The sequence below is a fragment of the Lissotriton vulgaris genome, chromosome 4_1 (genome assembly GCF_964263255.1).
Source record: "Lissotriton vulgaris chromosome 4_1, aLisVul1.2, whole genome shotgun sequence".
Taxonomy (NCBI): domain Eukaryota; kingdom Metazoa; phylum Chordata; class Amphibia; order Caudata; family Salamandridae; genus Lissotriton; species Lissotriton vulgaris.
In genome coordinates, this window is record NC_141691.1 from 1197515147 (window position 1) to 1197803504 (window position 288358).

Below are 288358 nucleotides of genomic sequence, written 5' to 3' on the forward strand. Positions count from 1 at the left end.
ATTGAGCGCAGAGTGACTTGTCCAGTGCCTTCGACACGGTGTGCAGGAGCAAGTTGTGGGAGCTGATGGAAGATTTGGGCTTTGAGGAACCACTTTTCACTCTCCTCCGCAGACTACATGCTTCCACCTCTGTAGTTATCCGTTATGGCCCAGGGGGAGCGAAGACCAAGCCCATCACTTCGACAGAGGGGGGGCCGGCAAGGCTGCATTCTAGCCCTGTTTTTATTTTTGGTTTATACAAATGTGCTGGAGCAGTTTCAGTTAAACAAACACTTGGACTTCCCAAAAATAGCAGGTGCCCAATTACCTTTATTGTCAGATGCTGATGATACGGTCCTGATGGCCTTAACTGCCAACAGCCTTCAGGGATGTTTGGATGCTTTCACCAAACTAGACCTGAAGGTGAATTATAGGAACCCTTTTGTCATGGTACGTGAATTATAAGAAATCTTTTGTCATGGTATGTGGGCCTAAATTAACGAAAACACGAAAATGCACAGTGAATGGGACAGTTATTGAGAAGTTAAAAATTTTAGCTATTTGGGGAATGTTTTTAACTCTAACTTAAATTGGGATCAACTTTTAGTATCTCAGGTGCAACAAACTTCAAGAGTTATTGAGGTGCTGTTTTGATTTGCGGCCAAACTTGGTTATAAGCCTGTTGCAGAGCTGATAAACCTGTAAAAATCAGAATGTCTGTCAGGAGCAACTGAGAGTGCAGGAGTGTGGGGATACCAAAAGAGTACCCAGATTCAATTAATCGGGAACACATTTTTGAAGAGACTCTTATTTATCCCGTCTAGCTCCCCTACCTCATTTTGCCATTCAGAGGTGGGTATGGATTATATTACAGATGGAATACACATGGTATCCCTGTTTTTATGGGGGAAAATTTGGTCCTCGGAGGAACTTAATTTCTCTCGACTTGTCTTAAAAGATTGCATGAATTTAGACAATGCAATGGTGGTTCCCTGGTTACGCCATCTTAAATAAACTTTTTATTAGATAGGATTAGAAGATTTTTATGATAAGCCTGAGTGTATACCACCAAACATGAAAATGTCCATAAAAAAAGCTTTTGGATCTGAGCTGAGTATATCATATAGGTCCACAGATAGACCGGACCCCCCTTTCTTAAAACAGCAACAATTTAATTGTATTTTACCTTACTTGAAAATACATGTTTTTTAATGACAAGATTTTGCTTAGTCACACTCCACTTTCTTGTGGCTTTTCCAAAACCGGTGGGGTGGTATGAGAGGCTACCCCCGTCCTTATAACAGCACAGCCCAACAAAATACTATGCACCTTATGTTATTTTGCACATTATATAAAGACCCCAGGGCACGCTTTCTTAAACTAATTTTAAACAAAAACTGTTTCTGCTTTCATAAATAAGGTTTTAATTATTTACATTCCCTAGCAAATGCTTCCATTTGCAGCTCTGTTCTTAGTTTTATAAAAATGTATGTTTTTTTAATAAGGAAACGATACGCAATGTACAAGTATGTAATTAGGTGTTTAATTGACTTTGAAAGATATTTTGTATGCCTTTTTGTAAATATTGTCTTATTTTATTAATGTAGGTTTTCCTTGTGAACTTTTATGATTCATTTGGTATTGAATAAAGGTTTCTGACTGACTGACTGACACCCATACACACACTCATCCAGCCATACAGCCCTTCACAGATACAGACTTGAACACATATACCCAGTGAATTATCCACTCACACATCTATGCACAGAGTCACACCGCCCACTCACCGACAGAGACACTCAGGCACCCATACAGATACTCAGACAAGCAATCAATAGCTCATATAGATCCTCATTTAACTGCTAACCAAACCATGCTACCGCTTACACACCAACTGACAACCTAAACTGTGTGAATGTCTGTATCAGTCGCTAACACATGCATTAAGCAAGACACAATTAATCACTCACGTATACAGTCAGACACACAGCTACTTAATCATCCATCCTAACTCTTATACACCCATTCATTCTTCAATACACATTGGTATATATATATATATATATATATATATATATATATATATATATATATATATATATATATATATATATATATATATATACTAGCAGCCTGCCCCAGCGTTGCCTGGGGCAGAAAGGGGCTAGGGGCAGCATTTATAGATATATAGGGTCAAAATAATTTGAATAATAGGGAAATTGTTGAGTCAACATTAATATCTGCCTGAAGACAACCATGTATTCCTCTAAGGGCTTCTATAAAAGTGCATCTATCTAAATCTAACTCGCACATTATAGCAGACCGTTTTGTAAGCATCCATCAGATATGTGCCCGCCCGGATTACGTGCATCCACTTTTCACGGTGTGTGAGTTTTGTGTCTCTTGTCCATCATTTCTAGGATCATTGTCGTTAACATGGCGCTTGGTGTGGCTTGCCGTGATTTCGCATTTTCATTGGCACACATCGCTTTTATATTAGTTAAGCATTCAAACACAGCCCCGACATTGCCCAGACCGCCTCCCGCCTCCCTCCCGCCTCCCGCCTCGCCTTTACCTTACCTGAGCCGTCGCCGCTCTTCCCCGCGCTCCGGACTTTACCGCCACTCCTCGCTGCTCGTCACCGCTCCTCCCCGCCTGTCGTCATCACGCACGTTGCGAACATCGCTAGGTCACGCCAGCGCTACGTCGCGGCCGGCGCTACTTTTAGGGGACTACATTGTTTTTAAAGTTTAATTTTTTAATTTACGTTTTTTAAAATTTTATGCAGCCTATGTCCATCTACACACCCTGAGGATTACAACAATGCATTGGGTGTGTGGATTGGCGCTGTGGTTCCCGAGTTTACCTTGCCAAAAGGTTTCTGTTCTCTCTTTATAATAGTAGTATAGATAAAACATATTTACATTAATAGAAATACATATTGACCGGATGATGTCATCAGTGATATCATCAGTGATGTCATTTGAGATGTCATCAGTGATGTAATTTGAGATGTCACTGACCATGTCGTGAATGATGTAATATGTGATGTCATCAGCAGTGCAGTGCGGGGGCCCGAGTTATAGTTAGCTCAACTAACTATAACAGGGGCATTTCTATAGTTTTATATGAGTGAAATGTCCAACTAACTATAACGTGTCTGAAACCTATGATTTTTTCAGTAAATTTCTATGTTTTTAAATGCTAATTTATAACCATAACGTGCCTGAAACCTATGGCTTTTTCAGTGAATATATATATATAAAAACTCATATAACAGGCATCTCAGATTGTAAGAAAACTCTTCGGGTTTTCAAAAGAAACACTGCAACACAAAATAGATTTATTGCAGCATTATTGCCCAATGTAGACAGACACCGAACAGATTATGCAAATGTATACACGAGCACAGATAAGCAGCAGAGCGGTAGGCGGCAGGAAAGAATATGGCTCGTGCTGGCACATTAAACACGCTAGCACCCCGAGTAAAAGGCTGAATTTAGAAGGAGTGCCAAAGGAGCGCATACAACAGAAATATGGGTCTGCCAGTATGAAGTGCCGTGGTTACTGAAGTGCACTGCAGTACAGTACCGTATATTTGTATCCCCGTGTTAATGTGGACGAATGTAAAGTTGATATAGGAGCACTAAATTGAGTTTTAAAGCCTCTATTCATATTCATTTAAGGTCTACATTTGTTAGAATGAAAATATGAATATTAAGGACAGCTAGGCAGATTGTGTATAGAGAATGCTTATAAACATCCCCTCGAATATCAAGTAGAAAGCTATGGGTAAATTGTAAAGTGAATGCAATGTACACATCTTATATTTGATCACGTTTTTTTTTGTTGATTACTGCTTCGCCCTATTTTGCATGCCTCTTAGCACTGAAAGATGGGAGATTATTGCAGGTACAGAAACGCAATGCGACTTGTAAAATACATGGATTAGTCTACCACAATCTTGGATCAGAATAGAGTCTGGTTTTATGCATGGGCATTGTCAACAAAGGAGAATTACAAAGTTGGTAAAGGCTTAGGGATGTAGTGTCACTGGTACGTCATAAGCACACATGTATACAAAGGGGCAGATTTACAAGCCGCCTGCGCCTCTTATACGCCGCCGTTGTCCACTTTTGTGACCCAGCGGCAGCGCAAAAGATGCGCCATGGTGTGGGGTATTCACAGCGTGACGCATCTAGGTGATGCATCACGTTGTAAAGCCCTGCGCCAGAAGGAGGCGTTCCATCGCAGGGGGGGGCGTTCCAGCGCAGGAACACCTCCCAAAAGTGGCTGAGTGAAATCTACAAGATTTCACTCAGTCACTTTCGGGCCTATGCTGCGTCAAAACCCTGTGCCTGCTTGAAGCATTGTGGAGATAGGCCCTCCAGAGCATTGCTGGAGCTGTGTCACGCTTGCGACGCAACTCCAGCAATGCGCTGCTTTTACGGCACAGATGTGTGACGCATCTGTGCCGTTTTTGCCCCATGGTGCGCCGCATTGTAAATGCGGCGCATCCAGGGTGGCAGAGCTGCGGCGGATAATAACTGGCACATCCCTGCTGATATGCAGGGATGCTCCAGTTATTGTAAATCTGCCCCATAGTGAGGAGACGGATCTTGCATCACGCTAGAAACCTCAGGAAGTCTACATTATGTTTTAGAGGGTATGGTGGTCAGGCCAAAGTGGTTAACCTTGGATAGGGCGGAATTTTCCGCCAAGTTTTTAATCTTTTGCTGAGCAAAGAGGAGGTAGGTTCAGGACAATCCACCTCAAGCAACTGTGGGGTAATAGGGCTGCGAGATGTTGGGAAAATAAAGGTTGTTGATATATTCCAAAGAACAAGAGCACACAGGACTTCCATGCATGTCATACATGGCAATTTGATTGTTATTTTGTTTGCCAACTCGGGATATGACATCTTTTAAATCAGTGTTCAATATATTCTACCATGTCGGCAGAGAACCTATTCAACTGGGAATTTTTTTTACCACACTTCAAAAATAAGAGCTGCTCAACAATGAAAGGATGTCACCTCTTTCTGATTATGTGTGAAGATAAGAAAAGATGAGGACGTAGATTGTGGGTCATTACAACCATTCGTTTAAATTCCTACAGCAACAAAAAATATAATAGCAGCAGTGGCGACTCCTCCGCTAAGGCGGAGAAGCTTTTGCTCACTGAACAAAAGGAAAAATTAAATGATAATACATTTTGTTATTATGATTTTATTTTTCCTATATACTTCAGTGGCTCTCATGCGGGGTGAGGCTGGCAGAGTTGGGAGAGGAGTGGTTTTAATCTCTGAGGTGCGCGCAACTGCCTGGCCAGCCCTCTCAGGCCAGCCAAACAGTCCCTCACACTCTGCATATTGCCCACCAGGCTACATTACACAGCCTGGTGAGGAACATGCAAACCCTCCCAGTCCCCATCTGAGTGCCGATCCACGGTGCTCAGACCAATCAGAACGCTGCTTTGCAGCACTGTGATTTGCTTTGGGGAGGTTGGGAGGGCGGGTGTGTCCTGTAGTTGGCCGGCAGTGCATGAAGATGTCAGAGGGACCTAGGAGGAAGCAGAGGTGGCAGCTGTTTCAGGTAAGTGGGATTTTTGTTTTCTTTTTTGTCTCCCCCCACCCGCTACTGATTAGCAGTGCAATTAAATGACATCACTGCTTCTCAAGACGAAGAGCAGGGATGAGTGAGTGGCAATCAAATTCTAATGTCCTCATAGCCCAAAGAAGCTATGACACCGACTCAGGATCTACAAAGTAAAAGATGCAAAGCACCCGCTCAGAAGTTGTACTCTTGGATCTTCATAACAGTTTTTCAGAAAACTCTCATCTGTCAAGAATCACTAAGAACAGACCTACAATTTTTTACAAAGGGACAGACTTTTTGTGGTGTGCTTTTTTGGTCTAAGTCTCCCCTCCGTCCCTCACAGGTTCGTCACATAATGCAAATTGATGGATTACAGGAGGATATCTGAAACTACTGACTAATTACCAGTTTGGTGCTTTAAGAAGCACATGTTTGCTTCATTTTCTCTCTCTCTGTTTTGCCCCCACAGTAACAAGGGCATCAGAAAAAACAATAATCACTCAACCGACTTGATTTAGTAAAGATCAGTTTTCTGGGTATGTGGATCAAGAAAGAAGAGGGCATCCGCTCAACATCACTGCACACAAAACGTACAGATAATAGGCTTCTCCAGTATTGGAGCTTAACCCAGAAGTCTCAGGAACAAGCTCTTGTGGACTAGTTCTTAAGGATTTGCACTAACACAGAGACTTCTAGAACGCATCAAATCGAGGGGCTTTAAAAAAGACTGTTGAAATACAATAACGCCATAATAGGTTTCTGTGTATCCACTTTTAGAGCCAACATCACTGATTTTAACAAATTATAAATCATGCCTGCCATACACAGAGCACAATGGACTGTTCACTAGGCATACCTTTGTGCACATTAAAACGTAACAAAGCTTAAGAGGTTCAGTAGTCCAGGCACATTTGAATTTCAACCATTTTGAGAATACATGAAACCCGTGCCGGAACCAATGGGGGTCCTGGGCTAATGCCCCCAGAGGCGGGAAGGCCTCCCCCTGTTGGAAAGCCCATGAAAGGAGGGAGGAGAGGCATTTTGCGATGCAGCACGCACAACAAAATTTGTTTTATTTATTTAAATGTTTACTTACCTCCGTTCATCGATATTCCGGTGGTTACTACCCAGCACCCTTCCCCTCCCCAACCCCGCCTCACCGCCCCAAGGTACCCCCCTCCATGTGCCACTACTGCAAATGAAGCATCCAACGCTCAGCAAGCAATCAAACTTTTAAGGGTGGGAAAAAAATCAAAAATATCATCAAGCACTCAGTAATTTCGCAGCTTTCCCCAACAACAACACAAAAAAAATCATCTATGGCATTGCCTGTGGCCGTCTATATGTTGGGGAAACTAACCTTGAATTTTGAAAATTAATTTGCCCACACAAATCTAGAATTTGATCAAGAACCATGTCAGCACCTTTTGTACATTTTGTTTTGTGATATAATGATGAAAGATTGAACAGTTTGAAAAAACACATTTTAAAAAGAAAAGGAATAAGGATACTTAATCCAAAACCAAAGCTTTGGTGCTAAAAAAATGCTCTTAACCCCACATCTTGTAAACAGCGATTTTTCCTTCTAAAAGAGCCTTACCAATATGCATTTTATGGAGAATGAGAATCCAGTGTCTCATTTTATTTGAGCTACACCTCACTCAATTTACTTAGGTGTATATTTAAACATCTGATGCTTAAAAGGAAATAATCTGCCTTTTCCAAGCTTATTACATTCAGAAAGCATTCTATAGCACTGTTAGCACATCACATTATGATAACATTTACTCGGCATTCCGTAAACCTACAGCACACAAAACTTGCATGCAAGACAATCTGTTTGGTATTTCGTTTGCCAACTCAGACTACAGCATCTTTTAAAATCAATATTAAGATAAGGAAAGTTAACATCTCAATAACATCACCGCATCCTGATGTGTGAAGGTGAACCAAGAAGAGGATGTAGATACTACCTGGGCCGACTTTAGTGCTGGTAGCAACACTCATTTTTGGCGGCCCCACACCCCATTACTGCCTCCTCGGATTCTCTCTCTACCACCGTGCAAAAGTGCCCCTCATCTCTCCAATCATGTTATTGCTAAACACAGTGCCCCCCTCCACAGGTCAGAACCCAATGCGGCTGCACCGGTCGCACTGCCCTAAAGCCGGCACTGGATTCTACACTCTGATAACCACACACTAAAGGCCTAGCCATCAGAAGAAGTAAACATGCCAATAAAGTTTTCCTCATACAATAACTTCATTACGTATCAAAGTGAGAAGAGTATGGATCAACACAGATACTTTTCAGTCGTCATGGAAACCACATTGCAATGTCATTGGGGTCCTAAGAAAAGAAATAATATATGCCACGTTAATGATCTACAAAATGAAATGATGCAAAGCATCCATCAAGGAGTCACACGGTTGGGTTTTAGTTAAAGATCTCGGGCCAAATGTACGACGTGAAAAATAGCGCCTCACAAATTGCAAGTCATTTGCGGCTCACAAGTTGCAAGGCGCTATTTTGCATGTACAACAATGTGTTTAACACTGCTTGCCATTCCCAATGGGGTTGCAAATTGCAAGGCTCGTGAATATTAATGAGCCTCTTGCAATTTGTGAGCCCATTTGGAATGACAGGTCCTCCCAGGGATGGTGGCCTGCTGCGCTCAGCAGACCACCATGTCGGGCGCTGCTTTTAAATAAAGCTTCTTTTTTTTTTTAAATGCAGCCCGTTTTTCCTTAATAGAAAACAGGATGCATTGTAAAAAAAATAAATTATGCATTTTCGTTTAATTTTTTAAGGACAGGCAGTGGTCCCTGGGAGTACTGCCTGCCCTTAAGAAATATTCTTGGAGGCCAGTCACAAAGCAGAAGGGGTCCTCTGGGGACCCCTTCTCCATTTGCGACTCCATTACCACCCTCTTGAAGAGGGTGGTAATTTGTGAGTGGTTTGCGACCGCAATTGCAGTTGCAAAACTTTCATACATGGCCCTGAGGACGCTATTAGGAAGGGAACGCCCCTTCCTAATAATGAGTCGCAAAACCTATTTAGCTAGTCGCAAATAATTTGTGACTTAGTAATAGGCTTTGTACATGGCCCACAATGATATTGAGAGCGCAAACGAGTTGCAAACCTGTTTCCTTATGCAGAATCACGTCGTACAATTGGCCCCTCACCTTTTCGGAATCATTATGGTCAGTCAGAAAAAAAGATATATCTGAAGACCTTTTGCAAAGCAATCCTCCTTCTGATCCAAGCCTTCTGTTTCTCATACGATTGTCTTGAAATATAAGCAAATGTAGTACAGGAGAAAATCTTCAGTTACTGATTAGTTCCATTGATGTAAGGAGGGTCTCTATTTTCTCCATTTTTCTTTTTAAGAAGCACTTATTTACCTAATTTTCACATTCTCTCTCCGTGTCCCTTCAGTGAAAAGAGCCCCAGAAACAATCTTTCAAAGGACTTCAGTCTAATTGACCCTCAGAGATGCCCTATCAGTAGCCCCCATCGTTCCTGATCTAGTGCACCGAAACTTGCCATCAGGAAAAAAGTGCCTCTAACACCCACACTAATAATAAATACTCATTTAAGTATTTAGGAAAGTCACACTTTGTCCTAGTCCTGAGAAGATGAATTTATTGTACATGGTCAAAACGCGTCACTATGCCAACGGGATATTGACATTAACAGCAAGTGATCATGAATAGGACAAGTCAACTCTGGACCTTTCAATGACCAAGTATTGGCTAATTAAAATCCGTAATATGGTCCAGAATGCTATGTTAACATTGGTCTCATTACACTACAATTCAAAAGGCTGGTGTTACATTTTATCATTTTGATATGATTTCATGTTTTCTAAAAATGCTGGGATATTTTTTGTTTCCTTTTCACATATGAACACAATGTGGTACATCATGGTAGGCACCTATTTCATTGAAAACCCATTTGAATGATTCATGTATATTAACGGTCACAATATAATTGATTTATAAAAACAAAACTGAAACTGTTTATTGTATGCTTTTGAATCTTATAACCTGCACCAAAACCTTTGTTCACAGAAAAACTTTTAAAAATACAATATAACTTTTAGTAAGTAAAATTGACTTGTTTTATTGTAGGAAAAAACTGGACCCGTGATATTTAATTTATGTCTCAATAATCAACTTTTACCACATTTATATATATATAGTGGATATATAGTGCAATTCATTAGCATTTTCTTTTGTAGTTTTTTGTAGCGGAACTCGACTCAAAGGTATTTAGGGTGGTTTACATGAGCACCAGTAACATTCCAAAAGTAAAAAATCGTTTTTGGTACAAGCAAGGGGTGAATAAGTGTCAGATGTACGACCCACCAATTTGCGAGTAGCAAATTACGTCGCATTTGCAACTCGCAATTTGGGACTCGCTAATTGGGATGCACATCAGTGTCTAAGATACTGTTTGCGATTCCCAATGAGGTTGCAAATTGCATGCCTTATGTATAATAATGAGGCAAGTGCAATTTGGGACCCCATTGGGAATGGCTGGCACTCCCAGGGATGGTGGCCTGCTGGGGTCAGCAGACCACCATGTCTAGGACTGCTTTTAAATTGAGCAGGTTTTTGTTTTTCAAATGCAGCCCGTTTTCCGTAATGGAAAACGGGATGTATTTAAAAATAAAAATGAAGCTTTTCAGTTTCATTGTTTAAGGGCAGGCAGTGGTCCCTGTTTGACATACATCACAAAACAAGACTATTTGACCACACGGTATACGTGTTACGGGCGTATTTCTAGGCTAGCACGAATGGGGCTCTAAAGTACATGGAACTTTTGGGACCGGCAAGCCGCTCTTCAGTTAATTGCACCTCCGTGGCAGAGAACGAAGAACCCCATATTTGATAGTTGAGCATTCGAAAATTTTAGACAATCCTCCCTTTCTTGCCTTAATCTCGACCAAAGCTTTAGAAAACTATCGATTTTGGATTTGCAGACCATTTACATTACGCAAAGTATTTAGTCATTTTCCTTCAATTTATGCTTGCAAGCTCTAGCTATAAGGGATTACATCCAAAATGGCTTCCTGATGAAGGTTAATAGCCGAAAAGCGCGTAGGACACGACTGATCTCAGCAATGATTATATTGATTGCTTTCTTCGATTGAAACAGAGGCTCCATTTCTACTGGTGAAACCTCATCCTTAATAAACTGTTATATATCCCATATTAGGATACAATTTGAAACATGCTTAAAATTCATGATTATTGATCTGTGACGAAAAGATTGAACAAACAGGGGTTTGTCTTAAAATACAATGTATGTCATTATTTTTTGTATTTAATCACATTGTCAAATAAATCCTGTATGAATGTGGACCAAAGTGTGGATAGAATTTGGTTAAAACGGAATAATACCAATGGAATGAAATGAGATGTGCTGTATTCAATCTTCGAACGTAAACAATGAGATATATTTAACAATTTTAGCAACAAACATGAAAAAATGAAAGAATATTTATTGTGTTGATTAAAAATAAAAAGTCATTTTGTACAGTACTAGCATCTGGTACATGTTACATTGATGGAGAAATCTCCAAGGTCCACTGAGTATTCAATTTCCTAAATGTTTTGAACTCAATTGTAATTTTCTCCCTGATTTAGGAATAATTTTTATTTTCAGGGATTCCCCTTTTTGTTCTCATCCCGAACCCCAGATTCTCCAGACCCGACTAGGCCTCACAAGGCTCTTTCCCTCCATCCTCTATCCCTGCTATGGCTTCTATTGCCATTGTATTGCCGTCTTATACCTGCCGTACCTCTGTGCCCTCTGTTGGGCATTGACTTCAGTGTCGGGGTCCCGGCCGGGGTCTCCGCTCCAGGCTGCTCCAGAGCTGGGCTGCAGGGAGGAGCACATGCCACATTCTTTGTGCTCGGGCCCGGCAAGGCCAGGCCATGCCCGCTGGAGTCCTCTGTCCTCAACGCCGGAGCATGGCTCCTCACACGCCGGCGGCGTTTCTGCCGGACTCTGGAGGTTCTGTTCCTCCCTCACTCTTGTGAAGGGCCCTGTATCTTCCTAGAAGCCTCCACTGATGATCATCACCCTGCAGGGTAGCGGATGCACGGCCAGCAGGGTAAAAACCTCTCGGCTGGAGTGAAGAGACGGAGGCTTGCAACTCACACCATCGCCATCTTGGCCACACCCCTCTGTTCACCTGTTTTAAGAAAAATGTAACCATAGGCCATTAATATGCGAAGAAATAATGAGTAATGATATGGGACATTCTTCCAAACTGAAGTTCTGTGAATACAATATCATTGATGCTTTAATCCAGAAAGCAGACATGTGAAATCAAATTTAACCTATCAGACAATGAGAAAAAATTGGTAATTCAAGGTAAACTGATAGTTCCCTGATTCATTAATACCTTTAAAAAAAGAACTTAGACACACTGCGTGCAACATGGCTAGCATCGTAACTGCCACTAAGATAGTAACCTGCTGGCACCTTACGCAGGTGTGTCTACAACAAGGGCTAACTGGTGGTTGGGCTGTAGCTGCCCCAGAACACTGCTCCATCTAATTTGGGAGTGTCTCAAATTCCAGCAGAATTAGGACACAATTATCATTCACATTAATACCCATTTATCCACACAACTTCCACGCGGCCCTACCTACACAGAATTGAGATTCCCAAATGCACTCACCTTCCCCTTGAAATCCCATAGATGGCGTCAGATAGGGCTAGCATTGGGTGCAGTTCTGCAGAATATATTATTGCATCGGGGCACAGGACACACTCCTATACATCAAGGTTAGCTACGCTGCCTATGGTATACCTTGGGAATGGAAAAGATTACCCACTCCCATACCACACAGGGTTATTCTTATGGAGAGTTGTTGTGCCCTTTCATTGCTTTACTCTCAGCGGAGAACTTGCGTGCCCTAAATACCTGCATCTATTACACCTGATTCATGTCTCCACTCCTACTACTTCATAGTTATTGTTTAAAGACTACCACAGACACAAAACACACTACACCTTATACTGATTCAGCATACTGAGTACGCGGGGAAGGAGGTGAGATTGGGAGATTCATTGTTTGGACATTTTATGCTTTCTGTTTATCTAGACACTTGCTATGAGTGCTATGATGCTCTGTGTTACTCTTCTTGGTGTTTTTTCTCACTGTGTTTTGAAATACCATTTGCAAGAGATTTGAATCATAAAAAAGACAACTTTGCTAGCAATTTAGAAGGAATTTAGAAGGAAGGGTATAATTAAAATGTTGGTCTTATTGTTTTGTGTTAAGTTGTTGTTTTTCATTTTTAATACAAACCACAATGACTGCAATATGTAATTGAGTGGTCTGTATGTTAAGAATATGAACCGTGATCCCCTTTTGACTGGTTGGGTAATTTTTCATATTAGGGCAGCTATGATTTATACACTAACACATGCTGAATTTGCTTGAATTTGCACAAGTTACTTATAAGTCACTGAATGTGCCACATTTGAACAAGTAACTCATTTTAAAAAGCTGCTTATAATACCTAATACCTGAAATCCTGAACACCAACTGCCACACTTGCACTTTACTTGAGGTGGGTGTAAGGGGCTTTCTTAGTCTTTCAACCACAACGGCCGCCATTTTTTGGGCGAGTCGGTGGTCTTGTGCTGAGCCAGTGTTGAATGCTGGTACTTCCTTTAAAGCGGGCTGGTGCACAGACACTCCTAGGGCAAGCTTGTCTTTGGCCATCCATGCTTAACCCACGCTCAGCAGCAGCCATGCTGCCCATTTTGTCACTCACGGTCAGTATATACCCTACATGGTCTCTGAGCATCTCTTATTGAGACAGGAGCCGTTCTGCCCAGCTAGGTCCAACTCCCCAGGTCGGCGCCTACCCCCTACTTGCCAGCAATGTTCTGCTGCCCTACATGGTTTGGGTCTGCCTCCCAGAGACCAATCTTTTTTAATCTCCCTCATTCACTTAAACGGGTTGTGGACACGTCCCTCAGTACACCAAAATGCCTTGCACATTCACTACATTTTGGTGGTGGTCAGGGGCAATACATTTTTCCTGACAAAAAACATGAATATCTGGTAGCTCAGTGCCAGACGTAGAATCGGTCTACACCAACAGCACTTGGATAGAGAGGAAAAAAGGGTGTGGAATCACTATAATTTACAAACACTCTATTAACTGTGCCACCCTTGATATGAAGAACCTCTTTGGGTAGAGTCTATCGGCTTCTGCATTTCATTCTCTGCAAACAGCATGCTGGCAAGTGTGATGATCTATTGGCTGTCTGGGCATGCAGGGCAATTTTTGTCCTCCCTGGAAGGGTTCCTGTTGAAGTGGATGCTAAAATACTCCACATTTATAGTTCTAGAAGACCTCAATATGCATGTGGTCTCATGCTCCTTCCTACATGGCCAAATCACTTTGGAAAATATGTCATCATGGGACATGCATCAGGTCATGACCCAGCCCACAAACGGTTCGGGTCACACCCTAGATACCTTCTTTACCAACAACAAAGTATCTGTATTGACATTGAACCACTGTCCTGGTCCAACCATGCACTCATCAATTTCCACTGGTCAAAGGACTACAGCCCTTTCGTACTCAGGACGTGTTCCTCTCTATCTCACCGAAATTCGACCATCTGGGTTCAGCCTTGCTTTGAGCGAGCATTCTCTGCATATGAGTGGGGACATGGAGGTCTATTCTAGATTGACCCACACCGGGCTTATACAGGCGGCCAACTTCATCGCACCCAGCAAAAAGAGAGAGGTCAATCCCTCTGTAAAATTACAGTCAGCCCCTTGGTTTTACGAGGAGCTAAAGAAGCTCTAAAAGCATTGTAAGAAACTGGAAAGCAGATGGACGCGTCAATTCCTCCCTAATGATAAATCGTTTTACAAGAAAGGTTTAAATATCTATCGCTGAGCAATCAAGAAAGCTCAGTCTGACTTTTTCACAGGTCTGATAGATACATCTCATAACAAACCTGTTGAGATATTCAAAATCGTTAAAAAGTTTACTCATCCAGTCGCCTTGCTTCAGCATTTAACACCCTCTCTCACACTCTGCACCCAGCTTTCCTATGTTTTCAATGCCAAAAATAACCATTGTGTTTTTCATACATCCGATGAATGCCATCTCCATGAGTTGTAGTGGTCTCACAGTTCTGCAGGGGGTTAAAATGTCCCCTTTTGACCAATTGCCTAAGGAATTTGACCCTATCGCACCAGAGGAGTGTACCCACGTCTTAAGACCATGTAAATCTGGGTCGCTGGATGACCCTTGCCCTCCTCATATTCGTGTCTCTAATTGCGATGCCGGTGACCCTCTTTAAATTAGCTCTTTATTCAGTTGATACAATTGGCCACAATGCCCAGTGGCTGGAAACAGGCCATGTGATTCCCCTTTTAAAGAAACCTTCACCAGACAAGTCCAACCTCGCCAATTTTTTACCTATTTCTATGCTGCCAGCCTTTGCCAACATACTAGAGAAGCTCATAAATAGACATCTATCCGCCTTCTTAGAGCAGAACATGTTACCTCACTCCTCCTAGTAGAGATTTCGCCTAGGTTTCAGCACCAAGACTACATTGCTGGGAGTGGTAGATATGATCAGGCTAGCGGTGGATCAGCGGAAGTAGGTGGCACTGATTCTCCTTGATCCATCAGCAGCTTTTTACATGACCTTGCAATCGACACTCCTGCATTGCTTGGGGGCTATAAGTGTCTGTGGTTCAGACTTGCCTTGGTTTTTCTCCTTTGTGCCAGACAGGTCCCAATCAGTCTGAATGCCAATCAGTCTGGATGGCCACTTTTGCTTCGGAGCCTAAAGCCCTGGGTTTTGGGGTTGTTCAGAGGTCAGAGCCCAACATTGTTCAATGTGTATATGACCCAGCTGGTGACCCTAATAGAATCATTTGGAGTACAGATTGCATCCTATGCAGACGATACCCAACTGCTCCTCACTCTAGATAGAAACTCACCCAAAACACTGAGCAATTTAAAGGCATGCCTGACCCCTGTGTTTCAGTTGATGTACCAGACTGCCTTCAATGTAACTCCAGCAAGACTGGAACTCTGCTATTTGGGATCCCCCTACCCAGCTTGGACAATGACTATTGCTTAGAGGATGTCTCCCTCCACCTTCCCCTGCCATGATAGCGTGTAATTTTGGGGTGGAATTTTATAACACTACTTCTTTCACCCCGAGGTGGCAGGATAGTAGGTACCTGCTTTGGCCTGCTAAAGGAGTTAAAGAATCCTTTACCTCCTCCCCGTTACGCAGTAAAAAACAGTGCTCAGGCATTATTCTCCTGTAGGTTGGACTATGCCCACTCCCTGCTCTGGGGTCTACCTGTCTATCGTCTGAGGAGATTACAGTTGGTGTAGAATGTAGGTGCCAGGCTTCTGCTTCAGCTTTAAAAGTACTGCACTGGTTGCCCATCAAAGAACATGTGAGCTTTAAAGGTCTAGTTCTGACACACAGAGCTTTTGATTACTAAAGCCCTCAGTACTTATCCAACAGATTCGCCTCATACCAACCAGCCAGGTCACTGCGGTCTTCCAACTCGGTACGATGATGGATTCAACACAGATCTGTTACTGGGGGTGAGTGTTTGATATGTTTCAGTGATGCGGCCATCATCTCCTTGTGTTTGTTTAGTTTGCCCTAAGTTGGCAGGGTATGCCCAAATGTGGGTCCCTTGCTCACTTTTCCTCCGGGTTAAAGCTAGCCTGGCTGACGAGTAGTGTTACCCCGAAACCGGTGCAAGGATGCTTGTTTCCAGTCTAGGGAAGACCTGGCCTGGCAGTTCGGTCTGGACTGTTTCGATGAGGCACAGGGTCAAGACTGATTTGCCAATGGCTAGGTCCAACCTGGAATGGCATGGTGAGCAAAAAAACAATAGGTATAGGCCAAGATCTCTATAGTGGGGTGAATGTATGACATTGTTCTGCATTCTGTCCATCAATTGCTCTTTTTGCATTTGTGACAGATCTGTGACACGGTGAGTGTCTGAAAAGTTTCAGTGAACCGTCCATCATATCCTTGTGTATATCAGTTTAAGCACTGAGGGCCTCATTTAGAGTTTGTTTGGCTGAAATGATACTCTGTAATGAACATGGTGAACATCCTGTTGACGGTATTACGAGTAAATTATAAGCTACAGCACCTGTAATGCAGTAGATAGGATGTCTTCTATGTTTTGATCGAACATCCAATCTGTCAAACACTTAATAAGGTCTGACTACTATTGTTGTAACACATTATTCACAATAGATTTCAATATTTGATACAACTTATAGAGGTGAAGCGCTGGATAGATGCAATTGATCAAACACCCTATTAATTGAAACATATGTTATATGAAAGTTAAATATATAAATTCTCCTCAATCTGTATGTCTTTATCATTGATCAGAAAACACCTCACTGAATTAGGAATACCTTAATGATTATGTTTTTCTTGATACCACATGATTAAACCTGGAGGATAGGGTACACGCATAGTTCAATGGCAATGAAGGCTAGAAACAAGGGTGCACTGGTGTATTGTGAAATCTAGTTATTTTCTCACACCTCCAACCTTTAGTTGCCCCATTGCACCCGAGCCACGTTTCATATAAAGTCCAATTTTCCAAGTAAAAGGAGCATGCCCCAATCAGTCTATAATTCAATTTCGCACGATTCTAAAAATAGTGGTCGTAATTCCAAGACTTGTTTTATCCAAATAATCACTTGGGAGTCTTGAGTTCAATTCAATCAAACAGTTTATTCAATCAATGTTATTGATCATAAGTAATCAGCCCAGCCCATCCAACGTGTTTCGTCCATGCAGACATCATCAGGGCTGCAAATTTAAAACATACATGTCATTACTTTGAGTTTGGCTCTATGATATGTAAAAACAATTTGTTAATTAAAGCCAAAGAAAGTACCATCTACCCTCCAAAAGACTGCCTGCCATACATTCTATCACACAAATTAAGTCCAGAAACATTGAGATGACATCTCTTGTAGACCCTTTATTCTAAACATCAAACCTTTTCAGTATCCCCTCATCAAAGACTGGTGTCAATTCTAAAGTGCTGTTTGTAGCATCCCAATATCCATCTAAATCAGTGTTTCCAACCGTCTGTACTTCACCCTTCTACGTAATGATGAAGACCCTCCCTGCTTCCGGCTTCAGGTGTCCTATTCCTCCCACACACAAAAAGTAGTAGTCATTACCTCTCAATCACGATATGAGTCAGCAGACTCCTTTCATTTCTTCCATAGGGTCTGTCTGGTTATAGCACTCTATATAGCCTTAAAATGGCTTCCGGTTCCCTTGAGTTTCAATACAATGAAAAACACACTGATGCAGCCCTGGTCAGTTACTCATTCCATTACCCAACAGTATTTGTGTCCTGATACCATTAAAAAAAAACACAAACTCCATCTTTTCTCACCTTTTGAACTTTCATTAACCAATCTAGCTGCCATATTTTGCCTAAGGGGTTCTAATGTGTAAGTTAAATGTATAATACTTTCCAATCCCCACTTCTTAGGAGCTGCCGAGGGGTAGGATTAACGCAAGCATATCTGTAGCGGGTACTAGACCGCAAGATAGCAATCCCCAGGATGCAGTCTCATGGGGCACACAGCATATAAAAGAACTGGACCACAACAGGTCAATACATTTTTTCGCTTCACTGAGGGCCCACTCAAGCCCAGAAGCCTAACTAAGTAGCCGATTTTTGCTACTTGGTTTTAGGACTTTGGGCATACAGTATTTAGAAATTGAGTATTACTAGTAGGGACCATTAGAGGTCCTGATGAGTAAGCAGTAGGGGACTGCTTACGAAACATGTCATGTCGACTAGGTAGTTAACGTATTCTGTCCTACCTCTCAAACCCCCTTTTTTACTGTTCCCAGCTAAGGAAGCCATTAAATCAATTTTTTTCCATTAGCCAGGGGATTTTTAACCTTTTTTTACATTCACGTATTTAGGTCCCTACACCCTTATCACTTATCACTGTCCTACACCACACATAGCCTATCGTCATTAATATTAGTGCTCCCGCGTAGCTCATAGGTCATAGCACGCCCCGCCCCGTAGAGGGATGGGAAGACCCCTATGATGAAGCATGACACTAAGGGATTCTTAGTGTGTGAGGGGTATTTTAAAAGCACATAGTGCACTCATTCTGCCACTCGTGAAGAGAGCCGGTCCCACTTCCCTTCACTGCATAGTTGAAAATACACATAAAAATTATTCGTTCACTTCACATTGATAGAATCTGTTTCTTCATATCGTTTTGGAGGGTGATTCTATCACCACTACCTCTACACTTCCTCAATTGTTCTTTGGAGTCAAAGTCTACCCCATCATCATTGCCATATTGTAAAATTTTCCCAAACAGGCATAGTGTTAGCTGGTCATTAACTTGTGCTATCATGAAAACTTAAAAAAACATAGGCCTTATCAATCGAACACATAGTTTCAGCAGTTCTTAAAACAACCTGAAGGCATCTGAAATACCTCACATTAAAGAATTACAGAACATGCATAATGAGCTCAAGGTGACCCAGGCCTACATTATTTATTGTTGGCGAGGATCAACCCAAATTGATTTAGCATCCCCCCTCTTGTTGGTGAAGAGTCCATGTTCTTTGTTATGGAAACCCATCTAGCAAGGGTTTTCCTCCAAATAATTATCAATAACAAAAGAAGGTGAGTGTATAATTCCTACACTTCTTTGGCCTCATGATTTTGATGATTGGATACCTTAAAGGAATGTCAATGAACATGGCCCTCTTCTGTGGTGATCTAAGTAACATGCTAATGGCATGACAATCCAACAGTTGAAAACCACAACCAGCGTAGTAAACTGAAGACCTTCAAAACACACAGTTCTATGATGATGTTTGCTTATTCAACACTGGGGAGTCAAATACTCTTTGTTGCACCTTAATACTAGCTTATATAGTGAAACATGGCTGCAGGGCCAGTTATCAATAAAGGATTAATTATCATCCAGGATGTATACATTCACAGGAGTAAAACAAGGATGCCTCTGCACTTCAATGCTGCTTTTATTATTTATCTCTGATCCACCTTCCTATCTGGACTCCCACACAGTCTGGCTCTGAAACATAGTAATAATTCACTTAAAACATGCAGAGTATCTAGCCATTTTCTCCTCAACTCCTGCATGATTGCAACACCTATCAAGATTACCTGATTTTAGTTCTGAGAATAGGCTATATATTATTCGAACAATAACCATATTATGATCTTGATAAATGCAATAAACAATTGAGATGGTTCTAGGAAATTTGCAATTGACCCTTGTTAAAAATGTGGGTCTCTTGTTGGCAGTGGCTTGTCCCCTTTCCAATTAGGTACCTCTCCTTCTAGTCAGGATAAGGGAGTTACACACTTAGATAAGCCCTGCTCACCCCTTTGGTAGCTTAAAACGAGCAGCCAGGCTTATCTCAGAGACAATGTATAAAGCTTTTGTACATAACACACACATTAACAACACAGTGAAAACACTACAAATAGACACCATACCAGTTTAGATTAACTCTTTATGTAAACCAAACAAGACCAAAACGACCAACGTCCAACATACATTGATCAAGATATCAATTTTTAAAGGTTTGGTGAAAAATATAGCTCTTTGGAGACAATTGCTCTAACTTGGGCTATCTTGACGTAGTGAAAGGTACAAATCTACAGTACGGCACTGGCAGTGAGGTGAGCTGACCAGCCACAATATCACACAGATCCTCAAAACAGGACTTTGGAAAATAATGAGGTTAAAAATTGTTGCACAGTTTCACAGAGGTGAGGCGCCAACGAGCCAAGGTGGCATCAGATCCTTACTACCACAAGGGAGGTGAGGAGTCTTGTACTTACAGGAGGGGTGAGACATTGAGTCCTGGTTGTGCAGGGGAGGTGAGGCAGCGTTGGTGGTGAGGCATCAGTTCCATATGATGGTGCTGGTGTTGATGAGTTTGGGACATCACCCACATTGGTTATCGACTCCCCGATGGTGTGAGGCTGGTGCTTTATGCGCTCCACGAGCAGTGCCCTCAGTCCAGTTGTTAGCAGCAGCCTTGGAAATGAATTTGATTTGGAGGCAATACGGGCCAGCGTCGGCAGGCATTGAGGTTGCGTTGTCAGCACGGTCTGTGCCGCTGCAGTAATCCGTTACCACAGTGTCTGTGCATGCTGTAGCATCAGTGACGATTCAGAAAAGGGGGTGGTGATGAACAGAGTGTCTGAATTAAGCAGACCACTCTTACCCAGTCCAAAGATCAGGGCTTGATCCATCACCGTTATTTATCTCACTGCCCCATCCCAGCTCAGAACCTGGCTATATGCAAATCAGTCTGTCCCTGGCCCAGTGCATCATGGGAACAGGGCAGACTAAACTACCAAGCCAATTCTTCACCAGAAAGGAGACAAGCTACCGGGGACCGGTTTCTGGCATTTCAGCCGTCTTCGTCCCGGCTTGCTTGAATCCTGATGGAGCAGTGAGAAAGGGACTCATGTCTGAGTATACCCTGCCACACCTATAGTGGCCAAAAACGATTCAGAAAAGGGGGTGGTGATGAACAGAGTGTCTGAATTAAGCAGACCACTCTTACCCAGTCCAAAGATCAGGGCTTGATCCATCACCATTATTTATCTCACTGCCCCATCCCAGCTCAGAACCTGGCTATATGCAAATCAGTCTGTCCCTGGCCCAGTGCATCATGGGAACAGGGCAGACTAAACTACCAAGCCAATTCTTCACCAGAAAGGAGACAAGCTACCGGGGACCGGTTTCTGGCATTTCAGCCGTCTTCGGCCCGGCTTGCTTGAATCCTGATGGAGCAGTGAGAAAGGGACTCATGTCTGAGTATACCCTGCCACACCTAGCATCAGTGACGGCATCAGCAATCCTTTACTTGAGGTTTGCAAACTAGCGAACCCCTCCAGTGGCCCAGAAATGGAGTTAGCACCACCCGGCAGTTCAGAATTCCCAACAGTGGAGTTAATTGGATGCTGCAGATGAAGTCTTTGTTGGCCCTGGGACTTCTTAACAGGAGGCAAGGGATCACTTACAGAATATAATTTGTTCAAAATATCGATATTCAAAATATCCCTAAAAAATATCAACTACGGTAAAGCTGCCGGTCCAGACCAGATCCCGGTAGAATTTTATAAAATCTTTATGAAAGTGATGGGATCTGTTCTGGTGGATATCATTTGCCGGGCTCAGGAGGGTGAGGAGGTACCAGAGTCATGGGCCAAAGCAGATATTATTATTGTTTTGAAAAAGGGCAAGCCACCAAGGGAACCAGGGTCTTACAGGCCAATAACATTGATGAACAGCGATGTAAAAAATTTCTCTAAAGCTATGACGACCCGACTAAACCATATCATCGGCAAAACAATTCATCCATGTCAGCATGGGTTCATGGCGGGGAGGGGAACAACGCAACACATCCATCGGGTAATAACTATGTTTGATGTAACGGAGGTCTCAGGAGACCCTATGGCGGTGATGCTTTTGGATGCTGAGAAAGCATTTGATAGGGTCTCCTGGGACTACCTCAGGGAGGCTTTGAGATGGTTTGGGATTGGGAGGAGATTCATAAAAGCTATCCGAATAGTGTATAAAGCACCAACGGCCCGGTTAAGGTTAAACGGGGGATACACAACATCATTTATGATTAAACGTGGTACAAGGCAGGGCTGCCCCTGTTCCCCTCTTCTTTTTGCCATATATATTGATTCCCTACTTCGATTGCTGGAGGCTAATGATGCAATTGAGCCCATTATCAACCATGGGTTGGAAACAAAAATCTTGGCATATGCGGACGATGTAGCCATCGTTACTTCCAATCCCTCAACTGCGTTAGTTGCAGTGGAGAAGGTAGCTCATGACTTTGGGAGGTTCGCTGGGTATGCCCTAAATTGGCAAAAAAATCAGAGAGTTAAGAATGGTAAGGTCTGTCTTGTCGATGCCCGGGTGACGGAGTCAGCGGTCTATTTGGGTATTAATATAATATCTGAGCCGGGGAAGTTAGTCGCAATAAATCAGATTTCAACAGATTCAATAATCTACATATGTCTCTGGTGGGCCACTGTAATGTGGTTAAAATGATGTTTTTGCCCAAAATACTCTATCTATTTCAGGCAATACCCTTAGAATTAGGAAAACACTGGTTTGTGGCATTTCAGAGCATGGTAAATAGGTTTATTTGGGCACATGGCAAAACTAGGAGGGCTTTCAGGTTCATGTCACTGCCTAGAGAAAGAGGAGGCTTTGTTGATCCTGATTTTAAAACCCACTACTGGGCTGCAGCTATACAATATATGAGTTACTTAATTGATGGGTGTACAACGGACACCCGGGCTGAGGTTGGGCTACCAGATGTGTATAGCTACTGCTAGTGGATGATGCGCCTAACTATTTTATGAAGTTTAATGAGCCCAGCTATTACAATTAAACAAGATTCAAGACCTTGATGGCTGCCTTTAAAATTTGGGCAGCACGTAAAAAGAAGACGGGCCTTGGGAGAATAAACTGTAACGCGCAGCTCTATAAAAATCCTGCACTGCCCATAATTTTCTCAGATTTGATTATGGCAGAATGGGCGAGGTGGGGTGTCAGGACAGTCAGGGATTTAATACTGCCAGATGGAATCCGCCAGTTTAGGGATTTACAGGGTGAGTTTTTAACTAAGGAGTCAAACTTTTTAAAATATCTGCAGTTGCGAAGCTTTCTCACTGGGAAGGTGGACGAGGTGTCTGGTTTCAGCAAAGTAAAATTCATTGACGCTGTTAGAGAAGGAAAGAACTGCACCATAAACAGAATGTATGCTGAACTTGCAGCACTTAAACCGGACGATATGGAAAAGCATAGGAAGATATGGGCTGAACAATTGGGCATAGAACTGGATAGACTGTTGGATTCATTAGAAATGGGACGGGCAGTGGTCTGCTCTGTGGGGCTTCAAGCTCAGCACTACAAGACCAGTTTTTTACTTTATTACACCCTGGCTAGGATCGCAGTTGTCAGGATATGCATAGCTTCGGCCTGGCTAGATCCAGAAGCCCCAACATTTCAGCAATGGATTGCACGGCTACTCTCTATGTTTAATATGGAATTAGGTATTTATGAGAGAAGGGGTAGAAGAGGGAGACTGGCTGACAGGCTTATTTGGGCTCCGGTTCTAAACTGGAAGGCGGCTCAGGAAACGAATCTTCCCTGACTTATTGTAGTTTTTGGCTGTAACTAACTTTTTTCAAGATCTATTGTTTGTAAAGGGGCATGTTTCTCTTTTTGATTTGATCTGGGGTTACTGCCTGCAATGGCAAAGATTGATGATGCTCAGAATGGATTTGGATTAATTTGCAAATTTTGTCACCTGTGCTCTCCTTTATAGTTTAGTTGCATAGCTCAATTTTTGTGTCAACATGTATGAAAATTGTTATCATTGGCTGGAAATGAACATCCCTCATGTTTAAAGTATATTCATAACTGTGTGCTGGTATCTAAAAAAGCTTAATAAAAATATTTTTAAAACAAATATATATCAACTTAAAAAATATCAACTCCAATACCTTACCTTAACAGGTAAGTACAAAAAAATTGATGAAAAAAGTAACGATTTAAAAATATTTTAAAAAATGAATGTATGTTAAATATATACAATATTGACATTATCTTTAACAAAATAATTACCTTTAATATATATTTTAATTAAATATGAATAAATAAACTTGATTTAAAGAAATATAAACACACAAACATACTATTTTAAACATATACATACATTTACTTAAAAATAATTTTTAACTATTATCTTTATTTAATTTTTAAACTTTTAAGTTATATCAAAATAAAATATATACATATATTATTGATTTAAAGTTAGAAAATAACTATTTTAAATTTATTTTAAACATTTAACTTTAAAAAAATGATTAAAACATACATTTCACAATACAATGAACACAACAGTAGGGAAAATGTTGGATAGCTGAATAATTACATTTACGATTCCAACTCCAGTGAGTGCAACAGTAGAGAAAGTGTTGGATAGCGGAGGGGTACAAATTACTATTCCCACTCCAGTGAGTGCAACAGTAGGGAACGTATTGGATAGCGGAGGGGTAAGAATTACTATTCACACTCCAGTGAGTGCAACAATAGGGAAAGTATTGGATAGCTGAAGGGTAAAAAACACTATTCCCACTCTAGTGAGTGCAACAGTAGAGAAAGTGTTGAATAAGGAGGGGTACACATTACTATTCCCACTCAAGTGAGTGCAACAGTAGGGAAAGTATTGGATAGCAGAGGTGTAAAAATTACTATTCCCGCTGCAGTGAATGCAACAGTAAGGAAAGTATTGGATAGCGGAGGGGTAAAAATTACTATTCCCACTCCAAAGAGTGCAACAGTAGGGACATTTTTGGATAGTGGGGGGTAAAATTACTAATCCCACTCCAGTGAGTGCAACAGTAGAGAAAGTGCTGGATAGCAGAGGGGTCAAAATTACTTTTCCCACTCCAGTGAATGCACCAGTAGGGAAAGTTCTGGTTAGGGGATGGGTAAAAATTACTATTCTCACTCCAGTGAGTGCAACAGTAGGGAAAATATTGGATAGTGGAGGGGCCAGCCTTAAGTCAGGCCAGCCTTACTGTTTTTACAGCTGTTTTACTCTCCCTCTATTTGTTTTTTTCTTGTACACTTTTAGATGGGGGTTTTAAAATAAGAATGCTTTTGGCACTGAAAATCAGGATATTGCTTTTAGCGATTTGTCTTCTGTGATTTTATCTGAAAAATCAAATAAAGATTATGAATTTGAATTTGTGTGACTGTCTAGAATGAACGACCAAACAGGCCCCTGTCAGACTAAATCAGCCAGTAAAGCAAGAAAATGCCTATTTTCTAAAAGTAGCATTACCAAACTCACAATTTAAAAAACACCTTCAATAAAAGATGTATTTTTGAATCCTGACCTCAGGAGGCCAAAACTCAAAATTTCGCTCTATTCCCATTCGAAACTTTCACTTGTAAAATGTTACAAGGCATCTGCAATGATAACCTATGGGAAAGACAGGCCTTGCAATAATGTAAATCTAAATTGCCAGTATTTCACTATCGGAACACATAAAACACACTAGTGAATGTTGTACCTTTCACATAGACTGTACCATGTTCATAGGACTACTTTGGGTCTACATTAAAGGTGTCTTAAATTTAGTAATAAGAAAGGTTAGGACCTGGCAAGTGGGTACACTTGCAGATAGACATGACAGTCTAAAACTGCACTCACATACATTGCTATGGCAGACCTCAGACAAGTTTACAGGACTACTCATGTGGGTGCAACAACAAGTGTTGCAGGCTGATTAGTAGCATTTGATTTACATGCCCTGGGCACACACAGTGCACTTTACTAGGCACTTATCGGTGAACCAAATATGCCAATCAGGGATAACCTTTCAACAATACAATATAGACAAAGAGCATAATGCACTTTAGCACTGATCAGCAGTGGTAAAGTACCCAGAGTCCTACAGTAACTAAAAAGAACTTCAGAAAAAAAGGAGACAGAAGGCGAAAAGTCAGGGGATAAGCTTGCAAAAAGGACCAGGTTGAACAACCCTGTGAAAATGTAAAAAAAATATTTGGCCTAACTATAGATAAAATGTTATCATTGAAAGCACACATTTTTAGGATGAAACAAAGATCAGTCGTCATATTTAAATCCATCAAAAGATTGGCGTTAATTTATGGCAGCATAGCAGTAAAAGAGTCAATGACAGTCCTTAAATTTGAAACAAAAGGTGCTATTTATATCGTGGGGGAAAGTATGCTCATCCCAATGGCAAAAGAGTGCACTTACAGTCAAGAGAATTGTCTGTCCACATAATTCAAATGTGGGTGGACCATAGGTTTGGCACCAGCGGTGACATAACTAAATCTCTTCGAAGGCCTGATGGAGTAAAGGCCATTGGAGAAATAGCTATATGTCATACACTCAATTAGGATAGGCTAATATATAGTAATTTGTTTATTATTTGTCAACGACAGGCGAAGGACAGTCAAAAAAGAATAATGCCTTCCTTGCCTTGGGAGATGTCTTGCATGGTGAGGGTGGCATTTTCTTTTTCAGAAAAACCCTCTAAAGGAATTTCTTGAAAATAAGAAAGAATACTCTTTAATGCAGGGTACTGTCTTGAGTCTTGGCCCTGAACGAAGAAACAGAGAGAATTGACAGGAAACACAGTTAAGGTGGTTCCTATAAATGCATTATAAATAACTGCCACCTGAGTGGTCATTTGTAAATTTGTAAGGGCATTCACTCCACCAGGGGTACAGAGCAATATACTCCATATCCCTGGTAGATCAACGGCTCATCCGTCAACATATACATTGGACCCTAAGTCTGGCACTTTCATATGCATCTCCGGCTCCTAATTAAAAAATATTTGCAGACTCAGGGCCATATTAACAGTTTGGTGGCCCACGATGTTGGCAGTCCGAGCGTGGAGAGCTTGTCGGTCTGAATACCGTATTACGAGTTGGGTGGATCGCCTTTGCACAGAATGCCAATGTCCCGCCAAAATCATCAGCAGGCTGTTAGGTTCGTGATTGGGAAAAGGCAGCCACCACAGGGCGGTACAGGGGAGTTGCACCCCCATCCGTATTATGAGTTGCCTGTTTCACAAGCGGACCGCAATGGTTTGACGGCCTACTTCAAGGTGGCGGTGATGAAGGATTTGGGGTGTGTGGTCATCCCTTTCTTGTTTTTACAGGCCGACTTTGACATGGATCCATTTCTCCAGGTCCCCCCTTCACAGCAGAATCTTCATGCCGAGGATGGGGACCCTGTTTGCAGCAATCTACAGGTGAGTTCTTTTTTTTTTTTTTAAAGTCCTCATTGCCCAGGTGTACAACAGTTAAGACCTTGATCACTTCTCAGGGGCGCCTCTAGTGATCCTTTGAAAACCTGGAGTTGTACACTCTACACCTTGCCATCTGTACTCAACCATTGGTGCATAGTTACCCAACTCACCATCGGCTACCACAAGAGCATTTGGCAATATGGTGTAGAGGCCTAATCATTGGACTCAATTGATTAGAGACTGTGCCCATTCCTCATAGGGGAGCCAGAACACATTTCGCTTACATTTACGTGCACTATCAAGCATATTAGTATATTTAACTGAAGCCAGCCATTCTATTTTTCTAGGGGGATTTGGCTTTACCCAATTTTTACAGATTTCCCTACAAGCTAGTAGAATTAAGTAAAAAATATATTTTTTTTAATTTTTTGACAGTGATACATGATTATTTGTAAGACCAAAAAAGACCAGCTGTTCACTTACCTAGGGAACTTCACTGAGTATAGAGCATATTGTATTACTCACGTCCTGCCAGAAGCCTTGGATCACCGGACAAAGCATAAACATGTCAGAATCATCCCCTTTCACCTTTTTGCATTTAGGATATATAGATGCTGTTCCAGTCCCCAATTTAGACAATTTATACGGTGTCCAATAAACCCTATGTAGACAAAAGAGGTGGTTCCGCCTTAAATTTGCGGGTCGACCTGTGGAATATAGTATTTCACAAGATACTTGCCATAAATCTTGAATCTGTTCTCCTGGCAAGCACTTCTCTCACAGCTCCACCGGCAGGTTGAAGTCTCCCTCTGCCAACTCTATTAGGATCCAATAGCCAGTCGCCACCTCTTTTTAAAAAGAACCCCTGTTTACCAGACTTTCTTCCAGTTTATTGGTTTGTCCAGCTCCTCTGCCATCCGTAAGACTCCAGCTCAACATTTGCAGATACTTAAATCTCTAAAGTTGGCCATTAGACAATATTTGGCTCTCTTTCCAGGGTATTTAAGCACCGTTCGTTATCAATTGACTCCATCTAGAGATTCCTGTGATCGTTAAAAGACATACCTAGCAGTCCTTTGTCCATTCTGGAGAACCAGGAGAGTCAAACATTGGTGGCATCCCGCTGTAATGATTTATTTTCAAGTCTCTTCTAATTTTGTACCGCGGCTTTGCTAAGCTTTGAAAGGTCTTTAGACGAATCTTTGAAAAATAATCGTGGGTCTCCATATTTATGAATAAAGCCAATTTCTCCCCCTCTTACATTCTTTAGCATTGCTGCATACATCTTCCCTACTTCTGAATCATCTGGCCCATAAAACAACCCTTTCCCTCCTTTTAATAAAAAGACCCAGGCATAATACGATAAATCCGGCAGCCTCAGGCCCCCCTTCTCATACGGTCGTCTCAGTTCTTTCCATGAGATGCGCACCCCTTTAGAGGCCCAAATAAAGCTTGATATCTTAGATTGAGGTTTTTTTAAGCGGCTCATCCTTGAATGCCAGTGGAATATTTTGGAATACGAAAGGGATTTTAGGGAGGATAGTCATTTTAATAATATTAACTCTCCCATAGATAGATAAAGGCAGATGAGACCACCCCAAAAATAATTTGCCTATTTCCTTATTGATCTTTTGATAGTTGGATTCAGGAACTTGCTCTATTTTCTCTGTAATTTTGATGCCCAAATACTGCATTTCCTTTTCAACACGACTCTCATGAGTAGTGATATTCCAGGTCATTATGACAGTTTTCCCTGCCACAAGCTCATAAACATTTGGAAGTGCTGAACTGAAATTCGAAGTGTAAACCACCAGATCATCTGCATATAACCCCACTTTTTTTGCCAGCCCCTGGCCTGAAAAGGTAAGATCTCCTCATGCTTCCTTATCTTCTCTGCCAAGGGTTCAATATAAAGATTAAAAAGTAGTGGGGACAGTGGGCACCCCTGTCTTCTCCCTCTAAAGATAACCACCCGTTTATTAGTAGTTTTGCAGTAGGGTTTTTGTATATCTGTTTTATTGCCCTACAAATGTTTCCTCCTAAATTTGACAATCTCAGTACTTCATGCAAGTAAGACCAGTTAACACGGTGGAACGCTTTAGTTGCGTTGACTGTAATGACCGCTATTGGTTCCTTTTCCATGGTGGCTAGATCAATGGGATCAATGGCACCAACGAGGCTATAAGTTAGATTCTTAATACTCCTACCACGAACAAACCCTTTTTGATCTTCATGAAGGAATGCTCCCACCCCCCCATTCAACCTATCTGCTGATATCTTCGAATAGATCTTATAGTCCGATTTTATCAAAGAGATAGGTCTGTATGATTCTCAACAATCTGGTTTTTTATCCGGTTTAAGGATCAGAGTCACAATAGCATCATTCCATGAGGAAGGAATGTCTTCCCCATATTCAAATATAGCGGTGAATAACTTGCTTATTACTGGCATCAAATATTTGCTTAGTTTCTTAAAAACTTCCGTGGGTAGCCCATCAGGACACGGTGCCTTGCTGGATTTCCCTGATTTATTAGCATTTTCTATTTCTTCCTCTGTTATTGAGTTATTAATGACAGCCTCATCAGGTTCGGATACTCTCTGGGGTAATTCTTGATCTAACCAACCTAAAACCCCCTCCTCTGTTATACATAGATCTTCTTTGTATACTTCCTCATAATATTATAACAGCAGGGGACCCTTTGTATAACGGATTGCCAGCGCCAGGACGCCAGAGGAGCACGGCGGACTTACTGTGTAGCTGACCCTTTGTGATTTCCAACCGTCTCCACGACTCGCCGGACCCGCTTCGCGGGTCCCGCAGCGCGTCGCTTGCCAGGAGGCAGCATCAAAGACCTCAGGAGGAGCGCGGGGACAGGCGAGTAACCAGCGGGGCTGCGAGCATAGGCAGGGGACTCCAGTGTCCAGGAGCCCCTGCGTGCCCAATCACCATCACCTGGGCTGCTCTCCCCGCTGGCCACGCCCCCCGCCAACGGAGGTAAAAGCCGATTTCACCTTGTGCCTGTGGGACCCTTTGTATAACGGATTGCCAGCGCCAGGACGCCAGAGGAGCACGGCGGACTTACTGTGTAGCTGACCCTTTGTGATTTCCAACCGTCTCCACGACTCGCCGGAACCGCTTCGCGGGTCCCGCAGCGCGTCGCTTGCCAGGAGGCAGCATCAAAGACCTCAGGAGGAGCGCGGGGACAGGCGAGTAACCAGCGGGGCTGCGAGCATAGGCAGGGGACTCCAGTGTCCAGGAGCCCCTGCGTGCCCAATCACCATCACCTGGGCTGCTCTCCCCGCTGGCCACGCCCCCCGAAAACGGAGGTAAAAGCCGATTTCACCTTGTGCCTGTGGGACCCTTTGTATAACGGATTGCCAGCGCCAGGACGCCAGAGGAGCACGGCGGACTTACTGTGTAGCTGACCCTTTGTGATTTCCAACCGTCTCCACGACTCGCCGGACCCGCTTCGCGTGTCCCGCAGCGCGTCGCTTGCCAGGAGGCAGCATCAAAGACCTCAGGAGGAGCGCGGGGACAGGCGAGTAACCAGCGGGGCTGCGAGCATAGGCAGGGGACTCCAGTGTCCAGGAGCCCCTGCGTGCCCAATCACCATCACCTGGGCTGCTCTCCCCGCTGGCCACGCCCCCCGCCAACGGAGGTAAAAGCCGATTTCACCTTGTGCCTGTGGGACCCTTTGTATAACGGATTGCCAGCGCCAGGACGCCAGAGGAGCACGGCGGACTTACTGTGTAGCTGACCCTTTGTGATTTCCAACCGTCTCCACGACTCGCCGGACCCGCTTCGCGGGTCCCGCAGCGCGTCGCTTGCCAGGAGGCAGCATCAAAGACCTCAGGAGGAGCGCGGGGACAGGCGAGTAACCAGCGGGGCTGCGAGCATAGGCAGGGGACTCCAGTGTCCAGGAGCCCCTGCGTGCCCAATCACCATCACCTGGGCTGCTCTCCCCGCTGGCCACGCCCCCCCGCCTATCATCCAATGTAGACGTAGTTGCAGAGTCTTAAGGAGCATAGTATCCCCGCCTCGCGGGAGCGAGCGGGAGCGACCGGGAGAAGCCCGGGACAAGGGCGGGACCGTCTGTGGCCGTCAGGGGCCGGAGGAGGCCGGGCTGGGCCCTATTATTAACATTTCCTTCCTAATTACTTATTTATGAACCTTATTAACTGGTATAATTATTATTGTGACTGTTTGTGTCTAAAGTGACGTTAAAATCCCCATATTTGGAAGGATAAATACTGTGGCCTGAGTGGCATCGCTGATTAAGTATTGAGGTTGGATATATCCCCACCAGTTGTATCTTAAAAAGAATAACAAAAATGCCCTTAAGGTCTGGTAAGGAGAGGCAAGTTCAGGTCTCAACCTCTAATGGTACTTTTACTGGTACAATTGATCAGTTTTTCAAACGTTCTACTGCTATATTAGAGAAGGAGATCGCCCTGGTTGAAAAACGCCTTTCGCTTGATATTATTACTGGCAAGCGGTCTTCACTAGGTAAAATCAATGAGGCTGTCTCCCCTGTCCCACTTTCCACGTTGAACTCGGATAGTAATGCAGAAGTAATGTTGGTAACTGCTCCTGAGATTCATACAGTGGAGATAGTGGATTCTTACCAGGAAAGTGCTTTTAATACTGCGCACGATAACTTACAAAATAGCGGGACCATCTGTTTAGATCAGTCCAGGGATAATACTGGTCTTTCAGACTCACCAAATCTCAGCATTAGTACTGAACTAATGGATTCCCCTTCCCATCCACAACAAACACCCACTCATAACCCTGGGAAATGCAAGAGGGTAGACTCACCGGACATAGAGGAACAAACTGAGGGGTTGGGAAATGCCTCACCATCCCCCCCACAGCTACCCAATACTAATGCTACTGCCCAGAAAGGGGGAGGTGAGACTATGATTAGCATTACAGAAGAGATATTTTTGGCTAAAATTGAGCTGCTATTCAAATCTTTACTTCTACCTCTTTTTGAAAGGACAAGGTTACTAAATACAAAAATGGATTCCTTAGATTTGCTAGTGAAGGATAATATAGCGACCTCTGACAGAATCCTCGCCAGTTTAGCAACTGCTGGTTTGACCCCTCCTGTCCCGACCATTCCGAAGCCCACCATTATGACGAACAATAAAGCGGGGGGTAATAGTTTACAAGTGGGACCCTCTATATCCAAGGCCCCGCAAAAAACTGTACCCGATCCTAAGAAAGCAGCTTCTACAGAGAACCCTGAAAGGCCAAAGCCTGTAAAAAACCAGCAGGTTCAGAAAAACTCAACTTCTGTTAGGGGCAAAAATATTAGTCATCAGCCCATCGCCAAACCCATCCCAAAGAAACAGTGTGTGAACCTCCCACCGGAGTCAGTACCTTATACAATTGTTTTAACTGGCGTGGCTCCGCTTGTAGATGGCAAGAGGGAAACACACAAGGATCTTTACAATAAGGTTACATTCTGGCTTAATAAAAACCGGCCACTCCCTCCTAATCTAAATCCTGAAATACTTAATGTAAGGAGGGTGGATTGGATAGGTTTTGGTAAGAAAGATCTTGAGGGGGATTGTGTGGTGGTTAGCTTTAGAGAGCCTTGGGTTGCCGAATACATTTGCAGGGAACCAAGATTCGGTAGAGTTGGGGATGTACAAACTTTACTACTGCATTATTTTTATCCAGCTTTATATGCAAATAGATCCCACACCCCGTTTCATCATTCAAGAAGGGACAGGTCTAGAGGGAGATTCCATTTTGATACTCCACTCTATCCAATGTTCTATCCCCACCTTGCGAACCGGTTTGCTCCCCTTTCCGGTCTGGAAGGTGTGGATTGACATGATGTAGAACAATCGATTACTGGGCGTTCTAGTGCTGTAGTAACATGCTCTTTAAATAATGTGAGTGTCCCTGGGGTAGAGACTGTCCCTGTGTCTAGCGCAAATCCACAGAGGGTGGAAATAAGGGAAACATTCTTGTCAGGTACCCCTAGACAGACGATCACTAAGGCTGTCGTCAACCCAACCGCCAAGATGGCAGAGAAAACAACTTACAACCTCGCAGTCTTGTCTTGGAATATAGCGGGCTTAAAGGGGAAAGCGTCAGAGGCTGATTGGGGTTCCTTTGTGGATCTACATGATGTTATTATCCTGCAGGAAAGTTGGTCAACCGACGCTATTTATCGGGTTGGCTACCTTAATTACCACAAACCAGCTAGTAAGGGACCGAAGGGTCGCCCCTCAGGAGGCCTAGTTATTTGGATTAGACAATCATTAGCCATTACTATCACGGAACTCCCTACTCTGAGTAATGACATCCTAGCGTTGAAATTAACCGGTAAAAATAACCAGGACCTTTGTTTGTTCAACATATATGCTAGAGGGTTACCAGGTGGGAAGCCTGCGGGAGTGGTAGCTGAACTTGACTCCCTACTGAATAACATTAGTAGTGACAAATGTGTCATGGTGGCAGGTGATTTCAACTGTTGTTTCGAACCGTTTCCTAACCTTGATAGCGGGGGATATGGGGAAATTGATCAGATTTGGAATATTCCTCCTTTGTCTATTCCTCCAATTAAAAAAGTAACGGAGGCAGTTATGCAGTGGTTGGGTCTTTGCCTTGAATGGGACTTGCGTGCAGCGAATGGAAGGACCAAATCAGACCAGATGGGAAAAGTTACATTTGATAACTCCCTAAACTCGAGCCGCATTGATTATTTTTTGTTAAAGATAGAGTTTTGGAAAATATTGGTGGACATGGAAATAGTCACTAGATCTGAGAGTGATCATAACCCCCTGGTAATAAAATTATCAGTGGATGAGGGTCTCCACATGAACCCTGCAACTAATATTGATACAGCAGACGCTGGTCTCACAAATGATTGCAGAAGGGTAAGATGGGCTGGGCTCCAAGACAATACTGCTACTATTAGCAGGATTGCCATGGAGGTCCTAGCGGCTACAAGACAGATGGTACCCATACTTGAGGCTGGAACCCCACTCGACCAAATCGGGACAATTCATGAGTCTCTTTTTAGTAAAATTAAGTCTTTTTTTATCAAACCCGTAAAAGGAGGAAATAATGTCCCAGCACAATCTAGGTTGAAATGGTATGATAAGACCTGTAGTATTGCCCACAGCTCTCTGTTAAGGGCTATTAAATCCAAATCATGTCCGGATATAAGGATAGCCAGGGTGAATTATAAGAAAGCATTAAAAGAGGCAAAAATCAAATGGGATGATAAGCGTTGGTTAGATTTATACCAGGCAAGTACCTCATCTAACCAACAAAAATTTTGGGAGGTTGTGAAATGGGGAGGGGCGGGGGAATTACATACTCCAGTAAACCACGTCCCTGCAGAGCAATGGGTCAAGCACTACGAGGCACAGTTCAGCCACACGGAACGGATCTCCCTTACTACTATTAGGGAAGATGCCAGTGTGCAGTCTGAGGTGGCCTCACTTGATCACATTGTTTTCACTGAAACTGAAGCTATTTCTGCTCTTAAACAAGTGCAGAATGGCAAAGCCCCCGGCATGGACTGCATCCCTGCGGACCTCTTCAAATACGATCAAACACACTGGGTCCCGTATATATTAATTTTAGCAAATGCTATAGCTAGAGGGACTAGGATCCCAAACTCCTGGAAAGGGGCTGAGATTTTGCCAGTGCACAAAAAAGGGGATAGATCTGATGCGGGAAACTACCGCCCCATCAGCCTCATCGATGCCCTACAAAAAGTAATAGCCAGAATGCTGTTAGGGAAAATCCATTCGTGGATGTCAGAAGTAGATATTCTGGGCCCGATTCACAGAATGAACTTAAGACTCAATCCTAAACTTACTACTATTTTGGTATTCACAGAATGCACTTACTACTTTTGGCATTCACAGAATGCACTTACTACTTTTGGTATTCACAGAATGAACTTACTACTTTTGGTATTCACAGAAGTTAGGATTTTGTCTTAAGTCTGTCTTAAGTCTGTCTTAAGTTTGTCTTAAGTCTGTCTTAAGTCTGTCTTAAGACAAATTTAAGACAAAATCCTAACTTCTGTGAATACCAAAAGTAGTAAGTTCATTCTGTGAATGCCAAAAGTAGTAAGTGCATTCTGTGAATGCCAAAAGTAGTAAGTGCATTCTGTGAATACTAAAATAGTAGTAAATTTAGGATTGAGTCTTAAGTTCATTCTGTGAATCGGGCCCAAAGTCTCCAATGCAGGCGGGTTTTAGAGCACACATTAGCACAGTTGATCAGATATTAAGATTTGTCATGATCTATTGGAAAACTGTGTTATTGAGAGACGGGAAGATCTTCGCTGCATTTGTGGACCTCAAATCAGCGTTTGATCTGGTCCCCAGAGGGAAGATGTGGGCAGCATTGAGAAGGATGGGGGTCCCTAGTGCACTATTAGAACTTACCATTAGGATGCATGAGGGTAACTTTGCAAGAGTCAGATGGGGTCGCCAGGGCCAGGTTACCGAATCCTTCCCCGTAACTCGCGGTGTGAGGCAGGGTTGTGTCCTGGCCCCCACCCTATTTGTACTCTTCATCAATCAGGTGGTTAAGTTCCTCACAGATACCCCCACTGATGCTCCTTCACTGGGTGGGACCAAATTCCCTCTTTTAATTTTTGCAGATGACACTCTCATATTGGCCAAAACACAGAAGGGTTTACAGGTAGCAATAAATAAATTCATGGACTTTTGCATTATGAACGATCTTGAGATCAATATTAATAAAACCAAGTTCATGGTCCTGACTAAGAAAAAGCCACTGAGGGGCCATGTTTTAATGAATGGGTCTAGACTGGAGCAGGTTGATGTAATGACTTATCTTGGTGTTACCTTGGATTATAGGTTACAATGGAAAGATCAAGTAGCGGCACTCTGCCTGAAATTTGCCCGCTTGACTGGTTGTCTAGTAAAAGAGCAGCGGTGTTCCCTGACTAAAAGAGTACTGCCCGCACTTAAAATTTATAGTGCTAAAATCAGCTCAGCCATATTATATGGGGCCGATATTTGGGGATGTGTGGACCTGGCTGTCCTGGATAGGATACAGAATAAATTCCTTCGAAACTTAGTTAGTCTCCCCCCCTCAACACCAGTCCTTCCACTCTTGATGGACATGGGCATGCATACCATTAAACACCAGGCCCTCTATAGGATGGTGGCGTTATGGAGACGCATATGGTCCACCCCGGAGCTGGCCATGTTTGCCCGTGAATTACAGGATGTGAGAATGCAACTAGGGGCAGGTGACATACCGTGGCTAAAGCTAATTAAGAACACTCTTACCGAAATGGGTCTTCCCTTGCTTTGGTCGGAGCCGGGTTCTCAAACCTTCCCTACCAAGAATGAATTTAAACTTCTCTTTTGGTCCATGGTAAAAACGGAACATGTGGCACTTTCTGAGAAAATGAATTTGACAGGCCAGTTTTTGCTCCACAAAGCAGTACCTTACAAAGAAGTATACTGGGATGTTATCCTTAAAACATTAGATAGGAAACTATACCATCAGTTCCGTGTAGGTACACTGCCTCTGAGGGCTTTTACTAGCGGCTGGCAGAGGTTGGAGTCAAGTTTCTGTCCCTGTTGTACCGTTTGCAAAGAAACACTAGGTCATTTTTTATTTGTCTGTACTGCTTATTGTGAACCACGTAATAAGTGGCTGAAACCCATATGTACTAGACTTAACACCCGAGTGAGTAGTGAAGCACTGTACATCTTGAGAACTAACACATCTGAATGGCTAACCATAGGATTGGCCAAATTCCTTGGGTGGGCTTGGCTGATAAGGATTAAATCAGTCAGCTCATAGTATCATGACCTAAATAACTTGTATACTGTGTTATCCTACTGATTCTTTGGCCTATGACTTTATCAGTATTGATGATCTGCTATTTTTTATATATGCTCAAATGTTTTTATAATTCCCCTTGACGTCTTTACAAGCATGTTTAATTGAGATTTTTTTAACTAGATTTGCCTTGCCTTAATTTTTCTTGTCTTGTTTCTTTTTGATTTGTTTAGTATGTGTATTTAAATATTTATGATCTCATGACTTCGTCGCACTAATTGTATTTAATGTAATTTTGTGTATATGTGTGTCTTTTATGATGAAAAATCGAAATAAAGTCGTTAAAAACTGAAACTGATAACAGCGTATCTTCTACACTAATCCCCACTGTGCATCCAGCAATTCCATAATTGAGTTCTTTTATAAAACTCTTAGCCTGATCGCTCTTTATTTTCCAGGCAAGTAACTTGCCACTGCCCTCTCCATAGTTAAAATGGGCCAGCTTGCTCACTTGCCATCTATCCTGCAACCGTCTTTCTACTACTGCAGATAAATCTGTCTTAAGACCTTGGATCACTAGTTGTCCTTCTTTGTAATGTACCTCATTAGTTTGTATTTTAAGTTCCAAAACTCTGGATTTTACTTACTATGCTTTGAATTTCCGCCTTTCGCTGTTTGTTTTTATACAGCTGAATTGATGTAATCCTGCCCCATAAAAATGCCTTATATGGCTGAGATACCCGCCACCCCCTCTCAACACAATCCCCAAGAATGGGAAACCGGAAACGGTTCTGAACTTTTGGAAGACGGGAGGGAGTGACCCTCCCGGCCGTATTTATTAAAATATGAAACAAAATTAAAACATTAAAATAACAGTTTCATATTAATGTACAATTTCATTTCCACATTGCGATGTTTGGCTAACCTTAACATATTCTCTAATACAAAGGTTCTCCTAGCCGAACTAACATCCTACAAAACGTTTAACTTGAAATTGTACATCCTAACGTTTAAGGGCCAACGGCAAGGTCGTAACCGGTGTCAAGATCCCTAAACCAGACATATCCCCTCACTTGTGAGGGGCGACCGCACAGAGGTGTACCTCAAGTGCATTTACCAATTTCCCTTGACTTGACGGGGGCCCCAATAAACTCGACGCCATTTAAAGGTCGTCCGAGGACTCGTGTGAGGTATCTAGAAGGTAGCGTAGACCCCCTCCCAAACCCCACACAACTTACCACATCTGCCGTCGCAGATGTCCAGGCCCCGGGAAATTCCCCAGGAGGGGGCTGTAGCCCCTCCTACCCAGGAAGGGGCCTTGACCGCCTTTCCTTTCCTTTCGGCGGCCCATCCTTAGAAGGGACCGCCTCCCCGTTGAGGGGCCAATGGCCACCTCCCTCGAGCGCTCCCATCCGTAATGGGTGACGCCCACCCATAGGGATCTTCCAATTACTGCTCACCGATCATGACCTTACCGCCCGACCAAAATAAATACGACAATTCTAACTAAATTACTAAATGACTAAATTACTAAAAGACAGTAACAATTACCACTTATTAAAAGGCATGATTACTGATCAACACTAGTGCATAATTACTTTAATTGCAAAACATATTACAATTTGACCATTCTTTATTGCATACTCAAAGTTATTACGATAGTCATCACAACCTGCAAAAATTAGTGTTACCACATCAAACTTTATTCAAAACCACTTGCTGTCCTCAGGGGCTGGTGGGTGGGTCAAAATTGGCTCTTCGTTCTGTCTCGAGCTCACGTGCAGCGAGGAGGTGCAGCTTCAGAGCACAGGAACAAGAGGATGCTTTCTTGGCTTGTTGCTCCTTTTATCCGTCTTCAGGGCGGGCGTAAACCCGCCCCTGCCTGCCCCAAAGGGCGTGGCCAGCCGCGTCAGTGTCTAGGCCAGCCCACTCCAGGGCGGGAAAAAGCGCGCCCCGGCTACGCCGCTTCGGGCATACCAGCCGAGACTCGCCTCCCGCCCAAGATGGCTTCCCAGGGGGATCGTGGTACTCCGCCATACGTTCGGGGGGACCGAATGGTCGCCCCTTTCCATATGGCTGAGATACCCACCACCCCCTCTCAACACAATCCCCAAGAATGGGAAACCGGAAACGGTTCTGAACTTTTGGAAGACGGGAGGGAGTGACCCTCCCGGCCGTATTTATTAAAATATGAAACAAAATTAAAACATTAAAATAACAGTTTCATATTAATGTACAATTTCATTTCCACATTGCGATGTTTGGCTAACCTTAACATATTCTCTAATACAAAGGTTCTCCTAGCCGAACTAACATCCTACAAAACGTTTAACTTGAAATTGTACATCCTAACGTTTAAGGGCCAACGGCAAGGTCGTAACCGGTGTCAAGATCCCTAAACCAGACATATCCCCCTCACTTGTGAGGGGCGACCGCACAGAGGTGTACCTCAAGTGCATTTACCAATTTCCCTTGACTTGACAGGGGCCCCAATAAACTCGACGCCATTTAAAGGTCGTCCGAGGACTCGTGTGAGGTATCTAGAAGGTAGCGTAGACCCCCTCCCAAACCCCACACAACTTACCACATCTGCCGTCGCAGATGTCCAGGCCCCGGGAAATTCCCCAGGAGGGGGCTGTAGCCCCTCCTACCCAGGAAGGGGCCTTGACCGCCTTTCCTTTCCTTTCGGCGGCCCATCCTTAGAAGGGACCGCCTCCCCGTTGAGGGGCCAATGGCCACCTCCCTCGAGCGCTCCCAACCGTAATGGGTGACGCCCACCCATAGGGATCTTCCAATTACTGCTCACCGATCATGACCTTACCGCCACAGGCCGGATAGTTGACCGGCTATCTGGACCCCCCCACAACACTCCTGCCTAAAGGTCATGTCATAAAGTCTTTAGCCAAGCTATCAGGTCTCCTATGAGTAGTTCGTTCCCCATCCGGGACAAATGAACACCATCGCCCAAATACATACTGTCCCCTTTAATACAACCATGCGAAATAGAATGCAGTGTACTTGACCGGAACAATCTACTCACTTTATTATTAATTTTTCTTACTGAATGATTCAGAGCAGAAACCGAAATAGCCCCCCGCCACACTTTCCGTGGGATCATATGGGACCATGCAATTGTGCACCCTGGAACTCTTCTTGCCAACCAACTTACCGTGGAAAGCATTGCCTCAAGAAGAAGTCGTCTACCAGTGGTCACCAAATCATTGCCCCCAAGATGTACTATGACTACAGACGGCGGTGACCTTGTCCGCCCTAACAAACCCTCAAAAAATGATTGAAACTGGTCAATACAGAGCCCGCCCTTTCCGTAGAAGGACACACTGTACCCGTATTCCCCAGCCACGTGAATCATGTCACCTGCTTTGAATACGTCCGCGGCACGCCTCACGTATGAGTGGCCCACGACCCACACCTCCTTTTTCACAGCCGGTGATGTCTGACCGCTGGCCCCCCGGTGTCGGGTCGACTGCACAGTCCGCCCCGCCTCGTAGGCTTGCGCAACTGAAAACCAAACAAAAACAAGAAGCGTGAGTACATCATTACAGCTTCACAACATGTGCAACCGCACATACCTTTTATAACAGTTTGAGGACCAACGCCCCACACGTTTTACTTGTTCAACATTCAGACCCCTGGCTGTAGCCTCTGTAGCAGCCCCTATCCGAAAGGAATGGGTCCCAAACTCGCCGGGGTTCAAGCCCGCGGCCGAAATTGACATCGCAAGCACCCGCTGAAACTGAAACCTCGTCAGTGGGGTGGCGTCAGCGTGTCTCAACAAGGTCCCCCCCCATGATGCCACCCTTTGCGTTAAATATTCCTCCACGCACACCACAGGGCACATGGAAGACCCGGGAATCCTTTGTATGATTATGCCGTCCCCAATCGCACCCTGATCGGTCTTGGACCTGACAAACGAGACAGTCATTGTCTCCCCCCTGACCTGAACGTGCTCTCGGCACAGTCCCCCCATGGTATCCTGCTTGTTCCTTGCCACCAGTTCGCTTACCCGCATAGCCCCATGGAATGCTAGCACAAAAGCGGCTCGGAATAACACTGTTTCATACTGGGATGAACACGTTGCAGGAAGTACAGATAACAACAGAGCCAACCTATCCAGACCTATCGGGCGACTTTCATCTACTCTGCGACCCTCAAGGCGTTGCCACCCGCGTAGCGCTTTTTGCACAACGAAAGACGCAGTCGGGTCTTGGATCCCATGAGCCCTTGCCATAAAGGAAATGGCGGCCCGATGCCTCTGGGCCGTAGCCACTGATTTGCCTGCCTGATGTAAGGACAGCAGAAATTTTACCACTAGCTCTTCCTGACCCCAAAGCTCTCCCCTAGCAGTCCCCAAAAAGGCCCAATAGGATCGGAACGCCCCTTCATATGCCTTCCTCGTCCTGGGTGCTAAACTCTCTCCCACGAGGTTCTGTAGTTCGGGGCACCGAGAGACCAGAGAGCTTCGGGAAAGGGTGCCGCCACCGGGTCCGCTGTGGGCAGAAAACCCCAGAAGGCCTGCATACGAAAACGAGAAAGCGCATCAGCCGCTTGATTCATCACCCCCGGCACATGTCTTGCCCTAAATAGCACGTTCAATTGCATACACAATAACACAATTTCTTTGAGCAATCTCAGAATCCATTTGCATCGTGCTGCCTGGCTATTGATACACTCAACCACGGTCATGTTATCAGACCAAAAAACCACAGAGTTATCTTTGAGTCCCTCAGGCCAAGTTTTCAGGGCCACCAGAATGGGAAAAAGTTCAAGAAAGGCAATGTTACTTGTCAGCCCACACTCATGCCACCATAACGGCCATTTCTGGGCCGACCATTGTGTGCCGAATATGGCACCAAAACCAATGCTCCCAGCCGAATCTGTCCACAGCCCCAGCTCTTCGGAGGACACCGCCGGCTTATTCCAGACAATTCGACCATTGAACTCCGCCAGAAATGCCAACCAAATGCGCATGTCCTGGCGAACCTCTGCCGATAGTCTCGTGCGATGATGACCCTCCTTCAGGCCGACCATGGCCTGAGCGATCGAGCGGGAAAAAGGGCGGGCCATCGGCATTACTCTCAGGGCAAAATTCAGCTGGCCCACCAATTGTTGTAATTGACGCAGTCTGACTTTAGACTCACTAATACACTTTTTCAGGGTAGCCCTGAATCTTAACACCTTTTCACTTGGTAATCGAAAACAACCTTCCTCGAATCGAGCTCGATCCCCAGGAACTCGAGGCAAGTCGAGGGACCCACAGTCTTACCTGGTGCCAGTGGCACACCAAAATGCTTCATTAAGACACAAAATTCATTCAAAGCCTGTCCACATTCTAGATCCCCAGCCGCCCCCAGAAACAAAAAGTCATCGAGATAATGCATGACATGCTGAAAACCCGTCCTCTTTGTGAAGACCCATTGCAGAAAACAACTGAACTTTTCAAAATAGGCACAAGATATAGAGCATCCCATCGGCATACATCTATCCATGTAATAGTGACCCTGAAACATGAAACCAAGGAGACGCTGATCGTCTGGGTGTACCGGGAGCAACCGGAACGCTGACTTAATATCCGATTTTGCCATCAGCGCCCCGGGCCCTAGGCGATTCAACATGGCGACGGCCTCATCGAAGGATGCGTACCGCACCGAACACACTTCCGGGTCTATCGCATCATTCACGGAAAGACCACGTGGGGCTGATAAATTATGGATCAACCTAAACTCACCCGGGTCCTTCTTAGGGACCACCCCTAAAGGGGAACAAACAAAGTTAGCACATGGTGGCTCATCAAATGGACCGGCGACTCGACCTCGAGTAACCTCCTTCCCAATCTTCTCCTGTACCACGGTTGTATGTTGCAAGACCGACAGTTGGTTTTTACATTTTGCTAAACCCTGAAAATCCCCCACTGGGATGCGGAAACCATATGAAAACCCGTTCCGCAACACCCCAGCGGAAACATGATCCGGGTACTCGCTGAGCCAAGGAATCATTGCCATGGTATCAATCGGAGTAGGTAAAGGCGCCCCTCGGACTATTTCAGACCTGCTTGGCGCCTCCCCTACCACCGTTATCACCCGTTTTGGCTCTGCACATGGACTCAGGATGGGATGGCTGCCCACACCCTCCGCATTCATGTCTAAACTTGCATGACCCCTGGGGCCTCGTACATTTACCCCTGTTAAAGTTCCAACAAATCCCCCTTTTACCTGCGTTGCCGTTCGGCTTCGAGTGGTAGTCATTACCTGTACTCGATCGAAAGGGTGTCCCAGCATATTGGCGGGAGGATTCACCCCCGCTACTCCCTACCAATGGTAACTTCAACATACCAGTACTCTCCATTTTCGACCATGAAACAGAATCGTAACAATCCCAAGTCAAGTTCTTGTCGTGTTCTTTCGCTTTTCTAAAAATATTATCGTAACAAAACCACTGATTGCCCCCATACGATACAGAATATTCCATGATCCGTGACTGATAAATAGGCAATTCGGACAGCAACTCGGGCCTACGTTCACCCATGATGGCGGTAAAAATTCCCCATGCCCTGCCCCAATTGCCAATGTTTTCGTCAACCTTAAAGGCGGCCATCTTTGCGCGCCAAACACTCGGATGCATGAGCTCCTTTTGGCTCTTAACATGCTCCATCTCATAATGATCAGTAAGCAACGAGAACATGTTTACATACTCATCTGCCCACATCTTTTCCTTAATAGCCAAAGGAACATGCTGACCCAATTTTTCCCTTCGTGAGGGTGCAGACTCATCCCTCGCAATCGGCAATGGCCGCTTACCTGAACCGGAAGCTGCATCTGCCGCTGGACCTGCTCCTGTCGGTTTTCCACCCGCCTGAGACGGCGTGATAACTGGCGATGGTGCCTTCACCGCCTCCCTATTTTCACGCAGTTGCTTCATCAACACCCGTGCGTCGTCAGCCGTGGCGCCCTCGCCATCTTTCCCCAACCACGCTGCCAATTGTGCTGCCAACTCGGGCGGCATATCCTCCCCGGATACGGGGGTGACCACCACGGGAATCGGATTCCCCTCTGTCGGCACCGGAGTTGGCCTTTCGAGCGGGGTATCGGGAACCGGGGTGTCTCCCCCCGCTGCCCCCGCTTGGGCCTCTTGCCCTTCCCTCCTGGAGCGGCCCCTGCCAACGGTCGTTTCGGTCCCCCTTCCCCGTCTCTAGCCGCCATCTGCCTCTTTAGATCGGTTACCTCCTTCATGAGCATACGGAGCATCTGGTCGGTAGTAACTCGCTTTCCAACTTTCTTAGGCATTCTCAGACAGAGTATCTGCAAGACAAAAAGAAAGATTACCACGTTCAAAATTGGCTCTTCGTTCCGTCTCAAGCTCACGTGCAGCGAGGAGGTGCAGCTTCAGAGCACAGGAACAAGAGGATGCTTTCTTGGCTTGTTGCTCCTTTTATCTGTCTTCAGGGCGGGCGTAAACCCGCCCCTGCCTGCCCCAAAGGGCATGGCCGGCCGCGTCAGTGTCTAGGCCAGCCCACTCCAGGGCGGGAAAAAGCGCGCCCCGGCTACGCGGCTTCGGGCATACCAGCCGAGACTCGCCTCCCGCCCAAGATGGCTTCCCGGGGGGATCGTGGTACTCCGCCATACGTTTGGGGGGACCGAATGGTCGCCCCTTTCCATATGTATCCAAGACAATCCCTATTGAGGCACTACCTAGATTATTATAAAAGAATTCCTGAGATTCTAAACCCAGTTTGTTTATCACCTCGTCGTCAGACAATATTGAGCCATCCATGGTCCATCTCCATTGTGCCACTGCGGTTGATGTGGCCAGAACCATTGTTATTGCAGAATGATCCAACAAGTGTGCACCTACATGGTTTACATTACAAACCTGATCTTTTATATTCTGATCCACCAGGAACAAGTCTATTCTGGATTGGTGCCCATATTTCATATTGTCAAAAGATCCCTTCTTCTCTCTCCAAATATCGCACCACCCAAGGCTTTTTATAGTATTTTAGTGCTCTTGACTTGTTATGCATTATATTCCTGCTTTTGATAGAGTGATCAAGGTTGTCATCAAGAACCACATTAAAATCACCAGCCACTACGACAGGATCAGGGAAATCCAGCAATTCAGTGAGCAGGTTACTAAAAGGCATAGGTTCATCAATATTAGGCCCATAACAACCCACTAGTGGGTATACTTGATTATATTATTTAACTTTTGCAATAACCCATCTTCCAGCTCTATCCACCCTGCTTCAAATTACCTCCAACTGCATATTGTTCTTGAACAGAATTGCCACCCCCGTATGGTGTGTTGCTGTTCTATACAGACAATGCTCTGCACCCATCTCCTACTTTTAAACAGGTCTCTCATCTCTTCACCCATTAGACGGTTTTCCTGCAGTAAGATAACTTGAGCTGACATATCTTTTAAATATTGCAAAATCCTCTCACGCCTGTGACTCCCCCTTATTCCATTTACGTTCCATGGTAGAAACTCTATCAATGGTGTCTGTTTTGCTGTCATATCTATACTTTCTTTTCTTTTTTTTGTTTCATGGCTGTGTTTCTACCTGAGTAACGATATATACTGAGGACTTCATTTTTTTTACTTTTCTCCCTATTCTCCCACACCCGTGCTCGTAGAACTACCCGTGCCCTCCCCCCATCCCAAGGAAACCCTCCTCTTCCTTCCTAATGGTCTAGGCCAGAGAAGTCCTTGACTACGGGAAACTTGATTAACTACTCACACCCATTGGAAAAATGAATGATAAACCACAAGGACCTTTTTAGCCCAACATTAACAATCCTACGTGCTCTTGTTTGTTTAACAGGATAATTACTTTGGTCATACTCCAGCTTCCGATTTTGATCTCAAAAACTCGTCTGCCTCCTTGGTTCGACGAAAGATCCGCATCTTAATATTGTACATAACTCGTAGGCTAGCCGGGAATTTCAACTGAGCTTTTGAATGACTCTATCAGCTTTCCTAGTTGCCATTGCTTGGTAGCCGTTAATTCTGAAATATCTGACCTGATCTCAAAACTGATACCATCTACTATCAGAGGTCTTTGCTTTAAGGCCTTAAGAAGAATTTCCTCCTTGAAATTATAAGTATGGAAATTTTCCAACATCTTCCTTGGTTTAGTTTTATTGACATTCCTCCAAATGAATCTCTATAGACCCTCTGTATATCGATACTTAATTATTCTTCTGTCCATTTGACCTGTAACCCTTCCTTAATCAGATGTACCACAAATCTCTTTATGTCCTCTCCTTCAGCTCCTTCCAGGACCTTAAGCAACCGAAGATTACATCTTCTTTGGTTATTTTCCATTGATTCTAGTTTGTCCTTCAGCTGAAGTTCACTAGCCATAGGTCACTAATCTCCTTAGTCTTAACCGTCACCTGGGAAGCCAGATCCTTTATCCCGATCTCCAATTGGGAGGTTCTTTCCTCTACGTCGTCTAGTTTTTTCTCCAGATTTTCGCAAACAGCCCATATTTCTTTCTGATTTGACTCTGATGTTCCAAACCTATTTCTGACCTCAGTTGTCAGTAAATGAATCAGCTCCGCCAATGATTTCTCCTGAGGTTGTTGTGGAGGCTGTACTAATGGTAGACCATCAACTTGAACACTATTAGTCCCACAAAGGTCTCCCCCCTCTTTAGATACTCTATTGGAGGATCCAGACAAAATCTTTGGAGTCTTTATCAGTGGCTGGGCTTGTAGAAAAGGTTGCACAGATTGATCATCCATTCTTCTAGAGGTGGAATACTGATTTTCCAAGGAGCTCATAGATCCTGTCAGGACCTGAAATCTATTACTGCACACTATGTCTGCCTCTCTTTGCAATCTGGTCTCAGGGAGGCCTACAGTAGGGTTCTTTAAAAGCAGTGTCTTAGGGTCTACCTTGAACAAAAAAAAAGGTGATTCCTTTTTGTACCACATACCAATTGCCAGGACTGCCCAAATATAGTATATGCCGCATTAGGTTAACAGTATTTTTCAATATTTATGATGCACATGTGTGCATCCAACACATCTGCAGTCGAAATGTACAAATAGGCATTACTATATTTGGTAAATGTACTCACCATCCCAGCAAGATCCCCACATGGCCATTGTGGTGCATACAGGGGGCACATGGTGTGCACCCCCATCTGCATGCACCCCCAGTTCCTACACGGAATTGGTATAGGTTAGAGTAGAAATAGTAAATGGCACATTTTTACTGTCCAACTCTTTCTTCAAATTGGTTTAGATTGGAGTGGGAATATTATATGTCAGCACTTTAGTGTCCAACACTGTCTCTAAATTGGTTAACATCGGAGTGGGAATTGCATTTTCCACCCATTTAGTTTCCCACACCTTCTTAATTGGAGTGGGAATAGTAAATGTTACCTTTTTAGTGTCCTACATCCTATCCAAGTTGGAAAAGTTTGTAGTGGGAATAGTACATTTTACCTTTTTAGTGACTAAAACTGTCTTAAATGTCGTTTATGTTGGCATGTGACTATTTAATGTTATAATTTTAGTCTGGAATCCTCTTTTTGAATTTTATTTGTATGTAGTAGAAATAGTTTATGCTATTTCATTAATGTATTTGGTGTTATGGAAATATCATAAAAAATAGTTAGTTGTAACTTTGTAAGCATTAATATCATTAGTATTTTCTTCACAGAATAAAGATATTTAAATCATTTGTCTCATTTTATTTGTTTTCAAAGTTTATTTAACGTATATTTCTACATTTTAGACATATATTTAAAGTAAAAAAATTATATATATATATATATATAGCTAAATAAATAAAACATTTATAATGATGTTTTATTATAAAATAAAACAAATACATTATATTTAAATACGAATGGCAGTTGTACATTTTCCATTCTTATTTTTTATAGTTTAACAATTTTTGAAAATGTTCCTAAATAGTTTTATCTAAATATTTTCAACATCATATTAACACCTTTTTTCAGCATATATTAAAACATTCTATATATGTTATACTATTATTTAATTTATACTTTACCATTTTTTACCATTTTTACATTAATTACGTTTTACATGTGTAATAATTGTTTAAGTTTTTTCATACATTTATACAACATTTTTAAGTTATTTTCCATTCACTTTTATGGAAAGATAGTCTTTTTTTGAGTTTAATTTAGCAACCATGTTGTTTTACCACAACTTTTATTTTGTAAGCTATTTGTGTTATTTTAATCTTTTTTTCCTGTAATCATTTCGCAGTAAGGTGTTTCTGCTATTTGGAAAAGGTAAGTTCTTTTTAAGGATATTTTGAGAAATGGGGGTTAGGGGTGAGATGTAGAACTAAGTTATAGTGTTGTTTGTGAATTTATGTATATTTAGGTGTATTAATAGTATTGTTTTCACTACTTTGTAGTTTTGGGTTCTTGTATACTATTTTAGTGAAGTATCACTGTGTTATGTTAAATTGTGTTATGTTACTCATATGTTCATGATTAAGTGTGATGGATGTGTTTCCTAGTTTAATTTAAAGGTTTTTGCTTACAAATGTGTCCTATGGGCAATAGAAGTTTTTTTAAGGAAATCAATCTTGGTTTATGATAAACCTATGCTTTTTTTCAATTTCCTTTTCTTCAGGTTTCCTGTAGGTTATTGTTTTTTTAAAACACCTTTTCAGGTTTTTGTATTGTTCCTAGATACTTTAGATTGCTTTGAGAGATCTCTGTTGAATTTGTTTGTTTCTGCATTATTTTGGGCATTTTGGACAATATTTCCCCATTTTTGGTGGATTACTATTTTTGAGTACCTAAATACAGAGAACAATCTGCAACTACAGAAAATTAAGTTATGTTAATGATTGTTAATTGAAATTGTGTGGTTTGTATGTTGTGAAGAATTTATGTGATGGATTGAGTTGTTTTTTAGTTTCCTGGTTGGTGATAGTACATTTTTTGTTTAAATATTTTATGGATAATTTTATTATCTCACTGTTCATTAACATTGGAATGTTTTTAAATATTTAGACTGATATAATAAAATATTATATTTATCATTTATAAAAAAAATATTTTTTGTTTTGGTTTAGATTTGTGATAGTTTTTAGGGACTTTGTGGGTTACTATTTATTTGCTTATGGCTATCATGTCGAAGTGATCTACTCCCTTGTTATTTATGAAGAGGTTGACACGTCCTGCTGCTGCTCTACCTGCTTGATCACTTTAAAAACCCAGTCTTTAATGGACGAAAATGGTGGTAAATCATAATACTTCCTGTTGCGATAGACCCCTCTGCAAAATGATGTACCGCCATGGACCAGGCTAGGAGGGTGAGATTCCTATGTATTTCCGACATACATAGTGACCCAGTTTGGGATTGTTTCAAACCAATAATTAAAAATAAATCTGTAGGATGTCCTCCTAGGTCAAAACAATTTTACTGTATAGGCACAATGTATGGAAAGGGGTATGTGTTTGCAAAGTATATGCAGTGATAGTGATGTGAGCAAAATTTTGTGATCCACAACAGCACGTCCTCACAATATCACACCTATAAATTTCTGGCACACAACCTTTGCCTCTTCAAAATTGTCTCCCATGTTACTACTGATCTACACTAGTCATGCTGCTTACCATTTGCTAGGTGTTTAGAAAGTGTAATTGAAAAGGTACCACTTCTACCATGAGGCCTTGTGACTGAAACTCTAACCAAGATGCTAGACTCTATTTCCCCCTTCTTACTTGTCTGACATATCACTACTTATCTTCACATGTCATGCAGCTCACCATTATTCTAGTGCTGGGGAAGTGACTGCAACTACCATGAGGCCTTGTGACTGCAACTGGCAGCTTACAATTTGTCAAGTGTTTGGAAAGTTACTTTGAAAATCTACTACTACTACCATGGCATCATGTCACTGCAACTCTAACCAAGATGCTATAGTGAATGTGACACACTCACATCGCACACATCCCAGGTACTGGTTTTATGTCAAAGAAACATCTGTATAGATGTGCCATTGAAGTGAAACACACCTTCTCTGCTGCAACTCTGTAATAGACCCTCACACATCACCCAAATGAAAAGGCAAGGGTGGTCAATGGGATTGCATAAAATCAGTGTGAGAACTATTCTAAGGGGACAATGGAAACACTTTCTGCAGGATAGCCTTGCCTCTATCAGGTGGACCCCTCAAAAGGCTGTGGCTCTGGGGCACACTACATTTTGCACATGTCTGATAAAATCCATGTGCACTCGACCTGGGAACTGAAGCATATCAGGGACAACCAATAGCATAACCAAGTGTTGTGCATGTGCTGGCAGGGGGTACGTGCAACCTATAAAAGCAAACACAGCACAAACATCATGTGGCACACAACTAGGTGAAATAGCTATAAGGTACACACTGCAAAATGGACACATGTACATGCACAACTCCTCAAAGGTGTGAAAAGTTGACACTCTCTATGTGTGGATACATAAATATCTAACTTCAAAACATCAAACACATATCCAATCTATACCATAGGGAGAAGTGCAACCTAAATGACATTGACAGTGGCCAGGCCAAGTTGAAATAATTACCACATAACATGTCTCCTAATGCAATGTCTGTCCATATGGATGTCAATCCACATAGACGCCCATCCAACATGTCCCCTTGTCCTTTCTAACTCCAGCACTGGCTACAAGGTCCACATCCTACTAACTGCCACAGCTGGATCAGTGATCAACCAAACACAAATGTACTCACAATACACTAACTATACAATCACATCAAATAAATAGAAAAGTAATGGCTGAACAAATGTCTTCTAAACTGTGAATGTTTTTAATAAAGGGTTTTAAAGCAATCAAAAAAGAAACAAAGACCAATGGCAAGTCTATTCATTGTCCATGTGCCACAGCACAATGCTGTGCCACCAAACGTGCCCTTACTGACACTGCCAGGAAGCCTCCTCACATAGGGGCAAGATGGTAATTGGGAAGGGGGTAGAGGTTTGGGGGTGGGTTTGTCCTTGGGAGGGGGCTTTTGGGGTTTGGGGGCTTTAGGGCTGGGTTCAGGTTTAGGAGATTTTGTTCTTTTTTTGACTGGGTAAGGGGGTGAGGAGGCTGTTTTTCAATGGTGGAGTGGGATGTGTAAGGGATGGGTTTGGGTATGGTATGGGATTTGGGACTTTAGGAGGGGTGGGGTGTAGTCATATTTTGATGGTAATGCACTTACCGACAGCATTGCAACATGTGGCATGCCACAGAGTTGGTTACATGTGCTGTTATATGCATCAATGCACTTTGTCACAGAGAAACCTCTCTTTTCATTTGAGAATTGCATGTCAGGAAAGTAGATTGAAAACAGTAGCAAACGCAGAGTTGAGAGCTAACAAGGCATTGTGATATTGTGACAGTTATTGAAGTGTAACTTATCAGAGTCTCTTCCCCCTTCTATTCCTGGTGAGCCCTCAGGATGCAGGATGGCGGAGACCCAGGGAAAGAGTTGTAGTGGTGCCCTGGGAGCGCCACCAACAGTCTTCAGAGCCCTCTCCCTTTTTCTTTGTTTCCCCTTCTTGCACCACTTTATTTCCACCCCCTTCTTGCACCACTTCTTGCCTCCCAACTGACCAAACCTCGCACCTCCCAACACTGCTTAATGGTGGTCGCTAAACAGCTGCGATTGCGGTGCGCTGAAGCCAGTCTGTGCCTGTACACACCTGAACCATGCCCAGCACCACAGACTCTGGTCTCCGTGGCCCCAATGCTACAATACCAGCACCCTCCACCCACTCAACCCAGGACATTGCACCACCTGCCATATCACTTCACCAAAGGACACCCAAGGCCCATTCACCTGTCACAATTGCGCCTTCTCCAGTTTCCACAAACCAGTCCCACTGGCCCACAACCCTTAAGAACAGGATCTGATTACCTTAGCTGCATCCTACTCAACACCGGCTCCCTCAAAAGACATGCTGTGGAGTTCTGGGACCTGCTATACTCCCCCCCCCCCCCAACGCCATCTTATTTATTTATTTATTTTATTTATAAAGTTTTATATAGCCCAACTAGACCCAAGAGGGTATCAGAGCTCTTTACATTTAGGATTGTTGCGTTAAAAGTTACATCAGTTACAAGAGCATAGTAAGGTACAGTGCACAAAAATAATGTTACAAGAATTTGTAGGAGTGAGTGGAGGAAGGAGACCTAGCGGGGAGGGGAAACAAGGAGGAACTGTGCCCAATGTCCGGCTGGGTAGGTGATGTTCAAGGGGGAAACCAGGGCCAATCTCCTCAATAGCTGTCTAGCAGCTTCACCTGGCATCAGCAATGTTGCTCAGGTCTCAGCATTCAGGAAAACCAGTTTTGAGTTTATTTGATTTGAGAAGGGTATATAGAGCTGTCTAGACCCAGCGGTATCAGAGCGCTTAACCAGAGGATCGTTGCATTACAAGGTTACATCAGATACATTAGCGTAGTAAGGAAAAGTATTGTTTTATATAGCGCTGGTTAGACCCGAAGGTATCAGAGCGCTTTACCAGGGAACATTGCATCACAGGTTACATCAGTTACAATAATAAGGTAAAGTAAACAAACAACAAGGTTGATAGAATTCATAGGAAAGGAGGGGAGGAAGAAGCCATAACAAGGAGATGAGGAAGAACTGTGCCCAATGTCAGGCTGGGTAGGTTACGGTCGAGTGGGAAAGTAGGGCCAATCTCCTCATTAGCTGTATAGCAGCTCCACCAGGCATCAGCCATGCTGCTCAGGTCTCAGTATTCTTTGTGGAAACCTGGATGAACCCCACCTCTGTGCTGGATATCACAACACCATCTCCATGGCTACAAAATTATCCACAAGGAGCACACCAACCAGCCAGGAGGAGGCATCGCCATCGTACACAAACCCACTCTCCGCTTCACAACCAGCTCTGACGACCACTCAGCCCACATGGAACACCTCCACTTCCAGATCCAGACTAACCCAAACAAAATACTCCATGGCACGGTCATCTACAGACCTCACAGACCTGCCTGCCCTTCAGCGAAGCCAGAGCCAACTTCATCGCTTTCCACACTCTCAACTCAACTGACTACATACTCCTCTGTGACCTTAATTTCCACCTGGACAACCTCAATGACCACAACACCTCATCTCTACTGGAGAACCTCACCACCATCCAACTCAAACAACTGTCACCTCTCCAACCCACTCAGCAGGACACACGCGTGCCCCCATCTTTTCTGCAAGAAAAAACATCTCCATCAGCCACACTCTAAGCTGCATTGGATCGATCACCAATGCGTCCACTTCTCCTTCGCCAAACCCAATGCACACCACCACGCCTATTGCTATAGTCACACAAGCTGGAACAAGGTCACCAAAGACCAGCTCACCACCTACCACAGCAAAACCTCACCACCGACACCCACAGACACCAATGTCTCAGCACACAACCTTCACCTATGGATCTCCAACTGTGCCAACACACTGGCCTCCCTGAGGAAAGCATCAGGCAAGCAGTCCTCCAAGAAAGCCAACTGGTTCTCTCCCACTCTCCAATAATTTGCACCTGCAGAAGGCTCAAGAACAAATTGAGAAGCAGCAACATCTTGGCAGGCCAAGCAGACTTCAAAACCCCATTCACCACCCACCACCACCCCATCAGAACAACAAAGAAAACAGCCATACTGAAAAACATCATCGTCAATGCGCACAACAGCAACAAACTCTTCACCTTGTTAAAAGAATTAGCCAAAGGTAGCACAGAGACAGCAGACATTACCCCCTCCGAGGACCTCTGCAACAACCTCACCACTTTCTTACACCACAAGATCAGGGAGCTCGACTACAGCTTCACAACACAACACAATGACCACCCACAACCAAAGCACCCAATGGCTCCAGACCACAGCATACCATCCCCAACTGGATGACCCTCACCTCTGATGCACCATCAGGATCATGAAAAGCATCAACTTCAGAGCCCCATTGGATCCCTGCCTGCACCACATCTTCAACAGATCCGGCAACTCCATCAATCCCAAACACTGCTGTACCCACAAATGCTCCATTGAGTCCGCCACCTTCCCTGAAGACTGTGAACATGCAGAACAAACTCTATGCTGACCTGATAGACCTCAAGAAGAACTAACCCATCTCTCTGCTCCCCTTTCCAGCCAAGGTTATCGAGAAGGCCATCAATGCCCAACTCTCCAAATACATCGAAATGAACCACATCCTGTACCTCACCCAATAGGGCTTCAGAAGCAACCACAGCACTGAGACCGTACTCATCACCACCACAGATGACATCTGCACCCTCCTCGATCTAGGAGGACCATCAGCCCTCATCCTCCTGGGTCTCTTGGGTGCCTTCGACACCATCTCCCACCACACCCTCTGCGCAAGACTCCACAATGCCAGCATCCTTAACAAAGCCCTAAAATGGATCAGGTCCTTCCTCACCGGCCAAACATAGAGATTCAGACTCCCATAGTTATACTAAGAACCCACAGAGATCAGCTGCAGAGTGCCTTACGGCTCCTCCCTGAGCTCCAGCCTCTTCAATATCTACATTGCCCCGCTTGCAGCCATCATCGGAGGCCACATACTCAACATTGTCTCCTACACAATGGCACACAGATGATTCTCTCACACACGGATGAACCCACAGTCCATAAGAGCGCTTCAACAATGGGATGAAGACAGTCACCACCTGGATGAAGGACAGCTGCCTCAAGCTCAATTCATAAAGAGCAAAGTCCTCCTCCTGGCTCCACCCCTCCACCTGGGACGACTCCTGGTAGCCCACAGCACTTGGAACCCGCCAAACCCACGGACCACACATAAAACCTCTCCATCATCCTAGACTCCTCGCTCTCAATGAACCACTAAATCAATGCTGTCTCATCCTTCTGCTTCCAAATGTTCTACCTGCTTCAGAAGATTTTCAAATGAATCCCCACCGAGTCCAGGAAAATGTTCACCCATGCGCTCATCAGCAGCAGATCCGACTATGCCAACGCACTCTATGCCGGCACAACCCAGAAACTCCGAAAGCAACTGCAGAACACCCAGAATCCTTCGCTCAAACGCATTCTGGATATTCCCTTCTGCAGCCACATCACCAGTTTCCTGCGAGACTTCCACTGACTCCTGATCAACAAAAGAATTACCCTTAAGCTCCTCATGCATGCAGACAAATCTGTCCACAATACTGGACCTGCATACCTGAACCACTGCCTTTCTTTCTACACACCCACCAGACATCTCCACTTCGTCCAACTCACCCTGGCCACCATCCTACGTAAATGCAAGACCTCAGTTAGAGGAAGATCTCTCTCCTAACTTTCTGTGAAGACCTGCAACTCACTGGCTCTACATCTCAGGCAATCGCCGTCACTGCCTCATTTCAGGAAGGAAGGAAGGACTTCAAGACCTGGCTCTTCAAGTGAAGTGCGATTCTCCCCCCGCCCCCCACAGTGCCTTGAGAACCTAACGGATTAGTAGTCACACTGAACAAGAAACCTGATTGATTTAATAAGAAGATGATCAATGCAAATATATAATTCCTCTCAGGTGGAATAACTCTAGGCTGGTTGACCAATTAGAACACCTCTTTGACTTTCTAGTGTATGAGCATTACAGATTGATGGTTGCCTTACTGGTTATTTTACTGGTAAAATGGCATGAATGTCCACTGTTAATCCTACAAGCAATGCATATAAAACAGAATTGCATATTTCTGTGACCAAGTTCGCAAATCATACATTAAACTATCAAGGAGATGCTGTCTGACAGATTTTGATTCACTCAAATTATAGAATGTTAAACAGCACAATTTCAGGAGATACACAATCACATGCTACCCACTTGCTAGGCATGTGCAGCTGATTGATTACTTTCATAAACTGGATGACTTTGTTTCCTTTATAGCAAACATTCATGAAAATAGATAGTCATGAAGTTGATTTACATAAGATTGCTGAACAAATAAAATCAGATCTAGTCTTCTTAAAAAGTGGTGTTTATTGTCTGGGAATCAGAACTATTTAGAGGAAGCATTTGAGTTGAACCTTGGAGCACTGTAGTACAAAGACTTTTGAACACTATCTTCAGTGGTGTGATTACTTGCAGGGAAAGTGAAATGTCTTATTAGAGTTGCCTCATAGGCTCAACTGAAACATTCAACAGAAAAGATGGAATTGGGTGGACTGAGATTGTCAAAATGTAAAAAAGAATATAACAAAACTATCCCTTAAACATGTGGATCAATACTAGAAAAAACAAATCAAGCTGATGCATAATTATGCCATTTATCTGCAATGGAGATACAGGATATTTTGTGAAATTGGTGAATGGTTCTATTTTAGAAATGGGGGGGACTTGCTTATTAACAGTGTTCAAGCAAAGCAAATGGTATGGATGCAGGTCAAACACCAAATACCGGTCGGTAACGGACGAAATCGGCCATTACCGACCGGTATTTGGTCTCCTATATCTGGCCCTAAGTTGTCTTTTGTAAAGAAGTCCTCTAACATCCTTAAAAAGCTAAAGATGGTCTTTGATAACTTTGATAGGCAGCTCCTTTTGAGAAAGTTCAATCAGCTTGGCAGCAAGGTATTGCTTTTGGGTGTCCAGTTAATATACCCAGATGCCTAGATCACCATCTATTGGCAGTAGAGGGTTGATATATAAGGTTGTTTGTTAGCATTCTTGCTGTTTAACATTTTAATTATCTATGAGAGTAGGATGGAGGCATGCTGCGGCATTGCTCCAAGCTTCCAACACAGTACTTCTAAGTCAGTCAAAGATGAAATTTCAGGGGCCAGAAAACAAGATTGGGTTGTACTGTTAAGCTAATGATCTGACACTAAACCACAATAAAATTAACATCTTGATATTTGAGAAGCCGAGAAACAATTTGTGTTTAGTAGGAAATATATCGAAATCTATGGGTAGATACTGGTATTTAGGTATATTTTCCAATTTTTGAATAACTTGGAAAACATTGACCTAATTGGAACATTCCTGTTGAGAGTAACCTTATTCGTCAGAACAATAACTAAAACTTGTGATACTGCTATTGTTATGTGTCATGGTTGCATAAGTAAACAGTCTTCAAGTTAAATTTTCAACAGCTTCTAATACAATTAAGAGTTCATCAAATGCATTGATTTAGCTGGACAGCCTATTTATCAGAAACATGCTAAATGAAGAGAAAATTACAAGAATCTCATGTAATCAACTAGTTAACCAAGGGTTCATTGTAGGGAGACATTTGATATGTCTAAAGAGAAATCCTATCAGCACTATCTTTAAGTTGCTGAAATGGATTGCATGCATCCACATTTACGTAATGCTGGCCCCCAGAGCCTACTTAGATATGTAAACAATGTTCAGTGTGGACAAATACTGGTAATTGAAAATACTTTATCATGGAAAGGGGTGGCCTGAGCATTTTACTCATGTAGACACGGTGGTTGTTCTGTTGAATCCAACAGACACCATTTTTGGTTTTTCTAAGTTCTAAGTATTTATTTGGAAGACACACATTGTTCCCCGTTTTAATAGTAAAAAAGGACCACTGTTTTTCAAAACAATGCTGTTCATGATGAATTCAAATTGATGAGAAATTGATTTCAATGTTGAATTCATATATAATTATTGTAACATGACTTTACTATACCTGTTTAATGAATTGTTATTAAACCAAAATCAACTGACTTTTTGAAATGGTGTATCAGAGAGGTCTTCCGAAGAGCCCCCCCACAACATTCCATTTTTCCAAAGACCACAAAAAAGTGATGGATCAGGTGAAGGAATATCCTGCTTTGAGGATGTGCAACATAAACATTAATATATACTTCTCACAACCTTCTAAATCAATGTTTCCCAACTTGTGGTCGGGGGACCCCTGGGGTCACAAAGCCTCCTCAGGGGCTCTGGGACTACTTAGAAAATTAAATAATGTTAACAGGGAGCAGCGCAGGTGCATTAAACAGAATAAATTTATGGATGATGAGTGGTCGCTATTGAAGGTAAAAAAGCTCTAACCTTTCTATTAGAATGAAAGAAAATTATTCAGTGGGGGTCTCCAGGTTCCCGTAATGATTAAGTGGTGGTCCCCAGAAGTCAAAAGGTTAAGAACCACTCTTCTCAATGATATCCTCTTTAAGTTGTTGCTTCTTTTAATCCTTCAGCTCATTTGTTCTCCTCCTTTCTTGTGCTAAGGCCATGAGATCATCTTGGTTATGTAAATTTTGTTTACAAATGTTATAAATAGATAATACCTGTAACAACTCTCCCCTCCCATATCTACGGATTTTAAACCAACTTCAAAGGTTTCTTGTGTCAAAGCTGACTGTCAGCACAGTGCTGCAGGTCAGGATTTTATTTTGTGGCATTTAGGCAAAATGTGATGTTAGGGGGAGTGGTGGAATCCATGTCATCCCCTCTCCCGTTCCTCATTAGGAAACCTCAAGAATCTTGAACTTTAGAAGAGGGAACACCGTTTCAAAGCATAGGTACCCAACTGGAAACATAATCTTCATGTTGGAAAATGGCTTATCAGAAACCATTAACAGTGCAAATTGACATTCTACTCCCAAGGCCATCCTAGGACTGGATACCTTGAATGTAACTCAGAATCATGTGACTATTTTGCAGAAGAAACTGAATTCCAGGAGACAGGCTGAGTCACCCAGTAGTGAATAGAGAGATCTGCTTCTAGATGGGAGGGAGGAGTTGCATCTGAACCTTGAATGGGGCTGTGCCTGCCTTCCACAATGCTGGCTCCACCCCCTCGGGAGCGGCTGATGTTACTGCCCTGTACACTGAAAGAAGAGAAGGAGTCCTTTAAACAAAGTGCTCCAGGACTGTACTTGCCTTCCATATGCTGGCTCCACCTCCTGTGGGGTGTCTGATGTGCATGCCCTGCACTGTGAAAGGAAAGGAGAAGTCTGGTAAACAGAGTGCTTTGGACTGGGCAAAGGCCCCTCTCCCCTCAGAGAACAAAGGAGTTTGGGGTATAAATATTGGAAACCTGATCCCATGAAATTAGATCACTTTTGGACTACAAAAAGAAACCTTTACTGAGGAGAGGAGCCTGAAGAAGCTGAGGAGAGACTGTTCCCAAGCTGAAGTGTTGCTTGGGGGATTGGCCTGCAGTGGTTGCCTTACTGCCAAAGGAAGGAGAAAGGAACTTTGTGTACTTTGCTTTCAACTTGTGAAGGATCTCAAAGGGCTTGGAAAAGAGCTTTCCTCCTGCTGAAGTCTCAGGGACAACATACTTCACCGCCCCAGCTCTCCAGAGTTCTTGTGGAAGTGCATCCTGCTGTTTTGGGCCTTCAGAGGAACTGTGTGTCGCAAGGAGCTGGAAGTGCGACTCAACAAGAAGTAGTGTGTCGCCATCGCAACTCCGAAGGAGGGTGTCACCGCTGGAACTGTCGCACTGCACTGCATCGGAGAGAAGCATGCCGCAACGAAGAGGAAGCGTGTAGCCGTCGCTGCTGCTGCCATCACAACTCCGAAGAAAGAGGGTGTCGCCGTTATAGTTGTCGCACTGCACCGCATCAGGAGAAAAATCTCGCAACGAGGTCGGAGTGTGTCACCGTCGCTGTGCCTGCCGTCGCAACTCCGAAGCAGGAGGGTGTCGCCTCTTGAACTGTAACATTGAACGGCATCAACCAAGAGCACCTCGCATCCCCGAGAAGCGCACCGCCGTCGGAGCTGCTGCCGTCACATCTTGGATGTCGCAGCTGAAGTTGTCGCATTGAGCAGAAGCTTCACGCATCGTGGAGTAGAGTGTCGCCTCTGGAGCTGTTGCCGTCGCATTGTAAGGGTGTCGCCGCTGCAGTCCACTCATCGAACCGAGGACTTCTCGCATCCCCGAGAAGCATGCCGCATCTGGAAGATCTTCACGTCTTTATTTCTTTGCACCTGGCTTTGCCACATTTCCCATCGCTGCGACATTGCTTGTCGTTGAAGCGCAAGGCAACTTAAGGTACATTGACGCAGAGTGTCGCATCTAGGAACTGAACTGAACTAAGCTTAATTCTACCATCTTAAAGTGATCATAGTGTGTATTTTTGTCATTTATGGTCTTGTGGTAACTCTATATAAAGTCTACTTATTTTTTATATAAAACCTGTGTGGTGTCCATTTGTAGTGTTTTCACTGGGTTACTGTATGTGGTCACAACTGCTTAACTTAAAACGCCTCTGAAATAAGCCTTGACTGCTCGTGCCACGCAGCCTAGAGGGTGAGCAGGGGTTATTTAAGGAGTGTTATCCCCTTTTCGTGACTGGAGGGGAGGGTCCCTACTTTTCACAAGTACCTACCTGTGCCAACTAGAGAGCCCCAAATCTAACACTTTCATAGTCTTTACATGATATGACTCCAACTAAACTGCTCAGAAAACGATCCACCATTCACTGCATAGGTGCTAACTCTAACAGTACAGCTTAAATTAAAGCATACTGCAAAATGCCTAATTGCCTCTCCAACTGCACTGTTTTAGATAACTGTTCACACACTTTTACCTAATTGTTGTCATAGATTCATCCAGTTGGTCAAACAATGAAATACCTTTTTATCTTTACCTGTGCTGCATCCTACTACAAACCCCTCTACATCTTTCAAACTACCATTCCAACGTATCTGCCCTCTACTGCCAAAGAAAACTCTGGAGAACATTCATATTACTCGCCCTCCTGATTATAACACCTCACCTTAGATCAATAGCTAATACTTCTACACCATTGAACATCTACACCATTGTGCAAGCTATTCTCTACTATTATGCAGATTTGTACAATAATCTCTAGTGCATTCCCTCACTATTACAAAACATTATCCAAACCAACAGATCAAGACAATCAGCAAAAGGCAGCAACTCCATTTACCTAAAACAATTACAAAGGGATACTCAGTACAACCCACACAAATATAAACTCAAGCTCTCAATTAATTGTGCACTACATAATTGTATATCAGCAACGCACATCACCCATCCAAGAAGTGCAAAGAAATGTAAACAGTGCCTTTTTTACCTTGCTGTGGCTGCTGCAGCCAGTAGCAACCACCGCACGGTAAGGTATGACAAGTGCGACCACCACAGTGGCGGTTGCTTCATAATACCCCCTCTGGCAACACCGGCTTGTAGCCGGCGGTCCCAGTGGCCCACCCACATAAGATGGCGGATGAACTAAAGTCTGTCCACCATTGTAATAACCCACTTACTCAGGACTGCCAACCCTGAGCACGGATTTTATTTGACCCGAATTAGACACACCGCAGTTCACTTTCCAGTGGCCTTTCTACATTGCGGCGCGTGGGTTTCCTCATTGCCATGTTCCCCCTGGGATACTCTTTCACCGAAATCTTTACTCATTTTAACTTTTCTGTAGTTTTTATGGCATACCGAGAATCCAATTTTGGTGCTCTTTTTTATTTGCTAATCGTTCAGCATTGTGCAAATCAGGTATGCGAGTTTTACAGCGTTTAGATACGAAGTCTATTTGTTTTTATGTTACCAGTTACATCTGTTAGGCGCTAAGAATCAGGAAACAATACTACATCTATGGGCTTGTGATCCTTGTTTTAATTATTAAAATGTGCGTTGCCTAACAACTTTTGAACTGTTGTTTGGATGTTTTTTTAAATAATTTCGAAGAGGATTCTTAGCTTGTAATTTATTTTACTTGTATCATGTTGTCTGTATTTTTCACTGTATACTGTTTTGTCTTAATGTGGTTATCTTTTTATGACAATTGTCGAATAATAGATTGTTAATATTTTTATAGAAAATGTGGCTAAAAAAATTAGATTTCATGGGGACAAGCATCTAAAAGCTGTACTTTTGGAGTCATGACAAACATCGTGTTCCATAAAAAATGTTAATCATAAAATATCTCCTCGGCTCCGTAATTGAAATTTCATGCAAATCAGATGAGAAATGGGAAACGCTGATTGCATTTGGATCTGTCTCATGTGAATGTATGCTTAAATACCATGTAATGCTCCATTCAAAATGTTTCCTGAAGTGGTTTGTAGAATATCTGTTTTTCGTTCCTCTTGCAGTTAAGGATCAAATCAAAACGCCAACGTTTTTTCCCATTTGCCTTACGGTTGTTAGCAAAGTAAATGTTTTTTTTCTGTACAGATATTATTAACAGAGAGATCCACTGTAATTATAGGAACCAAGAACATTGTATTGTAATGCAATGAATTTGCAGAAGGTGTAAGATTTGTAAATTTGGGCCAGATGTAGGTGGCTAAAAACCGGTCGGTAATGCTGAAATTCGGTAATTTCAGCGTTACCGACAGGTATTTATCCATTCCTAATGTAGGTAGGGAATCCGTAAATAAGTAATCGGTAAATACAGCTTCCTTATTGCTCTTGCATTTAAGGAATCTGTAATACCGATTCTTTAAATGCAAAGTAGGAAGCACATTAAAGTGTGCTTTTGAGCCTTAAGAAATCGGCAATTACCACCAACTTCAATTTGGTGGTAATTTCCTATTTCCTTTATAAAAAACACTTTTTTTTTTGTTAAGTGCCATGTGGCACACATTCATGCCCTTAGGGCATGTATGTGCGCCACATGTGCACACATGCACATTTGAGGGGTGCAACATGGTGTCCTTTTGACACCCTGGCACCCTTGAAAGTGCTCCCGCTATTAGCGATTCGGTAATACGGAATCGCTAATAGTGAATGTCTTCACATTCATTCCTATGGGCCTCCAAACCCATCGAAATGAATGGGTAGGTATTCCTTATTACCGAATCTCAATTACCGATTCGGTAATAAGGAATATTAAGGATTCAGTATTTTTTACCGAATCTTTACCTACATAGGAAATACCGATTTCTTAATAGCGAATCAGTAAAATTCGCTATTAAGAAATCGGTATTTCAGATTTACCTACATCTGGTCCTTTATCTCTTCTGGGGCAATGAGAAAGTCTAAACCAAGGTTATCTAATGAAAAATGAACTTGAAGGCAAGCACGGTTTACTCCGGTGTCTGCAATAGAACAGTGGAGAATAGTACGGTCTTAGTTTAAATGACGAAGCTAATGATGTCCCTTAACTCCTTAAGCGCTGCCATCGGCCAATGGCCGACGGCAGCGCTACCTCCCCAGTGCTGCAGTCGGCCATTGGCCGACGACATTCCACCCGCGATCAAAAACGGCCACACCACGGTAAACGGGTTAATAAGGAACATAAGATGTTCCAACAATTTCACAAAAAGCCAAAGGTCATTCTTTTTTTGTTATGTTGTGACAGGAGCAGTTTTATTTGTGTACATTTGTATTTTTTGCATTTCTATTCTATATCTCAACTATTGCTGCTTATGGAAACAAACCCAGTGGGGTAGGCCGTCCTTGTGTCAAGTATGCAAATTGACAACCTCGAAACTGACTGTTTATTTATCAACATTTCACTCGCAGGAAAGTGCTGTATTTAAGATTATAAGACTCAATCCTGCTCCCTGCCTGAGCTGGGGCACAAGCTGCTCCCTAGCACAAATGTTGGCACAATTGCACCATGCTGCACAAAAACAATCACCAGAGGCTTTATCTTCCTACCACCTGTGTTGCAGAACGCAGCACATGTAGAAAGATGAAAATTACAAGAGTTAAAGATATTGTCTCCTCCTTATGCAGCATTCTCTTGCATTCCCATATCTATCAGTATTGGTTAATCTGGGAATGCTTCAGAACCCATAGGTGGAAGCATGGGAACACTCGCGCTTCACCAGCGGACGCCTCCCTTGGGCAGAGTAATGCAAGGCAGTGACTTCCATTGCATTGCATTTCTCATCCAGGTTTTGCGTCACATTTGTGCCCTCTTGTGTGGTGCAAGGGCAAAGCAAAATGTTGAAAAATATGCCACTCATTTCCAGAATTCGGAAATCTGCTAAATTTATCATATTCTAAAAGTACTGCCTTTCTACATAGTCAAACAAGAACATATGGATTCCATTTCTTGACTGGCCTACCTCAAGAAATATTTTATAGAACTTGGAATTCCAAACGTATTTTATTGCCCATCTGATATAGACAGTAAGTCCAAGATAAAGGTAAAAACTTCATTCTACAAACATAGAAATGATGTTAGATGTTCCGGGATCTTATCAATGGAGTCAGTTCTCCTCCCCTTAGTAAGTACCACTGCGCATGGGATAAAAGAAATAAAGATATTTCCTACTCGTTACGTTGCATTCTGATGCAAAATGTTTATAATTATGCCACTAATTCTTAGCAATGTGAAATCTGCAAAATGTGTCATTTTCTAAGAGTACTGCCTTTCTACATATTCAAATAGATTACACATGTAATTTATTGTCTTACCAAATAAAACTTTGACTCCGAAGCTCTCATTGCGAGCAGCCGATTAATAGCGATATGTGTGGTAACTGCTGTTGCCGGTATTACCTGGAAGATGTGGATTTTGGTGTGGTAAGAACAAAAGTTAGCATTTTCTTCCCCCCAAATTCCATAATTGGGGGGGATTGATCACCCTTGAAAAATTCCTATCCTCAAAGTCAGATTTTAATCGGGTGCAATACATATCTCACCAATTACCAGGCTATTAGTAAGGAGAGTCTAAGTATAGGTATTTGTCTGGAGAAGGACTCATGACGAAATTTTAAGTGTACAAGCAGGGACAAATCTAATTTCCCCACTGTTCAGTTGTTTTTTAAACAAATAATTAGGGTATTATTCTAGTGTTTCTACACTTAAGAAACTTGGCTGTGGTCATAATTGCTGGGAGTAAAAGACACACCATTGACACTTGGGAGAAACTAATTATCCAACCTTCAGGCGTAAATGCGCTGTAAATAATTAAGGATTTTTTCAGATCGTATATATAAAAGTTCATCAACACACAAACATAAATAATAACATCAATTTGCACTATAAAATTAGTAAAATATACAGTATAATATATCAAGTTCATGAGAGAAATTAATCCATACATAAATAAATAATCAACTAACGCGACACATAAGTGCAAAATCAGGAAGCAACAATTTAAATACAATTTAATATCTGAAAGTGCCAATTGATCAGACCTCATCCTACAAGGTGTGCACAGTCTGAACCGCCATGCCATGAACAGTAATTTATATACAGCAGTAACCAAATGTGGGCTGGTGTTACTTTAGCAGATGTGTAATGCGTTTACCTGATTAGCCTCAGTAGTTGACACATAGGTGCAAGCCATCAAAACTGTTGGTTAGAATACACCGGGCAGAAAACCAGTAAGTGCTCGTCAGTCCCTACAGAATAAGTACACAACGGGCACATCTTGCAATTGTTCATGGATCATAGCCAAGAGGAAGTAAAAGCAGTAGGCCAAATGCATATTTGAACTTCAGAAAACATGACTTTGCAAGTATAGGATTGATGTAGTCTATGCAATCCTCCACATTAAATGTGTGTTTGTAGAGGATGAACAATTTGGACTGACTGGCCATAGTGGCCGATGTTTTACTTTATTCTGTATATTTCGCCGAAAATCTTCTTCATAACAGCCTGCATGGACTCACAGATGGATAACAGATCATGCCATCAATCTCTCTAGCCAAGTAGAGTCTTCTTGACAAAAGCCAGCTAGGGATTTCTCTAGCTACAGTGACAACTAATGATATCTATGTAGACGTCACTATATGGTGTCAGATATTTAGTACTCTATACTTGGATCAAGTATAGAAGCAAACGCATGTAAGCAAGTTTGAGATTGTTATTAAAGCACGGTCAGGTCTCAAAGGCATCAAGGGAGTGCCACAGCCAGGATTAGGAAGGACCAAAAACATTGGTTTCATCTATCCCCTGAGTTGATCTATTACAGTGGCCCCACAAGTCCACACCATACAATGTGGCACTCCTGATCTGAGTATTATACGTTTCTATTGCCAGTGCAATAGGATGAAAGGGGCATTTTTGACATACCTAATTTTAGACCTGTCATCCCAAGGGTGGTTTTCCCCAACTTTTTACATGCTTAGCTCCACTTTCTGCTTTATCATTTTGTTGGCCTTAGGACTCTGAGCACTTTTTCATTGCTAACCAGAGCTAAAGGGCAAGTGCCTCTCACCTAAACATGATGACATTAGTGTGTACCTGACTGGCATATTTAGTTTAACTGTAAGCCATTTGAAAGTGGTATACCATATACTCAGGGCCTGTAATCTAATTGCTACTAGAGGTCCTGCAGCAATGGGTGTGCCACCTACGCAATTAGCATTTCAAACCTGTTTCTGGCCTGTGTGTGAAGCTTACTACACTGCGACTTGGTATTCAAATACACCTGCCAAGATTTAAACACTCCTTTTATTGCACATAGGTCAATACTAATGCAGGCCCTAGTTGCCCTAAAGGCAGGGTGCTGAGTAAGTAAACATTAGGACATGTACTTTTAAGTTTGACATGTACTGGTATGACAAACAGCCAAATTAGTTTTTCGTTTTTCACGACTGTGAGGCTTACTCCTCTCGTAGGCTAGCATTGGAAATTCCTTCAAACACTGTATAGCTGTAATTCCTGATTAGAAATGAGTATCTAAATCATGTATCATATCTTTGAAATGTAATGATAAATCCTCTTTAATGGTAAAGTTGAATTTGACATTACTATTTTAGAAATGCCACTTTTAGAAAGTGGACTTGTCTCTGCTCTTACCTTAGCTCTATGTACCTGCAAACTGCAGCCTGCTTCTAATACACATCTATGCTAGGTGACAGCTACACTTTGTGCATTCCCTCCGGACAGCCACAAACAATGGAAGGGTTAGTGTGACATCAGAGAACTCATCTGCATTCTTATAACCTTACTGGGTAGGAAGGGGGAGAGGGAGCTGATATTTACACCTGAATAGGATAGGTCTTGTGCCCACACAGAGGACTGCTTACCACCCACAGATAGCCTGGCAGCCAGAGCTGGGATGAAAAGGGGCCTGTGCACTTCAGGGATCTGCTTTGAAGTCACCCCTACTTCAATGGCAATTTTGGGTATAAGTACTGAAGCGCTGACCTTACCAAATCAGCATACTACTGGTCCTGTAATGAACTCTGCAAGGATTAAGGACTTCTGTCCTACAAGGGTTGACACTCTGCTTGACTGACCATTCCAAGAAACGGCTTCACGGCTGTGTTGAGCTGCCCCTCCTGTATGCTGATCTCTGCCGTGCTGGGGACAAGGACTGGACCCATCTCACCATTCACAGCTTGTACCATACGTCCAATCAAATATCCATATTATTCTGATATTTCAATGGATGAATGGTACAATCTGTGAGGTAGTGTTGGAATGTGAATGAATGAACCCAAAGGGAAACATATTATTTGACTTACACCCATGAACTAACGCTGCCAGGAGTACTGGACTGTTGTGCCACAATGACTGCCACTCTGGTTGACTTCTTCCAACTCTGCTAACGCTAGTAGACTCTGTCATCTGTGAGTCCTACCTTTGCCTGAGGTGCTCCTTCCAGATGGCCCTCAGAAGTGAGTTTTTGCAGATTTCCTACACCGATGTTGAAGCAGCTGCAGCTTTGCGCCACTTGGAATTGATCCATCACCCTTTGACACGGACTCAGCGGCTGCTTGATGAGTTCGACTCTACAGTCGATGTGGCTTGCCGAATACAGACAGCTCGGCTTGATGACGACACAATACCTGAATCACACAGTAGCTTATCGAGAGATCTCTCATCGATGGCACGGATTGGCGCTGATGCTTGCCTCCATCCACAAGATCAACGACGATGCAGCAACTCCTGGACTCCTCACCTCGAGTCCTTGATGTCAGTGCTTTGCTCAATCCAAGGTATTTTGTAAGCGGGACCTATTTGAGTCCTGTAGCCAGCCTGCCCTCCATCGTGATCAGCATGAACTTTGGATTCACGCGGCCTCAAGTAACCTTTTAGAGCTATTGACTTCTAAGCCCTATTTTTGTTTTAATCTTTATAAATTCAGGACTCCAGTTATACTTAATGGATTTTTGCTGTTTTGGTCTTGTTTTACTCAGATAAATATTCCCAATTATTCTAAACCTGTGTGGAGTCTTTTTGTGGTGTTTCCATTTTATTACTGTGTATGTTTGTGTGTATGTTTGTGTTGTACAAATGCTTTAGGAACACTGAGAGTCAATGCCTGCACCATCAAGATTCACGAATGTGTGAATAGAGTTAATCAATCTTATGTGTGCTCCTGGGGAGTGTCTGCCATTCAAGACGTCATTGGATACTGTACTAACTGCACATCCAAGGCTGGGTGTGTCCCCCTGGGCACAACGTTGGGTCCTAATAATAGGGTGCGCAAGTTGTAAATAAAGAGAATCCAACAAATGTTTAATTCTTGTTTGAATGTATTCTCCAAATTAATTCTTGCGATTTTCCTTCATTAATTTTTGGCAGTAGGCATTAGACCAAAATAACTGGATTGTGACATCCAATGCAGTTCGGGTATCTCACACTTCATCAGGGATCAATCCTTAAACAAACATGTAATATCATAAGGGAATTAGAATTTATATGCGGTAAGGCACAATAGTAATGCATGTAAATGGCATGCAATCACGCTAATCAGGATGGTGTTACAAAGAATGCAGTGTTTAAAGCATTAGGATTCGCATAGAATATATCTTACTCACGGTGAAGTTATGTGACGGTTATCAATTAACATATGGCGGTATCGAGACAAGGCCATGAGGGTGGTTGTCCAAAAAGGTGAAGCATGCTGCAATTTTTAAGGAACATACGTCTTCAGGTGACCATTGTTTTAAATATGTTTGTTTAAAATGGGGAAACAATCAATTCTATCTGAAGTCACAACGCTCTAAATATTGCATGATGGCATAGCTTTGATTAAAAGAAATATGGTCATTTGTATACATGACTGGGGGGTCGGCACATTCAATAAGAAGCCCGAGTTAAAATAACAATGTGCAAGGTGTGGTGCACCGAGTTAATAAAACCGAGTGTGGATGTGCTAAAGGGACATGGTTATAAAATGCGATCTGTTTGTGGTAAAGAATACCATACTGTTAGCTGGGTGAAATGAGGATCGAGTTTCTTGAGGTTAAACAAACATTTATTTGAATGTCTGATCTTAGCACAATAATTTTACAATATGCTTAGAAATGATGCGTAAAGTGTGCATACAACGGTTATTCAAACTTATGAATAAATAAAATGCTGTGCGATACCTTGCATTCCAATCGACTTGTTCGCGTTTGGTTCAGCTGTTGTATGTTGGTGCGGGCTATTCCATGTTTAAAACAAGTGCAATGATAATCAACAAAGGACTGTCTGAATCAAAGATTGGCGGCCATCTTAGAGTGGTGTAAATTAATGCTTATGTGGCTCGTGTGATAGCCATATATCATCAACATGCGTGTAAGTGTAATTAGTAGGTAAACGCTGCAGTGGTTAACAAGTCAACATAACAATGATAATATAAAGCAAGATTTATTAAAAAACTTCTTAATGGGCATAATGAGGACTGATTAAAGTGTAGAAATGTACACAGGCTCTGTTTCATCATAAATAGCAAGCAAATTCTATATGTTCATTCATTCTGTATGGTTTCATATTGTCCAATGTTTTTATCCAGTGGTTCTCGCGCTGGAGGAGATATTTTCTGTTGTCACAAGCTTCTTTTTTGGTAACCACTTTGAGGATCAAGAAATTCAAATGACTAATATTATGGTGGTTTTCATGAAAATGATTGGCCACGACTGATTTGATGTTCTTTGTGCGTATGTTAGACTTATGTTTGTTGATTCTTACTTTAATTTTTCGTTCAGTGTTTCCAACGTAAATTTGTCCACACAGGCATTTGAGTAAATAGACTGTGTTCATGGTATCACATGTGGCTGTAACATGTAATTTTATGTTATTGCCTTTTCTGGGATGTGTGATTGTAGCTCCTGGTATTATATTGTGGCAGTTGTTGCAGTTGTGGTATGCCATAGTTCCTTTATGAATGACTTTTTTTCTTTTCTAGCCAGGAACCGCATTTCAATCAACTATTCTCCAATCTTCCAGTTTTTGCGTACACTACAAGCAAAAACATGGGTGAAATGCAGAAGCACTCTAGAAAAGAAGAAAAAGTCATTCATAAAGGAGCTATGGAATGCCACAACTGCAACATCCCAGAAAAGACAATAACATAAAATTACAAGTTACATCCACATGCGATACCATGAGCACAGTCTATTTACTCAAATGCCCTTGCGGACAAATTTACGTGGGAAAATCTGAAGGAAAAATTAAAGTAAGAATCAATGAACATAAGTCAAACATACGCACGAAGAACATCAAATCAGCTGTGGCCAATCATTTTCATGAAAACCGCCATAATATTTGTCAATTGATATTCTTGATCCTCGAAGTGGTTACCAAAAAAGAAGGTTGTGATAACAGAAAATATCCCCTCCAGCGCGAAAACCACTGGAAAAAACATTGGACAGTATGAAAGCATACGGAATGACTGAACGTTTAGAATTTGCTTGCTATTTATGTTGAAACAGAGCCTGTCTACATTTCTACACTTTAATCAGTAGTCATTGTGCCCATAAAGAAGTTTTTTGATATATCTTGCTTTCTATTGTCTTTGTTATGTTGACTTGTTAACAACTGCAGCATTTACCTACTAATTACACTTACACGCACATTGATGGTACATGGCTATCACACCAGCCCCATCAGCATTAATTTACACCAATCTAAGATGGCCGCCAATCTTTAATTCGGACAGTCCTTTGTTAATTATCATTGCATTAGTTTTAAACACGAAATATCCCGCACCAACATACAACAGCCGAACCAAATGCGAACTAGTCGATTAGGTTGGAAGGTATCGCAAACCATTTTATTTATTCACCCATTTGAGATCACTGTTGTATGCACACTTAGCGCGTAATTACTAAGCACGTTGTAACATTATTGTGCTAAGATCGGACATTCAAACAAACGTTTGTTTAACCTAGCGAAACTCGATCTTTGTTTCACTCAGCTAACAGCACAGTATTCTTTACCATGAACAGATCGCATTTTATAACCATGTCACTTTAGCATGTTCACACTCGGTTTTATTAACTCAGTCACTACACCTTGCACATTGTTGTTTTAACTCGGGCTTCTTATTGAATGTGTTGAACCCCTGGTCATGTATACAAATGACCATATTTATTTTATTCAAAAGTATGCCATCACTCCATAATAGCGTGTTGTGACTTCAGATAGAAGTGACTGTTTCCCCATTTAATAAAAAACATACATAAAATGATGGTCACCTGTAGACGTGTGTTCCTTAAAAATCGCAGCATGCTTCACGTTTTAAAACATCCACTCTCAGAGCCCTTGTCACGATACCGCCCTATAAGTGTTAAATGATAACCGTCACATAACTTCACCATGAGTACGATATAATCCATGCGAATCCTAATGTTTTCAACACTGCATTCTCCATAACACCATTCTGATTAGCGTGATTGCATGCCATTTACATGCATTACTATTGTGCCTAACTGCATATACATTCTTATTCCTTCATGATATTACATGTTTGTTTTAGGATTGATCCCTGATGAAGGGTGAGATACCCGAAATGCATTGGATGTCGCAATCCAGTTATTTTGGTCTAATGCCTATTGCCAAAAATGAATGAAGTGAAATCGCAAGAATTATTTGAAGAATAAATTAAAACAAGGATTAAACATTTTTGTTGGATTATCTTTATTTACAACTTGAGGACACTATGATTAGGACAAAACGTTATGCCCAGGGGGGCACACCCAGCCTTGGATGTGCAGTTAGTGCAGTGCAAATACTTTACACATTGCCTCTTTAGATAAGCCTGACAGCTATGTGCACAGCTACAGAATGTGAGCACAGGTTAACTTTTAGTGTGATTGTAGCTTACCCTGACTAAGATTGTGGTCCCTACTTGGTGTGCGTGCGTAACTATGCCAACTAGAGACCACATTTCTAACAGCTAACTAATGCCTGTGTTTGTTCAATAAACAACTCTTGGAGATGTGGGATTACCATCCATATTTTTTGGGGTATAGTCTAATCCACAAATATTTGAATTATTTTAATCTCTCGAAGTAGGTAAATCCCTAAGCACATATTTTGCTTTAGGTTCTTATGTTTATTGTAGAATATAAAATTAATTTTTTAAGTACTGTTGTCCAAACCATGTGGCTCACAAAATAGTGAGAATCTGCTAATAAGGCTATGAAACCCAACTTCAGTTTGGGAAATCAAGAGAGTGTTGTCCGCAAACAACAATGCAGGCACCTTTTGGGCTGCAAGAGTTGGCAGATATTTGACACATTCCAAAACGAAAACTATTCAGCTGTTGATAAATTAGATGAAGACAGCCAGGTCCAAAACTCCATCCTTAACATTGATTCCTTCAGTGAGTTCACCACTGGGCCCTTACTGTACCTAAGCATAGGTCCCCTCGTGAACGTGTTTATGATGTCAATGAGGTTACTAGGTATATTGATACTAGCCACTACTTCCAAAAGGGCTTAGCTCTAGCGACCAGATCAAATGTGTCACGGATGTCAATGAAGGTGATAAAATGATTTTCTCTGTAAATATCAGTGGTCTTCCATTTACTTAACGGCAAACGAATGACTTTGTCAACAGGTCCCGTCGTTGGTCTAAAACCTGCTTGTAAATGTCTTAAAATGCCTTTGTCCACAGCCTACTCTGTTAACTTTGCAAGCACTAGCTTGCAAAACATAATTTGCAGATTACCCAAGAGGCTATTAGGGCAGTTATTGCTTGGAAGACTCCGGCAGCATGTTTTGAAGACCGGAACATTCTCAGCTCCCTTTAAGGTCAAGGAACTCTAGCAGCTATTGCATTACGGACCAAGTTAATACAGGGGACCCAGATGGTGGGATAAGATCAAACAGATCAGTAGGGATATTATCCCGCCGAACTTTGGATCTCGAGCGCTGCTTCCGTATCTGCAAGTGAAATCTTGATTAGCGTGTTGCAAAGCTTGGCAACTGGCAAGTTACAGGTGCCGTCAAAGGCAGACCTTTTAACGCCAAGCATTGGAAAGAATAGAGGAGTTCAAAATTGGCAGTCCACTTCCTCAGTTGGATGTAAATGCCAGGGGTCATGGCATGGTGTTTTCCACCACGGCTAACAATATACCAAAAAGATTTAAAGTCTCTGTTTTTGGCGCATCAAGAAGAAAGTCCCACTTCCATGGAACATGTCATTGGTTTGCATCCATTTCCTTGAAGGCAACAATTTAATTGTCAACAATCTAAGAAATTTTTAAACAATATTACATGGTTGAAATTCTTAGGCCATAGATATCGAGGGTAAAAATTGTAAAGGGTTGCGACTGAGGGTTAAGGATAAAGAGTAAGAGGATTTCATTAAGGCCACATAACGAGGTGGTCAGTTAATTCTGTCCCATGCGTAACTCCACAGCTCCTACACTCATAATCAGGGTCTGGGTGTAAAGGCTTACGTGTAATATGCAAGGGGTTCGGGGTAAGGCTTAGTGATTAAGGATAAATTGAAGTGTAATTGCTGGGGTAAAATGTTGAAGGTAATGGGTTGACGGTAATGTGTTAATGACAATAGGTTAGCAGGTTAAGCAGTTAAATGTAATGGCTGGGATAAAGGATTAAGTGTAATGGATTAAAGGAATGGATCATGGTTTGAAGTGATAACTGTAATGGTTTGAATAGTTAAGCACTGGGGATAAAAGATAAGGCAGTAAAGGTCTAAAGAGGGTAAAAAGGTAAAGGGATAATACAGTAAGAGGACAGGTTCAAACATAATGCTAAGAAGTTAACTTTAAGGAGTGGCAAGTAAGAGGCTAATACTAAGGGGTGTAAGAAGACCAATAGGTATGGATTAAGAGTACGAAAGTATGAGTAATGGGTTAAGGGTAAGGGGTAAATATTAACTGAGTAAGGAGTTAAGGGGTAAAGGTTGTGGTTTAGTATTGGGATAATCTGTGTAAAGGTATTTATTACGAGGGAGGGGTTACATCTAAGAGCTCAGGATAAGAGGTAAAGGTTAAAGAAGTTAGGAGTTAAACGCACAGGCAAGCATGGGGGTAAAGGATATGGGGACAAGTGACTAATGGTGAGGAATTATGGGTAATGGATATGGAGGTAAAGGTTAAAGTTAAGTTACTGAGAGGGTTATGGTAAGTGGATCAGAGGGTATGGGTAGAGATTAAGAGTATGAGGGTAGAGTTATAAATAATGGGTAAAATAGAAAAGGTAAGGGATCAAGATAATGGGTTAAAGGTAAGCACCAAGAGTAAGTAAAAGGGGGTAAGAGGAAGGAGTAAAGGGTGTGAGAGAAGGGATTAGGGTAAGAGCAAAGGTAAAGATAACAGATTAAGAGTAAACAGGTAAGGGAGTAATGGTGCTAAGAGGAAAGGGAAGGGGATAAGGATAAGGAGTACAGACCCTTTCCTCTTACCCTCTTACCCTATCCCCTTAAACCCCAACTCCTGGAACAAGATGTGCAAAGCATTTTTTAGGTCGCAAACGGCCGACTGCAGTAGGCCACATTCCTGTGACTTCAGCGTTTCCCAATGGGTCGCAAACCTAGACTACCTCCCTAATATTTATGAGGTAGGTATATTTGTGCCCCACAGGGAATTGTAAAATGTGTCAAAGACACATTAGGACACAGGTGTGTTTGATTACCAAATAGGAAATTGCTAATTTTGCTATTTGGTCATCACAAAGTCAAACCTATATTCATCTTTTCTTTCATCCCTTAGCCCACCAATACTCAAAGAATGGCCCGGGTCTGCCAGTGGCCCTCCTAAGGTTCACATGAGGCCCCTGTGTTAACAGCAACACTGGGCTGCAGTTACTTCAGAGAGCACTAACATTCAGAAAGATGTTAAGTACATGGGGAAGTTTTTCTTTTTTTTTAAAGCAAACCGAAGTATAGGAAAAGAAGCAAATAAAGCATCTTGCACAATTTAGCCATCCACAAAGCCCCACTCCCATCCTGCTAGCATCAATGCAGCCATTGGGCTCACCACAGACCATAATTTGTGACCCCTGGGAAAATATTTGTATTGATGGCTTACCCTTAATCCTTAATCCTTAATCGCTTACCCATAACCCCTTATCCTCTTGTCCGCTTGCACTTGGCCCTTACCCTTAATCCCTTACCATTAACCCTTTATTCTCCTTTTTCTCCTTAGCCTTACATTTATCACCTTACCCTTGACCATAAGGTATTTGGTAGAAATATATAATAAAGGAACTAACGTTTTTTATAATGAAAAGGGGTAAGGTAAAATGCACATTGGGATGATGATGATGAATCAGTAAAAGAGGATTACCCTTTGATAAATGAGGAAACTGTGAACTAGGAAAAAGCTGTGAGCAGATGGTAGACAAACAAATTAGAAAATGGTAAGTCTCTGACATAAGACTGGCAGCTGAGCATGTACTACACATTAGGGATGCTCGTCTTTATTTTTTCTACAGGTAGGGGAAGCTGATGTGAGTCCTGTAAAAGTTAACACTTCATTTGCTATTTTATTGGAGACAAGTCTAGGCAAGTGTGGAGTTAAATGGTTTCTTTCGCTGCGCAATCCACATAAATCCTAAGGGAAATATGCAGATAATATAGGGTTGTCTGTCTGTTTTCTAAAAAATGGGTTACAATACTTTTCATCACAAGGCTCTCATTTCTATGAAGTGGTCATGACTTTTGTTTATGTTTGCCTCATGTCGGTTCACTCCCCTGCCGATTGTGAAGTAATCTTTCAAGAGGTGGGTGCTCACAGACAGAAAACTCTGAACATATTCTTATCACTTCATGTGATCCACAATTCAGGTTTTTGTAATGCCAAAATTTGTCAGTTTGGAAATGGCAATGTAGCATTTAGTTGGCCTAGGCCTACAACACTCCTAATCTTGCTTCTCCTCTTTCCTATGCATCGAGTTTTATTTTCTGTCTGTACTTATCACCTTTTACTTTATCTGCTCCTGGTCAATGTTCTAGTGTTCATTCTGAAGTTTTTTTTAGAGTTATAATGCTTTATTTTTTGTTGGCATCAATTACAGGAGGACAAAGTGGATTGCAAGAGGGCAGCTGGCTCTGTGACTTCTCCTAGCTTCTCCAAGCTGCGAAACATTTCATGGTGAGGTATCAACAATATTTCTTTAGTTGTAGAAAAAATGTCCCTGTATTTTCACAGCGCCTGCTAATTCTGAAAAGGTGTACCCCATTCCATGATGTTTTGTTCATTGAGGAGGGGTCCAAAAGGGGGTGGTGATGGACGGAGCTTCTGAATCAATCAAACACTAACACCTTCTTTAGCCCACTCTGCCACCCCAGTTCAGACATGGCTATATGCAAATCAGTCTGACCCTGTGCCTCATGGGAACAGTCCAGCCCGAACTGCCAAGCCATGTCTTCCCCGGACCAGAAACAAGCTTCCTAGGACCGGTTTCTGGCATTCCAGCCGTCTTCAGCCTGGCTTGCTTGAATCCAGTGGCAAAGTGAGCAAGGGACTCACGTCTGAGCAAACCCTGCCACACTTTTGGCTGCCAAAAGCGGTACTTTGCCACTGGATTCAAGCAAGTCGGGATGAAGACGGCTGGAATGCCAGAAACCGGTCCTCGGAAGCTTGTTTCCGGTCCAGGGAAGACATGGCTTGGCAGTTCGGGCTGGACTGTTCCCATGAGGCACAGGGTCAGACTGATTTGCATATAGCCATGTCTGCGCTGGGGTGGCAGAGTGGGCTAAAGAACGGTGATGGATTAAACCCAGATCTTTTGACTGGGTGTGAGTGTTTGATTGATTCAGATGCTCTGTCCATCACCCCCCCTTTTGTACCGCTTTTGGCCACCATAAGTGTGGCAGGGTATGCTCGATGTGAGTCCCTTGCTCACATTGCCACTGGATTCAAGCAAGCCGGGCTGAAGACGGCTGGAATGCCAGAAACTGGTCCTCAGAAGCTTGTTTACGGTCTGGGGAAGACATGGCTTGGCAGTTCGGGCTGGACTGTTCCCATGAGGCACAGGGTCAGACTGATTTGCATATAGCCATGTCTGAACTAGGGTGGCAGAGTAGGCTAAAGAACGGTCATGGATTAAACCCAGATCTTTTGACAGGGTGTGAGTGTTTGATTTATTCAGATGCTCCATCCATCACCACCCCCTTTTGTAACCCCTGTGTTCAATGAGGAGGCAGGCAGCAGTCAATGTGCCGAAGCACCAGGATTTCAAGTTCTTAACACCAGGTCCAAAACTGGTGGGTAGTGACCTAGAAATGGGAGCGAGTTTCCTGCATAGGTGCAGATTAAGAAATCATATTTAATATATGTTAATTGCTACTGTTTAAAACAGCTTTTTGTAGGTTATTAAATCAAATATATACCAGTGAGCTGGTCGTCATGCCAGCTCCCCCTGCAACAGTTCTTCTGTCCAGCTTGCCCCAGTACACCACCATCTGCTGCCTGGCTATCCCCTGCCATCTGTTTGGACCTTCTCTGCTCAATTCTTGCTCTGTTTTGCCTTTTCTGTTCTTTTTTCTACCCCCTGTTTTGCCATTTCTGCTCATTTATCTGCCCCCTGTTTTGTATTTCTTCTCATTATTCTGCCCTCTTCTGCTCTGATTTGCCTTTTCCGATCTCATTTTGCCTTTTTTTGCTTGTCTTTCTGACCCCTGTTTTGCTTTTTTTCTGATCTCTTCTTCCCTCTTCACCCTGTTTCCTTCCTCCCACTGTTATCCATCTGCCCGCCACCCAGTACCCCACCCTGTCCCCAGGACCTATGTAATAGAGACTGCATTGCAACCCCATTTAGCAGTTCTTCGTGCCAGCTTCCCAACAACAGTTCTCCTGTCCAGCTTGCCCACAGTCCACTTCCCTCTGCTGCCTGTCTACCTGCTGCATCTGCTTGTGCCTCCTCTGCTCGTTTCTTGCTCTGAGTGCCTTTTGACTCGTTTTTCTGCCCCCTATTTTGCCTTTTCTCCTCATTTTTCTTACCCTCTGTTTTGCGTTCTACCTTTCCTGCTCATTTTTCTCTCATCCTTTCTGCCCTTTCTGTAAATTTTTCTTCCCTTTTGTTTTTCCCTCTAATGCTCTGTTATGCCTTTGCTGCTCATTTTTTGCCCTCTGTTTAACCTTTTTGTTTCCTCTATTTGGCCTTTTCTGCTAGTTTTCTGCCCTCTGTTTGGCCCACTTCTGCTCTGTTTTGCCTTTGCTGTTCATTTTCGGCCCTCTGTTTTGCCTTTTCCTCTCGTTTTTGTGCCCTCTGTTTTGCATTTACTGCTCACTTATTTTCCTGTGCTCTGTTTTGCCTTTTTCTGATCGTTTCTTCCCTCATCCTGCTATATCCTCAAGACTTATAGAGGGAGGGCTGACTGGACTGAGACCTCCCAACCCAACGCCCAGATACCCCCAGGGGTGACAATGCTGTGCTCTCCAAATGCTGACTGATTGAGTGACAGATGGAAAAAAAACAATTCCCCGCAGCCTAATAGCCCTTATGAAAGGCTATCCAACATTGCTTCATATGCATTGTTCAATATTTTTTCTACTCTGTAATTAAGGGCAAAGATTCATGACTGCACACACATTTCAACTGAAAGTGAAGATGTAAGAGGGCGCAGAGTAGGAGTAATATTTGCAGGACAAGAAGTTATAGGTACAGAAAGACATACTGTGTTGTAGAATGGGTACTGTTACTAAAGCAGCTGACTTGTTTAGCTGTTAGTGTTTATATTCTTTATAAGTACACACTGGAGTCGGAGGCAGAAAGTGCCTGCTGAAAAGAGTGGTACTTTGTTTATTTTTACTTCACCGTAATTATTGATTATGGTATATTAGTTTGTTTGTAGAACTTCATTAGGGGGCTTTTTAGCGTGCAGTTGAAATCGTGTGTGCTCTTCTGAGAGAGGTACGACATACCGCCTCTACACGTCTGGATTTTGCAAAGGTAAGTAAAGTGGCTCCTGAACAGTGGAATTCTAGTAGAACGCCTGCACTTAATGTGCATTTTACTGACATTGATGTAAATAGACACTGGGGTAAGTGAATAATTATTTATATGGAGCCTTGTTTTATTTTGAAATTGCTCTGGAATCTAAAAATAACATTACTATTTCAGAGGATATTCACATAGAACTCTTTGTAGCATTGTCTTGAAAAACTTGTAGAGGTAGATTTACCAAGACTCTGCACCCAGACAAAGTTATGCTAACTGACACACAGTGGGGCAATGTCTTGGGGTTTTTACTTTCCAGCACAAATGCTATTTTGCGTTGTAAAGGTGCCATTATCTCTGTGAAAATAGCGTTTTTTGGTAATTTGCAACGCTTTGCGTCAATTGGGCATTACATGGGCAGATGAAATCAATCACGCATAATTAGTGATGTAAAGCTCAACCCACCCAGATAACCATACTGGACTTTGTGACAAACTATTGCACCTTCTTAATGAAGGGGTCAACTTGTAGAAAGGTTTTTATTTCTCCAGTCATTTAACACATTGCATGTGTGTTGAATTGTACAACACACATCCAATGTGCAGATTGTATTAGTATCTGTGCATAGGATTTTGTACAAATCATATGCTAAACATCAGATACATAAACGTCTGCACCCAGCCGTGGTCTATGCGGGTAACAGTGGAGGGGCCAGGTATGGGAGGAAATCGAGGGAGGATGCAGAGGGAAATTTAAATAAATAATTAATTTTACGTCAGCTCATCCCTCGAAATCCCCCTTACCTGGCCGCACTGACCTACCACTGTTACCTGCATGGACTGCGGCTGTCTGCACCATGGTGCAAAGTCTCTGCTTGGTACTAGGCAGTCTTTTTGTGTGCCAGTACATGTGGCAATTGTAGCAGCAGTCCATTTTAATACATAAATATGGCTTTGTGCTCATTGCCCCCCTTGCCTACTGCTTCTAACTATACATTCAAAGGTATCCATAAATGTTCCAAACCAACGACGTGGCTAATCAGTGGGGTCTCTGGAAACGTGGTTCAGTAGAGGATCAATAAAAGCAGCAGTTTTGCTTAAAATATGGGCAATAAAAGGCAAACTATATCTTTAAGGCAAAGATTTGCTCCACATTTGATGACAACATTGTCTGGTTATTTGGATATTATAATACACATTTATACATAAGGGACCCCTAAGCTGTAAAAGAATAATAGGTTTATTAAAAAGACATGTTTAGATTGTTTCATGATATTATGTTCAAAATATGATCCCCAGCAATGTATTTTGTCTTGCATGGATAAATGGATACCTGTTCTACAAATTCTGACATTTTACACCCTAAAGTAAAATAGTGTATACAAAACATATATACAGAATGGCATTCAGCAGAAAAACATTTCTTCATTCATCCAATTCATTAAAGAAAAGATTAAAAAGTTCAAATTAAATGATGGGTGATGTTAAAAATGTGATCTCTTGTTGACAGAGGTTTGCATCCTGTCCGAGTAGGCCAGTCAATCAGTCAAAAAAACTTTATTTTGGCTATATAACCATAAAAGGACAATTGATTAAAACATACATATAGCACTAAGACTTATATTACACAACAATTTATACAAATTAGGAAAAGATACAGAATATCCTTGAGAAGGCGGTATAGGGCAAAATTATAAGGTGTTTTCTGGCCCAATTAAAGGCAGGGCGAGTATAATCACATCTTAAAAACATTTAAAAGGCATTACAATAAATAGATGTTAAAAAACCATAAAAGGGCTAAAATAGCTGAGGAAGGAGAAAAGTTTTCAAAACAGTTTGTGGGAGAATGTGCAAATTTGAATTAGCAGCATAATCGTTAAGTGGGCACGCTTAGGTTATTCCTGAGCTCTTTTTCTCTATGATGCTTCTACGTATACACCACATCGCAAACACAAATCTAGAAATGGCAAAGACAAATAATGGGTGTGTCTCTTATTTTAGTAGCCTATAGGCCTCAGTGTTATGTCTAATTCCCATATTTCTGCACAACTGAAGCACCCATTTAGACCTTGGCCTTCTAAAAGCAGGGCAGAAGAGAAGAACATGAAGTTCTGTCTCTTCGGTCAACATACACCCAGGACATTCAGTTTGGTAGCTTCCTTCCATTTGTTTGTGAATGCTCGGAGGGGGAGCACCCCATGTCTAAATTGCAAAAACAATTTCTTAGCGAATAATGGTTGGATATTGTACAGGGCTGGTTCTAACTTATATTGCTTTTTGACATCCAAAAACCTGGAGGTCCGACTGCATGTGTTATTGCTCTGCGAAAGTTGGGCAAATTTATGTTCTTTAAAGGCGAGGAATAGGGATTTTTTGGGAATAGAGGGGCAGGTCTCCTCGGGTGTTAAACAAATGTTTGTCCTCCCCAATGTTTGGCATGTGTTTCGAATATAGGACAACCATGGAATATTCCCTGCTCCTAAGATGTACATAACATCCTTCAATTCCTCCCTATAATTTATTAGCTCAGGCATGCTCCATAGGCGGTGCCAGAATAAAAGAGGACGGGAAGCAATTATATCAGTGATCCGGCCAATACCCAAGTATATCCTTAGTACTGTTAGAGGGGTGCTTTTAGGTATACTCAAAAGCTGCCTAAGAAAGGTATTCTCTGTAATGGAGAGTGTGTTGGATGGGCAATGGCCTCAGAGTTCGGCTCCGTATAGTGACGCTCCCCTTGCCTGGGTTTTGTAGATTTCTGCAGGTGGTCCTACCACTTTTTGGGTACAGTTTTTATGTACTTTTAAAATTCACCCTATAGATTGTGTCAATTTTAGATTAGCTTTCTTTACTTGGGTCCCACAATCCATCTTGTAATTAAAGGTGAGGCAAAGTAATCAAAAATAGACACCCTTTCTAGGGGCTTGCCTTCCATTTGGGGGTGTGGGCAATTACTAGTATTTGCATGAAAAAACATGTATTTTGTTTTTGGCAGATTTATCTTCAAGTTCCTCTTCCTACAGCATTTGCAGAAATCCTCCAATACGCGCTGCATACCTATTGGGGTCTTGGACAGTAGCAGCGTATCGTCCGCAAACATTAATGCTGGTATTTTGTGGTTTGCTAGCCTTGGTGAGTCTATATCTTTTATTGCCAGTAGGGGTTTGATTAGACCATTTAAAAAGAGGGAGTCCAGGGTTGGAGCTATCACACATCCCTGTCTCACCCCTTTCTCTACCGGGTAGGGAGCTGTCAATTCCTCTTTCTTGCCATATCTTAATTTTGCATACGTGTCCTGGTGTAAACACTTCAGCTGATGGCATAAATAGTCTTGTACTCCCATGTCATGGAAAAGACCCCAGAGCTGGTCACGCTGCACCATCCCGAATGCGGGTTTAAGATTCACGAAGGTTAGGTAGAGGCTGCCACCCTCCAGGGTCACTGTTTCCCAGTGGATCAGTTGCAGTCTAAAGATCTGGTCAATAGTTGAGATTTTACTGCTAAACCAGCCTGAAAAGGTGTTAAAGCATTTTTTTCATCTATCCATGATTGCAATCTGCCCAGGAGAACACAGGCAAATATCTTTTGAGTCACGTCAATCAGACTTATTGGACGATAATTTGCCGGGTTGAGCGGGGAGCCCTTTTTGTAAATAGGGATAATTTATTCTCCTGCCCAAGTTGGGGGCAGAGCCATCCCTTGAAGGATAGCGTTAAATTATACCCATAGGTAGGGTGCCTACACTAGTTGTTCATTCCTAAATAGGTCACCAGGGATTCTATCCAACCCCGGTGCCTTTTCTGGGAGCAATTTACCCAATGCTGCAGTAACCTCCTTTATGGTGCAAGGGGGAGCACTAATATCTAGGGGAGTGTTATCCATTGGTAGATTCCTAGCAGGTACAGCTCCGCCTGGAGGCCTTGAGTATAGAGTTTTAAAATGCTATCTCCAGACTTCCTCCCCCAGGTTTGGTTCAATTGCAGAGTTGCCTTCAGACTTCCCAGTTATCACTAGGTTCTAAAAGCCTTTCATATCTCTATTGACTAGGGCTTTTTTAATTGCCTCCCATTTATCTGTCTCCCAAGTTGTCTTTGCCTCAGCTACAATTTTTTTATATTCTTCCCCAGTTTCTTTGATACGTAGGTTGTCCTTATCTTTAACTCCCAGTAATAGAGCATGCTTGCCTTCCCTTTCTGCTTTGTTGTACCAGGGGTGTCTATTCTTGGGGTCAGGGCCATTGTTAGTTTTACCATTATAAAAATACTCTACAAGTTTTGAGAACATATCCTGATGATTCTTGCCTATTTCCAATGAAGATTCAGGACCTTGATTATTTACAGAGAAACGAAATGCAGTTTCAAAGAAGGGAGTAATTTGTTTGTACAGGGTAGCCACTTTACGGTTGACTGTACAAAGATTCCCCAGCGTACTCTTCTGCCCGTCTTCAGTTGCTATTAGGTTTGGGGCAGATTGTGTGGGTAAGTTGTGGTAGTGCACAGGATGTGAGGGGGTTATTTCTAGCACCAACGGGTTACGGTCACTTTTGCATCGTGGTTTGACTGAACTGAAAAATCAACGACTCTGTGCCATAACTCCACATCTACCAATATATAATCATTAATAGATGTCTGGCCCAGCATATTATAAGTAAAAGTGCCCGGATTGTTGGTAAGAAACCGGCCATTACATGCCCTGGGTAAATTACCAAGTATAAAGGAGTTCATCTGCAGGACTTTAGGGGTCCAGCCCCTTACCTGATAGGTCTTACTTTCAGGGATTGACCAGGCCGAGTCCTCCTCACTGGTGATGGTGGTGGTTAAACCATTTAGGGGTTCAAAGTGACAATTACAATCCCCACCAATAATTAAATGTGAGGACTCGGGCAGGGTATATAAAAATGAGGCCAACCAGTCTAAAACCTGTAAGGTTAGCCCCTGGCTCACTGGGTGAGGTTAGATATTAATAATGGCAATGTTCAGGTTGTTATAGAAAGTGAGGAGGATACACAGAATATCAGGGGGGGAAGTGTCTATCACTATGATGTTATAGCCAAATGTATGCCAACCCAAATACAAAGGCCACCTGACGGTCTCCCCCTGAACCCCTGGACAGCTGGGATACAATATGCAACATACCCCACTCTATGCAAATCCTTTCTTGACCAGGTTTCCTGGAAGAGGCATAGCTCATGTGTATCTATATAGTCTCCCCAATCTGGAAGGTCCATTTTTGAGCTAAGACCTCCTATATTCTAGGATAAAATCTTAGTGTTCTGTAAGGGATGCCCCTACTGCTGTGCTAACTGCTAAGGGATTTTAGCCTGTTTGTTAAGCCCTGCCTCATCCTGTGTGGTGCAGTGTAGATTACCTAGTGGTCTAGCAGGTACACAAGGAGTTCCAGCTGGTGGGATGGCCTCGTAGATATTCTCAGCAAATTGGTCACTATTCTCTGGTCTTTCTGGGGGTTGGAGATCAGCTGGTTGGTTAGTGGGGGGTTCAAATTTTTATGCATGGGTATTAGTCAATCTACCAAATCCAGGAAGCAAAATCTATTACTGACAGGGATGTTAAAGGTTGTGTTGTTTCCCCGCCCTGGCCTGGGTTTGGCGAATTGCTATTCTGAGCTCTCAATTCCCATTTTTTGTACACACTTCCCGCTTTGTCTAACAGGGTGGAGGGGGGATAAAAGTAGCCCAGGGAAAGTGTCTGGATACCTCCTGTCTCCCTGGTTGGTCCTCATTTAGGATGTGTTGGACCGCCCTTTTGTCTCCCCAGATGTCTTTTTGCCTCAGCCGCAGCCAACTAACCCTACGAGTGCATAGAATTTCACTGTGTACTGAGTAAGGAAGTGGTCTATATTTATTTATCCAGTAGGTGGTTATATTTTTCAATTCAGAATATGTTTCCCTGCGACCTGCTTCCAGCTATGGTACTGCAGCTAAAATAACAACATAGGGTTTTGATGCTAAGGGCAAGTCATGCAGGGAAGAGTAGAATTTGTTTGCCTTGGTTTGGAGTGAATTGGGTTCCTAGTGTCTGATTTGCCAGTTTTTTGTGACTATTGTTCAATTAATGGATCTAGAGTGGTGGTCACAGCCCTAGAGTCTTGGGCGTTGTCAAGGGAATGAGGCGCCCTGTGATGGGAAGTAGTTGGGGACTGGTTTTTGTTGGGGAGGGCAATTGGACTTAGTTGTCAAATTTGTTTGGACAGTATTCTTTAGTCCTTCAGGGGGCGGTTGCAGGGTACAAGCGTGCGGAGTAGCCCGCATTTGTTTAGGGGCGATTACACTGTTTGGGGATTTAGTGGATTCAATGGTATAGAGGGCAGCATCAATTTTGGTTACCCATATATCCATAAGTGTATTTAGTTTGTCAATGCTTCTCATTGCATCTCCAATTTCAGATTTGATAAGCTGTTTGAAGTATGCTTTGAGCTCCGTTGCCAAGTGCAATACCCATGCAGGGGGCTCAGAGATTTTGTTACCGCTTTCATCAGCTGTTTGTCCCCCTGGGAATTTGTTTGGCACTACCCCTGGGATATAGTCTGCATGTTTCCCTCCCTTACAATCACTTGGTTTCCGAGGGGCTCCTTTCCTTTTTGCCCTCCCACCCTTACCAGCCCTGCTAGTGCTCTTGGGGGCTATAGTGACCTGTGCGGGCGCAATTCTGGGGAAATGGAAATAGCTGGTGGTTGGGGCGTATGGGGGGCTTCTGACTCCATTAATTGTGAGATACTTAACATCCTTGGTGTTAGTGAAAGGCATCTCTTAGTGCATTCTATTTCACTGGAAGCTGCTCCTTTTTTTTTTTTTATTAGCAACACAAGAATCAACAGTATACAAAAATGAGTGAAATTAAAAGAAATAATCTAGACGTCTACAAGGTTAACGTTAGGTTGGCATTAGATCATTTGACAAATTTCTTGTTAAATCCAAACAAAATATATACATGTATCTTGACACATATAAAACAGAAGACAGTAATGATCTAGATTAAACATGATTTTTTTTTAACTAAAATATGAGAGACCTCCAGATCTTATTGAATTTAGCTAGAGATTTAGTACCCCTAAGCCTGGCCAGCGCTAATTCCATACTATGAATTTCATTAAGGAGAGACCACCATTCCATTATATGTGGGGGTTAAGGGGAGATCCAAGCGCGAGCAATTATAAGTTACCATAATAGTAAATAAGGATTTGTGTTGGATATTCCTACCATTAGTGTCTAACATAACTAACGCAGAATCTAAGGGGGTATATTACCTAATTTCAGTGTTATTATAGTCTGAAAAGATGTCCAAAATTCTGAAAGTTTAGGGCAGGTGTAAAATATGCGCACCAAATCTGCTGCAACCAACGCACATTTGGGGCACTTAGTTTGTTCACTATATATGCTATCTGAGGCCCATTTGGTTATTCTTTCTGGGGTATGGTAAAGCATACAGGTTATTTTGAATTGCAGCAATTTTAAACTTGACGATGAGACCAAATTATTGATATTACGTAGAGATGAGCTTATTACAGCCGGAGTAATATTGGCCCCTAACATCCTGCTCAACTTCTCTGATATTATATTGCAGTCTATGTTTCTATAAGTGTTGAGAGATTTATAACAACTACTAATTAATGATTTAGTTTCCTGTGAATAGAAATTATCCCATATGCTTGAATCGGAAATATTCTTTAGTTTCATTTTTCGAGAAAAAAAGTTGAATAGCTGCAGGTACTTGAACTTCATAGAGTCAGGGATATTATATAGTATTTTAAGTGTTTCAAAACTTAGGAGCCCTTGTGCTCCATACAAATCCCCTAACTTTTTTATTCCATGTGTTCCTCATATGTTAGTTAATCCATTGTTAAATATTCCCGGTAAGCCGGGGTTTCCCCACAAAATCAAATTAGGATGGAAAAAATTCACGTTACAGAAGGCCTGGATATTACGCCACATTTTAACTAGATCCCTCGCTATCTTAAAACGAACTCTTTTGTAATAGTTGGGGTCATTAATTCTCCATAAGAACATTTTTGAATCTAGATCAAACATAAATGTAAGGAAATAAGGTTGCTTTTCTGTACCTTCAGAGTTAATTAAGTGTCGTAAGCGTCCAACGAATGCTGCCCAGAAGTACAACTTAAAGTCCGGGAAGTTCAACCCTCCCATATCGATAGCGCCTTTTAATAGTGTCATCGATCTGCGTGCTTTGCGATATCCCCAAATGAAACTACTGAATACCCCGTCTAATTTTTTAAAAAAGGAATTGCATAATGCCAATGGAATAGAACGAAAAAAGTACAGAAATTTAGGTAGAATTATCATACGAATCAAGTTGATTCTGCCAATGATATTTAAAAAAAGTTTATGCCATTTTTTTAGCAAAATTATAGTATTTTTAACTAGGTCATCGTAATTTAGTTTAATTAGATCCTTGATATTTGCAGATAGTTTAACCCCTAAGTAAGTAGCTGCCGAACACAGTCCAATAATTAGTCCTTCTGGTTTGTAATTAGCAATTATTTGGGTTTTGTTTAGATTTAATTTATAGCCAGAGACGTCCCCAAATCTATTGGCTTCTAGTATGATGCCCTGCATCGCCTCACCGATATCGGTTGAATATATGGCGACGTCGTCAGCATAAGCTGTAAGATTCAATAAGTGAGGACCAAACTTAAAAGGGATAATAAGTGGTTGTATTCGTAAAGCGTAAAGAAATAGTTCTATTGATAAGGCAAATAAGAGAGGTGATAGGGGACACCCCTGGCGGGTTCCCCGAGCAACAGTATACTAAGCTGATAATAGACCAGCATAGCTGATCCTAGCCATGGGATTATCATACAGTGACTGTATCCAGTTCAGAAATGTGCCCCCAAAACCAAGACCAGTCATAACTAGCCACAGGTAATCCCACCCCACTCGGTCAAAAGCCTTTTCTGCGTCGAGCATAATCATACCGAGTGGGGTGGGTTCCTTTTCAGCAATATCAAAGGCTGTGACAGCCAGATTAATATGTGCGGTGGTATCCCTACCAATTACAAACCCATGTTGATTTGGGCATACTATTTTCTGTATTATCGGGGCTAATCGAGTGGCTAACACTTTAGCAAATATTTTAGCATCCGCGTTAATTAGCGAGATGGGGCGGTACAAACCGCATTGATCAGGTGATTTCCCTTTTTTTAAGAAAAAGACTAGTTTTACCTTATTCCAGGATTTCGGGGCTACCTTGTTTTCCCCAATATAATTAATAACTTTGGAGAGAAGAGGTATAAGTTCCTCGGCACACCCCTTATAAATTTCTAGTGGGATCGTATCTTCTCCGCATGCCTTTCCAGCTGGTAAGGAAGAGATGGCCTTTCTTATTTCACATGGGCTAATAGGATTAGATAGTTGTTCCAACTCAAGGGAGTCAGGTTTCTCCTGAAAATCGTCCAAATATTTCTGAATATCCACCTCTGTTGGTTGTTTTTCTGGAGTGTATAGCTTTTTATAGAATGCAGCGAAATGTTCTAAAATTTGATTGGGTTGATCAATTATATTATTATTAGGGCCCTTTAAATTCTTGATCAGAGTATTAGCTCATTCATCAGCTATTTTATAGGCTAATAACTTTCCGACTTTATCGCCGCTCTCATACTGTGTCCTTTGAAATTTGTGTAGTTTAATGCTACTTGCATCCCAGAAGATGGTTTTTAGGGCAGATTTCAGTCGTCCTTATTGTAGTTCCAATTCTGTTATATTCGTGGCTTGTCGACGAAGAGCCTCTGCTAGTAACAGTTCAGTAGAAAGTATATCATTAACCAACGCTCTGTCCTTGCTTGTTGCAGCATTTTATCGATAGCAGTTGGTTGGGCAATGGGGGTTCGAGTAGGGGCTTTCTATCTAGTTGTTGGCCTTGTGTGTGTTGGGGGTTCCTTTCCCCATGGTTGTTTTCTATCTAGGCCACCCAGGTCCTATAACAAGCCCACCTGATGTTAATCAGTGGGCTACAAAAACATTCTCTCCACAAATTATCAACTAACATAGAAACAATGATTTTATTCTCTTGTGCCCCCAGAGTCTCAACCCAGTTCAATAATGCTCAATAGGAGCTAGTATACATACAATAGGACTCACAACGAGCTGATGAAAGTGGGGTGGCCCATCCCAGCCTTGATCAGTCTTGGACGGACTCAGACGGGCCTGCCCTTGGCCAGGGCTTTGCCCGGTGATGCCCCTGCGGGTCCCATGCTGCGTAGGACTGGCGCAGCTTTTGAGCCTCCGCTTTTGCGATGTTAGCGTCACCCAGCGCCCGATGAATAGGGGTCGCTGGGTGTTGTAGCTTGTTTGCTGGCCTTTCCCCTCATGGCTTGGTGGAAAGATGCAGGAAGCTGGCAGTTCCCCTCACGGCTCTGTGGAAAAGTGATGAGTGCTGGCCGTTCCCTTCACGGCACCTGAATGCAATTGTTAGCGCGTCCTGCGCTGTGTAAGACCTGTGCGGCTTTTGAGCCTCCGCTGCCACAAGTTCAACGTCAACCGGTGCCCAATGAACAGCGGCCGCTGGGTGTTGTAGTATGTTTGTTGGCCGTTCTCCTCACGGGTTGGTGGAAAGATGCAGGAAGCTGGCTGTTCCCATCACGGCTCCATGAAAAAGTGGTAAATGCTGTCTGTTCCCCTCACGGCACCTGAATGCAATTGTTAGCGCATCCCAGGCAATTGTTAGCACGTCCAAGTAGGGTCCACAATCCTTGGGGTCCCAGCAATTCTATGTCCTTTTGATATTGTCCTGACTCGAGTCATGGTTCCTATACCACTTGCTTAGTAAATGGTTTTGTTCCCCCCTGGGGCCTGCTGTGTATTAGGGATATTTACTGTGATTTATTTGCTAAAGTATTGTGTGCTTTGTGTCTATCTCCATGTGGGAGATACTGTAATGTACTTGATAGTGTTATATAATAAAGATATATTTTTATAACTACTGTGTGGTTCTCTTTTCACTTAAACCATACTATACATTCTGGTAAAATAAGCTGCTTTACACTTCTTCAAGACTAAGCCTGAAGGCTGTTCTTCACAGCTATCACTTGGATAGCTTTCTAAGGTTGTCTGAGACCTCTTAAAATCACCATGAGGGTTGTCTGGACTGGTGCAAGGTGCCCACTTACATTAGTGGACATCATATAACAGGCCAGCTTCTCATAGCGTTAAAGGGTGATGTATCAGTTCCGATTGTCAGAAAGGTGACAATGCGTAGGTTTTGTAGCAAAACAGCTTCAGAATCCATTTCTGAGGCTCAAGACTGGAGGGGGCACTTTAGGCAAGGGCAGGACTCACACATGGTAGAATCCAGCATCACCAGCAGGATTGCCGGAAGTCTTTTGTGTCCCTGAGACTTCAGAAAATGGAAGGCAAATCAGCAAGTCTTGGGAGTCAGTCTGAGTTCAAGTGAAATGGGTCCAGTCCTTGCACTCAGCAGAGCAGAGATCAGCAGGCAGTAGGACAACTCAGAAAAGCAGAGATACAGTTTCTCAAAACATTCAGTCAAGGCAAAGTGGCAATCTTACAGTACAGTAGTCTTTGCTCCATCAGGGTTCTTCCCAGGTACAGTAGTGTACTGATATGGTAGGGTCAGAGGAGGCCCAGTACTTATACAGAAATGTGCCTTTGAAGTGTGAGGTGACTTCATAGCAGTTCCTTGAAGCGCACATGTCCCATTTCATCCCAGCTGTGCCTGCCAGGCTATCTGTGGGGGGTAATGAGTCATTTGAGTGAGGACAGGACAGAGCTAATGTAGACGTAAGTACAAGCTCCCTCTCTCCCTTCCTGACCCACCAGGAAGGCTATCAGAATGCAGATGATCCCTCTGTCACACGCTCCCTTCCTGTGTTTGTGGCTATCTAGAGGGAATGCACAAAGTGTAGCTATCACCCAGCCCTGAAATTTGTTGGAGACAGGCTGCGGGCACACAGAGCTAAGTTAAGAGAAAAGAAATGTTCACTTTCTAAAGTGGCATTTTTAAAATAGTAGTGTAAAATCCAACTTTATCACCAAAGAGGATTTATCATTACTATTCCTAAGATATGTATCATGATTTAGCTACAACTTTCTAATCAGGAATTACAGCTTAAAAGTGTTTTAAGGAATTTCCAATGCTAGTGTATGAGAGGAGTAGACTTCACAGTAGTGAAACATGAATGTAGCTGTTTGTCACGACAAGGACATGTAAAGATTCAAAGTACATGTCTCAAAATTTAGTTACACAGCACTCTACCCATAGGGCTACCTAGCACCTACCTTGGGGTTGACCTATATGTAATGAAAGGGCAATTTAAGGCTTGGCAAGTGATTTGAAATATCAAGTCGAAGTAGCAGTACATTGTGCACACAGGCCCTGCAATGGCAGGCCAGCGACAGGTTTGAGAGAGATTGCTTGTGTGGGTGGTTCAACTAGTAATTCAGGCCCACAAGTAACATTTAGGTTATGGGCGCTGGATATATGGTATACCACTTTGCAAGGACTTTCAGGTAAACTAAATATGACAATCAGATATTTACAAATGTCACCATGTTTTAGGAGAAAAGCACATGCACTTTAGCACTGGTTAGCAGTGGTAAAGTGCTCAGTCGTAAAGCCAACAAAAGAGGGCAGAAAAAAAGAAGAGGAGGGAGTCAAGAGGTTTGGGGTAACCCTGCAAAAACAGTCCTTTGCAGCAGGTGATATCTTTGCTATACTACATAATGCAATATTATAACTGCAGGTTGGGTTCCATAAGGTCTAGAGGCAATGCACTTTTGCCATAGTCAGCTAACTGCTCGTTTACACCATGTAACTAAATGCTTTTTTAGGCATAAGCACCACCATGCTTTGGACTGATGCTTCTTTTTTTTACTCTGTATGCTGGCACCATGCTAGCCATCCCCCAGTGTTCTGGCCCCTAACTTGTTTAATTGACTAAAATCCTGACTGGTTCATTTAACTTACATATCCCTAGTATATGGTACTTCAAATAACCAAATCCTGTAAGTTAAATGTCACTAGTGTACTGCAACTCTAATTGTGCCACCATTATATTGACCTTGTAAAACATGGCTCTTTGTCTGCCACAGCAGCCTAATGGAGCTGTTTGAAACCTGCCATTTGGACCAGCCAATATCACACTTTTAACAAGTCAAAACCTTCCTTTTAAGTAGTAGTGTGTCAACCCGAGGCAATGCAGAACAAGGCAATCTTCTGCCCTCTCGTACTTGTCCACCATGAGAATAAGGAGAGTCACTAAATAAGAAGAGGTGGGCGGAATTTGCATAGTTGCGCAATGCAAAGTTCCCCGAAACAGTAAAAAATATCCGCGAGCACGCAAAAGTTCTGCGAACCTGCGGAATTGCTTGCTCCGCCCATTCGAGATGCTTTTTACCTGTTCACAAACGTTGTTTGCGTGCTCGGGGAGAAATATCTTGTGAACACACATTTTGAAAGTGTGAACAAGCAAAAAATTCAACGAAGCCGCGTATTGTGGAGTTTTGGGCAACTCCTCGTTTTCCGCGGAAAGCAAAATTACCCGTATTCTGCAAATTCCGCAAGCGTATTGTAATTTACCACCCAGGCCTATAAATACATTCAAAATATTTATTTATAACTAAAGTGATTCATGAAACAGTATGCGAACCACGAACAGCATCAAAATGCATAAAGCTAGCACCATCAGCATTGTCACAAAACTATAGCATAAAAAAGGAGCCGTCATTCAACATAGGCTGTGAAAAAGGCAAAAAAGTATAGGCCTAATCACCCTCCCCCTGACAGTAAGAAGTCATTTCATACAACAGAAGATCCCTATGCGTTATTAGCTGACCCCCTACCTGAAAGGCTATACTCAAAGAGGGTTACATCATAGGAACAGCAGAGCTCAGCTCCATAGAATGTCTGTCTTCGAGTGTGTTTCTAAAACATGCAACCATATCATATCAAAGCACAATTCAATCCATATGGCAGTTGTTACTAACATGTTTTGCTTAGGTAATAGGGACTGACCAGAACAGAATAAAAAGAGACATTGTTGATTACCCTTGCACATTATGTTCCAATTCCAACAGAAGGTTAAAGGAAAGCTGAGAAAGTGAAAAACAACCTGTTATCATGTACAGGGCAGAAACAAAGTGTCGCGAAAACAAACCCTAGCAGAGGCGTGCTCAAAAGCAGCAGCATAGGGCAAGCAAACTCATGCTAACTTAGCAATGTCGACAATGTATCCAAAGGGCCTCATAACCCCTTATAACTGAGTTCAAAAGTCAGGCAGTGTTCAAAATATTGGTGAGGCACTACGCACAAAAAAATCCCAAATCGGAGAAAAAATGGAAAGTTTGAGGGAAAGCTAAAGGCACTTTGAGCTTTTAAAAAAAGAATTGAGACGACCTAAGCAGTCAATCCATTAAGATACGTGTTAAAAAAAATGCATTTCCCTCTAACAGTTTATCCTTGTCATTGGTAGAATAAAGCAATGGCATCCAATTAAGTTAGTCGAAAGAACAATCATGTTCCTCATAAGTAAGAGCATCCAAAACTAGAATTGGAAAACCTGCATGATATTCAATGAAACTACGTTGTAGGAAAGACGGCGCAGCCGCACAGATGTCCCATTGCGCCAAGATTCCAAGTAAAGCTGCACGCATCATTTGACCATCCACATAACAAGCTAGGTCATGCGCCTCCAAAGGACCCAGTCAGGGATTCGAAACCACGTGTTCGATAGGAAAAGTTCCATTGCCCAGGAGAAATTACATCGTTTGCAATGAAGCACTGGTTGCACGTAAGTATAATAGGCAAAGCGGAAGGTCAAGTTGTGACTTACTACAAATATTGCTAAGAGCAAGCATCCAAAAGCCTCATACAAGTGATTGAGGTAGAGTTGGAGCTGGGTCGGCCTGTGCATAGCCTCTAATTGAGCAGCCATTACGAAGCACAGAGAGGAGAAGCAAGACAGTTCCGATATTAAGTGACATCCGTCGAAGTAGCTGGAATAAATAAAATGAATGTAAGCTGGTATTACCCCGAATATAGTTTGTACAGAACAGACCATGCCACAACCCACACATTTAAAAAAATGCGCATGGCCTGTCGTCTCAGATGCATTGAATATTTGGTGAATTAGTCCCACACAATGAAGTGGGAGGTCAGTGGTTAGCGACTGTATCTCACTCGTGGTCCGAAGCACCTGCAATCCCTGAATGTTTCTCTGGCGGAAGTTAGGGCCACCTCCTGTTGGAATAAAAGGGCTTTGTGCCTGCTCAACTTGTGGAACTCTGCTTTCAAGCTTGGCATGGAAGGCCAAAGTGTATAACCTATACTCCCTTGTGGAGCGGGGGAGAGATATTGCTACAGCAAGTTGCGCGATGGGATACTGTAGTTGTTCCAGCTTCCTCCTTGGTGCTCTCAGTTCTTTGGGTTTTTATTTTTTTGTAGCTTTCATGGTGAATTGTCCCGTATGACATGGGAATGGCAAGCCTTTGTTATTGTCTTCCCAGTAATTTTGCCGCGAACATGTGATGCATTATCAGGGGACTATTGCCTGTTGCCGGCCTGTTGCGAATATGCTGTTAACACGATGTTAGTGTCCCGTGATAGACGGCATTATGTAAAATTGCGCTAGCCTAGGTTGGCGATGATTATCCCATGTTCTTGAGAACATGGGATAGGCCTGCCCCGTCCATTGTCCAGGTAGTCATGATGACACCAATCCCAGTTAGGGAAACTGGGTTTCAGAAGTGGTTTGCATGAGGGAGTTTCTCATTTTCTTAGACACGCTTTACAGGTGTACCCAGAGCTCTATCCAAGGGAAGAAAGGTTCTTTCATATTGTGTAGGGTCAACTCCCCAGGAAGTGATGTCAAAGGGGAAAAGGTTGCCCATAGGAACTTTTTCCCTGGTGGTCAGTGTGTTTCTCCCCTACCCATAAGCTGGTGCCAGACATAAATGAACCTTCCACAGAACACCTCTGGACTTGTGAATGACAGTTTCTGCTGTTGAAGCTGTGGAGAGAAGCCCCAAGGGCTGAACTTGCTTCTCTTTGTTCCCAGGACCAATAAATTGAATCCAAGGGTCACTTGACTGACCTCCTGTAAAGCTACAGGGCCACATAGGCTGAAGATAACCAGCTGTTTCTAACTGAACTTGCCCAGGACCCGGCAGTGGCTTGTGTGAGAGTGAATCCTTACCCCCCTAGTGGTGCCTCAAGTTTCTGCACCCTGTGGCAGGCACCGCAAGGTGCCTGCCACCGGGTGCAGGCATCAACAAGTGCCCCCTAGGCTGTCATTTGGCAATCTTGCACCCATGGTTTGCCCTTCTGGGGGCCCCCAAAGACAGATTCCCAATGTCCTTCTGTGTCGAAAAGGCTTGCACAGAAAGGCAGTGGGAATCTGTCAGCTGGCTCTTTCTGGCTGAGGGATTAAGATAAGGGATTTCCAAACTGCAGACAGGCGCTCCGAGCCCTTCGGAGGCCATTCGGGAAACCAATCGTATTCCCTTTTGACCGACCCCATCAAAACGGGACAGTCAGAAAGGATGCAGACCAGCCGATTACGAAGCGGGCTGGAGGGCTCCGACCAAAGGTCGGTACCATTCCAGCCTGCATCATAATCGGGCCCTTTATCACTAGGAACCTCACTCCATTGATGTCAACTGCATCAAGTGTTCTGCCAGAGATGAGGCTGTCACTGAGGCCCACACTTCACCAGTCTGCTGTTGTCAAGCCCTCCTCTGTACCCAGCCTGCAGCCGGGCCCTCCAACGACCCATCAACAAGAACTTGTCTCCAGAAAATCTACGTCAGAAGGTTAACGTTCTTGTACTTGACCAGCAGTAGCTATAATTCAGCCTTAACTTTTGATATGGACCCGGTTAAGAGTGACTAGGAAACCCTTTGTGCTTTAAGGCACTATTTTGACTTAAAACATTGAAATCTCCTAACTCAGTTCCCTACATTGAAATCTCCTAATTCGGTTCCCTACATTCGATATTTATTATGTTGGTGTTTTTTTGTTCTTTAAATTTGACTCTATTTAAATACATTTTAGTGTGTTTAGTGTGTTGTGTTTTCTACTTTTTTGCGTCATTGGTACAGATCAGTGCTTACCACATGTCACCTAAATTAAGGCTGCCTGCTCGCTGCTACAGCTACCAAGGGTTGAACTCAGGTTTAAAATATTGAGACCAAACTGGACCTGTAAGGATTTGTGACATCGCCACTCAGTGAGGACTCACACCTCCTCTAATAATCCACATTCTCACAACCCACAATCATTAAATCAATACTATTTTTAAAACCAATATCTTGGATTGGATATTGGACTTTATTAATTGAAGTAGCCTTTATTTAACTGTATTTGTCACCAGCATTCATGCTTCTTCCACAGAGTAGGCTACCACTGGAGACCTAAGGGAACTCAGGAGGTTTTATTTCACAGCTATAGCCCTAGCACCAAGAATTGTTTGCTGTAGGTAAAATAATTAGTTTAGTCTTTGATATTGCTATGTGATCCATAAGACCAACAGCATCTGGAGAAAACGCTGGACACCCTCCAATACCACAGACAAAATACACTGCAACCCTATTACACAGAACTGCAGAGCCTGTCATATGGTTGAAGAGAAGCACTGCTGTGGCTTACTACAGGGGACAGACGACGCTGCAAATCACCCAGAGCTGATCTGGGAAACACTGGATCTGCGTGTCTCCTTCAGCCAGTATTGACATTTTAGATTAAACTGCATTGAATCCCAAGAATTATAGTTTTGCTTTCAGCATTTTAAGTATAAACTCAGAAATCCTAGCATGTCAAGAAAAAATCACTTTAGGTGTCCTACAGGATGTTAGCAATTTAACAGTAATTACGGCCTCTGAAGGCTTATTATAGATATTGTAGTGGTAACATTGAACACTTATGGGTGTTGCTGCAGGGCACCACCTCACAGAAACATTTCCTACTGCATCATCTGTGATCTAGTTAAAAAAATAAAGCACATCAAACCCCACTGTGGAGAAGTCTAAGAGTGGTGCTCGCCATTATCATGCCTTGGCTAATTGAAAACATTCATTTAATTCCAAATATTTCTACTCCTATTACTCTGATGCTGTATCCCTTTGAATATAGGATCAGTGTACTCCAAAACAGCAGCACATACTTGGTAATGTTCAGCTCCAAACAGCAACTGTGGCTAAGTTTATATGTTGACCAAAACAATACGCACTGAAGACATTGAGACATACCTGTTGTGTCAGGGTGGCACACACTGTGGAATTGAGTGGCATACATCACGGAAATGGGTAGCACCAGTAATGGCACAGGATTCTGCCCACCTTAGAAAATAATATGGGCTGTCTGACACTTATTTATTTTGAAAATTGTGTACTGTTGTGCACCCCCTTTCGGAGCTGAACTGTGGTGACTTGCAAAAGTGGTGAATGTTAAAGCTATCAGTGGACTGACTGATTCTCATACTCACTGGGGGTAAAAAGAGCTAAATAAATGGCCAGCGCATGCATGGGACAGAGTTATCCATAGGCTTCTAAATGATGTTACTACCAGGGCAAGCCAATACCGCTCTAATATTCTGCATATTTAAGCTTGTGCAACACAATAATAGAACAATATAAATAAAATGTATGCAAACCATCCCCACCTCAAGGGAGCCTTTTCAAATAGGAAAAATGCCCTATTTGAAAAGGCTCCCTTGAGCTAATGAGCTGACAAGCTCTGGTAGATGCAACTGTGCACAGCGAGTGTTACTGAGACCTGAGAAGACTTTGGGCAGCATTTCCAGCACCCCCACAAAAAAGTGTTGCTCTCTACTGAAGAATGACAATTATCCTGAAACACATGTCTAGAGATGCACAGCACTGGCTGTACCAACGAGGGTGAAAAACTAAAGCGTGACACCGAAGAAAGTGTTATCGTGCATTGCACTTATTATGATGCATCGGAGCAAACTGAGTGCTGGGGTGTAAAGCAGAGTGTGCCCACTCCCCTCCTATCTGCAAAGGCTCCTTTGAGCGAACAAGCTGATGAGCTCTGGTTGGTGCACCTGCGCCCAGCGAGTTATACTGAGACCTGAGAAGATTTTGGGTAGCATCTCCAGCACCCCATAAAAAAGTGTTGCTCTCTACTGAAGAAGGACAATTATCCTGAAACACATGTCTACAGATATATAGCACTGGCTGCACCAACAAGTGTGAAAAACTAAGGCCTGGCACTGAAGAAAATGTTATCGTGCACTGCATTTATTATGATGCATAGGGGCAAACTGAGTACTAGAGTGTGAAACAGTATGCACCCACTCCTCTCCTCTTTGTAATTCAAGCTAAGGTGTCTCTTTCTATGTCTAGATAAAGACATATGGGGAGCGCGTGGTGACACGCTCCACACCCAGGTGCACTGCTTATGAGGATGCCATATTCAACTCAATTTTAAACCATTCGACCTCTTCACAATTTTATGCAAATTCTTCATTAATGTTCGTCATTCTGTTGTCATCATATTCATCAAATCCACATATTTATCGTTCTGCATTTCGGAAACTTCTCATACTTCCATGCGTCCATCCAGACTTCTTTTGGAAATAAGATCCTAATACACTGATTGATTCAGAGCAGCATTCTTTTATTTCTTTTCAAACCCAATGCATTTCGGGCTAAAATCCAGCCCTTCGTCAGGGGTAACTGTAAACGGACAATTACATATAATGTCAATATTTGATTTATGGTCTTATTTTAAAAAACATTTCAAATGCAAGCAGTCTAACATTCAGTAGTCGGCAATATCAAATAAATACACGAAGCGTGCGATTGCCCCAGTCCATAACTTCGATTAAAACTGTTAATTTAGTTGACCCTTCACCCGCCTAAACAATCTGCTTTGTCACCCCTAGTGAATTCACTTTACCAGGCATTGAGAAAAAGTTTAACCAGCATTACATCAAAAAACAAGTCTAACTAATGCGGTTTTACTCAAAAGGTGCTATTTCACTTGTTATACATTTCACCCTCTAAACAGAACTATGATATGTTAACCTTCCTTTTACACAAACTTTCATGTCATCTTTACACGGTTATACAACAAAATAGAACCCCGTTCTCGTACTTAACATACCTGCTCATTCTTTCACTTCTTTCAACCCGCGTTACGCGCTGCAAGTAATTACGTCTCACACGTGTGCAAACCTGGGATTTAACCACTTCCTACTCCACCCACTTCCTCCCCAAGCCTCACTCATGCCATTTTGTGCAACTACACTACGTTCCCCACAGTGCATCACAATATATATGCCGAAGCTTATACTAATTTCATGCTTATTATAAAAAATGCATCATTCGCTTGCCAGAAATGTCCGTAATCCATCTCTATTGAAAAATGTTTTTACTGTCCTCACAAATATTTGCGGTTACCGCCGCTGCAGATTGTCGCTCTGATCATGTTGTTCAACTCTATGTGGAGACCCGAATATTTGTCCAACGTCTTATCCATTCTCACTCATGTCGGGTGCAACGACAAACGGGGGGCTTATATTTATATGAACATTGTGTAGGTGGTCTGCACTCCATTTCTCCTATTATTTACCTTTTATTTAATCTGAAAACATTTTTAACCAGTTGCGTGCGTCCCTGGGTTGTGCAAGCCCAAATGCACCAATACTAAGTAAAGACATATGGGGAGCGCGTGGTGACACGCTCCACTCCCAGGTGCACTGCTTATGAGGATGCCATGTCCAACTCAATTTTAAACCATTCGACCTCTTCACAATTTTATGCAAATTCTTCATTAATGTTCGTCATTCTGTTGTCATCATATTCATCAAATCCACATATTTATCGTTCTGCGTTTCGGAAACTTCTCATACTTCCATGCGTCCATCCAGACTTCTTTTGGAAATAAGATCCTAATACACTGATTGATTCAGAGCAGCATTCTTTTATTTCTTTTCAAACCCAATGCATTTCGGGCTAAAATCCAGCCCTTCGTCAGGGGTAACTGTAAACGGACAATTACATATAATGTCAATATTTGATTTATGGTCTTATTTTAAAAAACATTTCAAATGCAAGCAGTCTAACATTCAGTAGTCGGCAATATCAAATAAATACACGAAGCGTGTGATTGCCCCAGTCCATAACTTCGATTAAAACTGTTAATTTAGTTGACCCTTCACCCGCCTAAACAATCTGCTTTGTCACCCCTAGTGAATTCACTTTACCAGGCATTGAGAAAAAGTTTAACCAGCATTACATCAAAAAACAAGTATAACTAATGCGGTTTTACTCAAAAGGTGCTATTTCCCTTGTTATGCATTTCACCCTCTAAACAGAACTATGATATGTTAACCTTCCTTTTACACAAACTTTCATGCCATCTTTACACGGTTATATATATCTTTCTATGTCTGGCATTGGTCAAGTTCTTTTGTTTTTACTAAAGTTGTAAGTATAATATACATACCTAAAGGGGTTTTCAGCCAGCCCTCTTCATCCACTTGTCTCCTATTGTGCCTTCAGGATGAATGGTGGCTTTCTGCTCTTTCACAGGAAGCATATCAAAACTCACATTAGTTCCCTTCAGTGGCAGGTACTGCTGTGTCAATTATTGCTTTTTGAGACCTCATAAGTATGTGTATGTGTATATGTATGTATATATTACCTACTGGCGGTCGCCAGTAGATATATATTTATTAGGATTTTTTTGAATAGGGATTTCTGAAAATTCTATGTTGAATAACTTTTGCGTTGATGGACGGAATTGCCTGAAATTTTCAGGAAAATGGCACATTTTGCTTCTGAGCGTCCCATGAAAGTTTAGGGGGGTTTCGTGAAGCGGGGGCGAGAAAAACGGGGGGTCCCAAAATGTGTTTTTAACATTGAGTTTTCCATAGGGCGGTTGGACTCACTTTTAGCTCGAACGGCTGAATGGATTTCCACAAAACTTGGCAAAATTGTAGGGACTGGTAGCCCGATGTGCCTTTGCTATGTCTCAAGATATATGCTCCAGTGGTTTTTACGAAAATTAACTTTGAAAATTATATATTGGGCTACATTGGGCTATATATATGTTAGAGCCCAAATGTAGCCCAATGTAGCCCAATGTAGCCCAAAGATGGCCACCAGAGACAAAAAAAAAACAAATGTAGCCCAAATATCAGCCAGATGTAGCCCAACTATAGCCCAGTGACAGAATGTCCTAGAGTGTTCTAAAGAACAACTAGAGCGCTAACAGTCTTACTTATGACAAAAGTATGGCACACCTGAAGTCATCTTGATTGGAATGAAGTGTTAACACTTAAAACATTTATTTTGCAAAGGAACAAAATGAGGGGTTTCATTTTGCCATAGAAATGTTATATATATATATATATATATATATATTACCTACTGGCGGTCGCCAGTAGGTATGTATAGTTAGGATTTTTTTGAATAGGGATTTCTGAAAATTCTATGTTGAATAACTTTGGGGTTGATGGACGGAATTGGCTGATATTTTCAGGAAAATGGCACATTTCGTTTCTGAGCGTCCCCTGAAAATTTGGGGAGGTTTCGTCAAGCAAGGGCCGAGAAAAAAGGGGGGTCGGTCCCAAAACGTGTTTTTAACATTGAGTTTTCCATAGGGCGGTTGGACTCACTTTTAGCTCGAACGGCTGAATGGATTTCTATGAAACTTGGCAAAATTGTAGAGACTGTTTGCACGATGTGCCTTTGCTAGGTCTCAAGATATTAGCTCCAGTGGATTTTGAGAAATTAACGTTCAAAAAAATATATATATCTGTGACAGCGTCCCGGTTAGCGCCCCGGTTCGCGTACCAGACGCGTAACGGAACTTCTCGAGGAGAAGCGGATTGGCTCTCCGGTGACTCTCAACATTCTAAACAGTCCGGAGCGGCCGCCATCTTGTCTCTCGGTAGGATCGAGAGACAAGAGGTGGAAATAAACGAAGGGGGAAATGAATGAAAGGGGCAAGGTGGACCCCTCCTGACCCCCAAGGATTGATGTGGGGGCTATTAAAGGGCCCAGCGGGGCAAAAAAATAAAATCATTTTTTTTCAATTTTTCGCAGTGGAAGCGCTACCCGGTACGCGAACCGGGTAGCTCACCGGTAGCGTAACGGGAGTCCGCCATCTTGTGTTTCGGACAAATTTAGTCACAAGATGGAGGATAAACAATGTTGGGAATGGGTATAAGGGGGCACGGGAGACATATCCTGACCCCCTAGGTTTTCTGAGGGTGGCTGAGGAGGCCCATATATGTAAAAAAAAAAACCTTTTTTTTCAAATTTTCGCACAGTTAGCGCCCGGTCCGCGCACCGGGTAGCGTTCCGGAAAGCGTAACAAGGGGAAAACCAAGGGAAATAGTAAAATAATATTTTAGAGTGCTTTGAGGTAGGGTAGCTCTGAATAGAGTTGTTGTGTTGTGTGGGTGATGTAAGCACCAACATGTAGGTACCAATGAAGAGTCTAAAATTCAATGTACACCGTCTCCCCTGTAGATATTTTGTATGTTCTAATATGGGTTATTTAAATGTAAATGTGTAGAAAAGCACTTCATGCTTTAAAGCAATTGTATTTTTGAACTGATTGTTCTTTCCTCTTAGTCCTCCTCTTTGTTTTTTTCCCCACACTCTTCTTCAGCATGATAGTTGATAAATTCGTTCCCTCAAAAAATGTATATACATAAAAAAATTATATTAAATGCATATAAAATATATTTTTCCTTTAAAAGAAGAATACATTTTACAGCTTTTGATATTTGCTATTAAAAAAACATTGAAATTCACTGAAAAAAACATAGGTTATAGACCATATATAGTTAGTAATTAGCATTTACAAAACCTTGAAAAATTCACAAAAAAAAACCATAGGTTATAGACCATATATAGTTAGGAATTAGCATTTACAAAACCTTATTTTACTCACACAAAAGCATTGAAATTTGCATATATAGTTAGTTGCACCAACTATATATCGAGCACCCGCAATCCACTGCTGATCATGTCACATATTACATCATTCATGACATGGTCAGTGACATCACTGATGACTTTACTGATGACATCTCAAATGACATCACTGATGACATCACTGATGACAACATCCAGTGACTGTATGTTTCTGTAAAGTTAAAATATGTCTTACATATTGAAGAATGAGTGGATGTATAAGTGTCTGGATGGATTTAGTAGGTGCATGACTGACTGTATGAGTGAGTGATTAAATGTGTCTCACTGAGTGCATGGGTTAGTGACTAATCTGTCTTAATTTGTGCATCATTATGTCTGTTGTTCTGTAAACTGCTGCATGTGTTGATCAGTAGCTATATGAGTAACTATATGGGTTATTGATTGGTTGCCCAAGTATTTGTATGGGAGACTGAGTGTGTGTGTGGGTGGCTGGGAGGTGTATGACTCTGTGCATAGATGTGTGAGCAGTTGATTCACTAGATGTATGTGTTCAAAAGTGCATGTGGAAACAGCTGTATGGGCGGTTGACTGTGTGCATGAGTGTATTGGTGAGTGAATGGATATCTCAGTGCTACATGTCAAAGTAAGTACATATGTAAAACACAGTACATGTGAGAGTTGACATATATAAATAACTGTGCATAAGAGCCAGTGAATGTGTGAGTGGCTGTATGGATCATTGTGAACATGTATCAGGGATTGTATAAGAGAGTAAATATGTGTTAGTATATGTTTGAATTAGTAAGATGTGTATAACTGTATAGTTGAGGAAATGGAGGAGTGATTGATTCTTTGCATGACTGACTAGGTGTGTGAGTAACTCCATGGATGAGTGACAGTCTGTGAGTGTCTGTTTACACTGAGTGTATCTACGGTTATATTAGAGTCTGAAGAGGTTCATCGTATTATCACATGAATGATGTCATCAATGATGTGATCAGTAATGTCAAATGAGATGTCATCAGTGATGTCATTTGAGATGTTATCAGTGATGTCATTTGAGATGTCATCAGTGATGTCATTTAAGATGTCATCAGTGATGTCATCAGTGATGTCACTGACCATGTCATGAATGATGTAATATGTGACATCATCAGCAGTGGATTGCGGGTGCGCGATATATAGTTATTGCAACTAACTATATATGCGAATTTCTATGGTTTTGTGCGAGTAAATTAAGGTTTTGTAAATGCTAATTCCTAACTATATATGGTCTATAACCTATGGTTTTTTCAGTGAATTTCAATGGTTTTTTAATAGCAAATATGAAAAGCTGTAAAATGTCAAGTACGTGGTAAGTAAAAACATTTTCGTATTTATGCACGCTGATGATTCTTGGAAGAGGTTGACACAGATGACATCTTAAGGAACAAAGAAAGACAAATTAAGGATGAGGAAGTTGTCACTTTAGTTTTTTCATCAGCTAGCGATAGCAACAAACACATTGTAATGGAGATTAGAGAGGCTACGGATGGGTGAATACATTTTGAAAAGAAATGGCGATTCCCCCCTTTAGTAGATTAGCTAAATCTTTGCATAATTTGGGCATAAAAGTTCTATTATTGGAAGTAGATGGTTATAGTTCTGGTTAATTTCCATTCAGAGTGTCCTACACAGCACCACTCTAGGTAAACACTACTTTTTGTAAAACCTGGGACATAGCACTCATTGGAATGTTTGTGATCTTTCCTGTTAAGATGCATCATAAGTTATTTTAACCATTCCATATAAAGTCATGCATAAAAATGAATACACAGACACAAATAACATGTGTATCCAAAAACAAAATACAGATTTCGGCCTTATTTATTGCCTCTAGTTTTCAAAGGCAAATTTCTGTGGAAAACATGCACATTAAGGGTTGCCTTTCCTTAAACCTTTGTTTTTAAAAAAAATTGGAAGAAACAAAAAATCTTCCCTTCCATAAATAACCCAAGACTGTTTTTTTGTTATGGCAAGGTAACGAAATAGAGAATAAACTATAGTTGGTCACCGTGGTCCGGACGAAAATGAAAAATCAATGATACTAAGTACCTGTAAACACTGAGCAGACATGTGAATGTGACATTCTGATTATTGCTATGCCCGAATATGTATATAACTGCTCCAATCACTATGCTAATAAACAATCTTTTGTTCTGTTTTGTAAAGTAAAACTATTGTGAATGCAAGTATTATACATAGTAAGTGTTTAATATAGCATTTGTCAGTCATTGGTTAAACAGCTAGGACCTGTTCACTCTTGACACCACAGGTGCTGTGTATGCAGATTTCGGCCTTATTTATTGCCTCTAGTTTTCAAAGGCAAATTTCTGTGAAAAACATGCACATTTGGGTTGCCTTTCCTTAAACCTTTGTTTTTAAAAAAAATTGGAAGGAACAAAAAATCTTCCCTTCCATAAATAACCCAAGACTTTTTTTTTGTTATGGCAAGGCAACGAAATAGAGAATAAACTATAGTTGGTCACCATGGTCCGGACGAAAATGAAAAATCAATGATACTAAGTACCTGTAAACACTGAGCAGACATGTGAATGTGACATTCTGATTATTGCTATGCCCGAATATATAACTGCTCCAATCACTATGCTAATAAACAATCTTTTGTTCTGTTTTGTAAAGTAAAACTATTGTGAACGCAAGTATTATACATAGTAAGTGTTTAATATAGCATTTGTCAGTCATTGGTTAAGCAGCTAGGACCTGTTCACTCTTGACACCCCAGGTGCTGTGTATGTTGCACTATAGTGCTGAATCGGGTACATTTTTCTATTTTTTTCTACAGCACCCTCAGTGCATGAACAACTATAACAAGAGTAGAAAATATGATCATTGCCTTTTAGTCTAGACTTCATTTTATGTGTTTTGAGTGGGAGAAACGCCGTCTTTCGCCATTTTATGTGTTTTGAGTGGGAGACACGCCGTCTTTTGCCATTTTATATGTTTTGAGTGGGAGGCACGCCGTCTTTCGCCATTTTATGTATTTTGAATGGGAGACACGCCGTCTTTCGGCGCAGCATTGTAGGATGGCCACACCAGTGCAGCAACTTGCTGGACACCACCTCGGTGCCATCCGGATCTCGGCGCGTTGTGCTGCCTTCGGCCTATTCGCACATCGGTCCGCTACTGACGCCGCCTCATGGGCCAACGAGTTTTGTATGCTTTTTATAACCCAAAGCCGCATAACAGGTCATGTGACTTGTTTATAAAACTTTTCATTGGTTCATTTTACTTTTGGTTTCCTAATGATGGAAGGCTTGATCATATGACCTAAAAATAACACTTTTCATTGGATTAAAACATTTTTGTTTCCCAAACGATGAAAGACCCACCTTTTTTTTTCTCACTCGGCAATCAAAAAAGGTTCCGTTAGATGACAACAGAGGGGACAGGCAACAAGAACCATCACTCAAAAAAGGGGAGGGCAAGTTCTTCCCTACCGGGTCACGTTGGGGCTCCACCGGAACTCATCGAATTGATAGTCTACAGTGTTTCTGGATGTTTCAGACTGAAGCTGGCGTCAGCATGAGAGCACCACCATCTCGTAGCTCCGTCGTGGCCATTCCGCAAGCAATCATGGCAGCCGCTCCCCACCGGAAGCCTGCGGGAGTCGGGGGAACCCAAGACTTTTATAGAATCTTCAAGGCTGAGGGGACGCTTTCGGGAATGGGGCCCATGCCCTAGCAGACAAGCGTCCGACTTCCAAGGTGTCCCAGGGCCATTTTAGTGGACCACGCCCAAATCCAAAGAGCCGGCCCCCATTTTAAGAGTCCTGTGGCAGCCGCCTATCGCTGCACCGCAAGAGTGGAAGCAACTCAACTACATGGTGAGGGAGACGCTGTAGCTGCAAGAGCGTGCAGTAAACAGCTGAATGGCGGAAGAGGCACAGTGTAGCAAAAGCGGGCGGAATGGCAACTGAAACGGTAAAGGGGCACCCCACTACAGCAGACGAGCCCACTCACGCCGACTTCCCCCACCCCCCCCCCCCCCCGGGGCGCCCCACGCCGTTTTTCGGAACAGCATTGTAGGATACCAAAACCAGTGCGGCAACTTACTGGACATGACCTGGGTGCCGTCCAGATCTCAGCGAGTTCTGCTGCCTTGGGACTATTCGCACAACAGACCGCTACTGACGAGACACAGTGCAGCAAAAGCGGGCGGAAAACCGCTGAATGGCAAGTGAAACAATAAAACAACGCTAGAATAACATATGGAATAATTGTCGCTCAGAAGAACAACACACAAAACTCTGTAGTGTCTGAGGAAAATAAAACAGAGAAGGTCACTGTAGTTTCAGACACACTTAACACTAATGACTTCACAAAGATATCGTCTGTCTATGAAGCAGCTGTCATGTTCACAGAATTGACAAAGAAGTGTGCAGACACCAATGCTATTAAGAAACACAAGGAAGGAAATCCCTAACGCATCTGCATTCTCGGAAGAGGTTGACACAGATGACATCTTAAGGAACAAAGAAAGACAAATTAAGGATGAGGAAGTTGTCACTTTAGTTTTTTCAATAATAGAAAATATGCAGTCATTGGCTATGAAGGATGTCTAGTGAATCAGAAAAAAGGCCATTTGATTAATCATCGAAAATTGAGTAATTGCGTAATTTAGGCATAAAAGTTATATTATTGGAAGTAGATGGTTATAGTTCTGGTTAATTTCCATTCAGAGTGTCCTACACAGCACCACTCTAGATAAACACTACTTTATGTAAAACATGGGAAATAGCACTCATTGGAATGTTTGTGATCTTTCCTGTTAAGTTGCATCATAAGTTATTTTAACCATTCCATATAAAGTCATGCATAAAAATGAATACACAGACACAAATAACATGTGTATCCCAAAACAAAATACAGATTTCGGCCTTATTTATTGCCTCTAGTTTTCAAAGGCAAATTTCTGTGGAAAACATGCACATTAAGGGTTGCCTTTCCTTAAACCTTTGTTTTTTTTAAAAAATTGGAAGAAACAAAAAGTCTTCCCTTCCATAAATAACCCAAGACTTTTATTTTGTTATGGCAAGGAAACGAAATAGAGAATAAACTATAGTTGGTCACCATTGGGTTTAAAAAAGGGATGGTTCTTCACCAGATTAGATATTTACCCAGACCCTCATTCTCCAATGTGATGAACTAGGCTAAAATTCTTCTGGTGCCTGCACCCTGTCACAGAATATCACCCCAAAACATGAAAGCGCCCAAACACCAGATTGAGTTGAACCCCACAGTAAGCCTTATTTCTTCATGGCCTCAGAATTTCTTTTGCTTTGCTCATGGAAATTGTGGGATATAGGACAGATAAGGTGTCACCATTAAGAAAGGGTAGTATTTAAATTTGCATATCAATTATGTTTAACCTTTTAAAAATATGATATGCTAGCTTGAACTTATGCTTTACATTTGAAGCCGAATTCAACAGCTTAAGTAAGTAGGTTTTCGTAGTTTAAAAAATATATCAGTATAGATAGGGCACTGTTGGGTTTAAGTACAGACAGGTAGCTTGTTTTTTTAAACAGTGATTTTTTCGTTGGGCAGTGTATGGTATCAAACTGGAAGTAGAAATATGAAAAAAATTATCAAATAAACTCTTAGTCAACTCTGAATTATACAAGACAAGTCTAACTCCATCCATAACTAAAACAGAGAAGTCTATTTTATTCTATAAGTATTACAGAGTGATAGAATATAACTATCAGAAAATGTTTTCCTAATTAGCTTAAAGTACAGAACATACTTCAGTTTTTAAAATAATATCTTACCTTTTAAATACAACTTGAAGTTATCAGTTGAAATGTAGTGGATATGCACTTCAAGAAGTAGTAGTCAAAATGCCTGTGTTTCTTTCTCTTTCTTTATATATATTCAGGTACATAACCTATCAAATGTTATGATATAATAGTAGAAATTGAAAGTAATATTTTAATTGGTTGTCAATTCCAACACTTCCGATATGTTTTGTGAAGTAATTTACCTCAGGGATTTTAGAGAGTTCTACATGCTAAATGGCTAAATGGAATTCCAACGAAATTTGTGAAAATGGTAGGGATTGGTATGTAGTATGAGCTAATGTTTAATTGGTGAAAGTGTCTCCAGTTGTTTTAATGTAAATTACTTTCCCACCTTTTTTGAGCGAGTGCTTGTCAGTGCGTGTCCCGGTACGCGAACCTGCAGCGTTACGGGACTCCTCCATTTTGTGTTTCGGTAGAATTGAGATACAAGATGGAGGGTAAATAATGTTCAGAATGGGTAGAAGGGGGTACTTTAGACGTATCCTGACCCCCTAGGTGTTCTGAGGGTGGCTGAGGAGGCTCATATATGTCGAGAAAAAAAATTGATTTTTTCGCGCGGTGAGCTGCCGGTACGCGAACTGGGTAGCGAACCGGGAAGCGAACATAAGTGAAAATTAGTGAAAAAAGGTACATTCGAAATTTCAAAAGAGTAAATAAAGTTAAGGTAGCTCTGAAAAGAGCTTTTGGGTTCTGTGTAAGTTCTAGGTACTTATAAGTAGGAACCAATACACATTCTTAAATTTAGTATGAAAACTCTGTTCCCCTCATCTGAGAAATGCACGCCATCTCCTCTGTAGATATCTTGCCTATAGTAACGCAAGTTATTGTTGTAGATAGCACCCATTCCATGGTCTCTCATGTAAGCTGAAACAGACTTATTTACATGCTTCCTCGATTTCTCAATTTGTGGACAAAATTGATTGGACCACCTCCATTTTTGTCTTTGGCATATATTGGAATATACCAAGGCAGTTTGAGGAAAAAGTGTCATCAATTGCTCAAAGGTGTATTTTAGGAGCATTTCCAGACCTACCCCAGTCAAAGTGCCCAAATCATTTCCTCCACAGTACACTATTATGAGGTCAGGGTTTGGTAAATGTAAAAAGGTTTTCACCAATGGTATCAATTGGTGACATTTCAATCCTCTTCGGCCAATCCATTTGATTTCCACATTTTGTAAATTGAAGTTGTGTAAATTTCTGTTATCAGCATACCTGTGAGCCCAGTGGATGTAGCTATGTCCAAGAATCCAGACTGAAAACATGGCTAGAGGAGTTTTTGCTGCAGTCAGATGAAGTGTGGGAATGAAATGGCAGTTGAAATAGTGAAGTTTGTAATGAAAAAAAACTGTGGAGTTTGAGTGCAAATGATTCATTAGTAGTGATTGGTGTATTTCCATTGCTGAAAACAGAAAGTTAGGGTGCATGGATGTGTTCTTTGAAAGATGTAATTTGAATGGTTATTTAAAAATGTTGATATGAAACATTGCAGTGGATTAGCAGGTGTACTGAGAGTTCAGAGTTCATTTGAAACATTGTTGTGTGAACTTGTAAACATGAGAGGTCTGGCAGGCGGTAGTTGCTATGGAAATAGGGCAGAAAGGGAAGAGGGGGGAAGGGTGTTGATTTGAAAATAGTGAGGGAAGAGTTTTGATTGGCTGACATGAGAGATATGTGTGATGAATATCAGCGTTTCAGTGCCTTTGTTGGTTCCAGCCTCTGGAGTGCATACCTTTAATTCTACTAAAGAAAAATTGGTGTGTTTCTGAGACTGTTTTGAAATTCAAAAAGAATTTGTAAAGGTGAGTTATCGTTTCTATATTTTAGATAAAGACTAGTATGCTTTTTTGCGTAAATAAGAAAGCCAGCTGTGTATTTAAAATGATGTTTTGCGTCAAGTGTTTGCATTATGCTTTCAAAGACGATTTTGCATTCTTTTACCAATTGTATTTGCAGATAATGTAAAGTATTAGTACTGACAAGGTGTGTATGTATATAGGAGCTGTGCTGTGTTTTCAAATTATGATCAGAAAATCGTTTTTAAGGAAAAGGCATGCTTGAAAAAATTATGAGAATTTATTTACTTGTGATGTGACTCCTGCAATGCGTCGCTTTTGCGGAACAGATGCATGATGCATCTGTGTTGTTATTGCCCCATGCTGCTCTACAGTGTACATGTAAAAAATGATGCATAAGTGTTGCACGGGCATTGTAAATACTCTCCTATGTGTGCTTAGCCATTTCAAGTCACTTCCCCCTGGTTCAAGGGCCTTGTAAATACGTCCCCATGTGTGTCTGGTCATTTGTAGTCACTTTCCCCGTGGTGCAAGGCCCTTGTAAATACGCCCCCATGTGTGCTTGAAACATTTTGATTTTGATTGTTTGAGTTACATAGCCATGTTAAAAGGTATTGAAAAAAAGGTGCAAGTACCTTAAAAAAACGTTTTCATGTTTATTAGGGCATTTTAAGTCAGTTCCCCATGAATGTAGGTATATAATTGTTTTACGGAAAAGGTTTAAAAACGTGTTTTGAAATTAATTGCATGCACACCAGAATCGGTATTTTACCATCAAATTGGTTTTGATGGTAAAATACCGATTCGTTAAGGCTCCTGGGACTCTGAAGAGTCCCACCTACATATGGGAGGCTTCAAATCGGTATATTTACCGATGTTTCATTTTACCGAATCGGTATAATTACCGATTCTGTAAAATATCGCCCCCTACATGCCAAATTTTGTAAACCGGTCGGTAACGGCCGAAAATACCGTTTTTCGGCCGTTACCGACCGACCTACATCTGGCCCTTAAAGTCTTAGGGGCAGATTTATGATGGTTGTGCGCCTCTTTTGTGCTGCTGTTGCGTCACTTTTATAATGCAGGAGAGATTTACAAGATGCACCATTTTGCAAAATAGCAGCCGCGGGTCGTGGAGGGAGTTACGGTGGGGCAGGCAGGCGGGGAGGGGGAGGGGCAGGGTGGAGGGACCTAAACACTGGCATATGGATTATTGCAGGTAAGTACACAATTTAATGTGCGTAAAGTTTCATGTGGGCTTTTTGTTGCAGGGTGGGCAGTCATTTGCATCAAAGCCCTGTAATACTATCACTATCACAGTAAAATTAAAAACATTTTACTGAATCATCTTTATAGCATTGCTGAATCAAATTCTTTCTGTTATTGATTTACTGTTTGGTAATAGTGGTTGATAACATTTTTTATTATATTTTACCACAGATTCAACTGCAGATTATTTAGAAATTAGACAATGCCGTCTAAGGATAGAATCCGAAAGGCTACGAAACGTCAAAGACAGCAGATTACTAAATGCTTGCAGCAGTCCTCTACATTAAAATCACCTCAACGCACGAAGAAAGCTCCGGGTAAGAGAACAAAATCATTCCTTAGAAACATTTGTAGAAACAAAAGTATAACTACAGAACAAGTTTTAGTCCAGAAAAAGAGAGCCAATTTAAATGGAAAGGAAAGGCCCGTCAAAAAAGTTTCTGCTAGAGCAGAAGATAACTCTGTGCATGGCATTAGAAGGGAAAATACATTCAGGGACATTCGTAGGCGAATGTTCCGCAACAGGGTAATTGTCAATTTGCTAAAACAATTTAAGAAAGGTCCACAGAAAGTGGCATTTTATAAGAAAAAGAAAAATGTAGAGAAAATTATTGATCAGGCTTTCGAAATTAAGCGAAAGTTATTTATTTTGGTAATTAATAGAATTAGGAAACTAAACAAGGTAATCTATGTTTTCAAATCAAATACTAGATGGAAGAGAGAAGTTAATCGAAATAATTTTTGTGAAGTTTTCTTAGGAGAATGGATGCATAGTTTAAATAGTGAGGCATTTTTTAATGAGGAGAGTTATTTTTAGGACAATGATTTGGTGCATGCAGTTGGCAGCAGTGGTCGAGCATATGAGGTAAAAGATGGTCGTCCGGTTGAAAAAGAAATACTTGTGTCTGCAAATGCAAAAGAGGTGTTAAGTGATGAGGTTTTAGGGAGACGTCCTAAGGGACCAGTGTACACCTGGAAGTGTAGTTCTATTTGCAGTGTGCGACAGGATTCCATCAATTTGCTTTGTGATTTTATACGGACATTTAATAAGAAAAGTTTAAAACAAAAAATAAAGTTGTTGCAAGAATTAGATCCTTGCAGAGTGAGAGAAGTGACAGGTTTGCATGGTCATTCACTGGCTTGTCTTTCTAGGAGAGTATGCCAGAGTGTTTTTCATCATTTCAGGATGCTAGCAGTGCATCATAATAAAGTGAGGAAATTAGTTAGAATGTTGTATTATGCTAAGAGTCCAGCAATTATGCTTAAAAAATTAAGCAGAGCTCTTTTGCATGGTTCTGAAGTAGATGTGAAGAATATTTGTCAAGAAATTGAGTTCTGTTACTTTGCTGGTAAGGAGAACAATGTTGATATTGAACCACTAGAAGAAGGTAATGTGGAAGACAGTGTACAGATTTTCAGTACACATAAGTTTCACAAGGAAATTTCCACGTTTATGGTGAAAACATGTGAGAGGCCTAATTTCACTTGTGTGTGTTGTCGACAGACTTATTATAAGAATCAGACTAAGTTAGTGGATTTATATGCAAAAAGTGATATGGAAAACAATAGTGAATGGAAGGATTTTGTCACATACTTGATGGTAGAAAATTTTTTTGATTTGGGAGCAGAGCAACGTATGTGTACTTATTGCTATAACAAATTAAACCAAAACCAGATGCCTGCTAGAGCGGTTTATAATAATCTGGAATTAGTTGACATTCCTTCTGAATTGAAGGATTTAAATACTTATGAATCTATTTTGATTCAAAGTGTCCATCCCTTTCAGGCTATTGTACAAATGGAGCCAAAGACAGGGAAGTTGCCTCCATCAGATTTACAGAGAGGATTAAAGGGAAGGGTTGTTTATTTGCCTTTGGATTTGAAGAAAAACATTAATACAATTGGAGTAGAGAAAGTGGAAGAGGAACCTCTGGTTATCATAGTTAATGGTGTTCCGACAAAGAGTAAGAAAATCTGGCAAGATTTAGTGAATGTTAGGAAAGTCAAAAAGGCAAAATTGTATTTGATAAAAAATAATGAGTACTACAAGAATGTATGTGTTGCAGAAGAGGAAGTAAGTGAAGAAGAGGACAGCGATTTGTGTCCTGGACAAATTGAGAAAGTAGAAGCCTCTAAAAAGGAAGAAATATATGAACATTATAGTGTTCATCCTTTACATTCCAAGGAAGTCATGGGGAATGCTATTGAGTTGTTTCAAATGAAACAAGCCAAAGGGAGTCCCATTAGTGTTTGGGAGGAAAGTTTGGAAGCTCGATGTTTCCCACAGTTATTTCCCTCAGGTCGAGGAGGACGATATGATGAGCGACCTGTTCAAATTCCTGCTTCAGAATACCGGACTTTACGATTGTATGCAGAAGATCCTAGGTTTCGTCAATGCATTCCCTATTTATTTCATCTACTGTTTGAAAGTGATCTCTCTGGATTGTCTTATGCAGTGAACCACATCTTGAAAAGTGGTGTACAACTGCGAAATATCTCGGCAAGGGACTTTATGGATAAAGTCAATGTGCAAGACAGTATTTTGGATTCTCACCTGATTAATCTGATGGCATGTCAGCGTGGTACTAATGAGTATTGGTACCGTCGTCATGGTGACTTAAAATGTATGCTGAGGAACTTAGGAACTCCCACATGGTTCCTCATTCTCAGCTGTGCTGAGTATGGCTGGGAAGCCTTACTTGAATTTCTACGAGAGGCAAATGGAAACATTGAAAATATTGAATTCAAGACACCCGGAGAACTGTGCTCTTTGGATCCTGTGAATGTATGCAGGTACTTCAATCATAGATTTGAAGCTATGATGTCTTTCATCACGAACAAGAAAAATCCACCTCTTGGAGAGGTGTTGGATTTCTTCTGGAGAAAGGAGTATAAAGCAAGAGGTGCTCCTCATATACATATGCTGCTATGGATCAAAGATGCACCCAAATTTGGAACAGATCCGGATGACTTAGTGATGAGTTTCATAGAACAGGATGCTACATGTGCTGTTCCAAAGACAAACGAAGACAAAAGTCTAAGAGAACAAGTTTTACGGTTTCAAACCCATCGTTGTGGAAAGTACTGTCGTCGTAAATTCAGAAACAAGGACAAGTACTACACCAAATGTCGTTTTGCATTTCCACGGTCGGTGATATCAAAAGGAAGAGTTAACAATTTGATGTCTTCACTGCAACATAATGTGACGAGGAAATCACCCAAAAACACATACAATTTGAAAAGAAACGAAGAGTCCAAGTATATTAGCGACTACAACCCAGTGATTTTGTCCATGTGGAATGCTAACATGGATATACAGTTTGTGGCTGACAACTGTATGGCTGTGGCTTGGTATGTGACGTCTTACATCACCAAAAAAGAAAAGACAGAACTAAAGGATATGTGGGAGGATATTTCCCATGAAAAGAGCCTCAGCAAGAAGTTGTACAGTTTCAGTCTGAAGATGTTGTCCATCGAGAAATCGGAGCTTACGAATGTTCTGACCGGTTATCTTTAGCAAGTCTCTATGCCAAATCTAGGAGTATCATTTGGGCGAGTCTTGGTCTTGCTGCAACGCATAATCGAGTTCTGAAACTTGTACGGGAAATTGAGTATTTGGAGGAGAAGGAGCCAAACAGTACAGATATTTTGAAGACCAACATGTTGGATACATATTATCCAAATAGAAGCAGTCACCTGGAGAATGTTTGTCTGTATGATGTTCTTCAAAATTAAGTTTTCAAGAGGAACATCAAAGAAGATATTGATAAAGGAGTGTATGCTGTAATTGGAAGTGAGGGATGTCTGGTCAAGCAAAAAAAATGTCAATTGATAAACCATCGAAAATTGGATTGCGAATCTCCAGAAAGAAAAGAGTTTTTCTATTTAGCTCTTTTGCAACTTTTCAAGCCTTGGCGTGCAGAAGAGGATCTGCTTGGGGATTTCATCTGTTACGAAGACTCTTTCAATGCAGCCAAGGAGTCCATAGAATGTCCTGTTTTTCCAAAATATCTAGAAATGTTGAATGCAGAAATCGAGCAGGAAGCAACAATTGCAGCCTAGATTGCTAGAGACAGTTCTCAGGACAGTCAGAGTTCTGTTTCATTGAGTCAGGATCCACTAGGAGGACCAGTTATCGAAAATGAAGCTGCCACTGCCATGATTGAAGTGGAAAGAGCCATGGCACATGCTCAGGAGGATGCCGTTAACTTAGAAGATTTGGAAAGACAACTCAACGTTGAGCGGAGGAAAATATATGACGAAGTTACCAACCAAATTGAGCATGGATTAAGTCATGAGAAGAAAGAGTGCTCATGTACGTCGTTGAAGCCTGTCCGACTATACGTGAGTGGAGAAGCAGGAACTGGAAAAAGTTTCCTTATTAAAGCAATTTCATGTTATCTGCAGAAATGGACTGAGTCATCGCTGTCTTGTGTTGTGACCGCTCCAACTGGACTGGCAGCTCATAACATTAAAGGGATTACTTTGCATCGGTTACTGATGCTGTCAGTGGAGCATGATAACAAATTACAATACCACAAGTTATCTGGGGATGCTTGTTGTGAAGTATCTAGAGTGTTGAAGAAGATGAAACTTCTTATCATTGACGAAGTAAGTATGGTTTCCAATGTCATGCTTGCCTTTGTGCATTTGAGAATGCAGGAAGTTCTTAAAACAGAATATGATGTGTTATTCGGTGGCAAACACATCATTGTTTTTGGTGATCTTCTGCAGCTGACACCAGTGAAAGGACAACCAGTGTTTAAACTGCTAACACATGAAGATACCAAGAAATGCCTAGGGAGCATTGGCAACGTTAACATATAGTTAAACTTCAATTATGCTGAGCTGCGTGAAAATATGCGTCAGGCGAAGGACGAAGATTACAAGAATATTCTACAAGATGTTAGAATCGGGAAAGTGACTGAGCGTGGTAAAGAAGCTTTACATGCCCGATTACTGTCAAATTTATATCCAGAAGAAGACGTTTTGCCAGAGGATATTTTTCAGAAAATTACTGTGAAGAAATCTGGAATATGTTTGATGCCAACTCTTGCAAAATGTTCCATCTTCAACAACAAAATGTTGAATTTAGAAAAACAAGAGATTGTGAAACTGTAAGCTATTGATAAAATAGAGCATATGGGAGCAACAATTATTTTGTCTGAGAATTTGAAATCTAAATTGGATTCATTAGAGAAGACTATATCTAAAACTGCGGGTTTTGAAAAGACTCTGAATGTGTGCTTAAATTGCCGTATCATTTTGAGAAGGAATTTACATGTTGATAGAGGTCTGGTAAATGGATCAATGGGTGATGTTGTTGATTTTGAGAAATACAGAAGTAGAGATGGAATTGAATTTTTTAAAATTAAATTTGATTTATTGAGGAAGTACAGGTAATTGGTCGTTGCACAGCAAGGTTTTTGCTTGTAAAAGACTTATATGTTCGCCGTAAGCAGTTTCCTGTTTGCTTGGCATATGCGGTGACAATTTATAAATCGCAAGGTTTAAGTGTAGACACTGCTTTAGTGAATATTGGCAGTTCTGTGTTCAAAGAGGGTATGGCTTATGTAGGATTGTCACGAGTCAGAACTTTATCGGGATTGTACTTGATTGACTGTGATGTCACAAACATTTGTGCGGATCTAGATTGTGTTAAGGAATACAATAGGTTAAGAAGAGAGTATGCGCCACATTTGCCTCAATATCCTTTGTTTGAGAAACGTGTGGTAGGCTGGAAACGAAGAAATATCAGTAATAGTAGGGAGGTTGAAGCAAAAAGACCAAAAGTCGATGATCCAAAAATTGTAAGCAGGAATAAAATGAATTCTGTTGAAAATGTTGTTGGTTTTCAATTTGAAAATAGTTCTGGTGTCAACTGCTATGCTAATGTAGTTGTTAATGTTCTCTTTTCACTAGAGACTTTAAAAGAACAGATTGTGATCAATTCGGAACAAAGTTTGTGCTGTTTGTGGAATTCTGTGTTAGAGAAATGTAGTGCTGATAGATTGAGAGTAGAAAGTGTGTCTGAAATTCGTTTTCTGTTAGACGAATGTTCAGGTCAAACAGATATCTCTGAAAATATTCAGCAGGATTGTCAGGAGTTTTTAATGTATATGCTTGATGTATTGCAAGATGAGGGTGTAGATGTAGATTATCTGTTTGGCCTTTCTTATCTATGGCAGCATGACTGCGAGAACTGTAGGCTATCAAGTACTACTAGTGTAGACTCAGAAAGATTTATATATTTAACTTTGCCTGACAGTATATCAGTATCCTTCAATAAGCTAGTAAAGGCAGCCGATCAAAACATGGAGTGTAGCCAATGTAAGTCTGCAATGCTGTCCACGTTAATTTTACGAAGTTATGGCCAGTATGTCATTTTAATGTTCCAACGATGTAGGCCTGATGGGACTAAATTGACAACTTTAATTAATAATTTTGAGGCTTCGTAGTTGTCAATATCAGGAAGGACTTTTATAACTACTGCAATTATATATCATGACGGTCCTTCAACTAATTCAGGACATTATACAGCTTATTTAAAATCTGGAAACGGCTGGTCATTCTGCAATGATTCTGTTTTAACTTTCAAAAAAAGATTGCCTTTCCACCTTCAAAATTCTTACCTGGTGTTCTTACAACCAAAATTTTAGGAAAGGAATCTTGGGATTTGTTTAGAGGAATTTTCAGAGGTTCTACTGGCTCCTACTCTATATGGCCTTGTGGATAATTGTAGTACAGAGCGAAAACTGTTTGTGTTTATAAGCTAAGTCAAGCAGCAGATCAAAATAAGGAGTAGAGGAAATGTAAGTCTGCAATGCTGTCCATATTTTTTATGGAAACTTATGGGTGAAATGTCATTTTACAATTTGATCTACATAAACTGGATGAAAAAAAGTTGTTAAGTCTAATTAAAAATGTTTTTGCTACACAGTCATCAATTTCAGGAAGAACATTTGCAACTGCAGCTATTATATATTATGATGGTCCTTTGACAACATCTGGATATTACACAGCTTATTTGAAATATAAAAAAGGCTAGTCTTTCAGCAAACATTACCAATTGAGTACGAAGCAATGTTGCCTTTTGACTTGATTACTGAAGTGAGAATTTAGGGTAGGTAATTGGACTATAATGATTCTAGGTGTTGCTGTAATTTAGTGTGCTGTTTTAAATTGCTTTGTATGTCTCAGTTTTCTTAAAACGATGGAGTTTATCTTTCAGAAAGTGGCGGGCAGAAAATGGTAACAGCACAACAGAGTATAAGCTGTTCATAGCACATCCTTTGACGTCATAGAAAGTAAGTTACTTTTGAGGAGTTCTGATTTCTGCTTAGTTATATTATTTGGGTTTTTTAAACACAATCATTTTGATTGTGTTTTTTTTCCCCGCTGTTATATGATGAATACCTTCAACTCACTGTTTTCAGTGAAATTTGATATTTTCTGATAACAGTATAAAAATGATAATTGACTACGTTAATGACAATTATAAGGTAAGTGTTTAGTACTCTGTACGTTACATGTCTATCAGATTTAACTTTTATTAGTTCCACTGCTTCATTTCTTTAACCCTTAGTTTCCTGCCTTTGCTACTTCCTTCATTTCTTTTTCTATTACTTATTTATACTACTCTTTTCACTCCTTTTATCAGTCCCTCTTTCAACAGTAACTGTGTGTTACTCCCTCTATTTGTCTTTCTTTTCACATTACTCTCTGTTTATTTACTTGTCTTTTTTAAAAAGAATTTTTTTTAGTTCGCTCCCGGTTCGCGTACCGGAGCGCTAACCGGGAAGCGAATCAGAAGAAATAGAGGATGCTAGAGTGCTAAACATTCTAGCAATTTTTTTTAAAAGGGAAGGTAGTTCTGAAAAGAACTTTTTTTTATTATTTTTGTTGTTTTATATTTTTTTTTAGTGTTTTTGGAGGAAGGGGAAACAAAAATGATTCACTACAAAGGGCTCAACAGGAGCAACAAAAAAAAAATTACTTTCTTGGACGTTTTGGACATTGATGATGTTCATATGCTCTATTTATTAGAGTAACACTCCTCTCTCCACGTGAAATTTGCCACAAGCTATACATGTCATTTTCATCTGTCCAAAGTTCTTCTGAAGGTTTGGGACCGTTTCCCTTGCCTCTGATTCTGTTATTGCTAGTTCATTGGTGGATGTACTGGCAGGTCGGGGGTTATCCACCAAATCTCGAATTTGTGCCGCACTATAATTAATCGGATGCCACCTCTCCATGTGTCGATGCATGGTATGATTACCATAACTATATTTTTTTTCGGTCCCTCTGGAGAGTACATTGTGCCAGATGAGACAGGTAACGTACCTGGCATTTACTTTTTTTTCATGTGGAGGAAAAGAAAAAAATTGCCAAATAAAATTTTCTTTAACATGGGACGTCCTTGGCATTTCTTTCAAAACCCCCCTTGTCCCTTGCTCCTGTTCCTCGTCTTCCTCTTCTTCCTCCTCTTGTTGGAAGATGACCTGTGAAGTTGGTCCTCTCTTCCTTGGTGGTGATGGTGGTGGTGGGGATCCACCAGCTGCAGCTACTACAGATGCCATGACTGAACAAGCAGAAACAGGTCTTTCTCTCAAAAAATGAAAGACAGAGTGAGGAAAAAAGGTGGGACTTTCATCATTTGGGAAAAAAAAATGTTCTAAACCAATGAAAAGTGTTTATTTTACGTCACATGATCAAGCGTTCCATCATTAGGAAACTAAAAGTAAAATGAATCAATGAAAAGTTTTATGAACTAGTCACATGACCTGTTATGCTTACGTTACGCGCTCCGTGCCGCGCCTCGGATCGTTTCCGGGGCTCTGCGTTTCCCGCCTTGGTTCGCGTTCCAGAACGCTTCCGGGTGCGCTAACGCGGCGCGTCATAAGGCGCATTACGCAGTAACGCGATACGTTGCGATTACGCGACACGTCACAATGTGGCTTTCTAACGCGGTACTTGCACTAACGGAACGTTTACCGGTTCGCGGACCGGCAGCGAAACAAGAAAAAATTATTTAAACTATATTATAAATTAAATTAAAAAAATATAATACAAAAATATATAAAATATATTTGTGAATTAGAATAAGAATACATTTTACAGCTTTTGATATTTGCTATTAAAAAAACATTGAAATTTACTGAAAAAAAACATAGGTTATAGACTATATATAGTTAGGGATTAGCATTTAGAAAACCTTGAAAATTCACTGAAAAAACCATAGGTTATAGACCATATATAGTTAGGGATTAGCATTTACAAAACCTTAATTTACTCGCACAAAACCATAGAAATTCGCATATATAGTTAGTTGCAATAACTATATATCGCGCACCCGCAATCCACTGCTGATGATGTCACATAGGACATCATTCATGACATGGTCAGTGACATCACTGATGACATCACTGAAGACATCTCAAATGACATCACTGATGACATCACTGAAGACATCACTGATGACATCTCAAATGACATCACTGATGACATTTCATTTGACATTACTGATCACATCACTGATGACATCTCATTTGACATTACTGATCACATCACTGATGATATAATTCATGTGATAATGCGATGAACCTCTTCAGACTCTCATATAACCTTAGATACAATCAGTGTAAACAGACATTCACAGACTGTCACTCATCCATGGAGTTACTCACACACCTAGTCAGTCATGCAAAGAATCAATCACACCTCCATTTCCTCAACTATACAGTTATACACACCTTACTTATTCAAACATATACTAACACATATTTACTCTCTTATACAATCCCTGATACAAGTTCACAATGATCCATACAGCCACTCACACATTCACTGGCTGTTATGCACAGTTATTTATATATGTCAACTCTCACATGGACTGTGTTTTACAAATCCATTCACTCACCAATACACTCAGGCAGACAGTCAACCGCCCATACAGCTGTTTCCACATGCACTTTTGAACCCATACATATAGTGAATCAACTGCTCACACATCTATGCACAGAGTCACACCCCTCCCAGCCACCCACACACACACTCAGTCTCTCATACAAATACTTGGGCAACCAATCCATAACCCATATAGTTACTCATATAGCTACTGATCAACACATGCAGCAGTTCACAAAACAACAGACATAATGATGCACAAATTAAGACAGTTTAGTCACTAACCCATGCACTCAGTGAGACACATTTAATCACTCACTCATACAGTCAGTCATGCACCTACTAAATCCTTCATCCAGACACTTATACATCCACTCATTCTTCAATATGTAAGACATATTTTAACTTTACAGAAACATACAGTCACTGGGTGTTGTCATCAGTGATGTCATAAGTGATGTCACTGACCATGTCATGAATGATGTAATATGTGACATCATCTGCAGTGGATTGCGGGTGCGCGATATATAGTTATTGCAACTAACTATATATGCGAATTTCTATGGTTTTGTGCAAGTAAATTAAGGTTTTGTAAATGCTAATCCCTAACTATATATGGTCTATAACCTATGGTTTTTTCAGTGAATATATATATATATATATATATATATATATATATATATATATATATATATATTCACTGAAAAAACCATAGGTTTCACACCAGTTATAGTTAGCTGGAAATTTTACTAACATAAAACCAATGAAATTCCACGTTATAGTTAGTTGGACTCACTATAACTTGCGCATGTAATGCACTGCTGATGACATCACAATCACTTATAAAAACACATACTTATTGAAACAGGAACTCTTACAATCTCTCACTTTCACATATACTGACTTATATACATCAATACTCACATATACTAGATTAAAATATATCTTGTTACTGATAAACACACTAGTGAGATAGGCATTCAATCACTAACACACACATATACACACTCATCCACTCATACAGTCCTGCACATATGCTGTTCTCAATAAACATACAAACAGTGAGTCAGTCATTGATACATGTATGTGCTAAGTAACACCCCCACCAAACCATACAGACACTCATACTGATACTAAAATAAACATCTAATAACCCCTATACAAACACATGTAGCTACTCAGCAACCCATGCAGCCACTTATACACAAAACGAAACACTGATACATATATTTAAATTTTTAAACATTATTCGCTAATATATGTATTCACTGAGATACACTTAATAAGCCAGTTAACCAATCAATTTAAAAAAAAAAAATCAATTTAGACAGTTATTTAAACATTTATTCTTCAATCAACTTTTACATATGCATATATAAAACATATTTATTTTTCAGAAAGACACACATTCACTGGATGGTGTCATCAGTGATGTCATGAGTGATGTAACTGACCATGTCATGAGTGATGTAATATGTGATGTCATCAGCAGTGCATTACACACGCAAGTTATAGTGAGTCCAACTAACTATAACATGGAATTTCATTGGTTTTATGTCAGTAAAATTTCCAGCTAACTATAACTGGTGTGAAACCTATGGTTTTTTCAGTGAATTTCATAGGTTTTTTAAATGCTAATTCATTTCTATATCGAGTTTCTAACCTTTTTTTTTTTTTTTACAATTTGCTGTTTTGTGTAAGTATTCATTTTTTTTTATATATAATTTTTTTCTTTTGCGCGCTCTGGTAAGCTCTCCGGTAAGCTCTCCGGTAAGCTTTCCGGTAAGCTAACCGGTGAGCTCACCTGAAAGCGCACCCAGAGCGCTACTTTCGTTCGTGAAAAAAAATATGAATGAAAAGTTAATAATAATGCAAAACATTACGTACCATACAAATAAAATCAGTTTTTTTTAATAAGGAAAATAATTATGCATTTCCGTAAAAGTTTGATGACGTCACTTCGGCGCGCAACGTAAGTGCCCTCGGAAGCGCCTACGTTCGCGCCGCGTAAACGCATCCGGAAGCGCCTACGTTCGCGCCACGTTTGCGCCCCGGAAGCGCCTACCTTCGCGCCGCGTAAACGCACCCGGAAGCGCTCCGGAGCGCGCAGCGTAAGCGCGTTGGGTCATGTGACCTTAAAATAACACTTTTCATTGGTTGCTAACAGTTTTTTTTACAAAGAATGAAATCCCCACCCATTTCCTTCACTTCTTCTTTCATTTTTGTGACTGAAAGACCTGCCTTTTTGCTCCTGGATATTTGTTGGTTTTACAATGGCTAGCAGACAATCCAGCAGTGAGGATGAACCAGAATTCATCGAAGAACAGCCTCCTCAACGAAAAGTTAAGGAACATTTCATTTGGAAATTTTTTATAATCCCACCTGGACTAAAAAAGGTAAATGCTCCAAAAGTGCAGTGCAAGATCTGCAAAGAAGAACTTTCAAGAGGAAACCCTTTGAAAAAGTACTCTTTTGGGAACTTCACAATGATCCGGCATGTGGAGAGGAAGCACCCCCAGAATTTTGCCCGGGAAAGTGTCAGGGCTCTGGCACAAGAGGTTCCCAGAGATGGGGCCTCTACATCAACCGGAGGAGCAACTTCTTCTGGGAGGGGGCAATCACAGGAGCAGGTGCCAAACATTCAACCTGCATTTAACTATGGTGTCCTCAGATGCAGATACTGCAATCAACTCCTCACCTTTTGGGAGCAAAGTGTCCAGCTCATGGTTCGAGCATTGGAGAACCATCGCTGCCCTTCCCACCCCTAATTTTTTTTGTTTTATTTTGCTCCTGTTGAGCAGTTTCCATTCCCTGTTTTTGTTCCTGTTTTGAAAAAAGAAGAAAACCAAAAGTTCTTTTCAGAACTACCTCCAATTCTCATCAAAGAGCTATATTCTTAAAAAAATGAAAAAGAGTAACTGAAATAGAGTGCATTTATAATTAAAAGGAGAATGAGTAAGAAAGAACAGAAAGGTATGAGAGGAAAAAAGAAGTGAAGTAAGAGGACTGAAAGAAGGTGAGTGTTAGGAAAGAAAGTTATAAGAAGAAGAGTGAATATGGGGAATATTGTTATTCAATAAAAATGTTGAAAAAGAACAGGAGTGTTGAAGAATAAGAAAAGATGCATTGCTGGAGTTGAAGGTAGAAGGCCTCATTTATGAAGCCATGCGTCACTTTAACGCCACCAAAGCATCACTTTTTGTGACACAACATTCCAATAAAAAATGCACCTTATTTATTCATATTTACAAAGTGGCGTTTCTTGGTAAATACATCACTTTGTAAACCCCTGTGCCACATTATTCCTACGTCAGGTGTAATGTATGCAAAAGGGACGTATTGATGCAAGAAAGGGTCGTAGAGGTGACACAGTGAATAAACTGGAGGCCTCATTTCTGAAAAGTGACGCATCGCTACGTGAAAACAGCAATACATCACTTTTCTGGGCGCACTCCTTATGACATTCCAGATATGTCATATTTAATTTATGACTAATCAATTCGCAAGGAGTTACAGATACGTCAGTATTTCTGACGTATCTGTAAACACAAAAGTAACGCATTGCTGGAGTGCATCACAAAAGTGACGCAACTCCAGTAATGCGTCCTTTCACATGGGAAAAGCACCATGTGAAAGGTCTTGCGTCAGTCTTACACCTGCTGTGAGACAGGCGCAAGATTTTGACGCAACAGCATCCTAAAAGTGACGCAGTGAAATCTCATAGATTTCACTGCGTCGCTATTGCAAAGCTTTTTGCGGGGGAACACCCCCTCTGCATACATTATACCTGACACAGATATAAGGTGGCGCAGGATTTTGAAAAGTTACCCATCTACCTAGATGCGTCATTTTTTAAATATAGCGCAACAAGGCACATTTTTTTACACCGCTGGTGCGATGCGTCACTTTTCTGTGCGCACTCCTTACGACATTCCAGATGTGTCATATTTAATGTATGAGGAATCATGTTGCAAGGAGTTACAGATACGTCCGTATTTCTGACGTATCTGTAAACACAAAAGTGACGCATTGCTGGAGTGCGTCACTTTTGTGACGCACTCCAGCAATGCGTCCTTTCACTTGGGGAAAGCACCATGTGAAAGATCTTGCGTCAGTCTTACACCTGCTGTGAGGCAGGCGCAAGATTTTGACGCAACAGCATCCTAAAAGTGACGCAGTGAAATCTCATAAATTTCACTGCATCGCTGTTACCAAGCTTTTTGCGGGGGAATGCCCCCTCTGCATACATTATACCTGACGCAGATATAATGTGGCGCAGGTTTTAAAAAGTGACCCATCTACCTAGATGCGTCACTTTTTAAATATAGCGCAACAAGGCGCATTTTTTTACACCGCTGGTGCGATGCGTCACTTTTCTGTGTGCACTCCTTACGACATTCCAGATGTGTCATATTTAATGTATGACGAATCATGTCGCAAGGAGTTACAGATACGTCAGTATTTCTGACGTATCTGTAAACACAAAATGACGCATTGCTGGAGTGCGTCACAAAAGTGACGCAACTCCAGTAATGCGTCCTTTCACATGCGGAAAGCACCATGTGAAAGATCTTGCGTCAGTCTTACACCTGCTGTGAGGCAGGCGCAAGATTTTGACGCAACAGCATCCTAAGAGTGACGCAGTGAAATCTCATATATTTCACTGCGTCGCTATTACCAAGCTTTTTGCGGGGGAATGCCCCCTCTGCATACATTATACCTGACGCAGATATAATGTGGCGCAGGATTTTAAAAAGTAACCCATCTACCTAGATGCGTAATTTTTTAAATATAGCGCAACAAGGCACATTTTTTTACACCGCTGGTGCGATGCGTCACTTTTCTGTGCGCACTCCTTACGACATTCCAGATGTGTCATATTTAATGTATGAGGAATCATGTTGCAAAGAGTTACAGATACGTCCGTATTTCTGACGTATCTGTAAACACAAAAGTGACGCATTGCTGGAGTGCGTCACTTTTGTGACGCACTCCAGCAATGCGTCCTTTCACATGGGGAAAGCACCATGTGAAAGATCTTGCGTCAGTCTTACACCTGCTGTGAGGCAGGCGCAAGATTTTGACGCAACAGCATCCTAAAAGTGACGCAGTGAAATCTCATAAATTTCACTGCATCGCTGTTACCAAGCTTTTTGCGGGGGAATGCCCCCTCTGCATACATTATACCTGACGCAGATATAATGTGGCGCAGGTTTTAAAAAGTGACCCATCTACCTAGATGTGTCACCTTTTAAATATAGCGCAACAAGGCGCATTTTTTTACACCGCTGGTGCGATGCGTCACTTTTCTGTGTGCACTCCTTACGACATTCCAGATGTGTCATATTTAATGTATGACGAATCATGTCGCAAGGAGTTACAGATACGTCAGTATTTCTGACGTATCTGTAAACACAAAATGACGCATTGCTGGAGTGCGTCACAAAAGTGACGCAACTCCAGTAATGCGTCCTTTCACATGCGGAAAGCACCATGTGAAAGATCTTGCGTCAGTCTTACACCTGCTGTGAGGCAGGCGCAAGATTTTGACGCAACAGCATCCTAAGAGTGACGCAGTGAAATCTCATATATTTCACTGCGTCGCTATTACCAAGCTTTTTGCGGGGGAATGCCCCCTCTGCATACATTATACCTGACGCAGATATAATGTGGCGCAGGATTTTAAAAAGTAACCCATCTACCTAGATGCGTAATTTTTTAAATATAGCGCAACAAGGCACATTTTTTTACACCGCTGGTGCGATGCGTCACTTTTCTGTGCGCACTCCTTACGACATTCCAGATGTGTCATATTTAATGTATGAGGAATCATGTTGCAAAGAGTTACAGATACGTCCGTATTTCTGACGTATCTGTAAACACAAAAGTGACGCATTGCTGGAGTGCGTCACTTTTGTGACGCACTCCAGCAATGCGTCCTTTCACATGGGGAAAGCACCATGTGAAAGATCTTGCGTCAGTCTTACACCTGCTGTGAGGCAGGCGCAAGATTTTGACGCAACAGCATCCTAAAAGTGACGCAGTGAAATCTCATAAATTTCACTGCATCGCTGTTACCAAGCTTTTTGCGGGGGAATGCCCCCTCTGCATACATTATACCTGACGCAGATATAATGTGGCGCAGGTTTTAAAAAGTGACCCATCTACCTAGATGCGTCACTTTTTAAATATAGCGCAACAAGGCGCATTTTTTTACACCGCTGGTGCGATGCGTCACTTTTCTGTGTGCACTCCTTACGACATTCCAGATGTGTCATATTTAATGTATGACGAATCATGTCGCAAGGAGTTACAGATACGTCAGTATTTCTGACGTATCTGTAAACACAAAATGACGCATTGCTGGAGTGCGTCACAAAAGTGACGCAACTCCAGTAATGCGTCCTTTCACATGCGGAAAGCACCATGTGAAAGATCTTGCGTCAGTCTTACACCTGCTGTGAGGCAGGCGCAAGGTTTTGACGCAACAGCATCCTAAGAGTGACGCAGTGAAATCTCATATATTTCACTGCGTCGCTATTACCAAGCTTTTTGCGGGGGAATGCCCCCTCTGCATACATTATACCTGACGCAGATATAATGTGGCGCAGGATTTTAAAAAGTAACCCATCTACCTAGATGCGTCACTTTTTAAATATAGCGCAACAAGGAGCATTTTTTTACACCGCTGGTGCGATGCGTCACTTTTCTGTGCGCACTCCTTACGACATTCCAGATGTGTCATATTTAATGTGTATTGCTGAGATATCCATTCACTCACCAATACACTCATGCACACAGTCAACCGCCCATACAGCTGTTTCCACATGCACTTTTGAAACCATACATCTAGTGAATCAACTGCTCACACATCTATGCACAGAGTCATACACCTCCCAGCCACCCACACACACACTCAGTCTCCCATACAAATACTTGGGCAACCAATCAATAACCCATATAGTTACTCATATAGCTACTTATCAACACATGCAACAGTTTACAGAACAACAGACATAATGATGCACAAATTAAGACAGTTTAGTCACTAACCCATGCACTCAGTGAGACACATTTAATCACTCACTCATACAGTCAGTCATGCACCTACTAAATCCTTCATCCAGACACTTATACATCCACTCATTCTTCAAGATGTAAGACATATTTTAAATTTACAGAAATATACAGTCACTGGATGTTGTCATCAGTGATGTCATCAGTGATGTCATTTGAGATGTCATCAGTGATGTCATCAGTGATGTCACTGACCATGTCATGAATGATGTAATATGTGACATCATCAGCAGTGGATTGCGGGTGCGCGATATATAGTTAGTGCAACTAACTATATATGGAATTTCAATGGTTTTGTGTGAGTAAAATAAGGTTTTGTAAATGCGAATTCCTAACTATATATGGTCTATAACCTATGGTTTTTTCAGTGAATTTTCAAGGTTTTGTAAATGCTAATTCCTAACTATATATGGTCGATAACCTATGGTTTTTTCAGTGAATTTTCAAGGTTTTGTAAATGCTAATTCCTAACTATATATGGTCTAAAGCCTATGGTTTTTTCAGTGAATATATATATATACATACATATATAAACATATATCATCTGTATATCTATATAAATACAAACATAAATGCATGCATACATATACTTATATGCATACAGATGCATGTTATTTACATGAAAGTTGAAAAAACACTAATAAAAGCAAAGCTATAAAGCCACCTCATTACAAACAGAATGGCTTTAACTTAAACGAGGGCGAGATCTATTGCATTTTCAATGCTTGTTTACTTTGGTTCCATCAAGAAGGCATTCAGATGTGTCACACATTTGCCATAAATTCTGAATGTTAGCACTCTAGTTGCACATTAGATCACTGTAGTAAAGCTACTGCTCACCAGGGACGTCTGCTGCTGGTATTCAAAGTGCATGTTTCAGTCTGCATGTCAGAATTTTTTTAATGAAATAGAAGAGGATTTGAGAAGTCACTCAAAATTATCCCTAATTTTTCTTTCTGAAGCACTAATCATACTTTCTATGGCAAAATTAACCCCCTCATGTTGTTCCTTTTTAAATTGAGTGTTTTCAGACTTACCACTTCATTCCAATCAAGATGGCTTCTGGTGTGCCATACTTTTGTCATAAGTAAGACTGTTAGCGCTCTAGTTGTTCTTTAGAACACTCTGGGACATTCTGTCATTGGGCTATACTTGGGGTACATCTGGGTGATATTTGGGCTACATTTAGGCTCTTTTGTCTCTGGTGGCCATCTTGGGAGACTGTATGTCAGAATTTTTTAATGAAATTGAAGAGGGTTTGAGAAGTCACTCAAAATGTGCCCTAATTTTTCTTTCTGCAGCACTAATCATAATTCATATGGCAAAATATACCCCCTCATTGTGTTCCTTTTTAAATTAAATGTTTTAAGAGTTACCACTTTATTCCAATCAAGATGGCTTCAGGTGTGCCATACCTTTGTAATAAGTAGGACTGTTAGCGCTCTAGTTAATCTTTAGAAAACTCTGGGACATTCTGTCATTGGGCTATACTTGGGCTACATCTGGGTGATATTTGGGCTACATTTGGGCTCTTTCGTCTCTGGTGGCCATTTTGGGAGACTGCATGTCAGAATTTTTTAATGAAATAGAAGAGGATTTGAAAAATCACTCAAAATGTGCCCTAATTTTTCTTTCTGCAGCACTAATAATACCTTCTATTGCATAATATACCCCCTCATTTTGTTCCTTTTTAAATTAAATGTTTTAAGAGTTACCACTTTATTCGCATCACGATGGCTCCAGGTGTGCTATACCTTTGTAATAAGTAGGACTGTTAGCGCTCTAGTTGTTCTTTAGAACACTCTGGGACATTCTGTCATTGGGCTATACTTGGGCTACATCTGGGTGATATTTGGGCTACATTTGGGCTCTTTTGTCTCTGGTGGCCATTTTGGGAGACTGCATGTCAGAATGTTTTAATGAAATAGAAAAGGATTTGAGAAGTCACTCAAAATGTGCCCTAATTTTTCATTCTGCAGCACTAATCATACTTTCTATGGCAAAATATACCCCCTCATGTTGTTTCTTTTTAAATTAAATGTTTTAAGAGTTACCACTTTATTCCAATCAAGATGGCTTCAGGTGTGCCATACCTTTGTAATAAGTAGGACTGTTAGCGCTCTAGTTGTTCTTTAGAACACTCTGGGACATTCTGTCATTGGGCTATACTTGGGCTACATCTGGGTGATATTTGGGCTACATTTGGGCTCTTTTGTCTCTGGTGGCCATTTTGGGAGACTGCATGTCAGAATGTTTTAATGAAATAGAAAAGGATTCGAGAAGTCACTCAAAATGTGCCCTCATTTTTCATTCTGCAGCACTAATCATACTTTCTATGGCAAAATATACCCCCTCATGTTGTTTCTTTTTAAATTAAATGTTTTAAGAGTTACCACTTTATTCCAATCAAGATGGCTTCAGGTGTGCCATACCTTTGTAATAAGTAGGACTGTTAGCGCTCTAGTTGTTCTTTAGAACACTCTAGGAGGCTGCAGTAGAACACAAAGGAATCAACTGACAGTCTCTGTCCTTGTTGGATGTACATGTTTTACTGAGAATGTCAGACTTCATTTTCACATGACTGAGAAAGATAATGTGAATTTACAGAAAATATGCTTTCAGTTTAGCTTATAGATCCCCTTCCAAACCACTGTGGGAAAATCATGAGATATTAGTTTTCTTTCAAACAATATTCATGATATCACAGCAGAAGGTTTTTTCACATGGTAAAATCACCTTAGAACCCACCACAATTCCTAAAACGAGTATGGTACCATCAACAAATGATTTATAATGTAACTAAAGTCCTAAAACCCTCTATTAACTACAATGCTTTTTAATGAGGTGCTATCATGTATATTGGTCCCAAGATGGCTGCCAACACTTCTTGGATGAAGTGCTGACAGCCAATCAGATCAGATGTGTGGTTAGGCTCCGCCCAGATATATATCTTTTTTTGAACCTAAATTACTCAAAATCCACTGGAGAACATATATTGAGACCTAGCAAAGGCACATCGGGCTAACAGTCCCTACAATTTTGCCAAGTTTCGTGCAAATCCATTCAGCCGTTCGAGCTAAAAGTGAGGCCAACCGCCCTATGGAAATTAACATGGGAAAAACGCGTTTTGGGACCCCCCTTTTTTCTCGGCCCCCCCTTGATGAAACCCCCCCAAATTGTCAGGGGCTGCTCAGAAACAAAATGTTCCATTTTCCTGAAAATTTCAGCCAATTCCGTCCACAAACGCTAAAGTTATTAGGCATAGAATTTTCAAAAATCCCATAGAGAAAAAATCCTAACTATATATACCTACTGGCGACCGCCAGTAGGTAATATATACATATATTTCTACTTTGGAGGAGGCGCTGGTTCTGATGTTGAGTCGGCATGCAGGTCGTCGACTAACGGTACACCCTCTCGGTCTGGCGCGCCGTGTGAAGACCAGCAAAGGACACTTGCATGAACTGCAAATAACAGGGAGCCCCCCCTAGCGGCGTTGACTGCCAGTCAGGCATGTCAAGGCGAGAGAGGAGGCGAGGCTGTTCGCCTGAATAAGGAGCATGGGTAAAGACTTTTGGCTTCCTGCTGGGCACTCGAGCTGGACTGCGGCCCATTTCCTAAATGATGGACACCACTTGGTGGGGAGATCGCGCTGTCACTGCACAGACGCTCCATTTGGACTACATTGACCAGCATTCATCTGCCTGGCAGGGGGTAAGCGCGAGTGGCCAGCGCAACACCCACTGGAGGAGGAGCATGACATCGTTACAAAAGGGAGCGGTTTCTATTCAGCTGCACCTGGTTTGCCATCAACAGAGAGCGCGGAGCCCCTGGAACAAGGCACTGATGAGAGCCACTGGCTGGCTTGAAACGCGTCTGCCAAAGCGTTTCAAGGGACTGCAAGCGCCACGCGCATGAATTTCATTAAAGCTTTTACCGTTCGCCCCGGAGTGTGCCGTACCTTTTTCTACTTTGGAGGAGGCGCTGGTTCTGATGTTGAGTCGGCATGCAGGTCGCCGACTAATGGTACACCCTCTCAGTCTGGCGCGCCGTGTGAAGACCAGCAAAGGACACTTGCATGAACTGCAAATAACACGGAGCCCCCCCTAGCGGCGTTGACTGCCAGTCAGGCATGTCAAGGCTTCAATGGGGAGAGAGGAGGCGAGGCTGTTCGCCTGAATAAGGAGCATGGGTAAAGACTTTTGGCTTCCTGCTGGGCACTCGAGCTGGACTGCGGCCCATTTCCTAAATGATGGACACCACTTGGTGGGGAGATCGCGCTGTCACTGCACAGACGCTTCATTTAGACTACATTGACCAGCATTCATCTGCCTGGCAGGGGGTAAGCGCGAGTGGCCAGCGCAACACCCACTGGAGGAGGAGCATGACATCGTTACAAAAGGGAGCGGTTTCTATTCAGCTGCACCTGGTTTGCCATCAACAGAGAGCGCGGAGCCCCTGGAACAAAGCACTGATGAGAGCCACTGGCTGGCTTGAAACGCGTCTGCCAAAGCGTTTCAAGGGACTGCAAGCGCCACGCGCATGAATTTCATTAAAGCTTTTACCCTTCGCCCCGGAGTGTGCCGTACCTTTTTCTGCTTTGGAGGAGGCGCTGGTTCTGATGTTGAGTCGGCATGCAGGTCGCCGACTAACGGTACACCCTCTCGGTCTGGCGCGCCGTGTGAAGACCAGCAAAGGACACTTGCATGAACTGCAAATAACACGGAGCCCCCCCTAGCGGCGTTGACTGCCAGTCAGGCATGTCAAGGGTTCAATGGGGAGAGAGGAGGCGAGGCTGTTCGCCTGAATAAGGAGCATGGTTAAAGACTTTTGGCTTCCTGCTGGGCACTCGAGCTGGACTGCGGCCCATTTCCTAAATGATGGACACCACTTGGTGGGGAGATCGCGCTGTCACTGCACAGACGCTCCATTTGGACTACATTGATCAGCATTCATCTGCCTGGCAGGGGGTAAGCGCGAGTGGCCAGCGCAACACCCACTGGAGGAGGAGCATGACATCGTTACAAAAGGGAGCGGTTTCTATTCAGCTGCACCTGGTTTGCCATCAACAGAGAGCGCGGAGCCCCTGGAACAAGGCACTGATGAGAGCCACTGGCTGGCTTGAAACACGTCTGCCAAAGCGTTTCAAGGGACTGCAAGCGCCACGCGCATGAATTTCATTAAAGCTTTTACCCTTCGCCCCGGAGTGTGCCGTACCTTTTTCTACTTTGGAGGAGGCGCTGGTTCTGATATATATATATATATATATATATATATATATATATATATATATATATATATTACCTACTGGCGGTCGCCAGTAGGTATATATAGTTAGGATTTTTTCTCTATGGGATTTTTGAAAATTCTATGTCTAATAACTTTGGCGTTTGTGGACGGAACTGGCTGAAATTTTTAGGAAAATGGAACATTTTGTTTCTGAGCAGCCCCTGACAATTTTTGGGGGGCTTCATCAAGGGGGGGCCGAGAAAAAAGGGGGGTCCCCAAACACGTTTTTCCCATGTTAATTTCCATAGGGCGGTTGGCCTCACTTTTAGCTCGAACGGCTGAATGGATTTGCACGAAACTTGGCAAAATTGTAGGGACTGTTAGCCCGATGTGCCTTTGCTAGGTCTCAATATATGTGCTCCAGTGGATTTTGAGTAATTTAGGTTCAAAAAAAGATATATATCTGGGCGGAGCCTAACCACACATCTGATCTGATTGGCTGTCAGCACTTCATCCAAGAAGTGTTGGCAGCCATCTTGGGACCAATATACATGATAGCACCTCATTAAAAAGCATTGTAGTTAATAGAGGGTTTTAGGACTTTAGTTACATTATAAATCATTTGTTGATGGTACCATACTCGTTTTAGGAATTGTGGTGGGTTCTAAGGTGATTTTACCATGTGAAAAAACCTTCTGCTGTGATATCATGAATATTGTTTGAAAGAAAACTAATATCTCATGATTTTCCCACAGTGGTTTGGAAGGGGATCTATAAGCTAAACTGAAAGCATATTTTCTGTAAATTCACATTATCTTTCTCAGTCATGTGAAAATGAAGTCTGACATTCTCAGTAAAACATGTACATCCAACAAGGACAGAGACTGTCAGTTGATTCCTTTGTGTTCTACTGCAGCCTCCTAGAGTGTTCTAAAGAACAACTAGAGCGCTAACAGTCCTACTTATTACAAAGGTATGGCACACCTGAAGCCATCTTGATTGGAATAAAGTGGTAACTCTTAAAACATTTAATTTAAAAAGAAACAACATGAGGGGGTATATTTTGCCATAGAAAGTATGATTAGTGCTGCAGAATGAAAAATGAGGGCACATTTTGAGTGACTTCTCGAATCCTTTTCTATTTCATTAAAACATTCTGGCATGCAGTCTCCCAAAATGGCCACCAGAGACAAAAGAGCCCAAATGTAGCCCAAATATCACCCAGATGTAGCCCAAGTATAGCCCAATGACAGAATGTCCCAGAGTGTTCTAAAGAACAACTAGAGCGCTAACAGTCCTACTTATTACAAAGGTATGGCACACCTGAAGCCATCTTGATTGGAATAAAGTGGTAACTCTTAAAACATTTAATTTAAAAAGAAACCACATGAGGGGGTATATTTTGCCATAGAAAGTATGATTAGTGCTGCAGAATGAAAAATTAGGGCACATTTTGAGTGACTTCTCAAATCCTTTTCTATTTCATTAAAACATTCTGACATGCAGTCTCCCAAAATGGCCACCAGAGACAAAAGAGCCCAAATGTAGCCCAAATATCACCCAGATGTAGCCCAAGTATAGCCCAATGACAGAATGTCCCAGAGTGTTTTAAAGAACAACTAGAGCGCTAACAGTCCTACTTATTACAAAGGTATAGCACACCTGGAGCCATCGTGATGGGAATAAAGTGGTAACTCTTAAAACATTTAATTTAAAAAGGAACAAAATGAGGGGGTATATTATGCATTAGAAGGTATTATTAGTGCTGCAGAAAGAAAAATTAGGGCACATTTTGAGTGACTTTTCAAATCCTCTTCTATTTCATTAATAAATTCTGACATGCAGTCTCCCAAAATGGCCACCAGAGACAAAAGAGCCCAAATGTAGCCCAAATATCACCCAGATGTAGCCCAAGTATAGCCCAATGACAGAATGTCCCAGAGTGTTCTAAAGAACAACTAGAGCGCTAACAGTCCTACTTATTACAAAGGTATGGCACACCTGAAGCCATCTTGATTGGAATAAAGTGGTAACTCTTAAAACATTTAATTTAAAAAGGAACAAAATGAGGGGGTATATTTTGCCATATGAATTATGATTAGTGCTGCAGAAAGAAAAATTAGGGCACATTTTGAGTGACTTCTCAAACCCTCTTCAATTTCATTAAAAAATTCTGACATACAGTCTCCCAAGATGGCCACCAGAGACAAAAGAGCCTAAATGTAGCCCAAATATCACCCAGATGTACCCCAAGTATAGCCCAATGACAGAATGTCCCAGAGTGTTCTAAAGAACAACTAGAGCGCTAACAGTCTTACTTATGACAATAGTATGGCACACCAGAAGCCATCTTGATTGGAATGAAGTGGTAAGTCTGAAAACACTCAATTTAAAAAGGAACAACATGAGGGGGTTAATTTTGCCTTAGAAAGTATGATTAGTGCTTCAGAAAAAAAATTAGGGATCATTTTGAGTGACTTCTCAAATCCTCTTCTATTTCATTAAAAAAATTCTGACATGCAGACTGAAACATGCACTTTGAATACCAGCTGCAGACGTCCCTGGTGAGCAGTAGCTTTACTACAGTGATCTAATGTGCAACTAGAGTGCTAACATTCAGAATTCATGGCAAATGTGTGACACATCTGAATGCCTTCTTGATGGAACCAAAGTAAACAAGCATTGAAAATGCAATAGATCCCGCCCTCGTTTAAGTTAAAGCCATTCTGTTTGTCATGAGGTGGCTTTTTAGCTTTGCTTTTATTAGTGTTTTTTCAACTTTCATGTAAATAACATGCACCTGTATGCATATAAGTATATGTATGCATGCATTTATGTTTGTATTTATATAGATATACAGATGACTTATGTTTATATATGTATGTATAGATATATATTCACTGAAAAAACCATAGGTTATAGACCATATATAGTTAGGAATTAGCATTTACAAAACCTTGAAAATTCACTGAAAAAACCATAGGTTATAGACCATATATAGTTAGGAATTAGCATTTACAAAACCTTGAAAATTCACTGAAAAAACCATAGGTTATAGACCATATATAGTTAGGAATTAGCATTTACAAAACCTTATTTTACTCACACAAAACCATTGAAATTCCATATATAGTTAGTTGCACTAACTATATATCGCGCACCCGCAATCCACTGCTGATGATGTCACATATTACATCATTCATGACATGGTCAGTGACATCACTGATGACATCACTGATGACATCTCAAATGACATCACTGATGACATCACTGATGACAACATCCAGTGACTGTATGTTTCTGTAAAGTTAAAATATGTCTTACATATTGAAGAATGAGTGGATGTATAAGTGTCTGGATGAAGGATTTAGTAGGTGCATGACTGACTGTATGAGTGAGTGATTAAATGTGTCTCACTGAGTGCATGGGTTAGTGACTAAACTGCCTTAATTTGTGCATCATTATGTCTGTTGTTCTGTAAACTGTTGCATGTGTTGATAAGTAGCTATATGAGTAACTATATGGGTTATTGATTGGTTGCCCAAGTATTTGTATGGGAGACTGAGTGTGTGTGTGGGTGGCTGGGAGGTGTATGACTCTGTGCATAGATGTGTGAGCAGTTGATTCACTAGATGTATGGTTTCAAAAGTGCATGTGGAAACAGCTGTATGGGCGGTTGACTGTGTGCATGAGTGTATTGGTGAGTGAATGGATATCTCAGTGCTACATGTCAAAGTAAGTACATATGTAAAACACAGTACATGTGAGAGTTGACATATATAAATAACTGTGCATAAGAGCCAGTGAATGTGTGAGTGGCTGTATGGATCATTGTGAAATTGTGTCAGGGATTGTATAAGAGAGTAAATATGTGTTAGTATATGTTTGAATAAGTAAAGTTTGTATAACTGTATAGTTGAGGAAATGGAGGTGTGATTGATTCTTTGCATGACTGACTAGGTGTGTGAGTAACTCCATGGATGAGTGACAGTCTGTGAGTGTCTGTTTACACTGATTGTATCTAAGGTTATATTAGAGTCTGAAGAGGTTCATCGTATTATCACATGAATGATATCATCAGTGATGTGATCAGTAATGTCAAATGAGATGTCATCAGTGATGTCATCAGTGATGTCATTTGAGATGTCATCAGTGATGTCATTTGAGATGTCATCAGTGATGTCATCAGTGATGTCACTGACCATGTCATGAATGATGTAATATGTGACATCATCAGCAGTGGATTGCGGGTGCGCGATATATAGTTAGTGCAACTAACTATATATGGAATTTCAATGGTTTTGTGTGAGTAAAATAAGGTTTTGTAAATGCTAATTCCTAACTATATATGGTCTATAACCTATGGTTTTTTCAGTGAATATATATATATATATATATATATATATATATATATATATATATATATATATATATATATATATATATATATATGCATACAACATCACACGCTGCTTCTGCGACGCAATCCAGGCCACACCAGCAATACTCGTCCAAATGGTTTTTATTAAAGGCAAAAGTTTAGGCATAACGTGTTTCGAGTCCCTTGACTCTTTATCAAATGCCAACAGCTACAGCAATGGGTTTGTTGCTGATTTTAAAGGAACGTAGCTTAAAACACTGAAGAGGGACCACAGTCTATAATGTTTCGGTTTAAAGGGGACAGGCATCAATGTTCGTGATGGTTTTGGATTTTCATAGTTTATCTTTGCTGCAGAGGTTAGTACCTTCCTTGTTCAATTGTTATTAGTAACGCATTGCACAATGTTCATTAATGTTAGGTTACCTTTGCTGCCCAATCTCATTCGTTCAGTTCTTTGAGACTGCAATTACCAGAATCCTCTTCACCTGTCCTCCATTCACTTTACCGGATTTCAGTGCAGATAATGGCAAAACTCCACCGAGTGCGAATCACGCAATAAAAGGGAAAATTTCCAAGTCTCGCCACGTTGTGCTTGTATAGTTTCGCGACCATTGATGTAGCAAGTCTTTTCAAGTGTCGAGTATGCCGTGCTTCAGAAAAGTCTTCCGCATACCCTAGCTGTTTCAAATTCCATTCGCCCGACCAAGGCGGGCCTCACATAGTGGCCTCATCCATCAGGCTAGTCTCCTGTCGCTTGTTACAGCCGGGGGGCACCCATAAGAAAAGCTCCTCGCTTCTGTCCATTTTCCTGACAAACGAGCGCCTCCCCCTCACGGATTGTGGGCCTGGTCCTGAAGTGTGTCAGACACTCCTGTGCAATGCATACAACATCACGCGCTGCTTCTGTGACGCAATCCAGGCCACACCAGCAATACTCGTCCAAATGGTTTTTATTAAAGGTAAAAGTTTAGGCATAACGCGTTTCGAGTCCCTTGACTCTTTATCAAATGCCAACAGCTACAGCAATTGGTATATATATATATATATATATTCACTGAAAAAACCATAGGTTTTAGGCCATATATAGTTAGGGATTAGCATTTACAAAACCTTAATTTACTCGCACAAAACCATTGAAATTCGCATATATAGTTAGATGCACCCGCAATCCACTGCTGATGATGTCACATATTACATCATTCATGACATGGTCAGTGACATCACTGATGACATCACTGATGACATCATCCAGTGACTGTATGTTTCTGTAGAGTTAAAATATGTCTTACATATTGAAGAATGAGTGGATGTATAAGTGCCTGGATGAAGGATTTAGTAGGTGCATGACTGACTGTATGAGTGAGTGATTAGATGTGTCTCACTGAGTGCATGGGTTAGTGACTAAACTGTCTTAATTTGTGCATCATTATATCTGTTGTTCTATGAACTGCTGCATGTGTTGATCAGTAGCTATATGAGTAACTATATGGGTTATTGATTGGTTGCCCAAGTATTTGTATGGGAGAGTGAGTGTGTGTGTGGGGGTGGCTGGGAGGTGTGTGACTCTGTGCATACATGTGTGAACAGTTGATTCACTAGATCTATGGGTTCAAAACTGCATGTGGAAACAGCTGTATGGGTGGTTGACTGTGTACGAGTGTATTGGTGAGTGAATGGATATCTCAGTGCTACATGTCAAAGTAAGTACATATGTAAAACACAGTACATGTGAGAGTTCACATATATAAATTACTGTGTATAAGAGCCAGTGAATGTGTGAGTGGCTGAATGGATCATTGAAAACTTGTATCAGGAATTGTATAAGAGAGTAAATATGTGTTAGTATATGTTTGAATAAGTAAGGTGTGTATAACTGTATAGTTGAGGAAATGGAGGTGTGATTGATTCAGTGCATGACTGACTAGGTGTGTGAGTAACTCCATGGATGAGTGACAGTCTGTGAGTGTCTGTTTACTCTGAGTGTATCTAAGGTTATATTAGAGTCTGAAGAGGTTGATTGTATTATCACATGATTGATGTCATCAGTGATGTTGTCAGTGATGTCATTTGAGTTGTCATCAGTAAGTATGGGCGGAAAATCCGTTACGCTCGCGGATTTTGCAGATTTTCGGTAAATTTGCAATCTGCGAGATTTGCGAATTTCCCGCAAAATCCGCAAATTCGCGCGCAGCGGATTTTTTTTGCGGCGCGCGGCGTTGGTGATTCAATTTTTGCGGCGCGCGGCGTTTATCATCGTTTGCCGCGTTGTTTTTCTCGATATTTTGCGAGTGCTGCGCCATTTTGGATCTTGCTGTGTGATCTCGCGGGAATTTGGCGAGCGCGATTACGTCATCGCGGCTTGCCAACTTGCACTGCGAGAGTTTGTCAACGCGAGTACGGCGAGATCACGTCTCGCGGTACTTCGCAATTGCGAGATTTGAGATGCGGCGAGCAGCAACAATCTCGCACAAGCGAAAATATAAAATTTGCAATTCTGCACAAGAAATCCACCAGCAAGCAGCATAAACCTTCTTGAAATGATGATTTTTATCTGAATAACTCCTTAGGTTGAGATTTGCCTGCACTTTTTTAGCGATGAGTCCATTTTGGGGAGGGGGGAGGGGGGTGGGAGGAAGGAAGTGCCCCACAGTCTTCAACTTCCTGTTCCTGTCCAGCAGGCTCCTCCCAGTGCTTTGTCCATCTCCTGGTCACTTTTCATTTGGATCTGGAAGGATTACTTTTTGTGGATGCTGCTGGATATTTGGATTTGAGGCCTTTTTGACTTTCTTTGGATCACTGTTGGATTAGAAATTTTACAAGTAAGTTTGTTTGGGGCATTACAGTTGCTGCAACTACAATTTTGGAATTTTCGATTTTTGGGCTGTTTTGGGGCCTTTTGCCCAGGGGTACTCAGTGGTGGGTGGACTGAGTCTTTCTGTGGGTTGTCTTGAACTTAAACATCATGGAGGGCATGGATGGATTGGGATTGTGCTGATTTTTCAGTGATTTTCGTTTTTTGGGGCTGTACTTGTGGCCTTTTCACCAGGGGTATTTGAGTCTAGCATGGGCCTAGTCTTTCTGTGGGGTGTCCTGAACTTAAACATCATGGAGGGCATGGATGGAATGGGATTGTGCTGATTTTTCAGTGATTTTCGTTTTTTGGGGCTGTACTTGTGAGTTGTGGCCTTTTCACCAGGGGTATTGAGTCTAGCATGGGCTTAGTGTTTTTGTGGGGTGTCTTGAACTTAAACATCATGGAGGGCATGGATGGAATGGGATTGTGCTGATTTTTCAGTGATTTTCGATTTTTGGGGCTGTTCATGGGGAGGGACAGGCCATGTGGCTGGGGGCCATTTTGAGTGCTGCTATAGGCCCTGGCTATGTGCAGGGAGGCAAGTGGCCATTTTGAATGCAGGCATTGTTGTTAGGCCTGCAACCATTTTGCCTACTTTTCAACCTTTATGCCCAGGGATAGTGAGTCTTGCATGGGCCTAGTCTTTCTGTGGGTTGTCTTGAATTTAAACATCATGGAGGGCATGGATGGAATGGGATTGTGCTGATTTTTCAGTAATTTTCGTTTTTTGGGGCTGTACTTGTGGCCTTTTCACCAGGGGTATTTGAGTCTAGCATGGGCCTAGTCTTTCTGTGGGGTGTCTTGAACTTAAACATCATAGAGGGCATGGATGGAATGGGATTGTGCTGATTTTTCAGTGATTTTCGTTTTTTGGGGCTGTACTTGTGGCCTTTTCACCAGGGGTATTGAGTCTAGCATGGGCCTAGTGTTTTTGTGGGGTGTCTTGAACTTAAACATCATGGCGGGCATGGATGGAATGGGATTGTGCTGATTTTTCAGTGATTTTTGATTTTTGGGGGTGTTCATGGGGAGGGACAGGCCATGTGGCTGGGGGCCATTTTGAGTGCTGCTACAGGCCCTGGCTATGTGCAGGGAGGCAAGTGGCCATTTTGAATGCAGGCATTGTTGTTAGGTCTGCAACCATTTTGCCTACTTTTCAACCTTTATGCCCAGGGGTAGTGAGTCTTGCATGGGCCTAGTCTTTCTGTGGGGTGTCTTGAACTTAAACATCATGGAGGGCATGGCTGGAATGGGATTGTGCTGATTTTTCAGTGATTTTCGTTTTTTGGGGCTGTACTTGTGAGTTGTGGCCTTTTCACCAGGGGTATTGAGTCTAGCATGGGCTTAGTGTTTTTGTGGGGTGTCTTGAACTTAAACATCATGGAGGGCATGGATGGAATGGGATTGTGCTGATTTTTCAGTGATTTTCGATTTTTGGGGGTGTTCATGGGGAGGGACAGGCCATGTGGCTGGGGGCCATTTTGAGTGCTGCTATAGGCCCTGGCTATGTGCAGGGAGGCAAGTGGCCATTTTGAATGCAGGCATTGTTGTTAGGCCTGCAACCATTTTGCCTACTTTTCAACCTTTATGCCCAGGGGTAGTGAGTCTTGCATGGGCCTAGTTTTTCTGTGGGTTGTCTTGAATTTAAACATCATGGAGGGCATGGATGGAATGGGATTGTGCTGATTTTTCAGTGATTTTCGTTTTTTGGGGCTGTACTTGTGGCCTTTTCACCAGGGGTATTGAGTCTAGCATGGGCCTAGTGTTTTTGTGGGGTGTCTTGAACTTAAACATCATGGAGGGCATGGATGGAATGGGATTGTGCTGATTTTTCAGTGATTTTCGATTTTTGGGGGTGTTCATGGGGAGGGACAGGCCATGTGGCTGGGGGCCATTTTGAGTGCTGCTACAGGCCCTGGCTATGTGCAGGGAGGCAAGTGGCCATTTTGAATGCAGGCATTGTTGTTAGGCCTGCAACCATTTTGCCTACTTTTCAACCTTTATGCCCAGGGGTAGTGAGTCTTGCATGGGCCTAGTCTTTCTGTGGGTTGTCTTGAATTTAAACATCATGGAGGGCATGGATGGAATGGGATTGTGCTGATTTTTCAGTGATTTTCGTTTTTTGGGGCTGTACTTGTGGCCTTTTCACCAGGGGTATTTGAGTCTAGCATGGGCCTAGTCTTTCTGTGGGTTGTCTTGAATTTAAACATCATGGAGGGCATGGATGGAATGGGATTGTGCTGATTTTTCAGTGATTTTCGTTTTTTGGGGCTGTACTTGTGGCCTTTTCACCAGGGGTATTGAGTCTTGCATGGGCCTAGTCTTTCTGTGGGGTGTCTTGAACTTAAACATCATGGAGGGCATGGATGGAATGGGATTGTGCTGATTTTTCTGGGGGGGGGGGTTCGATTTTTTTGGGGTGTATAACTGAACTGATGTTCCTCTGTCTTCCATTGTTTTTAGGTGCACAAGACTCAAGAGAACCACCAGTGCCAGGAAGAAGTCCTGCAGCGGTGTGTGTGTGCAGCATAACGTCACGCGACGTCACGTCTGGCCTCAGACAACTCTACAATTCGTGCAACTGCGGCCTGCTGTCTGACCTGCTCTGAAGAAGATGGCCCCAAAAAAAGGTCTCCGTAGCTCCTCTAGCAAGAAAGTTGCTAGTAAGGAGCAGAAGAAGCAAGTTACCAAGGAGGCTGGTGTGCCAACCGCCACGTTTTTTGGGAGCAAAAAAAAAAAGTACGACTGCAGCAGCAGGATCTGCTGGGGACCAATCTGGGAGCAGCACCCCCGCTCCATTGGGTTCAGTGCCTCCACCACCACGCCAACTTAAGTCAAAGCCCTTGAGTGCTTCAGAGGCAGTCAGTGTACTTCTCCAATCACCATCGACCAGTGATGTTGGCTCATCGCAAGAAAGTAGCAGAAATGTCCCTGAATCAACACAGGTTGTTGTAACTCATCTGACAAGTGTTGAACAACCACAGCCGCAACAACAACATGTGCAAGTAGTACAAGCCCAAATACATGTGGAAGGAGAGGCAGCGCAAGGAGATGCGCAAGCAGAGGTGCATGGAGGGTCACAACAAGTTCCCACAATAGTTGTCCCTCCCGAAGTAGAGGTACATCAGGAAATTGACAATCAGACCGAGGTATCATTTGAGGAAGCCACTCCTCCTGATGATCATTCATTGTCTTCCACATCCCTAGCAAGGAAAAGATCAAGGGGGGTGTCTACATCTTCTTCAAGCCCACCTCCTACTGATGATCTGGATGACGATTGGGTACCACCACGGCAGCCTGAGAGTGAGGCACACCATGATCTGACAAAGATACCTAAGCGTAAAAGGAAGGTTGTCGAAAAACTCATAGCTATGGAGTGTGATGAGGCTCAACAAGAAGTGACGCATACTGCTGCTGATGAAGCCCTTCACGACGACGATCCAGTCATCATAATGGTCACTGCAGCCCCAGCGGGCATGCAGCAAAGAGACATTTTGACCCTATCCCGAGAAGCTGCTGAGCGTGATGATGATGTCGACTAGGAGGCAATGGAAGAAACACCACAATCATTGGAGTTAACTAGTACACCAACACCTACCGCTTCCATATTTCTTAGTCGCCAGAAGGGACCTCCATCCACCTCGACCTCAATTTGTGGTGGTCTAAGTGCAAAACGTATTGAAGTTCGGCAATCCACATCCTCCACTTCATCTGGCATTAGCAGCAGGAACACCACCACCAGTATCGCCGCCTCCTCCGGCCCCCAAAGACATTTCAAGTCTGCAGTTTGGGACTTCTTTAGTGTTTGCCCAAAAAATGAAACCGTAGCCATTTGTAGCATGTGTAAGCTTCGAGTTAGTCATGGTAAGTTTGGTTCCAACTATGGTACCGGAGGCCAGAGAGGTCATCTTGAAAGAAAGCACGCTGTCAAATGGTTTGCGCACCTACAGGCGATCAAGGAAGCCCGAATTGCACGTAATGCTGTTTCATCTGATGATGACGAGGAGGAATAAGACGTGTCAAACCCTTCACTTACACCCAGTACCCCTGTCAGCAGCACACCCCATGTGAGCCACACTAAGAGTGTGGGAGAGAGTGATACACCATTCCGAAAAAGTTCATCAGCGAGCGTAACTGGGTCGAAGATATCATCATCATCCTGTAAATCTTTGGTCCAGGGCAACATTAAAAAGATGTTGTTTACAGAAGCGCAATATGAACGCAAACACCCACTGACTCGTCTGTATAACACTAAGCTGGCTAAAATGCTAGCTCTGGACCTTCTCCCTTTTTCTTTTGTAGAAGGGGTTGGTTTTCTAGAATTAGTGGCAGCGCTCTGCCCTAAATGGAAGGTTCCTAGCCGGTTCTATTTTGCCCGAGTTGCGGTTCCAGCACTACATGAAGATGTTCTGAAGGTGATTGGGGCAGCTTTTCAGAAGAGTGCTGTTTACACTATACATCTGACAACAGACATGTGGACCAGTGGCACAGGCGCTGATTACATGTGCATCACTGCACACTGGGTCTCTTTTTCAGGGGCTAAAGCAAAGCTAAACACAGGTGTTGACACAGACATTGTTTTTAAAGCTGCTCGGAAACATGCAACACTAGCCATGTTTGGTTTGGAGAAACGTCACACAGCAGAAAACATTTTGGATGTCTTTAACACAAAGGTCCTTAACTGGCTGTCCCCACTAAAATGCCAGGTTGTTTATGTTTCCACGGACAATGGCGCCAATATATTTAAGGCCATGAGGCAGGGTGACTATTTCAGAGTGCCGTGTTTGGCGCACTGTATAAACCTGGTTGTCCAAAAATTCTTGGGTAATAAAGGCAGTGCAGCGTACAGAGTATTGGACACCTGCCGAAAAATGTGCAACCATTTCAGCCATTCTTTTAAGGCCCGGAAGCAGCTGAGGAGCCTGCTATATCAACGTCAAATGCCAGTGAAAGCACTCATCCAGGAGGTGGTAACATGTTGGAACTAAACCTTCTACATGCTTGAGCGTCTGTATGAGCAGTATACGGTACTCGATCAATATTTCTTAACAGAGTGTACAGCTCAGGATGACCTGAGGATGGGTGCGGCGTAATGGAACATAGTTCAAAGCCTGACACGCATGCTTCGTCCTTTTCACGCGTGCAGTCAGCAAGGAGGACTGTAATTTGGGAAAAGCTATCCCATTGTTGTACATGCTGGAGGACCAACTGAAGGAGGTGTGTTCTGTGTTTGAAAAGATGTAAAAAACCAAGACTCTTTTGTTCTGGCTGAGAAATTATTAGAGCTCCTACAAGGTGATGAACGTCTTAAAAAGATCCACTCAGAAGAGCATTACATTTGTGCTACTATTCTGGATCCACGCTACAAAAAGGCGCTGGCAGGCCAAGCATTCTTTCCTTGTCAGCCAAGAGGTTTGAAAGAGAATGGCTGAAAATTGAAGGAAATGGCAGTACATCAGCAGGCCATCCCCAGTCAAAACAATCCACTTCTGCACCTGTGGCTGTGGCACAAGTGACCTCTCAGCCGTTAAAGACACTGGCAACCGGATCATCTGCACCAGACACAACAGAAACATTGGAGGCTGAAGAGGATTGGCTAGCTCTGCGTGGGCTTGGTTCTCAAAAGGTCAGAGGCACAGCAAGAGCTAAGCAAAGTGGAGGAACCTTGGATGAAGACCTTGAGTCGATGGTGAAGGACTATCTGAATGACTCAACAGAGGTCTATGTTAATTCTGACCCATTGGCGTATTGGCATGGGAAAAAAGAATTGTGGCCACAGCTCACCAACCTGGCTTTAAACTACTTGTCTTGCCCACTCGCAACTGTGTCTTCTGAACGTGTTTTCAGTGCTGCTGGTGGCATTGTAACTTCCAAACGGAGCTGCCTCTCGCCCAAAAATGTGGAGAGGTTAACAATGATCAAGATGAATCAGCACCTCATACCACCAGATTTCAGAGTACGAGAAAGCGCGCCGGATGAAGACGAGGTGGCCAGCAACATAGATGAGGGAATTTCTACTCTGTCAGGTGACACTGAGCTCACCCTGCCTGAATTCGCAGAGTATGATGACGAAGCCTTATTCTCATTCCTGGACCTTGATACCGAGCCCTGAAAATGAGACAACGAATCAATAACGTTCTTTTTCGTCCTTATTCACTTTTATTCCTGTGTGTCTGTCTTTCTTTGTTGTGCACAGTTAATATATTTCAAACTTTAATCAGATAATCACAAAAACAAGCCCATCAGCAGAACTGTCTTCACTGGTTTGCTAATTGATTTGAAGTTGCCGCAGTCTGCATTCCTCAGGTTCACAAGTTCAGAAGAACATGCTCCTCTATCCTCCTCCTCCAGACTCCTATTTCCATCAAACCAGAGGGCTGGTTTACGCCCAATGAAGAAAGACTCAGCACTTGTGGGGGTGTTGTTCTACCTCTTTGCAGGTGAGTTGACGGCTCTGGGACCATTGTTGGGAAGCTCTAATACCGGATAAAAGTGGTTTGGACCAAATCCGAGGCGCAAATTTTTTAGTGTTTTTGCTGACTTGCTTGCCTTTGAGGTGCTCTTAGGGGGGTTCCGTCTGTTTGTGGGTGAGTTTCGGGGTCTGGGAGCACTGCTGGGACACTCTAATCTTGATTGCATTTGCTTTTCAGGAAATCCGTGGTGGCAACCCCGACTTATGGCCTAGCTACTCAGCGCGTTTGGACCGAAGGCCGAGAAATATTGCAAGTATGAGATTTTGCTTTTGGCCTGTTTGGGGGTGTTATGCTTCTTGGCGGGTGGGTTGGCGGGTCTTGGGGCATTCCTGGGAAGGTCTAATACCGGGTAGAAGTGGTTCGGACAAAATCCTCGCGGAAAAGCCTTTTGGCACTTTTTGTAACTCAGGGTTCGTTAGGGTTAGCCCTAGCAGCATGATTGCATGTGTTTCGGGGTGTTCTAGATTTTTGCAACTGAGTTCTGGGGTCTTAGAGCACTCGTGAGAATGTGTAATTTTGGTTGCAAGTCATTTGAAGAAAATCCATGGTGGGAAAGGGGGAATTTGGCATAGTTAAAGAAAGCCTTTGCCACTATTCTTAACTTAGGGTTCGTTAGGGTTAGCAGTATTTCTATTGCATGTGTTTGGGTGGGGGGGTTTTTGAGTCTTGGAGCGATGCTGGCTATGGATACTTTTGCTTGGTTGCTTGCAAGTGGTTTGAATGTAATCCACGGTGGGTAAGGGGGTACTTGGGCCTACTTTTACTTTCAAAGTACGTTTTGTCACCAGTTTTCTGCTAGGCCTAGTTTTTTGAGATTTGATTGGGGGTCTTCTACATTTTTGCGACTGGCTTTAGTAAGGGTCTGGGTGGGAGCACTGCTGGGAAGATCTAATTTTGTTCTAAAACACAGTTTACAGGACACCTAGCTTGAGGGGAAAGATCCGCTACATTAATTTGCCCATACTTATTTATCCTTCAAAAGGTGACTCTGACAGAGTATGCACTTTCAAAAATATTGTACTGTCTACTAGGAAAATCAAAGTGTGACTTTTTGCACTCCACAGCCTACATACCTTATTTTTATTTATCAGTGGTGTTGTAATATTATATCACTTCCTGTTTTTCGTTGAATAATTACAGGCCGGGTTTCAGTCTGTGCAATGGGGAAAAAAGGATGGAGTCAGGCTTCACATTAGCGAGCCACAATTCAGCATCAGGCAGGCAGTGGACAGGGTGTCTTCTGGTCACCAACATCGATGGACGAAGCGTCAGCTGCAATGGAGGAGTGCCGCTAATAAGAGGATTTTTTTTCTGCAGGCAACTTACTTACCAAATTCAACAGGACAACTACAACAACATACAGATACAGTATCCTTTGTCTTTTTCTCTGACTGTGACTGCATTTCTTGGATCTCTCTCTGCTTCTAAATTGATCCCTTAACACATCACTTAGTCCACTCCACTATCACATCTGCACCACACATAGTCATTTGTAAGTGCTCCTACGTAATTCGCAAGTCGCAGCACGCCCCAGCCTGTAGAGGACTGGGATGGCCCCAATGATGAAGCATGTCACCGAGGGGCAACCCTGGTGAGTGAGGGGACACCTAGAAAAAGAGCAATTTCTCCTTTTCTATCTACTTTACCTTCCAGACCAACCCCATTGAGTGTTGTGAATGGATTTATAGTGACCAGCAAGGCTCTCAGGTATCTGGCAACAGAGACCTTATGTTGAATATAGTTATCAATAATTCCACACACGCCCTGTACTGTCGCATTCTTTCTTCCACAGTTGTCGAAAGTACTACTTACTTTTCACTGACATGCATCCAGTAGTGCATGCACTTTCAAAGATTGATGGATAGGTTTGTACCCAAAGATTTGTTTATGTTCAATTGTTTGTCCATGCTGTGCTTTTTTTACAGGGTGTCTTCTGGTGGTGACCAACATCGATGGACGAAGCGTCGGCTGCAATGGAGGAGTGCCGCTAATAAGAGGATTTTTTTTCTGCAGGCAACTTACTTACCAAATTCAACAGGACAACTACAACAACATACAGATACAGTATCCTTTGTCTTTTTCTCTGACTGTGACTGCATTTCTTGGATCTCTCTCTGCTTCTAAATTGATCCCTTAACACATCACTTAGTCCACTCCACTATCACATCTGCACCACACATAGTCATTTGTAAGTGCTCCTACGTAATTCGCAAGTCGCAGCACGCCCCAGCCCGTAGAGGACTGGGATGGCCCCAATGATGAAGCATGTCACCAAGGGGCAACCCTGGTGAGTGAGGGGACACCTTAAAAAAGAGCAATTTCTCCTTTTCTATCTACTATACCTTTCAGACCAACCCCATTGAGTGTTGTGAATGGATTTATAGTGACCAGCAAGGCTCTCAGGTATCGGGCAACAGAGACCTTATGTTGAATATAGTTATCAATAATTCCACACACGCCCTGTACTGTCGCATTCTTTCTTCCACAGTTGTCGAAAGTACTACTTACTTTTCACTGACATGCATGCAGTAGTGCATGCACTTTCAAAGATTAATGGATAGGTTTGTAACCAAAGATTTGTTTATGTTCACAATTGTTTGTCCATGCTGTGCTATTTTTTCTTGTCTCCCAAAACCTTTCCCAAAAACCCCCGTACCCATCCATTTTTCAAACCCTAACCCTCTTCCCCCGGGCTGTGTTGTTTTCATTGATGTGTGACTAAATTACAGCAATAAATCCACACACTTGCTGGGGAGGATAAGGTGATAGCAACAGGCTGGTGAAGAAATCCGAGGATATATTCTTACTCTGCTTGACAAAGACCCATGGCTAATGTCAAAGAACTTCAACCGAATTAGTTATACTTTAACATTTGTTAGGCTACAATGTGGCACTGTTCTACTGTACTTCTGTCACCTGCTATATTCTCTATTGTACCGTTGTATTGCTCAGGAGGACAAACCAGATTTCATTTTCTTTTTTTTCATAGGCATGCAACTGCCACTGTGTCACACCACTAGTACCACCGCTATGAGGAACTTTTATCCGCCCAGGATTGCCAACCTTATTCGCTGTTTCCCGTGGAGCCAGCCCTGGGCCTAGCCCTACTTGCAAATAGAAATTACAGGTAAGATAGGCGTTTGGTTGGAGGTAGTATAATGGAGTATTAGGAGAGACGAGAGATTGGATTGACGGTAGTACTACTAAAGTCCTAGGACTATTCAGGAAAACAAACTTACTGTTAAACCCCCACCCACCAGACTCAAAAGCAGTAAAAAACAGGTATGGTCAGATAAAGTTTCAAAAAGTATATTTTTATAGCCCTAACAAAAGAATCTCCCTCAAGACCCTCCCTAACCCCAACGATTGTCCTTCAAAAGTCCCCAAAAATCCCAACTCCCAATTCCCACCCCCCAAAAGTCTCTAAAAAAGGGGCAAGGGACACTATGGCAGGGTGCTGTTGGAATTAGCAGCCAGGGCATCATGCTCCTTGCGGAGGGTGGCAAGTTCGAAGCGGAGGCCCTCCACCAAGTTCTTATAGTTATGGACCTCCTGCTCCAGGTAAGACAGTCTGAGGGTTAAGCGGCGTCGGTGTGCCTTGCAAATCCTGTGAGGGGCAGATGCTTTCTTTACTGCTCGGCGGTGGCGTTTTGCTTTGGTAGCCCGGCTCCGTACCTCTGGAGCACTGCGCTGGCTGGCAGCCCGCACGGAGGAGGATGCAGCTGTCCCAGTGGACGTTGTTGTTGTACCAGACTGCGTCTCCTCCTCCTCCAGGGCCACCAGCCGCCGATATTCAGCGACAGTGGCATCCAGCCTCCGTTGCCGGGCCATTCGAGCCAGCTCCTTCCTCCTTGATGGTGTCTTGGATTTGGAAGGAGCAACTACATGAAAAAAGAAAGACATAGTCTGTAACCAATGCTCCTTAAGATTAACACAAAATGATTGAGCAGATAGTTGTCACAGTACAAGTAGCAAATTGAAAGCACAGTACATAACTATTGAGGACAGTATCTATGTAACCTCCGACTTCTTCATCCTTGCTCTAACATTAGTGGGAGTTTCAGGAACAAATTCTACGAGCACTATGGACTTCCATTACAGTCGACTATGACAGTACACCACTCTTATTCTTCTTCTTCTCTCTTGTTTAGGAAAATTGGTACGTTATCTTATGCAAGCCGGCATAATGCCAGTGCAGTGAACTTGCACCCGAGAAAAACAGACGCACACCATGGTGAGTGAGACAGACTTGCGTTACTGTACCGGTCCAGTACATGCAGGTGGTGAAGCTCTTACTTTTCTATTGCGGGTGGCACTGAGTATACTCTGTTAAAAGGGCTACTGCTTAATTAATTTAGCTTTCACCCTACAGTGCAAATGAGTATTAGAAAAGGAAAATGAAGAAGCTAAATTATCTGATTATCTATCACTTCACATGGGATGTATTTGATGACATATGGGATGACTTTAGGTGCTTTGCTTATTATTGAGTGAACAGTGATACCCCCACACATGAATGACGTACTACTACTAAACTAAAGTTATTAAGAGAGGTAGGGAGTGTCCACCGTAATAACCGGATATATGCTGTGCTTGCAGTTGCAATACAAACTACTGCTACTATTCATGGTAGTATTTGGAAAACGTTACAACTTCTTTTCCTTGCCTTTCCTACACTGGAACGGACGTGCGTGTGTTACATGCTCTTCAAAGTAACACTTAGTTCATCCAGTGACCGTCTACTCTCTCTAGATACACATATGCTATCTAAGAGTCAGATAGTACCATGAATGATCCAGGCATCCATCCATTCAAAGTAAATGCACACATACAGTTTCTGTCTCACCCACCCAGCCTGTTCTCCTTCCACCCATCCTTGCTTCATCATTCACCCAGCCATGCACCATACCATTTTCTTTCATTCCCAGCCACCTCGGGGACCAAGCAAACACATATCATTCTTCTTTGCCAGTCATCATTACATTTCTCGTGCTTCCACACTTACTTACACCCTTCTTTTGCTTTTCGTTCATCCCATCCATCAAGTTCACCTCAGATCTGATTGGGATTCTTCTCGCCAAAAACTTCACAGCTAAGTCCATTTTTTTTTTCAGCTTTATTCGATTTATCAAAAAATCATAAAAGCATACAAGTACAGTTTATACAATGGATCTAAAAACAATTTACATATAAGCAAAGTTTACAAAAAGTAGATAAAACATTTTTCCAAAGATTAAAAGTCTGCAGTAGACATTTAGACGAAAGGCCTCGTATTGCAGTATTTAGTTAATTTGAACGTGAGATACTTAAGTCATTGAGTTTCTGTATTTCATCACTGTCATTAAAAAGCGAGAAACAACAAAGATAACATACTCATCATCTAGCAACAGTAATTTCAAATATGCAGTTTTACATGTTCTTATCCCCCAGCGTTTAAGTAGTGGTAAAAGGAACAATTTCCTCGGGTTGGTGTACAATTTACAAAAGAACATGATATGGATGTTACTTTGTGTTGAATGATCATCGCATGGGCAAATTAGGTTCGAAGAGGCCCAATCGTTCCGATTTGGCAAAGTGACCATGCGAAAGAAGATCCCTAAGCGCAGCCTAGTAAGGAGCATGCGAGGGTAGGGTGCAGTTTCAATCCTGAGATAAAGTTGTAGACCTTCGGTGAGGGTAATTTGCTGATAGCTCAGGGTAGTGCCTTTAAGTTTCTCAATGTTCCATCTGGCACTTTCTAGGTGTGTAATTAAAAGTTTTTTGAGGGCCGGCCTAGACAAGGTTTCTAGAGTCTCTGGATCATCATAAAATTCGGGGTGTCCAATGTTAGAGAACATTGTCTGAACGTGTCGTAGCCATTTGACTTTTGATGCGCCATCCAAAGTCAAGCAGTCTTTGATGAGGTCTCTGTTCAATTGGCATTCCACTGTAGTCCAAATTTTATGCCAAAGCAGACAAGGTGATAACTTTATAATGTCACTGAGGTATTTGAGGCCGGTCTCGATGTGGATCATAAAAGTCGAAGTGGTTTTGTGCACACCTAGTAAGTAGCAAATTAAAATGTTCTCGCAGGTTTGTAGTGAAGACACATTCTCGAAGCCCCATAGACCTGCTCCATAGGTGGCCGTCGCTATACACTTTGCCCGGTAGATCTGTAACATCTCAGTGATAGGTTTACCTCCAATTTTGGCTGCGAAGGTTCATAGGGCCCCTATGGCACGGGTGAAGGCGAGTTTCCTGGCTGATACTGCATGTTTCCACCTTCCTCTCCTATCAAAAACAACGCCCAGGTAGCAAAAGGTGTCCGTGATCGCAATTTTTTTCTGCTCCAGATATATTGAGCATTGTGGTCTCTTATTTTTTTGGGAGCAGGACATGGAGAAGGTTTTAGAGATATTCACCTTCAGGTTTCTTTTAACCATGTAGGATGAAAATTCAGTTACAGCTCTCTGCAAGCCTACCTTTGTCCTGGACATAATTGCTGCGTCATCGGCATATAAAAGAATGGGTACGGGCCTACCATTGACAGCTGGGTAATCGCTTGGCAGGTTTATTAGGTTCTCTGCGATGGAGTTTATGTAAAAACTAAACAGCAGGGGCGCAAGTATGCAGCCTTGCCTAACCCCTCTATTTATGGCAAATTTTTTAGTACATTGCCCCTGGGTCCCGAACCTCACTCTGGCCCCAGCATCTCTATATAATTCTTTTATGAATGTGATAATGGTTGGATCCACCCCAATGTGTTCCAATGTTGACCAAAGCTGCGCGTGGTCCACACAAACAAATGCGGTGCTAAGGTCAACAAAGGTTACGAACAGGTCCCCTTTTTTGGCCTCAGTGTATTTAGAGACCAATAGAGACAGGTTTAAGCATTGTGTCCCCAATCCCTTTCGGAACCCATATTGAAGCTCCGAAATGACCTTTTTCTCTGCTTCCCAGTACTGAATCCTCTTAAGAACGATCCTTCCTGCGATTTTCATGAGTCCGTCCAATAGCGATATTGGACGGTAGCAAGCAGGATCGTCCCTGTTCCCCTTTTTAAAAATGGGCACTACAATTGCATCTGACCAGGTGTTAATAAAGCCACATTTGTTTCCCATATTTAATACGTTGGTTAGCAGGGGAACCCAGGAGTCCAGATTTGATTTGTAGATGTCCACTGGGGTGTGATCAGGGCCGGGGGCTTTCCCTGACGGGCTTTCCCTAAGGGCATCTTCCACTTCTAGAGTGGTAAAAACCAGTTCAATTGGATAGGCGGATGCTGGGGGGGCGCTTAACGGGTAATCCTCAGTTATTTTTTCCAAGGATGAAGTCGCCTTATGTTGGTTCGGGGCGTCACCCTGGCTGTTGGTATAGAGGTTGCCATAATGTTCTACCCAGAGCTCTGCCGTTATTGCTACGTCTATGGAATTGTCACTATCTTTTGAGTTATATACAGATCTTATGACTTTCCAAAAGAGATTAGTGTCCTTATTCCTAGCGGCTTCCCCCAAGGCTTCCCAGGCCTCCTTCTTCATTGTTGCCCTCCGCTGGTTAATTGCCTGCTTATACTCTCGTCTCGCCTGGCAGATTTGAGCCCTGTCTTTTGGGATAGCAGATAAAGCTTTCTTTAGGTTTTTCAAAGCAGATGTACACCTGGAGTCAAACCACCCACGTGTGTGCTTCCCATTCTCTTTATAACTCCTAGTTAGAGCATCTTTTATATGCCTCCGGATGTTAGAGAAGGCAGCCATGATGGCCTTTGGGTCAGTGTCTTCTTCTAGACAGACAAATATGTCTGTAGAGCAGGACGATATGAAATTATGGAAGAAAGTTGTAGGGTTCATTTTCTCCCATTTTATTACATACCCATTGGTCTTAGTTAGGGTGACCTCAAGTGGATAAAGAACCCCGCTAGATTCCTTTACTTTCCCCTCTGTCAACTTTACCCCAAAGGTGATAGGATAATGATCGCTCATTGGGTCATCCCCAATTTCCCAGTAAGTTATAAAATTGGGGTTAGTGGGTGATATCAGTGCAAAATCAATTGTGGTTTGATAGCCTCTTCCATTATATGTTGGGGCAACGGGAACCGGGGGGGAGCATGCCTGGTTGATAAATGTGAGGTCAAAAGTGAATATGATGTTGTTGAGAAGAGACACCAGATTGGTGTGTGAGAAGTGCAAAGGACCATCCTCCCCGATGTCTGAAAGGCCGCACAAACCTAACTCAGAAGACGGACAGATGGCACAATTGAAATCTCCCACCCACAGCACTATATGGTCCCCCGTGCTTTGATCTCTCAGTTTGTTAATATGATGGATCATTTTGTTCAAGATCAATTCCACTTCCTTAGCTGGCATGTTATTGTAAAAATTCACTAGTATCACCTTATGTGTAGTGCCCCATTTAAATAAAATAATTTGGAAGTACTGATCAGAATGGAAATTATATACTTTTACATCCCCTATATTCGAGATGTATATGCACAGACCCCCCTTATTGCGACCCTGGGGTGATGGAACAGCGGGTGAGTGAAATGTTCGGTAGCCCAGGATATGGGTTTCCTCTACAAGCCAGGTTTCTTGCAGGCAAAGGATGCCATGCTTCTGCACGATCTCCAGCCAAGGTTTGTGGGTGATTTTGCTACCCAAGCCTGCTACATTCCAGGATAGGAGAGAGTGCATTGAGTTTCTATTTTTCTGATAAAGATGACCCTCGTTCCCCATTATATCTTTCGGATGTTGGGAGTGTGCCATCTCTTTCTGTTGTGTGGCCTGTACAGGAAGGGCATGCTGTTCAGGGAGGGATTGGTCTACCCCCATTAGGCTTGAGTTTTTGTTAATGGGCAATCATTTATCGTTATTAATGGCATCCTTTAGGTGGTTATGGGCACTAGGAGGGATTGGAGGACCAGTAGTTCCCAGTCAATCCACCTGATCTAGACACTCAAACCTATTCATAGTAGGTGCTCCTTCTCACCAGTTGTTAGTGGGTTGCCAGCCGTGCCCCTGGCCTTTCCATCTGCGATTGTGGGCTATTGACCATGCCCCAGGTAGCTCTGCAGTCTGTTTAGGCAGGTAAAAGAAGGTAAGGGGTCTGGTGACAATAGATTGGTCGGTATTATATGGGTCCCATGTAGTGATGAGTTGGGCTGTATGGGGGTCTGCAAATGAGACCACAATGCAGTCTCCAGGTATGGATTTATGAGTGTGACCCACCCATGGGACTCGCCTGACCATTAGGACCCTGCTCCTGGTGGTGTTAGGGAGCTGCCTGTTGATGTTAAGCCATTAGATCACCTTGTTCTTTAGAGACCACTGGGTCTCCACAGAATGAGGATCGAGTAGAGGTACCCCAGCCAGGATGACAACATAGGGCCCGGCATCAGGGGGGAGATCGATATAGCCCCCACGAAAGTTCTGGTGACTTTGGTGTTGATTAGCTGTACGCTGAGGAAGAGGGCTTGTAATCTTATTCGCCTTGTGGGCTCCCCTAGGAATAGTTTTGGACTGTGTCTGTTTTTTGGAGGCTTTTATCTCTGATTTTGGTAGATTTGTTATGGGGGGAACAGAAACGTTTGAAATTGTCCGAGGTTTGGGAATTGGAGTAGATTTTGGTAGTGGAGGGGGCAGAGCTGGGGGCAAAATTGGAGGAGCAGGGGAAGCAGCGTTAGGATCTGGAGCCGGTTGGATGCCATCATTGCCGTCCTGGGGAACACCCTCAGCGATACGGGGATATGTGGCTTCCAGTTGTTTTAAGCTAAGGGTGGCCAGGGATACCAAGGTCTTGTCCATCTCGAGAAGATGATTCTCAATACGTGAGAGTCTGAGTTCCAAAGGTGACAATAGTTGTTTTAGAGGAACCCAGACTGTATTGAGAAAGTCTTCATCGTCACCCACCTTTTCCATATCCCTCCCTAACTCGCTTTGCCCTCCCCCTTTTAAGTTATCGCCACAAACAGGGAGGTCCTCTGAAGTAGGGGCAGGAGCGATGTTAGGATGGCTGTGTTCGCTATCACCCCCTGTTAGCTGGGTGACCGAATTAGATATTTGTGTGAGCTCCCCTGTGTTTGGTAGTGTTCTTCTGTGATTGAAAAACTGCTGCCTTGCAATTTTTGCTTTTTTGCGGGCGTAAGCAGATCTTGCGTTATTTTTCTTTTTCAGCGCTGGACCATCTAGGTTTTTGCTTTTGACTACAGAGGAGGGGGGGTCGGGGCTATCCGGCAGAATGATGGTAATTCCAGGTCCGGTGGGCACATGTCCCTCAGAAGGTTTAGATGGCATGGAGGTTAAGGTGAATATGGGCTCTGATGGGAGGGGAGAGGAAGGGGGAGGATGGTGAATGTCGGCATGAATTATCAGAGGGAGAGGGCGTGAAGCGTGTTGTGGAGATGGAGCAGACGCAATTTTTCCCAAGGAAGATTTTTTGGAATTTGCAAAGGTTTGGGAAAGCCTACGCGCAGCATCTAGCTCAATTGAAACCCTCTTCTGCATTTTAGTAATTTCGGCGTCAATTGCTAAATTTGTTTTTACAAGGAAATCATCCAAAGTCCCACTTGGCTTGCTCAACCCCATTGCAGTCTTGCTGCGACTGCCCCGTGTACACATGGTGTGTGACAATTACAGTTCCGGAAGTGTACTCACTGGTATCGATGTGCAGGCAAAAAGACACGAACCAAGGGGGGTGGGCCAGGCCAGTCCTCTTAGGCCTCGAACGGCATCAAACGGTCCCGCCCTTGTCCCGGGCTTCTCCCGGCGCCCTCCCGCGTGCTCCCGCGCAGCGGGGAGGCTGCTTGTCTTTTGTAGCTGTGTGATTGGTAGCCGAGGGGGTGGGGCCGGCAGGGAGAGCAGCCCAGGTGGAGGCGGGCGCGCGGGGACTCCTGGTCCTTGGAGTCCACCGCTTGAAGGCTCGCAGCCCTGCCGGTCGCTTACAGGCAGGAAACCCCCTCGCAGTAATACCGTGGCCGCTGCTGAGCGCGAAGCGGGACCCGCAGAGCGGGTCCGGCGAGGCATGGCTGCAGCAGCAGGCTCCTCAGTCTCCCTCAGGTGAGCCTTAGGTCGGCTGGTCCGGGTGTTGTAAGTGATGAAAGATTTGCCAAAATGAATCCGCTGTGATGGTAGAGGTACGCCACTTTAGTCAGTGCAGGTTGGGGGTGGGGCCGGCAGGGAGAGCAGCCCAGGTGGAGGCGGGCGCGCGGGACTCCTGGTCCTTGGAGTCCACCGCTTGAAGGCTCGCAGCCCTGCCGGTCGCTTACAGGCAGGAAACCCCCTCGCAGTAATACCGTGGCCGCTGCTGAGCACGAAGCGGGACCCGCGGAGCGGGTCCGGCGAGGCGTGGCTGCAGCAGCAGGCTCCTCAGTCTCCCTCAGGTGAGCCTTAGGTCGGCTGGTCCGGGTGTTGTAAGTGATGAAAGGTTTGCCAAAATGAATCCGCTGTGATGGTAGAGGGACGCCGCTTTAGTCAGTGCAGGTTGGGGGTAGGGCCGGTAGGGAGAGCAGCCCAGGTGGAGGCGGGCGCGCGGGGACTCCTGGTCCTTGGAGTCCACCGCTTGAAGGCTCGCAGCCCTGCCGGTCGCTTACAGGCAGGAAACCCCCTCGCAGTAATACCATGGCCACTGCTGAGCGCGAAGCGGGACCCGCGGAGCGGGTCCGGCGAGGCGTGGCTGCAGCAGCAGGCTCCTCAGTCTCCCTCAGGTGAGCCTTAGGTCGGCTGGTCCGGGTGTTGTAAGTGATGAAAGGTTTGCCAAAATGAAGTCCATTTAGAGGAGGCTACTACCTGGTTAATTTATAATACACCCGTGCAGAAAGCACACTCTGCAGTCTTCAATCTCAATGACTAAGGAATGTATAGCTTACCTCTGCCCGCCACCACCGTGTGAACCCTCACAGGCATGTCCTTGTCCGGCACTTGCACCGCCTCCTCCCCAGAGTTGTCCTCCTCATCCAATGCCACCACCACCTCCGCGCTGGCCCCGTCTCCAGATGTTCCACCTACAAAGTACATTTAATAATGTTAGAATACACCACTCACTACTATATAATATTTGGTCTAGGAGGAAGAAAGAAATGTGAAAAAAACAGTATACAATTTAATAATTTATGACTGTGTACTCTAGAGTAAAAATGTCCCTTTTTCCAGGGAAGGCTGTTGTCTTGCTGCACTTTTTGGCACAACTGATGAATGTTTGCTTTTTACTTTTTAACACGCACCACTTTTTCTCCTAACAGACAGAAGCTTGACTTCTAAGAACACGAGCAGGATCAAGTTCAAACCAGGTGAGAGCTCGGCTCGACCACTAGAAATGTGTCCAATTAATCGTCAGCACTAAGCACTTTTCCATTTTCAGTTACACGTTCACTTTTATGACAAACTTGATTTTAATAAATGTATTTACTTTTAATAAAGCTTTTAAACTTAAATAGACTCTGTGGTTTTTGGTCCTCCAGACTAGAGTGGATGAGCTAAAGGTTTTGGAATTTTTGCAAGCATGAGTCCGTGCCTCTGCCATCGTTGACTTTGGGAGCTAAATGACTCTGCCACACTATCTGGTCAGTAAGGAGATTGGGGGTTCAACTACAAAGTCTGTTATCACTGAGGTATGTGGAAAGTCTAACAGCACCTATTATAATTGATAAGCTAAGCAATGCATTATTTAGTGTCCATAGTTCTGTTTGTGCAGATTTGTCCCTGCAACAGTAGTAGAATGGATTGTCCTCCTATCCAAACCAAAAGTAAAGTAGTATCTTATTCTTTCTTAGTGGTCATTCACCTTTTTATTGTTGGCAATGGTCAAAGCATAAACATTTAGAATACTTGAAAAGACATTATGGACAATCCATAATTGGCATTAAAGTCAGCTCTGACTTAACCATGCACAGCCAGATCAGCTCTGTTGTGTCTTCATGTTTCCTTTCCCTCCGTCTCATTCGGAAAATATCTCGCTTTTTTACCATCGACGCGCTTAAAACCATAGTCTTGGCTTTAGTCATCTCACGCCTCGACTATGGCAATGGCCTGTACGTGGGCATTCCTTCCCACGAGTCCCGACGCTTACAGGCCATTCAAAACCAGGCTGCCCGTCTCATTCTCTCCCTCCCCAAATCCTCTCACATTACCCCGGCTTTGAAATCCCTTCACTGGCTCCCTATCCGCTTTAGATCCCTCTTCAAACTTGCTTGCTTTGCCTTTCGTGCCCACTCTCGCTCTGCCCCTGCCTACATCACTTCCCTCATTTCTTCCCATGTCCCCAGTCGCACCCTCCGCTCTTCCTCTCTCTCCCTTCTCCACATTCCCCGCTTCCGTAAATCCAGATCTGGGGGCACTCGTCTTTCTGTCTTGGCTCCCCAGTTCTGGAATAGTCTCCCACTTCATCTTCGCTCCATTCCTATTTTTAGTCACTTCCGTAAAGCCTTAAAAACTTTTCTTTTCTCTTTGGCTTTCCCTCCTTAGGTTCCCTTGTGTTCCCCTCTGTGAGTTCTGATCCAGGTCCCCCAGCGCCAGGAAGCCGCTTGGCAGCAGTGCGCTTTATTAAATACTGTTTTCATTTCATTTCATTCATTTCATTTCATTTAATTTCATTTCAATCCCAGAGGACTGCACTCAGTGCATAGAGCTATTGCTGACTAGAATGGGAGTCCAATGGAAATGCCAAATGTGCAATCTTAGTTAGCTACACAGACAGACTAATAAGAATAATCTAGTAATACCACACGGAGTCATAGTCGAGGCAGGATAAGAATTTAGATCCTGTCTACAAGAAGATCAAAGACGATTTAGAAAAATTCGAATGAGGAACGCTAGGAAAAAATAAGTACTCTATATTAAAATTAAAACTTACTGGGGCCAGCAAAGGAGCCCTCGCCTGCCCGGTCCTGGCCTGCATCGTCAACAGCACCCTCCTCCTCCTCCTGTGTCCTCCTCTTGCCCCTGGGGGAAGCTGATGTACAACATGAAAGAAAGAAAAACAGAAAACATGGATGATATTTCTCAACCAAATCAAACATTTCAAAAGAACTAACAAAATATTTTTGCGAAATAGCAAATAGGGAACGACTCCACGGGATATATTATTGACCAATCTCATGTGGTCGACTACGTTATTACTTTAGTATTGCTTGATTGCGGACCATCGGATTGGAAACTACCCTATGTAACTCACTATTAAACAAAGTACTAAAAAGGTTTGCCTAGGATTGGCAGGCAGCAGTCCGCAGCACGCAAAGTGACAGCCAAAGTCCATCGTGATTGAAGATCAGCGACAACACTAAAGTTTCCTACTACATTAACCAGTCATTAAAATACTCAAACTATTAATCCACCACCACTATTTCTTCTTATCGCCATGTGTACAAAGGAAGGACTGGACTTGAGTCTGTAGGGGCTGATTTAGAAGCCCCTTGCGGCTCTTTTGCTCCATTGCTGCGTGACTTTTGTGACGCAGCGACAGCACAAAAGAGGCGCAATGGTGCTGCGTATATTAACAACGTGACGCATATGGGAGATGCATCACGTTGTAAAGCCCTGCGCCAATAGGGGGCGTTCCGGCGCAAGGGAGGGCGTTCCTGCGCAGGAACGCATCCTAAAAGTGGCTGAGGGAAATCTTCAAGATTTCAATCAGTCACTTTGAGGACGATGATGCGTGACTCAAACCCTGCGCCTGCTTGAAGCAGACGTACGTCTTTATGCAGCATTGGGGAGATAGGGCACCCCAGAGTATTGATGGAGCTGCACCATCGTTGCGACGCAATTCCAGCAATGCGCAGCCTTTACGGCACAGATGCGTAACGCTTTGGTGACGTTTTGGGCCCATGGTGCGCCGCATTGTAAATATGGCGCACCATGGGTGATGGTGGCGTGACGCACAATTACTGGCGCATCCCTGCTACTTTGCAGGGATGCGCCGGTAATTAAAAATCAGAACCTTAGTGTGTAGCATTACGCAGTTCTTTAAACTACACTCATACATAATTTCACAGGCCAAGGAAATGAACACAAAATCTAAAACAAATAAGCATAGTAGCAACACTACTGAGAAGAAGGAGAGCAGTGTACCTGAAATGCACACAAGATTTTGAAATATAATTAACCTACAATGTAATGAGCAGCATTATTGCTCTTGGTAAAAAACAAAAATTTGCAATAGAATAACACAGCAGGAGAAAACATAGTAGTAAAGAAATAGCTACTACTACTCACCAAGCCCGGGGATCTCAAGGCCAGGTAGGTGCGCCAGACCCGAGAGTGGTTGTAAATGGCCTGGCACACCTTCTCCCACCGCTTCCAGCGCTCCCGAACCCCGTACCCGGCACTGATCTTGCCGCCTCCCATGATGGTCCTGGGGAGGCGGCGCTGAACATAAAAAATGAGTTGGCCCACCTCCTCCAGGGTAAAGATCTCCCTGGGTACGACCTCCTCCCCCCTCAAACGCCCGCAAGGGAGCCGGACACGGGGTGCGGGACCCTTTCCCTTCTCGGGATGCTTCCCGGCTCCCTTCACCATGGTCTGGGAGGAAAGGAATAAAGAAAATAGAATAGGGAAGAGAAGAAAAGAAAAGAGTTTAAAAAAGTAGTTTAAAATTAACCAAAAGTAGCAGTAAACACAAAAATATAGGGCTAGAAAAATAGAGGGATTGATAATAAGTAAAATAGATAAAAAAAAACTTCAAACAAGCAAAGGATGGCAGAGATTGACAGAGGATACAAAGACCATGCCCAGAACCATAGCAATGAATGAGAAACAAGATCGCCGCGCCCGTTCACGACCGCGCGGGTAAGTTCGCGCGAGATTTTCCTTGCGAACACACGCAAAACTGTACTGGCAAGCCGCAGACTTTGCGAGATTACACTTCGCGCCCGGAAACGGAAATACGTCAGGCAAACAAGATGGCCGCGCCCTTGAACGAACGCGAGGGTAACTTCACGCCTTGCGCTACGAGCGGCTCGCAAAAACGCACAAAACCTTGCCAACTAACACGCAGCAAAAAAAACAAATTGCATATTCGCACGAATTTGCGGCTTCCGAATCCGATCTCGCGCGTGTTCGCGCCCCGCGAACCCCGCGAAATTGGAGAAAAACGAGTTTTTCAAAACTGAAAGCACTCGGCAGGGGCAAGAGTTCAAACTCATCATTAGTAACAATTCCCTGTAGTGCTTTCTGACTGGGGCCCCTCCAGAATTCAGTTGCTAGTTGCAACAATTGTATGACCCTGCTCTGACCCTCACAGCAGGCTCATAGAATAGCTACAAGTAGGCCACAAAGGTCCTGGGGAAAAAAAATGCACTGCAACAGAAAGCAAAATTACAGATAAGGAAGCAGGTGCCAGACTGGAATTTTAAAACAGTGACACATTAATAAACTAACCCCAAATTAATTCATGTCAGTTGAAGCAGGGCTGGTGTGCTTGCTTTCCTCCCCCATAATCTACAGTAATGATGAACCAGAGGGTGGCATTGATGTAACAGTGGGTTGCAGTGGTGAAACAGAGGGTGCTGGGAACCTGTGATGATGAACCAGACGTAGAAACACAATATTTGCAACTGTTGCGTGCCGAAATGTAAGTTCGCAATTGCGAACTTGTACGAAACCCTCGCGAACTGGCAGAAATCCTTGCAAACACAAAAAAAAATCCGCAAATTCGCAAGAATTCGCGGATTTTGCGGATTGCGAGTTCGCAAAACCGCAAAATTCGCGAACGCGAGATTCGCAAAATTCGCCCATACTTAGTCATCAGTGATGTCATTTGAGTTGTCATCAGTGATGTCATCGGTGATGTCACTGACCATGTCATGAATGATGTAATATGTGACATCATCAGCAGTGGATTGCGGGTGCGCGATATATAGTTATTGCATCTAACTATATATGCGAATTTCAATGGTTTTGTGTGAGTAAATTAAGGTTTTGTAAATGCTAATCCCTAACTATATATGGCCTAAAACCTATGGTTTTTTTCAGTGAATTTCAATGGTTTTTTAATAGCAAATATCTATAGCTGTAACATATATTCTTATTCTAATTCACAAATATATTTTATATATTTTTTTTAAGCAAAGGACCCAGATGCATTTACAGTTTATCACTAACAATGTTTCAGGCTAATGTATTTTCACGGGAAATTAACAACTGTCCTGCAAGTAAAATATTCCTATTTCGTGAAAAAGGGCGTTTCTTCGTCCCATGAGGGAGCCGTTGAGCAAAAGAGACTCGGCCTGCTGTCTTAGTCGCTGATAGGCCTGATTTTCGGATTTTTATCGATCACTTTATGTTGCAACAGTGGAAAACAAAACAGCCCTTGCCCATTTAATTTTACAGCATTCCTGCGTATTATACCCTACCCCCAAACAGTATTTTGCCTGTTACCATAGTAGTAGTTTTGGGAACACTTACGTCAGCACATAGGTTAAAATTTCACCACAATATGTTGCTAATGAGTGAGCTTCAGCATTATACTTCAAATTATAAATATCATTTCTATTGATGACTGCTACCCCCACAAAAAAACAGACATATGTACTTTTTTAATTAACTTTTATTAAAACAATAACTGGAACTATAACTAAAAGATAACACTACAATGAATAACTAGAACTATAAGTAACAAAACAATATAATAAACAACATATAATATGGAGTCCAAAATAAGTATTGTAGTTATGTAGTGTAGTTCCTAGTTTCCCACTAGGCCCTGCGCATTGGAATAACATAAACAGTAGTATCGACGTGGAACTGCTTATATTCCAGGCCTCCACTGACTATGCTAAACTTCATTGGGTTGTGTTACCAACTAGCTCAGAGGTCACTGGAAACTTTCTTCTCTGCATAGGAAGTGATCAGCTTCCTTGGCACAGACAAGAAGGGATTCAGTTTTCCAACAACCGTGCAACATGACAACTTTGCTCCTCAGATCAAGAGTCAATCTCTAGGGTCGTGTGAAACAATAGACATAGATTTCACTCAGTCAGTCTAGTGCAGTTTACTTTCACGAGATGTAGAGAATAGAGAGACGGGCGTGTATCAATAAAGGTTAACATTTATTGAACAGTCTTTCTTCTCGTACAAGAGAAATGTATTGCCACAATTGCAATAATTGTTATTATAAAAAGTACGTACAGTAAGATAAGTATTGCGAAATAGAACTGTAAAAGCATTGATATGGTTTCTTAGCCATACAATGGTTTAAAAGTAATAAAACATATATACAGTCATATATACATTAGGCTAACATACTCAACTGGTGCTTCTAACTAAGCCTACCCCAGTGTGCCTGACCTAAGCCTAACACGTGAAAGGGGAGTAAGTAAATAGCTTTAAGTTAAGTTGGTTTTACCAAGGTTTGTTTCAAGAATTCTTGTCTAAGGGTTTAGTCAACACCATACCTCTGAATAGAATGATGGAGGATTGGTATCTCCTTCAGGGGTCTCTCTCGATATCCCAGTCACCCGCGAGGGTAAACCGGAAGCGCCGGGACTGGATTTCTCTGCACGAGAAAGGCAGCGGCTTCTCTTCAGCGCGTCGAGGAAGGAGGGGTGACAGCGTCCGCGGGCAGCTGGAATCTGCTGGATGTCTTCGCAGAGGACGGCTGTTCAGCTCCTTAAGCGTACTGCACCATAGGTCGCGCTTTAGCGGCGATAATGGTAATCAGCAGCTTCACCACCACAGGATAGCAGGCTGCAGCGACAGAGTGCTAGTTTTTACCAACACAGGGTCATGCAGGCAGCTGGCATCAGCAACAGGCAACGAACTCACATTGCTTAAGGCAACGTTGGTAATATTTATACCTGACAGGTGCCGGGTTTGACGCAAGTTTGCTGGACATAAGACGTCAATTAAAGATGTCACTAGGAAGTGACAGTTATCAGTTGCTCATTAGAGTTCCATTACTAATCAAAACATAGCAAGCGGGGATTTCCAGGTTTGCTAAGTTTTTATCTTGTTGAAGAACTCGGAGTGTTATCTAGGAATATCAGATAGTGACTGCTGCTCTGTCATTGCACTAATTGGTCGCAAAGGAAGTAGCAGAGAGTCATGCTGGAATGTGGCTCTGTTCGTGTGAGGCCAGAGATGACTTGTCAGAAAATCGCACTTGAACGGTTATGCCAATATAGGGAATAAATGGATTTATAGCCGAATAGGGGCATAAGGTCACAGTATCGATCAGGAACCTAGATAAGCACGCAACACCCACTCCACGTTTTCATGTCCATCAAAATTACTAAAACTAAGCAATAAGATGCATGTGTAACATTGCCCACCCCAAAATACATAAATGCATTCGAAATAGGCGTGCTTGTAATACATGGAATTTAGGTACTGTACGTTTTTTTAAAGCATATTAATCATTCAAAAAAATTATTGCATATGAAGTCAATGAACGATTATGCAAAAGGAATTACACATGAAGTATCTCTGACAGAAGAAAGGCGAGATAAAACATCACATAAAAATGCATTGTAATAACATGTGTGCTAGAGGCTGGTGTTATGTTGTTATGTCTCTAGATGTGTTTAGAAATAGAAGTGCGAAGCTTCTGTTCTCTAAGAATAGTTTTTACGTTAAGCAAAGAATTGTTCGTGCCAAAAAGGGTCAATATTAAAAAAATTGTCCAATTCAAAAGAAAATAGATTTCCAAAGCTCCTGGCATTTTTTGTTGATCAAAACTGAAGGCCGAATTCAGAGTTCATGGAAACGCTGTGTGTCGGAAAGCTTCTCAAAAGTTATTGTTTCTCTATGGGTGAGAACATCGTATCAGACAGGCTCTCAAAGAATTGGTCTACAAAATCAGGTGATAGTTCAACCAAATTAGATAGCGCTGTAACTTGGCAGGTGTGAGAATGATTGCTGTCATCGAAGGCAGGACCAGCAATGCTCACAGAACGTTGTACCTGGATGATGTTGCTTTTGTCACTCACTCCACTGTTACCACTTGGCTGTAGTACAGGAGTCTCCACGAATGCCGTCATCAGGATTGGTAGCCGCTGGGGACAACACAATGCGTGAGCCGTTATTGGACTGAGCAAAGTATTGACGTCCATTGGTACTGCTGATGGAAGTGAAAGACAGATGTCCAACACGCATTCATCGCCGCAAAGCATACACCGTAGCACAGGTAAAATGCAATTTTGCCATATCGGTCTGAATGAAAGGAACCAGGTCATGTTTAGATCTCTCAGCCTGGCCAATCCGAGGACGTTAGTTATCCTGTCCCGGTAGCGCATTGCTAGGATTGTCTCTTCCATTCCCATGGGAGCTATGTCTGAGCCGAGGCTTGCCATAACGTAGCAGGAGGGTCAAAAATAGAATCCCTGCAACGAGTCCCAAAAATAGTGGTATGCCGCCAAAAATGGAGTGCACAAAATTAGGAAAGATTCCCAAAATTGCCTGGAAGGGTGTTAGCAGTCCCGTAAAGACTGTCTTAAATATGCCTGGGATGCTTGTTGCACTAGACATGTTAAGGAGTTGGCTGAACATTTCTACGAAATGCACGGGGCAATTTGTTGATAAAAGGTCATGGACTTCAGTAGCTGTCCTTGCGACTAGAAGATCATACGTCTCTTTAGATGACGTTATAGGCACTGTTGTCTGTAAAAGCACAGATTTCATTTTGCTTAATGTATCAATTCGTATAGAATAGAGATTCAGACGAGGCCAGAGGGGAGTCACTATGTCTGGAGGCCCGCTCGGGAACAATGCTTGCATACAACATTTGACCATGGACGTAACTTGTACTAGATAACTTTTCCCTGGCACGAGGCCACAACACCTGTGATCCGTTCTAAGAATGTAACTCCCGTTTGCGAGTTGCATAAAGAAGGGCCCTATCTGAGTTGCAGGTGTGACTAGCTGGTGGCATGAAAGGTTGTTTGAATTTCCATCACATGCTCCGTGTAAATTAATACCCTGACACAAAAGTATACCGCTTAGTGAATGTTTACAGTTGTCACCACTAAGAAATACATTTTTGTCACTGTCACTATAGCAAGAATGAGTGTATGGTAATTTCCATTCGGATTTTACATATCCTTTACCCAATTGTTCATACTGGCCAGCAGGTATGTACTCAAGGCACTTTTTGAATCGGAAAGTTGTTATCGGAATTGTGATAATTCCGTGTATTATCCATTCAATGACAGGACTCTCTGACATTGTCAATGGTAATCTCTCGAGTTTTTCGATGCTCAGGATTGTATAGTCTGCTCCTTTCTGTGCCAAACTGATCTGTTTATCAGTAAGGTTAAAACTGGAAAATAATGACGTTGTGTTGATTAAACGCCAAGGCACATAGCCTGAACGAAGATTTTGCAGCGTCCAGCCTAATTCTATAATAGAGCGTAATTGAGACTGGCCATGTTGTAACATTAGCAAATCTCTGTCTATCACATCAAAGGCAGAGGATACAATATTGTCCAAAGAATATATTCTGGAAGACAGAGTCATTAACCCATTGTCTACCACAGAAAGTGATTTCTCCAAATTAATACGATCAATTTCTCGTATTTTTTCAGCAGTTTCAATTTGCTTTACTTTCCAAGCCTCGTTGTAAGCAGCATAGATACTGGTCGCTATGAAACGCTTTTGACGCTGTTTGCGTGGTCCAAGAATGAAATCGCGCAAATCAGCACCATCTTTTAGCAAAGACAAGTGTTGCTTAATTTCAGCCAGGGTGGACGAGGTTAGCCATTCAAGGCAGAGTTTCCCTACACTGTATGTTGTTATAATCCCTGGATGTTGTCTCTGGGAATATCTAGGGTCTAATCTGGTCATTTTTAACCCCTGTGTTTTATTCAGGAACCTATCTTGACAGCTATTTGTGTCTGTAGGCCAGATTAACCACTTTTTCCAATCAGGATGTGTTCTGTTGAAATTTAAAATTTGTGACACGTCTAACTCAATATCTGCTGTTGCATTTTCAGGTATTGGCTTCGGTATAGACGGTGTTTTAAGGTCTTTGTTCTTAGCTAGGCCAAGACAAGATGTTTGGTGTATTGTGTCATTTAAAAACAACATTTGTTCAGGTATCATGCAGGTTCTAAATAGTGCTTCTATGCCTTGCACCTGCCAATCTTTTGTACCCCAAATTGTTTTCGTTTCAATATTATTTTTCCAATAATCAAAACCAAATGTCATCATTTTGTCATAAAATGCTTCTGAATATATCAATTTAGAATTTGTCAGCATTGTTTTCATGCCTGTTTTATCTAACAGTTTATAATAAAACGTTTCTGCATCACTGGTGTTAAACCCTGAGAAGTATTTGAATTTCTCAAAAAATGCTTTAGAACTGCTTTTAGGTGGTGTAGAACAATGTTCCCATTGATTATACATAAAAACATTTCTAGGCTGTGCAGATTTATGCAAGTAATGATCCCCATAGTGGGTGTAACAGAATAACTGCTCATAACTAGATGAACCTTGTAAATAATCATGATCTGTGAATCTAGCTGACATTACTAAATCAGACATCATGTCATTAATACTGTTAAAGTCCCAATCATCATCGAATGTACTAGGTGTCACAAAGTCACTTAAGGAAACCTTTAGTTGATGAGGATACTTCAGGATTTCGACCGGACCATAGATCTCATAGTCTGTTTTCTCCCATACTACCCCACCAGGTATTGGAATTGCTGTGACATTTACTGTTGACAGTTCTCTTTTCTTCACGTGGGATGATCTGTGTGGTTTCAGGACTAGGTTGATGTTCTGACTTGCTGTGTCCATTGTAATATATTTTCCTTCAATGAATTTTCCCAAACATAGTACCATGATGAGCCAAAGCAGGAGGAAAAATACACCTAGACCGAACCAGAACTCTAGCCAAGGGGAAATTAGGTAGATTTCCTTCAGTTGATGAAAGAGTTCCGTTGCTTTTTCTTTAAAAGACTTTTTTGTTTCTGGCATCACTTCGGGGTCATTTAAATCTTCAGAGAAGTTGTCGAAGTTGATGAAATAACCAGAGGCAGTTCTGTCAATTGATGGGATTGTTCTTTCAATCTGTCTCTCGGTAGCACTTTCTGATGCCACATTAGTGTAGACTGGTGTTGTTTCTTGACGAACTGTTTCAATCTGTGTTTCAAGAGGCACGAGTTCCATGGCATTATTGCATAGTCCTTCATTGTGCACTGCAGGCTGATCGAATGTGATGAGTCTTTCAGTTTGAACCTCTTGGATTGTTGCAAGTTTGGGTATTCTGTTGTTTCTTGGGAGTCCACTGGGCCTACTGTTGATTATAGGCCACATGCTTGTGGTTTTACCAGATCGATGGACACGATTCTGTTCTCCTTTTTACCAGCAAGGGGCGGTAGCACAACTGATCTTGTTCCCGTGACTGCCAAGACAGATACTGCTTTTCTGTAAGAAGGCCCAAATTCCTTCTTAACCGCGATCTTTTCTCTGACTAGATCCCCAATCTTTGGAATCCAGACAGGCCTTGCTGGGGCTGTTGCGGGTGGTGCCTCGTCAGTGGTACTTGGCTGTTGCTTTAACTTTATGTTGCTTAATGATTTTCTTGTTTCATTCAGTTCCTGTAAAACAGCCAAACGGTCTTTTACATCAAACTGCGTTTTTTCTTCTTGTACCACTGACATCTGACTATCGAGGTCCTGAACGCTCATCCTAATTCCGGACAATAGTTCGTATGGGCTGAAACCTTTTAGAGAATTTCTTGGCATGTTGTTAAGACTAGTCTGGACACTTATTAAATGTTTGACCCACCCAGCGCCTGAACCTAATACCTTCGTTGTTATAGATTGCTTTATGTCCCGGTTTTTTCTTTCTACCACACTATTCCCTTCGGGGTGCGACGGACAAGAATACCGCAACCCAATTCCCATGCTGGCCATGGCCTCCTTATAGGCTCGAGAGCTGAAAGCAGGACCCTGGTCAGAATGGAACGTGGTAATTGCGCTGGGGACCTCATTTTTTAAGTGCTTTTCGCCTTAACTGTTAATAGGACGCAGGGTGGGGTGTAGGCAGCGTTACGCTCTTTCTGACTGGTAGCCGGTAGCAAGGTTCGCTACTGCGATCCCTATTACAGTTTTCACAGTTGTTTGCATATATTTGGTGTTCTACACTCATTCCCGGCCACCAGAATACTGATTGTAATTCAGTCAGTGATTCCTTGATCTCTCTGTGCCGTAGACCCAAACCCATGTGTGCGTCTGCTATTAAAAATATTCTCCTGTTCATGTTTGGAATTACTCTATCCCCCACTCCAGGGATTCGAGCAAAAGGAACGGAGTTTGCATCGATTATGTATGCATAATTGAGTGGATAGTTTACGGGTAGTGCTGCACAGTCGCCTTTTACGGTCGTTCTTACTGCCAGCATGGTTTCCCCGTCTATGTACTTATCTGTACGCTTTTTTGTGGCTACGGAAGCCGTTTTAGTTGCTTCCGCGGTGGCTGTATTAGCCAATGAATTCCCTGCAACGTGACCGCCATCACGTTGAAGACTCTGTGCGTGAATCACGTGAGTCTTTTGTAGTTCTTTACTTAAAAGAGCTACCTCGTTCCAGAGCAATTTATGCTTTATTGTGGCACCTGTGTCATCTTTGTAGTCGTTTTCGATCCAACTCTGAAGTTTATTGTTGTAAGAGTTGACGCAAAAATGAGAATCGCACACTATAAGTGTCGGGAATTCACGTTCTGCATTTTCGAGCGCCATCTTTAAAGATCTGATTTCAGTTCTTTGAACCGAACAGTTTCTTACAGATTCAGTTTTTGTTACTTTCGGTCTGAATTTACCGCACAGCCAACGACCTTTTATGATCGCACATGCTGCATCGTAGGATTTTCTCTCTACGTTGAAATGCTGTACAAAGCTATCTGTATATATTATACAGGCATATTGTGGGAGAGGCAGGATTTCGATTGGCAGAGGATATTCTTCTTCATATTCTAAATCATTCAGTTCTTCAAATTGCGGGGCGAAATAGTATTTCACGTCTTCCGCTCCTAGAGAATCTATGCACTGTATCCATTTCGGGGCCAGTGACACTGTAGGCAGGTTTACTGGGCTGAATAGCGCCTCGAAGGCGGATTCCGCTGTAAGGATATTAATCTGTTTGCCGTGTGCTAGTTCTCGTTCATTTGCTAATGCGATTTGCACTGCGTTCACAGTTCTTTCTGTGTGACTGAATGTTTTTTCTGCTTGTGTGTACAAGTGAGATTTAATTGAAATTGGTACCTTTTCTCCCTCATTAGAGGTCAGGTACGTGAATCCGCATCTTCCTGGGATGACTCGGATTACAAGATCGATCGTGTTGTCACGCGTATCTAATTTTGTTTTTGCTAACATGTCTGTTTGCAGTGATCTCAAAATTTCTATGTGTTTTTGAGTCCAATTGATTTGTTTTAAATCAGGTTTTATTAGTTCGTAGAGAGGTTTAACCCTTTCTGCGTAATTTAGAATGTAGGTTCTTCCGAAATTCAGAAAACCTAGTATGGATTGTAAATTCTTCAGCGTTTTTGGAGCTTGGAGTACAGCGCACTTCTCTAAGAAGTTGTCCGCTAGGCTTTTTAAAGTTGAATTTGTAACCCTCTGCTGCGAACCCAAGTATAATGGTGTTCACTCTTTTCAAGTGAGTATCCAAGTCGTCGTCTGTGAGATAAATATCATCTACGTAAGATAATGCTTCATCATCATAGATTTGTAGTAACTCTGTTACCCTAGCTGAGAATAGTCCTGGGCTGTTCTTGAACCCCTGTGGGAGTCGACAGAATTTTTTCTGCGACCCAAATGCGGAGAAAGCGGTCAAGTATCTGCTTTCTGGTGCAATGTTTTGACAAAAGAATCCATTAGAAATGTCTAATGTCGTTTTATATTTTTTCCTAACTATGTTATTCATTAGGGCTGCACTATGCGAGTTTTGTACTGCAAAGGTTTTGCAACATGTATTAAGATGTCTGTAGTCCAAAACTAGACGATATGAATTGTCTGGCTTGGAGACAGGAAACAAAGGATTGTTCATTTGAGAGGTGCATGTTTCAATCACCCCCTGGTATTCAAGTTGATCTAAGATCTCCCTGACTTGTTTTTTAGCTTCTTGCTTTATGGGATACTGCCGTTGGGCAGTTGGTTCACTTTTTAATTGGATTTTGTGAGGAGGTGAATCCTCATCCCATCCTACATGATTTTTATATAATGCAGGTGCCTGGGCTACTGCCCATTTCCTTGCATATGTATATTTTTTGTGAATCGGTATGTGATTCGAGAAGGCAGGCATAATCACTTCTTCGCCACGAGGGCACTCCCTGACAAACTCCGGGGGCCAATCTTTTTCAGCTAACAGAATATCATAGCCTTTTGAGAGCTTATCCCAAAATAGACCCTTAATTTTCCTAGTCTTATCACCCTCCATACGCAATGTTATTTTGTATATTTTATGGGGCTCGCTAAGTCTGGCGTCGGCAGTTTCAACCTGAATGTATTCATTCGTGTCCACTGTCTCCAGATGACTCATCAAGATCTTGCGCGCTATACTGATTTCTGCTGCACTGTCCAACATTGTTAATGCCCACTCCCCGTTTTTCAACTGTGTCCTCAGTATTCTCGGCATGGTTGATTACTCTAATACTGGCTACCTTCTTTTTCTGAAATTGAGATTTCTTATTTTGAGCAGGTTCCTTGTCTTTGGACTTGGTGTGCTCTCCTGGGTCTGACCGTCCTCTTCTTTCCGAATTCTGTGGAGAAGATCGAGAGGGACGTGTATCAATACTTTGATATCTATCAGGTTTTTTCAGATTATCCCTATTTCTGAGGTTATATCTTTTCTCAGAGGGCTCCCGTTGGGGAGACTGGCGTTCTCGAGTCGGAGTTCTTTCCCTCCGTCGAGGAGACCTTCCTCTGGACTGGAAAACTTTTTCCTTGGGAGTGGATTGTTTATTTCCATCCCAGCTCTTTTTAGGAGTATTTAAATTATTTTTAATAAATAATTTTTCAGGATTTTCGAGCAGTTGGGGCTTAACTGGTTTTCCACCCAAGCTGTCTCTACCTAATTCTTCATAGCACTTTTCTATGATTTTTGCAAGCTCAACAGGATCTTTTATATCTGTTTCCCTCAACTTCTGGTGGATCTCCACAGATGCTGCTTCTCCCTTTATGTTGGCTAATAATATAGCCGTGACCTGCTTGAAATCTTTCAGTAATTTCATACCTAGATTTAAAGCGGGCTCTGGACCGAATTCATTTTGAATCTGTTTTAGCACTTCTGGTATTACCGCCATAGACGGAACACCATGTGTTTTTGTGTAAATGGAAGCAAAGACTGTACCCCAAGTGTCGCAGTCCTCCACGTGTGGTGCGATTCCCATAGGAAGGCAGATGGTCAAGATTCTGTGTTTCTCAATAGGGGTAGTATCAGGAAATACTGCCTCTATTTGAGTGATTTTCTGGGCTAACCAGAAAGGAATTTGTTCCCGTGTTACGGGTGTTTTACCAAGACATGACTGTATGTTCTGTGGTGTAATTTTATTTGTGTTCCCCTGATGAGGGGTCAGCTGTGGTACATTAACAGCTGGCTGGACTGTTGCAGTCCGCATTACATATTGGACTAATTGCCTATGTATTTTAATTAGTGTTTTGAGCTGTGCTAACAGCTCTTCTTTAGACATTTTTGCAATGTCAGGATGTGGTGTGTAGCTGGCTAGAACCGGCCACGTGGCTCCTGGTCTACCTAGTGGACCGAGCCTAGTTATGTGATCATTATGTTTTAGGGCGCCATTAAACCAGAGCAGGTGCTCTTGAAATTTAAGTGGAATTTCAATCTCCTCGAAAGGAGCGTACTCTTCCGGAGGTTTCTCTATTTTGTAATAGTGAAACTCTTGTGTTATAGCGTTTACCGCTGGAAAGTTTATCCATGAATAGAATACCTCTGTCTGCCGATACTCGTGAGCCTCTATCACGAAAATTACTGTACCACCTTGAGGTGTCAGTCCGTTTTCTATAAGTTTTAAAGTTATAGATCTTCTTAACTGGACCGGGATGATAATAGCATCCGGGTCTGTGTCTAGGAGACTCCTGTCTTCCTCTATTAGTTGGGCTGCCAGTCTAACTGCTTCCCTTTCTTCTTCACTGTCTGTCATTTTAAAAATGCAGGCTTTGCAGAGTAGGTCTCCAAGGAGACAAAGATTAGGTGCACAATATTTTGGAACACTGTATCCTTCAACGCTGAATAAACCAGAGCTTTACATAGGAATCTCTTCCTACTAAGGTCGGGCGGATTTTAACCTTTCACCCACTCCAGACGTCTATTGGAGTATTTACGGGAGAAAGGGGTGTGAAATATGCACGACTGAGTTACTCTACAAGTCTTGCGTTAGTTTATCGCCTTACCAAACGGTTGGGCGCCATGTAGTGTAGTTCCTAGTTTCCCACTAGGCCCTGCGCATTGGAATAACATAAACAGTAGTATCGACGTGGAACTGCTTATATTCCAGGCCTCCACTGACTATGCTAAACTTAATTGGGTTGTGTTACCAACTAGCTCAGAGGTCACTGGAAACTTTCTTCTCTGCATAGGAAGTGATCAGCTTCCTTGGCACAGACAAGAAGGGATTCAGTTTTCCAACAACCGTGCAACATGACAACTTTGCTCCTCAGATCAAGAGTCAATCTCTAGGGTCGTGTGAAACAATAGACATAGATTTCACTCAGTCAGTCTAGTGCAGTTTACTTTCACGAGATGTAGAGAATAGAGAGACGGGCGTGTATCAATAAAGGTTAACATTTATTGAACAGTCTTTCTTCTCGTACAAGAGAAATGTATTGCCACAATTGCAATAATTGTTATTATAAAAAGTACGTACAGTAAGATAAGTATTGCGAAATAGAACTGTAAAAGCATTGATATGGTTTCTTAGCCATACAATGGTTTAAAAGTAATAAAACATATATACAGTCATATATACATTAGGCTAACATACTCAACTGGTGCTTCTAACTAAGCCTACCCCAGTGTGCCTGACCTAAACCTAACACGTGAAAGGGGAGTAAGTAAGTAGCTTTAAGTTAAGTTGGTTTTGCCAAGGTTTGTTTCAAGAATTCTCGTCTAAGGGTTTAGTCAACACCATACCTCTGAATAGAATGATGGAGGATTGGTATCTCCTTCAGGGGTCTCTCTCGATATCCCAGTCACCCGCGAGGGTAAACCGGAAGCGCCAGGACTGGATTTTTCTGCACGAGAAAGGCAGCGGCTTCTCTTCAGCGCGTCGAGGAAGGAGGGGTGACAGCGTCCGCGGGCAGCTGGAATCTGCTGGATGTCTTCGCAGAGGACGGCTGTTCAGCTCCTTAAGCGTACTGCACCATAGGTCGCGCTTTAGCGGCGATAATGGTAATCAGCAGCTTCACCACCACAGGATAGCAGGCTGCAGCGACAGAGTGCTAGTTTTTACCAACACAGGGTCATGCAGGCAGCTGGCATCAGCAACAGGCAATGAACTCACATTGCTTAAGGCAACGTTGGTAATATTTATACCTGACAGGTGCCGGGTTTGACGCAAGTTTGCTGGACATAAGACGTCAATTAAAGATGTCACTAGGAAGTGACAGTTATCAGTTGCTCATTAGAGTTCCATTACTAATCAAAACATAGCAAGCGGGGATTTCCAGGTTTGCTAAGTTTTTATCTTGTTGAAGAACTCGGAGTGTTATCTAGGAATATCAGATAGTGACTGCTGCTCTGTCATTGCACTAATTGGTCGCAAAGGAAGTAGCAGAGAGTCATGCTGGAATGTGGCTCTGTTCGTGTGAGGCCAGAGATGACTTTTCAGAAAATCGCACTTAAACGGTTATGCCAATATAGGGAATAAATGGATTTATAGCCGAATAGGGGCATAAGGTCACAGTATCGATCAGGAACCTAGATAAGCACGCAACAGTTAATCTGCAAAACAAAAGAAAATTAGTGTTTAAAATTAGATTGAAGTGACTAAATGAGATCAAACATCACAAGTCAAAGTAAAACTTGAAAATATTTATATTTTTTTAAATCTTCGCAGTGTGCCTGAAACGCTTCCACTGGCATTGTACACGCAGACTTTGGTCCACCCTTTTAATCAATTTTTGCAGTTTAGATATAACGTCCTACATGTGTTATTCATCTCCTACTTTCTCCTTTCAAATTCTCTTGTAAAGACCTTATCAACAAATAAAGGGAACATTTTCTGCATATTTTTAATAAAGCATTTGACACAATGCATAGTAACACCGTATTTATTGAATGTTTTGAAATTAATTTTCACAAGTCTTAAAAAAGGTGAATGCAAGAAAAGTTACTTGCCGCATATGCAAGACTGCTTTCAAGAGGAGACCCCAAAAAAAAGGACTTGTGTGGAACTGCAAGTATGCTGAAGCAGTTGCAGACTAAGAATCTGGTCAACTTTGCAAGGGAAGAGTTAAGGAGATTGAGAGCGGCTCCTTCTGCTTCATGAGAAGGCCCGAGTACCAGTGGAGCAACACCGTCAACCTCTAGAGCACAGCCTAATATTTGTCCCCAATTTGAAACCCTTTAAGAGAAAAAGTAAGAAGGTTGGGAGCTTTGTATGCCATCCTAATATCTAATTATCCATAGTTATACAGAGATCCGCCCTGTATCAGACTCATATGTACAAGTGTATATTGTAGATTATCTGCCACCGAAAACCTCTCAAGTACCTATATCCGTTACTTTTTAACTTTGTTGAGTAGTCATATTGTGAGTATTTACCTTAAAGTTGTTAATTTTTTATTGATTATTGCTCTTTGAGATATTCCCTGTCTACAAACAGAGAAGAATAGGAATATTCTGTCTCCCTTTGCAGATAGTTAAGGATAGGTAATGAGGACTATTGTTCCCCGTTGTAATCCGTCATGCCTGTTTTTCTCCCCACTGATTGATTGATTGGCTGGACATTTATTGTTCAAGGAATAGTTCTTTCGAGGTGTTCTCTGTTTGCAAATAACGTGGAATAGAAATATTCAGTCTAGTCTTTGCAAGTAGTGAAGGGTGGGTAATGCGGACCTTTGTCCCCCGTTGTAATCTGTCATGCCCATCTACTCCCCACTGATTGAGAAACTAGTTCCACCCGGACCATTTATTAGAGGTACATCATATGGCTCAACCGGAGAGTACCCATAATGAAGAAGACATATGTAAAATACGAAGTAATCACTGTATCCTGTTAAACAGAAACTTTACAATGAAACACACTTGAAAAAGAAGGGAAAGAAATCGAACAAAATCAGTAGGCCACTGATGAGTTTTTGACTTCGCTAGAAATAAGAAACATGGAAGTGGTGAGAGAAGCCAAGCTTGACGTTACGGCAGCCACGAGGTAGCTAACCTCCGCCACCCCCCCACTGCTCCAAGCATGTCTGTCCCACCGCCCGCCACGCCCAATAACGGTAACATGAAATAGATACAAATCAGCAGATACCTACCCCCATTCCGGAAACTCCCGAAGTACAACAGGTCCACGGTTACCTCCCATCCGGAAGACGAGGCCTCGACACGTGCAGGGCGGGGCCCAACTAGCCGCCATCAGCCGGAGAAGTCGTGGGATGGTCGGCCCGGAATGTGCTGGTCCTCCCTTTCTCTTCTGGCGCCCTGCAGGCCACGGGGGGATGTCTTGCCTCTGCCTCCGACCCCCTCCTCTTATCGCCTGGTCCGGACATCATGGATATCAACGCCAGGTGTCGGCGTGGGGTGCGCTGGGAGGGAGAGGCGGCGCGAACGAGCCTCTCCCACCCCCCAGGCGGGGGCCCCTCAGCTGCACCCCCAACGCTCCACTCACCCAACAAAAGGGTCATCGCGTAAGGTGCACCAGGAGAGGAGCCGAGGCCGACGGGATCTTCTTCTTTCTTCAATATTGGCTGTGACAACACTGGGGGGGATGTCTTGCACATGCCACCGACCCCCCCCTCCCCTTGTATCTCCTGGTCTGGCCCCGGCTTGGTATGAGCTCCCCGTTTGGTCCTGAAGTGGCGCCCTGCAGGCCATGGGGGGGATGTCTTGCCTCTGCCTCCGCCCCCCCCCTCTTATCGACTGGTCCGGACATCACGGATATCAATGCCAGGTGTCGGCGTGGGGTGCGCTGGGAGAGAGAGGCGGCGCGAACGAGCCTCTCCCACCCCCCCAGGTGGGGGCCCCTCAGCTGCACCCCCAACGCTCCACTCACCCGACAAGGGTTCCTCCACTCTTGCGAAGCAGCGGCGCTCCACTGACCCGACAAAAGGTCTCGTCCACTATTGCGAGGCAATGATGCTCCGCTCACCCAGTGGGAGTCTCGTTTACTTTTACGGTACAATGACGCTTTTCAGTTCAGCTAGAAAATGAGTCCTGCGTCCAGAAACGTTCTCCTCAACTTTGAAGATTCTATAAGAGCCACGGGGGCCCCCGACCCCCGATGGGGAATGACTGCCATGATCACCCACGGAACGACCACGACGTAGCCGAGGGACGTCGGCGCGCTCATGCCGGCGCCGGCCTCAGTCTTGAAATGATCAAAATCCTGCAAGACTACCAACTTGATCAGTTCCGGTGGGACACCAGTATGACCCGGTAGGAGAGATTGTTGCCTCCCGCCCCACTTTCACTGATGGTTCATGTCGCCAGTCCCCTCTGCTACCCTTCAACGAAAACTTTTGGACTGCCGAAAGAGGTCCGGTCCAACCACGAGTTGGTGGAGACATTTTGACTATACTTGGACCTTCCTGACCTCACCCAAAATGGCGCCGGTACAAATGAAACTCTCAACTCCTTGTTGTGCCCCGATTGTTCAGCCTTGATATCATGAGATATGTATGCAGTTTTTCGCACATGAATTGATATGGGATAAGACTGATTACACGTTCGAACAATGAATTGATATTAAGTTCTAATGCATCATTGATTACTGTATTTATTCTTGAAGGTTGGAATTGTCGACACTAATGGTAATTGCTCACAATGAATTATCGATATGATTTTGTTGCACTTGTCGCACTTTTTACTATGAAATCAACGACCACTGACTCTGTTATGTTTTCCACAAATAAATACCCCCCCCCCCCTATTTACAGTTCCAGCCTGCTCCGTGGCCGGCCCACGGGGTTGTAGGCCCGTATTTGGGTACCAACATTTTTTTTAATGGTTTTTGAAAAAGCAAACGTAGTTGTAACGCGTAGATTGGTAAGTTTCAAAGAAATGGCCACTGTTTCCGATTTTTTTTTTTTATTTTTTTAAATCAGGTGAAATGAAGCAGCTCAATTAGTTAAGGGTTAAAAAGTATAGTACGCAGAAACATTGAAAATATGAATGGTCCAGGTTTGTTGTATGTGTTTTTCATTTTTGTACAGCATAAAGCAATCGATAAAGATCCTGGTATTTAGCCTCTACTTTATATGCTACCTGTATCAGGAAAGTTGTTTTAAATGCCCCTAAGCCACCCCGAAGAAATGTCACCTGGCCCCCCTAGTACGAACGAAAACGACCCCGTACCACTGTAGGTTATTTCTATTCCTCAAAAATGACAAAAATTATTTTCTAGGACGTTTTGGACATTGATGATTTTCCTATGATCTATTTATTAAAGTAATACTCATCTCTCCGCATGAAATTAATTTTCCACATGCTACACAAGTCAATCTCATCTGCCCAAAGTTCTTTTGCAGATTTGAGACCGTTTCCCTTGCCTCTGACTCACTTATTGCTAAGTCATTGGTGGATGTTTTTGCCGGTCGGGGGTTATCCACCAAATCTCGAAGTTGTGCTTTGGAATAATTAAGAGGGTGCCACCTCTCCATGTGCCGATGCATGGTATGATTACCATAGCTATATTTTTTTTCGGTCCCTCTCGAGAGTTTTTTTTTTTGCAGATGAGGCAGGTAACGAACCTGGCATTAACTTTCTTTTCATGAGAAGGAAAAGAAAAAAATTGCCAGATAAAGTTCACTTTCACATGGGACGTTCTTGGCATTTCTTTCAGAAACTTTTACATCACTGTGTCATTTCTTTGTCTATCCTGGTTAAAGCAATGTCATATAAATAGTTGTTTAAAAAGTTTTTTTTTAACGTGTTTACTTTGTTGGAGCGTTGTATATATTTATAAGTTATTAAAGTGTTATAATCCTACTACTTTGTTGGAGTGCTATATATTTTTAATGTGACACATAATTGTGAAGACTTTGATATACAAAAAGGCATCCCTGGAATCTTCCGCTTCTGGCTCGATCCCACACACCCTTACAGTGAGAATCCCCTCCCCAATCACAATACAGGATCGTTATCAGATAGTAGGAACGCGTGTGGTGTGACGGATCTCATGAGGTGGCGACCTTGATCTACTGTAACTCCTTTGAACAGGGGTGATTCTTTACAGTTGGGGCCATAAACTACATCCGCAGGGCTAGGTGATAGCCTGGGACCGGCCTGGACAATCAGACACAGAGGAAGAGGAGTGTCAGAGGGTGCGGTAGTGAATAGGGTGAAAGGGAGGTGTGGGGCGGGCACAGGGTGTGATACTCAGGGAAGAGCAGCGCAGATGGGGGGAAGTTTATGGCCCATGCATGAGAGAGAGAGCAGGGGTGACCAGTGCGTGGGGGAGATGCTTGCAAGGGTGGGGAGCCATGCTGAGGATCGGCGGCGTGCAGAGAGTGGGTCTGGTCAAGGCATTTAAATGGCTGCCGTGCACGACAAAAGTGTGGCATTGGAAAAAAAGCAAGATGGCGCAGACAATGTTTATCAATACGGATTAATTTATAACAATTATTTTTAACAATATATTTACTCGCAGTGTGAAAATGGCGATCAACACTTCCTGATTTCCTTCGAATCGAACGTTAACAGAAGTCAAGCGGCAAAAAAAACGCTCACGCGCAAACGCTGGAAGACAAGTATCAACATATATGAGCCTCCTCAACCACCCTCAGAAAACATAGGGGGTCAGGATACGTCTCCCATACCCCCTTATACCCAATACTCACATTGCTTTTCCTCCATCTAGTAATTTAATTAAATCGAAACACAAAATGGTGAATTCACGTTTCGCTACTAGTTTGCGACCCGGTTTGCGAACCGAGAAGCGCTTCTACCGCGAAAAATCTAATTTTTTTTATTTGCCCCACGGGACCCTTTAATAACCCCAACATCATTCCTAGGGGGTCAAGAGGGGTCTACCTTGCCCCCTTTCATTAAATTCCCCCTTCGTTTTTCTCCTCCTCTTGTCTCTCGATCCTACCGAGAGACAAGATGGCGGCCGCACCGGACTGTTTAGAATGTTGACAGACACCGGAGAGCCAATCAGCTTCGCTTTGCAAAGCTCCGTTACGTGAAAAGTACGCGATCTGGGGCGCTACCCGGGACGCTGTCACAGATATATCTGTTTTTTTAAACGTTAATTTCTCGAAATCCACTGGAGCACATATATTGAGACCCAGCAAAGGCACATCGGGCTAACAGTCCCTACAATTTTGCCAAGTTTCGTGTAAATCCATTCAGCCGTTCGAGCTAAAAGTGAGGCCAAACGCCCTATAGAAAAATGAATGGGAAAAATGCGTTTTGGGACCCCCCTTTTTTCTCGGCCCCTCCTTGACGAAACCCCCCCAAATTTTGGGGGGCTGCTCAGAAACAAAATGTGCCATTTTCCTGAATATTTCAGCCGATTCCGTCCACAAACGCCAAAGTTATTAGACATAGAATTTTCAAAAGTTCCATAGAGAAAAAATCCTAACTATATATACCTACTGGCGACCGCCAGTAGGTAATATATATATATATATATATATATTTGATTTGGGAAGGTCCTGGCATTTCTTCAACACTGCTTGTTTGTTACTCGTTTTTTTACCTCTTTGCCTATACTGACATGAGGAAAAGAGATGCATCTGAGGTTGACATGTATTTTTTAAGGTGAGCATTTCATCTGCACGCAGGGATCAGAGCACTGGCATATGTTGTCTCTGTGTTTGTGACCTACTTTGTCTCACTATTTGTCATCATAGCAGTTGCAAGCCAGTTTGCTCATTAGACCCATCCTACTGGTTGGAGACGTTATCACAAGGCTGGCTGGCCGGTCAGAGTGATGAGATCTCAGCATGCCTTTCTTCAATGACAAGACTTTTCCTACTGTCACCAGGGGGGAAGGCTTCATTCTGTGAAATGTCACATCATACGTAGTCTCAGATGAAGGACAAGCTTGTGATTGTGTATAAATATAGCACTTTTGGAAAATAGAAATGTGTTCTAGTTAAACATTTTCTGACATTACTGTATGTTCACTTAGACAAATATCTGAGGAAATATAGGATCCTTTCTGATGTGGTTAGTCTATAAATGTCACTCCAAAGCATGTTAGTTGATTTCTCATTACTAGACAATATTATTCTCAAACACTGCATTTAGTGTGCCAGTTTATTTGCCGATGCCTAGAATTCTATGCACAACCTTTATAAAAACTTTCAAAGAAGGTTAAGAGCTACTCGTACTGAGGTGTATTCCCACTAGAAATAGGTGTGTCTTCATCTATGTCAACAAGGTTGATTTTGGCAGCATATGTTAAATCTCTTGATACATTATAAACGCTCTGGTCCACAGACCGGGAAAATTAAGGGATAAAATACAGTGGCGGCTTGTCAAGAGAGTGCTGAGGGGTGAGGCGGGGGAGGGGCAGAGTGGGGGGAGTAGTAAACTCCGGCATACGGCTGTACTGAGTTAAGTACATGAACAAACAAATAAAATAAATTACATTACGTGTGCTGCACTGCTGATTGGGGTGCAGCACGTACATTGTAATTCATTTTTATTTCTACATGTTTTTCCCCCAAAATGTTTAAGGTCTTTGTATGAAGCACAATCAAAATTCAAAGAGTTTGCTAATAGAAATTTGTAATGCATTTTTACTAACTCATTCGAACACTGTCCATCAGTTTGCTAAATACTGCACAAGTTATGTTTTAGGTCTTTTCTCAGACAGCTGAACCTGTCTGCCTGTTCCTCTCAATCAATATATAATACTCAGAGTCAATTGGTCAGCCTATCGTCAGGCATTACTTCCTGCAAGTGTCATTCATGGTTGTATGACCGAGGCATGCATAACTAAAACACCTGTGCATCTACTTCGCAGCCCGAGCAACTAATGCTTCTGAACAACACATTCCTATACCACCCATGCCTTTACCACACAATTCTGTGGTAAAAGCATGACTGGTAAAGGTGTGTGTTGTAAAGTTCACACCCCAGTCCCTCTACACTGAGCCCTAAATCCTTGGCCCCTGCCCTTTAATTAACCTTACCTTTAAAAAATACCTCACCCTAAAAGCTTAAACGAACCCAACCCTCCAGCCTTGAGCCTTAAAATCCTAGCCTGTGCCCTATAAACAATCCAATTCCCCTGAACTGTATACACTACCTCTATGCCTAAAAGATAAAACTACCCTGACCCCCTGACTCCCTCCCCTGAGACCTAAAACCTAAAACTATTCGACCCCCCGCCTCCCTGAGCCCTCAAACTAGGTTCTCAGCCCTCTAAACAACAATGACTCCCCCAACCCCTGAAAGTAACCCCTCACCCCTAAAACTACACCCCCAAAACCTGGCCCAGCCCCATCAACCAGTCCAGGTTCTCTCCCGATTCTTCCTCTTCCTGTACCCACCCATCCTTGCATCTAGACCGCGCACTGCCTTAACCAAGTGTTTACATGGTTAAGGCAGATGGGTGCTTAAAGCAAGCTTGGTTGAGCTTGCAAAGAAATGACACATGTGGCTCTGCCACGTTGTAAAGTCTGTTTCCTATCATTCACCGGTTGGTCAAGCTCACATTACAGTCATTCAACACTATAACTGTCAGTCACAATATGCCATTTTTGTTCTTTACTAAGTCTGCATGCACTGGAGTGAACACAGAGAGACAAAGTAAAGAGGGGCATATTTTGGGAAGGCTTGCATTGTGGTTGCACCAAGCAATGTGGTGCGTGTGCGATGCAAACCTCAAAGTAAGATTTATGATGCCACACAAAGCCACTTTGTGTGACTCTGAGTGGCCTCATAAATCTGGAGTACCGCAATTCAACGCAAATCGCTGTGTTACACAACTCTCTGCCCTCAGTATGTGTTCCATGCAAATCCCATAGATTTTGAGTATTCCCAGATTTACAAGGACTTGTAAACTTGGGAATGCGCCAAAATCTTATGCCTTCACAGAAGAGGCTTAACGAAGAAAAATAGCGTTAATTCTCCTCGATTTATTCTCGCTTTTTGTTTGTAGCATTCTGCAGCACCCATAGAAAGAGGAAAAAGCCTCCATAGATTGCTTTTGTGCAGGGACGTTCCCCTTCCTGCACAAAAACAATCCAGCCTACTGCAAAAGCACTCTTGCACCATGGTGCAAGGGTGCCCATATTAGTGCTACGCTGCCAAAATGACGCAATCGAAAAGGACAATAAAGAGGCGTCATGGTCATGGTCATTATCTTATAATAATGCACAATGTTCTCATGCATGATTATTGTTATGTTGTCCTGAAATGTATGATTTTTGATTATTGTATACTTGCTTCTAGCTTCTTTTTCTCACTTTGTTAGCAGGGATGCACCAGTCAAGATGCAACACGTAAAAATACCCTTGCGCCACAACGGATGCAATGCATTTACAATGCGGCACACCGTGGCACAAGGATAGACAGATGCGTGTTGCACCTTTTGTCGTTAGGGCTGCGCATTGCTGGAGTTGTGTTGCAAGCGCAGCGCAACTCCAGCAGTGCTCAGGGGTGGCCTACACTTATTGTGCTCCGTCCCTCCTAGCACCTGCTGCAAGGAGGCGTAAGTTTTTGACGCAGCGGCGTCATGACGGTAACTCAGTGAAATCTTGGAGATTTCACTACATCACTTTTACGAAGCTTCCTTGCAACGGAATGCCCACCCTGCATACACTACATTTGACTCAGGTATAATGTAGCACAGGGGTTTACAACGTGACTCATCTCACTAAATGCGTTAAGCTGTAAATATATTGCATAGTGGCGCATTGTTTATGTTGCCGATGTGTCACTGAAGTGACGCAACGGTGTCGTAAAGATGCTGCAAGGTCATTGTTAAATCTGCCCTTATGTGTTTATTTTTAAATAAACGTGGGGGTCAGAAGTTAAGTTTAACTAAGTCCATAAAAATCTTAGCAATCAGTACGGAACATACAAAACACTATTAAGGCCTTTGGGTACTATTTATTTTTGGAACCCCCATAAAACCTTGAAGAACAAAGTTTCAGCAATCGGATAATTAGGCTTATTTATATTTAAAGAGGCAACACAACCGTTGTAACCATAGTAAATGTCTTGCTGTGCTGTGGGGCCTTCCTCGGCTGAGGGATTAGTTTAATAGGACTGAAGCTCATTGACTTTCTAAGTCTCAAAGATGATTATGAATGGTCAGGCTATGCCTACTCTAAGCTTTCATTAGCTGCCCGCCCTTTTGGCATAGTTAAGCCACCTGAGTTAGCTCACTGAAACACTTAAGTTTTTGGAGAATGTGAACTGTCTCGTTACCCAGCATGATGGCACCACTTTGCAGTTGGAACGGAAGTGAACAATACCCCATTTGCTTAAAACAAGAGACATTTTAGGGCAGGAGCTAAGTGGGCGATGGCTGGGGCCCCCAACTTCCAAGGGGACCCTGGAAAAAATAACTTTTTCTCTTTCATACTTAAGTCTCTTTTTCTAGCTCAGATTTATGTATTGTTTGTGTCTTCAATTTGGAGAAAAGGGGTAGCAAAATTCCATGTTGTTCCGAACAAGTGTCCTCAAAATATTTCTTGCCCGTGGCCCCCAAAATCCTTATGATGACATTACTTATAATTATAATAAATCTCAATATTGCCTTTGAGATTTACAAAGGACAGAGTGTTTCCAGTCTGAGATCAAGCCAGGCCAGTGCATATTATTTCAAGTAAGTAGTGCTGCATTATTGGTGCAAGAGCAGGCTCGTACATTTATGAAGGGGCATAGAACAGGCCCCTAGAGTACCTACACCACGTGCGGGGGTTAGGGGACTCTTCAGCCCCCCTAAAGCATTCCATGGGCCACCAATAAGCCTAAGGCTAGCGTGACCAGATTTGGGAGACTCCAAAATCAGGACAGGTCAGACATAAAAGTAGTTTAGTCTTACTTATATCTGGCCTGTCCCATTTATTGTGTAGCCTTGTAAATGTGTGTGATATACACATACAAACATACAAGTCTTGCATGTGATGTGTGTGTGTGTGTATATGTGTATATATTAATATATATTCACTGAAAAAAACATAGGTTTCAGGCTGATTATAGTTAGGAATTATCATTTAAAAAAATCCTAGAAATTCACTGGAAAAAACATAGGTTTCTGGAGTGTTATAGTTAGCTGGACATTTCACTCCTCCAAAACCATATAAATTCCCCCGTTATAGTTAATTCAGCTAACTCTAACTCGCGCGCCGCCAATGCACTGCTGATGACATCACATATTACATCACTCATGACATGGTCAGTGACATCACTCATGACATCACTGATGACATCTCAAATAACATCACTGATGACATCACTGATGACATCATCCAGTGAATATATGTGTTTTTCTGAAAATTAAATATGTTTTATATATGTATATCTCAAATGTGAAGGAAGAATAAGTGGGTATATAAGTGTCTAAATGGATGATTTCTTTTGTAAAATTGATTGTAGAATGGACTGATGAAGTGTATCTTAGTGAATACACGGGTTAATGAGTAATGTTTAAATATGTAAATATCTGTATCAGTCTCTCACTTTGTGTATAAGTGGCTGCATGGGTTGGTAAGTAGCTACATGAGTGTCTATATAGGTTGTTAGTTGTTTTTTTGAGTATAGGTATGAGTGTCTGTATGGTTCAGTGGAGGTATTACTTAGTGCATAAATGCATGAATGAGTGCGTCACTGTTTGTATGTGTTGAGACAGTATGTGTGCAGGAATATACAGGTGGATGAGTGTGTGTATGGGTGTCTTAGTAAGTGAATGACTGTCTCAATAGTGTTTTATGAGTAACTACATATGTGTTAAACTAGTATGTGTGAGTTTTGGTGTATCTAAGTGAGTATATGTAAGAGTGAGAGATTGGTAGAGTTCTTGTATAAATTAGTTTGTCTTTCTATAAATGATTGCTTAAGAGAGTAAGTATGTTTAAGATTCTGTTCCAGTAAGTGTGGTGGTGTGTGTATAACTGTATATGCAATTTAATGGATGTTTGATACATTGTTTACATGTGTGACTAGGTGTATAATGAACTCTATGGATGAGTGTCATTGTGTAACAGGATGTATAGGTGTAACAGTACATATGATGAGTGAGTACATGTTTGAGTGTTTGTATAGGACTGTTGGTGAATGAGTGGATGTGTGTGTAGATCTTGAAATTACTAAATAAGTGTGTTGTAAGTGGTATTGGTATGTACATTGTTTGGAAAATCTTAGTTTCTATTTTAGAGTGTGTGTATCAAAGGTTATATTAGGGTGAGAGGAGGTCAGCCACTCTATCACAAGGATGATGTAATTTGAGATGTCATCAGTGATGTCATGAGTGATGTCACTGACCATGTCATGAGTGATGTAATATGTGACGTCATCAGCAGTGCATTACGGGTGCGAGAGTTATAGTTAGCTGAACTAACTATAACAGTGGAATTTAAATGGTTTTGTACAAGTGAAATGTCGAACTAACTATGACACCCCTGAAACCTATGTTTTTTCAGTGAATTTCCAAGGTTTTTTAAATGATAATTCTTAACTATAACTTGCCTGAAACCTATGTTTTTTTCAGTGAATTTCAAAGGTTTTTTAAAAGATAATTCCTTAGTATAACCTGCCTGAAACCAATGTTTTTTTCAGTGATTTTGAATGATTTTTTCAATGACAATTTTTAAATGTATTAATTGTTATATTTATTTCGTTGATAATGATTTACTAAATTTTTTTAATCTATTTATTTTTAAATATCTTATTTTTTAGACTACATTACAGAAATGTAATGGGGGGCGTGGCTTGGACGCCGATCGGGATGGCGGCGTGAGCTCGCAGCTCCGCGCGGAATCCCGCTAATTCTCCTGTTTTTCGGGACCCTAGGCGACCCGGAGACGACGTTCCTGCCCTCTGAAGTGTAAGGGGACAGCTGGACGTAATCGGAGAGTCGCTGGGGGACTGCTGGCCCCGAGGAGATCGAGGAAAGAAGCGGCCGAGGTGTAGTCCGGGGTGTGAAGAAAATGGCGGCGAGGAGGTCGGACGGCTCCGAACCTCAGCCCTGAGTCCGGCTGTCGCCAAGTGGCGAGGGACCCTGCACCCGGCTGCCCGACGCACTAGGATTGGCGGCGCGACGCCCTGAGACCGGGGGGCGCTGCCCGATTCACCCAGAGGACCAGGGGCTCTCGTCGGCCACCGCCCTAAGACTCATCCTCCCCCACACAGGCCCAAGGGGGGCGACGGGACGGAGCTCGTCTGCCTGGCCATTGCTCCTGAGACCGTCGGCGGGGACATAGCACTGCCCGGTGCCTGGAGGCCGGTACGGACCCACGGGCGTGCCGGCAGAACGGGTGACCGGACTTGTGACGCAGTGCCCTAACATGGCGGCGATCGGAGGGCCGATGCCCGGGAGCCGCGAGGGGGACTCGGCGACATCGACCCGGCTGAGTGAGAGTCCCTCCCCGGAGCTTGACCAGGAACAGCGGCTGAACCGGCGCTTGGATGCCATCCTTGAGGCGATCACCTCCACTAAGGAGGCGTTGCACAATGACATTGCCCAAGTGGCCACAGGCCTGGGGCTGCTACGCGCGGATCACGCGAAGCTGGCGGATCGGGTCAAGGACCATGACCAACTGTTGCTGGACCTAAAGCCATCGGTGGTGACCGCGGAGCACAGGATCACGGACATAGAGCGGAGGGCGGAGGATGCCGAAGGCCGCAATAGGCGGAACAACGTGCGGGTCGTAGGCCTGCCGGAACGGATTGAGGGGGAAGATGCGGTGGCCTACATGGAGAACTGGTTCCGCACTGTGGTGGCGCCGGAGGGGCTTACTCCATTTTTCACTCTGGAGCGAGCTCACCGGGTGCCCGCTCGCCCGCCGGGGCTTGGCCGCCCCCCCCGACCGATGGTGGTGCGGCTCCTCCACTACAAGGACCGAGATCTCCTCATCCAGCGGGCCAGGATGTCGGGCCCTTATGAGTTGGAAAACAGCAAGGTAACGATCTTTCCGGATTATACGCAGGCGGTCCAGAAGGACAGGGCATCGTTCCTTGCTGTGAAGAAGGAGCTCAGGGAGGAAGGCATCCAGTACTCCTTGCTCTACCCGGCCAAGCTGCGGATTATCATGGATGGCACCACACACTTTTTCCAGACTCCGGACGAAGTCTGGCAATGGCTTGAGTTGTACAGAGCGGGGACGGACAGGACGCACCAAAGTCGGCGAGACCAGCCCAAGCGGCCCCGGGTGCGGCAATCACAACGCATCAGGTCCCGCAACAGGCGCCAGCGGGAGAAACGGGAGGCTCAAATGGCGGCGGAGAAGAGGGATGCACTTGCAGCGACGGCGGCCATTACAGGGTCGCAACAGAACAGTGAACGGGCCGAAACGGACTCGGGAGGGGAAGGCAGCAGAACAGGAGAGGAACTTTCGGAGGCGGAGAGCCAGAAGGGGCCGAAAGTGACCCCACAGACTTCGGATGATATTTTCTGCGGCTGAGATAGACTTGGGACTAGATCGGGACTTCATGGTAGGGTGATATCCTGTTGCTGGGGGGCGGGTTGCCGGGTGGGGGAGCTGTGTGTCTCGGAGGGGATGAAGGGCGGGACGCGGGCTCCGCTAGCTGGGGTCGGCGGCGACTCACCACCCCTAGGCCCTTAAGGTCGACTGTGGTGGAGACCACAGGGTAAGTGTGCGAGAAGTTGGATCAAGGTTTGGATGGGGGCGGCCATTGGGTTCGTGTGCTCTGTCCTGGGGTGTGGGGTTTGGGGAATGTTTCAGTTTTGGGGCTGTTTGGGAGGGGGCAACTGCATTGGGGGGGTCATGGACCGTTGTTCTTTGATTCGGACTGTACGGGACTGGAATGGGGACATTACCTAATTTGAAATGCCTAACGTGGAATGTCCGGGGGCTGCGGACTATGGTGAAACGTCACAAAGTACATGCATACCTGGTACGCAGGGGGGTTCAGATAGCTATGCTCCAGGAGACTCATCTCACCAAAAAAGAGTGCGCTGCCTTGCAGAAAAGATGGCGGGGCCAGGTTTTTGGCACCACTTACTCAGCGTACGCCAGGGGGGTCTTGATCTGGGTGAGGGCGGGGATACCCTTTCAGGTGCTGAATCAGGTAGTGGATCCGGATGGCAGGTTTGTAGCGGTGGAGGGGAGATTATATGGACGGGATGTGGTTTTCTGTTGTGTTTATGCACCGAACACTGACCAAGGCCGATACTTTGATAGCCTTTCGAGGTCCTTGGCCTCTTTCCTGGCGGGTCCGATAGTGCTAGGGGGGGACTTCAACTCGATTACGGATGTGGCTCTGGATAGGTCCCACCCCCCCCTAGTAGACTCTCCTGTGCGCAGGCTGGCCGCGCACAGGAAGGACTGGCAAGAACGGTGGGGGTTGCTGGATGTCTGGAGGGAGAGGCACAGGGGAACCAGGGATTACTCCTTTTATTCCGCCCTCCATGATCTACATGTCAGGATCGATTCGGTGCTTTGCGGGAGCTCCCTAGCCCCATTGATTACCCATGCGGAGTACCTTGCTAGGACTATATCCGATCATAACCCCCTATTGGTGCATATTCAGTGGCAGAGGGAGAGCTCAGTAATACCAACATGGCGGCTTCGGCCGGAGACGCTAGAGGATTCTGTGTTCGACGATGCGGTCCGGCAAGGCATTGATAGTTATTTCGATGTGAATGAAGGAACGGCGACGAGTAGGTCTACTGAATGGGATGCAATGAAAGTGGTGGTGAGAGGGGTGTGCTTGGGCAGGTTCTCGAATGCTCGAACGACTGTGCTGAATGATCTAACGAAAGCGGAGGAAACTTTGAGGGACTTGGAGCGCCGCAGGCCGACCAGGCCGGGTTTACAGGCCCAGTTATTGGAGGCGAAGGAAGTGGTAGCCGCGGAGACGGAACGTTTGAGATGTTATGACTATAGGCAGTACATTATCAGGGCACACGCAGGAAGGGACAAGGTGGGTACCCTCTTGGCCAGACTAGCTAACCCGGAACTTAGGGGCTGCCCGATCCTCAGCATCACTACTGCGCAGGGAGAGATGGTGTACTCCCAGGCAGCTGTATTGGACCGCTTCAGGGGTTATTATGAGGACTTGTACCGGAGTCAGTTGGGAGTGGGGGTTCAGGACATCGTGGAGTACCTGGGGGAGAGGCCGCTTCCGGTCCTGGACGAGGAAGACGCGAAGGACCTGGGTAGCCCAATCACGCTTACGGAAATTCGAGTGGCTATCAAACATATGGCCCGTAACAAGACGCCCGGGGTGGACGGATTGCCAATCGAGTTCTATCAGCACTATGTGGACGCTCTGGCGCCCAGGCTGCTGGTGGTGTATACGGAAGCCTTCGAGAAGGGGGCCTTGCCTGGCTCCATGCGGGAGGCCTTGATAGTACCGCTCCTCAAGCCTGGCCGGGATGCCGCGGACGTGAGGTCTTATCGCCCGCTGTCCATGCTGACGGTGGACTATAAGATCCTGAGTCGCATCCTAGCCACTAGACTGGCCCCGCACATGACGGGCCTGGTGCACAGGGATCAGGCCAGGTTTATACCCACGAGGAGCACGGCGATGAATATCCGCCGCCTGGTGGGAATAATGGACGCCATCTTGGATGGGGAGGGAGCGCCGGCGGTTCTGTCCGTGGATATCGAGAAGGCCTTCGATAGCTTGGAATGGCCTTTCTTGGATGGAGTGCTGGAGAGGTTTGGCATGGGCGACGGGTTTGGAAGGTGGACGAGGGTCTTGTATAACTCGGCGACGGCGAGAGTTCGATTGGGCGGCCTGGTCTCTGCAGCGTATCCGGTGGGCAGGGGAACACGACAGGGATGCTCTCTCTCCCCTCTGTTGTTTGCCCTGGCGATGGAACCCTTGGCGGTCCATGCGAGGTCAGGCGACCGATACGCGGGAATAGTGAGTGATGGGCAATGGCATCATATATCGCTCTATGCGGATGACCTGCTCCTGTACCTCGCTGACACCTCGGGGGCACTGGTTGGAGCGATGGATCTGCTGTCCGAGTTCGGCCGGCTGTCGGGCCTTAAGGTCAATTGGGCGAAGACCTGCGTGTTTCCGCTGAGAGCGGGATCGCCAGCCCCTAGCAGCGACTTGGGTGTGGCATGGGAACCCTCTTGCATCACCTACTTGGGTGTCCGCATTTACCACTCGGCTGCTGACCTTTTGGAGTGTAACATTGGCCGTTGTGTCCGGTCACTGCGGGGTAGCTTGTCTTTCTGGTCGACCCTCCCGCTGACAGTCCTGGGCAGGATAGCACTGTTGAAAATGGTGGCGCTCCCCCGCTTCCTCTATTATTTCCGAACGCTACCTGTCTGGATTCCCCAGGGGGTGTTTAGGGAACTGCGGTCAATGATTACTGGCTTTCTATGGGGGCATGGCCGTCGCAGAATAGCCTTGAGCACGCTACTTCGCCCCAAGCTGGAAGGGGGCATGGCCGTGCCCGACCTTGAACTGTATTATCTAGCGGCGCAGTTGCAGGTCCTTACGCAGAACGTAGCCAGGGTGTTCCGGGGGCCGGAAGAAGACCGGGACCGGGGGATACAGCGCCACGTGCTGTCGTACATCATCATGCAGCAACGGCTCGAGTTACGGGCCCTCACCATGGAGGAGCGGACGCTCCGGCTGTGCTGGCAAAGGAGCCTTCGGAGAGCGAGGGCATCGCGGCCTTATGCCCCGGAGATTCCGATCGGGATGTTGACGGCTTTGCCGCACGGAGGAGATTGGTCCCCGTTGTTGGATTGGGAGGAGGCGGGGTTGCAGGTGGTGGGTGACTTGTACATAGATGGGGCGTTGGCGCCGTTCGACGTGCTCCGGGACCAGTTCGGACTGCCTGAGGGGGGCTTCCTCCTACACGCGGCAGTAGTGGCTGCCATACAAAAGCACTGGAAAGAGGGGCTCCTGGAACCCACGACGACTATGGCGTGCCAATATGTGGTGATGGCGGCCGGTACATTCAAAGCTGTGACGTGCCTCCATAATAGGATGCTGACCGAAGGGCTGGAACCACTCCACGGGCTCAAAGCTAAATGGGAGGTGAGCGTTGGTCGGCCCATACCGGATACGGCATGGGACCATATCCTGCGACGCACGTGGAAGGGCACCAGGAACGCGCGCTTTCAGCAAGTCCATTTCTATGTGCTCCATAGGGCCTACTTAACTCCAGAGAAACTACAGCGGTACTTTCGGGTGCCGGATGCCTGTTGCCCCCGGTGTTCATCCCTAGGGGCGGACATGGACCACTTGTTTTGGGGGTGTCCACAACTGGGAACCTATTGGGCGGAGGTAGGGGAACTCCTGAATGAAGTGACTGACAGGGAGGTAGAATTCGACATGGCGGCGTGCCTATTGCTCTGGTTCCCGCATACTAAGCGCACCAAGGTGACAAGTAAATTCATAGATCTGGGTCTGATATTGGCACAAAGGGAAATATCGTGGCACTGGAAGTCCAGGGGAGGTCCCTCACTGCGTAGATGGAAGAATGAGTTGCTGCGGTGGTCTGACTGCGAGAGCGTGCTCCGGATGAAGCAAGCAGTAAAGTTGGGGAATGAGAAGGTACTGGATGCGGCGCGTGCATGGGAGTTAGTGGTACAGGCTTTGCGTGATGCTTTGGTTGAGGATGAAGACGGCGAGAACTAAGCCGCTGGACACCGCGGGGCGAACACAGGAGTATGGAACTACGCACTGTAGTGGACCCATCCAGTTCAATGGAGCGAAGCGCACACCTTAGCTGTTGCCAGGGGGGGGGGGCTTTGGGGGGGTTAGTTGTAGGGGGGTTTGGGGAGGGCCGGAAGCCATTGGAGGGTTGCGGGTTGAGGCCTTGGAACTACTGGGACAGGGGGTATCGAGTGGTGGGTAGACTGATTGGGTGGAACGGCCTGGTACGAAGGCCCGTATAGCCTAGAGCAGGCCCCGGCAGGGGCGATTACATTGATTTCCACGGAGATGGCTGATGGGAATGTTGTTGCGGGTGGGGGGGTAAAAGCAGATACGCAAAACGACCTTCCGCCAGGGTCCCAATGGGAAGTACACTGTGCTGTGTTCCTTGCGAGCGATGTGATATGCCGCCCGGCCTCCGGGATGCGGGCTGAATGGCTATGTACAACTGTGAACTGTCATTGGACGGGGGGAGCCCACAAGTGTACTGGCTGTTTAATTTTATCCTGTGGTTTATAACTCTGCAATAAAAATATAATTTAAAAAAAAAAAAAAAAAAAAAAAATTACAGAAATGTAATGCCACCAAAGTAACGTGCAAGATTTGCCAGGCAGTACTGTCCAAAGGAGATACAAACAAGAATACTCCTGTGGCACTGCTAGTATGCGTAAGCACCTCCAATCCATGCATCCTGTCATCAATGCTCACGAAGAATGTAGAAGAGTGCGCCAAAATAAACCTCCACCACCGACAATATAAAGTACCTCTGGGGCATCACCTTCAACATCACCACCAGACATACGTCCCCAATTTGTGAAAGTGTGAATGCATTTCGTGAAGTACAATCATTTAATTTGGTATGGGGAGCAATCAGTAGACCTAGTTTGCAGAGCAATTGATAACCATGAATGCTAGTTTTTTTATTACCTCAAAGTTCATGGTTTTGTTCGTCCTATTGATTTTTTTCTTTTTAAAAAAAAAGAAAAAAAAAGAAAAAACATTCAAAAAATCAAAAAAAATATAAAAGTACAAAAAACAAAATAAAAGTTATTTTCAGAACTAACTAATCTGGTTAAAGAAAGAGCTAAATGTATACGCTAGTGTGTGAAAGTTTACATAAATGTATACATACTGCATTATTGACTAAAGAATGCATTTGTGGTATATGGTTAATGTATAAGTACAGGGATGCAAAATATGCACATAAATATGTTGTAAGTCTGTGCTTCCCTCTGTATTGCTGCTTAAACTGCAGGCATGTGTTTTTTGAGTAGTGTAGGGGGTCGTGCTAGGGGTAGAGTTTTAGGGTTTAGGGTAGTGTAGTGGTACTTGTAAAGTATAGGGGTTGTGCTTGGGGTATGTATTAACATTACACTATGACCACCCTAAGCACAATTATTAGTAGTAACCACCCGAAAAAATTCCAGGTGTAGTTATCAGCAGAATGCTAGGAAAACGTTTATCAATATTAAATGCTTGTAATAAAGTAAAATTGAAATCATCACATGCAGTGTGCCACAAACAAAATTACCACAGCAGTAAGTCTCCCCAACTCAGATTTAGAGTGGATAAACAGGTTTCATGTGAGAGACCCATAGGCCAACGCTGCAGCTTCCACATGCTTCAACACCTTCCACATACTCAGCAAGACCTTCAAATGGACCCACCCCCTGAATCAAAGAAGACCATCACCCATGCACTCATCACCAGCAGGCTGGACTACGGGAACGACCTCTATGCCGAAATCAAAAAATCTCTACTTCATAAACTTCAGACTGTCCAGAATGCTGCAGCCAGACTCATCCTCAGCATCCCACAACAAGACCACATTATCCAGCAAAAAGGAGCACTCCAATTGCTCCCCTTTAAAAATAAGGGGTAACCTTCAAGCTGTTAACACAGATCTATAAAACCCTCCATAACACCAAACTCCAATACCTCAATCTCCTTCTACACCCCCAAAAGAAACCTCCACTCCACTGACCAGGCCTTGGCCGTAATCCTCTGCATCTACAGAACAAGAAAGGAGGCATACCCTTCTCCAACATCATGGCCAAGACCTGCAATGAACTCCCCCTCAGCATCAGATGAAGCCCCCCACTGAAAGCATTCAGGAAGAGCCATAAGCCCTGGCTTTTCGAATGACCAAAGCTGCACAAATCGCCCCCACACACTCCCCCAGCGCCTGGAGACCCTCACGGGTGAGTAGTGTGCTCTATTCATCCCTGATTGATTGATTGATAAGCCACCACAGTGTGTGTTTGAGTGTTATCAACAGGCCATGCCATTGGTTTGGCTGTCTATAACTCTTAAGGGTAGTACAATGAGCAGTGCTGCCTTCTTTAATATACACAGAATGTCTGAAATTTGCTTGGTTTGGCTTCACCTCTGAGAGCCACTTTCAGGGTCCTGGTGAGCTACCAGTAGCTCCCGAGCTACTGGTTGGAGACCCCTGGTATGGATAGTGAGTGAGGAATTGTAGGCTTGATGCACAAATATGAAGGCCATTACACCACTACACTACTGCATAGCACTTTAAAGCACTCTATTCCCTAAAGCCTGGCTCGCTGCATGAGTACATGCGTACTGACTGAAAGATTAAAGTAATATGAAGAAAGACACTGGGTGAATTCTTAATTGGTTGACTTTTACTTTAGTGAATGAATTACTACATGGTACTGAAAGAGTCAAGTCAATTCAATTTTACTTTATTCGGCTAAAAATTAGTAACCATAAAAGTACATAAAAACAATTAATTTTACCACATCATCATTGTTATTAAAAGAAACATTTAGAACACTAGGTTATTAGAAATACAAATGCAGGTACAAATAGGTAATAAATTTAAATGCAGCATACATTGACTTCAAGTGCAAATTGATTTTCGTAATCTAAAAACATTACTAAAATATTCCGAAATGGAAGCTACAATAAAAATAACATCTAATTTCTTGAGTTCTAAAAAGGTGGCACAACATCATCTAACATTCACTGAAAGAGTCACTATGGGATTGCAACAGCAGCCACTCTTTGTTTGCTGGAGTATATGGATAGTGACTGGGGAATTGTAGGCCTGAAGCACAAATGTGAAAGTGGTAACACCACTACCTACATAATGCATAGGAGCTTGAAGCACTGCATGCCCTAAAGCCTGGCTTACTGCAAGAGTACATATACTTATGTAACTGCAAACACATCAACCAACTAAATCATTCTCTCTCAATTTTCCCAAATGAACACTCACTCACAGTGTGATTCTGGACAAATAACAGTATTCCTTGGACTTCACTGAAAGGATCACCAGATGCTACTGAAAGAGTCACTATGGGATTGTAAAAGCAGTCACAGAGTGTTTTCTGGAGTGTAAGGATACTAACTGGGGAATTGTAGGCCTGAAACACAAATGTAAAGGTCATTAGACTACTACATGCATAGTGCATAGGAGTTTCATGCACTACATGCCCAAAAGCCTAACTCACTACAACAGTCCATGTACTTATTTGTCTGCAAACACATCAACCAACCAAATCATTCTCTTTCAATTTTCCCAAATGGACACTGATTCACAGTGTGATTATAGACAAATAACAGTATTCCTTGCAGTGTACAAAGAAAGATTCAAAATATTAGATACATAAATGTATTAAAACTAGGAGTAAATTAAATACTCAGATATAAATTAGAATACTCGAAGTTTAATAGAGAGTATCTCTGGCACAGGATGCAGGGATAATGGGGGTTTAGGGTAATGAAGAATAATAAAAAAAGTTTAAGAAAAAGGGAAGTTACTAGAATAATAAGTCAAAAAAAGGGGAATTAATGTTAATACTGGTATTAAAAAAACTAACCTATAGAAATGCTTTAATAGGAAAACAGAGTTTAAATAAAGCATTTTAGAAATTATACGAAAGTTAAAAAGTATGGAAAGAGGCACGTTTACATAAACACGTGACATACTAAAACAGTGGAAATTAGAACACCTGTCAACTGAAAAAAGTGAGCTAAAAGTGGGAGGGGCAATAAATTGATCCCATTGACGGTTAAGTAACCGAAAAGTATATAAATCCCACCCATGGAATGATTAGTTTTGTTTCAGTGAATCAATATGGGCGAAGAAACTAAGAGCAAGGTAATGATTCGGGGCTGCGAAAGCATCTTGAGAATATCTTTCATCATGATCAGAGGGAACATATTGTTAATGTATATTTAAAAATACATTAAACATTATGTCTCCTCCAGAGGAGTTGGATGAATTTTGATGGAGGAAGGAAAGAATATCGAACAGAGATAAATTATGTAAATGGCTATATGTGCGATATTTTTAAAAAAGAGAGCAACAATATTTAAATGATTATAAAATGTACCATGTTTAAGTTAAAATGGAATATAATAACAAGTTGACAAAAGAACCATTACAAGAAATATAGGTTAATTAAGGAATTACTACATGCAAGGTAATGATTAGGAACAATGCTATTATCTTGTTAATGTATATTTTAATTTACATTCAAATTTATGATTCTTCAATGGAGTTGGATGACTTTCAACAGAGGATTTCAAATAATAATAAATAATATTTTAGTATGCAAGTATTTCTTAATGATTGAAAAATGTACTATAAATACACTATCAACGCGAAAAGGAAATACTTCGCAATAAAGGAAAATACTCTTTAGCTTCTACAGTGAAAATGGGATAAAAGTATTTATATTGAGTAGTGCTTTTACCAATTTTCACTCCTGAAGAACAGGAGGATTATCTTCGCAAGCACTTTTAAAAACCAAAAAAGAATATAATTGTGTCTTCAAATGTTAATGTTAATGTTAATGCTTTCAATTTTTAAAAATGATTGTAAAATGCAATAATTACATGAAATGTACATAAAAAAAGAAAGATGAAGTAGTGAGGGAGTGTTTGTCGTAGCACTTCTATTCTACTTTATGTGAAAGTAAAAAAGCCCTAACATTAAAATAGATGATGGGGCAACACTTATATAATGTACACTTAACGAACGAGTGCTTATGATAAAAAAAATATGGTTCAACGCGTGATACCAATTAATGAAAAAAAAATTGCATTTCACCCATGTGATGAATATAAAATACTCAATAAAAATATTTTAAAAACTTTTGCATTTTTCTTTCAAGGATTCTTTGAAGAATTATACATTTAATGAAAGGACAAAGTACTTCACGCTAAAGGTGAAAAGTCAGCACAATTATGATACAATAGAAAATAGAATAATATTTTTGAATACCTTTATAGTCAACAAACTCGTAAGCAGAGTACACAGTTTAAGTTAAAAACACCCTAAAACAACTACTTTTTGAGAAGCATTGTGAAATAAAGTGCATCACAAAATGAGCTACATACATGGTGAGGGTATTGTAACGTCACATAGAAAAAATAAGCCAATCAACATTAGGATCAGGAAGGTAGAGTTAACCACACAACAGCCAATCAAATGTTTTTGAAAATCTGCGCAAGGAAAGGGATTGGTCGGTAATACGTCTTCCTATAATGCTTCACAACCAATAAAAAATAGGTGTAGAAAGTTTCTGTTTTTAACATACGAGCAAATCAGATGACCATGCAAGTACACGCAGGGGGAAGCAATTGTTGCTTACAATAAATAATAACAATAAAAAAGGGTAGTTTAAAAGAACGCTTTGGAATAAAACACATACATTTTTGATTAAATAAAGTTTATGAGGTGAAATATAATCAACAATCTTTGAAAAATGAACGGGAAAATTATCAGTCACGACGTTAACATTATCGCTGCATTAGCGATCAATCACATGACTTACGTTTCACCACTGTCTGCCACTCCTTACTTCACTTGCAAAGTTAAATAAAACATGTACGACATTTGCATAAAAAGTGTAGTGCGATGCGAATTATTGAGGATGACTTGCTTTCGCAAGACCTCAAAAGGCTTCTTGCAGAATAAGTACGGACTTATCTGCCAGACCCCATTTAATGATTAACCAGGCTCTCAAGGCTAAACTGGTCCGAAATCATCCCTCGTCACTTTCTGTTTTCCAGGTTGAACGTAAAAGTGCGTGGCTCCTTCTCCTTTAACTCCTTTCTTTTTCATAGTATTTGTTACTCATACAGTATCCAGAAAATACCCCTCAGATGCATCCCCCTGGTTTTGCTAAAGTAATTGTTACTCATACACTATCCAGCACATACCATACAGATGCACCCCCCTGGAGTTAGAATAGTAATTGTTACCCCTACACTAACATGCACTTACGCTACAGATGCACCCCATGGAGTTAGAATACTAATTGTTATCCCTACACTAACCTGTACTTACCCTACAGATGCACCATGCACTCTCTTTCAAAAGGCAAACCAGATTTACAACACCCTTGCACCACTTTCCAATAGAAGCCAATGTTCACACCAGAACATGGGTTTCTATTTGAATTCACAAGGCCATATTATCAAGCCCATTAAAACGGCGATAATTTGTAATATGCCCCATGGTTTGGATTTGGAAAGAGAGAGCAGGGAAGTCTGTTCTAGCTTTCAAAATCCAAACCAGATTGCTTTTCCACATGCAAGTTAGCATCTCCCCATGTGGAAAAGCAATGCCAGCTCCCGAAGGACGCGGAGAGCAGGAGGGACTGTGGGGGCATTGCGGCTCCCCCCACGGTCCCCAACATTTTATATAAGCCCCAGGGGATAGGGTCCCCGGGGATATTAGAAATTACTGATAAGGGCTATTTTTTTACGAGAAAATTAGGAGTCGCGCACCAAGCGCAGCGCTGAGTGCGGCCCCCTGGTGTGCACACGCTGGATGCACAACTCATAATCTGTAGGGTACAGGGCTCCAGTGCATTTGGTGCAAAACTTCGACGCGTTTGGGATCCAGCATTGTTTTTCCACATGGGGAGCTACTAACATGCAGCTCCCCATGTGAAAAAGCATTCTAATTTACTTTTTCAAAGAGAGAACAGATTTCCTTGCTAAGGGAGGGCGGGATGGACACCCCGGGACACTGCAGGAGCCGGCCCTACCACAATACATAAAACCCCGGGGAGTGGTGGTCCCTGGGGATTTGGAGACCTTGCAGCCCCCCAACCATTTTTTTTGTAGCCCCGGAGGGTGACGGGCCCTCCAGTGCTCCAGGAGGGGGGCATTTGAGATGTCATCAGTGATGTCATCAGTGATGTCACTGACCATGTCATGAATGATGTAATATGTGACATCATCAGCAGTGTATTGCAGGCGCACGAGTTATAGTGAGTACAACTTACTATAACGGGGGAATTTCAATGGTTTTGTATGAGTAAAATGTCCAGCTAACTATAACTGGTGTGAAACCTATGGTTTTTTCATTGAATTTCTAAGGTTTTTTAAATGCTAATTCCTAACTATAACGTGTGTGAAACCTATGGTTTTTTCAGTGAATTTCAAAGGTTTTTTAAATGCTAATTCCTAACTACAACGTGTGTGAAACCTATGGTTTTTCAGTGAATTTCAAAGGTTTTTTTAAATGTTAATTTTAAAATGTATCAACTATTGTCTTTTTTGTGTTATTATACAAATGTTCTATATTTTTAACTATACTGAAATGTTAATTTTGATTTATGTATTATTATGTACAAATTTTTGATTTTTTTAATAATTCTGACCTCATCTTTTTTTTGGGTGTTTCCTAAGGTGCGCTCGCGGAGTTCGCACGCAGGTGCGCACGGTGTTCGCACCCCGTGAAAAAATGTTCCTTCCAAAAAGTCATTTATGTAAATGTAATGTACATAATAACCTAAGACATTCTTTGACTTAACTGTAAAAACTAGTATTTCTGACTTTTTATAACCGTATATTAGCTTTAAAAGCATTTTACAAAAATCGAGTAAAACGTCATTCATATGTAACTCGTGCGAACACCGTGCGCGCACCGTGCGCGCACCTTGCATGCACGTAAAGTCATGTCACATGAAAACAACACTTTTGATTGGTTTATAGTAGTTTCTTTTCCAAATCTTCAAAAACCCAACCCACTTCCATCACAAGCTGTTTCACTCTCCAGGGAGAAACATCTACAAGGAATTGTTTGTGCGTTTCACCTTCTGAAAATGGCAGAACAGCAGCAGCCACACCACTCTTTCTCTGATTCAGAAGTGGAGTTTGTTCCTGAACAGCCACCTCCAAAGAAAACCAAGGAATCTTTCATTTGGATGTTTTTCACATATCCAGAGGGGCAAAAAAAGGTAAATGCTTCCAAGGTCACTTACAAAATCTGTGGCACCATCCTTTCAAGATGTGATGCTACCAAACATTATTTTTTCAGTATTGCAACTATGATTCGGCATGTGAAAAATCTTCATCCCATCAACTATGCTAGGGCATCTACTCAAGACCTCAGGGACAATCCTCCAGCTGCTGTCCCCAGCACCTCTTCTTTAGGAGCATCTCCATCTGCAACTGCTCTAGATATCTGGCCGGATTTTGAAGACGTACACATACGTTGCAACTATTGCAACAAAATGTTGTGCTATGGAGAGCATTGACTTAATTTTGGCAAAGAAGAGGCAGCACAGAAGCTCCCGCCGTTAATTTTTTTTTAATTATTATTTTTGTTCCTGTTGAGCAGTTTTTGGTTACCTGTTTCCTTTTTTTTGTTACAGAAAGTCAAAAAAATATATAAAATTGTTCTTACAAACAGAAAAAAAATGTAAAACAAAAAAAGACAAAAAAACAGTTCTTCTAAGAACTAACATCACTTCTACAAGAAGAGCTATATTTCTTATATACTGTGTCATACTTTTTTTGAATGAATGTTTAGTGCATAAATGAATGACTGAAATGACTTATTTAAGGGGAGGAAGGGACTGAGGGAATGAGTGAGGAAAGGGGAGTATGGTGAGAGAGGAAAGGAGAGTGAAAGACTGACTGAAAGAAAGGGACTAAGGGTAGGGTAGTGAGGTAAGGAGAGTAAAAGAGTAAGGGAAGGGCAGTAAGGAAAGGAGAGTGAGGAAGGGGTGTGAGAGAAAAGAAGCGGGGGATGGAGACAGGGAATGGGAGTAAGGGACGGAGAGGGGGAAGTAGAGCAGGGTAAGGGGAGTGAAGGTAAGGGAAGTGGAGTGACGTGAGGAAGGGGTATGAGGATGAGAAAAGCGGGTAAGGGAAAGTGAGAGAATGGGAGTGAAGGAGACAGAAGGGGAGTGAGGGGATGGAGGAAGTTAGGGAAGGGGAGTGAGGGAAGGGGAGTAAGGAATGGAGTGAGGGAAGGAGAGCGAGGGGGAGTGAGGGAAAGGGCACGGGAAAGGGAAGGGGTGTGAGATAAAGATAAGAGGAAGTGGAGAAGGGGAAGTGGAGTGATGGTGAGTGGAGGCAGTGACAAATAGGGAAGGGGTATGAGGGTGAGGGGAGGTGAATGAGGGAGAAGGAAGAAAATTAAGAGAGAGGGAATGTGAGTGAGGGAGAGAGGAGGAGTGATAGAAAGAGAGAGGAAAGAAGATCAAAGGTAAGGGAGAGAGAGGGAAAGAGTGAGAGAGAGGGAGAGCAAGGAACTGAGAAGGAGTGAGGCAGTTAGAGTGAGTGAGACAAAGGGAGACAGGTAGAGAAACATGGTGGAAAAAAAAGTGAGGGAGGGAGTGAACGAAGGGGAGTAAGTGAGATGGAGTGAGGGAGTGAGGAAAGAGGAGGGAAGGAAGGGGAGTGAGGGAAGGGGAGTAAGGGTGAGTGAAAGGCAGTAACAGTGAGAGAAGGGGTATGAGGGTGACGAAAGGGGAATGAGAGAGAAGGAAGGAGATTTAGAGAGAGGAAAGGGGACCGAGGGATAAAGTAGGAGTGAAGGAAACAGAAAGGGAAAGAGAGGAAGGGTGAGGGAGAGAGAGAGGGAGAGAGGGAGAGAGAAAGAGAGGGATAGCGAGTGAGAGAGAAAGAGAGGGAGAGCGAGTGAATGAGAGAGAGTTAGGCAGTTAGACTGAGTGAGACAGAGAGGGACGCCTCGTCACTGAGGCAGCCATGTGCACTATAAATCCTCTATAAAGAAATGAGGGAGAGAGAAATGGAGTGAAGGGGAGTGAGGGAGTAAAGGAAGGGGAGTGAGCAAAAGGAAGCGAGGGAGTGAGAGAAGGGGAGTGAGTGACAGTGTGAAGGAAAGAGAGTGAGTGGGGAGTGAGAAGAGAGTGAGGGATAGAGCAAGAGAAGGGTAGTGATGGAGGAAGAAAGGAAAGAGAAGTTAGGGACAGAGAGGGGAAAGACGGAGCAGGAGAAGGTGAGTGAGGGTGAGGGAAGGGTACTGATGGTGAGAGAAGGAGTGTAAAGGTGAATGAAGTAGAGTAACAAGAGTGGGAGAAGATAGGGAAAGAGGGAAAGAGAAGTAGGAGAATGACGAAAAAGTATTTTTTGTTTATCATACTTACCTTATAAGTAATGACAAGTTAATACTTTGTTTTTTATAAATATAGTATCTGTGGAAGAGAGGAAAAAATTGAGTTATAATATATATTTCACAATACAAAATAATTTGTGCAATATGTTTTATATCTTATTTTGCTGTTCTCAGAATATATTGAATTTCACTGAAAAGAGTGACTTCAATAGTACTCATCATATAACAGTGGGCAAAAAAAAGACAGTCAATAAGATTGTCTTTAAAAAAAACATTCAACATTTTCATTAATAATGTAAAAATTTGAAAAAAACATACCATAAATATTTTTTTTCAAACAGCAATTCCTTACGTAAATATAGGACATGTCCAACAATCACAAAGTAACAAAACATTATTACTTCTATTTTATACACTCTAAATAAAGTTATGTACAAACATGTGCTAACAACATTTACCCGAAATAGTCATTTATTGTTTCAGATACTTTTCCGCATGGCCAAATAGTATGTGTAAAATCCTCAGTTTAGAAGTTACTTAATAATACTCTTAAGATTCCTTTTCCCAACCTTCTAAATCAAAAGCACCAACATCTTTTTTACCATCTAACAATGGTTATACCTCCACCCGATGCTATTTATCACGTACATAGAACCTTAAACAACTAGCATGCTATCAGAATCTTAACTTCATCTGGTATGCTGATGACACTCTGCTCATCCTTTATCTTAGCAAGGAGCTGTATACCATTAAAAGAAACCTCTACAAGGGAATAAAAAATGTCACCAACATCTACAACAACTACAATAAATCTAAAACACCTCTGCCTCACTGATGATCAACATCCCCTGTGATAGCCACATCAGCCACTATCTGATACACTTACACTACCTCTAGGAGAACACTAAACTTACCTGCCTCACGCCGGAGCACGCAGCACTTACCTGCCTCACGCCAGGACAGTCAGCCCACGCCGCCACCGCCGAGAGTCACTTTCTCTGCACTCTGGTCGCGCCGCCGCTCCGGGACTACGATTCCCGGCAGCCTACGCGGCGGCGCGCGCTGTGACACCGCGAGGGCGCCAGGGGAGGCGCACAAAAGCGCCGAAGGGCCGGCGGAGCCCTGGGAGAACACTAAACTTACCTGCCTCACGCCGGAGCACGCAGCACTTACCTGCCTCACGCCAGGACAGTCAGCCCACGCCGCCACCGCCGAGAGTCACTTTCTCTGCACTCTGGTCGCGCCGCCGCTCCGGGACTACGATTCCCGGCAGCCTACGCGGCGGCGCGCGCTGTGACACCGCGAGGGCGCCAGGGGAGGCGCACAAAAGCGCTGAAGGGCCAGCTACGCGGGACGCGAGCGGGACGCCCGGGGCGAAGCCCGGGCAAAGGGCGGGCCATCTGAGGCCGTCCGAGGTCGGACAAGGTTGGGTTGGGCCAGGAACTCTGCCCAAACATCTACAGACCTACAGACGTTCATTGAGCTGCAAACTTATCGTCTGTCAGGTAATTCGCTTCTTTATATTCCAACATTACGTTCTGTTACCTAGCCATCTGCACACATGCCTGGTTTGCCTGTTAAAAAGTCAACGCCTGCAACTAACACTATGGAGAACTATTTAGTCCAGGTAGTGGCGAAAATCAACAGTGATAGAAGGTCCTCTCTGGGTTTGGATTCATCCACACAATCCCCACTAGTAGATATAGAAACAGAGGACCATTTTAACCTGATAAACACTAGCATCTCTGGAGTAGCACAAGCTCCCTCACAGGATACTGTCACCATTCAACCTAGTGGCATAGTGGCCAGCACCGAAGACATCAACGACATTGACGTAGTGCCTCTGAGTCCTATGATCTGTGAGCTTATTACCCCCCCCATTGTTCCAATTCCAGCACCAAGGATTACAGGGGTTAAAAGAAAAGCTATACAAAAACGACCGGGGTTAAGGTCATCTAAAAACAAAATTGCAACACCACCAAGGAAAACCTCTTGTGTGGAGGAGGACGATCCCTCGGGGGAAACATATGCAACCTTCTCTAATATTCTACTTCAGAAATTTTGCAGTCTGATGGACATAAAAATCAAAGGTATAGTCAAACCTCTGATAAGCAAAATTGATAAGCTATCCGCTGAAGTGACTAAACTGGAAGGTCTCCTTGGTAAAACGCTGGGTGAAGTAGGGAAACTCCCTGAAGTCATTACGTCCAATGTACAACCTCTGGTTAATGACATTTTAGCAAACAAATTGCCACCCACTGTTATTCCAAACCCCCCAGTGGCTCCTCTGATGAACCTACCGGAAATTAGCTCTGGTGTTGCACCCCCCGCCAATTCTATTGTTGAACCTAATACCTCAAAAGGGTCATTTGAGCTGGTGGTGGAAGCCTCGCCATTAGTTCTTGTTTTAGCAAATGTACCCCCTCTGGCTTCCGGTGAAGCTGAATCAACAGCATCGCTTGTAAACAAATCTTTATCTTGGCTAACCAACAACATGGCCATATCTTCGTGGGGGAAACAGCAACTGGCCGAGGAACTGGTAAATGCAAGAAGAGTGGAGTGGATTGGGAACAGAGAAAAAAAGTTCAAGGGCGATTGCGTTGTGCTTAATCTCTCACACCCTGATGCATTACCAAACATATTGCCCAATATTTTTCCGCCACAAAGACGCTCCACTTCTATTGTACCACTGACCCTTGACTTCTTTTATCCTCGAAAAGGCAGAGGCCCCAATCCAAGCACCTTAAGAACTAAATGGAACGTTGTAACCAAAAGGGCTAGCAAGAATTTTGGTTCCGTTGAGTGGGGACTAGGTTTAGAAAACAGATTTTCTGCTCTTTCCAATCTAGATGCTTGTGATTGACAAATAATTAATTGTATGCCTCAGCTGCAAATACCCTCATCCTTGTGTGCAACAGGGGGGCATAATCGAGCCATTGGCTCTTCAAACGAGTTATGTACTCCAGATGTTTTAGTAGGATTAACAAATCTAATAGTAGAAGGTAATGTTAATGTGGATGTAAATACGAACAGGCCTGTATTTAGTTCTGATTTATGTGGGGAGCATGCCTCTGGGAACCTACTATCCTGGAATATAGCTGGGCTATGTTCCAAAATGGACTGTGGAGAGTGGTTTGAATTCGTCAGTAAGTATGACGTCTGCATTTTCCAAGAAACTTGGGCCTGTGATCCTGTTTATGCATTGGGGTATCTGAATTATTATGTACCGGCCACCAAAGGTCCCAAGGGGAGACCAATGGGAGGTCTCACTATATGGGTCCGTCAGTCCCTGAAGATCCTAGTAAAAAATATAGAGCTAAATCATAAAGACATCCAGCTCATTAGACTAGAGAGGGTCTCCTCTACTCCCATTGACATCTATAACTTATATGTTAGAGGGGGAAATGCTGGCAAATCTACTGTCTTAGCGTCACTGTACAGTTACCTAGACACTCACTCTTCTGGGAATAACATCGTACTGGCAGGAGACCTAAACCGTACTTTTGAACCCCTTGATACTGGTGAGGCTTTTTTAGGTGCGGAAGAAGATAACCTGTGGGAAATCCCTGCACTTGATTTAACCCCAATAACTCGCTGGACCGAGGATATTTTAAACCTGAATGCTATGTGCCTTGAATATGGGCTAAGGGCTCTGAATGGTCGTACCAAGTCAGACAGAGTATCAGCCATGACCTTTGATAATGGAAGATCCAAGAGTCGTATTGATTATGTTATATGCTGTATGGCCCTGTGGTCATCCATTATTGATATGGAGGTTAAGGAAAGGCTTGAGAGTGACCATAATCCTCTTTGCGTCCTCCATAAATGGTGGCTGTCTGATGTGTTTGCCCCCAGTGCTGCTATCGATCCCTTACCCCCGCTGATTGTACCTACAAACGATTTACGTAGGCTGAGATGGACTAGTGTTAAAACTGATGAGCTGGTTATGGAAAAAATAAACATGGCAACTGACAATGCTATCATGGCCCTGGAGGGTGAAACTGGGCTTCTTTCTAGTATAAATAAAGCCACTAAGGTCCATGAAGCTCTCTTTGATGAAATTAGAGGCCATTTCCTGAAACCGGCAAATAAAAAGATGCATGCCCACAGACCAGCACGTTGGTACAATCACGAATGTAGGCTGGCAAGAATCTCCTTGGGTGATGCTATTAAGAACAAGAATTTAGAGGCAATTAGATCTGCCAGGAAGCATTACAAACAATGTATAATAAGAGCAAAAAAAGATTGGGATGAGGCACACTGGAACAACCTGAAAAATGCTAGCGACCGTAAGGACTCCAGGTTATTTTGGCATATAGTGAAATGGGGACACGATAGGATTGAAGAAGCAAGCACGAATAATGTCCCCCAGGATGCTTGTGTAAAGTTCTTTAGTGAGCAGTATGCTTCTAGAGATCAGGCAGTGGATAGAAGGTACACGCATGGTTTACCTACTGGGGATGACATCTTCACCAAGAATGAAATACTTGCTGCCTTAAAAACTGTTCGTAGTGGGCGGGCTCCTGGTATTGACGGGGTGCCGGCAGATGTTTTCCTGAATGACACTGATAGATGGTGCAGATACATTCTTTTGTTGATAAATTTGATTGCCGGGGGGGCAGATATCCCAGTGACTTGGAGGGGCGCTGAAATCATCCCTATATACAAAAAAGGAGATCGGGCACAGCCTGGTAACTATCGCCCCATTAGTTTAATAGACACCATCCAGAAAATAGTGGGCCGAGTAGTTGTCAACAGGTTGCTGGATTGGGTTGATGAACACAACATTTTATCCCCCTTTCAGGCCGGATTTCGCAGGGCAACCAGCACTGTGGATCAAGTCTTCCGTTTCCAACTAATACAGTGGAAGACCGTGGTGCTAGGGGGAGGCAGCCTGTATGCAGCATTTGTTGATTTGCGGGCTGCCTTCGACCTGGTACCGAGGGCGAAACTGTGGGAAGTGCTTGAGACACTAGGGGTCCCTGGGGATCTGTTGATTTTAATTATGCGACTGCATGAGGGCAACTATGCCAAAATAAGATGGGGAGGATACGGGAACAACACTGCCGAATTTCCTGTTGAGCGCGGGGTTCGGCAGGGTTGTTCAATGGCCCCTACTCTGTTTACCCTCTTTATTAATGGTGTTGTTTCCCGCATGCAATCTCAGGCTGTGGACGCCCCTTCTCTCGCTGGGGAGAAGGTCCCCATTTTAATGTTTGCCGCTGACACTTTAATTTTATCAAAAAACCCCAGTGGCTTACAAAAAGCATTGGCAATATTTGATGGGTTCTGTACTGACCACGGACTTGAGGTGAATGCGACCAAGACAAAACTCATGGCTTTTAACCCACATAGAAATTTTAAATCGAATATTACCATGAGTGGCCGCATACTCGAAGTTGTAAAATCCTTCACCTATCTGGGGATCTTGATCTCCAATGACAACAAGTGGCAGCAACACCTTAACATCGCTACATTAAGGCACAAGCAGCTATCTGGGGCTATAATTAAGGAGCATAGGAAGTCAATGACTAAACCAATTAAACCACCACTGACAATATACGAGGCAAAAGCAATTGGGTCTGCCTTGTATGGTGCGGAGCTATGGGGGTATGAAAACCTCCATGAACTCCAACTATCCGAAAATAAGTTCTTGAGGTCATTGACGGGTACTCCGCAGAGCAGCCCTCTATTGCCCCTGCGTTACGAGTTAGGTAGAAGAGAGCTTACGGAAAAGGCCAAACTGCGCCCGATATTATTCTGGCGCAGACTTTGGACCACACCAGAACTCTCTCATTATGCGGAGGGGTTCTCTGATATTATTAAAGCTGATCATTACAATAAAATCAGGTGGCTTAAAACATTAAAGACTGTACTGTTCAATCTAGGACTTCATGCCCTTTGGGCAGATCCTGCTGGGGCTTTATTTCCCTCTAAGACTGTGTTAAAAGACATATTTTGGGAACATGTAGCTAATAGTAGCTTACTTAACACCAACAGTGGGACTATGACCACTGGCTACTTAGAAACTAAAATGTTCCCCATCTATGAAAAGTACTGGGACTACATAATGAACCCCCTGGATAGGAAACTGTTATTTCAAATGAGGGTAGGTTCGCTCCCACTCTGTAACTTAACAGCTAAATGGAAAACAGGGGGGGCAGTACTATGTCCAGCCTGTGGGGTAGGAAAAGAAACCCTAGGTCATTTTCTGTTTTGTTGCCCAGTATATGCGGCCCCAAGGCAGGCCTGGTTGGCTCCTATGTGTAGGAACTTAGGTACAAAAAGTAGTATGGTGGCACTGCGTATAGTAAAATCTACCACTGAAGAATGGATCAATATTGCAATCGCAAAGTACCTGGGATGGGCGTGGGTTTTAAGAATGAGACTGCTGGCAAGTTAAATACTGCCACCAAGTCGCTCAGAGACTGCTAGACATTTGTCTATTCTCTGTAACCTTTAGTAAATAGCCAGAGACTGCTAAACTAACGTTTATTCTCTGTAAAAAAAAATTTAATTGACCAGAGACTGCTAGACACTCGTCTATTCTCTGCTTATGTAATCTGTCATCGGCTTAATATTGATTTTTTTAATGTAATGAATTCTTTTTTTAACGTATGATCTACTGGGGATATTTACATTGTTACTATGATCATTCCCCTCTGGTCTCTATTTGTCGACGATAATGATTTTTGCACCTGTACATATGATGTGTCACTGTTTTTAAATTGTCAAAATACGTAGGTGCTTGTTTGATTGATCATGTAAATTTAATTGCTTTTTTAATTGTATGTATGTCTGTCTTGCTTTTATGAGTAATACTCGAATAAAGCACTTTTTGAATTTGAACTACCTCTAGGTCAACTACAAGAATTTTTTTTAATTGATCACCCTCACTCACAAAGTACTTTTTAATACCAGACTACCCTTTCTTAAAAGCAGTAATTTTCCCAGGCCAATTATTTTCCCTAAAGTTTTGGTTGTAAAAACACTAGGTAAGAAATTGGTAAATCATAAGGCAAACGTTTCTTAAAAATCAATTGACTATCATTACAATGAGTCCAGCCTTTTGTAAATTTTAAATAAGCTGTGTAATGTCCTGATGTTGTAGAAGGACCATCATGGAAAATAATTGCTACAGTTACAAAATTTCTTCCTGATATTGATAGTTCAGAAGCCACAATTTTTTTAATTAAAGTTGTCAGCTTTCTTCCATCAGATCTGCATCGTTGAAGCATTAAAATTACATACTGTCCATATCATTGTATAAATAATGTTGATAACATTTGTGAGTTACATTGGGTACAGACCATATTTTGATTTGCTTCTCTAACAAGATTATTAAAAGACTGGTAAAGTCACATATCAAATCTTTCAGTGTCTATATTAGTACTTCTTGAAAACGAACAATTGTCACAGTCATGTTGCCATTTATAAGAAAGGCCAAAAAGATTTTCAATATCTATACCTTCATCTTGCAATACAACAAGCATATACATTAGAAATTCCTGACAATCTTGCTGAATATTCTGAGAAAATTGATTTAAACCAGAACATATGTCTAAAACATATATGAAACACTTTCTATTTTAGTTTTATCACTACTACAATTCTCAAACATAGAATTCAACAAACAACAAAATATTTTGTCCTGATTTTCAACAATTTTTTTGTAAAGTTTCGAGAAAAAAAACAACATTAACCACTACATTAGCAAAGCAGTTGACACCAGAACTGTTTTCAAATTGAAAACAAACAATCTCTTCAATAGTATCCTTTTTCTTTTTGCTTACTATCACTGGTTCATCTAGTTTTTTTTACTTTTCTCTACAATCTCGCTACAATTTTTCCCATATCCTCATTTTTGACCTACTACACGCTTTTCAAATAAAGGATATTGAGGTAAATTGGGAGCATGTTCTCTTCTTAACCTATTATACTCTTTTACACAAATTACATCTGCACTAATCTTTGTCTCATCAAAATCAATCAGGTATAATCCAGATAAAGTTCTGACTCGAAATAAAGCAACATATGCCATAACCTCTTTAAACACAGTACTTCCAATATTCACCAAAGCACAATCTACACTTAAACCTTGAGATTTATGAATAGTCACTGCATATGCCAAACAAACAGGAAACTGTTTTCGGTGGATTATAAAACTTTTATAAGCAAAAATCGAGCTGAACAACAACTCAATTTTTGTACTTCTTCAATTTCATCAAATTTGATTTTCAAAAATTCAATGTCATCTCTATTTGGGTAATTACCAAAATCAACAACATTACCCATTGCTCCATTTACTAAATCTCTTTCCACGTGTAAATTATGTCGTAAAATTATCCGACAATTTATACATGCATATAGATTCTTTTCTAAACCAGCAGTTTTAGATATTGATTTCTCTGAAGAATCCAATTTTGACTTCAACTTTTCTGACAAAATAATAGTTGTTCCTTCATGCTCTATTCTATCAATAGCCTCGAGTTTTATAATTTCTTGATTTTCTCACTTTAACATTTTTTTCATTGAATATTGAACATTCTTGCAGAGTTGGCATCAAGCATATCACTGATTTCTTTTCTGCAATTTTTCTATATATATTCTCTGAAACAATATTTTCGATTGGAAACAAATTTGAAAAAAATTGTGCCTGTAAAGCTTCTTTGCCATGTTCACTCACTTTTCCAATTCTTATATCTTCAAGAATACTTTTATAAATAGCATCTTTGCCTGTTGCATATTTGTAATGAGTTCTGTATATTCAAAATATGACCAAATATTAACATTTCCAATGCTTCCCAGGCACTTTCTGGTGTCTTCATGTGTAACTCTTTTAAATACTGGCTGTCCTTTCACAGGAGTTAGTTGTAGTAGATCTCCAAAAACTATGACGTGTTTGCCTCCAAATAACACATCATACTCTGTTTTAAGGATTTGTTGCATTCTTAAATGCACAAAGGCAAGAATTAAAATTGATACCATTCACACCTCCTCAATAATGAGAAGTTTCATTATTTCCAAGACTCTAGAAACTTCACAACAAGCTTGTCCAGATAGCTTGTGGTATTCTAATTAATTTTCATGCTCTACTGGCAGCATCAATAAACAATGTAAAGTAATCCCTTTAATGTTATGTGCTGCCCACCCAGTTGGAGCATTAACAACACAAGAGAGTGACAACGCTGTTCTTTTCTGTAGATAAGTTGCAATTCCTTTAATTAGAAAATGTTTTCCAGTTCCTGCTTCTCCACTCACGTACAGTCGGACAGGTTTAAATGACATACATGAACACTCTTTTTTCTCATGACATAAACCATGCTCAATCTGTTCCGTCACGTGATCATATATTTGTTTTTGCTCAACATTTTGTTGTTTCTCCAATTCTTCTAAGTTTATTACATCACCTTGAGCTTATTGTATTGCTCTTTCCACCTCATCCTTGGCAGTTGCTGCTTCATTTTGGATAATTGGTTCTCCTAGTGGATTCTGATTCAACGAAGCAGAACTTTGACTGTCTTGAGAACTGTCTCTAGCATTCTCTGTAGCAATCGTAGCTTCTTGCTGTATTTTGTCATTCAACATTTTCAGATAAGTAGTAAAAACAGGACATTCTATAGTATTTTTAGTTGCGTTCAATAACTGTCAAAATCACCAAGTAGTTCCAGTTCTGTACCCCATGGCTTAAAGAGTTGCAAAAGAGCTAAATAGTAAAATTCCCTTTAGTCAGGAGTTTCGCAATCAGTTTTCGGTGATTAATCAAATGTCCTTTTCTTTGTTTCACTAAACATCCTTTAGATCCAATCAGCATATACTCCTTTATTGATATCTTCTGTAATATTCCCCTTAAAAGTATAGCTTTGCAGTACTTCATGGAGACAAACGTTCTCATGATGATTACTTCTATTTGGATAGTATGTATCCAACATATTTGTCTTCAAAATATCTGTATTGACTGGTTCTCTCTCTGCTAAATACTCAATTTCTTGTACAGATTTCAAAACTCGGTTGCAAGACCTAAACTCACCCAAATGATTGTTCTACATTTGGAGTACAGACTTGCAGATGATAAGCAACCTGAAGATTCATATGCTCCGATTTCTCGATGAGAGAACATCTTCAAATTGTAGCTGTACAATTTATTACTTAGGCTCTTTTCATGAGAAATTTCTTCCCACATTTCCTTTAGTTCCGATTTTTCAGATTTAGTAATGTAAGACATTACATATCGAGCCATAGAAATGGAGCAGTCTGCAACATATTGAATATCCATGTTAGCATTCCACATGGATATAGTCATTTATGTATTTTGACTGTTCATTTCTTCTTAAGTTGTAGGTATTTTTCGGTGATTTTCTTGTGACAGTATGTCGCAAAGATGACATAAAATTGTTCACTCTTCCTTTTGATATTGCTGGACGTGGAAATCCAAATCGACATTTTGGGTAGAACTTATCCTTAGATTTGTACTTTCGACTACAGTATTTTCCGCAATGATGGGTTTGAAACCGCAAGACTTAATGTCTTAAATTCTTTTGTTCTAGACTTTTTGGTACAGCACATGTAGAATAATGTTCAGTAAAACTCATCACTATGTCATCTGAATCTGTTACAAACTTGGGGGCATCTTTGATCCATAGCAGCATATGTATGTGAAGAGCACCTCTTGCTTGATACTCCTTTCTCCAAATGAAATCCAGAACCTCTTTTGTTTGTTTGTGAAAAAATACATCATAGCTTCAAATCTATGATTGAAATACCTACATACATTAACTGGATCCAAAGAGCACAGTTCTCCAGGTGTCTTGTATTCTATATTTTCTATGTTTGCATTTGCCTCTCGAAAAAATTGAAGTAAATCTTCCCAAGCATACTCTGCACAGCTTAGAGTAAGGAACCATGTAGGAGTTCCTATGTTTCTTAGCATACATTTCAATTCCCCATGACGACGGTACGAATACTCATTAGTACCACGCTGACATGCCATAATATTAATTAGCTGAGATTCCAAAACAGTATCTTTCTGTTGGACTTTATTCATAAAGTCCTTTGCCGAAACATTTAGCTGATGTACTCCACTTTTTAGTATAAGGATCACTGCATAAGAAAGTCCAGACAAGTCACTCTCAAACAGAAGATGAAACAAATATGGAATACATTGGCGAAACCTTTGATCTTCTGCATATTATCTTGATGTCCGGTATTCAGATGCAGGAAGATGCACAGGTCGTTCATCATATCGTCTACCTTTGCCTGTTGGAAATAACTGAGGGAAACTACGAACTTCCAAGCTTTTTTCCCATACACTAATGGGACTTCCTTTTGCTTCTTTCATTTGGAATAACTCAATAGTATTCCCCAGCACTTCTTTAGAGTGAAGTGGATGCACAAATCACTTTCCTCTTCTACAGTTATTTCCTCTTCTCGTACATATACATTTTATAGTATTGATTATTTTTTACCAAATACAACGTTGCCTTTTTCACTTTCCTAACATCCACTAATTCTTGCCAGATTTTCTTACTCTTCGTAGGAACGCCATTAACTAGAATAACTAGAGGTTGCTCTTCTACAATTTCTACACCAATTGTTTCAATATTTTTCTTTAAATCTAGAGGCAAATATATAACTCTTCCCTGTAATCCTCTCTGTAAATCTGAAGGAAGCAATTTCCCTGTCTTAGGCGGCATACGAACAATAGCCTGAAATGGATGCACACATTGAATAAGAATGGAATCATAAGTATTTAAATCCATCAGTTCAAAAGGAATATTTACCAACTCAAGATTATTATGTACAGCTCTAGCAGGCATTTTGTTTTCACTTAATTTATGATAACAATATTTACAAATACGTTGATCAGAACCCAAATCAAAACAATTCTCTACCAACAAATAAGTTGCAAATTCCTTCCACTGATTATTATTTTCCTTCTTACTTTTTAAATATAGATCAACTAACCTGGTCTGATTTTTATAATTAATTCGTCTACAACAAATACAAGAAAAGTTTGGCCTTTCACCTGAAATGACCTTAAACATTGTTATTTTTTGCTCAAAATTTTCTGCACTAAAATTCTGTACATTTTCTTCCACATTTCCTTCTATTAATGTATCTGTTTCTGCACTGTCTTCTTCAGGACCAAAGTAACTAACCTGAATTTCTTCACAAATGTTGATTACATCTAAGACAGATCCATGCAAAAGAGCACGGTTTAACTGTTTAGGCTTAAGTACTGTACTTTTTGCATAATACAACCTTCTCACAAATTTCCTCACTTCAGTGTGATGCACTGCTAATATCCTGAAATGGTGAAAAACACTCTGACATACTTTTTTAGAAAGACAAGTCAGAGAATGACCTTGCAAACCCATTTTTTTCTCTCACTCTGCAAGGGTCTAATTCTTGCAACATCTTAATCTTTTGTTTAACACTTTTCTAAGTATACTTACGTGAGAAAATGTGAAAAAAATCAATTGAATCCTGTTGTACACTACAAATACTACTACAATTCCAAGTGTACACTGGAGCCCTAGGACGTATCCCTAAAACTTCATCAGCTAACACCTCTTCTGCATTTCTAGGGACAATTTTCTCTTTTTCAATCGGACAACCATTCTTAACCTCATACGCTCGACCACTAGTGTCAACTGCATGCAACAAATCATTACTCTGAAGGTAACTCTCTTCATTAAAAAATGGCTCACAACTTGAGCTATGTTTCTATTCTCCAGAAAAAACATTAAAAAAATTGGTTCTATTATTAGTCTTTTCCACTTACTTTTGGCCTTCATAACATTGATTGGTTTATCTAGTGTTCAGACCCTATTGATTACTAAAATGAACAAATTTTTTTGTAATTCGAAAGCCTTCTCAACAATTGTTTCAATATGTTTCTTTTTCTTATAAAAAGCTGTTTTTCTTTTACAATTCTTTATTTTTTTTATAAATTTAATACAACTCTGTTATTTAATCATTCGCTTCCGAATTTCAATAAACTGATTTTTTCGTCTATTACTATACACAATATCTTTACCACTTAGTTTTCCCTAATTTTTCTTTTTTGTCTGGTTTTTCTTTGTATTTACAGATATTTTTTTCCTAATTCTCCACACTTTTTTTAGTTTGTGTTATTTTCCTTATAAAATCCTTTGTTGTCTTACCAGGAGCTTTCTTCTTTTTTTCCACACATTGTTGTTTAGATAAATCTTGTACTTGTTTTTTCTTTGAAAAGCAAGCCTGTTTATATCGTTTTCTTTTCCCACTCTTCTAAGGCATAATAGTTTTTTCTTTCTGTAGATAATTAAAATATGTTGAGGAGAAAAAAAAAACATGTTATTTTTTTTTTTTTTGCAATTATAGACCACTACTAGCATAATACATAGCAATTAGAAGCACTGAGGTCCAGATGTAGGTGGCCCAATACCGGTCTGTAACGGCCGAAATTCGCTAATTTCGGCCATTACCGACCGGTGTTGGGCATTCCGGATGTAGGGGACCAAAAAGTAGCCGAATCGGTAAATATACCGAATCAGAAACTTTACTGATTCGGTAACGTTACCAAATCGGTAAATTTACTGAATCGGTAAATTTACAGAATCGGTAAAGTTACCGATTCAGAAACTTTACCGATTCGGTATATTTACCGATTAAGGAAAGTTTCCGAATCGGTAAAGTTACCGAATCGGTAAATAAGAAATGGTAAAAATGAATTTCGAGATGTAGGTCCTCTTTTAAATACCGAATTTGCATGAAATTTGGTATTTAAGAGTCGGTATTTACCATGGATTGAAATCAGGTGGTAATCAGGTGCAGGCTATAAAAAAGGCCCCAAAATGCACCACTTTCACCAGAATGGCGGCATTCTATGTCATTGCGAGGTGGCACGGCTCCAGGCAGAAGGAGAGAGGGTCTGGAGGAGAGAGGAGCAGGTGTATAGGCAGAGGATCACACTATTCCAGCTAACTGAGCCTGAGATCCTACAGAGGTACAGGCTGGCCCCACAAACAATCCTGGACCTCATCAGGGACCTCCACCCACTTTTGGACCATCCTACCCCAAGGGCGCACACCATCTCACCCCATGTGCAGGTGCTGTGCAGCCTACACCTGCTTGCATCTGGAAGCTACAAGAGTGTGGTTGCTGTGGTAGGTGGGGTGTCCCAGAGCTGTCTGTCGCGTTTCTTTCAAATATTCCTTGATGCCATGTTGCAGAGAATGCATCCCTAAATTAGCTTCCCTGCAACACATGCAGAACTGCTAAGGACAAAGACAGACTTCTATCAGATGGCGCAGTTCCCTAACATCATTGGCTGCATTGATGGTACCTACATGCCAATATGCATACCTGCTGCCACAGAGTACATTTATCGCAACCGTAAATCCACCCACACCATAAATGTACAGGTGATCTGTGATGCAAAGTACGTGATCACTGACATAGTAGCCAAAATCCCAGGGAGTACCCACGACTCCTGCATCTTCCAAAACAGTGGGATCTACGCACGCCTGACTGCGGGTGAATTCGGCGAAGGATACCTGCTAGGTGACACACTGTGTGAAATTCATTTGATTTGTATTTTAGGTGGATGTGTGTGTGTGCATGTGATTAATGTATGTTTTTAAAGCACAAATGTGCAACAAAAAGTATTTAACTGCAATGATGTCAGTCCTGGTTAACTTCACCGTGAACTGTGAAAGTTATTTCCTTGCTGGCTTCCCAGTAACACTTGTAGGTTGCTCAACCTGCTCACTGTCCTGCTGGCCTGTGGCCTCAGCATGGCGCCTGCTCCTCCTAGTTTCAGGGACAAGGGTGCTTCGAATGCTGCGCCTGCTTGTGCTCTCCTCACTTACAGACACATCCAGAGCAGCTGTGTGTGCAGTTTGTGCATTCAACAGCACCTCAAGATGCACTGGTCATCCTGCCCATGCCCCTAGTGACCTCATTGGTGTTTTGGGTCATGGCCTCCTGCATCCTGCATATTGCTGCTTCTCCTGCATAACAGGGATGTGGCAGTGGCCAGGTGGTTGATGGCTTTACTTTGGACATGTGCACGCTGCCTATCCTTGTGCCTTGCAGCAAAATCATTGTCTAGCTTGGTGCATAGAAGCTGCACCGAGTTGTTAATTCCGCGCATCCCTGTTGCCATCTCTTTGTTGACCTGTACCAGCTCACTAATGCCCTTTCCTATTTCTCCAATGTTATTATTCAGGGACCTCATCTGTCGGTGGCATTCCTGGATGGCTTTTCCCTGCATCCTTTATATCCTCACCATGCTCCCCTCCAGACCAAGGAACATACTTGGACCCTCAACCGGTGCATCTGCTGGCCTTTCTTGAACTCTGCAGCGTCTTGCAGCACTATTGCCCATCCCTGCACTGGAGTGTGTTGTACCAGAGCTAACTCCTACAGGCAAGTTGTGTGGTCCGTCACCCTCCATGTCAGCTGCTACAGACTCGAATTCGGGGAGTGGAGCCACGACATGCCTCCTGCCTAGTTGTGATGGAGGTATCACATCATGCTGTGATGCTGGCATTTCTGGTGATGACAGCAGGAGAGGCGACTGAGATCTGCTAGGGGATGCCAGCAACTCTTGGGCCATTTCTGTGTCTTGGGCAGGTGGATGGCTACTTGATGCAGCTTTGTCCTGTGGTACGTTGGGGGCACTTTGTCCTGCATCCTGACTCTCCTCCCTCTCAGGTGGTGTGCCTTCAGCCTCCTGCAAATGCCTGTGAGACGTTTCACCTGTGGACATGAGCGTGCATTAGCTAAGCGCTACTGTCTCACAGTCACTAAAATTAAATAATTATCACATTGGCCATGTTCTGTATGCAGTCATTTCGTTATCTAGTTGGTTGGTGTACTGTATGACATGTCCTTACATTTCCTGTCTACATATCGCATCATGCATTGGCCCTGTATAGTGCTAGCAGTACTGGACTTGGATTCACTTGCCCACTAAGGATACAGGTAAGGGTGTTGGTATTGGGGGAATGCAGTGCATTTGTCTTACCCTTTTTGCTTGCAGCTCTGGCTGAGCTGTCTACTTCTCCCAGTCTGCAGACGCTGTCTGGTTTTATGGTTGAGGCCACCATCTCCTCAAGGTCAGTCAGGGGGGGTGCTGGGTTCTTGCCTCCGCCAGTTTTTGATGCCTGCTTTTGATGTTCTGCCATTTTCTTTTTGGTTTGGCTCCTCAGGTCATAAAATCGTTTTTTAAGGTCCTCTGTGTCCCTGGTGGTCACCCCAACTGCATTTACTTTCTCCATAATGTCCAGACAGATTTTTCTTTTGGCTGATTCAGCCACAGTCAGGGACTGCCTGCCAAACAATTTGTGGTGCACCTTCACCACCTCCTCCACAAGGACCTGCAGCTCCATACTGCTGAATTTCAATTTCCTCCTCCTCTTAGGCTGCTCTTTTTCTTGGCTGCTTGACATTTTTCACTTTTAAAAGTTTTCAAAACCCTTTCTGCTGCTCCTGCACTCAGCTCCGCTCCAACTGCCTTTCCAGAAGTTTCTAATTAGTTGCAGCTGCCTGTGTAGCCACTTCCTGGTAGGGAGGGGGAGGGTGGTAGCACCTGATAGGCTGTCTACTTGAGTTTCACTTTTGTTTGCTTTCTGATTCGGTATTTACCGAATCAGTATTTACCGATTCGGTATTTCCTATTCATTCCTATGGGCCAAAAGGCCCATCGGAATGAATGGGGAAAACCGATTCGGTAAATACCGATTCGGTAAATACCGATTCGGTAAGTTCTGATTGTCTGATACCGAATTTTACAGAATCGGTATTTTTACAGATTTTTTACCTACATACCATTTTCTGATTCTAAAATACCAATTCGGTAAAATTCTGTATTTTAGAATCGGTAAAATAGATTTATCTACATCTGGCCCTATATTTTGTAAAGTGTGGTTCACTCCATAAGTAAGTTTAAGGCACAGCAGCAGTGTACGGGCAGTGTAGGAGATCATGCAGGGAGTGCTGTTTCAGGGCAAAGCAGTGGTGTTGAAAGAGTTTAGCAGGTTTTGCTAGGGATGGTGTTTCAGGGTTTAGGACAGTGCAGTGGTGTTCGGGCAGTGTAGGGGATCAAGGTGGGACTGATATTTCGGAGTTTAGAGCAATGCAGTTGTGTTTGTGCAGTGAATGGTATCATGCAAGTGCTAGGACAATAAAGCACTGCATGTCCTAAAGCCTGACTCACTCCATGAGTACATTTATTCCCATGTCTGCAAACACATGCACCAAGCAAGTGATTCTGTCACAATATTCTCAAAAACACACTGACTCACATGCTGTTTCTAGACAAATCAAAATATCCCTTGCAATTCACTGAAATGCTAACTATGTGCTACTGAAAGATTTTCTATGGCATTAGTGCAGCACACCCAGGATCTCTATTATACAGCATGGAGAGTATTTGGGAATTAGGAGGCCTGACACACATACTGCATAGAACTTTCTAGCACTATATGTCCTAAAGCCTGACTCACTTCATGAGTACATGTATTCCCATATTTTAAACACATCAACTAAGCAAATTATTCTGCCACATTTTTCTGAAATGAATACTGACTCACACTGTGATGTTAGACACATGACAGTATCCCTTGCAATTCAGTAAAAATATTACTACAGTGAAAGGGGCCTTGCTGGGAGTGCTGTTTCAGGGTTTAGAAAACTACAGTAGTATTCACCCAGTGTAGGGGGTATAGCAGGGGGTGTTATTTCAGAGTTTAAGGCACAGCAGCAGTGTTCGAGCAGTGTAGGAGATCATGCAGGGAGTTCTGTTTCATGGTTTAGGGCAGTGCAGTGGTGTTTCAACATTATAGGGGCATTCGCTGAGGATGGTGTTTCTGAGTTTAGAGCGGTGCAGTAGTGTTGAAAGAGTTTAGCAGGTTTTTCTAGGGATGGTGTTTCAGGGTTTAGGACAGTGCAGTGGTGCTCAGGCAGTGTAGGGGGTCATGGGGGGACTGGTATTTCTGAGTTTAGAGCACTGTAGTTATGTTTGGGCAGTGTATTGTATCATGCAGGGGCTAGGAACATAAAGCACAGCATGTCCTAAAGCCTAACTCACTCAATGAGTACATGTATTCCCATGTTTGCAAACAGATGCACTGAACAAGTGATTCTGTCACACTATTCACAAAAACATACTGACTCACATTCTGATTCTAAACAAATATAAATATCCCCTGCAATTTACTGAAATGACTACTCCATGCTACAGAGAGAGTTGCTATGGCATTTCTACAGCACATCCAGGAAGTTTACTACACAGCATAGAGACTATTTGGGAATTAAGAGGCCTGACACACACACTGCATAGGACTTTCTAGCACTACATGTCCTAAAGCCTGACTCACTTCATGAGTACATGTATTCCCATATGTTTAAACACATCAACTAAGCAAATTATTCTGCCACAATTTTCTGAAATCAATACTGACTCACACTGTGATTTTAGACAAATGACAGTATCCCTTGCAATTTAGTAAAATGAACTAAAGGAGTGACAGGATGTTTGCTGGAGTGTTTAGATACTGAATGGGGAATTAAAAGTGTGAACACAAGTGTGTAGGTGGTTAGAGGACTGCATGTGAATTAGAGAGGGGTTTGCAGCAGTCTACGTGTTAAGGACTGGGTCACTGCATGAGTACTTGGGTACTAACTGATTTATTAAAGTACTGCAAGGAGTATGCCTACTGAATTTTAAATAGCTTCATTTTTTACCACATTCCATACAAAAAGACATTATGTTGAATAGCTCTGTACAATACGATTTTGCTAAAAGTCAAAGGATATACACCTGAAAATAAAAACTATAAAACACAAATATGTTGCACTTTATGCTGTAAGACTCAGTTTATACCACAATAACTTGGCTTCTAGCTCAAAGATTACAATTGTACAAGAAGACTCTCTCAAATCATTTTTAATTTTTAATCATAAATTTATTCTTGTAACATTTCATATTGTAAGAGAACATCTAGCATGATTTCATCAGGAATTTCATATGGCCGAGATACCCGCCACCCCCTCTCAACACAATCCCCATAAGGATGGAAACCGGAAACAGTTCTTGAAGTTTTTGGAAGTGGGAGGGAGTGACCCTCCCGGCCGTATTTATTAAAACAAAATTAAAAACATTAAACGTTTCATATTATGTACAATTTCATGACCACATTGCGATGTTTGGCTAACCTTAACAGATTCTCTAATACAGAGGTTCTCCTAGCCGATCTAACATCCTACAAAACATTTTCTTGAAATATTGAAATTGTACATCCTAACGTTTAAGGGCCAACGGCAAGGTCATAACCGGTGTCAAGATCCCTAACCAGACTTACCCCTCCCACTTGGGAGGGGCGACAGCACGGAGGCGTACCTCAAGTGCAACTACTACCAATTTCCCTTGACTTGACGGGGGCACCTAAAAACTCGACGCCAGTTAAAGGTCGTTCGAAGACTCGTGTGGAGTATCTAGAAGGTATCGTAGACCTCCCCCCAACCCCACACAACTTACCGCATCTGCCGTCGCAGATGTCACTGGCCCCGGGAAATTCCCCAGGAGGGCGCTGTAACCCCTCCTACAAAGGAAGGGGCCTTGACCGCCTTTCCTTTACTTCCGGCGACCCATCCTTAGAAGGGACCGCCTCCCCATTGAGGGGCCAATGGCCACCTCTCCCGAGCGCTCCCATCCGTGTTGGGTGACGCCCACTCATAGGGATCTTCTAATTAGTGCTCACCGATCATGACCTTACCGCCTACCAAAATAAATACGACAATGCTAACGAAAACTAAGAATGCATTGGCCACTATGACCGAAAGAGCATGCTTAAAATTCAACACTATATCCGAATCTCTTTAATCACAAAACCTACACAAAATAGACCATTCTTTATTATACTCAACATCAACATGATATATCACAACCTGTAAACGAAACAGAATTATTGATCAACTTTATTACAAACAACTGGCTGTCTTCAGGGGCTGGTGGGTGGGTCAAAATTAGCTCTTCGTTCTGTCTCGAGCTCACGTGCAGCGAGGAGGTGCAGCTTCAGAGCACAAGAACAAGAGGATGTCTTCCGGTCTTGTGTCCCTTTTTATCCATCTTCAGGGCGGGCGTAAACCCGCCCCTGCCTGCCCCGAGGGCGTGGCTGGCTGCGTCAGTGTCTAGGCCAGCCCACTCTAGGGCGGGAAAAAGCGCGCCCTGGCTACGCCGCTTCGGGCATACCAGCCGAGACGCGCCTCCCGCCCAAAAATGGCTTCCCGGGGGGATCGAGGCACTCCGCCATACGTTCGGGGGGACCGAGTGGTCGCCCCTTTCCATATGGCCGAGATACCCGCCACCCCCTCTCAACACAATCCCCATAAGGATGGAAACCGGAAACAGTTCTTGAAGTTTTTGGAAGTGGGAGGGAGTGACCCTCCCGGCCGTATTTATTAAAACAAAATTAAAAACATTAAACGTTTCATATTATGTACAATTTCATGACCACATTGCGATGTTTGGCTAACCTTAACAGATTCTCTAATACAGAGGTTCTCCTAGCCGATCTAACATCCTACAAAACATTTTCTTGAAATATTGAAATTGTACATCCTAACGTTTAAGGGCCAACGGCAAGGTCATAACCGGTGTCAAGATCCCTAACCAGACTTACCCCTCCCACTTGGGAGGGGCGACAGCACGGAGGCGTACCTCAAGTGCAACTACTACCAATTTCCCTTGACTTGACGGGGGCACCTAAAAACTCGACGCCAGTTAAAGGTCATTCGAAGACTCGTGTGGAGTATCTAGAAGGTATCGTAGACCTCCCCCCAACCCCACACAACTTACCGCATCTGCCGTCGCAGATGTCACTGGCCCCGGGAAATTCCCCAGGAGGGGGCTGTAACCCCTCCTACAAAGGAAGGGGCCTTGACCGCCTTTCCTTTACTTCCGGCGACCCATCCTTAGAAGGGACCGCCTCCCCATTGAGGGGCCAATGGCCACCTCTCCCGAGCGCTCCCATCCGTGTTGGGTGACGCCCACTCATAGGGATCTTCTAATTAGTGCTCACCGATCATGACCTTACCGCCACAGGCCGGATAGTTGACCGGCTATCCGGACCCCCCACAAAACTCCTACCTAAAGGTCATGTTTCAACATTTTTAACCATGCTAAGAAGTCTCCTATGAGTAACTCATTCCCCACCCGGGACAAATGCACACCATCCCCCAAATACATACTGTCATCATTGATACAACCATGCGAGATAGAATGCAATGTCCTGGAACGGAACAACCTACTCACTTTGTTATTAAGTTTTCTCACAGAATGGTTCACAGCAGGAATCGAAATAGCCCCGCGCCACACTTTCCGTGGGATCATATGAGACCACGCAATTATGCACCCCGGAACTCTCCTTGCCAACCAACTTACAGTGGAAAGCATTGCCTCCAGGAGAAGTCGTCTACCGGTGGTGACCAAATCATTGCCCCCTAAATGTACTATGACTATAGACGGCGGTGACCTCGTCCGCCCTAACAAACCCTCAAAGAATGTTTGAAACTGGTCAATACAGAGACCGCCTCTTCCGTAGAAGGACACCCTGTACCCGTATTCCCCAGCTACGTGAATCATGTCACCTGCTTCGAATACGTCAGCGGCACGCCTCACGTATGAGTGGCCCACGACCCACACCTCCTTTCTCACAGCCGGTGATGTCTGACCGCTGGCCTGGTGTTGGGTCGACTGCATAGTCCGCCCCACCTCGTAGGCTTGCGCAACTGAAAACCAAACAAAAGACAAGAAGCGTGAGTATATTATTACAGCTTCACAACATGTGCAACCGCACATATCTCTTATAACAATTGGAGGACCAACGCCCCACACGTTTTACTTGTTCAACATTAAGACCCCTGGCTGTAGCTTCAGTGGCAGCCCCTATCCGAAAGGAATGGGTCCCAAACTCGCCCGGGTCCAAGCCCGCTGCGGCAATTGACATCGCAAGCACCCGCTGAAACTGAAATTTCGTCAGTGGGGTGGCGTCGGCGTGTCTCAACAATGTCCCTCCCCATGATGCCACCCTTCGTGCTAGGTAATCTTCTAAACACTTTACCGGACACATGGAGGACCCGGGAATCCTGCGAATGATTATGCAGTCACCCTTCCCATCTTGATCGGTCTTGGACCTGACAAAGGAGACAGTCATCGTCTCACCCCTGATCTGAACGTGTTCCCGGCACAAACCCCCCACCACATCCTGTTTGTTTCTCGCCACCAGCTCACTTATCCTCATTGCCCCGTGAAATGCAAGCGTAAAAGCAGCTCGGAACAAACACGTCTCGAACTGAGACGAGCATGTGGCAGGGAGTGTGGCCAGCAACTGGGACAACCTATCCAGACCTATCGGGCGCCTCTCATCTACTCTGCGACCCTCAAGGCGTTGCCACCCACGCAGCGCTTTCTGTACCACGAAAGACGCTGTCGGGTCCTGGATATTATGAGCCCTGGCAACAAAAGAAATGGCAGCACGATGCCTCTGGGCTGTAGCCACCGACTTCCCAGCCCTACGCAAGGACATCAGAAAATGTACTACCCATTCCTCGTGGCCCCAAAGCCCCTCTCTCTCAGTCCCCAAAAAGGCTAAATAGGCCCGAAACGCCCCTTCATATGCCTTCCTCGTCCTTGGTGCTAGACTCTCTCCCACGAGGTGACGAAGTTCGGGGCACCGAGAGACCAGAGAGCTTCGGGAAAGGGTGCCGGCTCTGGGTCCGCTGAGGGAAGGAAACCCGAGAAAGCCTGCATTTGAAAACGAGACAGTGCATCAGCCGCCTGATTCATCACCCCTGGGACATGTTTTGCTCTGAATATCACGTTCAGTTGCATACACAGTAAGACAATTTCTTTGAGCAGCCTTAAAATCATTTTACAACGTGCTGCCTGACTATTGATGCATTCTACCACGGTCATATTGTCAGACCAAAATATGACAGAATGATCTTTGAACCCTTCTGGCCAGGTTCTGAGGGCCACCAAAATGGGAAACAGTTCAAGGAAAGCAATATTACTCGTCAGCCCCTCTTCATGCCACCATGTTGGCCACCTTTGTGCCGACCATTTTGTGCCGAAGATGGCGCCAAAGCCCATGCTTCCCGCTGAATCTGTCCATAAACCAAGCTCTTCAGAGGACACGGCTGATTTGTTCCAGACGACTCGACCATTGAAGTCCGCCAAAAATGCTAACCAAATACGCATGTCCTGGCGGACCTCAGCCGATAGTCTCGTGCGATGATGACCCTCCTTTAGGCCAACCATCGCTTGGGCAATTGAACGGGAAAAGGGGCGGGCCATTGGGATCACCCTCAGGGCAAAATTCAACTTCCCCACCAATTGCTGCAATTGATGCAGCGTAACCTTAGCTGCATTTATACATACTTGCAGGGCTGCCCTAAATTTCAATACTTTGGCAGCTGGTAAACGAAAACAACCCTCACTAGAGTCCAACTCAATCCCCAGAAACTCGAGGCAAGTCGTGGGACCCACAGTTTTACCTGGTGCCAATGGCACGCCAAATTGACCCATTAACACACAAAAATCAGCCAAGGCCCGGCCACATTCGTGATCCCCGGCGGCCCCCAGGAACAGAAAGTCATCAAGGTAATGCATTACATTTCGGAAACCTGTTTTCTTCGTGAAGACCCATTGTAGAAAACTACTGAATTTCTCGAAATATGCACAAGATATAGAGCACCCCATCGGCATACACCTATCCATGTAATATGAACCTTGAAACATGAATCCCAGAAGACGCTGGTCATCTGGGTGTACCGGGAGCAATCGGAACGCTGACTCGATATCAGATTTCGCCATCAGCGTCCCGGGCCCCAGGCGATTCAAAATGGCTACGGCTTCGTCAAATGATGCGTACCGCACCGAACATACCTCTGGATCAATTGCATCGTTTACAGAAAGACCATGTGGAGCTGACAAATTATGAATCAATCGAAACTCACCTGGGTCCTTCTTGGGGACCACCCCTAAAGGAGAACAGACAAAATTCTGCACCGGGGGTACACTAAACGGGCCGGCGACCCGACCTCGGATAACCTCTTTCCGGATCTTATCCTGCACTACAGTCGTATGCTGCAAGACGGAAAGTTGATTTTTGCACGTCCCTACACCCTGAAAGTCCCCTACCGGGATGCGGAAACCATATGAAAAACCGTTCCGCAGCACCCCAGCAGAAGTACGATCTGGGTATTCACTGAGCCAGGGAATCATCGCCAAGGTATCAATCGGGGTTGGTAAAGGCGCCCCTCGGACTGCATTAGACCTGTTTGGCGCCTCCTCTACCCCCATTCTCACCCGTTCTGGCTCTGCACGAGGACTCAGGATGGGGCGACCCGCAACCACTACATTCGTGCTTGAACTTACACGATCCCTGGGGCCTAGTACATTTACCTTTGTTGAAATTGAAGCAGAAACCCTTTTTCCCTGTATTGCCGGCAGGTCTCGAGTAATCGTCGGTACCCGTACCTGACCGAAAGGGCGTCCCCGCATATTGGCGGGAGGACTCGCCCACATTGCTCCCCACCAACGGCATTTTCAACATTCCTGACTCTTTCATTTTATCCCATGTCAAAGAATCATAACAGTCCCAGGTTAAACTTTTGTTATGCTCCTTCGCCTTCCTGAAGAGGTTATCATAACAGAACCAATGGTTACCTTGGTGCGATGTCGAGTACCCCATAATTCGTGACTGATAGATTGGAAACTCAGGAAGCAACTCAGGCCTACGTTCCCCCAAAATCGACGTAAAAATTCCCCATGCATTGCCCCAATTGCCAATATTCTCATTCACTTTAAAGGCGGCCATTTTTGCGCGCCAAACACTCGGATGCATTAGATCCTTCTGACCCTTAACATGCTCCACCTCATAATGATCAACCAGCAAGGAGAAAATGTTCACATACTCCCCCGCCCAAATCTTCTCCTTAATTGCCAAAGGAACATGTTGCCCCAACTTTTCTCTCCGAGAGGGTGTTGACTCATCCCTCGCGATCGGCAATGGCCGCTTACCTGCACCTGACGCTGCCTCTGTGGTCGCAATCGTCCCTGGTGTCTTGTCCCCTACTGCAGCCGGCACGGGCACCTTGGCTGCCTCCCGTTTCTCACGCAATTGCTTTATCAGCGCCTGCGCATCGACAGCCGTGGCGCCCTCGTTACCTTTACCCAACCACGCTGCCAATTGTGCTGCCAGCTCGGGCGGCATATCATCCTCGGACACGGGGGTGACCACAACGGGAATTGGATTCCCCTCCTCCGGCACGGGAGTTGGAGCCTCGAGCGGGGCACTGGGACCCGGGATGTCTTCACCCGCTGCCCCCCTCCTGGGCCTCTTGTTTTTCCCTCCCGGGGCTGCTCCCGCCAAAGGACGTTTTGGACCCCCTTCCTCATTCTTGTCCACCCGCTTCTTTAGCTCGGACATCTCCTTCATGAGAACACGCAGCATCTGGTCAGTAGTCATGCGCTTTCCCACCTTCTTCGGCATTCTCCAACAAAGTAACTGTAAAACAAACAAGAACGATTAAAACGCTCAAAATTGGCTCTTCGTTCTGTCTCGAGCTCACGTGCAGCGAGGAGGTGCAGCTTCAGAGCACAAGAACAAGAGGATGTCTTCCGGTCTTGTGTCCCTTTTTATCCATCTTCAGGGCGGGCGTAAACCCGCCCCTGCCTGCCCCGAGGGCGTGGCTGGCTGCGTCAGTGTCTAGGCCAGCCCACTCTAGGGCGGGAAAAAGCGCGCCCTGGCTACGCCGCTTCGGGCATACCAGCCGAGACGCGCCTCCCGCCCAAAAATGGCTTCCCGGGGGGATCGAGGCACTCCGCCATACGTTCGGGGGGACCGAGTGGTCGCCCCTTTCCATTAACTTCTTCATCAACTTCAAAACTTGCGACATTAAACTGAATATCATCTAAGGCTTCAATGAAGTCATTGTCCAAACTTTCATCCAAAAAATCACAGGTTATATCTCATGCACCAATAGGTTGTTCTTCATTGCTGCTGTCCAAAAAAGGTACATTTAAGTCCTCTATCAGAGTGTTAGAAATTTCAAAAGTGACTTCAATGTTCTTCTGATTTTAATCCAAAATACATTTGATTGTGTTGCTGTACCTTGCAGAAAAATAAAAAAACTTCATTTTATCATTTTCACTAATAGAAAATACAAAACTAGCTTTATCAACTATTTTGTCCTTTAAAAACTATTATGCAGAAACCTTTCTCAAGTACTTTATATGATTATATCATTTAAATTTGTTTATAAGAATTTGTACTTATAAAATGTCCTCACATTTTCAAACCAGTCATTGTCTATCATTTTAGAAATAAACTAAGGCTATTATAATAAAATTCAGTACTAAAAAACATGTATTCCCATATTTTTAAACGCATCAACAATTGACTCACATTGTGATTTTAGACAAAAGACAGTATCCCTTGCAATTCACTAAAATGATTACTACAGCGAAAGAGGATCTTGCTGGGAGTGCTGTTTCAGGTTTTAGGGCAGTGCAGTGGTGTTTCAACATTATAGGGGCATTCGCTGAGAATGGTGTTTCAGGATTTAGAGCAGTGCAGTAGTGTTGAAAGCGTTTTGCAGGTTTTGCTAGGGATGGTATTTCAGGGTTTAGGACAGTGCAGTAGTGTTCAGGCAGTGTAGGGAGTCATGGTGGGATTGATATTTCTGAGTTTAGAGCAAAACAGTTGTGTTTGGGCAGTGTATGGTATCATGCAAGGGCTAGGAGTATAAACCACTGCATGTCCAAAAGCCTAACTCACTACATGAGCACCTGTATTCCCATGTCTGCAAACACATGCACCGTGCATGGGATTCTGTCACATTATTCCCAAAAACAAACTGACTCACATTAGAATTCTTTACAAAAAAATATATCCCTTGCAATTCACTCAAATGATTACTACATGCTACAGAGTGAGTTGCTATGGGATTTCTACAGCACACCCAGGATCTCTATTACATAGCATGGAGACAATTTGGGAATTAAGAGGCCTGACACACATACTGCATAGGACTTTCTAGCACTACATGTCCTAAAGCCTTACTCACATCATGAGTACATGCATTCCCATATTGTTAAACACATCAATTAAGCACATTATTCTGCCACATTTTTCTAAAATGAATACTGACTCACACTGTGATCTTAGACACATGACCGTATCCCTTGCAATTCAGTAAAATGATTACTACAGTGAAAGGGGGTCTTACTGGGAGTGCTGTTTCAGGGTTTATAAAACTACACTAGTATTCACCCAGTATAGGGGGTATAGCAGGGGATGTTCTTTCAGAGTTTAAGGCACAGTAGCAGTGTTCGGACAGTGTAGGAGATCATGCAGGGAGTGCTGTTTCAGGGTTTAGGTCAGTGCAGTGGTGTTCAGGCAGTGTAAGAGATCAAGGTGGGACTAATATTTCTGAGTTTAGAGCAATGCAGTTGTGTTTGGACAGTGTATGGTATCATGCAAGGGCTAGGACTATAAAGAACTGCATGTCCTAAAGCCTAACTCACGTCATGAGTACATGTATTCCCACATTTTTAAACACATCAACTAAGCAAATTATTCTGCCACATTTTTCAGAAATGAATACTGACTCAAACTGTGATCTTAGACACATGACAGTATCCCTTGCAATTCAGTAAAATTATTACTACAGTGAAAGGGGGTCTTGCTAGGAGTGCTGTTTCAGGGTTTAGAGCAGCAGTGCAGTAATATTGAAAGAGTTTAGCAGGTTTTGCTAGGGATGGTGTTTCAGGATTTAGTTTGGTGCAGTGGTGTTCAGGCAGTGTAGGAGATCAAGATGGGACTGATATTTCTGAGTTTAGAGCAATGCAGTTGTGTTTTGGCAGTGTATGGTATCATGCAAGGGGTTGGACCATAAAGCACTGCATGTCCTAAAGCCTAACTCACTTCATGAGTACATGTATTCCCATATTTGTAAACACATCAACTAAGCAAATTATTCTGACACATTTTTCAGAAATGAATACTAACACACTGTGATCTTAGACACATGACAGCATCCCTTGCAATTCAGTAGAATGATTACTACAGTGGAAGGGGGTCTTGCTGGGAGTGCTGTTTCAGGGTTTAGATCAGTGCAGTAGTGTTGAAAGAGTTTAGCAGGTTTTGCTAGGGATGGTGTTTCAGGCTTTAGGACAGTGCAGTGGTGTTCAGGCAGTGTAGGAGATCAAGGTGGGACTGATATTTCTGAGTTTAGAGCAATGCAGTTGTGTTTGGGCAGTGTATGGTATCATGCAAGGGCTATGACTATAAAGCACTGCATGTCCTAAAGCCTTACTCACTTCATGAGTACATATAATTCCCATATTTTTAAACACATCAACTAAGCAAATTATTCTGCCACATGCCTACTGAAAGATGTTCTATGGCATATGTGCAGCACGCCCAACATGTTTACTAGATTACAAGTAACAGGGTCAAACCCAATAAAGTCTAAGGGACCTGGGTAGATATCGTTATAAAGAGAAGGGGTCCCTGACAGAAACACAGATTGTCACATATACTTAGAACATCTGATGAATTCAAAATACAAAATTAATGAATGCAAAAAAAGGGGTTTATTCAGATTTGCATGAATACCTATTACTGGTTGAAATTCATATTATACTCAATTTAACACATTTCAAATGGATATTAACTACACGTGCCCACATACACAACGGGGAGGGGGGGGAAAAAAGTGAAGGAAATGTGAAGGGTAGGGTCAAAGGGTATTACAATTCATTCTGTGACAAGTTTAAATCACAATTTCGGAAAGCGAACCAAAACTCCGCTTCAGCCGATAGGAACAGGATGGGTGTGTACTAATAGTTTTCTTTGTAACTACCCCCCAGGAGGTGGCCCACCCACAACCCTTCTGTCCTGAAGAAGACCCGCCCCGTAAGGACAATTTCCCTACACACAGTTCGGGTCGAAACGTCGACAAGACAATATAACTACGACCAATCTCCTACCCCAACAAGACCCTATCGGCTGAAGCGGAGTTTTGGTTCGGTGTGGAAATTTTTGGACTCTTTATTAGAGCCTCAGACTGTGGCCCTTTGGTTATAGGGACCACGTTTACTCGCTTTCCGAAATTGTGATTTAAACTTGTCACAGAATGAATTGTAATACCCTTTGACCCTACCCTTCACATTTCCTTCACTTTTTTCCCCCCCCTCCCCGTTGTGTATGTGGGCACGTGTATTTAATATCCATTTGAAATGTGTTAAATTGAGTATAATATGAATTTCAACCAGTAATAGGTATTCATGCAAATCTGAATAAACCCTTTTTTTGCATTCATTAATTTTGTATTTTGAATTCATCAGATGTTCTAAGTATATGTGACAATCTGTGTTTCTGTCAGGGACCCCTTCTCTTTATAACAACATGTTTACTAGACTTCAAGGAGACTATCTGAGAATTCTAACCCTGATATACTAGCGTGTAAGTGGTAAGACCACTTCATGTACACACTCTACATTTTTAACAACAGCACTGTACTGCAAAAAAAATCTCCCCAAACACATTAACATACCGAATGCTCCTATCACAATGTTTTTTCCCAAAGCAGACACATTCAGAATCAGACTCTATACAAATAAACTCCTGCTTCCACATTAGAACACATTTTTCTTATTCACTTAAAGCGCACAACATAGACCCCCTTACAAACTATCAACTCACCTTTAAAAATGCTTTTGTAGAATTAGAACAGTGTCAATCACACACCAGATTATCTTAAGCAGAATCTCTGAATTGTGCACCAGTCACTGTAACCATAGAATGGGATTGCTTCCCTCTCATTTTCCACACATATTCATGTAGATAACCAATGAAATTTCTTCCCACACGAATTCAAAACCGAACTAACATTTTAATTGGATATACATTTCTACACTTTCAAACTCAAATAATGTTCAACCTTCCCCCACTGCTCTCTCTGCCTGTTACCATGGTAACACTTCATAGAACACCTAACTGAACACACAGGCGAAAAGTTCATCACAAAATGTTGCAAACCAAACCAGCAAGGGTGTTTGACTTCTCAATATACCAGCTTATACTGTGCAATGTTCCTTTTAATGACTTTTTCTCAACCATTAGCATTTTTCCTTTTAAAAAACAGTAGCATGCACCCTAGTTTTCAATGTTGAATTTTCAGAAACCCCAATCATTTCTTTTTTTTCAAGTGCACTGAATCTCATCTATATTTTTTTCTAAAATCCTACTTTTCAAACTGCCATTTCATTTCCAGAGCCCATCCGAGTACACCCAGATCTCCCTTCAAAATGCTTAGAGTGTGGATTGTAGGACACAGCTATATTTTATGGAATGAAAGGTATGCAGCAAATAGATGCTTTCTCAACCTGGATATTATGTGGATTGGCCAGAGAGGATTGAGATGTCACAAATTGATGTCATTGGTAAAATCCTTTTTGAATTCTCCACACCCTGACCTCATAATTGTGCACTGTGGTCGCAATGACCTAGGCACTTTGACTGGGGTAGGTCTGGAAATGCTTTAAAGGACACCTTTTGGCAATTGATGTCACTTTTTCCACAAACTGCCTTTGTATATTCTAATATACGCCAAAGGCAAAAATGGAACTGGTTCAACCAATATTGTCCACAGATTGAGAAAGCAAGGAAATATGGTATGGGTTGTATATACCACAACAACTTGGGTTACAACATGCAAGGCATTTATAGCGGAGACGGTGTACATTTCACAGATGAGGGGAACAGAGTCTTCCTCTTGAACTTTAGACTCTGCATCGGTACTTACTTGTAGGTGGTACAAAAAGCACTCAATGAACACAACAGCTCTTTTTTGAGCCAACCAGCATCTAAACACTCAAACTTGTGATTTAACTGTATTTATTTTTGCCGACTTTCATGCACCGTGCGCGTATGGGTGCTTGCGTCGTGCGTGCACATCGCTATTTTTGAAAAAACATATATATATATTTTTTGCCCTTTGGGGTCCTTCAGGGATCCCCTGAGAAGGCCTCGGGGGTCAGGGAGTCTCTACCTTGCCCCCTTTTCATGTTCTCCACTTTTGTTTTTGACTCTCTTCTGCCTCGGGGGTGCATGCACCGTGCGCGCACCTCACAATTTTTTCCACAAAAAAAAATTTTTTTTTTTGCCCTTCGGGGTACTTCAGGAACCCCCTGAGAAGGCCTAGGGGGTCAAGGAGTCTCTACCCTGCCCCCTTTTCACGTTCTCCACTTTTGTTTTTGACTCTCTTCTGCCTCGGAGTGACAAAATGGCGGCCAACACTTCCTGGTTTCCACCAATTGGAATGTTGACAGACGTCTAACAGCAAATCAGAATTCCGCTCGCGCACACCCGATACGTGCACAGTGCGTGCACGGGTGCGCACATGGTGCAAACTTCTAGGTATATATATTTTTTTCTTTTGATTTTCTCAAGAACTACTGGAGGGATTTACACCATTTAAGCAAAAGCGTGATCTGCGAATAGGACCAAATAACATTGGGGAAACACATTTTGGGCCCCCCATTTTTTCTCAGCCCTCACTTGACGAATCCCCCCAAAACTTTCAGGGAGCGGAGCGGGCCATCTTCTTTGAGAAATTCACAAAAATTCATCAACCGGCGCCAAAGTTATTCCCAATAAAATGTTGCAGATTTCCTATGGAAACTAGGTCCTAACTATAACTACCTACTGGCGACCAATATATATATATATATTCACTGAAAAAATCAGAGGTTTCACACCAGTTATAGTTAGCTGGAAATTTTACTGACATAAAACCATTGAAATTCCACGTTATAGTTAGTTGGACTCACTATAACTTGCATGCCTGCAATGCACTGCTGATGACGTCACATATTACATCACTCATGACATGGTCAGTGACATCACTCATGACATCACTGATGACACCATCCAGTGAATGTGTGTCTTTCTGAAAAATAAAAATTAGTGAGTAATGTTTAAATATTTAAATATATGTATTAGTGTTTCACTTTGTGTATAAGTGGCTGCATGGGTTGGTGAGTAACTACATGTGTATGTATATTAGGTATTAGATGTTTTTTTAGTATCAGTATGAGTGTCTGTATTGTTTAGTGTGGGTATTACTTACAATATTGATGCATGAGTGACTGACTCTCTGTTTGTATGTATTTTGAAGACTGCATATGTGCAGGACTGTATGGTGGAATAGTGTGTATATGTGTATGTTAGTGAGTGAATGACTGTCTCACTAGTGTCTTTATCAGTAACTACATATGTTTTAATCTAGAATATGTTAATATTGATGCATATAAGTGAGTATATGTGAGAGTAAGAGATTGTAAGAGTTCCTGTTTAAATAAGTATATGTTTCTATAAGTGATTGTTTAAGAGAATAAATATGTGTAATTTTCCATAGAAGTAAGGTGGTAGTGTGTGTACAGCTCTATATGCAAATAAATGGATGTTCAATAGTTTAGTTGCATGTGTGAGTATGTGTGTTAGTATAGTAACTTATGGATGACTGTCGGTGTGTAACAGGATGTATAGGTGTATCACTACATATGATGAGTGAGTATACTTTGAGTGATTATATAGAACTGTTGGGGAATGAGTGGATGTGTATATAGATGGTGAAATTACTGAATTGGTTGTTGTAACTGATATGGGTATGTCTATTTTTTTTTTAAATTTAAATTTCTATTTTTGAATATGTGTTTCAAGAGTTACATTACAGTGAAAGGAGGTCTGTCACTCTGTCACAAGGATGGTGTCATCAGTGATGTCATGAGTGATGTCACTGACCATGTCATGGGTGATGTAATATGTGACGTCATCAGCAGTGCATTGCAGGCGCGCAAGTTATAGTGAGTCCACCTAAATATAATGTGGAATTTCAATGGTTTTATGTAGGTAAAATTTCCAGCTAACTATAACTGGTGTGAAACCTCTGGTTTTTTCAGTGAATTTCAAAGGTTTTTTAAATGCTAGTTCCTAACTATAACTGGTGTGAAACCTATGATTTTTTCAGTGAATTTCATAGGTTTTTTAAATGCTAATTCCTAACTTTATATAGGGCCTCATACCTATGTGTTTTTTAGTGAATTTCTAAGGGAATTTAATAGCAAATGTCTATAGCTAAGAAAAGTAATTTTTTCTAAAAATGAATCCTATACTGTATATTAATATAATACTATTTTTGTTGAAGTATGTTCCTTTTTTTTTAATGTTTCACCCTGTAGCGCTCCCGGTGCGCGTACCGGTGAGCGCACCGGTAAGCGCAGCACTTTGGGGAGCCCCGGTGCGCGTACCGGGGCGCGTCCCGTAAGCGCATCCCAAAAAAAAGAAAAAAATAAGAATGAAAGAGTGAGCATGAGGAAAGGGGACAGAGAGAGTGGTGTAAAGAGAAAGAGAGCTAGAGGGAGGAACACAGAGGGACTGTGTGATAGATAGTAAAACAGAGAAAAGGTGTAAGAGGAAGTAACTGAGAAAAGGAAAATGAATAAGGGAGCAAAAGAACAGAAGAAAGAGGAAGAAGACTAAAGCAGAGGTTCAGACAGTATGTGAATGGGTGATAAAAGTAAAAGGAAGGAGAGTAAAGGATGAGGAATGACGGGTAGTGACGGAACCAGAGTAAAGGAACAGCGGTGACGGAGGGAAAGAAAAGAGCAGTGAGTGTAAGTAAAGAGGGGTGAAAGAGTGTGGATAAAAATAAATAAGGGTACGACATGGGGAGTGACAGAGAGAAAGAACAGAGAGGGTAAAGTAAGGAGTGACAGAAAGGGACTAAGTGAACCAGAAAAAAAAGGTACGTGAGGGAGTGTGGGTGAGCAGGGGCACTGAAAGAAGTTGAATGTGGTAGGAAAGTAAGGAAAAGAGAAGTAAACATGGAGGATAAGAATAAGTGAGGGAAGCAGAGTAAGGAAACAGGGGTGAGGTAGGGTGAGAGAAAAGTAGTGAGGTTAAAGCAAAGGGTGATGACAAACTACATTTTTTAGTCACACTTACCATATAATTAATGTAAACTTAATTGCTTGTTTAAACTACAATTTGTATCTGTGAAAGACAAAAGAAAAAGTTATAATTAGGAAAATATATATTTTAAAATAGAAGAAACAGGTCAAGAGGTAAAAAATAAAAAAAATGTACTAAGAAATAAAGCAAGAGTGAAGGATACAGAAACGGAAATAAAGTAATGTACAAGGACAAAAAAAGGGAAAAAGAAATAGAAGGAGAGCAAATTACTGAAGGTAAGTAAGATACTAAAAGAATGTGAGATACCAAAACGAAATAAGGAAAGAAAAGTAAGTAAAAGGAGAATGAGTGAAAGGGAAAGGAGTCTAAATGAGAATCCATTTACAAGAAAGAGGAATGGAAGATAACTGAGAGTGAGTGAAGGGGAGTCACAGAGTGAAGGGATGAAGGGAATGAGGTTAATATAGAACGATAGAGGAAAAGGAGTGAGGAAGTAAGTACACAGAAAGACTAAGAGAAGGACTGAGTGAAGTGTAGTACAATGAGTGAAGAAAGGAAAAAGAGTAAAGGAGCAAAAGAAAGAAAGAGAGGGGGAGAGAACTAAATCAGTGGTACTGAGAGAATGTGAGAAAGCTGAAAAGTGGTGCAAGGGAGAGAGGAAATGCAGACAGTTGAAATTGGATTGAGGGGTTGTGAAAGAAGTGGAGTAAAGGAACAGCGATGAAACAAAGTGAAAATAAGGCAGTGTAAGTGAGTAAAGAGAGCTGAAAAAGGGTGGAAAAAGGATAATGAGTGTGAGACAATGGGAATACAAAATAAATTACATAATGCAAACTATAGAATATCTTATACAACATGTTAAATAGTTTATTTTTGCTGTTCTCAGAATATATTGAATTTCACTAAAAACAGTGAGTTCAAACTCTTCATCATATAACAGCGGGAAAAAAACACAATCTAAAAGATTGTGTTTAAAAAAACCCATATAAAGTTACAAATCATATATGTACACTAATCTTTGATTCACTTACTTTTCCTTGAGGCCAAATAGTAGATCGTGAAGGTCCTTTTTGTTGAAAAATACTCTGCTGTTCTTTTAAATTTCCATTTCATCGACTTTCTATAAAAACAGAACATCTGAAATAATTCAAAACGTTTTCATTTTCCTCCTTGTGTTAAGTTATGTCTCATTAATCATACCTTACACTTTCCTTACGGCCAAATAGTGTCAGATATATGAGTATATTTTTAAATTTCTCTAATTAAACTCTGAAATTACTGTTTACCCGAAGTTTTCAAAGAAAAGCTCATATGACATTTTCACAATCTTTAAATATTCATATTCCCTTTTTTGATCACTCATGTTCAACATTTCCTATAAAACTGATATCACTTACTATAAGATCCACTTACAGTACCTATATGAGATAAATAATTTTAAACATTAGACTAACTAACTAATTAACTTTTATTAACTGCTCCCGTCTCCATAGGCCGATTACCTTTACTAAAACTTTGGTTTTAAAAACACTAGGTAAGATTTTTTTAAGTCAAAAGGCAAACATTGTTTATAAGTCAAATGAGAATCATTGCAGTAACTCCAACCTTTTTGACATTTTAAGTAGCATGTATAATGCCCTGATGTTGTCGAAGGACCGTCATGATAAATAATAGCTACAGTTGAAAAGGTTCTTCCTGAAATTGATAACTGAGAAGCCACGACATTTGTGATACAAGTTGTCAATTTAGTTTCATCAGGTCTACATCGTTGGAAAACTAAAATGACATACTGACCATAATTCGTATAAATAATGTGCACAGCATTGGACACTTACATTGGGTACACACCATATTATGATCAGCTGCTCTACCTAGATTATTAAATGACACTGATTTACAGTCTGGTAAAGTCAAATATATAAATCTTTCAGTGTCTATTCTAGTAGTACTTGATAAACTACAATTGTGGCAGTCATGCTGCCATTGATAAGAAAGGCTAAAAAGATTTTCTACATCTACACCTTCATCTTCCAAAACACCAAACATATACATTAAAAACTCCTGACAATCCTGCTGAATGTTCTGTGAAAATCTATCTTGACCAGAACACATGTCTAAAATATTTCGAATTTCTGTTACACTTTCTATTTTTGCTCTATCACTGCTACATTTCTCAAACACAGAATTCAATAAACCGCACAATCTTTGATCCCGATTTTCAACAATCTGTTCTTGTAAAGTTTGAAGAAAAAAAACAATATTAACCACTACATTAGCATAGCAGTTGACACCAGAACTGTTTTCAAACTGAAATCCAACAATAATTTCATCAGAATCCTTTTTCTTTCTGTTTCGAATTACATTTTCATCTACTTTTTGTCTTTTTGCTACTACCTCACTACAATTACTCTCATTTCTTCTTTTTCGGCCTACCACACGTTTTTCAAACAGAGGATATTGTGGCAAATGTGGAGCATACTCTCTTCTTAACCTATTGTATTCTTTAACACAATCTAGATCTGCACAAATCTTTGTCTCATCACACTTAATCAAGTACAATCCTGATAAAGTTCTGACTCGTGATAATGCCACATATGCCATACCCTCTTTAAACACAGAACTTCCAATGTTCACCAAAGCACAATCTACACTGAAACCTTGAGATTTATGAATTGTCACTGCATATGCCAAACAAACAGGAAACTGTTCTCGGCGAACATATAAGTCTTTTACAAGCAAAAATCTAGCAGAACAACGACTGATTTGTTGTACTTGCTCAATGCTATCAAATTTAATTTTTAAAAATTTAATTCCCTCTCTATTTCTATAATTCACAAAATCAACAACATGACCCATTGCTCCATTTACCAGACCTCTTTCAACATTTTAATTCCTTCTCAAAATAATACGACAATTTAAACACACATTCAGAGTCTTTTTAAAACCAGCTGTTTTAGATATACTCTTCTGTAATTAATTCAATTTTGTTTTTAAATTTTCTGACAAAATAATTGTTGCTCCCATATGCTCTATTTTATCTATTGCTTCCAGTTTCACAATCTCTTCATTTTCTAACTTTAACATTTTGTTGTTGAAGATGGAACATTCTTGCAGAGTTGGCATCAAACATATCCCAGATTTGTTCTCAGTAATTTTCTTGAAAATATTCTCTGGAAGAATGTTTTCATTTGGATACAAATTTGAAATTAATTGTGCATGTAAAGCTCCTTTTCCATGTTCACTTACTTTTCCGATTCTTACATCTTGTAGAATATTTTTATATTCTTCATCCTTTGCCTGTCGCATATTTTGAAGCAGTTCTGCATATTTGAAATTTAACCATATATTAACGTTTCCAATGCTTCCAAGAGATTTCCTGGTATCTTCATGCGTGAGCATTTTAAACACTGGTTGTCCTGTTACTGGAGTCAACTGCAGTAGATCTCCAAAAACAATAATGTGTTTTCCTCCAAATAACACATCATACTCTGTTCTAAGAATTTCTTGCATTCTCAAATGCACAAAAGCAAGCATTAGATTTGAGACCATGCTTTCTTCATCAATGATAAGAAGTTTCATTTTCTTCAGGACTCTGGAAACTTCAGAACAAGCATCTCCAGATAGCTTGTTGTAATGCAATTTATTATCATGCTCAACTGGCAGCATCAGTAAACGATGTAGAGTAATCCCATTAATGTTAATGGCTGCCAGTCCAGTTGGAGCGGTTACAACACAAGACAGCGGTGATTCAGTCCTTTTCTGCAGATAAGTTGCTATTGCTTTAATCAGAAAACTTTTTCCTGTTCCCGCTTCTCTACTTACATACAGTCGGACAGGCTTAAATGATGTACAAGAGCACTCTTTTTTCTCATGTCTAAATCCATGTTCAATCTGTTCTGTGACTTCATCATATATCTTTTTCTGCTCAATGTTTAGTTGCTCCACCAAATCTTCTAAGTTAACTACATCCTCTTGAGCTTGTTCCATAGCTCTTTCCACCTCATCCATGGCAGCTTCATTTTGGATAATTGGTCCTCCTAGTGGATCCTGACTCAATGAATTAGAACTCTGTCTTGAGAACTGTCTCTAGCAATCTCTTCAGCAAGTGTGGCTTCTTGCTCTATTTCTTCATTCAACATTTTCAGATAATTTGGAAAAACAGGACATTCTATGATATCCTTGTTTGCATTAAAAGAATCTTGGTAACACAGAAAATCTCCAAGTAGTTCCTCTTCTGTACGCCATGGCTTAAAGAGTTGCAAAAGAGCTAAATAGTAAAATTCTCTTTTGTCTAGAGATTCACAACTCAATTTTCGATGATTAATCAAATGGCCTTTTCTCTGCTTCACTAGACATCCTTCATTTCCAATGACAGCATATTTTCCATTATTGACATCTTCTGTGATGTTCCTCTTATAACTATAGTTTTGCAGAACTTCATACACACAAGTGTTCCCAAGGTGAGTACTTCTATTTGGATAGTATGTATCCAACATGTTTGTCTTCAAAATATCTGTACTGTTTGGGTTCTTTCTCCGCCAAATACTCAATTTCTTGTACAGATTTCAAAACTCAGTTTCGTGTTGCAGCAAGACCTAGACTCACCCAAATGATTGTTCTAGATTTGGCATAGAGACTTCCTGATGATAACCGATCAGAACATTCATATGCTCCAACTTCTCGATGCGACAACATCTTCAGACTGTAATTGTATAATTTCTTGCTTAGACTCTTTTCATGTGAAATGTCCTCCCACATTTCCTTCAGTTCTGTCTTTTCTTTTTTTGTGATGTAAGATGTCACATATCGAGCCACAGCAACAGAGTTGTCAGCAACGAACTGAATATCCATGTTAGCATTCCACATGGACAAAATCACTGGGTTGTAGTCGTTGATATACTTGGACTCTTCATGTCTTTTTAAATTGTATGTATTTTTTGGTGATTTCCTCGTCACAGTATGTTATAGAGATGACATCAAATTATTTACTCTTCCCTTAGAAATCACTGGTCATGGAAACTCAAAACGACATTTTGTGTAGAACTTTTCCTTGTTTTTGAATTTTTTATGACAGTACTTCCCACAACGATGGGATTGAAAGCGTAACACTTATTGCCTTAGATTGTTTTCTTCAGTAGTTTTCAGAACAGCACATGCTGAATACTCTTCAATGAAACTCATCACTGTTTCATCTGATCCAAATTTGGGTGCATCTTTAATCCACAACAACATATGTATATGAGGAGCACCTGTCGCTTGATACTCCTTTCTCCAAAAGAAATCCAAAACCTCTCCAAGAGGAGGATTTTTTTTATTGGTAATAACAGACATCATAGCTTCAAATCTATGATTGAAATATCTGCATACATTCACTGGATCCAAAGAACACAGTTCTCCTGGTGTTTTCAAATCTATATTTTGTATATTTGCATTTGCCTCACATAGAAATTCAAGTAAGTCGTCCCATGCATACTCGGCACAGCTAAGAGTGAGGAACCAAGTAGGAGTTCCTAAGTTTCTTAGCATACATTTCAATTCCCCATGACAACGGTACCAATACTCGTTTGTACCACGCTGACATGCCATGAGATTGATTAGATGAGATTCCAAAATATTTCTCCATAAAGTCCCTCGCCAAAACATTTTGCAGATGTGCTCCACTTTTCAATATATGGTTTACTGCATATGAAAGTCCAGACAAGTCACTTTCATACAGTAGATGAAACAAATATGGTATGCATTGACAAAACCTTGGATCTTCAGCATATAATCTTATAGTCCGATATTCAGAAGCAGTAATTTGAACTGGTCGATCGTCATATCGTCCACCTCGACCTGTTGGAAATAGCTGTAGAAAACAACGAGCTTCCAAACTTTCTTCCCATACACTAATGGGACTTCCTTTTGCTGCTTTCATTTGAAACAAGTCAATTGCATTCCCCATTACTTCTTTGGATTGCAAAGGATGAACAGTATAATGTTCATATATTTCTTCACCTCTGGACACATCGGGCCCGATTCACAGAATGAACTTAAGACTTAATCCTAAACTTACTACTATTTTGGTATTCACAGAATGCACTTACTTCTTTTGGCATCCACAGAATGCACTTACTACTTTTGGTATTCACAGAATGAACTTACTACTTTTGGTATTCACAGAAGTTAGGATTTTGTCTTAAGTCTGTCTTAAGTTTGTCTTAAGTCTGTCTTAAGTCTGTCTTAAGACAAACTTAAGACAAAATCCTAACTTCTGTGAATACCAAAAGTAGTAAGTTCATTCTGTGAATGCCAAAAGTAGTAAGTGCATTCTGTGAATGCCAAAAGTAGTAAGTGCATTCTGTGAATACCAAAATAGTAGTAAATTTAGGATTGAGTCTTAAGTTCATTCTGTGAATCGGGCCCATTAACTTTTTCAATTTGGCCGACTGAACAATCACTGTCTTCTTCTGCAGCTATTTCCTCTGGTCCAACACATACATGTTTGTAGTACTCATTGTTTTTGACCAAATACAGCGTTGCCTTTTTGACTTTCCTAACATCCACTAAATCTTGCCAGATTTTCTTACTCTTTGTCGGAAACCCATTAAATAGAATAACTAAAGGTTCCTCTTCCACTTTTTCTACACCAATTATATTAATATTTTTCTTGAAATCTAGAGGCAAATAAACAACTCTTCCCTTCAACACCTTGGCTGCTAAGGGGTTTTCCCGCTGTGCGCTGGAAAGTGATATATACCATTGTTCATGACAAGGTCAACTCGTCATAAGCACAGGGCAGGTAAAACCCATGACGAGATGACCTTGTCATGTGCACTGAAGGGGTTAATCCTCTCTGTAAATCTGAAGGAGGCAATTTCCCTGTCTTAGGCTCCATGCGAACAATTGCCTGAAAAGGATGGACACAATGAATCAAAATAGATTCATATGTATTTAAATCCATCAATTCAGCAGGAATGTCTACCAACTCAAGATTATTATAAACAGCTCCAGCAGGCATTCTGTTTTCCTTTAATTTATTATAACAAAATTTACAAATACGCTGATCAAAACTCAAATCAAAAGAATTCTCCACCAACAAATAAGTTGCCAAATTCCTCCATTCACTATTATTTTCCATTTCACTTTTTGCATATAAATCAACTAACCTAGTCTGAATCTTATAATGAGTCAGTCGACAACACACACAAGTAAAATTAGGCCTTTCACTTGATTTCAACTGAAACTTGCTAATTTCCTGGACAAACTCTTCTGTACTTGAAATCTGTACATTGTCTTCCACATTACCTTGTATTACTGTGTCAATTTCTACACTGTCCTCTTTTTCACAAAAATAACAAATCTCAATTTCTTCACAAATCTTCTTCACATCTAATTCAGTTCCATGCAAAAGAGCACTGTTTAACTGTTTAAGCTTAAGTGCTGGACTTTTTGCATAATACAACCTTCTCACTAATTTCCTCATTTTGTTATGATGCACAGCTAACATCCTAAAATGATGAAAAACACTCTGACATACTTTTCTTGAAAGACAAGCCAATGAATGTCCATGCAAACCTGTGTTTTCTCTCACTCTGCAAGGATCTAAGTCTTGCAACATCTTCATTTTCTGTTTTAGACTTTTCTTACTATATGTACGTAAGAAATTACGAAGCACATCGATGGAATCCTGTTGCACACTACAAATACTACTACACTTCCAAATGTACACTGGACCCTTAGTACGTCTTCCTAAAACTTCCTCACTTAATACCTCTTCTACATCTCTAGACACAAGTTTCTCTTTTTCAATCGGACAACCATCTTTCAACTCATATGCTCGACCACTGGTGTCAACTGCATGCACCAAATTATTCTCCTGGAAGTAACTCTCCTCATTAAAATATGGCTCACAACTTGAACTATGCATCCATTCTCCAGAAAAAACTTTAAAAAAATTGTTTCGATTAATTACTCTTTTGCATCTACTGTTTGATTTGAAAACTTCAATTGTCTTGTTAAGTGTCCTAATTCTATTGATTACTAAAATAAATAATTTGTTCTTAACTTCAAAAGCTTGATCAACAATCTTCTCTACATTTTTCTCTTTCTTATAAAAAGCAGCTCTCTGTGTACCTTTCTTAATGTTTTTTAATAAATTTAAAACTACCCTATTGCAAAACATTCGTTTACGAATGCCCCTAAATTGATTTTTCCTTCTATTCCTATACATATTATTGTCTCCTGCTGCAGTAGTAAGATTTTGGGGGGGCCTCTCCTTTCTCTTCGAATTTGGTCTCTCCTTCTCTAAATTCACATTTAGATTATCATTTTTTTTAATGTACATATGTTCCGAAAAAAAAATTTGTTGTCTTACCAGGAGCTTTTTTTGCGTTTTTTGTAGTATTTGTTGTAGAAGACTGCTTTAATTCCGTTGCTGTTTTTCTTTTTTTCTGATAACCATCTTTCCTTCTCCTCTGCCTTGAGGTCATATTTCTTTACTATTGAAATGTTGATTTAAATCTGTGGTAAACAAAAAAAAACACATTATAGACCACTAGTACCAAACAACAAAGCAATGACAATAAGTAAACAATATAAACACTATAATGCTTATACATATGACCGTATCTCTGTTTTTTAAAATGTTATTCTAAAAACATATTTTCGACACATGAATTGGTTTTAAATTATTGACAAGGATTAGATAGTACCTGCATGAATAAAAAAATATTAGCACATTTCACAATCATATCACCTGTGTTTCCTCAGATTAGTAAGCAGATTGTGCACATGAGGTGAAGCCTGTCCTCTGAAGCATAGGTGATGAAGCCAGTGTCTAAGACTGCACTGGACTGGACTTCATGAAGCCTATCCCCCACTGCACTCTTAAACAAAGCCATCACCTACTTTGTACCCCTGGAAAGACCTCTCTTGCAGTACACTCTTCAACACAAGCATCACCTCCTCTGCACCCCTGGACAATCCTCACCTCATCGGCAACCCTGAATAGACCTCAACTCATCTGCACCCCTAGACAGGCCTCAGTTCATATACAGCCCTGGACACGTCTCATCTCATCTGCACCCTGTTACCATCAATTATACCCAATATATTGAGGCCTGTCCAAGGGGCCCAGATTAGATAAGGCTTGTCTAAAGGTATATTTATTTATTCTTTAAGACACTATTTATTCCTTCTCAAAAATGTAAAAACCATTCATTTACCCCAAAATCGCTTTTGAATAACATTTTAGAAACACAGCGCAGGTCCTATGTACAAGCATTCAATTTCACTACTGAAACCTCACTATTTTACAAAATACAAATCCTCTATCTTGCAAATGGTGATTGCAAGCATTATCAAAAAGCAAGACACAAACCCACAGCAAAGAAACTCAAGGCCTTATTTCTGAAGGCCTTGCGCCACAGGTACGTCACTTTTTCCCATGTTAAAAAAGACACACCGGCGGCACAAGGCAATCATAAATAAGGTCCAAATGTAAATACCATTGATTTGCCCCTAAAATCGTTTTTTGAATAACATTTTAGAAACACAGCACAGATCCTATGTACAAGCATTCAATTTCACTACTAAAACCTCACTATTTCACAAAATACAAATCCTCTATCTTGCAAATGTTGATAGCAAGCATTATCAAGAAGCAAGACTCAAACCCACAGCAAAGAAACTCAGGGCCTTATTTCTGAAGGCCTTGCGCGACCGGTGCGTCACTTTTTCCCATGTTAAAAGTGAAGCACCGGCGGCACAAGGCAATCATAAATAAGGCCCAAATGTAAATACCATTGATTTACCCCTAAAATCGTTTTTTGAATAACATTTTAGAAACACAGCGCAGATCCCATGTACAAGCATTCAATTTCACTACTAAACCCTCACTATTTCACAAAATACAAATCCTCTATCTTGCAAATGTTGATAGCAAGCATTATCAAAAACCAAGACACAAACCCACAACAAAGAAACTCAGGGCCTTATTTCTGAAGGTCTTGCGCCACCAGTGCGTCACTTTTTCTCATGTTAAAAGTGAGGCACCTGCGGCACAAGGCAATCATAAATAAGGCCCAAATGTAAATACCATTGATTTGCCCCAAAATAGTTTTTTTAATAACATTTTAGAAACACAGCGCAGGTCCTATGTACAAGCATTTAATTTCACTACTGAAACCTCACTATTTCACAAAATACAAATCCTCTATCTTGCAAATGTTGATAGCAAGCATTATCAAAAAGCAAGACACAAACTCACAGCAAAGAAACTCAGGGCCTTATTTCTGAAGGTCTTGCGCCACCAGTGCGTCACTTTTTCCCTATGTTAAAAGTGACGTACCGGCGGCACAAGGCAATCATGAATAATGCCCTCAGTGTGCATCCTAACCTAAGGTAACACAGGTGACAGGATTGTGAAAGTTTCAAATATTTTTAATTAATCACACAGACACTATTTATTCCTTCTCAAAAATGTAAAAGCCATTGATTTGCCCTAAAATCGTTTTTAATTAACATTTTAGGAACAGAGCACAGGTCCTTTGTACAAGCATTCTTTTTCACTACTGAAACCCATTGCTTTGCACTAAAATCGTTTTTCAATTAACATTTTAGGAACAGAGCATAGGTCCTATGTATAAGCATTCATTTTCACTACTGAAACCCATTGATTTGCCCTAAAATCGTTTTTTAATTAACATTTTAGGAACAGAGCACATGTCCTATGTACAAGCATTCATTTTCACTACTCAAACCCATTGATTTACCCTAAAATCGTTTTTTAATTAACATTTTAGGAACAGGGCACAGGTCCTATGTAAAAACATTCATTTTAACTACTAAAACCCATTGATTTGCCCTAAAATCATTTTTTAATTAACATTTTAAGAACAGAGCACAGCTCCTATGTACAAGCATTCATTTTCACTACTCAAACCCATTGATTTACCCTAAAATCGTTTTTTAATTAACATTTTAGGAACAGAGCACAGATCCTATGTACAAGCATTCAATTTGACTACTCAAACCCATTGTTTTACCCTAAAATCGTTTTTTATTAACATTTTATTAACAGAGCACAGGTCCTATGTACAAACATTCATTTTTACTACTGAAACCCATTGATTTGCCCTAAATCCGTTTTTAATTAACATTTTAGGAACAGAGCACAGGTCCTTTGTACAAGCATTCTTTTTCACTACTGAAACCCATTGCTTTGCACTAAAATCGTTTTTCAATTAACATTTTAGGAACAGAGCATAGGTCCTATGTATAAGCATTCATTTTCACTACTGAAACTCATTGATTTGCCCTAAAATCGTTTTTTAATTAACATTTTAGGAACAGAGCACATGTCCTATGTACAAGCATTCATTTTCACTACTCAAACCCATTGATTTACCCTAAAATCGTATTTTATTTAACATTTTAGGAACAGAGCACAGGTCCTATGTAAAAACATTCATTTTAACTACTAAAACCCATTGATTTGCCCTAAAATCATTTTTTAATTAACATTTTAAGAACAGAGCACAGCTCCTATGTACAAGCATTCATTTTCACTACTCAAACCCATTGATTTACCCTAAAATCCTTTTTTAATTAACATTTTAGGAACAGAGCACAGATCCTATGTACAAGCATTCAATTTGAATACTCAAACCCATTGTTTTACCCTAAAATCGTTTTTTATTAACATTTTATTAACAGAGCACAGGTCCTATGTACAAATATTCATTTTCACTACTGAAACCCATTGATTTGCACTAAAATCGTTTTTTAATTAACATTTTAGGAACATAGCACAGCTCCTATGTACAAGCATTCATTTTCACTACTGAAAACCTTTGATTTGCCCTAAAATCGTTTTTTAATTAACATTTTAGGAACAGAGCACAGGTCCTAGGTACAAGCATTCAATCTGACTACTCAAACCCATTGATTTGCCCTAAATCGTTTTTTAAAAGCAATGTGCTTCTTAATCTGAACTCTCTATCTATATCAAATGAATCATAACTCACCTTTACAAATGCTTTTGGAGATTGAGAACAGTGTCAGATACACACACCAATATTTCTTTAGCAGAGCAAAAGGTATGTTCTCGAGGCACTGCAACCATTAATTACAAAAAACAATTTGATGGACAGAATGTAGATCAATCTCTTACATTTACCCCAGTACAAGGATCTGGGCCTAAATCCATCGTTTTTTGCACTCCACACCACCCTGGGTCAGATAATGGCTTTATGCAAATCAGCTCTGGCCCTGTGCCCCATGGGAACAGTCCAGTCCGAACTACAACAGCCATATCTTTCCCAGACCGGAATCAAGCATCCGAGGACCGGACCGGTTTCGAGGTACCACCTCTCATCACCCCGGCTAGCTTGACTCCAGTGGTGTGGAGGCTCTGGGACTCACGTCTGAGCTACCCCAGTACACTCAGGGAGAAAATTACAAAAAACAATTTGATGGACAGAATGTAGATCAATGTCTTACATTCACCCCAGTACAAGGATCTGGGCCTAAATCCATCGTTTTTTGCACTCCACACCACCCTGGGTCAGATAATGGCTTTATGCAAATCAGCTCTGACCCTGTGCCCCATGGGAACAATCCAGTCCGAACTGCAACAGCCATATCTTTCCCAGACCGGAATCAAGCATCCGAGGACCGGACCGGTTTTGAGGTAACACCTCTCATCAGCCCGGCTAGCTTGACTCCAGTGGTGTGGAGGCTCTGGGACCCACGTCTGAGCTACCCCAGTACACTCAGGGAGAAAATTACAAAAAACAATTTGATGGACAGAATGTAGATCAATGTCTTACATTCACCCCAGTACAAGGATCTGGGCCTAAACCCATCGTTTTTTGCACTCCACACCACCCTGGGTCAGATAATGGCTTTATGCAAATCAGCTCTGACCCTGTGCCCAATGGGAACAGTCTAGTCCGAACTACAACAGCCATATCTTTCCCAGACCGGAATCAAGCATCCGAATACCGGACCGGTTTCGAGGTAACACCTCTCATCAGCCCGGCTAGCTTGACTCCAGGGGTGTGGAGGCTCTGGGACCCACGTCTGAGCTACCCCAGTACACTCTGGGAGAAAATTACAAAAAACAATTTGATGGACTAAATGTAGATCAATGTCTTACATTCACCCCAGTACAAGGATCTGGGCCTAAATCCATCGTTTTTTGCACTCCACACCACCCTGGGTCAGATAATGGCTTTATGCAAATCAGCTCTGACCCTGTGCCCCATGGGAACAGTCCAGTCCGAACTACAACAGCCATATCTTTCCCAGACCGGAATCAAGCATCCGAGGACCAGACCGGTTTCGAGGTAACACCTCTCATCAGCCCGGCTAGCTTGACTCCAGTGGTGTGGAGGCTCTGGGACCCACGTCTGAGCTACCCCAGTACACTCAGGGAGAAAATTACAAAATACAATTTGATGGACAGAATGTAGATTAATGTCTTACATTCACCCCAGTACAAGGATCTGGGCCTAAATCCATCGTTTTTTGCACTCCACACCACCCTGAGTCAGATAATGGCTTTATGCAAATCAGCTCTGACCCTGTGCCCCATGGGAACAGTCCAGTCCGAACTACAACAGCCATATCTTTCCCAGACCGGAATCAAGCATCCGAGGACCGGACCGGTTTCGAGGTACCACCTCTCATCACCCCGGCTAGCTTGACTCCAGTGGTGTGGAGGCTCTGGGACTCACGTCTGAGCTACCCCAGTACACTCAGGGAGAAAATTACAAAAAACAATTTGATGGACAGAATGTAGATCAATGTCTTACATTCACCCCAGTACAAGGATCTGGGCCTAAATCCATCGTTTTTTGCACTCCACACCACCCTGGGTCAGATAATGGCTTTATGCAAATCAGCTCTGACCCTGTGCCCCATGGGAACAATCCAGTCCGAACTGCAACAGCCATATCTTTCCCAGACCGGAATCAAGCATCCGAGGACCGGACCGGTTTTGAGGTAACACCTCTCATCAGCCCGGCTAGCTTGACTCCAGTGGTGTGGAGGCTCTGGGACCCACGTCTGAGCTACCCCAGTACACTCAGGGAGAAAATTACAAAAAACAATTTGATGGACAGAATGTAGATCAATGTCTTACATTCACCCCAGTACAAGGATCTGGGCCTAAACCCATCGTTTTTTGCACTCCACACCACCCTGGGTCAGATAATGGCTTTATGCAAATCAGCTCTGACCCTGTGCCCAATGGGAACAGTCTAGTCCGAACTACAACAGCCATATCTTTCCCAGACCGGAATCAAGCATCCGAATACCGGACCGGTTTCGAGGTAACACCTCTCATCAGCCCGGCTAGCTTGACTCCAGGGGTGTGGAGGCTCTGGGACCCACGTCTGAGCTACCCCAGTACACTCTGGGAGAAAATTACAAAAAACAATTTGATGGACTAAATGTAGATCAATGTCTTACATTCACCCCAGTACAAGGATCTGGGCCTAAATCCATCGTTTTTTGCACTCCACACCACCCTGGGTCAGATAATGGCTTTATGCAAATCAGCTCTGACCCTGTGCCCCATGGGAACAGTCCAGTCCGAACTACAACAGCCATATCTTTCCCAGACCGGAATCAAGCATCCGAGGACCAGACCGGTTTCGAGGTAACACCTCTCATCAGCCCGGCTAGCTTGACTCCAGTGGTGTGGAGGCTCTGGGACCCACGTCTGAGCTACCCCAGTACACTCAGGGAGAAAATTACAAAATACAATTTGATGGACAGAATGTAGATTAATGTCTTACATTCACCCCAGTACAAGGATCTGGGCCTAAATCCATCGTTTTTTGCACTCCACACCACCCTGAGTCAGATAATGGCTTTATGCAAATCAGCTCTGACCCTGTGCCCCATGGGAACAGTCCAGTCCGAACTACAACAGCCATATCTTTCCCAGACCGGAATCAAGCATCCGAGGACCGGACCGGTTTCGAGGTAACGGGCTTGCATTTGGTGCCCCTTTGCGTGCAATCGGCCCTCCGCTGCACGTTCGTGTGGACTCCGCCATAAATGGCGAGGTGGGAGGGAGGAGCAGCTGGGAGGCGGGAGCGGGGCAGCAAATGGGGAGGGGAGAGGGTACAGAAGAGAAAAGGAGGGGGGCAGGGCCACAGGGGAGCAGCGGCGGGGGGAGCGAAGAGTGGGAAAACGGTCCCAAAGCGGGCAGCAGGGGGTAAAAACACCAGTGGCACAGAAGAAACACAATAACAGAAGCACAGGATCAGAGGGCACATTAGAAGTAAAGTAAGTACAGGTACAAGTGAAGTGCACAATACTTAGCAGCAGGGGCAGTGGCTGACTCGCGGCAGCAACAGTGGAAGGCAGGGCACACCCAAGGGGAGCCGAGCAGTGCGTGGAGCGACCGGCCCTGAATAAGGGTCAGAGGTCACTGCTCACCACCGCGCTGAAATGCCTTAAGTGTCCAAGAGGGATGGAGGAGCAGCTGGGAGGTGGGAGCTGAGCAGCGAATGGGGAGGGGAGAGGGTACAGAAGAGAAAAGGGAGGGCGGGCTGCAGGGGAGATACGGTGGGGGGAGCGAAGAGCGGGAAAATGGTTCCAAAGCGGGCGGCAGGGGGCAAAAACACCAGTGGTACAGAACAAACACAATAACAGAGGCACAGGATCACAGGGCACAGTAGAAGTAAAGTAAGTACAGGTACAAGTGAAGCGCAGGATACTTAGCAGCAGGGGCAGCGGCTGACTCGCAGCAGCAACGGTGGAAGGCAGGGCACACCCACGGGGAGCAGCGCGGTGCGTGGAGCGACCGGCCCTGATTCAGGGTCAGAGGTCACCCATCTGTACAGCTTGAGCTGCAGCAAGAACTTATCGGCAAGTTATAGGCACTTTAGCACAGCAAAAGTGGCGAAAGAATTATCATCCCATTCTCAACTTGGTTCAAACTGCCGATATCGCCAGTTTTCCAGCGATAGCTTCCGCAAATATCATTGCCACGAATGAGAGAGACAACTAATGCTAATATTCTGCAGATTAGGCATTCCCATGCAAAAAAAACATGAAAACACCACTTCCTGATAGTTTCAACGACCAGACAAATCTGTGATACAATCCAAAAACAGGCGATAAGCTGTGTTAGCAGTAAGAATTTAACATCTACCTTTTAATGGTGTAAAGCAGGACGACTACCTACAGTATGAAAGGGAGCCCAGTCCAGAGCCACATCCCAAGACCAACAAATGTCATAGAGTTAGTGATCATGCAGCTCAGACAACCAAGAAATCCACAACACACACCCCCAGGACCTCCACCTGAACCACCCCACCTACCACCACCAAGGCAGCACAGAACAGGACAGCAAACATTCTGAAAATGACATTGCCCCTCAGCCATCCAATAGCTGAATGTTGGGAGAGGTGGGAATTAAGTACGTGTGAAAGAGGCAAGTCACCCATGAATAGGAATGCACACAATGCCAAGTGTAGTGGTGATGTGCTGGACAGACCTCATCATGCAGAGAACAGACCTCTCCATGTGGACATATATTGCTAGTCCTTGTAGTGTTGTGGATGGTGGACGCAACCATATTACCTTAGGTAGTGGGTATGATCTCGTTCATGTAGCTGTGTCGTCCCCCCTGTAAGCGGAAGCAGAGTGTGCTGGTCACACACATGCCACTCTAGCATAGGAGTGTGAATAAATAGGCCGGGGCTCAGGGCATGGTACACTTCTAAGAAGGCAATCGCATCTGCCAGAGTGGCAGTCCTCATCCTGCCATGAGGCCGCCGCCGTGACCGCCAGCCTCCTCGACACAGGCCCCCTGGATGTCTGTACAGATTACTGCCTTCGATGTACACTGCATACTACAGGGCTCACAATTCAGATTGAGTCGTGATTGCAGATAATGCAGTCCAGTAGGCAACAGACATTGCAACCAGTGTGAACCACCTAGACCACGTATCTGTGCAGGCTGCGCACACACTGAATGTTTCTGGTGCCACTAACTGTGCAGCTCAACTCAGCGCCACGTGACTGTGGGCCCTTATTGACCGCTGCCTCTGGCCTACACTGCCAACAGCAGGGCTCACAATTCAGATTGAGTTGCAATTGCAGATGACGCAGCCAAGTAGGCAACAGACATTGCTATCATTGCAGCCTGCCCGGATCATGCATCATCACTGGCTGTGCACACGCTGAGTGCTTCAGGCGCCACTAACTCAGTGCACCACAAGTGACTGCCATGTAGCCTTATTAAGGCAGAATTCATTAGGCAAAAGACATTGCTCCCAGTGCGGACTGTCCTGACCACACATCATCGCTGGCTGTTCACACGATGAGTGCTTCAGGTACCACTAACTCTGTGCAGCTCAAGTGAACACCACGTGGCAGATGGCCCTTGCTGACCACTGCCTCCGGCCTACACTGTGGTCAGCAGGGCTCAAAATTCAAATTCTGTCTTGATTCATTAATTGCACAGTCCAGTAGTCAACAGACATTGCATCCAGTGCTGCCTGCCCGTACGACGCATCATCACTGGTTGTGCACATGCTGAGTGCTTCAGGTGCCACTAACTCTGTGCAGCTCAAGTTAATGCCACGTGGCTCTGTGCCCTTGCTGATCGCTGCCTCTGGCCTACACTGCAGTCATCAGGGCTCACAATTAAAATTGAGCTATGATTCATTAATTGCAGAGCCCAGTAGGCAACGACATTGATCCCAGTGCGGCCCGTCCAGACCTCACATCATAGCTGGCTGTGCACACGCTGAGTGCATCAAGTGCCACGAACTATGCAGCTCAAGTCAATGCCATGTTTGTTGGCGGAGCCTGAGCACAAGCTTGACTCTAATTGGCTGCCAACCAGTAGAAACCCCAGCGGGGCATCCGGATTGCAAACCAAGCCTCGGGAGAGCCAACGCTACCCATAGAGTGTGAGTAGACACCGTGTCAGTTCCTGACACACCCAACTTCTTTGCTAATGGGATCCCCACAGTTCTTGGTCTGGTACTTTGGGTTTCTGCCCACTAAAATCTGAGCCACTGACTAGCGGGAATATGGCTTGGATGCCTGGAAAACCGAGTCCAGGAGCTTGGAATTCTCATTGTGGTATACTGCATTCTCATTTAGTGGATACCCTCCCAGGTCATTGATCTATGGATCAAATAATTCTGACTATTGGATCCCCGGAGTCCTTTCAACTGGATCCCCTAAAGTGAGCTGCTGGGTCCATGGAGCACCGGTAATGAAAGGTCCAGACTGGAATCCAGTCTGCAAGATATTCCCAGCCCCACAGCTGGGTCATTGACATACAGCGGATAGTATCTACGGAATTCTGTAAGCGTAAGTGGAGTGGGCAGAGCTGGTGTACGTCAGTCGGGGGCACTACTAAATTTCAAGGGAGGCTGATAACAATTTCAGGGAGGCTAATTCTCCCAGTCATAGGCAGAGTGGAGATGCAGGGGCTCTAAGAAGAGGTGAAAACACAACAAAGCCTCATTAACAGGTAAATGGTCTTTTAAAGACCTGTGAAGTACTCGGGTGCCACTCTGAGAGCTGCGCACCCAGCGTGTTCACACTCGGGTTCGTGCTGAGAGCCGTGCACCCACCGCATTCACACTAGGGGGCCGTGCTGAGCGTCACATTACGATCGCCACTCCAAACTTTTCTTTAAAAAACGGTTCACTTCCATTAATTTAAATTCTCCCTGAGGACCCCAATTCCCCAGGCAGGCCCAATTCTTGAATGTTTTTATTAATCATTAGGAAGGGGCGGCCGCGTGGTCGCCCTTCCCTTGTCCACTTTTAGGCCCAGGGGCCCCATCCCCCAGGGCCTGGCCTCTTCCTTAGGGACCGTGAGGGGGGAACCCCAATGACCCCATGGTCCTGTTGGCTCCCCACCTCCTAAGGGAGCCGGCATTGCTTTTGGGCAAGGGGAGCTGCTGACATGCAGCTGCCCTTGTGGAAAAGAAATATAATATGGTTTGCTTCATTGAAGCAATAGCAGGTTTTCCTGCTCTCACTTCAATGAAGCAAAGCAGGGTTGCTATGATAGGACAGGAGCCATGCACTCTCCCTGACACAGCAAACAGCAATGTCCCGGGGGTGGGTACCCCAGAACATTGCATGAGCCGGCCCTGGGGGCTGTCGGTCCCCAGGGCCATCAAAGGCTCCAGGAGAGGGGCCGTGCAGCCTCCATCCCTCTATGTTCAAAGCCCTGGGGAGGTGGTGGTCCCCAAGCCTTCAGGGGCCAGAGGCCCCCCCTGCATATTTAATCAAAGCCTCGGAGATCCCCACTAATCACAAAACAAGCCCCGGGGAGGTGGCAGTCCCTGGACTGCAGAAGGGACATTTGCCCTCCCACACCTAATTTACATAGCCCCGGGGAGGTGGCGGTCCCTGGGGCTGCTAAGGCCCTGCAGGCCCCTACAATGTAACTATAGGATTGCCCCAGAACCTGGCCCACCTGGGGGCTCATTTAAATAAAGTGGGGGATCACACGCTTAATTTTTTTGTCCAGATTCGCACACCCAGCGTGCATTCGGACATTGTGGGACCTTGTGGGACCCCCTGAGCAAGACTAGGGGGTTAGGGTGTTTCTCCCCTGCCCCTTTTTTACTTTTGTAATCTTTTTTTTGAGTGTTTTGTTGTGACTCGGTTCTACTGAGTCCCAAAATGGCTGCCAACATTTCCTGGTTTGGAGGGTTGGTAGCCAATCACAGTGAAGCTCGTGGTCGTGGCAGCCAATAACAGTGAAGCTCGTGGTCGCTGGTCGGGGGGGTGCGCGAACCCACCTCTGCCCCAGATATGGAAACTTTTATTTTTTTAATTTCTCAGCAACTACTGATTGGATTTACGCTATTTAAAGAAAAAGTTGCTTTCTGAACCAAGCTCTAAATTTTTGCTATATTTGGTGTAATTCCATTCAGCAGTTTGGGCTGTAGCCTTTGCTAAAGTTTCCTATGGGAAATTGATTTTCAGACTATGGAAATTAACATGGAGAAAACGCATTTTGGGAACCCCATTTTTTCCCAGCTCCCGCTTGACGAATCACCCCCAAACTTTTAGGATAGGAGCTAACCTAGATGGACCTTTTTTTGGGAGAATTTTGCAGAGGTTCATTGAGCAACGTCAAAGTTATTAGCAAATCAAAAAACATTTTTTCTTTGGAAACTAGGTTCTAACTGTAACTAGCTACTGGTGACCGCCAGTAGGTAATATACAAATATGTGTGTATATATGTATTCACTGAAAAAAACATAGGTTTTAGGGGTGATAGTTAACTGGACATTTCACTCATACAAAACCATTGAAATTCCTCCATTATAGATAGTTGTACTAACTGTAACTCTCGCGCCCTCAATCTACTGGTGATGATGTCATATATTACATTATTCATGACATGGTCAGTGACATCACTGATGACATCTCAAATGAAATCACTGATGACATCATCCAGTGAATGTGGTTTGGTTCCATATGGCAATTTGTATTATATATATAGCAATCTGCATTGAGGAATGAGTGGATGTATAAGTGTATGGATAGAGGATTTTGTAGCAGTGTCATTGACTGTTTACTTGACTAATTTATAGTGTCTCACTAAATATATTGGATATTGACTAAACTGTGTGAATATCTGTATTATTTTCTCAGTTGTTGTGTAAACTGCTGCACCATTTGGTTACTAGCTACATGAAAGTGTATATTAGTTATTGATTAGTTAACTGAATATTTGTATGGGAGAGTGAATGTGTGTTGTGTTTGGTGGGGGGTGTGCCTACCCAAAGATGTGTCAACAGTTGATTTTGTAGGTTTATGACGTTAAGAATACATATTATAATAGTTGTTTGAGTGAATGGATATGTATATGGATGTGCTGATGAGCAAATATATCTCTCAATGGTACATGTCCAAAAAACTAGAATAATAAAAGGCAGTGTATGTGAAATTTGTTGTATATAAATAAGTATACATAAGACTCAGTGATTACATAAGTGACTGTATGGATAACTGCATACTTGTAATAGTGATTTTATAACACTAAGTATGAGTTACTATCCATAAGAATACATTAAGTGGTGTTTGTACAAATGCGTAGCGGAGTAAATATGAGTATGATCCATTGTTTGCATAAGTGAGTAGGATAACTGCATAAGAAAATAGGATGTGTGCTGGTGTGTAATGTCAATATAGGTGTATAAGTATATTTGATAGTGTTCTATTGATCATTGACAGCATGTATGAGTGAATCTTTAGGTAATTGATTACATGTTTGTGTAGATCTAGCAATGACTGAGTGGGTTTTTAGATACTTGTATTGGTGTGTCAATGGATTTAAATATGGTACTCTATATTTTACAGTGAGTGATAAAAGATTATAGTAGTGTATGATGAAGTGTATCTGATTGTCACGTGGATGATGTCATCAGTGATCACATTTGAGATGTCATCAGTGATGTCACTGACCATGTTATGAATGATGTAATATGTGACATCATCACCAGTGGATTACGGGCGCGAGAGTTACAGTTAGTACAACTAAATATAACAGAGGAATGTCAATGGTTTTGTATGATTGAAATGTCCAGCTAACTATAACATCCCTAAAACCGATGTTTTTTTCAGTGAATTTATAAGGTTTTTTTAATGATGATTCCTAACTATAAACTGCTTGAAACCTATGTTTTTTCAGTGAATTTTAATGGTTTTTTAAATGATAATTCCTAACTATAACCTGCTTGAAAGCAATGTTTTTTCAGTGAATTTCGAAGGTTTTTTAAATTTTTAAATGATAATTCCAAAGTATAACCTGCCTGAAACCCAAGTTTTTTTTTAGTGATTTTAAAAGATTTATTCAATAACATGTTTTAAATCTATTAATTGTTCTATTTATTTCTTTGATACTGATTTACAAATTTATTTTAAATATATTCATTTTTAGATATCTTATTTTTAAGATTACATTACACATTTGTATTATATATATATTTTTTAAATCTAATATATATATATATATCTTTTATATTTTATAAAATATTGTTATAATATTTTCTGTTTTCTTTTTTTTTTACAATCTTTTGAGCAGTCCTGCACCTAAAGCGCACTTCCTCGATTGCTGCGCAGAACGTAGCTGCCATTTTACAATTGTTCTGTAGAATGCGTGTAGGGTGTGCCATGGGTACATATTTTCATGCGTGATTGCTATGCGACCCGTTCGTGATTTCAAGCCCATACGCAAAATATACGTATCGAGCCACACAGCGCTTGCACATTCCCCCATGATGTCATGTACGTGTTCAACACGGTCAGCGTGCGACTTCCGCTAAATATTTTGATATAAAAAAAGATATACATATATGTATTCAATATAAATATTAAGGGGAAGAAATATTATTCTTTTAGTTTTCATAACCTTGTATTACTTTTAGATGCAATTTGGGGAATCGCACTAGATGCGTGCTGCGTGTACGCACCCAACGCGGATCCCATGTGACCAAAAAAAAGAGATTTTATTGGTCTATAACACCAACTGTTCCAACTATTGAAGAACCCCACACATTTCAATTATTCTTTTTAGACCTTCCTTATGAGAAGACCTATCGTGAAAAGAACGCCACTTTTTGTTAATTGGAAACCTGAACTTCTTTTTTGGATTCAAAATGGCTACACCACTTTAAGAATGATCTGAGTCTGAGGATTTTGTTACTCAGCAATTTGTACCAGAACCTCACCTTCCCAAAAGGTACACATCCATTGTATGGAAATTTTGGAACATGCAAGATTTGCCAGGCAGTACTGTCAAGAGGTCAAGAGAAGATCCAAACAAGAAACAAGAAATACTCCTGTGGCACTGTTAGTATGCGCAAGCACCTCCAATCCATGCATCCTGTCATCTATGCTCACGAAGAATGTAGAAGACTGCCCCAAAATGCACCTCCACCACCGACAATACCAAGTACCTCTGCGGCATCACCTTCAACATCACCACCAGACATACGTCCCCAATTTGTGAAAGTTAGAATGCATTGCGTACAGTGCAATCTTTTAATTTGTTACGGGGAGCAATCAGTAGACCTAGTTTGCAGAGCAATTGATAACCATCAATGCTAGTTTTTTTATTCCCTCAAAGTTCATGGTTTTGTTCGTCCTATTGACTTTTTTTTCTTTTTAAAAAAAAACCCAAAACAAGAAAAAACATTCAAAAAATCAAAAAAAAATTATAAAAGTACAAAAAACAACAAAAAGTTATTTTCAGAAGTAACTACTCTGCTTAAAGAAAGAGGTAAATGTATATGCTAGTGTGTGATAGTTTACATAAATGTATACATACTGCATAATTGAGTAAAGAATGCATTTGTCATATATGGTTATTGTATAACTGCAGAACTATAAAGAAGTGCTGTACAATGACACTGTAAGCTTTTTAGCTACAGTGTGCTGAGCTACTTCCGAAGGACAGAGATGCAATGTATGTACATAAATATGTTGTAAGTCTGTCCTTTCCTCTGCACTACTGCTTAAACTGCAGGCATGTGGTGATACACGGACCCTTGCACTGTGGTGCAACAATATCTGTGTCAAGTGGAGTTTGTTTTTGTGCAGGAAGACACACCTTCCTGCAATACAAAATAGAAAGAACAGAGAAGCCTGCCAGGATAAGTCTCAAAAGGTCCCCTAGGTGATCCACAAAATTATAAATGGGGTGACATCAACTATGTATCAGAGCCAATAACATCACTGATGTTTCAGTCCATTATTATTATTTTTTTTATATTTTCAGATCAGTGATGTTATTGGCTCTGATTAATAGTTGATGTCACCCCATTTATAATTTTGTGAATCCCCTAGGGGACCTTTTGAGACTTATCCTGGCAGGGTTCTCTGTTCTTTCTATTTTGTATTGCGTTAATCCCCTTCTCTCCTGCCTATATCAGTAATTCCCTCGGGGAACCCCCTTCTATTCTGTGTAGACACACCTTCCTGCACAAAAAAAATCAGTGAAGGCACTTTTCTCCTACAATGTATGCTGTGCATCGTAGCGTATATTGCAAGAAGAAAATGAGGAGAAATTAAAAAAATTCTACAGCAGATTTACAAGCTCTCTGCACCACCAGTACTTCACTTTTTGTGACGTAACGGTTGCTCAGGTGGCTCCTTCATGTGCAGCCGCCGCATGGAAATGAGTGGACATACAAATCTGGGGTTGGCCGGGAGACACGAGCTGGGAAGAGAGAATATGGCTGCATGAGGATGATATTCTGATGTACCTCACTAAACCAGACCAGTCCCTTACTAGATCGTGAAGTGAATACTTCGGGGGTGCCGCTCACAGAGGGTTGCTGGATTGAAGGGACGACGTGGGACCTGTGCGCTTGCAAATCCGAGTGGGGCTACTTCAGGGGAAAGACTGCAGCACACGCCGAGGGACTGCGAGGACCAGCAGTCTCTGTGCTTACCAGCTGCTGCCTCTTCCCTCGGCGTTCCCGCCCCCCTGCCTGGAGCTTTCATTTACCTATCGCGGCCCCCGCTTCGCGGGCGCCGCTCACAGAGGGTTGCTGGATTGAAGGGACGACGTGGGACCTGTGCGCTCTGCTAGCGCTTGCAAATCCGAGTGGGGCTACTTCATGGAAAAGACTGCAGCACACGCCGAGGGACTGCGAGGACCAGCAGTCTCTGTGCTCACCAGCTGCTGCCTCTTCCCTCGGCGTTCCCGCCCCCCTGCCTGGAGCTTTCATTTCCCTATCGCGGCCCCCGCTTCGCGGGTGCCGCTCACAGAGGATTGCTGGATTGAAGGGACGACGTGGGACCTGTGCGCTCTGCTAGCGCTTGCAAATCCGAGTGGGGCTACTTCAGGGAAAAGACTGCAGCACACGCCGAGGGACTGCGAGGACCAGCAGTCTCTGTGCTCACCATCTGCTGCCTCTTCCCTCGGCGTTCCCGCCCCCCTGCCTGGAGCTTTCATTTACCTATCGCGGCCCCTGCTTCGCGGGTGCCGCTCACAGAGGGTTGCTGGATTGAAGGGACGACGTGGGACCTGTGCGCTCTGCTAGCGCTTGCAAATCCGAGTGGGGCTACTTCAGGGAAAAGACTGCAGCACACGCCGAGGGACTGCGAGGACCAGCAGTCTCTGTGCTCACCAGCTGCTGCCTCTTCCCTCGGCGTACCCGCCCCCCTGCCTGGAGCTTTCATTTACCTATCGCGGCCCCCGCTTCGCGGGTGCCGCTCACAGAGGATTGCTGGATTGAAGGGACGACGTGGGACCTGTGCGCTCTGCTAGCGCTTGCAAATCCGAGTGGGGCTACTTCAGGGAAAAGACTGCAGCACACGCCGAGGGACTGCGAGGACCAGCAGTCTCTGTGCTCACCATCTGCTGCCTCTTCCCTCGGCGTTCCCGCCCCCCTGCCTGGAGCTTTCATTTACCTATCGCGGCCCCCGCTTCGCGGGTGCCGCTCACAGAGGGTTGCTGGATTGAAGGGACGACGTGGGACCTGTGCGCTCTGCTAGCGCTTGCAAATCCGAGTGGGGCTACTTCAGGGAAAAGACTGCAGCACACGCCGAGGGACTGCGAGGACCAGCAGTCTCTGTGCTCACCATCTGCTGCCTCTTCCCTCGGCGTTCCCGCCCCCCTGCCTGGAGCTTTCATTTACCTATCGTGGCCCCCGCTTCGTGGGTGCCGCTCACAGAGGGTTGCTGGATTGAAGGGACGACGTGGGACCTGTGCGCTCTGCTAACGCTTGCAAATCCGAGTGGGGCTACTTCAGGGAAAAGACTGCAGCACACGCCGAGGGACTGCGAGGACCAGCAGTCTCTGTGCTCACCAGCTGCTGCCTCTTCCCTCGGCGTTCCCGCCCCCCTGCCTGGAGCGTTTTAAATCTCGCTCCTAATCCCGCGCCGCGGGACGCGCGCGGGACATAGCCCGGGGCGAAGCCCGGGCAAAGGGCGGGCTCTCCACGGCCCTCAAAGGCCTGAAAAGGACGGGACGGGCCACCCCCCTTGGTTGCCACATTGTAGGCATACTACATAGTAGGTAAAGACCCCCTGTAAGTATTCTGTGTCCCTATTAGTGGACTCTTTTTCACATCAAGGTCCTACATCTCTATAGCACCATGACCACCAAGGGGGACCATTTTACCTACGAAGACAGCAGTGGGCAAACGTGCTCCCTGTTAGATGAGTTGAATCTCCTCTGCAAAACGACATATGCCTCATTGGATACTCCCCTTCTGCCCAAAAATGTTAGTTTACTTCCACACAAGGCTACACCTCTAGATCCATCCATATTTGATAATAAATCCTGCAGTCCGAATACACAAAGCAATGAGTCCCCTCAGATCCCATCTCCACCCACTGCTAATTCCCGAACGATTCCTCCGTCTGTGGAGTTTCCAGAACCCATAGCACCCCCTTCCCAACTGCAAATAATACCCATTATCGAACAACTGCTTACTTCCATGATAGCACCCTTACTAGAAAAAATGAACTTGTTAGGGGAACGGCTTTCCGAGATAGAGAAAGCCATTATGTTAAATCCGCTGGTTGGCAAATATAGTGCTACACCCAATTGCCCTAAGACTTCTCCTATACATCTACGCTCAAAACCACCTGTGCAGGATAAAAGGCATCAAATAAAACCCACTGGCCCTACTGCTTCAGGGCAACAAACACCTAAATTCCCCACTAAAGTTTCCCTCCCACAGCTGACCGCACCGAGAGTAGGTCAAAATAAAATTAATTCTATCCATTTACCTCCGGAAGCGGCCCCATACGTGTGCATCCTTGCGGGTGTACCTTCTCTCCCACCGGGAAAAATTGAGAGACAATATGATTTAGTCAATAAAACCAAATTTTGGCTGTCAAAAAATAGACCATTGCCTCCCAATCTATACGGAGTAATAAGGAGTGTTAGAAGGGTTGGTTGGCTGGGCTCTCTTCCCAAAGACGTTGCGGGGGACCTGGTACTCGTGAGATTCAGGGACCGAAACATAGTACCTTATTTGAAATCCTGCCCGCCTCGAGTAAGAGACGGCCCAATATCAATATGGGACTTACATGACTTTTACCCCATAATCCCGTCTTTTCCCCCCTGAATATCTGGACATGTAACAAAGGCTAATTCTTGAACTCCTGTGTTTAAATCACGAACTCCTCTGAGAGCGGAAAATAACTTTTTATGTCAGGGACCCTTCCTTACTGTACTCTGGTCATTTAAAATGTTTTTATATAGATTGTAAATTGTATTTATCATGAACTTTTATGGTTTTGTTTTTCAAAAGCCGAATAAAGTATATTTGATTTGATTTGATTTACAAGGAGTCAAAAAGTTACCCTGCATAACTTTTTCTTTCCTTTTAAACATTGCCCATTCATACGCAGCTCTTTACGTATATATATTACATCATTCATGACATGGTTAGTGACATCTCTGATAACATCACTGATGACATCTCATATGACATCACTTATGACATCACTGTTGACAGCATCCAATGAATGTGGTTTGGTTTGTTGTTTAAATATGTATTATATATATAACAATCTGCATTGAAGAATGACAGGACATAACAAAATCTGGATAAAGGATTTAGTGCAGTGTCATTCATTGTTTACTTGAATAGTTTATAGTGTCTCATTAAATATATTGGATAGTGACTAAACTGTGTCAATATATGTATTACTTTGTTAGTTGTTCTGTAAATGGCTGCACCAGTTGGTTACTAGCTACACAAAATATTAATTATTGATTAGTTAACTGAGTATTTGTATGGGAGAGTGAATGTGTGTGTGGTTCGCTGAGGGATGTCTGACTGTCCAAAGATGTGTGAATAAGTGATCCAGTAGGTATATGAAGTTAAGACTACATGTTATAACAATTGTTTAGGTGAGTTATTATCTTTATGGGTGTGGTAATGAGCAATATATCTCTCCATGGTACATGTGCAATAAAGTACAAAAAAGGCATTGTGTGTGACATTTGTTGTATATAAAGTAGTATACATATGTAATACTCAGTCATTGCATCAGTAACTATATTGATAACTGTATACTTGTGATAGTGATTTGATATCACTAACTATGAGTTACTATCTATATGAGTAAATGAAGTGCTGTTTGTATAAGTGTTAGGGGTAGTGTTTTAGGGTTTATGGTAGTGTAGTGGTGTTTGTGTACTGAACGGATTGTGCTGTTGACATATTTAAGATGTAAGGTAGTGCATTGGTATCTGTGTAAAGTAGGGGGTCGTGTTGGTAGTAGATTTAGCTTTTATAGTAGTACACTGCTGTTTGCGTAGTGTAGGGGTTTATGCTGAGGGTAGTGTTTTAAGGTTTAGAATAGTGCAGTGGTGTTCATCTACTGTAGAGGATAGTGTTTTAGAGTTTAAAGTAGTGCAGTGGTGTTTATGTAATACATAAGTTCATGCTGGGGGTAGTGCTTTAGGGTTTAGGGTAGTGTAGTGGTGTTTGCGAAGTGTAGGGGTTGTGCTCGGGGTATGTATTAACATTACACTATGACCGTCCAAAGCACAATTATCAGTAGTAACCATCAAAATATTCCAGGTGAAGTTATCAGCAGAATGCTAGGAAAACGTTCATCAATATAAATACTTCTAATCAAGTAAAATTAAAATCATTACATGCAGTGTGCCACAAATGATATTACCACAGCAGTAAGTCTCCCCAAATTAGATTTAAAGTGGATAAACATGTTTTATGTGACAGACCCATAGGCCAACGCTACAGCTTCCACATGCTTCAACACCCTCCACATAATCAGCAAGACCTTCAAATAAACCCACCCATCGATTAAAGGAAGACGATCACCCAAGCACTCATCACCAGCAGGCTGGACTACAGGAACGCCCTCTATGCCGGAATCAACAAATTTCTACTCAATAAACTTCACCAGAACACCGCAGCCAGCATCCCACAACAAGACCACATTACCCAGCATAAACGAGCACTCCACTTGCTTCCCGTCAAAAAAAAGAGTGACCTTCAAGCTGCTCACACACACCTATAAAGCCCTCCACAACACCGGACTCCAATACCTCAATCTCCTTCCTCACCCCCCAAAAAAACCTCAACTCCGCTGACCAGGCCTTGGCCAAAATCCTCTGTATCCACAGACCATACAGGAGGCACACCCTTCTCCTACATCATGGCCAAGACCTGGAATGAACTCCCCCTCAGCATCAGATGAACCCCCACAGTGAAAGCATTCAGGAAGAGCCATAACACCTAGCTTTTCAATGTCACCAAAGCTGCACTAATCCCCCCCCACATACTCCCCCGCCTGTATACCCTCACAGGTGAGTACTGCGCTCTATACGGCCCTAATTGGTTAATTGATATGCTACCACAGTGTGTGTTTGAGTGTTATCAACAGGCCCTGCCATTCGTTTGGCTGTCTGTAACTCTTAAGGGTAGTGAAGTGAGCAGTACTACCTTCTTTAATATACATAGAATCTCTGAGATTGGCTTGGTTTGGCTTGACCTCTGAGAGCTACTTTCAGAGTGCTGGTGAGCTTCCAGTAGCTCCTGAGCTACTAGTTGGAGACCCCTGGTATGTATAGAGAGGGGAAATTGTAGTCCCGAAGCACAAACGTGAAGGTTATTACACCACTACATGCATAATACATAGCAATTTGAATCACTTCATTCCCTAAAGCCTGACTCACTGCACGAGAACATGTCTACTGACTGAATGATTACATTAATATAAGAAAGACACTGGGTGAATTCTTAATTGGTTGATTTTTACTTTAGTGAATGAATTACTACATAGTACTGAAAGACTCATTTTGAAACTGCAACAGCAGTCACACTGTGTTTGCTGGAGAATATCGATAGTGACCGGGGAATTGTAGGTCTAAAGCAAAGTGTGAAGGTGGTTACACCACTACATCCATAATGCATAGTAGTTTAAAGCACTGCATACCCTAAAGCTTGGCTTACTGCAAGAGTGTACATACTTATGTAACTGCAAACACATCAACCAACCAAATCATTCTCTCTCAATTTTGCCAAATGGACACTGATTCATAGAGTGAATCTAGACAAATAACAGTATCCCTTGCAGTGTATAAAGAAAGATTAAAAAGATTAAAAATATTACATAAATAAATGTATTAAAACTCGGAGTAATGGAATTAAGTAAAATAATACTCAGATATAAATTAGAATACTCAAAGTTTAATAGAGAGTATCTCTGGGCACGGGATGCAGGGAAAATAGGTGTTTAGGGTAATGATAAGTCGAAAAAAACAGGGGAATGAATGTTAATACTCGTATTAAAACAAAGTAACCAATAGAAATGCTTTAATAAGAAAAACAAGTTTAAATAAAACATTTTAGAAATTATACGAAAGTTAAAAAGTATGGAAAGAGGCACGTTTACATAAACACGTGACACACAAAAACAGTGGAAATGAGAACACCTCTCAACTGAAAAACGTGACTTAAAAGTGGGAGGAGCAATAAATTGATCCCAAAGAGTGTTAAATAACCAAAAAGTATATAAACCACACCTGTGGGAAAATTTGTTTTGTTTCAGAGAATTAATACGGGCGAATAAACTACGAGCAAGGTAATGATGAGGGGCTTCGGAAGCATCTTGAGAATATCTTTCATTTCCTCAGAGGGAATATATTGTTAATGTATATTTAAAAATACATTAAACATTATCTTCCTTCTAGAGGAGTTGGATGAATTTTGACGGAGGAAGGAAAGAATATCGAAGAGAGGTAAATCATCTGAATGGGTATATGTTTTATATTTTTTTTAACACCTTCGATGCTCGTCATCAGCTACAGCGCTCGTATGTTGATGACGAGCTGAGCTCCTCATGTAACGTAGTATTTTAAAAAACGCTGCACACAGCGGGAAAAGCCGCTGCAGTGATGCGGTAAAGCAAAACAATTTAAATGATCATAGAATGTGGAATGATTAAGTTTAAATGTAATATAATAACACGTTGACGAAACAACCATTACAAGAAATATAAGTTAATTAAGCAATTACTACCTGCAAAGTAATAATAAGGAGCGATATCATCATCTTGAATTCATCTTTCATTTCGACAGAGAGATCATATTGTTAATGTATATTTTAATTTATATATAACTTTATGATCCTTCAACTGGAGTTGGATGACTTTCAACAGAAGATTTCAAAACATAATAAATAATAATTTTTTTAGTATGCATATATTTCTTAATGATTGAAAAATGTACTATGAATAAAGTATCTGTGAAAAAAACGAAATACTTTGGAATAAAAGAGAATACTCTTTATCTTCTAGAGTGAAAATGGGCTAATAGTATTTATATTGAGTAGTGGTTACACCAATTTTCGCTTGTGAAGAACAGGAGGATTATCTTCGCAAGCACTTTTTTTTGAAAAAATAATATAATGGTGGCTTCAAATGTTAATAATTCTTTCCATTTTTAAAAATGATTGTTAAATGTAATATTGAAATGAAATGTACATAAAAAAAAGAAAGATGAAGTAGTGAGGGAGTGTTTGTCGTAGCACTTCTATTCTACCTTATCTGAAAGTAAAAAAAGCCCAAACATTTTAATAAAAATGATGGGGCAACACTTATATAATGTAAACATAAGGAATGAGTGCTTATGATAAAATAAAATAAATGTGGTCCATCACGTGATATCAATGATTGAAAAAAAGATTTTGCATTTCACCCACATGATGAATATAAAAGACTCAATAAAAATATTTAGAAAACTTGTGCATTTTTCTTTCAAGGATGGTTTGAAGAATTATACATTTAATGAAAGGACAAAGTACCCCACGCTAAAGAAGAAAAGTCAGCACAATTATGATAGAATATAAAATAGAATAATTTTTTTTTATATACCTTCACAGTCACCAAACTCGTAAGCACAGTAGACATTTTAAATTAAAAACACCCTACCACAACTGGGGGCATATTATCAAGAAGGGTTAAAAACGCATTGTAAAATAAAGTGTGTCACAAGTTGGGCTAGATACATGGTGAGGGTAACGTAACGGTTCATAGAAAAAAAAGCCAATCAACATTACGATCAGGAAAGTAGAGTTAACCTCACACAGCCAATATAATGTTTTTCAAAATCTGTGCAAGGAAAGGGATTTGTCGGTAATATATCTTCCTACAATGCTTAACAACCAATGAAAAAGAGGTGTAGAAAGTTTCTGTTTTTAACATATGAGCAAATCAGATGACCTTGCAAGTAGAAGCAGCGAGAGGCAATTATTAAAGATGACTTGCTTTCGCAAGTCCCCGAAAGACTTCTTGAAGAATAAGTACACAATTATCTGCCAGACCCCATTTAATGATTAACCAGGCTCTCAAGCCTGAACACAGTAGAAACCATCTCTCGTCACTTTCTCTTCTTCTAGGTTCACTGTGAAAGTCCGTGTCTCCTTCTCTTTTAACTCCTTTCTTTTTCATAGTAATTGTTACTCATACAGTATCCAACAAATACCTCATAGATGCAACCCTCTGGATTTGCAACAGTAATTGTTATCCCTACACTAACATGCACTTACCCTACAGATGCACCCCCCTGGTCTTAGAATAGTAATTGTTACCCCTACACTAACCTGCAGTTGATTTACAACACCCTTGCACCACTTTGGCGTCACTTTACCTATCTTAAAAGTAATGCCGGGAGCCGGCGGGACCGTGGGGACATTGTGGCTCCCCCCACGATCCCCAACATTATTGATCTGGGGCTACATTTTGAAAGAGAGAACAGATTTCTTTGCTATAGGAGGGCAGGATGGACACCCCGGGACACTGCAGGAACGGGCCCTCCCAAAATACTTAAAGCCCAGGGGGTGATGGTCCCCGCGGCTTTGAGGACCTTCAACCCCTCCCCCCACCTTTCTTTTCTTTTTAGCCCTAGGGGGTGACGATCCCTGAGGCTGGGGGGGCCTCTCTGGACCCCACATAAATTTAATCATTTTGCCCCGGTATTTAACCCCTCAGGGCTAATTATTAAAAAACTCTGTTTTATTTTATTTATTTACGGCACAGTCCACACACCCTATACGCACCTGTGGGGTTTTAAAAAACAAAAAAATTGTGAGCCCTGCAGGTCCTTCTGGGACACCCTAAGCAGGTCTAGAGGGTAAAATTATTTCTACCCTGCCCCCTTTCTCCGTTTTGCACACATATTCCACTGACTTCTCAGCCTCGCTTCTACCGAGGCACAAAGGGCCTCATTTATGAATGCCTTGCGCCACCGGTGCGTCACTTTTTCCCATTTTAAAAGTGACGCAAAAGTGGCGCAAGACGTTCATAAATAAGGCCCAAAATGTTTGCCAACAGTTCCTGGTTTCAAATGTTGACAACCACTTGTCAGCCAATTAGCATTCAGCGCATGATCGGAATGGTGCACTTATGGTACGATGACAATCCTCGCACACTCCGCGGATCCACCGTGCCCATGGATATATAAATGACTTCAACTGTAATTTCAGGAACTACTGAACAGATTGACACCATATAAGCTAAAGGTACAAGTTGGAACTGAGGACTACCTCTTTGCCAAATTTGGCGTAATTCCGTTCAGCTGTTCGAGCTGTACCTGTGGCTAAAGTTTCCTTGGGAAATTGCAGTAAGAAAACATGTTTTGGCATCCCCTTTTTTCTCGGCCCCCACTTGACTAATCACCTCGAAACTTTCAGGATAGGAGCGGGCCAGAGCTTGCCAAAAGTTTGAACATTTTCATAAAGATTCATCAATCAGCGCCAAAGTTATTGGGAATAGAATGTTGTAGATTTCCTATGCATAATAGGTCCTAACTATAACTACCTACTGCTGACTGATATAGTTAGTTGCACTAACTGTAACTCTCCCACCCTCAATCCACTGTTCATGATGTCACATATTACATCATTCATGACATGGTCAGTGACATCACTGATGACATCTCAAATGACTTCACTGATGACATTACTGATGACATCATCCAGTGAATGTGGTTTGGCTCCATATTTAAATATGTATTTTATATATATAGCAATCTGCATTGAAGAATGAGTGGATATTTAAAAATCTGGATAGTGGATTTAGTAGCAGTGTGATTGATAATTGATTGTTTACTTGAGTAATTTATAGTGTCTCACTAAATATATTTGATAGTGACTAAACTGTGTGAATATCTGTATTACTTGGTCATTTGTTGTGTAAACTGCTGCACCAGTTTGTTACTAGCTACGTGAAACTCTATCTTAGTTATTGATTAGTTAACTGATTATTTGCAATGGAGAGTGAATGTGTGTGTGCTTCGGTAGGGGGTCTGTGACTGCCCAAAAATATGTGAATAGTTAATTCAGTACATATATGAGGTTAAGACTGCATATTATAATACTTGTTTGGGTAAGTGAACATCTTTATGGGTGTGGTGATGAGCAAAAACATTTCTCAATGGTACATGTCCAACAAAGTAGAAAAAATAAAAGACAGTGAATGTGACAGTTCTTGTATATAAATAACTGTACATAAAACTCATTGATTGCATGAGTGACTGTATAGATAATTGTATACTTGTAATAGTGATTTCATAACACACTAAGTATGAGTTACTATGTATATGAATATAGGAAGTGATATTTGTACATGTGTGTAGCTGAGCAAATGTAAATAAGGTACATTGTTTACAAAAGTGAGCAGGTTGACTGCATAACTGAATAGGGTGTGTGCTGGTGTGTAATGATAATATAAGTGTATAAGTATATTTGATAGTGTTCTATTGATCATTGACAACATGTATGAGTGAATCTATAGGTAAATGATTAGATGTGTGTGTAGATCTAGGAATTACTGAGTGGGTTTTTAGATACTTGTATTGCTGTGTCAATGGATTCAAATATGCTACTCTGTATCTTTTAGTGAGTGATGAGAGGTTATAGTAGTGTATGATGAGGTGTATCTGATTGTCACCACGTGGATGATTTCAACAGTGATGTCACCAGTGATGTCATTTGAGATGTCATCAGGGATGTCATCAGTGATGTCACTGACCATGTCATGAATGATGTAATATGTGACATCATCACCAGTGGATTGCGGGCGCGAGAGTTACAGTTAGCACAACTAACTATAACGGAGGAATTTCAATGGTTTTGTATGAGTGAAATGTCCAGCTAACTATAACACCCCTGAAACCTATGTTTTTTTCAATGAATTTCCAAGGTTTTTTAAATGATAATTTCTAACTACTAACTTGCTTAAAACCTATGTTTTTTTTAGTGAATTTCAAAGGCTTTTTAAATGATAATTCCTAACTATAACCTGCTTGAAACCTATGTTTTTTTCAGGGAATTTTAAAGGTTTTTTTTTAAATGACAATTCCTAATTATAATGTTGACCACTTCCCCATATCTTCAACAAGAAACCAAATCTGAAATGCTACCTAATAAAACAGGCAATAGTTCCACTTACCACTAACAAATTAACATCAACATTTAACTAGTGTAAGGATGCCGACTATGTACTGCGTGAATTACATCCAACTCACACCCATATTTAAAGAGCAATATGTGAAAGAAGTACTAATTTTACATTTCTGACACCCAACAAAATCACAATACCCAGTGCCCCTACCACTACAACCACCCCTCCTGACCCCTCCCCCTCTACTACCTCAGAGGCAGTGCAAAACAGGACAATGGACCTTCCCAAAATAACATATCCCCTCAACAGCACACTAGCTCAATGTTCAGAGATGTGGTGACCATTTATGTATAAGGGAAGGAATTGGCACATCAACAATAATGCACACAATGCTAACCCTACCAGTGATATCTTATACACAACTAACTATACAAACCCACAACTTTTCCGTGTGTAGATATACCATTGATATGTGTAGTGTACTGCACTGTGGATGCAACCATATTATCTCAGACTCTGGGTAATATCTCGGTCATGTTGCTGTGTTGTCACCCCCCCTTCAAGCAGAACTGAAGTGGGCTGATCCAAAGTACGCAATGTCAGCGTAAGAGTATAAATAATTAGCCTTCGCCTTTGGTGTGGTTCACTTCTGCACAGAAAAAATACTTTGCCACATCGAAGGTCCTCACCCTGCCACGTGGCTGCCACCATGACCACGTGCCTCCTCGATACAGGCCGATTGCAAACTCAGCGCCCAGCAAAGCAGACTTATGTCTGTATCAACTACTGTCTTCCATCTACAGGACAGGATGGTTCACAACTTGAATTCAGATTTGGATCTACACTACGCACAGCATTGAAGTTATCCTTCATTTATGTAAGACAGAGACAATTTTCTTAAAGTATGTACAATAGGAAATTCAGCCTTTATGTATTTAATGCAGAGACAATTCTACTATATTTCTTCAGATTTTGTTTACATAAGTGAAAAAAAGCATTTGTCCATGTCTGTCTCAACAACTGACTTCAATCTACACTACGTACAACAGGGTTCACAACTTGAATTCAGCTTTCCATCTACACCTCTACAGCACTCAAGTTAGCCGTGATTTATGTAAGGCAGAGACAATTTTGTTAATGGATGCCACAAAAAACATTCCTCAATGTCTATACATAGTACTGCCTTCAAATGTACACTGTGATCAACGGAGTTCACTACTTGATACCAGAAGCGCAGAAGCACTAAAGACAACATAAAATTCAGTCTCGATTTATTTAAGGAAGAAAAATAGTACTGTCTCATCCGATTTTGTTAAAGTATGTGACAAAAAAAACATTCCTCGATGTCTGTGTCAATTACAGCCTTCGATGTACTCTGCGGATAGCAGGGTTCACAACTTGAAGTCACCTTTGCATATATACTGCGGACAGTAAGGAATTCAACCTTGATAATTTAATGCAGAGACAATTGTACTATTAGGCAGAGAAAAATCCTTTTGGAGAAAATCTGGATACGCCCTCTACTAAAGAGTCACATCAGGTCTCCCTGTTGGTATTAAAAGATGAAAGTAGGGACGTAAAAGGAGTTGTGGACACCTCAATCTCCGTAGTACAAAGACATGTCCTCTTGTCATCAATTCCTTGCTCTTTTGGCGAGCTCAATACGGTCAAAGGGGATCCTTTAAGCTCAGTACCACAGGGAAATGAGATTAATTTCACTGGCCCTGCTTCTTCAGCTCCTAATCCTCTGGCCAGACCTTACTCTGACTAGAGGGAAGGAGTAGCGGTCTGTAATAAACCTCCTGAAATGCCCAGGGACGAAAGTATCGATACCCTTACTCTTGACTTCTTCCCCCTATTTGATGCTGATTGCATCTTAAATAGATCATTACTCCTTAAATATTTTCAGGAATCCAAAAATCTGAAATTATTACAATCTGCAGATATAGACATAGTACGGATTCTGAAGACAGAGGTTGGAAATCTAACGAGGGTAAAGTTCTACTCCAAATTAGTAGCAAATCTAATCCTACAACGGTCGGAAGATTTCCAGAGTAGAGGGATCGATGTTATGCCTTTTTGGGGGAATATCCTCTCTGGTAGACCTTTTAAGTCTTCAAAACCCTTAGGGTCTCCTTTTTCTTCTTTGCAGGCAGCCTCTGGAAATACAGAACAGTCTGGTGGTTTTGATGATTTGAAAATCTGCATATCAAAAGATCTCCGTTTTGTATCATACACTTACCCTCCCATGCCCCCTCCCCAGGATAAGGTTGTGGATGAAAATCTCCGTTGGAACTGGTTACCTGGTGCTCTCTCGAGGAAATCGACTACTAAATACTCGTTCCACCCTCATCTTTAGCTGCAATATAACGATACTATCTTGGAATGCCGCTGGGTTGAAGAATAGTCCTGAAAAAATTCAATTCCTCCTGTCTTTAAAAGCCAGTGTGATCTGTCTCCAGGAGACGTGGTGTTCGGAGAAAATTCAGATAGGACGGGATTACTTTGTGCTTGAGGGCTGTGCTTCTCCCTCCAGGAGAAGCCATGCCAGTGGGGGTATTGCCTGTCTATTATCCAACCAGATAAAATGGAATTTCTCTCACTATTTGGATCCTTGTAACCTTTTTCAAGCTGTAACGTTTTTTAGTTGTGACAATGTCGATGCGCCTAAACCTTTAGTTCTGATTAACGCTTATATTCCCCCCGATGTTAGTTTTAACTTAACTTTAAAATGGGTTTTTGTCTATATACAGAGTATTAGGGAGAAAACTCCTCCTCCTAACATAATTCTAGTAGGGGACTTGAATTGTAAAATCTCTAATTTGAGTATATGCCTGTTTTGTGATAAATACAAAGAAGAATCATTACAGATCCCCAAGCTCTCTTCCCTGAGAATATTAAAACAAATAACCGAGGGAAGATACTTCTCAAAGAACTGTCCGATATGGATGGGATCATTGCGAATAGAAGGCTCCCCTCCGATTCCCCAGCAAATTTCACCCACGAAACTCATCAGGGAGGATCCATTCTAGATTTTGTGATAGTAGAGAATTCTACCTTTGCCCTATTAAAGGATCTCAGGGTCATTGAAACTCTCTTTAGTGACCACAAAATACTTTCTACCTCTGTGAATATAAACCCTCCCAAATCTGACCAGTGGTCACTTAATAGTGATTGGGTAAGTTTTGGAGCGAAATCGGGAAGGTGCTATTGGAATACCAAAGCTGAACGAGAGTTGGAGAGTGTTCTTGATGTAGCAATTAATGACCTTGCTAATTGGCATGGCTTTGAAATTCTGTGTTTCCTACATTTTATGAAGGTAGTGATCTCTGTTGCTAAAAAAACAAATAAGAAAAGGTATACTACAATATCCGTCAGTCCCCTGCGTCTACTCAATATAGAAATAAATAAGTTAGTAAGGGAACAATATTTGTGTAAATCGGCTGAAGGAACGCGTAGTGTAGCCGTACTAAAAAGGAGGAGAAGGTTACAGGCAAAATTACGAAAAGAGGGGGAGGACATTATCTGGATAAAACTAAGAGAGGCTGCCTTTAATGGAGAAATGAGACAATTTTGGTCCCTCATAGGTGAGGGCTGTGGGGCCAGAACAAGACTGCTTCCTATCCCCATTGAAGAACAAATATGGGTGGATTATGTCACAGCCCTTTACGCAAGTAACGGAGCTGCGGCTCCCTGTATAAGTTTTATTGAGAACAGTCAGCCTTTGGTCCCTCTATCTGAAAAGGAGATCGAATTAGCAATTAAGGAAATGCGCTCTTCTGGGGCAATGGGGCCGGATGAACTTCCAATTTCTGTCCCAAAGCAAAGTAGTGCAAAATGGAGTAAACTGCTATGCCCTGTGTTTAACACTTGCTTTTTAAGCGGAAAGATTCTTCCTTCTCGGAAAGGGAGTATCCTGGTTCCCCTTTTTAAAAAGGGTGACCGGTTGTCTCCCCAAAATTATCGCCAAATTGACCTTTTGGATGCAATTGGCAAAGTCGTTGCAAGATGCCTTTTGAAACAAATTAATGATTGGGTGGACCAAACTAATATTCTTCCCCTTGAGCAGACGGGTTTTTGAAAGAACCATGGCACCATGGATAATTTAACAGATCTGCAAGTAATATCCGATAAATATATCAGAGTCAGAGGAGGGAGAGTCTATGAGGCCTTCATAGACTACTCTACAGCTTTTGATAAAGTTGATCGTCCTCTGCTGTGGAAGAAACTACTTGCTTTTGGTATGCCAGCCCTGCTGTTAAATCTAGTTGAGGACCTCCACTCTGATTCCTGGTGCAGAGTATTGTTGGGAGGAGAGAGAGGCCTATCCCAAGCAATCCCCTCAGCCAATGGTCTTGAACAGGGCTCTTTATTAGCTCCACTATTGTTTTCCCTTTATGTTTGTGACCTCCCCCAGACCTTATCCTTAAGCGAAGAAATTGCCCTTCTTCTAGGGGACAAACCAATTACATGTTTGATGTATGCAGATGATATAGTACTTTTAGATCTTACCCCGAAAGGACTCAACAATCGACTGCAAGCATTACATGTATTTGCCGAGTCCCATTATCTGAAGATCAATATCTCTAAAAGCAAGGTAATATGTATGATGGGAAAGAAAAAATTGAAATCTGGGAATTTTAGTTGGTCTCTAGGCGGTCATAAGCTGGAAATTGTAAAATCCTATGTTTTTTTAGGGAAAATAGTATGCGGTAACTTGAGCGATAAGGCCCACATAGACAACAACATTCGGAAGGCCAAGACACAGGATAATGGACTAAGTTCTCTTTACAAAGCCACCGGCAAAAGACATTTTGTTCATTTGCTAGAGGCTTTTCGGGCAAAACTTCCAGCCTCTCCGCTCTATGGCATTGAGCTTATTGATCTGGGCCAATGGGGTTTTTTAGATACCATAGAGGGCAGACTTTCGCGATATCTAACCACGGTTAATAATGCTTGTACGGTGGCATCTCTTAGACTTGAATTTGGCATACAATGTAGTTGGGTTCAAGCCCTGGCGGGAGTATATGTTGTGTCTCTTGCTTAGCCAAGGGAAAACCGGCCACTTTAAGATTCCTTATCAAAAAAGAATTATTGGGTCCCCTAAAAGAATACTCCTTACTTATAAAGAATTTTAGAAGGGCGGTTACATTACTTGAATTGGAGGAATCTACTCTGTTTTTGCTATCTTCCCATCAGTCCACCCTAAAACTGGCAACATGGGAGCTAAGTTTTAGGAGGGACGAGATGCCCTTATTTCAAAGAAAGGTGCTACCCTGGTTGTTAATTCTTATTTATTTAAACACATACAACCTTACGCCTCTTGGAACCTTCCTCACGGCTTACGCCGCTTTTGGTTCCTCTTGAGGCAAGATCTCCTCTCTTTGAATAAATTACTAGCTAGATGGTATGGTTCCTCCGACAAATGTAACCTATACAATAATAATAATTCGACTCAGGATACCGCCCATGTTCTCTTCGTATGCCCTGCACTAATGGCTCATCGTCGAAAGTGGGTGAGACCTATTTGTTTACAATTAAGCATTTTGTCTGCCAAATCTCTAATCGATGCTACCTATAACCCCCCAATGAAATGTTTTACTACAGAATTTTTAACTTATTTAAATGTTTTTAGAATTATATTAATGGATATGATTTTTATATTCCAGTTTCTGTGTTTATAGAATGTATTTTAAGGATTTTATGCTTTTGTAATTTCTGTTGTCTTTCATGTCTTGCTTATATGTGGATCTCAATCGAGTTCCAAATCATATACCAATAAAATTGAAATAGAAAATTGAATACTGTATGCGTTCAGATTTTTTCAGCCAGAATGACGGTTGTACATGACGAATTCTAATAGACAAGAGACATTATACGATTGTGACCCCCCCCCGAACCACGAATCATCACAGGGTACGCACACTCTGAGTTCTTTCGGTACCACTAACTCACTGCACCACGAGTCATTTCCCCGTAGCCTTATTAAATAAGAATTCACTAGGCAAAACACATTGCTCCCAGTACAGCCCCCCTGCTTTTCCCATTATCGCTGGGTACGTACAAGCTCAGCACCAACTATATTACTAACTCAGTGCACCATAAATCATCAAAAAGAAGAGTGAACAGTTTTATCTCAGCAATTAAGCATACTATCACTTTTAAGTGGAATTCATGCAGAATCCAATCCACAAAATACATTACTCCAATTACTGTGCTCCCCTCCCCCCAGACCACGCATCATCGCTGAAAATGTACACGCTAAACACCAAAGGTACTAGTAACTCAGTGCACCAAAATGATTATCACGGGGCCTTGCTTAGGCACCATTCACAACACAAAAAACATCACTATGCGTACGGCCTGCCCGACCATGCATCATCTCAGGCTCCACAGAACCTTCTTGTTTCAGATACCACTAACTCAGTGTAAACCAAACTAAGTAGAACACCTATCAAACCCTACACAATATCCCTTTATTATGCTTCCTTTAAAAACGTATTTTATATGACTTATAGGTTTAATTTAATAATATACATGCTGAATACATGTTCTATCTTCCACTTCAATCATAATTGCAGATGAAGCACTCCACTCTACGATGTACACTGCGGACAGCAGGATATACAACTTGAATTCACCTTTGCATCTACTCTATAGACAGTAGGAAATTCAACCTTGATTTATTTAATGCAGAGAGAAATATACTGTATGTATTCAGATTTTGTTAAAATAAGTGAAAAAAGTATTGTTTTATAACTGTACAGACTACTAGCTTCCGTTCACAACTTGAATTTATCTTTTCATCTACACTACAGACAGCATTCAATTCAGCCTTGATTAATTTAAAGCAGAGAAAAAAAATAGTGCTGTTGCACTGCTAGAATGCCAAGCACCTTCAATCGTTGCATTCTGTGAACTATGATAACAAAGAATGTAGAAAATTGCGGCAAAATGTACCTCCACCACCGGCAATACCAAGTACCTCTGGGACATCACTTTCAACATCGCCACCAGACATACGTCCCCATTTTGAGAAAGTTAGAATGCACTATGTGAAATGCAATCATTTAATTTGTTATGGGGGCAGTCAGTAGACCTAGTTTACAGAGCAATTTATAACCATCGATGCTAGTTTTTTTTTTCCCCCTCCAAGTTCATATAGTCCAGTATGCGACAGTGAATGGTTTGAGTGCAGCCCGCTCAGACCACGCATCATCGCAGGGTGAGCACACGATAAACACCAAACCACTAGCTCAGTATACCACAAATAATCGCCATGTCCCCCTGTTCAGGCAAAATTCAATAGTCAAAACCCATTTTTACCAGTGCGGTCTGCCTGAGCCACGCATCATCGTAGACTTCACACAAACTGCACCTCCTTCAGTGCGCCACAACTCATGAACCCTTTACGATATAAAGTTCTGTATATTATTTCACATACAATGTTCCTACCTTTGTACAACAGAAGTCATAACCGTTATGATTAAATATCTGTATATGATATCATGATTACTATTCTACTTGTTACTAACAACAATGTAATAAAATGGAGTTGAGCATACGTGCCCGTACCCATTTCAACTATCTATCTGTGTCTGTGTATTTATTGTGTTTGTAAAATGCTGCTCCTCTGCCCTACCACAATATATTGTGCTATAAATAGTGTGTGCAACCAACTTACCTGTGACAGTCAGTGTGGGCTATTCCTCTTTTTTTAAAGCATATTTATATAGCGCAAAATCAACCCAAAACTATACCAGCTATTTACATGAGCACCATATTTACAATACATTTTCAGGCACGCGTACATTACGCCATTACTCTACAATAACAGGATGAGCACGCAACTCAGAGACTCGAACACTGATTTCCAGCATCAAGTTGTACCGTGTACCTGAATGACCACATACATATATATATTAGCTGCCCTTTATGTGCCAAAAACTACAACTTAAACCTTTCACAGCCCTGTATTACTACAGATACAACAATCCACTGAATGTACAATAAACATTCATAATCTCAGAAATAGGTCATGTCTATCATATTTTATGTATGCAACTATGAACGAATATAGAGTCAGTGATACCCTGTACCTTCCATTTTGGCCAAGTTGTAGAACTTTACAGATATAATTACACATTTGCTTTTAAGACCCGGGTGACATCAGCACTACAAAATGAATACCCTAATCACTTAATTTCTCATATAGCTCATGACAGAACCACGCCCAAAGCTCCGGAATCATGGTTCAGAGCCTCACGCAGCACTGGCATACATCAGGCCAGCCCACTCCGCTTATGCTTCCTGGAAAAAACAAAAATGCAACATTGCCCAGATTTCCATTGTATCGATTTCTTAGTTCCAGGTCTAGTTGTCAGAACGGCACACACACACTCCCTCATGGCTGGTATACACCCACACCAATCCAGCACGTCTTGTAGATACTCCCAACCCACCGTATCAAAGGCTTTCTCCAAGTCGAGAAAGAGGAAGGCCATGTATGGAGATCGGCGGGAGCGATGGGCCAGAGCCAGATGGAGGCGGCGGAAACAGTGACGGGTGCCTCTGGCCGGTATGAAGCCACATTTGTCCGGGAGGACCAGATCTTGTAGGAAGGGTTTAAGCCTCTGGGCCAATATTGTGGCAAAGAGCTTGATCTCCGTGTTGATGAGGGAAATAGGACGGAAGTCCGCACAATTCACAGAGGGAGGGTAGGTCTTGGGAATGACCACTATCGTGGCCAAGTCCGACTCGGGGGGAAGGCGCCTCTCTCTATCACGTAGTTGAAAAGTTGCAGCAGTTTAGGGGCCAGAGAATCCTGGAATGCCGCATTGAACTCCTGAGGGTATCCGTCCGGGCCAGGCATTTTGCCATGGTTCAGAAGGGGGATGGCCTCTAGGACTTCTTCCTGTGTGAAGGGTTGCTCCAGGGTTTCTGCATCTTCTGGAGTGAGAGAGGATAACCGGACACCGGCCCGGTCCAGGAGGTTAGTTAGGAGCGCGGCCAGAGGGCGCGCTACACAGAGGCAAGTGTAGAATTCTGCGCAGGTTCCCGCTATAGCCCCGGAGGTCATCCGGAGGGTGCCATCCGATGCACGTATCTCTGGAATGATGCGGTGAATCTTAGGGTAGGACACCAGGTTGTGGAGGAGCTTGACGTTTTTATCACCCCGGCCATATATCCGTGCTACAGATGATTGCCACAGCTGCTGAGCCGAGTCGAGCTCTTCTCGGATCAACGCTGACTGCCGGGTGGGGTCACCGCGCCCACTTGCAGCTAGCTCGGCCTCGAGCTGGGCCACCTGGGACTCCATTTCCGCAAGCCGGGCCAGCCGGTCTGCTCATTTGGCGTGAACCAGTCCCCTCGCCACTCCACGGATCACTGCCTTACCAGCCTCCCATAGGGTCCCAGGCGACCGGACGGAACCCTCATTGGTGGTGAAGTAATGGGTAATTTCCTGCCCTAGGTCATCTACCAATGCCTGGTCCTGAAGTAAGCATGCATTTAGGCGCCACACCGCACACGGTCCCCCCGGGGTGGAACCCATGTGGAGGGAGACCGGGGAGTGATCCGACAGTCCCCTCGGCTGGATAGTCACTCTGGAGACCCAGTGACAATCTGTGGCCGGGATCAGGAGGAGGTCAATCTGGGAGTGAGTGCGATAGGAGGCCGAGGTATGAGTGTACTGTGTCGAGCGAGGGTTCCATACCCGCCAAGTATCGTAAAGCCCCAGGGCCGATGCCCAGCTTGAAAGGGCAGACGTGGATGAGGAGCGGGTCACCGAGGGGGGACCAGTCGTGTCTCGTCCCGGCTGCATTACAGTGTTAAAGTCGCCTCCAACAATTGTGAGGCCGGGGTGGAAATCGGAGAGGATCTGTGTGAGGGACTGTAGCGTCGAGGGCAGGAGAGCGGGTGGGACATAGACATTCAGGATGTTCAGGAGGCAGCCCTCCATTACGCCCGAGAACGCAACATATCTCCCCTGTGGATCATTGTAGGCTCTGGTCAGGGTGAAGGGGAAGCTCCTCCAGAGCCAGATCGCCGTCCCCCAGGACCCGCGCTGGAACCCAGAGTGCCAGACCATCGTAAATCCGTAGTGGGCTAAAAAGTTGCATTGGGTGCCTAAGAGGTGGGTTTCCTGGAGAAGGAGCACGTCCGCCAAGAGGCGATGCGCCGCTCAGAGGACCGCCACACGCTTGATGCGGTCAAGGAGACCGTTGACATTCCAGGAGAGAACGTGGAGGGGTCTAGTCAGTGAGTACGCCATTGGGGAGGGGGGACACGGGGAGCGCGGTGCCAGCAGGAGGGGCGCACCGCAGGGTTAGGGCCCGTCACATCGTTCTGGAGCCGGGGAACAGGGTATGCAGCACGAGCCAGCGAGGCCCAGGCGCCCGAGGCGCCAGTGGGATCTGGAGAAGGGGGGCGGCCGCCTGCAGTCGGCACTTGTAGTGGCATATGGGACCCAGGGTTGCCAAAGCATCGGTGTGCATGAGATGTGTGTCAGACCAGGATGTGCTCACCATTGAACATCAGTAGGAAGAGCTGCTGCCAGCTGCTCGTAAGCAGCAACTATGTAAGCTGAGGAGCGGCCGAACTGAGAAGCAGCCCGTAGGCGGATAAGAACAATAAAACCATGGGAGACAATGGCCCCCCTCCCCGACACCCCCAACACGCCCCACCCTACACTTCAGAACTGGAAGCATCTGTCGCCCAAAATACAACACCCAAAGGGAAACCCTTCACTAGGGGACTGAAACGAAACGGTTAGTTCGGAGCAGTGGCACTAGTCCAATCAATCAAGGGAGGACCCCCCTCCGTATTTCCGGATGAATATCAACAGCCTTAGACTATACAATTTTAGTAACAAACTAAGTACAACTACAGCTCTTTGTGTAGTCGCAAGAGCCAGCAGGATGTATAGACGGAGATGAAAAAGAGAAGAAAAAATTGGGAAGAAGGGAAAGCGTAGGCGGGAAGAAAAAACAGGAGCTGTGCAAGTTGCAGTTCTTGGGTGTAACCCCCACGAGGCCTTCCACCATCCGGGCGTATGGTAAGACCTGCGAGGTCATTCCCCGCAGTTTGGCCGCACAGAACGGCCTCAGGCAGATAGACACCTTAAAGCCAACTTCAGGCCTCTGTCTCCTGTGGAGAGTCCCAGATCACCAGGCTGCTGGACAGGTCCGAGTCCGATCTGGATTTACGCAGGTTCATGCCCGAGTCCAAGGGCGTATCAGTGATGGTCACAGGTGACGGCCTGGCCGCTAGGGGAGATCCACGTTCCGGGGGGAGGTGACCGTAGCGCAGGCCCCTCTGGTGAACGGGTGGCGTCCTGATGCCGGCGACCCCGTCTGCGGGATCCGGTCTGGCGCCGTCTTGTCTTTGGTCCCTCGCAGGCTGGACGGACGGTGGGTCCTTGGGTAGGGGAGGGCACCCACCCACCCAGGCAGAAGGGGACGTTCCTCCGTGAGACAAGTCCAGGCGGCCTGCGGGGTTTCAAAGAAGAAGGACTTGTCTTGGAAGAGGACCTGGAGCCTGGCGGGGAACAGGAGACCGTATCGCAGACCCATCGCCCTAAGCTTTTGCTTGACTTCGTCGTATGAATTCCTTTGGGACTGGAGCTCCCTCGAGTAGTCCGGGAAGACCATAATTTTAGAGTTCTGGAATAGCAGGGGCCCTAGGTCCCTGGCCGCGCCATGGATGGCATCCCGGTCTCGGAAATTAAAGATGTGGAGGATGAAGGGTCGGGCAGGGCCTCTAGGGGGAGTTTTGGGTGCCAAGGAGCGTTGGGCCCGCGCTATGGCGAACCAGGGGGAGAGTTTCTCCGCCGGCATACAGGACCGGAACCAGGTTTCCAAAAAGTCTGCCACCGGGCCCCTCTCCACTCCCTCCGGAAACCCCAGGAGGCGTAGGTTGTTCCCGCGGGCCCAGTTTTCTGCATCCTCCGCCCTGTGATGGAGCTCAGACGTCAGGGTTTGGAGGCGGGCTACTTGGGTCTTGAGAATGGCCAGGACGTCCTCTGTCGTGGATATGCGGGATTCGGCTTTGGTGATATGCGACGTGGCGTTCCTGAGGTCCTGCCAGATTAGGGCTACGTCCACCTGTACCTCCCCGATTTTGGTCTCGACCGACGTCTGGGAGGCGCTGATCGCCTGGAGGATTGTTGACAAGTCCCCCCTCTGCACCCTGGGGGGGAGGGGGTCCGGTACCTGGGGCATAGTCCACCCTGATAAATTGGTCCATACATAGCTGGGAGGAGGGGAACGGAGTCTGTGTATTGTTCCCCCTGACCATGGTCCCTCTGGGTGGTCATGGGCCGGGGGGGTGTCCCGGTTTCAGGCACTCAGTCTAGTCGGAGGAGCCGCCCATTCGCGCAGCAGACCTAGGTATCTGGAACCTGCGGTGGCATTGGTGGAGCCGTCCGGTCGCAGCAAGAAGGGGGCACCCAGGCAGGCGCCTCAGTTGGTGCGCCCAATGGCAGCAGGGCCAGTTCCTGAGTAGCAGGGCCTATCAGACCCCCTTCTGCCCGGTCCGAGTCTCAGGGGAGGAATAGACGGTGCCTGGGCAGGTGTGTTGGCCAGGGGTCAGTCCTTAGGCTCTCAGTCTAGTCGCCGTAGACAACAGCGGGGAGGCCTCCGGATGGGCAATGTAGCATCGGCTCGGGAGGGAAGCGGCGGCCAGTCCCCCGGGGGAGACTGGGCCGCGTC